At 43.7% G+C, this 264,752-nt stretch overlaps 15 protein-coding genes, 1 long non-coding RNA gene and 2 pseudogenes across 18 annotated transcripts; 14 read left to right on the top strand and 4 right to left on the bottom strand.

The window, feature by feature from the left end:
- Positions 1-9,773: 9,773 nt before the first annotated feature.
- On the bottom strand, positions 9,774-18,167 carry LOC109906130 (extracellular calcium-sensing receptor-like). The gene is made up of 11 exons (XM_020503790.2): positions 17,938-18,167; positions 17,537-17,828; positions 17,076-17,318; positions 16,882-16,977; positions 16,398-16,713; positions 16,142-16,314; positions 15,756-15,986; positions 15,490-15,613; positions 15,202-15,395; positions 14,806-15,084; positions 9,774-10,927 (listed from the first exon to the last, which is right to left on the bottom strand). Exons 1-11 carry the CDS (start codon positions 18,165-18,167, stop codon positions 10,499-10,501), a joined length of 2,607 nt encoding a protein of 868 aa, XP_020359379.2. The 3' UTR covers positions 9,774-10,498.
- Positions 18,168-32,491: 14,324 nt separating this feature from the next.
- LOC109906129 (extracellular calcium-sensing receptor-like) lies at positions 32,492-37,305 on the bottom strand. The gene is made up of 11 exons (XM_031789434.1): positions 37,041-37,305; positions 36,640-36,931; positions 36,023-36,265; positions 35,772-35,870; positions 35,288-35,603; positions 35,032-35,204; positions 34,646-34,876; positions 34,142-34,265; positions 33,854-34,047; positions 33,469-33,747; positions 32,492-33,332 (listed from the first exon to the last, which is right to left on the bottom strand). The coding sequence occupies exons 1-11, from the start codon at positions 37,268-37,270 to the stop codon at positions 32,904-32,906; spliced, it is 2,610 nt and encodes an 869-aa protein (XP_031645294.1). The 5' UTR covers positions 37,271-37,305; the 3' UTR covers positions 32,492-32,903.
- A 7,275-nt stretch (positions 37,306-44,580) lies between these two features.
- On the bottom strand, positions 44,581-52,095 carry LOC109906128 (extracellular calcium-sensing receptor-like). The gene is made up of 9 exons (XM_020503788.2): positions 51,479-52,095; positions 51,097-51,385; positions 50,832-50,918; positions 50,600-50,707; positions 49,859-50,500; positions 49,446-49,676; positions 47,151-47,274; positions 46,583-47,055; positions 44,581-46,493 (listed from the first exon to the last, which is right to left on the bottom strand). The coding sequence occupies exons 1-9, from the start codon at positions 51,712-51,714 to the stop codon at positions 46,050-46,052; spliced, it is 2,634 nt and encodes an 877-aa protein (XP_020359377.1). The 5' UTR covers positions 51,715-52,095; the 3' UTR covers positions 44,581-46,049.
- Positions 52,096-72,234: 20,139 nt separating this feature from the next.
- Positions 72,235-76,326, top strand: LOC109906127 (extracellular calcium-sensing receptor-like). Its single transcript, XM_020503787.2, has 6 exons — positions 72,235-72,471; positions 72,688-72,976; positions 73,060-73,884; positions 74,285-74,512; positions 74,736-74,859; positions 75,337-76,326. The coding sequence occupies exons 1-6, from the start codon at positions 72,260-72,262 to the stop codon at positions 76,245-76,247; spliced, it is 2,589 nt and encodes an 862-aa protein (XP_020359376.2). The 5' UTR covers positions 72,235-72,259; the 3' UTR covers positions 76,248-76,326.
- Positions 76,327-86,017: 9,691 nt separating this feature from the next.
- On the top strand, positions 86,018-90,455 carry LOC109906126 (extracellular calcium-sensing receptor-like). Its single transcript, XM_031791228.1, has 6 exons — positions 86,018-86,263; positions 86,479-86,767; positions 86,847-87,671; positions 88,120-88,347; positions 88,571-88,694; positions 89,171-90,455. The coding sequence occupies exons 1-6, from the start codon at positions 86,052-86,054 to the stop codon at positions 90,076-90,078; spliced, it is 2,586 nt and encodes an 861-aa protein (XP_031647088.1). The 5' UTR covers positions 86,018-86,051; the 3' UTR covers positions 90,079-90,455.
- A 691-nt stretch (positions 90,456-91,146) lies between these two features.
- Positions 91,147-93,533, top strand: LOC116353721 (uncharacterized; annotated as a pseudogene).
- Positions 93,534-93,654: 121 nt separating this feature from the next.
- On the top strand, positions 93,655-96,862 carry LOC116353654 (extracellular calcium-sensing receptor-like; annotated as a pseudogene).
- Positions 96,863-107,551: 10,689 nt separating this feature from the next.
- Positions 107,552-112,792, top strand: LOC109904927 (extracellular calcium-sensing receptor-like). The gene is made up of 6 exons (XM_031791227.1): positions 107,552-107,791; positions 107,986-108,286; positions 108,384-109,172; positions 109,659-109,886; positions 110,119-110,242; positions 110,382-112,792. The coding sequence occupies exons 1-6, from the start codon at positions 107,574-107,576 to the stop codon at positions 111,296-111,298; spliced, it is 2,577 nt and encodes an 858-aa protein (XP_031647087.1). The 5' UTR covers positions 107,552-107,573; the 3' UTR covers positions 111,299-112,792.
- A 25,036-nt stretch (positions 112,793-137,828) lies between these two features.
- LOC109906125 (extracellular calcium-sensing receptor-like) lies at positions 137,829-142,964 on the top strand. Its single transcript, XM_031789433.1, has 6 exons — positions 137,829-138,046; positions 138,345-138,645; positions 138,743-139,531; positions 139,860-140,087; positions 140,320-140,443; positions 140,583-142,964. The coding sequence occupies exons 1-6, from the start codon at positions 137,829-137,831 to the stop codon at positions 141,497-141,499; spliced, it is 2,577 nt and encodes an 858-aa protein (XP_031645293.1). The 3' UTR covers positions 141,500-142,964.
- A 9,270-nt stretch (positions 142,965-152,234) lies between these two features.
- Positions 152,235-157,319, top strand: LOC116353550 (extracellular calcium-sensing receptor-like). Its single transcript, XM_031789432.1, has 6 exons — positions 152,235-152,452; positions 152,748-153,048; positions 153,146-153,934; positions 154,161-154,388; positions 154,621-154,744; positions 154,884-157,319. Exons 1-6 carry the CDS (start codon positions 152,235-152,237, stop codon positions 155,798-155,800), a joined length of 2,577 nt encoding a protein of 858 aa, XP_031645292.1. The 3' UTR covers positions 155,801-157,319.
- An 11,660-nt stretch (positions 157,320-168,979) lies between these two features.
- On the top strand, positions 168,980-174,202 carry LOC109906124 (extracellular calcium-sensing receptor-like). The gene is made up of 6 exons (XM_031791226.1): positions 168,980-169,221; positions 169,517-169,817; positions 169,915-170,703; positions 170,914-171,141; positions 171,374-171,497; positions 171,637-174,202. The coding sequence occupies exons 1-6, from the start codon at positions 169,004-169,006 to the stop codon at positions 172,551-172,553; spliced, it is 2,577 nt and encodes an 858-aa protein (XP_031647086.1). The 5' UTR covers positions 168,980-169,003; the 3' UTR covers positions 172,554-174,202.
- Positions 174,203-184,411: 10,209 nt separating this feature from the next.
- Positions 184,412-190,893, top strand: LOC109904926 (vomeronasal type-2 receptor 1-like). Its single transcript, XM_031791449.1, has 7 exons — positions 184,412-184,719; positions 186,955-187,371; positions 187,685-187,973; positions 188,165-188,977; positions 189,133-189,360; positions 189,626-189,749; positions 189,980-190,893. The coding sequence occupies exons 1-7, from the start codon at positions 184,412-184,414 to the stop codon at positions 190,891-190,893; spliced, it is 3,093 nt and encodes a 1,030-aa protein (XP_031647309.1).
- Positions 190,894-195,849: 4,956 nt separating this feature from the next.
- On the top strand, positions 195,850-196,803 carry LOC116353549 (uncharacterized). The gene is made up of 2 exons (XR_004202961.1): positions 195,850-195,900; positions 196,165-196,803. It is a non-coding gene; the product is annotated as an uncharacterized LOC116353549 (long non-coding RNA).
- Positions 196,804-198,307: 1,504 nt separating this feature from the next.
- On the bottom strand, positions 198,308-202,601 carry LOC109905885 (extracellular calcium-sensing receptor-like). Its single transcript, XM_020503538.1, has 8 exons — positions 202,378-202,601; positions 201,950-202,274; positions 200,883-201,170; positions 200,257-200,805; positions 199,882-200,103; positions 199,544-199,667; positions 198,968-199,440; positions 198,308-198,733 (listed from the first exon to the last, which is right to left on the bottom strand). Exons 1-8 carry the CDS (start codon positions 202,599-202,601, stop codon positions 198,308-198,310), a joined length of 2,631 nt encoding a protein of 876 aa, XP_020359127.1.
- Positions 202,602-204,023: 1,422 nt separating this feature from the next.
- Positions 204,024-210,255, top strand: LOC109904924 (extracellular calcium-sensing receptor-like). The gene is made up of 7 exons (XM_031791225.1): positions 204,024-204,247; positions 204,913-205,201; positions 206,151-206,674; positions 206,750-206,960; positions 207,108-207,308; positions 207,639-207,762; positions 209,360-210,255. The coding sequence occupies exons 1-7, from the start codon at positions 204,024-204,026 to the stop codon at positions 210,253-210,255; spliced, it is 2,469 nt and encodes an 822-aa protein (XP_031647085.1).
- Positions 210,256-213,358: 3,103 nt separating this feature from the next.
- Positions 213,359-223,039, top strand: LOC116353653 (extracellular calcium-sensing receptor-like). 2 transcript variants are annotated; one of them, XM_031791223.1, is made up of 8 exons: positions 213,359-214,006; positions 214,240-214,528; positions 215,387-215,473; positions 215,660-215,851; positions 216,082-216,618; positions 216,804-217,028; positions 217,302-217,425; positions 220,507-221,556. In XM_031791223.1, the coding sequence occupies exons 1-8, from the start codon at positions 213,789-213,791 to the stop codon at positions 221,403-221,405; spliced, it is 2,571 nt and encodes an 856-aa protein (XP_031647083.1). In that variant the 5' UTR covers positions 213,359-213,788; the 3' UTR covers positions 221,406-221,556. The 2 variants fall into 2 exon arrangements, with proteins under 2 accessions (XP_031647083.1, XP_031647084.1); XM_031791224.1 differs by having other exon boundaries at positions 213,496-214,006; positions 216,810-217,028; positions 220,507-223,039.
- A 12,451-nt stretch (positions 223,040-235,490) lies between these two features.
- LOC109906123 (extracellular calcium-sensing receptor-like) lies at positions 235,491-240,933 on the top strand. Its single transcript, XM_020503785.2, has 9 exons — positions 235,491-235,760; positions 236,160-236,454; positions 236,637-236,723; positions 236,975-237,241; positions 237,681-237,887; positions 238,043-238,315; positions 238,520-238,747; positions 238,995-239,118; positions 239,216-240,933. Exons 1-9 carry the CDS (start codon positions 235,507-235,509, stop codon positions 240,127-240,129), a joined length of 2,649 nt encoding a protein of 882 aa, XP_020359374.2. The 5' UTR covers positions 235,491-235,506; the 3' UTR covers positions 240,130-240,933.
- Positions 240,934-259,049: 18,116 nt separating this feature from the next.
- On the top strand, positions 259,050-264,245 carry LOC109904923 (extracellular calcium-sensing receptor-like). Of its 2 annotated transcripts, none has more exons than XM_031789430.1 (9): positions 259,050-259,332; positions 259,737-260,031; positions 260,178-260,264; positions 260,515-260,781; positions 261,112-261,318; positions 261,471-261,743; positions 261,883-262,110; positions 262,356-262,479; positions 262,572-264,245. In XM_031789430.1, exons 1-9 carry the CDS (start codon positions 259,067-259,069, stop codon positions 263,483-263,485), a joined length of 2,661 nt encoding a protein of 886 aa, XP_031645290.1. In that variant the 5' UTR covers positions 259,050-259,066; the 3' UTR covers positions 263,486-264,245. The 2 variants fall into 2 exon arrangements, with proteins under 2 accessions (XP_031645290.1, XP_031645291.1); XM_031789431.1 differs by having other exon boundaries at positions 259,223-259,332; positions 259,762-260,031.
- The last annotated feature ends 507 nt before the right edge of the window (positions 264,246-264,752 follow it).

The raw sequence follows: 264,752 nt of genomic DNA, 5'->3' as shown, positions 1-264,752 counted from the left end.
TCCCAGGCCGTCATTGAAAATAAGAATGTGTTCTTAACTGACTTGCCTGGTTAAATAAAGGTAAAATAAAAATAAATAAAAAATTGAGGCCCCATTAGAGATCCCCTTTGGAGGCCATGGTATCACTATCAGTCCTTCAGGGGGAACAGTAGAGACTGAGCCCAGGTGAATGGCTTATTGTCTTTCACCATAGTGAACAGGTGAAAGACAGGATTTAAAGAGACCTGTGAAGTGATGATCAAGTGGTAGAGGAAGGAGGAACAAATCAAATCATATTAAATCAAATGTTATTGGTCACATACACATGGTTAGCAGATGTTATTGCGAGTACAGCAAAATGCTTGTGCTTCTACAGTAGTTCCAACAATTCTCCAACAACTGCCTAATACACACAAATCTAAAGGGGTGAATGAGAATATGTATATATAAATATATGGATGAGTGATGGCCAAGCGCCATAGGCAAGGTGCAATAGATGGTATAAAATACAGTATACACATATGATATGAGTAATGTAAGCATTATTAAAGCGCCACTTTTTAAAGTGGCTAGTGATACTATTATTAAAGTGGCCAGTGATTGGGTCTCAATGTAAGCAGCAGCCTCTCTGAGTTAGTGATTGCTGTTTAGCAGTCTGATGGCCTTGAGATAGAAGCTGTTTTTCAGTCTCTCCGGGTCTCAACTTTGAAGCACCTGCACTGACCTTGTCTTCTGGATGGTAGCAGTGGGAACAGGCAGTGGCTCGAGTGGTTATTGTCCTTGATGATCTTTTTGGCCTTCCTGTGACATCGGGTGCTGTAGGTGTCATGGAGGGTGGGTAGTTTGCCCCCGGTGATGTGTTGTGCAAACTGCACTACCCTCTGGAGAACCTTACGGTTGAGGCAGATGCAGTTGCCGTACCAGGCTGTGATACAGCTCGACAGGATGGTCTCGATTGTGCATCTGTAAAAGTTTGTCAGGGTTTTGGGTGACAAGCCAAATTTCTTCAGCCTCCTGAGGTTTAAGAGGCGCTGTTGAGCCTTCTTCACCACACTGTCTGTGTGGGTGGACCAATTCAGTTTGTCTGTGATGTGTATGCCAAGGAACTTAAAACGTTCCACCTTCTCCACTGCTGTCCCTTCGATGTGGATAGGGGGGAGCTCCCGCTGCTGTTTCCTGAAGTCCACGATCATCTCCTTTGTTTTGTTGACGTCAGAAAGTCCAGGACCAAGTTACACAGTTGGGTAGAGACCCAGGGCTTCCAGCTTGATGATGAGCTTGTAGGGTATTATGGTGTTTTAAGCTGAGCTGAAGTCAATGAACAGCATTCTTACATAGGTATTCCTCTTGTCCAGATGGGATAGGGCAGCATGCAGTGTGATGACGATTGCATCGTCTGTGGACCTGTTGGGGTGGTATGCAATCTGAGGTGGGTCTAGGGTGGCCGGTAAGGTGGAGGTGACATGATCCTTGACTAGTCTCTCAAAGCACTTCATGATAACAGAAGTGAGTGCCATGGGGCGGTAGTCATTTTGTTCAGATATCTTTGCCTTCTTGGGTACAAGAACAATGGTGGCCATCTTGAAGAATGTAGGGACAGCAGACTGGGATAGGGATTGATTGAATCTGTCCGTTAACACACCAGCCAGCTGGTCTGCGCATGCTCTGAGGACTAGAGATGCCATCTGAGCCAGCAGCCTTGCGAGGGTTAAAACGTTTAAATGTTTTACTCATGTCGGCCAAGGAGAAGGGGGGGGGGGCGCAGTCGTTGTTCGTGGTCCGCAACGGTGGCACTGTATTAATCTCAAAGTGGGCAAAAAAGGTGTTTAGTTTGTCTGGAAGTGTGACGTTGGTGTCCGTGACGTGGCTGGTTTTCGTTTGTAGCCTGTGATTTCTTGTAGACCTTGCCACATACATCTCGTGTCTGAGCTGTTGATTTACTGAGCCATTGAATTACACTACAGTACAGACCTCAGAATGTTTAAGGTATTATAGGCCTGGCTGGTACGCCCCTCAGAATGTTTACTGTGTTTACATGCCTCGCTGGTACGCCCCTCAGAATGTTTACTGTATTATAGGCCTGGCTGGTACGCCCCTCAGAATGTTTACTGTGTTTACATGCCTCGCTGGTACGCCCCTCAGAATGTTTACTGTGTTATAGGCCTGGATGGTACCAACTACCAACTACCAAACTAAGGGCTAACAACCAAAATAAGAGCTAACAACCAAACTACAGGCTAACAACCAAATTAAGAGCTAAGAAACAAACTAAGGGCTAACTGCCAAACTAAGGGCTAACAACCAAACTACAGGCTAACAACCAAACTACGAGCTAACTGGGTTTCTGTACAGCACTTTGAGATATCAGCTGATGTACAAAGGGCTATATAAATACATTTGATTTGATTTGAAATTGGTGTGTTATGTTCAGAAATGCATTGTCTCAAACAAACATCTGGTGAAAGTACAGAGAGCCACATCAAGTTACAGAAATACTCAAAATAAACATTGATAAATGATACAAGTGTTATGCAGGGAAATATAGATAATCTTCTCCTTAATGGAACTGCTGTGTCAGATTTCAAAAAGGCTTTACGGCGAAAGCACACCTTGAGATTATGTTAGGTCAGCAACTAGCCACAGAAAAACATACAGCCATTTTCCAAAAAAGGAGAGGTGTCACGAATGTCAGAAATAGCATTATAAATATTCACTTACCTTTGATGATCTTGATCAGAATGCACTCCCAGGAATCCCAGTTCCACAATAAATGTTTGTTTTGTTCGATAAAGTCCATAATTTATGTCCAAATACCTCCTTTTTGTTCATGCGTTTAGTTCACACTGCAGTCACAGCTGATTCGCGCTGCTCATTGCATTTATTTTATATGTCTGTGACTACAATTGCTACTGTTGGCTTTACACAATTTAATATCTTGGAACAAAGCCAAACATTGACTATGTCTTATGTGACAGTTTATAGATTAAATTATGTTTTTTTTTTTTTTTTTTTTTTTACATAATTAGATGCCAATAATGGTTGATATTTTCTCATGGTTTAGACAATTCATTTTCAATGTTTGTGTCCTATTAAGTTAGGGTGCAACACTGATCATACCTTCTAGTTCAGGTTAGGAACCTGGAAGGGTTTATAGTTCCAGTATGGTATAGTACTGTATGTGTTGATGTACTACTGTAAGGCCAGGTCACACTGGGAAATCACTACCCCCTGCAGGACAGATAGATGCTACTGTAAGGCCAGGTCACACTGAGACATCACTGCCCCCTGCTGGAGAGATAGATGTTACTGTAAGGACAGGGCACACTGGGACATCACGGCCCCCTCCTAGATAGATAGATACTTGTCTGTGATGTGTATGCCAAGGAACTTAAAACTTTCCACCTTCTCCACTGCTGTCCCTTCGATGTGGATAGGTGTGGAGCTCCCGCTGCTGTTTCCTGAAGTCCACGATCATCTCCTTTGTTTTGTTGACGTCAGAAAGTCCAGGACCAAGTTACACAGTTGGGTAGAGACCCAGGGCTTCCAGCTTGATGATGAGCTTGTAGGGTATTATGGTGTTTTAAGCTGAGCTGAAGTCAATGAACAGCATTCTTACATAGGTATTCCTCTTGTCCAGATGGGATAGGGCAGCATGCAGTGTGATGACGATTGCATCGTCTGTGGACCTGTTGGGGTGGTATGCAATCTGAGGTGGGTCTAGGGTGGCCGGTAAGGTGGAGGTGACATGATCCTTGACTAGTCTCTCAAAGCACTTCATGATAACAGAAGTGAGTGCCATGGGGCGGTAGTCATTTTGTTCAGATATCTTTGCCTTCTTGGGTACAAGAACAATGGTGGCCATCTTGAAGAATGTAGGGACAGCAGACTGGGATAGGGATTGATTGAATCTGTCCGTTAACACACCAGCCAGCTGGTCTGCGCATGCTCTGAGGACTAGAGATGCCATCTGAGCCAGCAGCCTTGCGAGGGTTAAAACGTTTAAATGTTTTACTCATGTCGGCCAAGGAGAAGGGTGGGGGGGGCGCAGTCGTTGTTCGTGGTCCGCAACGGTGGCACTGTATTAATCTCAAAGTGGGCAAAAAAGGTGTTTAGTTTGTCTGGAAGTGTGACGTTGGTGTCCGTGACGTGGCTGGTTTTCGTTTGTAGCCTGTGATTTCTTGTAGACCTTGCCACATACATCTCGTGTCTGAGCTGTTGATTTACTGAGCCATTGAATTACACTACAGTACAGACCTCAGAATGTTTAAGGTATTATAGGCCTGGCTGGTACGCCCCTCAGAATGTTTACTGTGTTTACATGCCTCGCTGGTACGCCCCTCAGAATGTTTACTGTATTATAGGCCTGGCTGGTACGCCCCTCAGAATGTTTACTGTGTTTACATGCCTCGCTGGTACGCCCCTCAGAATGTTTACTGTGTTATAGGCCTGGATGGTACCAACTACCAACTACCAAACTAAGGGCTAACAACCAAAATAAGAGCTAACAACCAAACTACAGGCTAACAACCAAATTAAGAGCTAAGAAACAAACTAAGGGCTAACTGCCAAACTAAGGGCTAACAACCAAACTACAGGCTAACAACCAAACTACGAGCTAACTGGGTTTCTGTACAACACTTTGAGATATCAGCTGATGTACAAAGGGCTATATAAATACATTTGATTTGATTTGAAATTGGTGTGTTATGTTCAGAAATGCATTGTCTCAAACAAACATCTGGTGAAAGTACAGAGAGCCACATCAAGTTACAGAAATACTCAAAATAAACATTGATAAATGATACAAGTGTTATGCAGGGAAATATAGATAATCTTCTCCTTAATGGAACTGCTGTGTCAGATTTCAAAAAGGCTTTACGGCGAAAGCACACCTTGAGATTATGTTAGGTCAGCAACTAGCCACAGAAAAACATACAGCCATTTTCCAAAAAAGGAGAGGTGTCACGAATGTCAGAAATAGCATTATAAATATTCACTTACCTTTGATGATCTTGATCAGAATGCACTCCCAGGAATCCCAGTTCCACAATAAATGTTTGTTTTGTTCGATAAAGTCCATAATTTATGTCCAAATACCTCCTTTTTGTTCATGCGTTTAGTTCACACTGCAGTCACAGCTGATTCGCGCTGCTCATTGCATTTATTTTATATGTCTGTGACTACAATTGCTACTGTTGGCTTTACACAATTTAATATCTTGGAACAAAGCCAAACATTGACTATGTCTTATGTGACAGTTTATAGATTAAATTATGGTGTTTTTTTGTGTGTTTTTTTTTTTTAAATTAGATGCCAATAATGGTTGGTATTTTCTCATGGTTTAGACAATTCATTTTCAATGTTTGTGTCCTATTAAGTTAGGGTGCAACACTGATCATACCTTCTAGTTCAGGTTAGGAACCTGGAAGGGTTTATAGTTCCAGTATGGTATAGTACTGTATGTGTTGATGTAAGGCCAGGTCACACTGGTTAATCACTACCCCCTGCAGGACAGATAGATGCTACTGTAAGGCCAGGTCACACTGAGACATCACTGCCCCCTGCTGGAGAGATAGATGTTACTGTAAGGACAGGGCACACTGGGACATCACGGCCCCCTCCTAGATAGATAGATACTACTGTTCCCTGGTGGTAGATATACATTTGAAGTCAGAAGTTTACATACACCTTAGCCAAATACATTTAAACTCAGTTTTTCATCATTCCTGACTTTTAATCCTAGTAAAAACTCCCTGTCTTAGGTCAGATAGGATCACCACTTTATTTTAAGAATGTGAAAAATCTGAATAATAGTAGAGATAATTATTTATTTCAGCTTTAATTTATTTCATCACATTCCCAGTGGGTCAGAAATGTACATACACCCAATTAGCATTTGGTAGCATTGCTTTTAAATTATTTAACTTGGGTCAAATGTTTCGGGTAGCCTTCCAGAGTTTTTGCCCATTCCTCCTGACGAAGCTGGTGTAACAGAGTCAGGTTTGTAGGCCTCCTTGCTCGCACACGCTTTTTCAGTTCTGCTCACATATTTTCTATAGGATTGAGGTCAGGGCTTTGTGATTGCCACTCCAATACCTTGATTTTGTTGTCCTTAAGCCATTTTACCACAACTTTGGAAGTATGCTTGTGGTCATTGTCCATTTGGAAGACCCATTTGCGACCAAGCTTTAACTTCCTGACTGATGTTTTGAGATGTTGCTTCAATATGTCCACCTAATTTTCTTTCCTCATGATGTCATCTATTTTGTGAAGTGCATCAGTCGCTCCTGCAGTAAAGCACCCACACAACATGATGCTGCCACCGCCGTGCTTCACGGTTGGGATGGTGTTCTTCGGCTTGCAAGCCTCCCCCTTTTTCCTCCAAACATAACGATTGTCATTATGGCTAAACAATTCTATTTTGTTTCATCAGACCAGAGGACATTTCTCCAAAAAGTACGATCTTTGTCCCCATGTGCAGTTGCAAACTGTAGTCTGGCTTTTTTATGACGGTCGTAGTCTTCCTTGCTAAGTTGCCTTTCAGGTTATGTCGATATAGGACTTGTTTTACTGTGGATATAGATACTTTTGTACCTGTTTCCTCCAGCATATTCACAACGTCCTTTGCTGTTGTTCTGGGATTGATTAGCACTTTTCGCACCAAAGTATGTTAACCTATAGGAGACAGAACACGTCTCCTTCCTGAGCAATTTGGCAGCTTTGTTGTCCCATGGTGTTTATACTTGCATACTATTGCTTGTACAGATGAACGTGGTACTTTCAGGCGTTTGGAAATTGCTCCCAAGGATGAACTAGACTTGTGGAAGTCTACAATTTTTTTCTGAGGTCTTGGCTGATTTGTTTTTATTTTTCCATGATGTCAAGCAAAGAGGCACTGAGTTAGAAGGTAGGCCTTGAAATACATCCACAGGTACACCTCCAATTGACTCAAATTATGTCAAATAGCCTATCAGAAGCTTCTAAAGCCATGACATCATTTTCTGGAATTTTCCAAGCTGTTTAAAGGCACAGTCAACTCAGTGTATCTAAACTTCTGACCCACTGGAATTGTGATACAGTGAATTATAAGTGAAATAATCTGTCTGTAAACAATTGTTGGAAAAATGACTTGTGTCATACACAAAGTAGATGTCCTAACCGACTTGCCAAAACTATAGTTTGTTAACAAGACATTTGTGGAGCGGTTGAAAAACAAGTTTTAATGACTCCAACCTCAGTGTATGTAAACTAGTTTTAATGACTCCAACCTCAGTGTATGTAAACTAGTTTTAATGACTCCAACCTCAGTGTATGTAAACTAGTTTTAATGACTCCAACCTCAGTGTATGTAAACTAGTTTTAATGACTCCAACCTCAGTGTATGTAAACTAGTTTTAATGACTCCAACCTCAGTGTATGTAAACTAGTTTTAATGACTCCAACCTCAGTGTATGTAAACTAGTTTTAATGACTCCAACCTAAGTGAATGTAAACTTCCGACTTCAACTGTATGCGTGTCATGTTGACGTATCTAACTATAAGTTAAACCTGATCAATCAAATGGATAGGTGTAAGCAATTATGGTCATTCCATATGCTCTTATCTAGGTGTCTTTGCTAGACAGACACCGAGAGAATGAGGGGGGAGAAAGTGAGAAAGATAGGATGAAAGTGAGAGTGAGAGAGGAGTGAAGAGAGTGAAAGATAGAGAGAGGTTAATGGGGAGAGAGAAACAGAGAGAGAAAGACAGAAGTGCAAATGTATTTAGACCTGAGTAGTTCAACAACTCCTCTCTTCCAACTTGTTAAGCAATCACATGTACCTACGGGTTAAGGATGGCCAGCCACACAGGAGGGTGATTTTTACTAAGGAGGAGAAGGAGGCCGTGCTGATCTAGATGCATGCTGGCCATTTCGGAGTGAAGCGCATATTTACCAAAATCAATCTACGCTTCTTCTGACAGGGAATTGTTTTCTTTATCAATCACATTCTTTTCTATCTTCGTCCAGTGCATGTATTACGGGTCTCGTCCAGTGCATGTATTACGGGTCTCGTCCAGTGCATGTAATACGGGTCTCGTCCAGTGCATGTATTACCGGTCTCGTCCAGTGCATGTATTACGGGTCTCGTCCAGTGCATGTATTACGGGTCTCGTCCAGTGCATGTATTACGGGTCTCGTCCAGTGCATGTATTACGGGTCTCGTCCAATCGTCTAATCGTCTAATCATTAGGTCATCACACCTTTGATATAGCAACGGACGTTAACAGTTTATCGAATCCTATTGGTGATGGGGAGGGGGAACACTTTTTGGCTGTGGGACATTATTTGGCATGGCAGGGACCATTTCCTTCAATAAAATAAGTCACTCCCACTCTCTGCGGGGCCACATATCCTTCCGTAACTGTAGCCACCCCCCCCCCCTCTGCGGGGCCCCATATACTTCCATAACTGGAGGCCCTCCCCCCTCTCTCTGCGAGGCCCCATATCCTTCCATAACAGGACCACCCCTCTGCGGAGCCCCATATCCTTCCACAACTGGAGACCCCCCCTCTCTCTGTGAGGCCCCATATCCTTCCACAACAGGACCACTCCTCTGCAAGGCCCCATATCCTTCCACAACTGGAGACCCCCCCTCTCTCTGCGAGGCCCCATATCCTTCCATAACAGGACCACTCCTCTGCAAGGCCCCATATCCTTCCACAACTGGAGACCCCCCCTCTCTCTGCGAGGCCCCATATCCTTCCATAACAGGACCATTCCTCTGCAAGGCCCCATATCCTTCCATAACAGGACCACTCCTCTGCGAGGCCCCATATCCTTCCATAACAGGACCACTCCTCTGCGAGGCCCCATATCCTTCCATAACAGGACCACTCCTCTGCGAGGCCCCATATCCTTCCATAACTGGAGGGAGCTCCAGAAGAGGAAAGTATAATGATCGAATGACAGCCACAGCTGAGAGCACTGTCACTCTGGCCCCTCTCATCACTCTGGCCCCTCTCATCACTCTGGTCCCTCTCATCACTCTGGTCCCTCTCATCACTCTGGTCCCTCTCATCACTCTGGCCCCTCTCATCACTCTGGCCCCTCTCATCACTCTGGCCCCTCTCATCACTTTGGTCCCTCTCATCACTCTGGTCCCTCTTATCACTCTGGTCCCTCTCATCACTCTGGCCCCTCTCATCACTCTGGCCCCTCTCATCACTCTGGCCCCTCTCATCACTCTGGTCCCTCTCATCACTCTGGTCCCTCTCATCACTCTGGTCCCTCTCATCACTCTGGCCCCTCTCATCACTCTGGCCCCTCTCATCACTCTGGCCCCTCTCATCACTCTGGCCCCTCTCATCACTCTGGCCCCTCTCATCACTTTGGTCCCTCTCATCACTCTGGTCCCTCTTATCACTCTGGTCCCTCTCATCACTCTGGCCCCTCTCATCACTCTGGCCCCTCTCATCACTCTGGCCCCTCTCATCACTCTGGTCCCTCTCATCACTCTGGTCCCTCTCATCACTCTGGTCCCTCTCATCACTCTGGTCCCTCTCATCACTCTGGCCCCTCTCATCACTCTGGCCCCTCTCATCACTCTGGCCCTCTCTCATCACTTTGGTCCCTCTCATCACTCTGGTCCCTCTTATCACTCTGGTCCCTCTCATCACTCTGGCCCCTCTCATCACTCTGGCCCCTCTCATCGCTCTGGTCCCTCTCATCACTCTGGTCCCTCTCATCACTCTGGCCCTTCTCATCACTCTGGCCCCTCTCATCACTCTGGTCCCTCTCATGACTCTGGCCCATCTCATCACTCTGGCCCCTCTCATCACTCTGGCCCCTCTCATCACTCAGGCCCCTCTCATCATTCTGGTCCCTCACATCACCCTGGCCCCTCCCATTATCCTGGAGGGCTACAGGCTGCACAGCCAGGATCTAGGAGGCAGTCATAAGTTGATTTCTGACAGAACAGTGAAAGAGGAGGAGAATGAAAGTTTGTGGACCTGCAGTGAAAGAGCACATTTAATAAGGAAAGCTGTCAAACACTACAAAGATCTGAGAGATGTGTAAGAGGACAAGCTGAGAGAGGATCAATGTAAAAATGATGGATCTTTCATTAAAATAACTGACTCTGAGGAGGGACAACAGCAGTCTCCTGTGGTAGATAACTGACTCTGAGGAGGGACAACAGCAGTCTCCTGTGGTAGATAACGGACTCTGAGGTGGGACAACAGCAGTCTCCTGTGGTAGAAAACGGACTCTGATGTGGGACAACAGCAGTCTCCTGTGGTAGATAACGAACTCTACTGAGGGAAAACATCACACTCTTGTGGTAGATAACTTACTCTGAGGAGTGACAACAGCACACTCCTGTGGTGAATAGAGATCTGTTTCTTGGTGGTTTCTAATTGGACATCATGTGTTTCTTGGTGGTTTCTAATTGGACATCATGTGTTTCTTGGTGGTTTCTAATTGGACATCATGTGTTTCTTGATGGTTTCTATTTGGACATCATGTGTTTCTTGATGGTTTCTATTTGGACATCATGTATTTCTTGGTGTTTCTCTCTGGTCTCAGAAGGATGATGTAACACTTTGGAGCAAACAGACAGAACAGCAGCCCAAAGCTGGAGGCCAAGATGGCAAAGATCTCTACAGCTACTGTGTACTTCCCAGGAGAGCTGACGTAGGCAGGGATGAAGGAGATCCACACGACACAGAAGATCAGCATGCTGAAGGTGATGAACTTGGCCTCGTTGAAGTTGTCTGGGAGTTTCCTGGCCAGGAAGGCTAAGAGGAGACAGAGGGAGGCCAGCAGGCCGATGTAGCCCAGCACCAGAGAGAAGCCTACCACAGAGCCCACCTCACACTCCAGGACGACCCTCGGCCCACGACCCTCTCTTCCTCCCCTCTCAGCCGGTTGGGGTGGAGCTAAGGCCAGCCACAGTACACAGATCAGCACCTGTGGAAGGGAATGGAGGTGGAAGGAAAACGCAAGCACAGTTATCACAACAACAAATTATATGTTCAGTAACCATGTTTCCATCCACAGTTTTTATGTGAGTAAAGTTATACCGCGTATAAAAAAATACGACAGCTGTGATGGAAACAGGAAGTTTCAGTACAATGTTATAAATCCCGACAGATGATTTGTTAATTCGACATGGTTGGATATTTTTGGGTTGAGAAATGAATGTTGGAGGAAACACCTATTAACCCTCATTATCAAAGTAAATTTGGAGTCACTCAATGAGTGTGGTCCTCCATGCAGTTTATTAAGCTACAGATTAAATAAGTTATGATGAAGTTCACAGGGTGCTGAAAGTGCACGGTATGAGCTTGATGCTCCTTTCCAATAAATGTTGAGGGTCTTATTCTGGTGACATGATGATTGATGCATTTAACAAATAAAAATATAATTTTCCATAATAATCTCGTCATGTAGACCACCCTACCCACACAGCCCACCAGCACTCTATCTGGCATGTAGACCACCCTACCCACACAGCCCACCAGCACTGTATCTGGGAGCTGTTGGCTAGGGCTCACGTACCAAGACCAGAGTGGGCACATTGCTATTTAACTCAACAGTTTGGGAAAAAACTATCAGTAGAGTTGAAAATGCACACTTTGAACATTCAACTTTTATTCGGTACATGAAATTTAAACAAAAAAAGTACATGTTCTGTGCACTACGTCATCTCCCACTAATTTTTATCCTCGACAAGTCTGTTTGGTGGAAACGCCACTGGTGGGAAAATGGGCATATTTTCTTTTTGCAGATCTTTGAATATTCGCATGAAGATCTGTCCATTGGAAGGAAACCTAGTTTATGAAGGTGATATGTGGTTGTCTCACCTAGATATCTGTAACCTCTGTATAAGAGCGTCTGCTACTGTAAATAACTAACATGAAGATCTGTCCATTGGAAGGAAACCTAGTTTATGAAGGTGATATGTGGTTGTCTCACCTAGATATCTGTAACCTCTGGATAAGAGCGTCTGCTACTGTAAATAACTAACATGAAGATCTGTCCATTGGAAGGAAACCTAGTTTATGAAGGTGATATGTGGTTGTCTCACCTAGATATCTGTAACCTAGCAACTGAAGGAAATAATTAAAGCTCCAATAAAGCCGTTTAAAAATTAAAAATATAAAATACTTTCTGGGTAACAATTAGGTGTGATTGTTTTCAATTAAAAGGTAAAAAAAATATTTAAAAAATAGCTTCTTAGCAAAGAGCAATTTATCATACAAGAATGTAGCTAGGACTGTCTGGGAGTGGTCTGAGTGGGGAGGGGAAAACTGAAAATGAGCTGTTGGCATAGAGATTTGGAACTCTCTATCTTTATGGTCTTGCAAAGTTGACGTCCTCGCCCCGAGTGGAAATCTAAAGGAATCCCCATTAAAATCCATCTGTTTAAGCTAGATGTTTTATTTCACAGGCTGCATCACAATCCACAGCATCCGCCCAATGGTGGCCGTCCACATCTGCAGTGGAAGGTGGTCGAGCTACAGTGGTGATTGCCAGATCGTAAGACACCCTGATAATGACGAAAATGTCTGTAGCATCACAGGACTCATCTGAGTGTGGGGTTCTCATTTAGTTCACAGGACTCGTTTAGTTCACATATCCAAACTCGGTAGGCGCGGTCAAGTCCAGGTGAAGGTTCAGAAGAAAAGTTCAAAAAGTTATATTACAGTTCATAGAAATATGTCAAACGACGTATAGAATCAATCTTCAGGATGTTTTTAACATAAATCTTCAATAATGTTCCAACCAGAGAATTCCTTTATCTTCAGAAATGCAATGGAATGCAGGTCGTTCTCACAGGAGCACAATCAGCTCATGGCCTTCTGCTAGACCTCTGGTTGAAATAGCTCTCATTCTCTCCCCCTTCATAGTAGAAGCCTGAAACAACGTTCTAAAGATGGTTGACATCTAGTGGAAGCCTTAGGAAGTGCAATATGCCCCCATAGACACTGTATATTCGATAGGCAATGAGTGGAAAAACTACAAACCTCAGATTTCCCTCTTCCTGGTTGGATTTTTCTCAGGTTTTCGCCTGCCATATGAGTTCTGTTGTACTCACAGATATCATTCAAAGTTTTAGAAACTTCAGAGTGTTTTCCATACAAATCTACTAATACTATGCATATTTTAACTTCTGGGCCTGAGTAGCAGGCAGTTTACTCTGGGCAAGCTTTTCATCCGAACGTGAAAATGCTGCCCCCTATCCCAAACAGGTTAAAAACAGAAGCTGGACTGCAACATTCTAGTAGCCTGGCTAGGACTGTAGAATGGGTCTGTACACTTTCCCTCCGCTGCGCACTGTAAACCTGACAAACGAAAGCAGTGCAATTGAAGTTGAGTTCGCTGATGTGAGCGAATCAAGCTATAGTTTCATAAAGTAGATGACTCGCTTGTGTGTCCTATTAGGTCCGCGGGCCTTGTGTTTGACACGTACGCTAGTCTATTAGCCACGTTATGACTGACTTGTGGTCATTGCCCTTGCTAGTTTGATTGTATTGACATTCCCAGCCTTAGTTACAGTTTTGTAAAAAATATGTTTTGTAAAAAATATTGAGCCATTGAAACTGAAACTGTGCATCCCGAATGGAGGCAGTAAACAATGTACCAGGCCAGCTGTGATTTACAGCCTGATAGCAATATTTGTGGACTACAAAGAAATGTATTGTTGAATTAAATTAATCATGCACTGAACTGCATCCATCTATTCTGTCCACAATGCCTTACATTATATAATGTAAAATAGAACCTAAGATGGTTTTGAAGCATAAACTGGAAATTTGACATTTGTGACTGATATGATTGTCTGTGAGTTTCATATCTGCGAAGTAGTTAAAACACAGTCAGTTCCTCTGGCACCGAAGACGTGGATGTCGATTAAGGCAGCCCACCGCACCTCTCTGATTCAGAGGGGGTAAATGCAGAAGACACATTTCAGCTGAAGGCATTCCGTTGTACAACTGACTAGGTATCCCCCTTTCCCGTTCCCTTTCAAGGATGAACTAATTCACCATCTGGTGATGTCACCAGGCAGGCCAACACTCCATCCTACCAAAACAGACTGGAATTTCAGACTTCTTTTCAAACACCACTTACACTCAGTGGTGTAAAGTACTTAAGTTAAGTAGTAATTTAGAGTGTACTTTACTTTACTATTTATATTTAATTCACTATATTGCAAAGGAAAATAATGTACTTTTTACATTTTCCCTGACACCCAAAATGACTCATTACATTTTGACAGGAAAATGGTCAAATTGACCCACACATCAAGAGAACATCCCTGGTGATCCCTACTGCCTCGCATCTAGTGGACTCAGTAAACACAAATGCTTTGTTTGTAAATTATGTCTGAGTGTTGGAGTGTGCCGCTGGCAAACCGTCAATAAAAAATACTTTAAAAATTGTGCCGTCTGGTTTACTTAATATAAGGAAATGTAAATGATTTATACTTTTACTTTAACTTTTGACACTTAAGTACATTTGATCAATTCCAGTTACTTTTGCTAATTAAGTATATTTAAAACCAAATACTTTTAGACTTTTACTAAAGTAGTATTTTACTGGGTGACTTTTGCTTTTACTTGAGTCGTTTTTTATTAAGGTATCTTTACTTTTACTCAAGTATGACGAGTGGGTTCTTTTACCACCATTTCCTATACTAAAAGGGCATTATCATTATTCACACAATTTCATAGTATCATTCCAAACCAATAGTGTGGATATATATATAAAACAAAGGAAAATCAAGATTTGACTGCAGTGGGCATTTCAATTCCCATAGAATATAGTAAAAACTAGATGTTCACCTGGATGAGTGTGCAGAGTGAGATACCCATCCTCTGCTGGGTGGGGCTGAAGTATCTCATCAGGTTCTCTCCAGGCAGAGTGGCCTTGAAGGCCACCAGCACCACCACAGTCCTGCTGAGCAGACAGGAGATGCAGAACACAAAGCTTATACCAAACAGGGTGTGTCTCAGCATGCAGGTCCACGGGTTCGGCTGGCCAATGAAAACCAGAGCACACAGGAAGCAGAGCTTGAGCGACAGAAGGAGCAGGAAGCTGAGCTCAGAGTTGTTGGCTTTCACCTGGAACGAGACAGAGAAAGATAATTTACACAATGACATGTCAAAAATCCCATCCTTATATGACACAATCTCATCTCTGTCCAGTACCTCTATATATGATCATATGATTCAACTCACCAGGGCCGTGTGACGGTGGTAGAGGAAGGTGGCCAGGGCACCGGCTGTGAGTGTTGCCCCGGAAACTGAGATGACAGACAGAATGACGCCCATGGTGTCGCTGTAGGAGAGGAAGTCCACCAGCTGGGGGATGCAGGCCGTACGATCAGGGTTGGACCAGAACCGCTCTGGACACCTAATACACTCAACTGACCCTGATAAAGAAGGAAGAAGAATGAGGAGTCCAAATCAGGACCAATCAGGGTTGAGGAAAAATATGAATTGGAATCAGAACCGTTGATAGATTACCTGTTGTGTTGCTGATCTCTCCCTCAGCACAGGACAGACAGTCAAAGCAGCACACAGGCCTCCCCTTCTGTACCGCATGCCTGGTACCAGGGGGACAGTCAGCACTGCATACAGACACAGGGACCTATTAGAGGGGGGAGAGGACAAATGTATCATCATCATCATCATCATCATAATCATTTTATCATTGCAATTGTCGTCATCATCATCATAATCATTGCTATTAATATCATCATTACACACACACCAGAATTAACAGTTCTCACCTCATCTCCGCTGCCCCCACCCCACACCACTTTATCCATGTCGATGTGAAACTGGTCGTCCGATCCCTCAGAGGACAGAAAATGTCCGACCTGGACAAACTCTGCCGTCCCCTCGGGGGTCACATGCCAGTTGATGATGTCATAAGAGGCAGGCGGATCACCATTCATGTCGAAGTGGAAAGATTCCCCCACAGGAGTACTGAAGTTCACTCCCCTCAGATAATGAACAATCTCAAATAGAAAAGGGCATTGTAACAGGATTAAGAGTTAGAACCAGTTGTGGCTTTTGTTCTTCAGTATTCAAACCTTACAAAGTGTTTTCACTGTATCCTGACTGGAAACATTAGTGTTCTTAACTTGAAAACAGATCCACATGTTATTCTCACCTGGCTGGGCTGAAGCTTCCTGATATCAGGGCACTGTCCACCATTAAAGACTCCATCCCCTGGTCGACAGGCCATCATATCCTGTATGGCGTAGGCGATGGCGTACACAGCCTTGTACACATTATAGCTGGCTCTCAGCTGAGACACGTCAGCATACTGGCTCTCCCCCTCACCTAGGATTGACACTTAATTTTACTGAGATAACATTGGGAATCTGGACAAAAAGAATTAGATTTAGGTGTAAACTCTCCCTCACCTATGACCTCTGACCCAGTACACTGTCGCCTGGACGAATGGGTCGTGTTGAGTTCAACCCCCAGAGAACACCCAAACATCTCTTCCCACATTGACTTCAGGAAGGGGTCAGACTTCTGGTAGTTCCCATCTGGATGGAGGCGTGTTAGGAAAGTCCCCAAGCCAGGAATATCAGCTTTCTTTAGGGCAAATCCAATGGTCCCGGCAAGAGAGGGCAGGTTTTCAGGGGAGGAGAGAGTAGAGTCAGTGACCCAGGCCTCTGAGGCAATCCACTGCTTATCTGTAATGTTCTGACGGACAACCTCTTCCATCAGGGCCTGGAGAATGAAATCATTAAAAAGATCAAGATAATCAAGCTGAAATGCAAGATTATCAATATGGAAATGATTGTGTCTGTAAAGGGCATCAAGACACGGTAAGACACAAGGACACTGCTACAGCTGTGTTACAAATCATTAATATTACTCTGACTGGAAACTGCTCACATGTGCATCCTTTGTGATAGCAAATGTCACCACCACTCTGGCAGTCGATCCTCTGATGGTGTCCACGATGTACCTGATACGTCTCTGAGATCCTACCTACGGTGATGACCATCAGTGAGATTAGATTAGAAGAGAGGGGAAGTCAGAGTAAAACAGAGAGTGTACATCGTCAGATCATCAGGTTGAGGTCGTACCTTGGGGATGACCTCAGAGTAGGCGACACACACCCCAGATCCCTGGAGCTCTTGGAGAAGCAGCTGAACCCCAAACTTGCCATAGTCATCATCCCCTGACACCAGCCCCACCCACACCCAGCCCAGCTGACGCAGAAGCCTGGCCATGCCCAGAGCCTGGAAGGCATCGCTGGGTACCGTACGGAAGAATGAGGGGTACCTCCAGTTGTCACTCAAACACGCGCAGGAGGCAAAGTAACTCACCTGGGAGAGAACAGAGTGAGAGAGAGAGAGAGAGAGAGAGAGAGAGAGAGAGACAGAGAGACAGAGAGACAGAGAGACAGAGAGAATTAGAATTTAAAAAAGAGACAGAGATGGTAAATAAGGGTTAGAGGGATTAATCTAGATTAACTTTGAAATGTATTGTGTTATACAGTCATCATCTCATCCTAACCCAGTCTGTTATCCATCCCCTGCCTCACCATGGGTAAATCAAACGGCCCGAGGGTCTGTGCCACCACAATGGAAGCTGAGGAGCGGGCATCCCCGATGATGACGGGAACCTCGGGGGTTGTGCCACATTCTGTGCCCACCACAGAGGCCTCCTGGCCAGTCACCATGGCTAGGGCCGCCCCCAGGGTGGTGCCCTCTGACAGGCATGTGTCAGAAGCCAGGAACCCCAGGGTGAGGTTAGGCAGGAGGGCTGGGTCACGGTTAATCTCCTCCACAGCAAAGATCATAGTCTGGAGCCAGCGGTAAGCACGCTGGTAGATACTGACAGACGGAAGAAAGGATGAAACATTGAGATATGAGGTAACTGAATAGACATTACCTTCAGGTGAAAACACAATGACAAAATGCTGTTATCACACAAGCTGCATACATTGTACAGGTAGAATTTTCCTTAATGCTCCTGAACTCCTGCTCTGGTAGAGGGGCTTCCACATGGATGGGGAACAGGCCCCCAATGACCACATCTCCTGCCCGATAAACACTGCCAGAGACGGGCTTAGCTATTAGCCGACAAGCCTCCTCTCCACCTTCATCCAGACCCCAGACAGACCCAGGGACATGGAGACAGTAGAGCAGCCACATCCAACCACACAGGCTCATCACCTGGAGAGAGACAAGTCTGAAATCTGGGTGAGTTCCGTCACCTGTTGGAGAGAGACCAAACCAAGACATTGCAGACAGAACACTCTGTAGTGTAGACAGAAAGAACAAATGAACAAAAGTGATATCAATGAAGATAATCACCATTCAACACAGACACCTGTTGTTTCAGAGTAACCAGACATGTTAAACAACAGTGATAGACACACAACACCCTGTTCTACCTCTGCCCTACCTGGCAACAGTAAACCTTATCCTGGTGAGACAGACAGACAGAAAGAGTGAGAGAGAGAGGATGAGTGTCTGTCAGTCTGGCATCTCCTTCAGAGTGTGAGAGTGAAAGAGGGAGAGGAAGAGGAGAGAAGGGGAGCTGCTGATATAGGGAGAAATGAGCCCGCGGCTAAAAAAACAAGCACGCAGCCACCAGGGGGTGCTTGTAGGGAGGGAGGGGCAGGAGGGGGTTAATTGGGGACTTGTTATTGGAGGATAACTTGGGGAGCAGGTAATTGGGGGTAATTGGAGAAAGCCTGTGAGGGTGATGTTATTGAAGGTAATGTGTAGTACAGGAGATACAGTATCTGTTCTTCAACAACATCTGATGGATCCATTCAGACAGATATTACATCATACTGTACTATAAATGATTTTATTAATTGTGTCTAAATTGATTGGCGAGATGGGTAGAGAGAGAGAGAGAGAGAGAGAGAGAGACAGAGAAAGAGAGAGATAGAGAGAGAGAGAGAGAGAGAGAGAGAGTAGATAGAGATTTATAGAGAGGAAGAGAGAGAGAGAGAGAGAAAGAAAGAAAGATAGAGAGAGAGACAGAGGGAGGGAGGGAGGGAGGGAGGGAGGGAGGGAGGGAGGGAGGGAGGGAGGGAGGGAGGGAGGGAGGGAGGGAGGGAGGGAGGGAGGGAGGGAGGGAGGGAGGGGGAGAGAGAGAGAGAGAGACAGAGGGAGGGAGGGAGGGAGGGAGGGAGGGAGGGAGGGAGGGAGGGAGGGAGGGAGGGAGGGAGGGAGGGAGGGAGGGAGGGAGGGAGGGAGGGAGGGAGGGAGGGATATTCTTCCTCTAAACTTTGTGTTCTCTGAGCTGTACCATTGACAGCAGGTTTTTGTGGGATATAATTGTGGGATATAATTGTGGGATATAATTGTGGGATATAATTGCATGTAATTAAAGAGTGGCTGTGACAATGAAGTTAATCACTTTAATTGTGCTGACGACGTCGGTATTAGTGTGTGTGTACCGAATGTGTATGTGTGTTTGTGTGTGTGTTTGTGTGTGTGTCATGGTGCCAAAGAGCCAGAGCCCCTCAGTCCAGGGGCGCCAGAGCCCCTCAGTCCAGAGACGCCAGGGCTGCTCTGTCCAGCGCTGCCAGAGCCTTCCTCCTCTCCAGCGCTGCCGGAGTCTCCAGTCTGCCCAGCGCCGCCTGAGCTGCCCGTCTGCCCAGCGCCATCTGAGCCGCCTGTCTGCCCAGCGCCATCTGAGCCGCCCGTCTTCCCAGCGCCATCTGAGCCGCCCGCCAGTCAGGAGCTGCCAGAGCCGCCCGCCAGCAAGGAGCTGCCAGAGCTGTCAGCCAGCCAGGATCTGCCAGAGCCGTTAGCCAGCCAGGAGCTGCCAGAGCCGTCAGCCAGCCAGGAGCTGCCAGAGCCATCAACCAGCCTGAGCTGCCTCTCAGTCCTGAGCTACCACTGAGTCCTGAGTTACCCCTCAGTCCTGAGCTACCCCTCAGTCCTGAGTTACCTCTCAGTCCTGAGCTACCCCTCAGTCCTGAACTACCCCTCAGTCCTGAGTTACCTCTCAGTCCTGAGCTACCCCTCAGTCCTGAGCTACCCCTTAAGTCCAGAGGTGTCCCTCAGTCCGGTGGGCCTGTTGTTTAAGGTTCCCAGGTCAGGGTCGGCGGCAAGGGTCGCCGTTCCTAGGAGACCACAGAGGCGGACTAAGACTATGGTGGAGTGGGGTCCACGTCCAGCACCACAGCCGCCACCGCAGACAGATGCCCACCCAGACCCTCCCCTATAGGTTCAGGTTTTGCGGCCGGAGTCCGCACCTTGGTAGGGGGGTACTGTCACGTTCTGACCCTAGTATTTGTGTTATTTGTTTGTTTGAATTGGTCAGGACGTGAGTTGGGTGGGCATTCTATGTTTTGTGTTTCTAGGTTTTTTTTCTGTTTTCGGCCTAGTATGGTTCTCAATCAGAGGCAGGTGTAGTTAGTTGTCTCTGATTGAGAATCATACTTAGGTAGCCTGGGTTTCACTGTTGTTTTGTGAGTGATTGTTTCCGTGTCTGTGTTTTACACCACACGGTACTGTTTTCGGTTTCGATTATTCACGTTACGTTTATTGTTTTTGTATTGAGTGTTCAGTTTATGTGTTTCAATAAACAACCATGGACACGCCGCATATTGGTCCTCTGATCCTTCTCGCCTCTCCTCTTCAGACGAAGAGGAGGAAAACCATTACAACTGTATTATTGACTGTATGTTTTGTTTATTCCATGTGTAACTCTGTGTTGTTGTATGTGTCGAATTGCTATGCTTTATCTTGGCCAGGTCGCAGTTGCAAATGAGAACTTGTTCTCAACTTGACAACCTGGTTAAATAAAGGTGTTCTCAACTAGCCTACCTGGTTAAATAAGGGTGTTCTCAACTAGCCTAGCTGGTTAAATAAAGGTGTTATCAACTAGCCTACCTGGTTAAATAAAGGTGTTCTCAACTAGCCTACCTGGTTACATAAAGGTGAAAAATAAAAATAATACAAATACAAAAAATATTAAGCATGTTCTAAATTCTCAGTGCTATCTATTAAGCATGTTCTAAATTCTCAGTGCTATCTATTAAGCATGTTCTAAATTCTCAGTGCTATCTATTAAGTATGTTCTAAATTCTCAGTGCTATCTATTAAGTATGTTCTAAATTCTCAGTGCTATCTATTAAGCATGTTCTAAATTCTCAGTGCTATCTATTAAGTATGTTCTAAATTCTCAGTGCTATCTATTAAGCATGTTCTAAATTCTCAGTGCTATCTATTAAGCATGTTCTAAATTCTCAGTGCTATCTATTAAGTATGTTCTAAATTCTCAGTGCTATCTATTAAGCATGTTCTAAATTCTCAGTGCTATCTATTAAGCATGTTCTAAATTCTCAGTGCTATCTATTAAGCATGTTCTAAATTCTCTGTGCTATCTATTAAGCATGTTCTAAATTCTCAGTGCTATCTATTAAGCATGTTCTAAATTCTCAGTGCTATCTATTAAGCATGTTCTAAATTCTCAGTGCTATCTATTAAGCATGTTCTAAATTCTCAGTGCTATCTATTAAGCATGTTCTAAATTCTCAGTGCTATCTATTAAGCATGTTCTAAATTCTCTGTGCTATCTATTAAGCATGTTCTAAATTCTCTGTGCTATCTATTAAGCATGTTCTAAATAATCATGCTACATGTTAAGCATGTTCTAAATTCTCTGTGCTATCTATTAAGTATGTTCTAAATAATCATGCTACATGTTAAGCATGTTCTAAATTCTCAGTGCTATCTATTAAGCATGTTCTAAATTATCATGCTACATGTTAAGCATGTTCTAAATTCTCAGTGCGATCTATTAAGTATGTTCTAAATTATCATGCTACATGTTAAGCATGTTCTAAATTCTCAGTGCTATCTATTAAGCATGTTCTAAATTCTCAGTGCTATCTATTAAGCATGTTCTAAATTATCATGCTACATGTTAAGCATGTTCTAAATTCTCAGTGCTATCTATTAAGCATGTTCTAAATTCTCAGTGCTATCTATTAAGCATGTTCTAAATTATCATGCTACATGTTAAGCATGTTCTAAAATCTCCGTGCTATCTATTAAGTACAGTGCCTTGCGAAAGTTTTGCGACCTTTTGCCACATTTCAGGCTTCAAACATAAAGATATAAAACTGTATGTTTTTGTGAAGAATCAACAACAAGTGGGACACAATCATGAAGTGGAACGACATTTATTGGATATTTCAAACTTTTTTAACAAATCAAAAACTGAAAATTTGGGCGTGCTAAATTATTCAGCCCCCTTAAGTTAATACTTTGTAGCGCCACCTTTTGCTGCGATTACAGCTGTGAGTCGCTTGGGGTATGTCTCTATCAGTTTTGCACATCGAGAGACCGACATTTTTTCCCATTCCTCCTTGCAAAACAGCTCGAGCTCAGTGAGGTTGGATGGAGAGCATTTGTGAACAGCAGTTTTCAGGACTTTCCACAGATTCTCGATTTGATTCAGGTCTGGACTTTGACTTGGCCATTCTAACACCTGGATATGTTTATTTTTGAACCATTCCATTGTAGATTTTGCTTTATGTTTTGGATCATTGTCTTGTTGGAAGACAAATCTGCGTCCCAGTCTCAGGTCTTTTGCAGACTCCATCATGTTTTCTTCCAGAATGGTCCTGTATTTGGCTCCATCCATCTTCCCATCAATTTTAACCATCTTCCCTGTCCCTGCTGAAGTAAAGCAGGCCCAAACCATGATGCTGCCACCACCATGTTTGACAGTGGGGATGGTGTGTTCAGGGTGATGAGCTGTGTTGCTTTTACGCCAAACATAACGTTTTGCATTGTTGCCAAAAAGTTCCATTTTGGTTTCATCTGACCAGAGCACCTTCTTCCACATGTTTGGTGTGTCTCCCAGGTGGCTTGTGGCAAACTTTAAACCACACTTTTTATGGATATCTTTAAGAAATGGCTTTCTTCTTGCCACTCTTCCATAAAGGCCAGATTTGTGCAATATACGACTGATTGTTGTCCTATGGACAGAGTCTCCCACCTCAGCTGTAGATCTCTGCAGTTCATCCAGAGTGATCATGGGCCTCTTGGCTGCATCTCTGATCAGTCTTCTCCTTGTATGAGCTGAAAGTTTAGAGGGACGGCCAGGTCTTGGTAGTTTGCAGTGGTCTGATACTCCTTCCATTTCAACATTATCGCTTGCACAGTGCTCCTTGGGATGTTTAAAGCTTGGGAAATCTTTTTGTATCCAAATCCGGCTTTAAACTTCTTCACAACAGTATCTCGGACCTGCCTGGTGTGTTCCTTGTTCTTCATGATGCTCTCTGCGCTTTTAACGGACCTCTGAGACTATCACAGTGCAGGTGCATTTATACGGAGACTTGATTACACACAGGTGGATTGTATTTATCATCATTTAGGATCATTCAGAGATCCTCACTGAACTTCTGGAGAGAGTTTGCTGCACTGAAAGTAAAGGGGCTGAATAATTTTGCACGCCCAATTTTTCAGTTTTTGATTTGTTAAAAAGTTTGAAATATCCAATAAATGTCGTTCCACTTCATGATTGTGTCCCACTTGTTGTTGATTCTTCACAAAAAAATAGTTTTATATCTTTATGTTTGAAGCCTGAAATGTGGCAAAAGGTCGCAAAGTTCAAGGGGCCGAATACTTTCGCAAGGCACTGTATGTTCTAAATTCTCAGTGCTATCTATTAAGCATGTTCTTAGTTATCATGCTACATGTTAAGCACGTTCTAAAATCTCAGTGCTATCTATTAAGTATGTTCTAAATTCTCATGCTATCAATTAAGAACAGATAAGAACAATTAAGCACCAGGAGCAGATATAGCCTTTGGTTCACTCCAGACCTGACTGCCCTTGACCAGCACAAAAACATCCTGTGGCTTACTGCATTAGCATTGAATAGCCCCCGTGATATGCAACTTTTCAGGGAAGTTAGGAACCAATATACACAGGCAGTTAGGAAAGCAAAGGCTAGCGTGTTCAAACAGAAATTTGCATCCTGTAGCACAAACTCCAAAAAGTTCTGGGACACTGTAAAGTGCACTCAGGCTAGGAAACACTGTCATCACCGGTGTTATATTTCTGCTTTACCAAATGAGGAGAGTTACAAACCACACACCAGTCAGAGTTATACTTAAACTACATCTTTAATAATAATAAACTTTGCAATAGCCTTTTTGACTTTCAATGATGCGCTATCTCTAATGAACCATTGAAAGTGACTACAGAAAAATACGAAGATTATTTTATAGCCAAGATACACCCCTCTCAACTTACATGATGAACCACAGATCTTAGGAACTGTTCACAAATAAATACTTTTTCTTGAGAAAGGAGTATCCCTTAGCCAGATAACATTCGCTATAAATTATCGTTCAGTTTGGTCCCTCAGACGAGGTTCTAATCTCGTTCCTGGTACTTCATAGTACAAAAACACCAACTCATCCAATGGCATATATCAATTATCAACTCTAGATACTCCCATCTCAAGTAAACCCCCTCTTGACCCCACTCCTGAACAAGCTCACTGAGGGGAGCGAGCCTCTAGGTCATACACTGTCCCAGGATAAGTGTAAGATCAGAGAGGACATACAATGTTTCCAGACACTGCCATACACCTCCCCCCAATGGTAAAAGGAGGGAGTGACTGGCGCACAGACATTGTGGAGACTTTGGTTCCCCATTAATCACGCCATCCCTTCACATGGTTTAGGAATAGGTAAAGACACATTCACATGTGAAGACAACGTTCCATTCCGTTCTCTTCCCTTTCTGATATTCTGCGTAGCACCAGGGACATGTGAAAGACAAGCCTGACCTCTCCCCTCTCTGGGCCCCAAGTGACTGAGCCCCAGCTTAGGGAAAAGTGCAACTGCCAACACTGTAGTCCAAAAGGATACATTATAGTGGCAAGTATCTCCCATAAGCATATTAAGCAAATAAAACATCTTAATTATCTATGTTACCCAACTAAATCTGATTCATCCGCCACATCTGTCAATCACCACATTCTTATTGGCAGACTCAACAGCCTTGGTTTCTCAAATGACTGCCTTGCCTGGTTCACCAACTACTTATCAGACGGAGTTCAGTGTGTAAAATTGGATTGGAGGGCATGCTGTCCGGACCTCTGGCAGTCTCTATGGGGGTGCCACAGGGTTCAATTATCGGGCCGACTCTTTTCTCTGTGTACATCAATGATATCGCTCTTGCTGCTGGTGATTCTCTGATCCACTTCCACACAGACAACACCATTCTGTAAACGTCTGGCCCATCTTTGGACACTGTGTTAACTTGTTGATTGTAGGGGGCAGTATTTTTGTTTTTGGCAAAAAAACATACCCATTTCAAACTGCCTATTTCTCAGGCCCAGAAACTAGAATATACATATCATTTACAGATTAGGATAGAAAACACTCGAAAGTTTCCAAAACTGTCAAAATATTGTCTGTGAGTATAAAATAACTCATATTGCAGGCAAAAACCGGAAGGAAAATACAACAAGGATGTGCTGTTTTACCTGAAAGCTCTCTGTTCCATAGGATGCCTTGCCTCCATTTAACTAACCTCCAAATGAGGTTCAATGACATACAACTCTCCATCCGTGGCCTCCAACTGCTCTTAAATGCAAGTAAAACTAAATGCATGCTCTTCAACCGATCGCTGCCAGCACCTGCCGCCCATCTAGCATCACCACTCTGGACGGTTCTGACTTAGAATATGTGGACAAATCAAATCAAATCAAATCAAATTTGATTTGTCACATACACATGGTTAGCAGATGTTAATGCGAGTGTAGCGAAATGCTTGTGCTTCTAGTTCCGACAATGCAGTAATAACCAACAAGTAATCTAGCTAACAATTCCAAAACTACTACCTTATAGACACAAGTGTAAGGGGATAAAGAATATGTACATAAAGATATATGAATGAGTGATGGTACAGAGCGGCATAGGCAAGATACAGTAGATGGTATGGAGTGCAGTATATACATATGAGATGAGTATGTAAACAAAGTGGCATAGTTAAAGTGGCTAGTGATACATGTATTACATAAAGATGCAGTAGATAATATAGAGTACAGTATATACGTATACATATGAGATGAATAATGTAGGGTATGTAAACATTATATTAGGTAGCATTGTTTAAAGTGGCTAGTGATATATTTTACATAATTTCCCATCAATTCCCATTATTAAAGTGGCTGGAGTAGAGTCAGTGTGTTGGCAGCAGCCACTCAATGTTAGTGGTGGCTGTTTAACAGTCTGATGGCCTTGAGATAGAAGCTGTTTTTCAGTCTCTCGGTCCCAGCTTTGATGCACCTGTACTGACCTCGCCTTCTGGATGATAGCGGGGTGAACAGGCAGTGGCTCGGGTGGTTGTTGTCCTTGATGATCTTTATGGCCTTCCTGTAACATTGGGTGGTGTAGGTGTCCTGGCGAGTAGGTAGTTTGCCCCCGGTGATGCGTTGTGCAGACCTCACTACCCTCTGGAGAGCCTTACGGTTGTGGGCAGAGCAGTTTCCGTACCAGGCGGTGATACAGCCCGACAGGATGCTCTCGATTGTGCATCTGTAGAAGTTTGTGAGTGCTTTTGGTGACAAGCCAAATTTCTTCAGCCTCCTGAGGTTGAAGAGGCGCTGCTGCGCCTTCTTCACGATGCTGTCTGTGTGGGTGGACCAATTCAGTTTGTCTGTGATGTGTACGCCGAGGAACTTAAAACTTACCCTCGCCACTACTGATCCATCGATGTGGATAGGGGGGTGTTCCCTCTGCTGTTTCCTGAAGTCCACAATCGTCTCCTTAGTTTTGTTGACGTTGAGTGTGAGGTTATTTTCCTGACACCACACTCTGAGGGCCCTCACCTCCTCCCTGTAGGCCATCTCGTCGTTGTTGGTAATCAAGTCTACCACTGTTGTGTCGTCCGCAAACTTGATGATTGAGTTGGAGACGTGCGTGGCCACGCAGTCGTGGGTGAACAGGGAGTACAGGAGAGGGCTCAGAACGCACCCTTGTGGGGCCCCAGTGTTGAGGATCAGCGGGGTGGAGATGTTGTTGCCTACACTCACCACCTGGGGGCGGCCCGTCAGGAAGTCCAATACCCAGTTGCACAGGGCGGGGTCGAGACCCAGGGTCTCGAGCTTGATGACGAGCTTGGAGGGCACTATGGTGTTAAATGCCGAGCTGTAGTCGATGAACAGCATTCTCACATAGGTATTCCTATTGTCCAGATGGGTGATATGGTCCTTGACTAGTCTCTCAAAGCACTTCATGATGACAGAAGTGAGTGCTACGGGGCGGTAGTCGTTTAGCTCAGTTACCTTAGCTACACCCAACTACAAGTAACTGGGTGTCTGGTGAGACAGTAAACTCTCCTTCCAGACTCACATTAACTTCTTGACGCTACCCATCCCTAAAGCCTCTTAAGTCGACCCCCTGCTTTTTCGAACATTCTGTTAAAAATCACGCAACATTTCGGCGTCCTGCTACTCATGCCAGGAATATAGTATATGCATATGATTAGTATGTGTGGATAGAAAACACTCTGACGTTTCTAAAACTGGTTAAATCACGGCTGTGACTATAACAGAGCGTGTGTTTCAACGAAAAGCGCAAGAAAATCTGTTCACTGAAAACTGAAAAAAGTATCAATGAGCCACTTGCATGTATTGTTGAATGGAAACTAAATTAAATGGGGCTGAAATTGCAATTCCTACAGCTTCCACACGACGTCGCAAGTCTCGTCATTTTTACCGTACCTTTGTTTCTTGGTAAAACGTAGTAGAGAGAACACTTTCCATCCGGTCTCCGACAGGAAGTTTTGGAAGAGAGATTTTTTGAGAGATGATTTGAAATCGTGGAGCTATTGAATACACATCGCCCCGTGATCAATTTGATAGATTATTAATGTTTACTGATACCTAAAGTTGGATTACAAAATTATTTCGAAGTGTTTTGTGAAAGTTTATCGTCTACTTTTTTAATTTAAAAAAATGACGTAGCGTTTTCAAACTGTGTTTTTTTCTGAATCACACAGTTTCCATAGATGGCTATTTTGGGTATATATGAACCGATTTAATCGAAAAAAAGACCCAATAGTGATGTTTATGGGACATATAGGAGTGCCAACAAAGAAGCTCGTCAAAGGTAATGAAAGTTTTATATTTTATTTCTGCTATTTGTGTAGCGCCGGCTACGCGAAATCTTTTGTTTACGTCGCATTCAGGTATTTCGGGGTGTTGCATGCTATCAGATAATAGCTTCTCATGCTTTCGCCGAAAGCATTTTAATAATCTGACTTGTTGGCTAGATTCACAACGAGTGTAGCTTTAATTCACTACCCTGCATGTGTGTTTTAATGAACGTTTGAGTTTTAACGAGTGCTATTAGCATTTGGCGTAGCGCATTTGCATTTGCTGATGGCTAGATGGGGCGATTGCGTCTCGGGTCGACGTAAGAGGTTTTAAGCGGGATAAATGTCATCAGCTTCCGCTGAATAGCATAGAGCCTCAGTCAAATAATATTACAAAAAATATTCATATTCATGAAATCACAAGTGCAATATTGCAAAACACAGCTTAGCCTTTTCTTAATCCACCTGTCGTCTCAGATTTTGAAATTATGCTTTACAGCTAAAGCAATCCAAGCGTTTGTGTAAATTTATCGATCGCATGACAAAACATTAAGTCCACTTAGCATCAGGTAGCTTGGTCACGAAAATCAGAAAAGCAATCAAATTAATAATTTACCTTTGATGATCTTCAGATGTTTTCACTCACGTGACTCCCAGTTACACAACAAATGTTCTTTTCTGTTCCATAAAGATAATTTTTGTATCCAACATACCTCAGTTTGTTTGGCGCATTATGTTAAGAAATCCACAGTTAAGAGCGGTCACGACTGTGACGAGCCCGGTGCAAGGATATGCTATTTCCTCGGGTACAAGCCCAGATCCCCGTGATTTGCGTGAGGAGGAGGCAGAGAAAAGGGTGCCAAAGTGCGGACTGCCTTCTGAGAATTCGTAGGCGATCGAATAAACCCCCACTTCCCTCCATTCTGCTCGCAAACGTGCAATCTTTGGAGAATAAAATTTACGAACTACGCGGAAGAGTAAACTACCAACAGGACATTAAAAACTGTAACATCCACACACAGAGAAGCATACCAAGCTCTCCCTCGCCCTCCATTTGGCAAATCTGACCATAATTCTATCCTCCTAATTCCTGCTTACAAGCAAAAATTAAAGCAGGAAGAACCAGTGACTAGATAATAAAAAAGTGATCAGATGAAGCAGATGCTAAGCTACAGGACTGTTTTGCTAGCACAGACTGGACTATGTTCCGGGATTCCTCTGATGGCATTGAGGAGTACACCACATAAGTCATTGGCTTCATCAATAAGTACATCGATGACGTCGTCCCTACTGTGACCGTACTTACATACCCCAACCAGACGCTATGGATCACAGGCAAGAGCTTCCCAGTGACATGAGCCTATCAGATGAGCTGAACTACTTCTATGCTCACTTCAAGGCAAATAACACTGAAACATGCATGAGAGCACCAGCTGTACCGGACGACTGTGTGATCACGCTCTCAGCAGCCGAAGAGCTTTAACCAGGTCAACATTCACAAGGCCGCAGGGCCAGACAGATTACCAGGACGTGTCACATCAACACCATTATCCTAGAAACCCTAGACCCACTTCAATTTGCATACCGCACCAACAGATCCACAGATTATGCAATCTCTATTGCACTCCACACTGCCCTTTCCTGCCTGAACAAAAGGAACACCTGTGTGAGAATGCTATTCATTGACTACAGCTCAGCGTTCAACACCATAGTGCCCTCAAAGCTCATCAATAAGCTAAAGACCCTGGGACTACAGACCTCCCTATGCAACTGGATCCTGGACTTCCTGACGGGCCGCCCCCAGGTGGTAAGGGTAGGTAACAACACATCCACCACACTGATCCTCAACACAGGGGCCCCTCAAGGTTGCTCAAGGTTGCTCAGTCCCCTCCTGTTCTACCTGTTCACTCATGACTGCACAGCAAGGCTCGACTCCAACACCATCATGAAATTTGCTGATGACACAACAGTGGTAGGACTGATCACTGACGACAACAAGACAGCCTACAGGGAGGAGGTAAGAGACCTGGCTGTGTGGTGCCAGGACACCCACCTCTCCCTCAACGTGATCAAGACAAACGAGATGATTGTGGACTACAGGAAAAAATGACCGAGCAGGCCTCGATTCTCATCGACGGGGCTGCATTGGAGCAGATTGAGAGCTTCAAGTTCCTTGGTGTCCACATCACCAACAAACTAACATGGTCCATGCACATGTAGACAGCTGTGAGGAGGGCACGACAAAAACTATACCCCCTCAGGAGACTGAAAATATTTGGCATGTTCCTCCCATCCTCAAAAGGTTCTACAGCTGCACCATCGAGAGTATGACTGGTTGCATCACTGCCTGGTATGGCAACTTGTTACGTTCTGACCTTTATTTCCTTTGTTTTGTCTTTATTTAGTATGGTCAGGGCGTGAGTTGGGGTGGGCAGTCTATGTTCGTTTTTCTATGTTTGGTTTCTGTTTCGGCCTAGTATGGTTCTCAATCAGAGGCAGGTGTCATTAGTTGTCTCTGATTGAGAATCATACTTAGGTAGCCTGGGTTTCACTGTTGGTTTGTGGGTGTTTGTGTCCGTGTGAGTGTTTGTCGCCACACGGTACTGTTTCGGTTTCGTTCATGTTCACATTTATTGTTTTGTATTTTATAGTGTTCAGTTTATTTATTAAAGTAATCATCATGAACACTTACCACGCTGCATCTTGGTCCGATCCTTACTCCTCCTCAGACGAAGAGGAGGAAAACCCTTACACAACTGCTCGGCCTCCGACCGCAAGGCACTGCAGAAAGTAGTGCGAACGGCCCAGTATATCACTGGGGCAAAGCTTCCTGCCATCCAGGAGCTCTATACCAGGCGGGGCCAGAGGAAGGCCCTAAAAATGGTCAAAGACTAAAGCCACCCTCTTCACAGACTGTTCTACCTCCAAGCCATAAGACTCCTGAACATCTAATCAAATGGCTACACAGACTATTTGCATTGCCCCCCGACCCATTCCCCATCTTTACACCGCTGCTACTTTCTGCTGTTGTCATCTGTGCATAGTCACATGACTCTACCTAAATGTACTACCTCAACAAACCGGTGCCCGCGCACATTGACTCTGTCCCGGTACCCCTTGTATATAGTCTCCACATTGACTCTGTACCGGTACCCCCTGTATTTAGTCTCCACATTGACTCTGTCCCGGTACCCCCTGTATTTAGTCTCCACATTGACTCTGTACCGGTACCCCCTGTATTTAGCCTCCACATTGACTCTGTACCGGTACCCCCTGTATTTAGTCTCCACATTGACTCTGTCCCGGTACCCCCTGTATCTAGTCTCCACATTGACTCTGTACCGGTACCCCTGTATTTAGTCTCCACATTGACTCTGTACCGGTACCCCCTGTATATAGCCTCCACATTGACTCTGTACCGGTAACCCCTGTATTTAGTCTCCACATTGACTCTGTACCGGTACCCCCTGTATTTAGTCTCCACATTGACTCTGTACCGGTAACCCCTGTATTTAGTCTCCACATTGACTCTGTACCGGTACCCCCTGTATTTAGTCTCCACATTGACTCTGTACCGGTACCCCCTGTATTTAGTCTCCACATTGACTCTGTCCCGGTACCCCCTGTATTTAGTCTCCACATTGACTCAGTACCGGTACCCCCTGTATTTAGTCTCCACATTGACTCTGTACCGGTACCCCCTGTATATAGTCTCGCTACTGCTGATTTACTGCTGCTCTTTAATTACTTGTTACTTTTATATCTTATTCTTGTCTGTATTTTTTTGGTTGTGGCCTCGTAAGTAAGCATTTACTGTAAGGTTGTATTTGACGCATGGGACAAATAACATTGTATTCGATTTTGTGATTTGATGAGGAACCAAAACAGGACATTGGGAGTCTTACTCATTGATTATTGATGAAAGTACTGATGTCACGACTAAGAATCAGCTGGGTGTTCTGGTAAAACAACACAGCAATAAACTCTTTCAAATCATAAGCACATTTGGAGGAATAATAATCATTCCAACTGCTGACTCACTGACCTTTGCCAATGCCTTGTTCTTGATGACAATAAACTGCATCGGTCTAGCCACAGATGGCTGCAACACAGCTTTATTCTAAAAATGACTAAATAGTTATTTTCCCGTCGTAAATCTACACACAATACCCCACAATGACAAAGCAAAAATTGGTTTTTAGAAATTAATGCAAATTTATATAAAAAAACTGAGCTGTCGCAGATACATAATTTTCAGACCCTTAACTCAGTACATTGTTGAAGTACTTTTGGCAGTGATTACAGCCTTGAGTCTTCTTGGGTATAAAGAGGGAGTGATCGGGAGTGGAGAGGTTCCCACAGTGGGTAAGCAGACAGTGGAATGTGCCTGTTTTCATTTTGGTATATGATGAGGGACACACACTCACACATAAACACACACACATTGACTGGGTGACGAAGGAATCTGTAAGGGGTCTGTAAGTTCTGTCAGACTGTCAGACTCAATACTAACTCTTCCAGCATGAGTAGACACTACGTAAACTTTATTGGCATTGTTCAATAAGACGTGTTTATTCCTGACACATTATAAGAACACTAATATTAACAAAGTAATATAGTGAAGGAATAGCAGGAAAATTATGTTTCCAAACAGAATGGACATTCCCCTGTTGATTATCGACGAGCCCTAAATCACGATATGAGCATGTGTAAGTTAATATTTGGACATCATGTGTTTCTTGGTGGTTTCTATTTGGACATCATGTGTTTCTTGGTGGTTTCTAATTGGACATCATGTGTTTCTTGGTGGTTTCTATTTGGACATCATGTGTTTCTTGGTGTTTCTCTCTGGTCTCAGGAGGATGATGAAACATTTTGGAGCAAACAGACAGAACAGCAGCCCAAAGCTGGAGGCCAGGATGGCAAAGATCTCTACAGCTACTGTGTACTTCCCAGGAGAGCTGACGTAGGCAGGGATGAAGGAGATCCACACGGAACAGAAGATCAGCATGCTGAAGGTGATGAACTTGGCCTCATTAAAGTTGTCTGGGAGTTTCCTGGCCAGGAAGGCTAAGAGGAGACAGAGGGAGGCCAGCAGGCCGATGTAGCCCAGCACCAGAGAGAAGCCGACCACAGAACCCACCTCACACTCCAGGACGACCCTCGGGCCCCGACCCTCTCTGCCCCTCCTCTCAGCAGGTCGGGGTGGAGCTAAGGCCAGCCACAGCACACAGATCAGCACCTGTTTAAGGGAACGGAGGTGGATGGAAAACTAGTTATCTTGAGTTATCTTAACGAGTTATCTTGAAAACAAATAATATGATCAATGAAGGAAACAACTACATTCCTAAAGAATATAGTAAAAACTAGATGTTCACCTGGATAAGTGTGCAGAGTGAGATACCCATCCTCTGCTGGGTGGGGCTGAAGTATCTCATCAGGTTCTCTCCAGGCAGAGTGGCCCTGAAGGCCACCAGCACCACCACAGTCCTGCTGAGCAGACAGGAGATGCAGAACACAAAGCTTATACCAAACAGGGTGTGTCTCAACATGCATGTCCACGGCTTCGGCCGGCCAATGAAAACCAAGGCACACAGGAAGCAGAGCTTGAGTGACAGCAGGAGCAGGAAGCTGAGCTCAGAGTTGTTGGCTTTCACCTGTAAAGAGACAGAAAATGATAATTTAGACAGAAGTCCCATCCTTATATGACACAATCTCATCTCTGTCCAGTACCTCTTTATATGATCATATGATTCAACTCACCAGGGCCGTGTGACGGTGGTAGAGGAAGGTGGCCAGGGCACCGGCTGTGAGTGTTGCCCCGGAAACTGAGATGACAGACAGGATGACCCCCATGGTGTCGCTGTAGGAGAGGAAGTCCACCAGCTGGGGGATGCAGGCCGTACGATCAGGGTTGGACCAGAACCGCTCTGGACACCTAATACACTCAACTGACCCTGATAGAGAAGGAAGAAGAATGAGGAGTCCAAATCAGGACCAATCAGGGTTGAGGAAAAATATTAATTGGAATCAGAACAGTTGATAGACTACCTGTTGTGTTGCTGATCTCTCCCTCAGCACAGGACAGACAGTCAAAGCAGCACACAGGCCTCCCCTTCTGTACCGCACGCCTGGTACCAGGGGAACAGTCAGCACTGCATACAGACACAGGGACCTACCAGAGGGGGGAGAGGAAGAAGTTATCAACATCATCATCATCATTGCTATTATCATCATTATTAAACACAGACACAGACAGGCTCGCTGGGCCCCTGTGGGGACTATGCCAGGACAATGACCACACAAATATCTCACGTTCAGAATCATGTTGATGATAGAGCTTTCTGTCTCAGATAAAGTCCAACTGTTATTTTTTTGTTTTTTTTCCAGCTTTCTCTCTTCTGTATGTCTGCCTCAGGGTGATTAACTCAATACATCTCACACTCAAACACACACACACACACACACACACACACACACACACACACACACACACACACACACACACACACACACACACACACACACACACACACCAAACTGAACAGTTCTAACCTCATCTCCGCTGCCCCCACCCCACACCACTTTATCCATGTCGATGTGAAACTGGTCGTCTGATCCCTCAGAGGACAGAAAATGTCCGACCTGGACAAACTCTGCCGTCCCCTCGGGGGTCACATGCCAGTTGATGATGTCATAAGAGGCAGGCGGATCACCATTCATGTCGAAGTGGAAAGATTCCCCCACAGGAGTACTGAAGTTCACTCCCCTCAGGTAATGAACAATCTGAAAGAGAAAAGGGCATTTGAACAGGATTAAGAGTTAGAACCAGTTGTGGCTTTTGTTCTTCAGTATTCAAACCTTACAAAGTGTTTTCACTATATCCTGACTGGAAACATTAGTGTTCTTAACTTGAAAACAGATCAACATGTTATTCTCACCTGGCTGGGCTGAAGCTTCCTGATATCAGGGCACTGTCCACCATTAAAGACTCCGTCCCCTGGTCGACAGGCCATCATATCCTGTATGGCGTAGGCGATGGCGTACACAGCCTTGTACACATTATAGCTGGCTCTCAGCTGAGACACGTCAGCATACTGGCTCTCCCCCTCACCTAGGATTGACACTTTATTTTACTGAGATAACATTGGGAATCAGGACAAAAAATGTGAGCTTTAGGTGTAAAGTCTCCCTCACGTATGACCTCTGACCCAGTACACTGTCGCCTGGACGGCAGTGTCAAGCTGGGGTAAACCCCCAGAGAACACACAAACATCTCTTCCCACAATTCCCTCAGGAAGGGGTCGGACTTCTGGTAGTCCCCGTCTGGATGGAGGCGTGTTAGGAAAGGCCCCAAGCCGGGAATTTCAGCTTTCTTCAGGGCAAAACCGATTGTCCCGGCAAGAGAGGGCAGGTTTTTTGGGGCGGCGATAGTAGAGAAAGTGACCCAGGCCTCTGAGGCAATCCACTGCTTATCTGTAATGTTCTGACGGACAACCTCTTCCATCAGGGCCTGGAGAATGAAATTGTTAAAAAGATCAAGATAGTCAAGATGAAATGCATGATTATCAATTAGGAAATGATTGTGTCTGTAAAGGGCATCAAGATACAGTAAGACACAAGGACACTGATACAGCTGTGTTACAAATCATTGACAATACTCTGACTGGTAACTGCTCACCCCTGAATGACCTGCGAATCCAACAAATGCCACCACCACTCTGGCAGTAGATCCTCTGATGGTGTCTGCAATGTGCCTGATCTTTCTCTTAGATGGTAACTTGGGGATGACCATCAGTGAGAGAAAGGGAAGAGTGTCAGAGAAAATCAGATAGAGCGTTTCTATTAGATTAGAAAAGAGGGGGAGTCAGAGTGAAAGAGCCGAGAGCAAAAGAGAGAGTATACTGTCAGATCATCAGAGTGAGGTCGTACCTTGGGGAGGACCTCAGAGTAGGCGACACACACCCCAGATCCCTGGAGCTCTTGGAGAAGCACCTGAACCCCAAACTTGCCATAGTCACCATCCTCTGACACCAGTCCCACCCACACCCAGCCCAGCTGACGCAGCAGCTTGGCCATGCCCCGAGCCTGGAAGGCATCGCTGGGTACAGTACGGAAGAATGAGGGGTACCTCCAGGTGTCACTCAAACATGCACAAGTGGCAAAGTAACTCACCTGGGAGAGAAGAGAGTGAGAGAGAGAGAGAGAGAGAGAGAGAGAGGGAGAGAGAGAGAGAGAGAGAGAGAGAGAGAGAGAGAGAGAGAGAGAGAGAGAGACAGAGAGAGAGAGAGAGAGAGAGAGAGAGAGAGAGAGGGAGAGAGAGAGAGAGAGAGAGAGAGAGGGAGAGAGGGAGAGAGAAAGAGAGAGAGAGAGAGAGATCATTGCCTGTAGAGCTCCAAAATAGACAATGAGACAGAGAATTATAATTTGTAAGAGGCAGATGGAGAAGGAAGTAAACTTTAGAGAGAGGGAAATCTAGAAAGAGATTGAAATGTAATGTGAAAAGAGTCATCATCTCATCCCAACCTGTTATCCAACCCCTGCCTCACCATGGGTAAATCAAACGGCCCGAGGGTCTGTGCCACGACCATGGAAGCTGAGGAACGGGCATCCCCTATAATGACGGGAACCTCAGGGGTAGTGCCACATTCTGTGCCCACCACGGAGGTCTCCTTGCCGGTCACCATGGCTAGGGCTGCCCCCAGGGTGGTGCCCTCTGACCGGCATGTGTCAGAAGCCAGGAACCCCAGGGTGAGGTTAGGCAGGAGGGCTGGGTCACGGTTAATCTCCTCCACAGCAAAGATCATAGTCTGGAGCCAGCGGTAAGCACGCTGGTTGAACCTGACAGACGGAAGAAAGGAAGAAACATTGAGATAGGAGGTAGCTGAATACACATTACCTTCAGGTGAAAACACAATGACAAAATGCTGTTATCACACAAGCTGCATACATTGTACAGGTAGAATTTCCCTTAATGCTCCTGAACTCCTGCTCTGGCAGAGGGGCTTCCACATGGATGGGGAACAGGCCCCCAATGACCACATCTCCTGCCCGATAAACACTGCCGGAGACGGGCTTAGCTTCCAGCCGACAAGCCCCCTCTCCACCTCCATCCAGACCCCAGACACACCCAGGGACATGGAGACAGTAGAGCAGCCACAGCCAACCACACAGGCTCATCACCTGGAGAGAGACAAGTCTGAAGACTGGGAGAGTTCTGTCACCTGTTGGAGAGAGACCAAACCAAGACCTTGTAGACAGAACACTCTGTAGACAGAACGATATTAACAAAAAGTGCTAACAATTAAAATATACACCATTCAACACAGACACCTGTAACCAGACATGTGAAACAACAATGATAGACACACAACCTTGTTCTGCTTCTGACCTACCTGGCAACAGTAAATCTTATCCTGGTGAGACAGACAGACAGACAGACAGACAGAGAGAGAGAGAGAGAGAGAGAGACAGGATGAGTGTCTGTCAGTCTGGTATCTCCTGCAGAGAGTGTGAGAGTGAAAGAGGGAGAGGAAGAGGAGAGAAGGGGAGCTGCTGATATAGGGAGAAATGAGCCCGCGGCTAAAAAACAAGCACACAGCCACCAGGGGGTGCTTGTAGGGAGGGAGGGGCAGGAGGGGGTTAATTGGGGACTTGTTATTGGAGGATAACTTGGGGAGCAGGTAATTGGGGGTAATTGGAGAAAGCCTGTGAGGGTGATGTTATTGAAGGTAATGTGTAGTACAGGAGATACAGTATCTGTTCTTCAACAACATCTGATGGATCCATTCAGACAGATATTACATTATACTGTACTATTTTCATTATACCTTTATTTAGCTTGGCAAGTCAGTTAAGAACAAATTCTTATTTTCAATGACGGCCTTGTGGGTTTAAACTGCCTTGTTCAGGGGCAGAACGACAGAGTTTTACCTTGTCAGCTCGGGGATTCAATCTTGCAACCTTTCAGTTACTAGTCCAACGCTCTAACCACTAGGCTACTTGCCACCCTTATTAAATCCCCACACCAATAGAAATTCACTTTTCAAGCTGAAAAGTGCCAAGAGTTTTCCCATGATGTTGCACAATGATGTTGGTCGATAAGTTATCGTTTTAATCAAAATATGATACATTTGTTAAAACAGAGTGTGACATACAATGATTTGAGATCCCAGCCGCACAAGCTACATCTGAGATGCGACTTCATCCACCCGGCAAAACTCATCTTGTCCTTCCAGAAGAGAAAACACACATTTCTCCACCGCCAGGGATGCTCAAACCTAAGACACAATGGTATGAGTGAACATTATGACTGGCTCAATATTCAGGAATGCTGTCCATGCACTATCACGCAGCCTTTGCCTATTGGCTATGATGCTGCCTTCAGCATAAGACAACGATGAGGACATCCCCCTTAAGTGTGTACAAGGAACATTACGAATATGCTGAGTACTGGACTTTGTTATTGTTATTTTACCAGGATATTAACACAGAGATGACATCACACCAATGAATGCACAGCGGACAATAATATTCAGGTGTCACACGGACTGAGGCTGCTTCCTTGTTAATCACCCACAATGCATTGAATCCCTACATGGGACAAAACAAATATACCTATATGCGCTGAGTAAATCAAACGTTAGGAACACATTCCTAATATTGAGTTGCCCCCCCACCCCCCTCATTTTTCAATTCGTCGGGGCATGGACTCTACAAGGTTCCGAAAGCGTTTCACAGGGATGCTGGCCCATGTTAACTCCAATGCTTCCCACAGTTGTGTCAAGTTGGCTGGATGTCCTTTGGGTGGTGGACCATTCTTGATACACACTGGAAACTGTTGGAAATTAATAACCCAGCAACTGTTGCAGTTCTTGACACAAACCATTGCACCTGGCACCTACTACCATACCCTGTTCAAAGGCACTTACATCTTTTGTCTTGCCCATTTACCCTTTGAATGGCACACATACACAATCCATGTCTCAATTGTCTCAAGGCTTGAAAATAATTATTTAACCTGTCTCCTCCCGTTGATTTACGCTGATTGAAGTGGATTCAACAAGTGACATCAATAAGGTCAATCTATGTCAGTCTATGTCATAGAAAGAGCAGGTGTTCTTAATGTTTTGTACACTCAGTGTAAGTTGGAAGCTATTCCCATACAATTTGTTTGTTTGTTGCGACTGCTAAGGAGAGATGGCCAGTCCCATACGAGCGAGTACACAATTGCTTTTGTTTATTTTTCTTCCTGTTGATTTGTGTCCTCCTTTTTGTTTCGGGTAAGCTTTCAAATTTATCTCCCAGGGAGGACTTGGCCTACAGGGCATGGGGGCTAGGGAGAAGGGGTTAGGGAAGGGGGGCTAGAGATTGTGGGGCTAGGAAGGTGGGGTTAGGGAAGGGGAGGCTAGGGATGTGGGGTCAAGGAAGGGGGGGCAAGGGAGGTTACACCAAACAGACATAAAACACTTTTCATGAAACGTCCTCCTGAATCGATTTTGCATTATTACATACACCTCTATTTTCTCAAATTAAGAAAATAGGATTGCAGAACCATTTGTACAAAGTGGCTGCTTTTTCATCATTCTTTTTCATCATCCCCAAACAAAACTTAAGGATTGGCCCCTTTCTTTAAATTTTCACCTAAAATGACATAACCAAATCTAGCAGCCTGTAGCTCAGGCCCTGAAGCAAAGATATGCATTTTTCTTGGTACAATTTGAAAGGAAACCCTGAAGTTTGTGGAAACGTGAAAGGAATGTAGGAGAATATAACATATTGGATCTGGTAAAAGATAATACATAGAAAAAAAACTGTTTTTAAATTTGTTTTTGTACCATCATCTTTGAAATGCAAGACAAAGGCCATAATGTATTATTCCAGCCCAGGTGCAATTTAGATATTGGCCACTAGATGGCAGCAGTGTATGTGCAAAGGTTTAGACTGATCCAATGAACCATTGTATTTTTGTTCAAATTGTGGTATAAAGACTGTCCAAATGTGCCTAATTTGTTTATTAATAACTTTTCATGTTCAAAACTGTGCACTCTCCTCAAACAATATCATGGTATTCTTTCACTGTAATAGCTACTGTAAATTGGACAGTTCAGTTTGATTAACCAGAATTTAAGCTTTCTGCCAATATCAGATATGTCTATGTCCTGTGAAAGTTTCTTGTTAATTACAACCTCATGCTAATCACATCAGCCTACATTAGCCCCAACCGTCCCACAGGGGACCCACCAATCCTGAAGAAGTGAATATCTATTGTCAAAATTAATATATTGCCATGGCAGAATTTCTGTAGTTCAATGCTTCCCATGTTTCCCCTTCTGTCTATTGGGATAAAATGTGCGGTTTCAAAATTCATATGGTATATGGTAAGCGAACCCGGATAAAATGATCAAACCCAACAAAGATGGAAAGACGTAGGAAACTGTAAATGGAATTTCCAGGCACTAGCATTTCACCCCATCCTAAATTCATTTAGACATAATTCTTCCTCCCTCTAGCTCAGTATATAGAGAAGTATGGTGTCTCATGTTGCCCTGGAAGAGGTGGTCTTCACTGATATATTCCTTAACCCTAGAACCGCTGGGCCTCCCTTCACGCTAATGAGCAGTCAGTCTAACCGTAACATTCTAACAGTGTAAATAGTATATTTAATATACGCAATCGCAAACATAATAATTTGGTTGTTTATGAAGGCCTTGGTTAATAACATTAGAATACAATTTTATTTATTTATTTTGTATTTCACCTTTATTTAACCAGGTAGGCTAGTTGAGAACACCTTTATTTAACCAGGTAGGCAAGTTGAGAACACCTTTATTTAACCAGGTAGGCAAGTTGAGAACACCTTTATTTAACCAGGTAGGCAAGTTGAGAACAAGTTCTCATTTACAATTGCGACCTGGCCAAGATAAAGCAAAGCAGTTCGACACATACAACGACACAGAGTTACACATGGAGTAAAACAAACATACAGTCAATAATACAGTAGAAACAAGTCTATATATGATGTGAGCAAATGAGGTGAGATAAGGGAGGTAAAGGCAAAAAAGGCCATGGTGGCAAAGTAAATACAATATAGCAAGTAAAACACTGGAATGGTAGATTTGCAATGGAAGAATGTGCAAAGTAGAAATAAAAATAATGGGGACCAATGATTGAGACCACTGTGTTCTTGGGGACCTTCAATGATGCAGAAATGTTTTGGTACCCTTCCCCAGATCTGTGCCTCGAAACAATCCTGTCTCGGAGCTCTACAGGCAATTCCTTCAACCTCATGGCTTGGTTTTTGCACTGTCAACTGTGGGACCTTATAAAGACAGGTGTGTTCCTTTCCAAATCATGTCCAATCAATTGAATTTACCACAGGTGGACTCCAATCAAGTTTAAAGAACATTTTAAGTATGATCAATGGAATCAGGATGCACCTGGGTTTCATTTTGAGTCTCATAGCAAAGGCTCTGAATGCTTATGTAAATATAGTATTTCTGGTTTTTTTGTTTTTTTAAAAATAAATTTGCAAAAATTTCTAAAAACCTGTTTTCACTTCAACATTATGCGGTATTGTGATGTCATTATGGGGTATTGTGTGTAGATTGACGAAGAAAACATGTCATTTAATCTATTTTATAATAAGTCTGTAACATATCGACATGTGGAAAAAGTTATGTACTGTATGACCATTTTATAGACGGTATAATTGCATGATGTATTATTTAGTGTTTTGCCAACCGCGCTTCCTGTCTCCCCAAGATGAACATGATGTATTATTTAATGTTTTGCCAACCGCGCTTCCTGTCTCCCCAAGATGAACATGATGTATTATTTAGTGTTTTGCCAACCGCGCTTCCTGTCTCCCCAAGATGAACATGATGTATTATTTAGTATTTTGCCAACCGCGCTTCCTGTCTCCCCAAGATGAACATGATGTATTATTTAGTGTTTTGCCAACCGCGCTTCCTGTCTCCCCAAGATGAACATGATGTATTATTTAGTGTTTTGCCAACCGCGCTTCCTGTCTCCCCAAGATATACATGATGTATTATTTAGTATTTTGCCAACCGCGCTTCCTGTCTCCCCAAGATGAACATGATGTATTATTTAGTGTTTTGCCAACCGCGCTTCCTGTCTCCCCAAGATGAACATGATGTATTATTTAGTGTTTTGCCAACCGCGCTTCCTGTCTCCCCAAGATGAACATGATGTATTATTTAGTGTTTTGCCAACCGCGCTTCCTGTCTCCCCAAGATGAACATGATGTATTATTTAGTGTTTTGCCAACCGCGCTTCCTGTCTCCCCAAGATGAACATGATGTATTATTTAGTGTTTTGCCAACCGCGCTTCCTGTCTCCCCAAGATGAACATGATGTATTATTTAGTGTTTTGCCAACCGCGCTTCCTGTCTCCCCAAGATGAACATGATGTATTATTTAGTGGTTTGCCAACCGCGCTTCCTGTCTCCCCAAGATGAAGGACTTTTAACACTGACGTTTTGCTTCACTACACACTCAACTGCTTTCATTGGTGTCACATTAGCTAGAAACCACAAGTGTCTATCCAGATAATGAAAAGGCACATGAGACATTCAATTCAAGGAACTTACAAAATAGTTACATAACATTTGCAGTGTGCATGATTATAAGCCAAGTCATTGTAGCCTTTCATTTCACTTCCCCTGTGAGAACCATGAGCAACGGACTGACTTGAAATGTAATTGAAGAATGACTGTGACACTGAAGTTAATCACTCTAATTTCTACAGGCGCTGAGAACATAAGGTCACACATGTCATCCTATTATCACTCTGGCCTCACTCATCTCTCTGGGCTCTCCCATCACTCTGGCCTCACTTATCACTCTGGCCTCTCCTATCACTCTAGTCTCTCCCATCACTCTGGCCTCACTCATCACTCTGGCTTCACTCATCACTCTGGCCTCACTCATCACTCTAGTCTCTCCCATCACTCTGGCTTCACTTATCACTCTGGCCTCTCCTATCACTCTAGTCTCTCCCATCACTCTGGCTTCACTTATCACTCTGGCCTCTCCTATCACTCTAGTCTCTCCCATCACTCTGGCTTCACTCATCACTCTGGCCTCTCCTATCACTCTAGTCTCTCCCATCACTCTGGCCTCACTCATCACTCTGGCCTCACTCATCACTCTGTCCTCAATCATCACTCTGACCTCACTCATCCCTCTAGTCTCTCCCATCACTCTGGCCTCACTCATAACTCTGGCCTCACTCATCACTCTGGCCTCACTCATCACTCTAGGCTCTCCCATCACTCTGGCCTCACTTATCACTCTGGCCTCTCCTATCACTCTAGTCTCTCCCATCACTCTGGCTTCACTTATCACTCTGGCCTCACTCATCACTCTAGTCTCTCCCATCTCTCTGGCCTCACTTATCACTCTGGTCTCTCCTATCACTCTAGTCTCTCCCATCACTCTGGCCTCACTCATCACTCTGGCCTCACTCATCACTCTGGCCTCACTCATCACTCTGGCCTCACTCATCACTCTGGCCTCTCTCATCACTCTGGCCTCACTCATCACTCTGGCCTCACTCATCACTCTGGCCTCACTCATCACTTTGGCCTGTGTTAGCCTGCATGGCTACAGCCTATACAGCCTGGCCTCCAGTGACCGAGCTTCTCAGATCCACTCTCCTACCAGAGAGCTGTGTGAAGGTACTTCTATGTTTCTTAAACCCATGAAATACTATCAAATCAGGGGCCAGGGTCTAGGAGGCAGGCAGGGGTTGCTTTAACTGACTCTGAGGAGGGACAACAGCAGTCTCCTGTGGTAGATGTCTGACTCTGAGGAGGGACAACAGCAGTCTCCTGTGGTAGATAACTGACTCTGAGAAGGGACAACAGCACACTCCTGTGGTAGATAACTGACTCTGAGGAGGGACAACAGAACACTCCTGTGGTAGATGACTGATTCTGAGGAGGGACAACAGAACACTCCTGTGGTAGATAACTGACTCTGAGGAGGGACAACAGAACACTGTACTCGAGTAAAGGCTTAACTGTATAAACCACAGAGACAGAATGCAATATGGAATTGTATTAAATAGTTTCGGGTATGGCCTCCAAGGAATGCTTCTCAGAGCTAGATGCCTTTTGTTGGGCAGCTGGGATTGAACCCTCCCCCCCCCTCAACACTGAGGAAGGGAGTTCCAATGTAGGGTCTTTATTAAGGCTATTATAGCTGCTGGTGGTGGGGAGATGGATGGATGTTGAAAACTGAAAAACAGCAAGTGATAGAGCATGGATAAACCTCCCAAGATGTCACCCATTGGTTGAGAGAAGAAGGTGATAATTGCCAGAGTGAGCCCATTGGTTGAACAGCAAGCGTGAGGATTGTGCATTGTTGTGCCTTGCTTATAGACTATAAGGTCAATGGGTGAATGACATTCAACACATGGCTAATAGGGTGGAGGAGGAGAAACAAGACGCTATGATTATATACGTTTTTTAAATGTAACCTTTATTTAACTAGGCAAGTCATTTAGGAACAAATACTTATTTACAATGATGGTCTACCCCGGACGACACTGTGCACCGCCCTACGGGACACCCAATCCCAACCAGATGTGAACCAGGGACTGTAATAACACCTCTTGCGCTGGTATTACAGTGCCTTAGACCCCTGCGCCACTCTGGAGAACATCATGATGTTGACATGTTTGTATTCATTCTCACTGTGATGATGACATGTTTCTTTTCATTCTCACTGTGATGATGACATGTTTCTTTTCATTCTCACTGTGATGATGACATGTTTGTTTTCATTCTCACTGTGATGATGACATGTTTCTTTTCATTCTCACTGTGATGATGACATGTTTCTTTTCATTCTCACTGTGATGATGACACGTTTGTGTTCATTCTCACTGTGATAATGACACGTTTGTGTTCATTCTCACTGTGATGATGACATGTTTCTTTTCATTCTCACTGTGATGATGACACGTTTGTGTTCATTCTCACTGTGATGATGACATGTTTCTTTTCATTCTCACTGTGATGATGACACGTTTGTGTTCATTCTCACTGTGATGATGACATGTTTCTTTTCATTCTCACTGTGATGATGACACGTTTGTGTTCATTCTCACTGTGATGATGACATGTTCGTTTTCATTCTCACTGTGATGATGACACGTTTGTATTCATTCCCACTATGCCCCTAGAATAGGAAACAAAAGGTATTATTACACATACTAGATATAGTTAAATGACCATTCAGACTTCCTGATTGAACTTCCTGAAACTACATTATAATTTCCACACAATCTAAATCAGGGAGGGGCCACAAAAAAATCTGAACTCATGTGGGGCAGCAGTAGCTCGCGGTCTGCCTACCCACATCCATACCCACACATGCAGTAGTCTTTTCTGAGGGCCCTACGTTACATTTTGTTGGGAGGACAATTCTTCTTCTTTTTTGACAGCAGAGAAAAAGTTGTATATATCTATACATTTTGCATTGGGCGTAGAGAAATTGGTGCAGTTTTAAAGCAAGTTTCTTGCAATTCTACACATTTTCCCATGTGGCAGAGAGAAGATTTAGCAATTTTACAGCTATTTTCCTGTAATTCCACAAATTTTGCCATAGGTTGTAGAGAAGTGTTGCAGTTTTCAATATGTTAACTGAATGAGAGTGGTAATTTGACCATGATTACTACAATTTTATGATAGCTGGCTAGAGCAATCTAGAAAAACGTTAGCTGCCATGGGCTAATTGAGAGACTGTCAGTGACTGACACAACAACAGGAAAATGCTGACGCTCAACCACATTTCTATATTTCACCTTGTGTATTCTACCATTCTTAATATTCAATATTAAGTTGATAACCTGACTGTCCTAAAAAAAAATGAATTGATCAGTTTTGCAAATTGATCCGCGGGCCTACAAAAGGGGGGGCGGGCCTTGTCAGAATGTCTTGTCAGATTCAGACTTGGCCATGAGGTGTTTCCTGTTGTTCTTCTCAGGCTTCAGCAGAATGATGTAACATTTGGGCAGGAAGAGGCAGGTCAGAAGGCCGAAACTGGAGCCCAGGATGGCGAACACCTCCGTGGCCGTGGAGTACTTCCCAGGAGAGCTGACGTAGGCAGGGACGAAGGCCACCCACACGGCACAGAAGATCAGCATGCTGAAGGTGATGAGCTTGGCCTCGTTGAAGTTGTCTGGGAGTTTTCTGCCCAGGAAGGCTAAGAGGAGACAGAGAGAGGCCAGCAGGCCGATGTAGCCCAGCACAAGGCAGAAGCCCAGGGCTGAGCCCTCATCACATAGGAGGATGACACAGGCACTCTCACGTGTCATCAGTCTGCGTGGGCTGGGAGGGGAAACAGCCAGCCACACAGCACAGATCACCACCTGGAGGAGGAAAATAATTGTTATGTTGATACGTAACAGTCCAACAAGGGTGCATGATATGAAGAGAACAGCTGGGTCAATGTTCCTACCTGGACCAAAGTACAGAGTGAGATGAAGGCTCTCTGCTGTAGAGGCCCAAACCATTTCATGACATTACTACCTGGAAGTGTAGCCCTGAAGGCCATCAACACCACTATTGTTTTCCCCAGAACACAAGAGATGCAGAGGACGAAGGTGATCCCAAACGCTGTGTGGCGCAGCATACAGGACCACTCAGAGGGCCGGCCAATGAAAGTAAGAGAACACAGAAAACACAGAGTCAAGGAGAAGAGCAGCAGGAAGCTCAGCTCAGAGTTGTTGGCCCTGACGATGGGGGTGGCGTGGTGACAGGCGAATATGAGGACGACTGTGGCAGTGCAGAAGGACCCCAGCAGGGCCACGGAGAGCAGAGCCATACCCATTGTGTCACCGTAGGACAGGAAGTCAACCTGCTTGGGGATGCAGGCTGTACACTCCTCATTGGACCAGAACTCAGGTAGGCAGCGAACACACTCTATAGCATCTGGGGAACATGGAGAAGACAAGACATATTTCTGAAGTGAGGCTGGGTTATAACAACACACTCTCGCATCCATACAGGCTGTAGACTGGCCTCACCTGTCTTATTGCTAATCTCCCCTGCTGTACAGACCACACAGTCAAAGCAGCAGACAGGGAAGTGAGGCCTGATGGCCCTCCGAGTGCCTGGAAGACAGCTGCTACTGCATACTGACAGAGGGACCTGGGAGGGAGGGAGATCACACACTGCTTCAGTCAGAATTAAACATGAATGCACAGGAAGAGCAACAGAGATAAACATGAATAAACACGAATGCACACGAGAGCAACAGAGATAAACATGAATAAACATGAATGCACACGAGAGCAACAGAGATAAACATGAATAAACATGAATGCACACGAGAGCAACAGAGATAAACATGAATAAACATGAATGCACACGAGAGCAACAGAGATAAACATGAATTAACATGAATGCACACGAGAGCAACAGAGATAAACATGAATAAACATGAATGCACACGAGAGCAACAGGGATAAACATGAATAAACATGAATGCACACGAGAGCAACAGAGATAAACATGAATAAACATGAATGCACACGAGAGCAACAGAGATAAACATGAATAAACATGGATGCACACGAGAGCAACAGAGATAAACATGAATTAACATGAATGCACACGAGAGCAACAGAGATAAACATGAATTAACATGAATGCACACGAGAGCAACAGAGATAAACATGAATAAACATGAATGCACACGAGAGCAACAGGGATAAACATGAATAAACATGAATGCACACGAGAGCAACAGAGATAAACATGAATTAACATGAATGCACACGAGAGCAACAGAGATAAACATGAATAAACATGAATGCACACGAGAGCAACAGAGATAAACATGAATAAACATGAATGCACACGAGAGCAACAGAGATAAACATGAATTAACATGAATGCACACGAGAGCAACAGAGATAAACATGAATAAACATGAATGCACACGAGAGCAACAGAGATAAACATGAATTAACATGAATGCACACGAGAGCAACATAGATAAACATGAATAAACATGAATGCACACGAGAGCAACAGAGATAAACATGAATAAACATGAATGCACACGAGAGCAACAGAGATAAACATGAATAAACATGAATGCACACGAGAGCAACAGAGATAAACATGAATAAACATGAATGCACACGAGAGCAACAGAGATAAACATGAATAAACATGAATGCACACGAGAGCAACAGAGATAAACATGAATAAACATGAATGCACACGAGAGCAACAGAGATAAACATGAATAAACATGAATGCACACGAGAGCAACAGAGATAAACATGAATAAACATGAATGCACACGAGAGCAACAGAGATAAACATGAATAAACATGAATGCACACGAGAGCAACAGAGATAAACATGAATAAACATGAATGCACACGAGAGCAACAGAGATAAACATGAATTAACATGAATGCACATGAGAGCAACAGAGATAAACATGAATTAACATGAATGCACACGAGAGCAACAGAGATAAACATGAATTAACATGAATGCACACAAGAGCAAAAGAGATAAACATGAATAAACATGAATGCACACGAGAGCAACAGGGATAAACATGAATAAACATGAATGCACACGAGAGCAACAGAGATAAACATGAATTAACATGAATGCACACGAGAGCAACAGAGATAAACATGAATAAACATGAATGCACACGAGAGCAACAGAGATAAACATGAATAAACATGAATGCACACGAGAGCAACAGAGATAAACATGAATTAACATGAATGCACACGAGAGCAACAGAGATAAACATGAATAAACATGAATGCACACGAGAGCAACAGAGATAAACATGAATTAACATGAATGCACACGAGAGCAACATAGATAAACATGAATAAACATGAATGCACACGAGAGCAACAGAGATAAACATGAATAAACATGAATGCACACGAGAGCAACAGAGATAAACATGAATAAACATGAATGCACACGAGAGCAACAGGGATACAATAATAAATACAGATACAGATTCAACTTAATTAATATAAGACCATGTTCTATGACCATAGAATTCAAAAGAATACATCTAAAAAGGAAAACTATACTACTAAATGCAATTTCTTACAACAACAACAAAAATATTTAACAGACATCATAGTTGAATGCAGGTTAATAAAATTACTGTTCTTTGTTGCATCCATCCCTTCCAGCTATTCTTTGAGTCCTCATTTTCTAAGATATTAAATCATATTTTTTTCCAAAGAAATCTAACTAGGTCAGCATTTCTTAAAGAATAATAAGAGATTAAAAGGTAAAAGTTCAGACATTTATGAGAGCCTTACTGTCGTCTGGTTTCCATTCCAGATGATGTCTGTTTTCTGGATGTATAGTTTCTTCCTGCCCAGGCTGGTAGTCTCGTCAAACCTCCCCACTGTGACAAACTTCACCTGGCCCTCTGCCCCCAACTGCCAGTTCACCAGGTCATACACAGCTACTGGGTCCCCGTTCACATCAAACTTAGTCTCATCACCAAACGAGTTAGAGAACTCCACCTTCTTCAGGTAGTGCAGGAGCTGAGGAGAGAAAGACAATCGGGCATACATTCAGAATGTTTCAAATTGAACCATTTGGCTTGTTTAAAACTATTTTTAAAAGTAACTACTTTTCTTACTTAAAACTATATATGAAAGTAAAAGTAACTATTTTTCTTGTTTAAAACATCAGTACATTTTTCTGACCAGTACCAGTCCAGTACCTGCCATGGCTGTATGCTGTCAGTATTTGGGCAGGCATGCAGAGGGAAAGGTCCTCTTCCTGTCTCACAGCTCCTCATAGCATGCAGTGCGTGGGCGATGGCGTACACAGCCTTGTACACATTATAGGATATCCTCAACTGAGACACGTCAGAGTAGATGTTCCTGACACTGCCCAGGTCCTCAGAACCAGAGCACAGAGGTTTACCCCCCTGACTATCTCCACCCCCATCACCCTGCAGGCTACACTTAAACACCTCCTCCCAGAAAGGGCGTAGGAACGGGTCCTCGGAGGCGTCTGGGCTGGAGGGGTGGAGACGCAGCAGGAACTCCTGTAGTCCAGGGATGTGCACAGCTCGGCGGATGGCAAAGCCCATGGAGCCCTGGAGGATGGGGAGGAAGCGGGGAGGGGTGGAGAGAACTGAGGCTGTACTCCAGGCTTCGCTGGCCAGCCACTGCACCCCTGTCAGACCCTGCCGCAGGGCCTCGTCAAACAAAGCGCCAGCATCCTGCTCCAGGGCAAACACAAGAACCACGCCAGCCCCAGAGGACCGAATACGGGCAACGATGGAGGCCATGGCCCCCTCCGCGTGGTTTTTGGGGATGATTTCATGGAGGGCCATGCAGGCACCGAGCCTCTGCACCTATTCAGGTATACTATGGTCATTTAGCAGATACTTTCAGCCATAACACATTCACATTGTGCATTTATCCACAAAAATGATACAGTATATCCCACAAACCTTCTCAGAAAATATTTGTGCTCCCCCACGACCATATGCATCGTCCCCGGCAACCACACCCACCCATTTCCAGCTGAAGTGCTGGACGAGCTGCACCAGAGCATCCACCTGGAATCAGACATTGATGAAGCTTTTCCCAACGCTCAATTGCTACTAGAGTAGAGATTCGATAGGAATTAGATCAGAGAGAGAAAGTGGAGAAGTTAGAGAGTTACATGGAATGAGAAGTCACCTGGAAGAAGTCACTGGGCATGGTCCTGAGGAAGGCTGGGAACTCTGCCTTGTTACTGAGACATGCACAGCTAGAGAAATAACTGACCTGAGAGAGAGAGAGAGAGAGAGAGAGAGAGAGAGAGAGAGAGAGAGAGAGAGAGAGAGAGAGAGAGAGAGAGATTAGAGGAAGAAGTAACTCTACAGCCAATGTACTTCTGTTAGTAACACCCTAAAACTGTGAAGAGTAGTGCATACTGTTAATTGTAAGTGGTTAGTCTGCCTACCTGAGGTAATCTGAAGACTCCCAGGAAGCGAGCCACCACCAGAGACAGAGTGGAACCTCCATCCCCGATGACCACTGGAACCAGGCCATGACAGGATCCCCCCTCCACCTCTCCTTCCCCTTCTCCCCCCATCAGTTCCACAGAAGCCCTCAAGGCGTGGTAAGGAGTACTGCACGAATCATATATCTTATATCCCAGAGTGAAGTTGGGGAGCAGATGATCATCTCTGTTGATCTCTTCGATGGCAAACATCATGGTCTGCATCCAGCGGAATGTCCGGAAGTTAAACCTGCGTGGGAGAGGAGAGGACAGAGGGATGAGCCTTACATTGAATCCTTTTATGGTGACGGCCCTAGTCTAGAGAACTAACTCAGACCCTCACCCGGTGCAGCGTGAGCGGGCTGGTTTGGAGGTGAAGAAGAAGTCAGGCTGCATCACCATGTCATGGAGGGAGAAGAGGCCCCCTAGCATCACATTCCCGTCCCTCTGTAGCACAGGCAGGGCAGAGGGACCCACCATCGGTCTACACTGCTGAAGCTTGGACTGAGGCTGGGAGGAGATTAGACAGAAGAACTCCAAGCACAGCACTGTCACACAAAGGAACCCTGACCTCTTCATTGTCTCCTCACTGCCACCATTTGCTCAGATAAGTCAAAAATCTATGTACCAGTTTATAACTTGTACATCCAAAAAAGTCACACCAAGACTTTGACGGTTCCTACTGTACTATAATCCATAAGGAGACATAGAATCAAGCCATGCAGTAAAGAGAGTTGTTAACTCACTACAACAGCCTGCATGTTGTTAACTCACTACAACAGCCTGCGTTCCCATGAAGAGAGATTCCTCCAGTTTTAGAAAACACACCCTAATAAACTGTAACATATTGCATATCCTCATAAAGTCCAAGAATTCACCTGTCCAACTGCCAAAGACATACATCCATGCTGAACCCTCAGACAGTACAGCACACAGACACACACACATCCTCACCCACTCATTGTGGGGTCACGGCAAGAGCCCTCTTTATATGTTGCCTACCTGACTGACCCCCCCCCCCCCCCCTCCCCTCCTCTCAGATAGCTCTTATCTCCCCAGGGATGCCGGTCAACGGAAAGACGAGAGCATCTGCCAGTTTCACAGGAAGACAGTGACAATAACAAACAACTGCCATGCACATTGGACCATAATGGAGTGAGACAGGAGACAAACAGCATTTACCATTCTGCCTGAGTGAACCAGCTGATCTTACAGCGATGTGAGGAGGCTCACCTCACCTCCCTGCAGACAGGTACCTGCTATAAGTCTCAGACCTCTAATTTACACACTCCTCAAGGAAGAATGTGTGTCTCATTGGAGTTATGACAAAATAATGATATAACACTGCTGTTGTCATGGCAGAATAGGAGCAAAACAGTAAGTGTTGTGAAAAACCTTCCATGTATAGTACAGTACGTGTATGTTAATAAACAGAACCAGTCAAATGTTTGGACACATCTACTCATTCAAGGGTTTTTCTTTATTTGTGCTATTTTCTACATTGTAGAATAATAGTGAATACATCAAAACTATGAAATAACACATATGGAATCATGTAGTAACCAAAAAAGGTGTTAAACACATTTTTCAAAGTAAAATCCCTTGATGACAACTTTGCACACTCTTGGCATTCACTCAAACAGCTTCATGAGGTTGTCACCTGGAACGCATTTCAATTAACAGGTGTGCCTTCTTAATGAGTTGTGTTGTGACAAGGTAGGGGTGGTATACAGAAGACAGCCCTGTTTGGTAAAAGACCAAGTACATATTATGGCAAGAACTGCCCAAATAGGCAAAGAGAAATGACAGTCCATCATTACTTTAAGACATGAAGGTCAATCAATCCGGAAAATTCAAGAACTGAAAGTTTCTTCAAGTGATGTCGCAAAAACCATCATGTGCTGTGATGAAACTGGCTCTCATGATCAGCGACACAGGAAAGGAAGACCCAGAGTTACCTCTGCTGCGAGCATAAGTTCATTAGAGTTACCGGCCTCAGACATCGGCAATTAAATGCACCTCAGAATGCAGCCCAAATAAATGCTTCATAGAGTTCAAGTAACAGACACATCTCAACATCAGCTGTTCAGAGGAGACTGTGTGAATCAGGCCTTCATGTTCGAATTTTTGCAAAGAAACCACTACTCATGGACACCAATAATAATAAGAGATTTACTTGGGCCAAGAAACATGAGCAAGCCTCGCAGGCTGGTGTGTACAGAATATTTGTTTTCACTTCCTACAAGGCTCCCAGGCTGGTGTTTACAGAATATTTGTTTTGACTTCTTACAAGTCTCTCAGACTGGTGTTTACAAAACATCTGTTTTCACTTCCTATCAGCCACTCGGGACGGTGTTTACAGAATATTTGTTTTCACTTCCTACAAGCCTCTCAGGCTGGTGTTCTCAGAACATTTGTTTTCACGTCCTACAAGCCTCTCGGGTTGCTGTTTACAGAACATTTGCTTTCACTTCCTACACGCCTCTCAGGCTGGTGTTTACAGAATATTTGTTTTCACTTTCTACCAGCCTCTCAATCTGGTGTTTACAGAATATTTGTTTTCACTTCCTACACGCCTTTCAGGCTGGTGTTTACAGGACTTTTGGTGCTGTCTGATAAGGATATAAAGGGCCTCTCTCCAAGAGGCCAGTTAGACATATTTTCAATGTGTTTTTTATGTGTTCTATATGCCCAGTCCATTTCAGTGTTAAATGGATGATATGACAGAAGTCATCAACAGTAAGGTCAGCAGATCAAGTCAAGTTCTGAGTTAGCTACCAAACTTTTTATTTGTGTCCTGTATTTAGACATAGCCCACAGATGCAAATATATTTGCACCCTTTTACTTTACAATGGAGTGCAATGGACCATAATGTTCTGTTTTTTCTTTTCAAAATTGGTTGATTTTTTTTACCCTGTAGTAACCTGCAATTTACCATTATGTAAGATAAATTACACAGTAAACAAGGACCATTACCTCCAACCAAATGAATTAAAATGATAATTTAGTCAAAGTAATTTTTTCTACTTTGAAGATAAACATCTCTAATTAAGTTGATTTATTATTATTTTATATATTGATTTTATTGATTTTTTTAAATTGGGAGGTGGGGGGTCCTGCGCAGTTGTAAATCAAACAAAAGAATGTGTAAGCATCAAACATTTTTTCAAATGTAAATTATTTCAGAAGAAATAGTGAATCATGCAAGAGTGCGAACATACATCTATTTGACCGCATCTGTACACTGCCTGATTAAACCTCACTGCTCTGTGCCTCCTGCCTTTTCCCTGGAGGAGCTCAGTGATACAGCAACAATCTCAGTGTTGTTCTCGCTCTCACCACGTTGTTTTCATTATCATCTGAACAGGTCCTCCTCTGAGAGAGGTGCAACCTGGGACATCTTGTTATGACCCTACTTACCAAGCAGAGGTAGTCTCAGGGAGATATTAGAGGTCAGGAGGGGAAACTGTTACCTCGAGCACAACAACACACCTCTACACCTTTCCATCACACACCTCCCTCTCGCTCCATCCTCCCCTCTCTTTCTCACAAAGGGAGGGTATTAGTTAAGAGGAGCCAAACTATAGCCTGAGGCGACATAACACTCATTCTATCTGGTTACATCTTTCTCTCTCTGGCCTCCTCTCTGTCTCACATAGCCTGCAGCACTAGTCTTAATGATCTGTTCCCAAACACCAGAGCACATTATTACACAAAGCGGGCCTTAATGAGTCATTACTCCACAGGTTTACAGCAGAGATTTGTATTTAGAGAGTTCGGACATTGAGGTTTTTCGCGTTATAATGCCGTTTACATGACACTACATCATTCTATGGCAAGACATGTTATCGCCCTATTGACATGACACAGGGAATATTTAAACACTGCAATGTAACGGAATATCTAGATTTAGAACAATATTTAAACACTGCAATGTAACGGAATATCTAGATTTAGAACAATATTTAAACACTGCAATGTAACGGAATATCTAGATTTAGAACAATATTTAAACACTGCAATGTAACGGAATATCTAGATTTAGAACAATATTTAAACACTGCAATGTAACTGAATATCTAGATTTAGAACAATATTTGCAATTCTAAAAGTTGTGCCAACTCTCTAAATACTATGTATTTACTCCACTAAGAGACTCAGAGCTGGTATGAAAGCAAAGAGCAACACTGTGTCCTGAATGGGCGGCAGCGTAGCCTAGTGGTTAGAGCGTTGGACTAGTAACCGGAAGGTTGCGTTTTCAAACCCCCGAGCTGACAAGGTACAATCTGTCGTTCTGCCCCTGAACAGGCAGTTAACCCACTGTTCCCAGGCCGTCATTGAAAATAAGAATGTGTTCTTAACTGACTTGCCTGGTTAAATAAAGGTTAAATAAAAAATTAAAAAAATGAATCACCTACACAAGTACAATGCATTAGGAAAGTACTCAGATCCCTTGACTTTTTCCACATTTTGTTAAATTACAGCCTTATTCTAAAATGGATTGAACAAAAAAATGTCTGCATCAATCTACACACAATACCCCTCGATGACAAGCGAAAACAGGGTTTTAGACATTTTTGCTAATTAAAAAATTAAATAAGGAATACCTTATTTACATAAGAATTCAGACTCTTTGCTATGAGAATCGAAACTGAGCTCAGGTGCATCCTTTTTCCATTGATCATCCTTGAGATGTTTCCACAACTTAATTCGAGTCCACCTGTAGTAAATTCAATTGAATGGACATGATTTGAAAAGGCACACACCAGTCTATATAAGGATCCACATTTGGACCAGCCAGAGCCCGATCAAGTCTGATCGGGTTCAAGTCCGGGCTCTGGCTGGTCCACTCAAGGACATTCAGAGACTTGTCCCAAAACCACTTCTGCATTGTCTTGGCTGTGTACTTAGGGTTCAAGTCCGGGCTCTGGCTGGTCCACTCAAGGACATTCAGAGACTTGTCCCAAAACCACTTCTGCATTGTCTTGGCTGTGTACTTAGGGTCGTTGTCCTGTTGGAAGGTGAACCTTCTCTCAAGTCTGAGTTCCTGAGCGCAACATCTCTGGAGAGACTAGAAAATAGCTGTGCAGCGATGCTCCCCATCCAACCTGACAGAGTTTGAGAGGATCTGCAGAGAAGAATGGGACAAACTCCCTAAATACAGGTGTGACACGCTTATAGCATTATACCCAAGAAGACACAAGGATGTAATCGTTGCCAAAGGTGCTTCAACAAAGTACTGAGTAAAGTGTCTGAATTCTTAAGTAAATGTAATATTTCCGTTTTTTTTTTAAATATACATTTACAAAATATATATATTTTGTTTGCATTGTCATTATGGGGTAATGTGTGTAGATTGATGAGGGGAAAATAATTATTGAATCCATTTTAGAATAAGGCTGTAACGTAACAACATGTGGAAAAAGTCTAAAGGTCTGAATACTTTTCAAATGCCCTGTATACAGTACCAGTCAAAAAGAACAGTGAAGACATCACAACTATGAAATAACACATATGGAATCATGTAGTAACCAAAAAAGTGTTTAAAAGTAGCCACCCTTTGCCTTGATAACAGCTCTTGGCACTAGCTTCAAGAGGTAGTCACCTGGAAATATTTCCCAACAGTCTTGAAGGAGTTCCCACATATGCTGAGCACTTGTTGGCTGCTTTTCCTTCACTCTGCAGTACAACTCATCCCGAGCTATCTCAATTGGGTTGAGGTTGGGTGATTGTGAAGGCCAGGTCATCTGATGCAGCACTCATCACTCTCCTTCTTGGTCAAATAGCCCTTACACAGCCTGGACATGTATTTTGGGTCATTGTCCTGTTGAAAAACAGGACAATGCGTTTAGTCCCACTAAGCGCAAACCAGATGGGATGGCTAATCGCTGCAGAATGCTGTGGTAGCCATGCTGGTTAAGTGTACCTTGAAATGTAAAAAAAAAAACACAGACAGTCTCGCCAGCAAAGCACACCCACACCATCACATTGAAGCAAGTGATTATAAATATTCTGTAAACACCAGCCTGAGAGGCTTGTAGGAAGTGAAAACAAATATTCTGTACACACCAGCCTGCGAGGCTTGAAGCAAGTGATTATAAATATTCTGTAAACACCAGCCTGAGAGGCTTGTAGGAAGTGAAAACAAATATTCTGTACACACCAGCCTGCGAGGCTTGAAGCAAGTGATTATAAATATTCTGTAAACACCAGCCTGGGAGCCTTGTAGGTAGTGAAAACAAATATTCTGTAAACACCTGCCTGGGAGCCTTGTAGGAAGTGAAAACAAATATTCTGTAAACACCGGCCCGAGAGGCTGGTAGGAAGTGAAAACAGATGTTCTGTAAACACGAGCCCGAGACTATTGGAGGAAGTGGAAACAAATGTTCTGTAAACACCAGCCTGGGAGCCTTGTAGGAAGTGAAAGCAAGTATTCTGTAAACACCAGCCTGGGACACTTGTAGGAAGTGAAAACAAATATTCTGTAAACACCGGCCCGAGTGGCTGATAGGAAGTGAAAACAGATGTTTTGTAAACACCAGTCTGAGAGGCTTGTGGGAAGTGAAAAACAAATATTCTGTAAACACCAGCCTGCGAGGCTTGAAGCAAGTGAAAATAAATATTCTGTAAACACCAGCCTGGTAGCCTTGTAGGAAGTGAAAACAAATATTCTGTAAACACCAGCCTGTGAGGCTTGAATGAAGTGAAAATAAATATTCTGGAAACACCAGCCTGGGAGGCTTGTAGGAAGTGAAAACAAATATTCTGTAAACACTGGCCCGAGAGGCTGGTAGGTAGTGAAAACAAATGTTTTGTAAACACCAGTCTGAGAGGCTTGTAGGAAGTCAAGGCAAATGTTGTGTAAACACCAGTCTGAGAGACTTGTATTAAGTGAAAACAAATATTCTGTAAACACCAGCCTGCGAGGCTTGAAGCAAGTTAAAAAGAATATTCTGTAAACACCAGCCTTGTAGCCTTGTAGGAAGTGAAAACGGATGTTCTGTAAACACCAGCCTGAGACTCTTGAAGGAAGTGGAAACAAATGTTCTGTAAATACCAGCCTGGGTGCCTTGTAGGATGTGAAAACAAATATTCTGTAAACACCAGCCTGGGAGGATTGTAGGAAGTGAAAACAAATATTCCGTAAACACTGGCCCGAGTGGCTGGTAGGAAGTGAATACCGATGTTTTGTAAACACCAGCCTGGGAGTCTTGTAGGAAGTGAAAACAAATATTCTGTAAACACCAGCCTGGGAGGCTTGTAGGAAGTGAAAACAAATATTCTGTAAACACCAGCCTGCGAGGCTTGAAGCAAGTGAAAATAAATATTCTGTAAACACCAGCCTGGGAGTCTTGTAGGAAGTGAAAACAAATATTCTGTAAACACCAGCCTGGGACACTTGTAGGAAGTGAAAACAAATATTCTGTAAACACCGGCCCGAGTGGCTGATAGGAAGTGAAAACAGATGTTTTGTAAACACCAGTCTGAGAGGCTTGTAAGAAGTTAAGGCAAATGTTCTGTAAAAGCCAGCTTGTGAGGCTTGTTGGAAGTGAAAACAAATATTCTGTAAACACCAGCCTGAGAGGCGTGTAGGATGTCAAAACAAATATTCTCTTAACACCAGCCTGAGAGGCTTGTGGGAAGTGAAAACAAATATTCTGTAAACACAAGCCTGGGACACTTTTAGGAAGTGAAAACAAATATTCCGTAAACACTGGCCCGAGTGGGCTGGTAGGAAGTGAAACAGATGTTCTGTAAACACCAGCCTGGGTGTCTTGTAGGAAGTGAAAACAAATATTCTGTAAACACCAGCCTGGGAGTCTTGTAGGAAGTGAAAACAAATATTCTGTAAACACCAGCCTGGGAGGCTTGTAGGAAGTGAAAACAAATATTCTGTAAACACCAGCCTGCGAGGCTTGAAGCAAGTTAAGGCAAATGTTTTGTAAACACCTGCCTGGGAGCTTTGTAGGAAGTGAAAACAAATATTCTGTAAACACCAGCCTGGGAGGCTTGTAGGAAGTGAAAACAAATATTCTGTAAACACCGGCCCGAGAGGCTGGTAGGAAGTGAAAACAGATGTTCTGTAAACACGAGCCCGAGACTATTGCAGGAAGTGGAAACAAATGTTCTGTAAACACCAGCCTGGGAGCCTTGTAGGAAGTGAAAACAAATATTCCGTAAACACTGGCCCGAGTGGGCTGGTAGGAAGTGAAACAGATGTTCTGTAAACACCAGCCTGGGAGCCTTGTAGGAAATGAAAGCAAATATTCTGTAAACACCAGCCTGGGACACCTGTAGGAAGTGAAAACAAATATTCTGTAAACACCGGCCCGAGTGGCTGATAGGAAGTGAAAACAGATGTTTTGTAAACACCAGCCTGAGAGGCGTGTAGGAAGTGAAAACAAATATTCTCTTAACACCAGCCTGGGACACTTGTAGGAAGTGAAAACAAATATTCCGTAAACACTGGCCCGAGTGGGCTGGTAGGAAGTGAAACAGATGTTCTGTAAACACCAGCCTGGGTGTCTTGTAGGAAGTGAAAACAAATATTCTGTAAACACCGGCCTGAGAGGCTGGTAGGAAGTGAAAACAGATGTTCTGTAAACACCAGCCTGCGAGGCTTGAAGCAAGTGAAAATAAATATTCTGTAAACACCAGCCTGAGAGGCTTGTAGGAAGTGAAAACAAATATTCTGTAAACACCAGCCCGAGTGGCTGATAGGAAGTGAAAACAGATGTTCTGTAAACACCAGCCTGTGAGGCTTGTAGGAAGTGGAAACAAATATTCTGTAAGCACCAGCCTGAGAGGCGTGTAGGAAGTCAAAACAAATATTCTCTAAACACCAGCCTGAGAGGCTTGTGGGAAGTGAAAACAAATATTCTGTAAACACCAGCCTGCGAGGCTTGAAGCAAGTGAAAATAAATATTTGGTAAACACCAGCCTGGTAGCCTTGTAGGAAGTGAAAACAAATATTCTGTAAACACCATCCTGCGAGGCTTGAAGGAAGTGAAAACAAATATTCTGTAAACACCAGCCTGGGAGGCTGGTAGGAAGTGAAAACAGATGTTTTGTAAACACCAGTCTGAGAGCCTTGTAGGAAGTTAAGGCAAATGTTCTGTAAACACCAGTCTGAGAGACTTGTAGGAAGTGAAAACAAATATTCTGTAAACACCAGCCTGCGAGGCTTGAAGCAAGATAAAAAGAATATTCTGTAAACACCAGCCTGGTAGCCTTGTAGGAAGTGAAAACAAATATTCTGTAAACACAAGCCTGGGACACTTGTAGGAAGTGAAAACAAATATTCCGTAAACACTGGCCCAAGTGGGCTGGTAGGAAGTGAAACAGATGTTCTGTTAACTCCAGCCTGGGTGTCTTGTAGGAAGTGAAAACAAATATTCTGTAAACACCAGCCTGCGAGGCTTGAAGCAAGTGGAAACAAATGTTCTGTAAACACCAGCCTGGGAGCCTTGTAGGATGTGAAAACAAATATTCTGTAAACACCAGCCTGGGAGGCTTGTAGGATGTGAAAACAAATATTCTGTAAAACCAGCCTGGGAGGCTTGTAGGAAGTGAAAACAAATATTTCGTAAACACTGGCCCGAGTGGGCTGATAGGAAGTGAAACAGATGTTCTGTAAACACCAGCCTGGGTGTCTTGTAGGAAGTGAAAACAAATATTCTGTATACACCAGCCTGAGGCTTGTAGGAAGTGAAAACAAATATTCTGTAAACATCGGCCCGAGAGGCTAGTAGGAGGTGAAAACAGACGTTTTGTAAACACCAGTCTGAGAGACTAGTAGGAAGTCAAAAACAAACATTCTGTAAACACCAGCCTGAGAGGCTTGTAAGAAGTCAAAACAAATGTTATGTAAACACCAGCCCGAGAGGCTTGTAGGAAGTGAAAACAAATATTCTGTAAACACCAGCCTGGTAGCCTTGTAGGAAGTGAAAAGAAATTCTGTAAACACCAGCCTGAGAGGCTTGTAGGAAGTGAAAACAAATATTCTGCAAACACTGGCCCGAGAGGCTGATAGGAAGTGAAAATAGTTGTTCTGTAAACACCAGCCCGAGAGGCTTGTAGGAAGTGAAAACAAATGTTCTGTTAACACCAGCCTGAGAGGCTTGTAGGAAGTGAAAACAAATGTCCTGTTAACACCAGCCTGAGAGGCTTGTAGGAAGTGAAAACAAATATTCTGTAAACACCACCCTGAGAGGCTTGTAGGAAGTGAAAACAAATATTCTGTAAACACCAGCCTGCGAGGCTTGAAGCAAGTAAAAAAGAATATTCTGTAAACACCAGCCTGGTAGCCTTGTGGGAAGTGAAAACAAACATTCTGTAAACACCAGCCTGGGAGGCTTGTAGTAAGTGAAAACAAACATTCTGTAAACACCAGCCCGAGAGGCTTGAGGAAGTGAAAATAGATGTTCTGTAAACACCAGCCCGAGAGGCGGGTAGGAAGTGAAAACAAATATTCTGTTAACACCAGCCTGAGAGACTTGTAGGAAGTGGAAACAAATGTTCTGTTAACACCAGCCTGAGAGACTTGTAGGAAGTGGAAACAAATGTTCTGTAAACACCAGCCTGAGAGGCTTGTAGGAAGTGAAAACAAATATTCTGTAAACACCAGCCCGAGAGGCTTGTAGGAAGTGAAAACAAATGTCCTGTTAACACCAGCCTGAGAGGCTTGTAGGAAGTGAAAACAACAGTTCTATAAACACCAGCCTGAGAGGCTTGTAGGAAGTGAAAACAACAGTTCTATAAACACCAGCCCTATAGGCTTGTAGGAATGTGAAAACTTTTAGCTGCTACAGAATCCCACATTATCTAGTGACAGTTCTTTATGGAAATATAATCAATTCTGCATATATATATATATATATTTCAATCCCACCAGATATACGTTTACAGAAAATGTACCTGTTGTGGATAAAAAGCTGTGCTTGATGATGTAGTGCACATAAAAATCACTTTTGTGGTTAAGTTCCCACGTACTGAATAAAATACATAAGGTAAATGGTTTTCCATAGATTTCCATTTAAACTCTGACAACGGTTTTGTCACAAAAACTGTTGCGATGGACAGAAAACTTGCCCAATCTGGTTTTGGCCCATGCTCTCTAGTCCGCTGATAAAGTGTGATGAGATATGGATAAGAGCAAAAGCTCCGATCATGTCATCAGCTTTCAAATAATAGCCTACCCTCAATATTTAGCCTATTGGAGATCTGCATGATCACTATGCGCTAACCACCATGTGTTGTTCATCATAACTTACTTCATCTGCCTATAAACTTTTCATGCTATTCCGAGTCGTGGTGGTAGGCCTACAAGGTAACATATCATCGGTAACTACAGGTTCTTTGATCTGATGGTTATTATATCAATACTTGCGCATCAAGTGGTTTCCATCGACACCTCTCGTGTAATTAATTTGACTGACAAAAAACGAATCCCACCATGTCGAATGAACAAATTGTCTGTCGACATTTATGAAATGTCCTGTTTCTTTCAGCCCCGTCATTACTTTTTTAAATGCGTTAGTAAAGTAATCCGCATGAAATGTTTGGGTGGAAACCTGGTTAGTGTTCACAGAATGTCATCAGTACAATATAACAGGGAATAATCATTGTGTTGATCACTCTAAACTAAATTAAACAGGGATCTTACATTTCCCTATTAAATTATTATTTATTTTTTTACATTGTTTCTACTCAGTTATTGCAATTGCACTGGGTCCACTGAGACAAAACCGCTATTTGCCCTGTGACAGAGTTGGGGTTCTGAGAGATATTCATATATTATATGAAAGGTGATGCCTGGCAGAAAAAGAGAGCAAGAGCGAGGGGAGGGGGGGATGTTCTTTCAGACTGTTGTAACACTGTACATTTACTTTGGTAAAGTATATAGTATATATACAGCTGTATGCCACACACGTTAGCTCTGGAGAACAGGTAAACAAACAGCCCCCAACTTATTTTAAGGATGAGCTGTTTTTCTTTTTGACATTCAAAATCCTCCCTACCCTTTAATGAAAAGCATGTGGGTGGAGACGCCAACCATAAGATTTTCTCTCCCTGAGCTGCCACGGTTTCAGCTGAGGGCCACTAAGTGGGGAAAAAAACACTAACTGTAGCAGACTGGCGAAGAAAAACAATTACAGAGAGACTTCCCCGGAGAGAGACATGGAGGGTTGTTGTGAACTTAGAGAACCGGAAAATCACCTGTGTGCCTCTGCAACACCCCAGCCTTGCCTGGAGTGTTGTTTTAACAATCCGCGTTAGGCCAGATGTAACGAAGCATGACAAAGACTCGCTGAAGCGGTTAAACGTGGCGCTTAGGGATGGGCACCGGTGAGGACACCTTGCCCCAGACCTGCCAATTTACGGTAAACCCAGGGGTTACAGGAGGAACGGAGAAGCCGGGCGGGCAGGCGAGGGCAGGTAGGTGTTTGATACACAGGTGATGACATCAGGGCCGGGGGCGATGAAGCGAAGGTTCACCAGGTGTGGCGAGCAACCATAATCAGTCTCCAGGTCTGGCAGAGTGATGGGGGAAGTGATTAGGAGATGCATTAGAAGATGCAACAAGCTGGCAAGAGGCATTCAGAGAGGTAACTGTTGCTCTATTCAATGATCAACACACTCATTAGCTATGGGCTGGAGCAGACCTGTTTGAATTTATACAATAAACAATGTTCTATGTGCTATAGAAATGGAGAGATGAAGTAACATTTTCTGAAGACATTGAAATATGCATATCCTTACATGTTAAACATAAATAGAACAATAGTGTGAGGATGACAGTCAGGTGTGTAATGATAGATCACAATGACTGTGCTAGGCTGATGTACAGATGGACCTGTGTAACAGATAGGGTCTTTCTAGGAACCAGGTCATCAATATGGGCTGAGGATAGCCTGCTGTATGAGCACATATCTCAAAGTTAAGAATAAATCTACCATTGACATCACTCCACGATTTACTCACTAATTTTTCTAGTTAGGAATTGACCCTCTATATCTTAAAGGGCCAATATGCAGGTGACACAATAACAAAGTGCTTACACCATCACTGTTTTGGTAAACCGCTGAGGGACAGGCCTGGAGAAATGTAACCACTCTCAGATTAATACACAGAGAGATGGAGGCAAAGACTGACCATCCATGATAATAAATTGACAGTTTTAACCATGTTGTGAGACTACACAGTGTTTCTTTACATTTACATTGTTTACAAATATTGGAGTAAAACAAGTTTATATTTTTTTCTGATGAGGTAAGACTATATTCTTCAAGAATTAATTGGAATATATCATTATTTTATGACTCCAAAAATGGATGTAGAAATTACAGATTTCCCCTAACCTTTTACTGCCGTGGGCTAAATCAGAGTCACAACAGTCTACACCTCACACACATGGCTAAATCAGAGTCACAACAGTCTACACCTCACACACATGGCTAAATCAGAGTCACAACAGTCTACACCTCACACACATGGTTAAATCAGAGTCACAACAGTCTACACCTAACACACATGGCTAAATCAGAGTCACAACAGTCTACACCTCACACACATGGTTAAATCAGAGTCACAACAGTCTACACCTCACACACATGGCTAAATCAGGGTCACAACAGTCTACACCTCACACACATGGCTAAATCAGAGTCACAACAGTCTACACCTCACACACATGGTTAAATCAGAGTCACAACAGTCTACACCTCACACACATGGCTAAATCAGGGTCACAACAGTCTACACCTCACACACATGGCTAAATCAGGGTCACAACAGTCTACACCTCACACACATGGCTAAATCAGGGTCACAACAGTCTACACCTCACACACATGGTTATGGGCTTAAAGAAAATTAGACACCTGCACCATATCAGATATAGAGTTGAAATGTATTACATTTAGAGTTTGCATCCCAATATTACACTTTATCTACATCACAGAAGACTGAAATATAACACAACTGTTTGCAATAGAAACACCACGTTTCTGCAGTTTCTTTTTAATAATAATGTTTATTAATTATGCAATGATTAAAAATAGAAATAATACTCCACCCATGAGGCCACTAGAGGGCGATTTGGTCAGTTGACTGCAGGAAAGGGTTTTAATCATTTTAAATAATGTTGAGGATGTTAATTCACCACAGACAGTCCATCCAGAGTAGACTGGGAGAACATCACATTTTGGTGTAATAATCAAGTTAATAATAGTGATTAAAAAACCTGTATTTCCCACCCGATTACGAAACTACAACCCCTGCTAAATAACATGCCAGATAGTATAACCTGCAGTCAACGTCCTGATTGATAGAGAGGATGCTTCTGCATGTTGTCATTGACTAGTAGTGATCTATAGAGGCTGCTCTCAGTCAACACAGACAGTGGAGGGAGACAGAGTCCACGATAAGGCCCTCTATGCCTCTCGGTCACATTGAGATAGTAGTCAACACCTGTGTCTAGGCAGAGAGGCTCATACTCTGAAACCAACACCTAACCCCTAGCCCATGCCAGAATGGACATATGAAAGGATTGGATGGGTTGGGTTTAAGTAATATGGTGGAAACTCCATCTGGCCTGCTGAGGTGTATTTCATATTGCTTACATTCAATCTCTTTTCCTTTCATAGAGTCTAGGGACAGTGGTAAGAAATCTGACTGTCCCATTGTCTAACAGCTATCCAATACTGTCCCATTGTCTTACAGCAGTCCAAGACTGTCCCATTGTCTTACATCTGTTCAATACTGTCCCATTATATTTAAACAGTCCAAGACTGTCCCATTGTCTTACAACAGTCCAAGACTGTGTCATTGGCATATCTGTTCACTATCCCACGTGAACCATAATGTATTCAATCACATAGCTACAGCACCCGATGACACAGGAAGGCCAAAAATATCATCAAGAACATCAACCAGCTGAGCCACAGCCTGTTCACTCCACTATCATCCAGAAGGTGAGGTCAGTACAGGTGCACCAAAGCTGGGACCGAGAGACTGAAAAACAGCTTCTATCTCAAGGCTATGAGACTGTTAAATAGCCATCACTAGCCGGCTATCACCCGATTACTCAACCCTGCACCTTAGAGGCTGCTGCCCTATATACATAGACATGGAATCACTGGCCACTGTAATAATGGAACACTGGCCACTGTAATAATGGAACACTGGCCACTTTAATAATGTTTACATACTGCTTCACTCATTTCAAATGTATATACTGTATTCTACTGTATTTTAGTCAATGCCACTCCAACATTGCTCAACCTAATGTTTATATAGTACTTAATTCCATTATTTTACTTTTAGATGTGTGTGTATTGTTGTAAATTGTTAGAAACTACTGCACTGTTGGATCTATGAACACAAGCGTTTCGCTACACTCGCCATAACATCTGCTAAATATGTGTATGTGACAAATACAAATGGATTTGATTTGATTTCGCTACATTGTTGAGGATAGCATTCTGGCAAATGTGCATTACTTGAATAGGTATTGCAACTCTATGTATTGCAACTCTATGTATCCAACTCTATGTATTCCAACTCTATGTATTGCAACTCTATGCATTGCAACTCTATGTATTGCAACTCTATGTATTCCAACTCTATGTATTGCAACTTTATGTATTGCAACTCTATGTATTCCAACTCTATGTATTGCAACTCTATGTATTGCAACTCTATGTATTCCAACTCTATGTATTCCAACTCTATGTATTGCAACTCTATGTATTGCAACTCTATGTGAGCCTTACAATGGGCTCTGTGTTATTTAGTAGGGATGCTGAAAGCTCCATGTTATTTAGTAGGGATGCTGAAAGCTCCATGTTATTTAGTAGGGATGCTGAAAGCTCCATGTTATTTAGTAGGGATGCTGAAAGCTCCATGTTATTTAGTAGGGATGCTGAAAGCTCCATGTTATTTAGTAGGGATGCTGAAAGCTCCATGTTATTTAGTAGGGATGCTGAAAGCTCCATGTTATTTAGTAGGGATGCTGAAAGCTCCATGTTATTTAGTAGGGATGCTGAAAGCTCCATGTTATTTAGTAGGGATGCTGAAAGCTCCATGTTATTTAGTAGGGATGCTGAAAGCTCCATGTTATTTAGTAGGGATGCTGAAAGCTCCATGTTATTTAGTAGGGATGCTGAAAGCTCCATGTTATTTAGTAGGGATGCTGAAAGCTCCATGTTATTTAAGGCTGAATGTTTGAACGTTACTATTGTGTTTGTGATTAGAAAGTGCTGTTTCTCTGTCCAGTCTGTATTGGCCACATAGTGTTGACCACTGACCACCATGGTCCAGGAACAGGCCATGACTTCCTCTGATGGAGCCAGGTGGGAGGCAGTGAAGGGGAACTCAGAGCCAAGGGGGAGTTCTGTCAGTAAGTCAGGGGGCTTGTCAGAAGGCGACGCCTACCTGGGGTATAAGGAGAACCAGAAGGAACCACGGGGCGGGGGGGCGGTGGTGAGGGGGCATGGGGCAGGCCTCAGGCTCTTCCACCTCAACACATGTGTTCTTCAGCTCAGATCTAACTCCCCTACGGACGGCCCTCAGAAGAGCACTCGCCTGAAAAACGATCTGACAGGCATCTGCACAAATACACAACACAAACAACCCAGGTTTTTAATTGAACCTGGCCTAAGAGCCATATCATAAGATCATTTAAACAACCACAGGGCTGGATAAAAAATAATTACAACAAATTGAACAGAGCACACTTCAATGCCTCGCTAAATCAGGCAGGCTGAATTAACTGTTAATTTAGTGTGACTGTCAAAAGTATTGTTTTAATATCCCTATCTAGATGACTATGATGGGCCTAAATTGCAAAGGAATGAGGTGATGTGAAGACTAATAATGGAAGTAAAAACATTGAATACAATTACTGCAATCGGCCAAAATTACACAAACATAAACAACTATACTGTCTGACAGATATGTGTACACACATGCAATGACTCACTGTTCGAGAGCATCAAAACGGTGATGTATCATGGGTAAATTGTGACTGCCTGACTGATCTACAAATAATATTCAATACATGTACTGTACTGTATGTAAGAATATGAAAATATACTCTACTGTATATAACAATATGACAATGTACTGCACTGTATATGTGAACAGTGTGTGAATAGTATTTCTGTTGTCTCTTGGCGTCTTTCCTTTATATAACTGTTATTTTATATTCATGTTCAATTTAATGTCATATTTTATGTTGTTCTTGTCTAGTACTATTGTGTACTTTGTCACGTATTTGTTTGTTTTTATGTGAAACCCAGGAAGAGGATCTGCCGCATGTGCAGTAGCTAATGCAGATCATACTTAACTTAACTCCTGAGCAGCACATTAGTGCAGACAGCATTCTAATCAGGAATATCACTCAGTAATCGTTAACGAGGACACCATCTCAACAGTCACAGGTACAGACAAATGTTACTGAAATACAGCCCCTGAACTTCACACCAAATTTGACAGCAAAACAAAATGTATAGCCCAAAGCTATCTAACATCACAGTTATTCAACCATCAGCTCTGACAATCAGTTTTGAGACTCTGACCTGGCCCATCCCGAGCCTCAGGGCCCAAGGTCCCATGAGCCCTGACCCCACAGACTCTAGGCCTAAGGAAGACCACCCACTCAGCTTTACAGCTGACCCCACAGAATCTAGACCTAAGGCAGACCACCCACTCAGCTCTACAGCTGCCCCCTCAGACTCTAGGCCTAAGGCAGACCACCCACTCAGCTCTACAGCTTACCCCACAGACTCTAGGCCTAAGGCCGACCACCCACTTAGCTCTACAGCTGACCACACAGACTCTAGACCTAAGGCAAACCACCCACTCAGCTCTACAGCTGACCCCACAGACTCTAGGCCTAAGGCAGACCACCCTCTCAACTCTACAGCTGACCCCACAGACTCTAGGCCTAAGGCAGACCACCCACTCAGCTCCACAACTGACCCCACAGACTCTAGACCTAAAGCAGACCACCCACTCAGCTCTACAGCTTCCACAGACTCTAGGCCTAAGGCAGACCAACCACTCAGCTCTACAGCTGACCCCACAGACTCTTGGCTTAGGACAGACCACACAATCAGCTCCACAGCTGACCCCACAGAATATAGGCTTAGGACAGACCACCCACTCAGCTCCACAGTTCCACCCATATAGCCCCACAACTGACCCTACCCTATAGTCACTAGATGCATCTCCTTGCCTTATCCGTTCCCTCTTCTGCACTGATATAAAATAACTAGAAAAAAAATTTAAGCAAATTGCCTTCTTTCATTCATCAGTGCAGTGTTTTTTAAATCAGTGCAGATGAAAGAAGAGGAGACGAGGAGACACGGTCATGTCAGAGTATTGAGATGTATTAATTCCGTCCTGAAGCCCTGGAGCTCTACAACACAGCTGAAGCCCTGGAGCTCTAGCACACAGCTGAAGTCCTGGAGCTCTACCACACAGCTGAAGTCCAGGAGCTCTACCACACAGCTGAAGTCCTGGAGCTCTACCACACAGCTGAAATCCAGGAGCTCTACCACACAGCTGAAGTCCAGGAGCTCTAGCACACAGCTGAAGTCCTGGAGCTCTACAACACACCTGAAGCCCAGGAGCTCTACAACACAGCTGAAGTCCAGGAGCTCTACAAAACAGCCAAAGTCCTGGAGCTCTACAACACAGCTGAAGCCATGGAGCTCTACCACACAGCTGGAGTCCAGGAGCTCTACAACACAGCTGAATCACTGAAGCTCTACAACACAGCTGAAGTCCTGGAGCTCTTACAACACAGCTGAAGCCCTGGAGCTCTACAGCAGAGCTATGGCCAAACTGTGAAAGAGGACATTCCCCTTCAATATGTTATTGACCTGCAGGATAGTGTAATTGAATATAATAGATAGTACCCACCTCCCCACCCTCTAGAATATTGATGATCACTGATGATGTCCCTCATGCACTAAAATGCCATTATGTTTTTAAAGCAGCACAGTGATGATACATTATTTCAATAGACGCAATAATAACCACAGTCCCATCACGCCTGTCTCTGATTGGATACCTCTAGTCCTCCAAAACCTGCTGCTGATTCATCACTCCAGAACATTTACACCACTCCAAAACGTGTTTCCACTGTTCCAGTCCAATGGTGGTGAGCTTTACACCACTCCAGAACATGTTTGCACTGCTCCAGTCGAGTGGCGGTGAGCTTTACACCACTCCAGAACATGTTTCCACTGCTCCAGTCCAATGGCGGTGAGCTTTACACCACTCCAGAACATGTTTCCACTGCTCCAGTCCAATGGTGGTGAGTTTTACACCACTCCAGAACATGTTTCCACTGCTCCAGTCCAATGGCGGTGAGCTTTACACCACTCCAGAACATGTTTCCACTGCTCCAGAACATGTTTCCACTGCTCCAGTCCAATGGCGGTGAGCTTTACACCACTCCAGAACATGTTTCCACTGCTCCAGTCGAGTGGCGGTGAGCTTTACACCACTCCAGAACGTGTTTCTCCTGATCCAGTCGAGTGGCGGTGAGCTTTACACCACTCCAGAACGTGTTTCCACTGCTCCAGTCCAATGGTGGTGAGCTTTACACCACTCCAGAACGTGTTCCACTGCTCCAGTCCAATGGTGGTGAGCTTCACACCACTCCAGAACGTGTTTCCACTGCTCCAGTCCAATGGCGGTGAGCTTTACACCACTCCAGAATGTGTTTCCACTGCTCCAGTCCAATGGTGGTGAGCTTTACACCACTCCAGAACGTGTTTCCACTGCTCCAGCCCAATGGCGGTGAGCTTTACACCACTCCAGAAAACGTGTTGACGAACTGACTTGTTGGAAAGGTGGTATCCTGTGACGGTGCCACGTTGAAAGTCACTGAGCTCTTCAGTAAGGCCATTCTACTGCCATTGTTTGTCTATGGAGATTGTATGTCTTTTAAACACCTGTCAGGAATGGGTGTGGCTGAAATAGCAGAATCCAGTCATTTGAAGGGGTGTCCATATATTTTTTTTAAATGTAGTGTACATCACAGAAGTATAACAAAACTGTTTGATGTAGAAAAACTGGTTTCTTGTCCCCACAAAAAACTAAAACATTATTAATTGTGAAATTATGAAAAAGATTGGTAACATTCCACCCATGCGGCCAAAGAGGGTGATTTGGCCATTGACTGCAGAAAAAGGCTACCCCTAATTTGCTCCATGGGTGATGTCCTACAATGGCTGGCCCTGTAAAACAACACATTTCACCACACCTATTTGGTGTATGTGACAATAAAACATCCTTTCCTTCCTTAATGTGTGGCTCAATATTGCAATTGAAAATTTTTTTGTAACAAACCCTGCTGAAGTAAAACATGTAACATTGACAGTAAACCATGTCTACTGTCTGTCTCCTAAAGATAACTGTGTCAGTGTGCAGTGAGAGAGGCTGTACACAATTTCTACTTAAAATATTAAAGGGATGCAAATCGGACTCATTTCGTGGAACGACCCTACTGCTCATCAGAGACACAACCAACACTAAACTAGTAAGTCAACATCAGACATATCTCAGTTTTAAGTTTGTTAGGAATGCACCCCCATATCCCATAAAAACTTGCGAGCAAGGTGTGTGAACATCTGTTTTCTATACGGTTTGGTGATTAGGGTGTACACTGAGAGATTACATCTGGAGGCCAAGGTTTAGGAAAACATGCAGGGTTGAGAGGGAAGCACAACTATACCCACAAAGGACTTGAATTTGACACCTTCATCCACCTGTATACTGTGTGCTGGCATTAGCAGTCCTAAAACACACACAATCTGTATTCGTTATCACTCACTAGGAAATGTGTATAACAACATTGGTCAAACTTAAATATGCAGGAGTTCGAATATATAATGCAGGGTTTTTGTTAAAAAACAGTTGTGTTGTGTATTTTGGCAGTAGCACAGCCAAAACACAGCCCTTATGACCTCATCCTTCTCTGATTTGCTTAGAAGAAAGCGTCACAGTCTCCAGCATGCATAAAAACCAGACATTTTAGGGGGTGGGGGTCAGGTCTTCCCTGATTCCTTTAGGAGGCCTCTTACAGAGTGTGTGTGAGAGAGTGTGATGCAGCTACTATGGGTGGTAGTGATGGGGGTGTTAGGAGCCTTTTGGGCAGAGGGAGAGGAGGCTCTCTGTCGGATACTGGGAAGACCAGAGTTCCCTATGCTGTCCAAGGAAGGAGACGTGACCATCGGAGGAGCCTTCTCCATCCACACCAAAATCTCAGAGCCCCCGCTCTCCTTCACAGACACACCACCTCCTCTCATCTGCTCCAGGTAAGCTCTTTCGCAGTCACCCAGTCTCTGTGAAGGATTTATGTGTCATTGACTTGACCATTTCTTTTTGACAAGTAGTAAAGAAGATTGGAATCATAAGATTCAAAGAACAACTAAACCTGACAATGAAATCGGACCATGGTCATTTCTGCAGTTTCACATCTTCTACCAGACGAACCTAATGCAATGCTTTTTGTTCCTCTTCTGTTTCCACAGCATGAACCTCATAGATTTTCATTTAGCTCAGACCATGATCTTCGCCATCGAAGAGATCAATAACAGCAGTTCTCTGCTCCCCAACATCTCTATTGGCTACAGGATATATGATAGTTGTGGCTCGACTCTGTCCTCCATGCGTGCGGTTATGGCTCTGATGAACGGTCAGGAGAGGACGGTGGGAAAGACCTGCTCTGGCCAATCAGCAGTCCACGCCATCATCGGTGCCTCTGATTCTTCCTCCACTATTGTGATGTCACGATCCACAGGAGCTTTTCAAATACCAGTGGTAATGAAGTCACACATACAGTTGAACAATTCTGGCTGATGAAAAATGATTAATTATTGTCTTATTCCTCCTGTTCTATCTAGATCAGCCACTTCGCCACCTGTGCATGTCTGAGTAACAGAAAGGAGTTCCCCTCCTTCTTCAGAACCATCCCCAGTGACTTCTACCAGAGTAGAGCCCTAGCCCAACTGGTCAAATACTTTGGCTGGACCTGGGTGGGGGCTGTTAGAAGTGACAATGCTTACGGGAACAACGGCATGGCGACCTTCATGGAGGCTGCCAGTCTGGAGGGCGTGTGTATAGAGTACTCTGAGGCTATCTTATGGAACAACCCCAGGGAGCAGATAGCCAGGGTGGTTGAGGTGATTAGCAGGGCCAGCTCCAAGGTTGTGGTGGCCTTTCTGTCCCAGTGGGAGATGGATGTTCTGCTGGAGGAGGCATTGGCCCAGAACCTGACCGGGCTGCAGTGGGTAGGCAGTGAGTCCTGGATAACTATTGATCGCCTGGCCACTAGGAGGAGCTCTGCTGTCCTCAGTGGTACTCTGGGATTCACCATCAGTAAGTCTAAGATCCCAGGCCTCAGAGAGTTCCTGCTCCGGGTCGGTCCAGCCCAGGATCCAAACAACACCCTGCTCAAAGAGTTCTGGGAGAACACGTTCAGCTGCAGGTTTTCCCCTCAGCAGGAGAAAGAGAATGGGCCTAGGCAGAGTCAGTGCTCTGGGTCTGAGAGACTGGAGGAAATCAGTAACCCCTTTACTGACACATCCTCGCTGAGGTTCTCTAATAATGTGTATAAGGCAGTGTATGCTGTGGCCCACTCCATACATGACCTGCTGACCTGCAGGCACGGTGAAGGCCAAGGTGGGAATAGGAACTGTGCACACAGAGACAACATCGAGCCAGGACAGGTGAGTGGCTGCCTCTATCGGCCACCAAAAGTTCATTTTGTTCAACAGATTTGAAAATTGACTGACAGGTTTTATGAAATTGCCAAATATTTACAATCACACAATGTTATTTCTAAAGTACTTGAATTATAGTCTTAGAAAAAAGGTGCAATCTAGAACATAAAGGGTTCTTCAGCTGTCCCCATAGGATAACCCTTTGAGGAACCCTTTTTGGTACCAGGTAGAACTCTTTGGGTTCCATATAAAACCTTTTCCATAGAGGGTTCTACCTGGAACCCAAAGGGTTCTACCTGGAACCAAAAATGATTCTACCTTGAGTCAAAAAGCGTTCTCCGATGGGGACAGTGTTGTGTACGTATTTTACACTATCAGTACATGTTGATTATTTTAACTCATACAGGTGTTGAGATACCTGCGGGACTTAAACTTCACCATGAAGTCTGGGGAGAGAGTTTATTTTGATGAGAACGGAGACCCCACAGCCATCTATGAGCTGGTGAACTGGCAGAGAGACCAGGCAGGAGAGACTGTGTTTGTCACTGTGGGGAATTACAATGCCTCTCTCCCTAAAGGAGACCAGTTTGCCATGAATGGGATACAGATTGTATGGGCTGACAATCCCTTAAAGGTACACAGTTACACAGAAAACACATGGTAGCAAGTACAGGTACTTAAACAAAATACAGATTATTACATTAAATATATTTTAATTGATGGTAGAAATCTGTTGACACATACTGTGAGAATGAATTGAATGATTGTGTAACCAATGGGTTTAATAATGTGAGTGAAGGAGTAAAGAGAGAGAGAGACAGGAAGAGGGAGTGAGCAGGTGTTGTATTGTGTTTCAGAGGCCTCGGTCTGTGTGTAGTGACAGCTGCCTCCCAGGGTACCGCCAAGCAGAGATCAAAGGAATGCCAGTCTGCTGTTTTTCCTGTATCCCCTGTGCTGCTGGAGAGATCAGCAACCTAACAGGTGAGACAACTGATACCACCGCCGGCCCCATACTCTTAGAAAAAAGGGTTCCAAAAGGGTTCTTCAGGTGTCCCCATAGGATAACCCTTTTTGGTTCCAGGTTGAACTCTTTTTGGTTCCAGGTAGAACTCTTTTGTGTTCCATGTAGAACCCTCTATGGAAAACGTTTTATATGGAACACAAAATGGTTCTACCTGGAACCAAATACTGTTCTTGAAAGGGTTCTCCTATGGGGACCGCCAAAGAATCCCTTTAGGTTCTAGATAGCATGTTTTTTCTAAGAGTGTAGCCTTCTGGGATCCCTAAGCAACATTTATTTTTGCTCTGGGGGCCACTAGCGGCCTCTGATGTCGCTCTGACTCATACTAACCAAATCCACTTACCAAAAATATACATAAAATGTAGAATGTGTTATCTTCTGGAATATAATACACAACTTGACTATAGATCAGATTCACTATAGCGTTTTCCTTGTAGATTCAACTAAATGCACACAGTGTTCCCTGGAATACTGGTCCAACGGAGACAAGAGTCGCTGTGTCCCAAAGGTGGTGGAATTTCTCTCATTTGACGAAACCATGGGAATCCTCCTGGCTGCAATCTCATTGGTTGGAGCGTGTTTAACCATAGTGGTGTCATTGATCTTCTTTTGCTTCCGAGAGACTCCGATCGTCAAGGCCAGCAACTCTGAGCTGAGCTTCCTGTTGCTCTTCTCCTTGACTCTGTGTTTTCTGTGTTCTCTTACTTTCATTGGCCGGCCCTCTGAGTGGTCCTGTATGCTGCGCCACACAGCGTTTGGCATCACCTTTGCTCTGTGTATGTCCTGCGTCCTGGCAAAGACCATAGCGGTGGTGATAGCTTTCCAGGCCACAATGCCAGGCAATACAGTTCCCCAGTGCTCTATTCCTCTCCAGAGAATCAGTGTGTTCAGCTGTACCCTCCTACAGGTGGTTATATGTGTTCTCTGGTTAGCTCTCGCTCCTTCAGTCCCAGTCAAAAACACAGCCCACGCCACTGAAAAGGTCATTCTAGAGTGTGATGTGGGTTCAGCTATTGGTTTCTGGGCTGTGTTGGGGTATATAGGACTCCTGGCTCTCTTGTGCTTTGTGCTGGCTTTTCTAGCTCGAAAGCTGCCTGATAACTTCAGTGAGGCCAAATTCATCACCTTCAGCATGCTCATATTCTGTGCAGTCTGGATCACCTTTATCCCAGCTTATGTCAGCTCTCCTGGGAAGTTCACTGTAGCTGTGGAGATATTTGCCATTTTGGCCTCCAGTTTTGGGTTGCTTTTCTGTATATTTGGTCCAAAGTGTTATATCATATTACTTAAACCAGAGAAAAATACAAAAAAACACATCATGGGGAAAAGTCATGTAAAATCACAGTAATGTAGTTTACAGAACAGGGACCTGGAGGAAAACAGTTTCAATTTAATTCAGGGGGATGTTTTAGTATTTTTTTAATCTAGTCCAGAAGAGGGTCATGAAATTTCCATATTTTTAATTGTTTTAGAATGAGTTACTTATTAGGCTACATCTCCATGTGTGCCCGATGCCGCCCTTCATCTCTGATTCTCCGCACTAAACGCAACATCAAGTGTGTCTGTAGGCTGTTTAGTATGGTCTCAATCAAATTATCCATACCGTAGGCTATAGTCCTAGGCTATATGAAGTGCATGCTTGGAGAAGCACAGTTATCTATTTTTATATAGACGCACCGTGGCTAGGAAAAACTCCCTAGTATGGCCAGAACCTAGTAAACCTATAGAGGAACCAGGCTCTGAGGGGTGGCCAGTCCTCTTCTGGCTGTGCCGGATTGAGATTATAGGATAACATGGCCATTAAGGCCAGATGGTTCTTCAAGATGTTCAAATGTTCATAGATGACCAGCAGGGTCAAATAATAATCAGTGGTTGTAGAAGGTGAAACAGGTCAGCACCTCAGGAGTAAATGTCAGATTGCTTTTCATAGCCGAGCTTTCAGCGGTTGAGACAGCAGGTGCGGTAGAGAAAGAGAGAGAGAGAGAGTCCAAAACAGCAGGCCCGGGACAAGGTGGAACGTCCGGTGAACAGGTCTGGGTTCCATAGCCACAGGCAGAACAGTTGAAACTGGAGCAGCAGCACGACCAGGTGGACTAGAGACAGCCAGGAGTCATCAGGTCAGGTGGTCCTGAGGCATGGTCCAAGGGCTCAGGTCCTCCGGGAGGGGAGGGGAGAGAGAGAGAGATGGGAGAATTAGACACCAGATAAGACAGGAGAATTTCACCAGATAGGGCAGACTTAACCTAGCCCCCCAGCACATAGACTATTGCAGCATAGATACTGGGGGCTGAGACAGGCCGGGTGAGGGGAACACTGTGGACCTGTCCTACGATACCCCCGGACAGGGCAACCAGAAAGGATTTAACCCCACCCGCTTTGCCAAAGCACAGCCCCCACACCACGAGAGGGATAATCTCCTATAGCGTCACACCCATCATTAACGGGAACATATCAAGGATTACAGATGGAGTGTTGTCAGGACCCTGACATGTGAGACACTGCAGCTGGAAGAGCTCCTGGTGATCACTCCGCTAACAGTCACAGCTAAGGCTGGGGAGCCTGTGTGCAGACGTTATGGAAAATAATAACTGCCACAGTTCTCAAAAGACATCAACTTAGGAGACATTTTCTCCTTTCACCAAAACCCAGTAGAGAGAATAAAGTAGACATCACACGTCAAACCTCTGATTTATGACCCGGATGACATGTACATGCCCAAATATGGGCATCCGGTCAGGATATCCTGGTGGGAAGGTGTCACGTGGTTATGCCAATATAAGTGCATCCTGTTCCTGTTGTCATGAGGTTGCCCTCTTTGGGTACAGCAAGCCCATCCCTCTCTCTCTGTCTCCTACACTCAGGCTGCTGCGACCTCAGTTCGTAAATTCCTGGAGGAGATTATCTCCTCATGGCCACAGTATATAGAGAGGGACGTTTTCATAGAGAAAACAAAGGAATTTCTTCCACCTCACAGAAATTGAGGTCTGAACAACGTTTATGTTCTGGAGAAGGTATAAAAGATCGGTGAAGCATCTAGCTACGAACTGGTCCGTTTGGTACAATTTTATGAAACTCATGAGAGACAATACGGCCACATTACCATAACTCTGTTTATATAATAGCCTCAGTTATGAGGCTTGCATCTAATTTCTGTACAGGATGAATGAGGAAAGATGAAACTATTTGTGAAATTATGGGATACTATGTATTGATGTAATGTGAGAGAATTGTATATCTGTGTAAAGTTTCACTAAAGTCACTGGCACGCCCCCATGAACACAGCCAGGACTTGGCGTCATGAGACAGCCTTTTTCTGCTCTTCTGAATAAAACCCCCACCTTGAGAATTCCTCAACAGACCATGTTTCTCTCAATCACGAGAGGACAAAGGTTGCAGACCAGCTTACCTCGATAAAGAGAGGGCCAAGGTTTGAGACGATTGCTGAATCTTTTAACCATCCCACGTGGTTAAACTCTTAGACTATCGATACCAACAGAAGTGTTTGATTAAATTACTAGTCTGCAGCTAGGAATTCGGTATCATTGAACGTCTAGACCGACAACCGCAGAAACATCTATTCTATAACGATGTGAATGAATGTCACTCTGAACTATCCATACAAACCACGACAGAGAGAGAGAGAGGGCGGACAGACTCTCTAACAGAAACAAACTTTTCAACAGAGATCCCGATGACACACTGAGCGTAAATATATATATATTGATTGCAATTGTTCCCGAATGAGTGAGCGTTCATGTGTAAAGGATTAGCATTACAATTGTTATACTTATCAACTGTGTGTTGTCTTATCTCAGTCGACCCCCACTTCCCTTTTGTACACCAAGCCGCGATGCCGGTTTATCCCACTAGGGAAACTCCGTTATCACTTCCTTGTAACTATCTACTGTTTGTTTATGCATTTCTGTGAATTACTTAGTAAATAAATGATTTAAGACAATTGATGTATGGATGACTCATAGTGAAGACTGGGTTCGTGCAGATAACCAAGAATTTACAACTTTCAAATGAGACTGAAATAAGGTGCCGATTAATATTGACTGCTATTGATGTAAAATATTACTAGGACTTTAAGAGTTTATTCGGAAGATAACAGCTCTATAAATATTATTTAGTGGTTCCCCGACTTTCTAGTTAATTGCATTTACATGATTAGCTCAATCAGTTAATATTAATTACGGAGAAATTATTTTATAGAATAGCATGTCATATCACTTAATCCGGCATAGCCAAAGACACGACACTGTTGTCACGTGTTAGAGTGTGTGTGTTATTTTATGGCTATATTGCATCTATTCCTTTGAAGTTGTCATGATGATTGATGTGTAGGGACCTCGTGGAACTGGGGGGTATGTGTTTGAACATTTCAAAGCGGATGGCCCAACACCCACCCTGTTTTATTGCCCTTAGGGTTGTTGTCTATGAAGCACGATTGTCCGGGGGGATTGTGTTGGCGGCAGACGCATTATAAATAAGGCCCAGAACAACACATGCGGCCCCAGAACACTTAACAAGATGTTTTAAATAAAACCCAGAACATTAAATAAAACCCAGAACATTAAATAAAACCCAGAACATAAAATGATGTCTCCTGGGCCAATTCTCGGGGTGCTATGCATCTCTTGTCACGAACCCAATGATAAAATCATCGAGGACATTTTGTATGATGCCCCTGAATGTTTTAAAGGAGTTTTGGATACGAGTGATGGACATATGGCTTACATATTCCAACCTGAGGATTCAACTGTGAAGATTTTCACAGACAGCGGTACCAAACCGATTTTAAAACTGTAAAATCATCCGGTTTCAGTGTTTTATTGTGAATGTCCGGTGCACCGAAATCCTCCACGTGCTCTCGGTGTGCATGGTCTTCTGTGCCGTTATACACAGGGGAGGAGTCTGAAAGACAATAATACATACAGGGGAGGAGTCTGAAAGACAATAATACATACAGGGGAGGAGTCTGAAAGACAATAATACAACAAAATAGGTTATTAAACATAAAATATATTAGATACATTTCAGGTATAAAAGTATATATTAACAATACATAATTAAGTTACCTCAGCTTTTTTGAAGAGGGATGTTCTGACGAATCGCGGACACCGCGACGCATTCCAGATTCTGCCGGGCATGTCTCGTTGGAGTCTGAAAAAACATGAATTGTCATTTTTGTTTAACATATTCAATCATAAAAATGTATAAATAATAATAAAATATGTATAACTAATATATATATATATATATATATATATAATGGCTTCATACTGTGTCCATGTAGCGCCGTTTTTTGAAGCAGTACGTTTCTGTCCCAGTTACACTTTTCGGGCTGGGGTGATTCTGTGCAATGCACTTGCACATAAGTTGTGCTTTGCTTGTTTGGAATATGGAGTGTGTGGGTGGAGGTTCCCGGGGGAGTTGATGTGACGGTTATAGCCTCGGTTCTCGGTTTGTCTGAAGAAACGTTCGTACAGAACGGGAGAATAGCATCTATGTCATCGTCTCCGCCGTAGTCGTTCAGAGTCCATATTGCAGCCGGGATCCTTCTTTGTGGTCTGTCAGCTGTAAACACAAAAATAGCATTTAATATAGGGTGCACACTTTTTGTTTTTAATGTATAAATATTCTTATGGATGCTATTAATGGACTTACGTGGACAATACTGTGATGGGGACTGGCTGCATGCGTTTTGCTCTGCTGAATCCTCTAATGAAGGCTGTTCCAAACCATTTATTCCCCGGAGCAACTGGGTAAAGGACGGATACCCTAGAAACTTTACATACTATTAACACATATTTATAAGATATTTACGTATATATATATATTTTTTTTTAATTATAAGAATGTGCATTTGACGTATTACCTTAAAAATCGTTGGCCCCAGTTAAAAAACAAACATATTGTAATGGTTTTCTTGAGGTGAAGGAGAGGCGGACCAAAACGCAGAGTGGTGGTTATTCATGGTTCTTTAATAAAGACACTATACATGAATAAACTAACAAAACAAGAAATGTGGAAAAACCAAAACAGCCCTATCTGGTGCAAACACAGAGACAGGAACAATCACCCACAAACACACAGTGAAACCCAGGCTACCTAAGTATGATTCTCAATCAGAGACAACTAATGACACCTGCCTCTGATTGAGAACCATACTAGGCCGAACCATAGAAATACCCAAATCATAGAAAAACAAACATAGACTGCCCACCCCAACTCACGCCCTGACCATACTAACTAATGACAAAACAAAGGAAATAAAGGTCAGAACGTGACACATATAAGTCCTGTTTAATATTACAATAATATCAAAATGTAATATCCAAACAATTCCCATAAAATACCTAACACATCCAAATCTAATATATTATTTTCACTATCTCACCTTCAGAAAGCTCCATTAGGACGGATTCACAGATGATCTTTTAGCTGTTCCGGGCTGCTAACTCTTCGGGGCTGGTGGCCTTTTCTGGAGTTTCACTTTTGCCGTACGTACAGAATGGATAGTATCTGTTGTCACTAGCCTTGCTCTGCGGTCGTGTCTCTAAGGAGAGATATTCTGTAATTAGTTTACAGAGCGGGAGTGACGTTTTTCGGGAGACAACCTGTATACAAAAATGGTCATATAATAGCACAGAATGTTTAGAGACCCAAAACAACAGGTGGTTTTCTCGTCATATTCTGTCTGCCGGTATTTAGATTTCCTACAACCTCAGGGGTAGCAGCTTGGAGGGTGACGATGTAAATGTATAGACCGGGGTGGGGGGGGGGCGTTAGTATATGCGCTGATTAGAAACAACATATGTTTTAAACCGTAGGAGGTTGTCTCGACAAGATATATTCCTTTTTAACCTGTTTAAAACATGTTATAATTACTTAAACAATTTTACTGCGCAATATTGAAACATGCACGTATGTTTTATATATAAACATTGGTTGTACAACAGTTATATATCATTACCAGACACAGTACTAATCTTTTAATAACCTTTAAATCTTTATAACATGCTGTTGTAGGAAAGACTTTATTCATATAAACATTTTTTAAAGACATTTCATTTCTCCACTACAGACCGAGGTGATAGAGAAAGCGAGAGATTCCCGTTCGTTAAGGGGTGAGATATAGCATTAAAACCCTTTAATTCTAAATCTTAGGTACAGACCTTTTAAAACATGCTATAATTATTTTAACACTTTTACTATTCCTTTATTACAGATATTCTATATGTTTCTACATCCATCTGACATCCATCTGTCTCCAATTCACCATCGTCAAGACAGACTCTCTTGCTCGCAGGATATCCCACACACGCTCCGTCAAGGCTCCGTAAGTTTTCCCTCCATGGATATATCAAACGTCTTTCCTGTAGACCCTGTGTTTGTCTTAAGGATAGAAGGGGCCAGCGACGTAATTGTTCACGATTTTGGAAAAGACTGTCCAGCTTTTTCATCAGGGTTATGAATGCAGGGTAATCAATCCATTTAAAGCTAAACACGGGCATGAAAAAGGTTACATCCTTGCAGGCTTTGGAACATACATATGAACAGACAACTCTTCGTTGCTTTTGTACTATCAAATTGTCACTTTGGATTCGGGGCTATATGCCATTGAAGAGTTCCTTATGGCTTTCAAATCACTGCGCCCGCCCCACACAAGCTCTTCCAATGCATAGCCTAAGGAGAGATATTCAGGGCCTGTTCAATTTGACAGAGCGCTAGCCTTATCTTAAGCCATTCTCTAATATGCAGCGCAGGAGAAAAACTCCCGGGTTTTGCATGATAAAGGGGTTTGGGTCCGCTGTCTGTGAAAATCTTTACAGTTAAATCCTCAGGTTGGAATATGTAAGCCATATGTCCATCACTCGTATCCAAAACTCCTTTAAAACATTCAGGGGCATCATACAAAATGACCCAGGTGAGCTCCAGTACAACCAGAACATGATCTTTGCCATAGTGGAGATCAATAACAGCTCTGAGCTGCTGCCAGGGCTGTCTCTGGGCTACAGGATCCTTTTAACTCGTTTTGATAAACGGATATGAGGAGGGTCCACAGAGCTGAACCGAGCCCGACCACTGTACACGCTGTCATAGGGGAGACCACCACCTCCACTATAGGCATGGCACGCACCATGGAGCCCTTCCACATACCAGTGGTGAGTCAGGGAGTGTCTGGCATGGCATGTACCATGGAGCCCTTCCACATACCCGTGGTGAGTCAGGGAGTGTCTGGCATGACACGTACCATGGAGCCCTTCCACATACCAGTGGTGAGTCAGGGAGTGTCTGGCATGGCACGTACCATGGAGCCCTTCCACATACCAGTGGTGAGTCAGGGAGTGTCTGGCATGGCACGTACCATGGAGCCCTTCCACATACCACTGCTGAGACAGGGAGTGTCTGGCATGGCACGTACCATGGAGCCCTTCCACATACCGGTGGTGAGTCAGGGAGTGTCTGACATGGCACGTACCATGGAGACCTTCCACATACCAGTGGTGAGTCAGGGAGTGTCTGACATGGCACGTACCATGGAGACCTTCCGCATACCAATGGTGGTGAGCTTTATGTCACTCCAGAACGTGTTTCCACTGCTCCAGTCCAATGGCGGTGAGCTTTACACCACTCCAGAACATGTTTCCACTGCTCCAGTCCAATGGCGGTGAGCTTTACACCACTCCAGAACATGTTTCCACTGCTCCAGTCCAATGGCGGTGAGCTTTACACCACTCCAGAACATGTTTCCACTGCTCCAGTCTAATGGTGGTGAGCTTTACACCACTCCAGAACGTGTTCCACTGCTCCAGTCCAATGGCGGTGAGCTTTACACCACTCCAGTCACATGGTGATCTTAGTCTTGTGTGCGGCTGCTCGGCCATGGAAACCCATTTCATGAAGCTCCCGACGAACAGTTATTGTGCTGACGTTGCTTCCAGAGGCAGTTTGGAACTCGGTAGTGAGTTTTGCAACTGAGGACAGATGATTTTTACACGCTACGCTCTTCAGCACTGGGCGGTACTGTTCTGTGAATTTGTGTGGCCTACCACATCTAGGAGCTGTTGTTGCTCCTAGATGTTTCCACTTCTAAATAATAGCATTTACAGTTGATTGGGGCAGCTCTAGCAGGGCAGAAATTTGACGAACTGATTTGTTGGAAAGGTGGTATCCTGTGACGTTGTCACGTTGAAAGTCACTGAGCTATTCAGTAATGCCATTCTCGAGCCAATGTTTGTCTATGGAGATTGTATGTCTTTTATACAGCAACAGGTGTGGCTGAAATAGCAGAATCCAGTCATTTGAAGGGGTGTCCATATATATTTTTTAAAATGTATTGTACATCACAGAAGTATAACAAAACTGTTTGATGTAGAAACACAGTTTTTTCCCCCCCCAAAAAACTAAAACATTATTAATTATGAAATTATGAAAAATATTTGTAACATTCCACCCATGCGGACAAAGAGGGTGATTTGGCCATTGACTGCAGAAAAGGGCTACCCCTAATTTGCTCCATGGGCGCTGTACTACAATGGCTGGCCCTGTAAAACAACACATTTCACCACACCTATTTGGTGTATGTGACAATAAAACATCCTTTCCTTTCCTTAATGTGTGGCTCAATATTGCAATTGAAAACCCTGCTGAAGTAAAACATGTAACATTGACAGTAAACCATGTCTACTGCCTGTCCCCTAAAGATAACTGTGTCAGTGTGCAGTGAGAGAGGCTGTACACAATGGAAAGCCTGAATGCTGTTATGACTGTGTCCCATGTGCAGAGGGAAAGGTTAGTACCACAAGCCCAACAACCAAACTACACACAACTAAAATTGCTCTCTGTGTGTCCTAATCCAGTTTTTTTCAGGATTCAATTCCTGATTAATGTCATGTCTAGATTATGACATCATGTCTTCTACTTCTGCTACAAATCATAGTAATCATGATATCCGATTGATCTGGCAAATAAAGTGTTTACCATGAATGCCGTCTCCGCGAACACAGTAATATTACCCTTAAATTTCAATTGCTTTACAATGAAGATCTTCCACGATACTTCTGCGATACAGATTGAATCCAGCCCTAAGAATTCTAGCTTTATTTGCCAAATAAAGTAACATGGTTGACCGTAACAGGAATGACGACTTCATCTTATATCTTAATATTTTCCCCATGTTAAAACGAGAGTCCAGTTCATGTAACAGTGTTGACCTTACAATGAGGAAGTTTTCTTTTTCCTTAAAAATTCACTATTCACATGAAATAAATAATAATTATTGACAAAATAACAGGGGCTTTAAAATTATGGTGAACACTTGGAGACATGTTGGGGTTAAGTTGGTTGAAATCTTCCGAGAAGCCACAGTGTGCGCAGAGGGACATGTGAAAATGCTGAATTTGTACACTTCAACTAGTCTGACACATAAAAAATATATAATGTTAATTTAATACAACAGGCTTTTGAAATGCAATATTGGAGCACAATTTCTACTTAAAATATTAAAGGGATGCAAATTGGACTCATTTCGTGGAACGACCCTACTGCTCATCAGAGACACAACCAACACTAAACTAGTAAGTCAACATCAGACATATCTCAGTTTTAAGTTTGTTAGGAATGCACCCCCATATCCCATAAAAACTTGTGAGCAAGGTGTGTGAACATCTGTTTTCTATACGGTTTGGTGATTAGGGTGTACACTGAGAGATTACATCTGGAGGCCAAGGTTTAGGAAAACATGCAGGGTTGAGAGGGAAGCACAACTATACACACAAAGGACTTGAATTTGACACCTTCATCCACCTGTATACTGTGTGCTGGCATTAGCAGTCCTAAAACACACACAATCTGTATTCGTTATCACTCACTAGGAAATGTGTATAACAACATTGGTCAAACTTAAATATGCAGGAGTTTGAATATATAATGTATGGTATTTGTTATAAAACAGTTGTGTTGTGTATTTTGGCAGTAGCACAGCCAAAACACAGCCCTTATGACCTCATCCTTCTCTGATTTGCTTAGAGGAAAACGTCACAGTCTCCAGCATGCATAAAAACCAGACATTTTAGGGGGTGGGGGTCAGGTCTTCACTGATTCCTTTAGGAGGCCTCTTACAGAGTGTGTGTGAGAGAGTGTGATGAAGCTACTATGGGTGGTAGTGATGGGGGTGTTAGGAGCCTTTTGGGCAGAGGGAGAGGAGGCTCTCTGTCGGATACTGGGAAGACCAGAGTTCCCTATGCTGTCCAAGGAAGGAGACGTAACTATCGGAGGAGCCTTTACCATCCACACCGAAATCTCAGAGCCCCCGCTCTCCTTCACAGACACACCACCTCCTCTCATCTGCTCCAGGTAAGCTCTTTCACAGTCACCCAGTCTCTGTGATGGATTTATGTGTCATTGACTTGACAATTTTTTTTGACAAATAGAAAATAAAATTGGAATCATAAGATTCAAAGAAGAACTAAACCTGACAATGAAATCGGACCATGGTCATTTCTGCAGTTTCACATCTTCTACCAGACGAACCTAATGCAATGTTTTTTGTTCCTCTTCTGTTTCCGCAGCATGAACCTCATAGATTTTCATTTAGCTCAGACCATGATCTTCGCCATTGAAGAGATCAATAACAGCAGTTCTCTGCTCCCCAACATCTCTATTGGCTACAGGATATATGATAGTTGTGGCTCGACTCTGTCCTCCATGCGTGCGGTTATGGCTCTGATGAACGGTCAGGACAGGACGGTGGGAAAGACCTGCTCTGGCCAATCAGCAGTCCACGCCATCATCGGTGCCTCTGATTCGTCCTCCACTATTGTGATGTCACGATCCACAGGAGCTTTTCAAATACCAGTGGTAATGAAGTCATACAGTTGAACAATTCTGGCTGATGAAAAATGATTACTTATTGTCGTATTCCTCCTGTTCTATCTAGATCAGCCACTTAGCCACCTGTGCATGTCTGAGTAACAGAAAGGAGTTCCCCTCCTTCTTCAGAACCATCCCCAGTGACTTCTACCAGAGTAGAGCCCTGGCCCAACTGGTCAAATACTTTGGCTGGACCTGGGTGGGGGCTGTTAGAAGTGACAACGCCTACGGCAACAACGGCATGGCGACATTCATGGAGGCTGCTGGTCTGGAGGGTGTGTGTATAGAGTACTCTGAGGCTATCTTATGGAACAACCCCAGGGAGCAGATAGCCAGGGTGGTTGAGGTGATTAGCAGGGCCAGCTCCAAGGTTGTGGTGGCCTTTCTGTCCCAGTTGGAGATGGCTGTTCTGCTGGAGGAGGCATTGGCCCAGAACCTGACCGGGCTGCAATGGGTGGGCAGTGAGTCCTGGACAGCTATTGATCGCCTGGCCACTAGGAGGAGCTCTGCTGTCCTCAGTGGTACTCTGGGATTCACCATCAGTAAGTCTAAGATCCCAGGCCTCAGAGAGTTCCTGCTCCGGGTCGGTCCAGCCCAGGATCCAAACAACACCCTGCTCAAAGAGTTCTGGGAGAACACGTTCAGCTGCAGGTTTTCCCCTCAGCAGGAGAAAGACAGTGGGCCTAGGCAGAGTCAGTGCTCTGGGTCTGAGAGACTGGAGGAAATCAGTAACCCCTTTACTGACACATCCGAGCTGAGGTTCTCTAATAATGTGTATAAGGCAGTGTATGCTGTGGCCCACTCCATACATGACCTGCTGACCTGCAGGCACGGTGAAGGCCAAGGTGGGAATAGGAACTGTGCACACAGAGACAACATCGAGCCAGGACAGGTGAGTGGCTACCTCTATGGGCCACCGATAGTTTTTTTTGTTATACTGATTTAACATTCATTTTGTTAAACCAATTTGATTATTTTACTGACAAGTTTTAGGAAATTGCTAAATATTTACAATCACACAATGGTATTTCTAAAGTACTTGAAATCTACAGTCTTAGAAAAAAGGTGCTATCTAGAACATAAAGGGTTCTTCAGCTGTCCCCATAGGAGAACACTTTAAGGAACCCTTTTTGGTTCCAAGTAGAACACTTTGGGTTCCAGGTAGAACCATTTTGGGTTCCATATAAAACCTTTTCCATAGAGGGTTCTACATGGAACCCTTCGGGTTCTAGCTGGCACCAAAAATGATTCTACCTTGAACAAAAAGCATTCTCCTATGGGGACAGTGATGTGTATGAATATTACACTATAATCCATGTTGATTATTTTAACTCTTGCAGGTGTTGAGATACCTGCGAGACGTGAACTTCATCATGAAGTCTGGGGAGAGAATGTATTTTGATGAGAACGGAGACCCCACAGCCATCTATGAGCTGGTGAACTGGCAGAGAGACCAGGCAGGAGAGACTGTGTTTGTCACTGTGGGGAATTACAATGCCTCTCTCCCTAAAGGAGACCAGTTTGCCATGAATGGGATACAGATTGTATGGGCTGGCAATCCCTTAAAGGTACACAGTTACACAGAAAACACATGGTAGCAAGTACAGGTACTTAAACAAAATACAGATTATTACATTAAATATATTTTAATTGATGGTAGAAATCTGTTGACACATACTGTGAGAATGAATTGAATGATTGTGTAACCAATGGGTTTAATAATGTGAGTGAAGGAGTAAAGAGAGAGAGAGACAGGAAGAGGGAGTGAGCAGGTGTTGTATTGTGTTTCAGAGGCCTCGGTCTGTGTGTAGTGACAGCTGCCTCCCAGGGTACCGCCAAGCAGAGATCAAAGGAATGCCAGTCTGCTGTTTTTCCTGTATCCCCTGTGCTGCTGGAGAGATCAGCAACCTAACAGGTGAGACAACTGATACCACTGCCGGCCCCATACTCGTAGAAAAAAGGGTTCCAAAAGGGTTCTTCGGGTGTCCCCATAGGATAAATATTTTTGGTTCCAGGTAGAACCCTTTTTGGTTCCAGGTAGAACTCTTTTGTGTTCCATGTAGAACCCTCTATGGAATTGTTTTATATGGAACCCAAAATGGTCCTACCTGGAACCAAAAAGGGTTCTTGAAAGGGTTCTCCTATGGGGACCGCCGAAATAATCCCTTTAGGTTCTAGATAGCATGTTTTTTCTAAGAGTGTAGCCTTCTGGGAGCCCTAAGCAACATTTATTTTTCTCTGGGGGCCACTAGCGGCCTCTGATGTTGCTCTGACTGATACTAACCAAATCCACTTACCAAAAATATACATAAAATGTAGAATGTGTTATCTTCTAGAATATAATACACAACTTGACTATAGATCAGATTCACTATAGCGTTTTCCTTGTAGATTCAGCTAAATGCACACAGTGTTCCCTGGAATACTGGTCCAACGGAGACAAGAGTCGCTGTGTCCCAAAGGTGGTGGAATTTCTCTCATTTGACGAAACCATGGGAATCCTCCTGGCTGCAATCTCATTGGTTGGAGCGTGTTTAACCATAGTGGTGTCATTGATCTTCTTTTGCTTCCGAGAGACTCCAATCGTCAAGGCCAGCAACTCTGAGCTGAGCTTCCTGTTGCTCTTCTCCTTGACTCTGTGTTTTCTGTGTTCTCTCACTTTCATTGGCCGGCCCTCTGAGTGGTCCTGTATGTTGCGCCACACAGCGTTTGGGATCACCTTTGCTCTGTGTATGTCCTGCGTCCTGGCAAAGACCATAGCGGTGGTGATAGCTTTCCAGGCCACAATGCCAGGCAATACAGTTCCCCAGTGCTCTATTCCTCTCCAGAGAATCAGTGTGTTCAGTTGTACCCTCCTACAGGTGGTTATATGTGTTCTCTGGTTAGCTCTCGCTCCTTCAGTCCCAGTCAAAAACGCCCACGCCACTGAAAAGGTCATTTTAGAGTGTGATGTGGGTTCAGCTATTGGTTTCTGGGCTGTGTTGGGGTATATAGGACTCCTGGCTCTCTTGTGCTTTGTGCTGGCTTTTCTGGCTCGAAAGCTGCCTGATAACTTCAGTGAGGCCAAATTCATCACCTTCAGCATGCTCATATTCTGTGCAGTCTGGATCACCTTTATACCAGCTTATGTCAGCTCTCCTGGGAAGTTCACAGTAGCTGTAGAGATATTTGCCATTTTGGCCTCCAGTTTTGGGTTGCTTTTCTGTATATTTGGTCCAAAGTGTTATATCATATTACTTAAACCAGAGAAAAATACAAAAAAACACATAATGGGGAAAAGTCATGCACAATCACAATAATGTAATTTACGGAACGGAGACCTGGAGGAAAAAGGTTTCAATTTAATTCAGGGGATGTTTTAGTATTTTTTTTTATCTAGTCCAGAAGAGGGTCATGTAATTTTTCATTTTTGACATTTCAATATTTTAATTGTTTTAGAATGAGTTTCTTATTACGCTATATCTCCATGTGTGCCCGATGCCGCCCTTCATCTCTGATTCTCCGCACTGTGCGCAACATCAAGTGCGTCTATATACTGTTTAGTATGGTCTCAATCAAATGATCCATACCGTAGGCTATAAGTGCATGCTTGGAGAAGCACAGTTCTTTATTTTTATATAGAAGCACCGTGGCTAAGAAAAACTCCCTTGCAAGGCCAAAACCTAGTAAACCTATAGAGGAACCAGGCTCTGAGGGGTGGCCAGTCCTCTTCTGGCTGTGCCGGATTGAGATTATAGGAGAACATGGCCATTAAGGCCAGATGGTTCTTCAAGATGTTCAAATGTTCATAGATGACCAGCAGGGTCAAATAATAATCAGTGGTTGTAGAAGGTGAAACAGGTCTGCACCTCAGAAGTAAATGTCAGATTGCTTTTCATAGCCGAGCTTTCAGCTGTTGAGACAGCAGGTGCGTTAGAGAAGGATAGAGGGAGAGAGAGTCGAAAACAGCAGGTCCGTGACAAGGTGGAACATCCGGTGAACAGGTCTGGGTTCCAAAGCCGCAGGCAGAACAGTTGAAACTGGAGCAGCAGCACGACCAGGTGGACTCGGGACAGCCAGGAGTCATCAGGCCAGGTAGTGCTGCGGCATGGTCCAAGGTCTCAGGTCTTCCGGGAGGGGAGGGGAGAGAGAGAGAGAGATGGGAGAATTAGACCCCAGCACATAGACTATTGCAGCATAGATACTGGAGGCTGAGACAGGTCGGGTGAGGGGAACACTGTGGCCCTGTCCTACGATACCCCCGGACAGGCCAACCAGAAAGGATTTAACCCCACCCGCTTTGCCAAAGCACAGCCCCCACACCACGAGAGGGATAATCTCCTATAGCATCACACCCATCATTAACGGTAACATATCAAGGATTACAGATGGAGTGTTGTCAGGACCCTGACATGTGAGACACCGCAGCTGGAAGACCTCCTGGTGATCACTCCGCTAACAGTCACAGCTAAGGCTGGGGAGCCTGTGTGCAGATGTTATGGAACAAAATAACTGTCACATTTCTCAAACGAGGGAGACATCAACTTCGGAGACATTTTCTCCTTTCACCCAAAACCCAGTCAGTGTGAACCCAACTTTGCAGGTCAACCCAGGAAGCATCCAGTGTGAACCCAACTTTGCAGGTCAACCCAGGAAGCATCCAGTGTGAAGGGTAAGAAAGTGTTGAAAATCAGTTATTGCTTTTATGTCTCTTTTTCACATATACAAACATGTCTAATCACAGAGTAAGACTAATCATATTTCAAAGAAAGTGTTGAAAACCATCTGTATCTGTAAGTGACTGTACTAGATCTCCTCTTTGCAGGCTGGACCCAGGTGAGCTCCAGTACAACCAGAACATGATCTTTGTCATAGTGGAGATCAATAACAGCTCTGAGCTGCTGCCAGGGCTGTCTCTGGGCTACAGGATCCTTTTAACTCGTCCCTCACCCTCTGTGCGGGTGTCCCTGGCTTTGATAAACGGATATGAGGAGGGGCCACAGAGCTGAACCGAGCCCGACCACCGTACACGCTGTCATAGGGGAGACCACTATGACAGTAGGCATGGCACGCACCATGGAGCCCTTCCACATACCAGTGGTGAGTCAGGGAGTGTCTGGCATGACACGTACCATGGAGCCCTTCCAGATACCAGTGGTGAGTCAGGGAGTATCTGACATGGCACGTACCATGGAGCCCTTCTACATACCAGTGGTGAGTCAGGGAGTATCTGACATGGCACGTACCATGGAGCCCTTCTACATACCTGTGGTGAGTCAGGGAGTGTCTGGCATGGCACGTACCATGGAGCCCTTCCACATACCTGTGGTGAGTCAGGGAGTGTCTGGCATGGCACGTACCATGGAGCCCTTCCACATACCTGTGGTGAGTCAGGGAGTATCTGACATGGCACGTACCATGGAGCCCTTCTACATACCTGTGGTGAGTCAGGGAGTGTCTGGCATGGCACGTACCATGGAGCCCTTCCACATACCAGTGGAGAGTGTCTGTCTGTATGTATTAATACAAAATAAAGGCAGAGATGATACTAGGTGAAAACACTGTCTTGCCTATGTGCTACTTTTAACGGAATGGCAACATCAGAGCAGTGTGTTAACGGTTTTGTGTTTTTTTGGTCTTCCAGCTCAGTCATTCAGCCAGCTGTGCTTGTCTGAGTAACAGAAGGCAATACCCTTCATACTTCAGAACCATTTCTAGTGACCTCTACATGAGCAGAGCCATGGCCCAGCTGGTCAAACACTTTGGCTGGACTTGGGTGGGGGCCATCAGAACTAACAGTGACTATGGTAACAAGGCCAAAAAAGAACACCTTTAGCCTGAAACTCTGTGGCTGTCACACCCTGATCTGTTTCACCTGTCTTTGTGATTGTCTCCACCCCCCTCCAGGTGTCGTCCATCTTTCCTATTATCCCCTGTGTATTTATACCTGTGTTCTCTGTCTGTCTTTTGCCAGTTCGTCTTGTTTATCAAGTCAACCAGTGTTTTTGTTATTAACTCCTGCTTTTCTCAGTCTCTCTTTTTCTCGCCCTCCTGGTTTTGACCATTGCCTGTCCTGACTCTGATCTCGCCTGCCTGACCACTCTGCCTACCCTGACCTTGAGCCTGCCTGCTTTCCGGTAGCGTTGCCCCACCTCTGGTTTACTGACCCCTGCCTGGCTTTACCAGCCTATTGCCTCTGTTGGATTATTAAATGGTTGTTCATTCAGTGTGTCTGCATCTGAGACTGGATTTACTAAACCAACAAATAACACCTGTAGCCTGTAACTCTGTGGCTTTACTAAACCAACAAATAACACCTGTAGCCTGTAACTCTGTGGCTTTACTAAACCAACAAATAACACCTGTAGCCTGTAACTCTGTGGCTTTACTAAACCAACAAATAACACCTGTAGCCTGTAACTCTGTGGCTTTACTAAACCAACAAATAACACCTGTAGCCTATAACTCTGTAGCTTTACTAAACCAACAAATAACACCTGTAGCCTGTAACTCTGTGGCTTTACTAAACCAACAAATAACACCTGTAGCCTGTAACTCTGTGGCTTTACTAAACCAACAAATAACACCTGTAGCCTGTAACTCTGTGGCTTTACTAAACCAACAAATAACACCTGTAGCCTGTAACTCTGTGGCTTTACTAAACCAACAAATAACACCTGTAGCCTGTGACACTGTGGCTTTACTAAACCAACAAATAACACCTGTAGCCTGTAAATCTGTGGCTTTACTAAGCCAACAAATAACGTCTGTAGCCTGTGACACTGTGGCTTTACTAAACCAACAAATAATATCTTTAGCCTGTGACACTGTGGCTTTACTAAGCCAACAAATAACACCTGTAGCCTGTAACTGTGGCTTTACTAAGCCAATAAATCACACCTGTAGCCTGTGATGCGAGGAAGGTGGAGAAAGCAAGATTGTGTTTAAAAAGACCTCCTGGTGTTGCATTACCTCACCCACGTGAATTTCACCACTAAGCATGGTGAGAGGGTGTTATTGATGGCTATTCCCTGATCAGCATGCTGAGAGGGTGTTATTGATGGCTATACCCTGGTCAGCATGCTGAGAGGGTGTTATTGATGGCTAAGGCCTGGTCAGCATGCTGGGAGGGTGTTATTGATGGCTAAGGCCTGGTCAGCATGCTGGGAGGGTGTTATTGATGGCTAAGGCCTGGTCAGCATGCAGGGATGGTGTTATTGACGGCTAAGGCCTGGTCAGCATGCTGAGAGGGTGTTATTGATGGCTATGCCCTGGTCAGCATGCTGAGAGGGTGTTATTGGTGGCTATGCCCTGGTCAGCAAACAGAGAGGGTGTTATTGATGGCTAAGGCCTGGTCAGCATGGTGAAATGGTGTTATTTGATGGCTACGTCCTGGTCAGCATGCTGAGAGGGTGTTATTGATGGCTATGCCCTGGTCAGCGTGGTGAGAGGGGGTTATTTGATGGCTAAGGCCTGGTCAGCATGCTGAGAGGGTGTTATTTGATGGGCAGGGAGACGAATCGGAGGTCTACGGCCTGGTCAACTGGCTGATGGATAACATTGATTGAGACCATTGGCTACTATGATGCCTCACAGCCAGAGAGCCAGCAGTTTGAGTGCTGTCTGGACAGGCCATTGGCCTGAGGTAAGGACCTGTTAGGGAGATGGTCTGTGTAACTGTTCTGAATGGCTTTGTGTGTGACTGTGCTCCTTTAGGCCAAGTCTATTTACAGTGAACGTTTTGTATTAAAGAATAATGTATGGTTATGTGTGATTGTGACTAAATATGAGGGGTCCCTTGATTTAAAGTGCATCTGTGTGTTCCATTTACCCAGGTCTATCTGCAGTGAGAGCTGTCTGCCAGGTACCAGCCGGGCCTTCGTTAAGAAGAAACCTGTCTGCTGCTTCAACAGCATCTCCTGTGCAGACGGGTCAGCAACACCACAAGTGAGACCTCAGGGCTCATAGCTTTTACGCTAGCCTTCATCATGTTCATGTGGGGAAGAATCTCAGCCAGCACTTTACTGGTCTATCTAAAGATGTACTCGCTGTACATAATCAAACTGTTTATGCTTTCAGATACAGCGAGATGTGCAACAAGTCAAACGAAGAGGGAGATAACTGCAATTTGAAAGGGTTGGAGTACATAACCATCAGGGAACTCAAGGTTATACTTGGTAACCTTCTCTGTGTTTGGTGGGTGTCTGACAATGACAATAGCACTGATATTCTTCCACTACAGACAGACTCACATCGTCAGAGCCAAATACCTCTGAGCTGAGCTTCCTGCTGCTCTTCTCGTTCTCTTACTTTCATTGGCCGGCACTCTGAGTGGTCCTGTATGCTGCGCCACACAGCGTTTGGGATCACCTTCGTCCTCTGCATCTCTTGTGTTCTGAGGAAAACAATAGTGATGTTGATGGCCTTCAGGGCTACAATTCCAGCCAGTAATGTCATGAAATGGTTTGGTCCTACACAGCAGAGACTCAGTGTTTTGGCTTTCACTCTCATACAGGTCCTGATTTGTGTACTTTGGTTAACAGTCTCCACCTCCTTTCCTCTACAAGAACATGAATACCTACAAGGAAAAGATCATTCTAGAGTGTGATGTGGGTTCAGCTATTGCTTTCTGTGCTGTGTTGGGCTACATAGGACTGCTGGCTCTCTTGTGCTTTGTGCTGGCTTTTCTGGCTAGAAAGCTGTCTGACAAATTCAATGAGGCCAAATTCATCACCTTCAGCATGCTCATATTCTGTGCAGTCTGGATCACCTTTCTCCCAGCTTGTCTCAGCTCTCCTGGGAAGTTCACAGTAGCTGTGGAGATCTTTGCTATTCTGGCCTCCAGTTTTGGTTTACTTTTCTGCATATCTGCTCCTAAATGTTTCATTATATTGCTTAGGCCAGAGCAAAATACCAAGAAACATGTGATGGGGAAGACATCCAATGACATACGATATTAAAGAAACAAATTATGGGGAAGACATCTAACGACGATATTATTTTGGGAGAGGCGTCAACCAAAGCCCTTTAGGATGAATACTGACCATTGGCTTATTCAACGTCTTTCTATAATAAACACAGACACATCATATCTAAGTCAGTCATGGGTTAAACTCATCCACAGGCTCAATTGATACCAAAAATAGAGTCTGGAAACACTGTGCAATGAAGTGGGACATGAAAGGGGAAGGGTTCAAATCAATGGAGGATAGAGAGAGCCTGCTAAACTGGAGAAAATCTCACAATGATCATATTGAGTTTGGGCATATAACGTTTACCTGTGAGAACTAGGTGCATGCTTTCTGATTTCCCCATCTCACTTCCTTGTTTAGCCTAATTCGTTTAAAGAGGGCAGGTTCTAAGGGTTATGTTGGATGGTGATGGACTGAGATATCAGCCAATGTAAATCCGCTCCTGCCATGGGCTCCATTCCTGTCTCTTCGTGACCATTGTTGAAAGACGGTTTGAAAGAGAAAGAGCCGGCTTGTCGACGAGATCTGTCACAGGTACATGGATGTTCAATATGTCCTGAACACACATCCAACAGCACATTATGCCAAGCAGCCATATCTACATGGGTGTGGTCGCACATTATGAAAGTCAAGACAATAATGAAGCAGAAAGAAAATTTATTATTTTGGTGAGTCAGGGAGTGTCTGGCATGGCACTCCCTGACTCTTATGTTTCTCACTGCTCTACCCCAGCGGCCACTGACAGCCTGCTGTGACCCCCTCAGTGACCCCCTCAGTGACTGCTGCTGTCCAGTCCAGATCAGGAGCCCACACACAAGCCCCTTACTGAGCCTCTGTCTCAAAGGCCTGCTCTGGACAAGCATGGTCTACTATCTCATCAAAAACAACATTGACTTCTTAAACCTCTCCTCATAGGCCTGTGGGCCACAACCCAATGTGTGTCAATACACCAATGGGAATTTGGCATTCATACCACCATCAATTTAAAGCAAGGTCTCATTGAAATGTGTTATAATGAATATATGTCTGTACTGAATGTATGGTGTAATATATTGGCTACCGTTCATGTAATATTACAGTGGTTGTCATAAACAATTCATATATCTCTGGATCTCCAGTCTTATTATCACAATGCTAGAGGAATACACAAATAAAATCAAAAAACTAGAATGGTCATTTTCTATGAATTGTGTGACTTGCTTCAGCTGGCCAAATGTATCTGTATGTAGTAGTAGTAGTAGTAGAAACAATAGTAATAGTAAATCAAATCAAATCTAATTTTATTAGTCACATGCGCTGAATTCAACTGGTCTGGACCTTACAGTGAAATGCTTACTTACGAGTTCCTAACCAACAATGCAGTTTAAAGAAATGCGGATAAGAATAAGAAAAATAAGTAAGAAGTAATAGTGGTAGTAGTAGCAGTAGTGGTAGTAGTAGTGGTGGGAGGGGTAGTAGTAGTAGTAGTAGTAGTAGTAATGGTAGTAGTGGAAGTACTGCTAGTAGTAGTAGTAGTACTAGTGATAGTAGTACGGGTAGTAGTATTCGTAGTAGTGGTAGTAGTGGTAGTAGTACTAGTGGTTGTAGTACTAGTAGTAGTAGTAGTAGTGGTAGTAGGTGTAGGCCTAGTGGTAGTAATAGTAATGGTAGTAGTAGTAGGCCTAGTGGTAGTAGTAGTAGTAATAGTGGTGGGAGTAGTAGTAGTAGTAGTAGTAGTAGTAGTAGTAGTAGTAGTAGTAGTAGTATTAATAGTAGCAATGGTAGTAGTGGAAGTACTACTAGTAGTTGTAGTAGTACTAGTGATAGTAGTACGGGTAGTAGTATTCGTAGTAGTGGTAGTAGTGACAGTAGTGGTAGTAGTACTAGTAGTAGTAGTAGTAGTAGTGGTAGTAGGTGTAGGCCTAGTGGTAGTAATAGTAGTGGTAGTAGTAGTAGTAGTAGTAGTAGTAGTGGTTGTAGTGGTAGTGTAACAGTATAGACTTTATGTCCGTCCCCTCACCCCGACCTGGGCGCGAACCAGGGACGCTCTGCACACGTCAACAGTCACCCTCGAAGCATCGTTACCCATCGCTCCACAAAAGCCACGGCCCTTGCAGAGCAAGGGGAACCACTACTTCAAGGTCTCAGAGCAAGTGACGTCACCGATTGAAATGCTATTTAGCGCACACCGCTAACTAAGCTAGCCGTTTCACATCCGTTACACTCACCCCCCTGTTGACCTCCTCCTTTTCCGCAGCAACCAGTGATCCGGGTCAACAGCATCAATGTAACAGTATAGACTTTACACCGTTCCCTCGCCCATACCCGGGCGTGAACCAGGGACCCTCTGCACACAGCAACAACAGTCACCCACGAAGCATCGTTACCCATCGCTCCACAAAAGCCGCGGCCCTTGCAGAGCAAGGGGAACCACTACTTCAAGGTCTCAGAGCAAGTGACGTCACCGATTGAAATGCTATTTAGCGCACACCGCTAACTAAGCTAGCCGTTTCACATCCGTTACAGTAGTAGTCCTAGTGGTAGTACTAGTAGTGGAAGTACAGTGCCTTGCGAAAGTATTCGGCCCCCTTGAACTTTGCGACCTTTTGCCACATTTCAGGCTTCAAACATAAAGATATAAAACTGTATTTTTTTGTGAAGAATCAACAACAAGTGGGACACAATCATGAAGTGGAACGACATTTATTGGATATTTCAAACTTTTTTAACAAATCAAAAACTGAAAAATTGGGCGTGCAAAATTATTCAGCCCCTTTACTTTCAGTGCAGCAAACTCTCTCCAGAAGTTCAGTGAGGATCTCTGAATGATCCAATGTTGACCTAAATGACTAATGATGATAAATACAATCCACCTGTGTGTAATCAAGTCTCCGTATAAATGCACCTGCACTGTGATAGTCTCAGAGGTCCGTTAAAAGCGCAGAGAGCATCATGAAGAACAAGGAACACACCAGGCAGGTCCGAGATACTGTTGTGAAGAAGTTTAAAGCCGGATTTGGATACAAAAAAAAATCCCAAGCTTTAAACATCCCAAGGAGCACTGTGCAAGCGATAATATTGAAATGGAAGGAGAGAGAGAAAGAAAGAGAGAAAGAGAGAATTAGAGAGAGCACACTTAAATTCACACAGGACACCGAATAGGACAGGAGAGGTACTCCAGATATAACAAACTGACCCTAGCCTCACGACACATAAACTAATGCTGCATAAATACTGGAGGCTGAGACAGGAGGGGTCAGGAGACACTGTGACCCCATCCGAGGACACCCCCGGACAGGGCCAAACAGGAAGGATATAACCCCACCCACTTTGCCAAAGCACAGCCCCCACACCACTAGAGGGATATCTTCAACCACCAACTTACCATCCTGAGACAAGCCCGAGTATAGCCCACAAAGATCTCCGCCATGGCACAACCCAAGGGGGGGGGGGTGCCAACCCAGACAGGAAGATCACATCAGTGACTCAACCCACTCAAGTGACGCACCCCTCCCAGGGACGGTATGAAAGAGCCCCAGTAAGCCAGTGACTCGGCCCCTGTAATAGGGTTAGAGGCAGAGAATCCCAGTGGAAAGAGGGGAACCGGCCAGGCAGAGACAGCAAGGGCGGTTCGTTGCTCCAGAGCCTTTCCGTTCACCTTCCCTTTCCTGGGCCAGACTACACTCAATCATATGACCCACTGAAGAGATGCGTCTTCAGTAAAGACTTAAAGGTTGAGACAGAGTTTGCGTCTCTTACATGGGTAGGCCGACCATTCCATAAAAATGGAGCTCTATAGGAGAAAGCCTGGTACACATCCGGTGGATAGAGAGCCGTTTATTATGTTCAACATAGGAGGGCCAAGCACAGGAAGCAGCTCTTTCAGTAGTTTAGTTGGAATAGGGTCCAGTACGCAGCTTGAAGGTTTAGAGGCCATGATTATTTTCATCATTGTGTCAAGAGATATACTACTAAAACACTTGAGCGTCTCTCTTGATCCTCGGTCCTGGCAGAGTTGTGTAGACTCAGGACAACTGAGCATTGAAGGAATACGCAGATTTAAAGAGGAGTCCATAATGTGCTTTCTAATAATCATGATCTTTTCCTCAAAGAAGTTCATGAATTTATCACTGCTGAAGTGAAAGCCATCCTCTCTTGGGGAATGCTGCTTTTTAGTTAGCTTTGCGACAGTATCAAAAAGGAATTTCGGATTATTCTTATTTTCCTCAATTAAGTTTGAAAAATTGGATGATCGAGCCGCAGTAAGGGCTCTTCGGTACTGCACGGTACTGTCTTGTACTACTAGTTATAGTAGTAATGGTAGTAGTGGTAGTACTACTACTAGTAGTAGTAGTAGTAGTGGAATAAGTAGTAGTGGTAGTATAACGAGTGGCCGTAGTGGTAGTAGTATTGGTGGTAGTAGTGGTAGTAGTAGTGGAGGTAGTAGTAGTAGTACTAGTGGTAAAAGTAGTAGTAGTGGTAGTAGTCTAGTGGGAGTAGTACTAGTAGTGGTAGTAGTGTTAGTAGTACTAGTGTTAATAGTGGTAGTAGTACTAGTGATAGTAGTAATGGTAGTAGTACTAGTAGTAGTGGTAGTAAGAGTGGTAGTAGTGGTAGTAGTACTAGTGGTAGTAGTGGTAGTATTACTAGTGGTAGTAGTACTAGTAGTAGTGGTAGTAGTGGTAGTAGTAGTACTAGTGGTAGTAGTGGTAGTAGTAGTAGTAGTAGTAGTAGTAGTAGTAGTAGTAGTAGTAGTAGTGGTGGTGGGAGTGGTAGTAGTAGTAGTGTTTAGTATCCGTAGTATCCGTAGTAGTAGTAGTAGTAGTAGTAGTGGTAGTAGTAGTAGTAGTAGTAGTAGTAGTAGTGTTAGTAGTGGTAGTAGTCCTCATGGTAGAATTATTAGTAGTAGTAGTAGTAGTATTGGTAGTAGTGGTAGTAGTAGTAGTAGTAGTAGTGGTAGTAGTGGTAGTAGTAGTAGTAGTAGTAGTAGTAGTAGTGGTTAGTATTATAAGTAGTAGTATGTGTAGTAGTAGTAGTAGTGGTAGTAGTAGTAGTAGTAGTAGTAGTAGTAGTAGTGTTAGTAGTGTTAGTAGTGGTAGTAGTCCTCATGGTAGAATTATTAGTGGTAGTAGTAGTAGTAGTAGTATTGGTAGTAGAACTAATGCTAGTAGTGGTAGTAGTAGGAGTAGTGGTAGTAGTGGTAGTAGTAGTTGTGGTAGTAGTAGTAGTAGTAGTAGTAGTGGTTAGTATTATAAGTAGTAGTATGTGTAGTAGTAGTAGTAGTGGTAGTAGTAGTAGGCCTAGTAGTAGTAGTGGTAGTAGTAGGCCTAGTGGTAGTAGTAGTAGTGGTAGTAGTAGTAGTATAAGTAGTCATTTGTAGTAAAACTAATGGTAGTAGTGGTAGTAGTAGTGGTGGTAGTAGTAGTAATACTAGTGGTAGTAGTTGTAGTAGTAGTAGTAGTAGTGGGAGTGGTGGTAGTAGTAGTAGTAGTAGTAGTAGTAGTAGTAGTAGTAGTAGTAGCAGTAATGGTAGTAGTGGTAGTACTACTAGTAAAATTAATAGTAGTACTAGTGATAGTAGTACGGGTAGTAGTAGTAGTAGTAGTAGTAGTGGTAGTAGTAATGGTAGTAGTAGTATTAGTGGTAGTAGAACTAATGCTATTAGTGGTAGTAGTAGTAGTAGTGGTAGTAGTGGTAGTAGTAGTTGTGGTAGTAGTAGTAGTAGTAGTAGTGGCTAGTATTATAAGTAGTAGTATGTGTAGTAGTAGTAGTAGTAGTGGTAGTAGTAGTAGGCCTAGTAGTAGTAGTGGTAGTAGTAGGCCTAGTGGTATTAGTCGTAGTAGTCCTAGTGGTAGTAGTAGTAGTATAAGTAGTCATTTGTAGTAAAACTAATGGTAGTAGTGGTAGTAGTAGTGGTGGTAGTAGTAGTAATACTAGTGGTAGTAGTTGTAGTAGTAGTAGTAGTAGTGGGAGTGGTGGTAGTAGTAGTAGTAGTAGTAGTAGTAGTAGTAGTAGTAGTAGTAGTAGTAGTAATGGTAGTAGTGGTAGTACTACTAGTAAAAGTAATAGTAGTACTAGTGATAGTAGTACGGGTAGTAGTAGTAGTAGTAGCGGTAGTAGTAATGGTAGTAGTAGTAGTAGTGGTAGTAGTACTAGTGATATTAGTAGTACTAGTCGTAGTGGTAGTAGTGGTAGCAGTAGTAGTAGTAGTGGTAGTAGTACTGGTGTTAATAGTGGTAGTAGTAGTAGTAGTAGTAGTAGTAGTGGGAGTGGTGGTAGTAGTAGTAGTAGTGGGAGTGGTGGTAGTAGTAGTAGTAGTAGTAGTAGTAGTAGTAGTAGTAGTAGTAGTAGTAGTAGTAGTAGTAGTACTAATGGTAGTAGTGGTAGTACTACTAGTAAAAGTAATAGTAGTACTAGTGATAGTAGTACGGGTAGTAGTAGTAGTAGTAGTGGTAGTAGTAATGGTAGTAGTAGTAGTAGTGGTAGTAGTACTAGTGATATTAGTAGTAATGGTAGTAGTAGTAGTAGTAGTGGTAGTAGTGGTGGTAGTAATAGTAGTGGTGGTAGAAGTAGTAGTAGTAGTAGTAGTAATAGTGGTAGTAGTACTAGTGGTAGTAGTGGTAGTAGTACTACTGTGTAATTTAACTCACCTGGGGTTAGTTGCATGTGCGTACAGGGTAAAAATAGTCTTCAGCAAGTTTTGAAAAGGAAAACAGAACATTCTGCTCCATCGCACTCCATTGTATAGTGCAAGGATGCAAAGTACAGTTGAAGTCAAAAATTAACATACACTTAGGTTGGAGTCATTAAAACTTGTTTTTCAACCACTCCACAAAGTTCTTGTTAACAAACTATAGTTTTGGCAAGTCAGTTAGGACATCTACTTTTGCATGACACAAGTCATTTTTCCAACAATTGTTTAAAGACAGATTATTTCACTTATAATTCACAGTATCATTATTCCAGTTGGACAGGAGTTTACATTCACTAAGTTGACTGTGCCTTTAAACAGCTTGGAAAATTCCAGAAAATGATGTCATGGCTTTAGAAGCTTCTGATAGGCTAATTGACATAATTTTAGTCAATTGGAGGTGTACCTGTGGATGTATTTCAAGGCCTACCTTCAAACTCAGTGCCTCATTGGTTGACATCATAGGAAAATCAAAAGGAATCAGCCAAGAGCTCAGAAAAAAAAACTGTAGACCTCCACAAGTCTGGTTCGTCCTTGGGAGCAATTTCCAAAGTCCTGAAGGTACGACGTTCATCTGTACGAACAATTGTACGCAAGTATAAACACCATGGGACCACGCAGCCGTCATACCGCTGAGGAAGGAGACGCCTTCTGTCTCCTAGAGATGAACGTACTTTGGTGCAAAAAGTGCAAATAAATGCCAGAACAACAGCAAAGGACCTTGTGAAGATACTGGAGGATACAAGAACAAAAGTATCGATATCCACAGTGAAACGAGTCCTATATCAACATAACCTCAAAGGCTGCTCAGCAAAGAAGAAGCCACTGCTCAAAAACCGCTGTAAAAAATCCAGACTACGGTTTGCAACTGCACATGGGGACAAAGAGAGACCTTTTTGGAGAAATGTCCTCCGATCTTCTGAAAGTAAAATATAACTGTTTGGCCATAATGACCATCGTTATGTTTGGAGGAAAAAGAGGGAGGTGTCACGACTCCGACCGAAGGTGGCTCCCCTTCCCGTTTGGGTGGCGCTCGGCGGTAGTCGTCGCCGGCCTACTAGCTGCCACTGATTCTTTCCTCCCCCTCCTTATGTGTTTATTGAGTACACCTGTTTCGAGTTGGGTATAATTAGTGAGGCTTTATTAGTCAGCCGGCCCGCCTGGTTCTTTGTGCGGGATTAATTATTGTGACCTTCTGTTTTGTAGTAGAGGAACATGTTTGTTCCTGGTCGTGCATTTTGGTTGTGAGCACCCTGTATTGCGTTTTGTGCCTTAAAGAGCACAGCATCGCACTCTATGTTTCCTGCGTCTGACTCCACACCCACGACACCCGGAGCGTTACAGGATGCTTGCAAGCCGAAGAACACCATCCCAACCGTGAAGCATGGGGGACTGGTGCACTTCACAAAATGATGGCATCATGAGGACGGAAAATGATGTGGATATATTGAAACAACATCTCAAGACATCAGTCAGGAAGTTAAAGCTTGGTGTCACGAACTTTATAATGAGTGGACCAAAGCGCAGCGTGATCTTTGTTCCACATCTTTTTGTTACTAGGTGAAACTTAGAGCAAAACGAAACGTGAAGCTACTATAGTGCTCGCAGGCAACTATACATAGTCAAGAACCCACAAAGCACAATGGGGCAATGGCTGCCTAAATATGATCACCAATCAGAGACGACGATTAACTGCTGCCTCTGATTGTGAACCATACCAGGCCAACATAGATCATTAATCACCTAGATAACCCAACCTAGTCATTGTCACTCCCCAACCACCATAGAGATTAAACAGCTCTCGATGGTCAGGGCGGAGCAATTGGTCACAAATGGGAATGTGATGAAAGAAATAAAAGCTGAATAAATCATTCTCTCTACTATTATTCTGACATTTCACATTCAGAAAAAAAGTGCTGATCCTAACTGACTTTTAAAAATGTTTTTGTGGAATGTATATGCTTCCTTATGCATTTGAGACAATCAGTTAAATTGTGACAAGGTAGGGGTGGAATACAGAAGATAGCCCTATTTGGTAAAATACCAAGTCCATACTATGACGAGAACAGCTCAAATAAGCAAAGAGAAACAACAGTCCATCATTACTTTAAGACATGAAGGTCAGTCAATATGGAACCTTTGCAAAAACCATCAAGCGCTATGATGAAACTGGCTCTCATGAGGCCTGCCACAGGAAAAGAAGACCCAGAGTTACCTCTGCTGCAGAGGATAAGTTCATTAGAGTTACCAGCCTCAGAAATTGCAGCCAAATAAATGCTTTACAGAGTTCAAGTAGCAGACACATCTCAACATCAACAGTTCAGACTAGACTGTGTGAATCAAGCCTTCATGGTTGAGTTGCTGCTAGTACTAATGGACACCAACAAGAAGAAGAGACTTGCTTAGGCCAAGAAGCATGAGCAATGGACAGTAGACCGGTGGAAATCTGTCATTTGGTCTGATGAGTCCAAATTTGCGATTTTTGGTTCCAACCGCTGAGTCTTTGGGAGATGCAGAGTAGGTGAATGAATGATTTCCCCATGTGTGGTTCCCACCGTGAAGCATGGAGGAGGAAGTGGGAAAGTGTGGGGGTGCTTTGCTGGTGACACTGTCAGTGATTTATTTAGAATTCAAGGCACACTTAACCAGAATGGCTTCCACAGCATTCTGCAGTGATATGCCATCCCATCTGGTTGGCACTTAGTGGGTCTATCATTTGTTTTTCAACAGGACAATGATCCAAAACAGGCTGTGTAAGGGCTACTTGGCCAAGGAGAGTGATGGAGTGCTGCATTAGATGACCTGACCTCCACAATCACCCCACCTCAACCCAATTGATATGGTTTGGGATGAGTTGGAATGCAGAGTGAAGGAAAAACAGCCAACACATGCTCAACGTATGTGGGAACTCTTTCAAGACTGTTGGAAAAGCATCCCTCATGAAGCTGGATGAGAGAATGCTAAGAGTGTGCAAAGCTGTCATCAAGGCAATTTAAACGCATTTGTTTTACTTTTAAAACGTCTCTGGGATAGTTTCCTGAATTTCCTCCTGACTGACGTGCCCAGGATATGCATATAATTGGTACCATTTGATAGAAAACACATTGACGTTTCTAAAACTGTTAAGATAATTCTGAGACTATAACAAAAATGATATGGCAGGCGAAAATCCGATGGAAATCGACAAGAATGTTATTTTTTCAGCGCCCAGGCTCTTATTATGGAAACCTATTGTTTCTATATATATCCTTCTCCTAGATTGCAATTCCTATGGATTACACTAGATGTCAACAGTCTTTATTCAAGGATTGAAGCTTCTTTTTTAAAAAGGAAGAAGTTATTGGAGTTTTTGTTAGTTTTTGTTAGGAGACCATCTGAAGAAAATCAGTCTTTCGGCTCGCGAGGGAGAGGACGCGCGCTTACGAATTTTCCTTTCCTATTGAACATACTACTTCCATATGAAATTTTGTAGTTTATTTACATTTTAGAGAACCTGAGGACTAAATAGAAATGTTGTTTGACTTGTTTGGACAAAGTTTAGCATTAGCTTTTTGGACTAATTTTTGGACTAATTGTTAAACGTGTGGATTACTGAAACCAATGTCGCCAACTAAACTGACTTTTTGGGATATAAAGAAGCATTTTATCGAACAAAAAGACCATTCATGCTGAAGATGGGACCCTTGGGATTGCAAACAGAGGACAATCTTCAAAGGTAAGTGATTTATTTAATTAATCGCTATTTGTGATTTTGTGAAGCCTGTGCTGGTTGAAAAATATGTTGATGTGGTGCACCTTCCTCAGACAATCGCACAGTATGGTTTTGCCATAAAGCCTTTTTGAAATCTGACAACACAGTTAGATTAACATGAAATTTAGCTTTTAAATTATGTAAGACACTAGTATGTTCGTTAATGTTTAATATTGTGAAGATGTATTTGTATTGCGCACCCCCAATTACACCGGAAGTTGTCGGTTTGTGTCCCGCAAGTGGAACAGCTAGCCCTAATTAACTCTAGGCAAGTCATTTAATAATAAAATCTTATTTACAAAGACGGCCTAACTCAGACAACACAGAGCCAATTGTGCGCTGCCAAATGGGACTCCCAATCAGAGCCAGATGTGATATTGAATGGAACCAGGGACTGTAGTGACACCTTGCACTGTAATGCAGTTCATTAGACTGCTGCGACACTCGGGAGCCAAATAAACAACTGCCAGAAGTGGAAACAACTGGCAAAGGTTGGCTACTTTGAAGGATCTCAAATAAAATATATTGTTTAACACTTTTTTGGTTACTGCATGATTCCATATGTGGTATTTCATAGTTGTGATGTTTTCAATATTTTTCTAAAATGTAGAAAAATAGTAAAAATAAACAAAAAGCCTTGAAAATGTAGTTGTGTCCAAACCTTTGACTGGTACAATCTGTTGAAGTGTGTAAGCACTGTGTGGGCTTGTCCCTAGGATTTCCAAAAGACAAAGAGCTGGATCAGTGGTTCACCAATCAGGGCCTTCTTTGCGACCATCAGGTTACGTACCCGGGACAAACCGTGAGCTAGACAAAAACCTTGTCTATGATGAGAAGGGAGTTGGGATACTGACAGAGGCTGGGCTAAGTTGTTAATATGAGCAAAGCAGTGGATAGATAAGTGCAGATTTCTGACATTATGGAAATACAAATGTATATGTGTCATGCTATTCCAGAAGTTTCATTTTTGTGTAACAATTTCAACACACACGTACAAAAACAATGATCATTTATTTCAAACTATTTCTGTTTTATGTATGTGTTTAAATGGTAATACATAGAAACATGTGAAGGCATGACAGATATCATTTGTAATTATTTTTTATTTGAAATAAAATGTAATTGTTCTATTTTTTATGTATGTTTTTAAATTGGCATACAAAAAAAACTTTGGGAAAGCAGAAACCTGCAATTATCTATCCACTGCTTGCTCATAATAGCAGCGTAACCCAGCCTCTGTCACTATCCCACCTCCCTCTCTCATCCTGTACCCCGGGGACACAATAAACACTAGAACCACATCCCACTCGTTGAGAGGGAGTGTATGGGCAGTTCCAGCGTCTTGCGAGGCACTTTCACCTCTATAAAAGAGGAACCCTTCTGTCTGCCCTCACAGACACAGCTGCCCTGCTGAAGGCTGGCATGGCACTGAGTACAGGAGTGGTTCTCCGGCTGCTGGTGGTGGTGATGAGGGGTATAGCTGCTCCAGCTCGAAACTGCTCTCTGCTGGGCCAACCCGCTCTGCCTCTCCTGTCTGCCGAGGGGGACATCAACATTGGGGCAGTGTTCGGTATACATAGGAATGCCCTCTTCAAGGTCCATTCGTTCACCTCCAGACCAGAGAAAACACCCTGTATCAGGTATGTGTTGAAAAACAACTGTCTGTGGGTACTTTTAGCATTTTGGTAATATTTATAAAAATTTTCTGTGATACTAAACACAATACTCAACTCATCTCAACTGAGTATATCAGTTTTGCTGGCATATGTGATTGTGGCAAATGCGATTCTTGGCTTCAACTAACTTATTTTTTGGGTTTGTTATCACTGTCCAGTTTCAACCCACGTGAGTTCCAGTTTGCACAGACCCTGATCTTTGCCCTGGAGGAGATCAACAACAGCAGTGATCTGCTCCCAGGGCTGTCTCTGGGTTACCAGGTCTATGACTCCTGTAGCTATGCCCCCCTGGCCATCCACTCAGCCCTGGCCCTGATGAACAGCCCTGGGCCTGAGGACAGCCTGGGAGACCCTTCCTCCTGTTCCAGATCTCCAGCCATGTTGGGTATTGTAGGGGAGTCAAGCTCCACATCCACCATCGGAATGTCATCCCTGGTCGGACCATTCAATATCCCTGTGGTGAGACACCTTCTGGTTGTGGCTCTTTAGAGGTAGTTTCATCAATGTCAGCTATGCATGAAAAATCAATTCAAATCTTCCCGTTTCTTCCACACAGATCAGCCACTTTGCCACCTGTGCTTGTCTGAGCAACAGAAAGAAGTTCCCCTCCTTCTTCAGAACAATCCCCAGTGACTTCTACCAGAGCAGAGCCCTGGCAAAGCTGGTCAAACACTTTGGATGGAACTGGGTGGGAGTGGTGAACAGCAACAATGACTATGGAAACAACGGCATGGCCACATTCATGGAGGCAGCGTGGCATGAAGGGGTCTGTGTAGAGTACCAAGAGTCCATCCACCGCACAGACCCCAGAGAGAAGCTCCTGGAAGTCGTCAAGGTCATCCGGAGGGCCACAGCCAGGGTGGTGGTACTGTTCTTAACCTTGGGGGAACTCATCCCCCTGATGAATGAGATGGCCCTGGAGGGAGACCCAGGGCTGCAGTGGGTGGGCAGCGAGTCCTGGATCACAGCCAGACTGCTGGCGGATAACAAGGCCTACGGCTTCCTGAGGGGAGCGGTTGGCTTTGCCATCAGGAATGCCAGGCTGGATGGTCTGGAGGGGTTCCTAAACAAGGTGCACCCCTCCCAGGCACCAGACAACACCCTGCTCAGGGAGTTCTGGGAGACCGTGTTCCAGTGCTCCTTCGAGGGGGGCAGCAGCACGCTGTGCACAGGAACAGAGAGCTTAGCAAAGCTGAAGAACCAATACACTGACGTGTCAGAGCTGAGAATATCCAGTAAAGTGTACACAGCTGTATATGCCATTGCACACGCTCTGCACAACCTACTGACAGACTTAAAGAATGACACAGACAGCGGCAAAAGACCAGTCTACAAACCACAGCAGGTGAGCAAGCTCCAGATACGACAAAACTTAAGTAACATATCTTATGAATCATCCCATTCTCTGTCTGTCTGTCTGTCTGTCTGTCTGTCTGTCTGTCTGTCTGTCTGTCTGTCTGTCTGTCTGTCTGTCTGTCTGTCTGTCTGTCTGTCTGTCTGTCTGTCTGTCTGTCTGTCTGTCTGTCTGTCTGTCTGTCTGTCTGTCTGTCTGTCTGTCTGTCTGTCTGTCTGTCTGTCTGTCTGTCTGTCTGTCTGTCTGTCTGTCTGTCTGTCTGTCTGTCTGTCTGTCTGTCTGTCTGTCTGTCTGTCTGTCTGTCTGTCTGTCTGTCTGTCTGTCTGTCTGTCTGTCTGTCTGTCTGTCTGTCTGTCTGTCTGTCTGTCTGTCTGTCTGTCTGTCTGTGCCTGCCTGCCTGCCTGCCTGCCTGCCTGCCTGGCTTTCTGGCTGGCTGGCTTTCTGGCTTTCTGGCTGTCTGGCTGTGTTGTTGAGCAGGTGCTACAGTACCTGAAGGAGGTGAGGTTTAGAGTAAAGACAGGAGAGGAGATCTGGTTTGATGATAACGGAGATGTGGTGGCGTGCTACGACCTAGTGAACTGGCAGCAGGAGGAGGATGGGACCCTGCAGTTCCATGTTGTGGGGCTGTATGATTCCTCGATGCCCCCTGAACAGCGCATTACCTTCAACAAGGGAAAACTGGTCTGGATAGGGGGCCAGGCAGAGGTAGGACTAAATACATGTTGAATATGTTGCAAAAGCATAACACATGCAAATCTCAAACCACTGCAAATGTAAAACATTCATTCAATAATGTATACATAATCCACATAGTCTATCTCAATTGTCTTGTTTTGCATTGGTAATATAACTTCCATAAGTAGTGACATTAAAACATTTCTGCACGTTTATTCATATAAAATACACCAATATTCAGACATGTTGTATTTCTCTACAGGCACCTGCATCAGTGTGCAGTGAGAGCTGTCCCACAGGCACTCGTAAGGCTGTACAGAAAGGAAAGCCTGTATGCTGTTATGACTGTGTACCATGTGCGGAGGGAGAGATCAGTAATATCACAGGTAATATATAATGCATTTATTGCTACCTTCAATACTTTCAAGTTCTGTCACTGCCCAACAGGACTAATAGATATCAAAAAACACATGACACAGTGACACACTGATTCATAGAATGAATGACGTTCTAATCCTTTTACAGATTCTAACGGCTGCTATCGATGTGACTTGGAGTATTGGTCCAATGAAAAAAGGGACCTCTGTGTGTTGAAACCAGTTGAATTCCTCTCCTATGAAGAAATGATGGGCATAGTTCTGGTGTTTTTCTCCTTACTGGGGTCTGGTGTTACTACTCTGGTAGCTGTTGTGTTTTCAATTCATAAGGACACCCCCATCGTCAGAGCCAACAACTCTGAGCTGAGCTTCCTGCTGCTTTTCTCCTTGACTCTTTGTTTTCTGTGTTCTCTTACTTTCATTGGCCGGCCCTCTGAGTGGTCCTGTACACTGCGCCACACAGCGTTTGGGATCACCTTCGTCCTATGCATCTCTTGTGTTCTGGGGAAAACAATAGTGGTGTTGATGGCCTTCAGGGCTACACTTCCAGCCAGTAATATCATGAAATGGTTTGGTCCTCCACAGCAGAGACTCAGTGTTCTTGCTTTCACTCTCATACAGGTCCTGATCTGTGTACTTTGGTTAACAGTCTCCCCTCCTTTCCCCTACAAGAACATGAAGACCTATAAGGAAAAGATCATTCTAGAGTGTGATGTGGGTTCAGCTATTGGTTTCTGGGCTGTGTTGGGGTATATAGGACTCCTGGCTCTCTTGTGCTTTGTGCTGGCTTTTCTGGCTCGAAAGCTGCCGGATAACTTCAATGAGGCCAAATTCATCACCTTCAGCATGCTCATATTCTGTGCAGTCTGGATCACCTTTATCCCAGCTTATGTCAGCTCTCCTGGGAAGTTCACAGTAGCTGTGGAGATATTTGCTATTCTGGCCTCCAGTTTTGGTTTACTTTTCTGCATATTTGCTCCTAAATGTTTCATTATATTGCTGAGGCCAGAGCAAAACACCAAGAAACATATGATGGGGAAGACATCCAATGATATACGATATTAAAGAAACATATTTTGGGAAAGGCGTCAACCAAAGTCCTTTAGGATGAATACTGACCATTGGCTTATTCAAAGTCTTTCTATAATAAACACAGACACATCATATCTAAGTCAGTCATGGGTTATACTCATCCCCAGACACATCATATCTAAGTCAATCATGGGTTAAACTCATCCACAGACACATCATATCTAAGTCAATCATGGGTTAACCTCATCCACAGGCTCAATTGATACCGAAAAATAGAGCCTGGAAACACTGTGCAATGAAGTGGGACTTGAAAGGGGAAGGGTTCAAATCAAGGATAGAGAGAGCCTGCTACAGTTTGACTATGAAAACTGCAGAAAACCTCACAATGATCATATGACTTTTAGGAAGCCCCAACTGATTCTGAGTTTGGGCATATTTCATATTTTATTTATTTAACCTTTATTTAACCAGGTAGGCTAGTTGAGATGAAGTGCTCATTTACAAATGCGACCTGTCCAAGACAAAGCAAAGCAGTGCGACACAAACAACAACACAGAGTTACACATGGAATAAACAAACATGGAGTCAATAATACAATACAGTGTGTGCAAATGAGGTAGGATAATGGAGGTAAGGCAATAAATAGGCCATAGTAGATACATAATTACAATATAGAATTTAAACACTGGCGTGATAAGATGTGCAGAAGATGAGTGTGCAAGTAGAGATACTGGGGTACAAAGGAGCAAAATAAGACATTTACATGTGAGAGATAGACGTGAACTCACTTCCTTGTTTAGCCTAATTAGTTTGCAGAGGGAAGGTTCTAAGGGTTTTGTTGGACGGTGATGGACTGAGATATCAGCCAATGTAAATCCGCTCCTGCCATGGGCTCCATTCCGGTCTCTTCATGAGACATTGTGAGAGATGGTTCGAAAGAGAAAGAACCGGCTGGTAAAAAAGATCTGTCACAGGTACATGGATGTTCAATAAGTCCTGAACAAACATCCAACAGTACATTATGCCTAGCAGCCATATCTACATGGGTGTGGTCGCACATTATGAAAGTCAAGACAATAATGAAGCAGAAACAAAATGTATTATTTTGACTATGTTTCTCACTGCTCTACCCCAGCGGCCACTGACAGCCTGCTGTGCTTCCACAGGCCCCCTCAGTGACCCCCTCAGTGACTGCTGCTGTCCAGTCCAGGTCCAGATCAGGAGCCCACACACAAGCCCCTTACTGAGCCTCTGTCTCACAGGCCTGCTCTGGACAAGCATGGTCTACTATCTCATCAAAAACAACATTGACTTCTTAAACCTCTCTTCATAGGCCTGTGGGCCACAACCCAATGTGTGTTAATATACACCAATAGCATTTGGCATTCATACCACCATCAACACATAGCAAGGCCTCGGTGAAATGTGTTATAAAGAATATATGTGTATTTTCCATGTATGGTGTAATGTATTGGCTACCCTTCATGTAATATTACAGTGGTTGTCATAAACAATTCAGCTGTCTAACATATCTGGATCTCCAGTGTTATTTTAAGTATCACAACGCTAGAGAAAGACACAAATAAATGAATGTTAATTTTATAAGAATTGTATGGCTCGCTTCAGCTGGCCAAATGTATCTGTATGTAGTAGTAGTAGTAGAGGTTGAAATGGTATTAGTGGTAGTATTACAAGTGGTAGTTGTAGTTTTACAAGTGGTAGTGGTAGTTGTAGTAGTGGACGCAGGCCTGGCGGGAGGAGAAGTAGTGGTAGTAGGCCTAGTGGCAGTGTTAGAAGTAGTGGAAGTAGTGGTAGTATTACAAGTGGTAGTGGTAGTGTTAGTAGGCCTGGTGGTATTAGTAGTAGTGGTAGTAGGCCTAGTGGTAGTAGGCCTAGTAGTAGTAGTAGTGGTAGTAGGCCTAGTAGTGGTAGTAGGCCTAGTGGTAGTAGTAGTGGTAGTAGGCCTAGTGGTAGTAGTAGTAGTGGTAGTAGGCCTTGTCGTGTCTTTGGCTATGCCGGATTAAGTGATATGACATGCTATTCTATAAAATAATTTCTCCGTAATTAATATCATCTGATTGAGCTAATCATGTAAATGTAATTAACTAGAGAGTCGGGCACCACAAAATAATATTTATAGAGCTGTTATCTTCCGAATAAACTCTTAAAGACCTAGTAATATTTTACATCAATAGCAGTCAATATTAATCGTCATCTTAATTCAGTCTCATCTGAAAGTTGTAAATTCTTAGTTATCTGCACGAACCCTGGCTAACAAAATTGGGTTTAATTATTTATTTACTAAATACCTAACTAATCACACAGAATTACACATACACATAATTAAATCATAACTTGATTACAAATTACGTCATAACGGAAAATGGATATGAAAGCTTGTTACACAAAGGAAAAGGGCTGGGTTAGAGTGAATGAGCGGGAAGACTGAGGGACACAGGGTAAAGCTTTGCTATCGTAAATACAGTATCTGATGCATTCTAATTTGGAAAAGGATAATGCAATAAATATTTACTCTGAGCTGCGCTTCGGTAGGTTGGTGGTAGATGGAAGGCCGTATTGCCAAACCGAGTCCTTTGAAGAATGTCTCTTGTTGTCAATTGCATACGTTGTAGTAACGTCGTTGGGTGATAGACGGGATACTCTGTCTGTTCCTTCCTAACCCTTGTTGCATCTGCTGTTGCTAACTCAACGACTAGGAGGTATCACTTCTGTAGTGAATCAGAGTTCAAAGTTCATACCATTCGCATCCAAAGCTCAAGCTGATGTTGGCTTCGTTCTGTAGTTCTGTATTATCTGAACCATTCTCACATAGGACCGTTGTCCTACATCCTCGGAACAGGAGGTTATATTGTCGTCAAGGGCTTATATAGGAAGGGAGAGGAGGGCGTGTTTGAAAAGTTTTATAGCCCATGTCCCTTCACAGGGGCAGGCCACTGATTGAGCAGCCCCGTCTTATGAAAACCCACATCTCACATTTTAGAAGCTAAAATCACATTTCATCCCATATTCAAACATTTAAATTGAACAACAATTCCATGTGAATCCGATAACTGTGATGTGTATACTTTCCACTGTAGCATTCATGTCATATGATCACTGATGAGAATGTCTCAGATGACAACCGAACTGACATCATATTCATTAAGTACCAACGCATACTGGTCGGATTACCAGAATATAGTTCATTTCCCCCCACCTTCTGATGTTCCCAGAATCTCTATGTTAATCAAGGGTTTTGCAAATGTAACATCAGTAGGGGACAGAGAGGAAAAAGGGGGAAAGAGGTATTTATGACTGTCATAAACCTACCCCCAAGGCCAACGTCATGACTGTCCCCCCATGTTGTGTTCAATCTTGCGATTAACCTGCATGTTGCAAACCAACATAAAAATGGCCGTGGGTTGTCCTGGTTGTGGAGCATCATTGTGGTCCCCAACTGGTGGTCGACCCGGATAGGGTTTCTGTAAATGAAGTCCGCTCCATGGCTGGACAGCAGATGTCCTGTTGGTGATCGCTGTTGCAGTTCCCCCTCTGGTGGTCGACCCGGGTAGGTTGTCTTCAAATGAAGAAGTCCGCTCCATGGCTGGTCAGCGGATGTCCGGATTGGGATCGCAGTTCCGGACCCCTCGTCTGGTCGTCCAGACTGGAAGATCTTGGCAGTAACTTAGGCAGATGTTAACAACGCACACACACTCATGAAATATATCATTACATTTCCTCCCAAATGAGCGGCGTTGTGGCACTAACTGATGGTTGTATGTGGAAGTTATTTACGGCTCTATCACTTCCTGAAACAAAATGAATGAAAGCATAAACAAAACAAAATATAGTTATGCCATCTTAATCATCTAATTAGACTGTATTCTATCTACGTCCATGGTCTTGGCAAAATGACCCTATCATGGCATTGTCTAATGTCATATCTAGGGATATCCTAATTTGTGGGATGTTGCTTAGGGTACTATCCTAAGTTGAGAACTATATGATAAGTCTACAGCTGTAAGGCACTAGTTTTGGGCAGTCTACAGGGATGACCTATGGCCTTATGAGAAGAAAACTGGTGAGTGCTGTAGCTGTAGAGTTAAAGGCCTCAAAATAAATGTTTAACTTTACTGAGGCTGGTATTTTGCTCGGACCCTTAAGTGATCCTAGCATAAATCTTAACTGGATGTTCCGTTGTGCATGTGAGTTTATGCTTACGCAAGCGCACATGTCAAGGGAAGGAAACCAAGTATCCTGGCAGATTACTTGTTCAGAATGAGTCTGACGTAGTCAGGTAATTTTCAAGTCGATGCCTGGAGGTCAGTCAGAATTGGTATCGAGGGAGTCTGTAATGGTTTTACTACCAGTCACTGTCTTCCACTATTGTAGTGGCGGTAGGTATGAAGAAGTATACTTCATAGCTGTTATCCACTTAGGAGCTATCCTCATGACGGAAGTACTCTTTAAGTATTAGACCAGTCGTACGTGGTGTGATCTTGGTTCATGACTCTAATAACTTTTCTCCTGAATGGAGGGTTCTATTTATTAGTGGTGTGTGTAACCATTGGAAGAGTGCATTGGAGATTCCCTTCCCCGTTCTACACTCTGAGTGACTCCTATGTCGCTGTTATCAACAGCAATTTAACTTGTGAGGTTACTAATCCTCTTACTGAGTGTTGCTGGACTGATTGTGGGATTGGTACTGGTACTCAAGGGGTCCAGTTGTCCTATCGATTTATTCTGAAATGTTATCCTACAGGAATACTTGATTAGAGCGTTTTACTTGTTGTCTTGTAGTGCCTACTACACATGGCAAGGAATGATTATTGTCGCCATTTGTTTAGAGGTGGACTTCCTTTACGACCAGTGTGGTACACCTCAGTACTATCTTAGATGTGTTCTAAGATAATCCCCGTCTAGGGGCCTGTCTGCTCCTCACTGTTCTCAAAGGGGAGTTTACAACTAGATTTGATTTATACTCTGGCGGCATCATACGGTGTTGTCCGTAGTCTTGACCCCCCCACTGGCCTCGATAAGGCTCATTATGGGTCTGGGCTACTATACCCCCCCTTTGTGTCTCGGGATCTCCCCACCAGCATGTGGTGTTGGTATCCGAGGCACAAACGAAAGGTTCGGACCCTATGTACATGTTGTCAGTGGCCGCGTTATTATGAGAATGGCTGTAACCTTTCAACCAAATCTCCTGGTGTTTGTGCTTCAACACCCTCAGTAGCTGTCGAAGTCTGTCAGTCACCACCGCATCCGCGTGTTGCACCCTCTTCAGTACCTGCAAACTGAGACAAGGATATCGGTCTGTGATATCGCAAAGTGTTTCACCAGTGGGAGTCATCGGGTCAGTTGCTGGACTGACGCCATTAGTGTCATTGTGGTGTATCATCGGAAGCAGAGTATACTCTGCGCATCAATGTTTTTCTTGCTGAGACGGCCGCAGTGCTTGTGGAAGTGTCCGAAAAGTCAAGAGAAGTTAATCTCAACTACTGTATTGCACGACTGCAAGGAGGAGGGAAGTTACTCCTTCGCGGAGACAGCTGGCCCGAAATCATAACAAGAATGGTCAATCAGATTGACTGATGGAATGTGTCGAGATATCGTAATATCTCCTTAGATCAGATTCAGCCCCAAGAGGTTTCTAAACGTCTTTTTCCCAAGGGGTGCTTTTGACAGATACCCCTCGTGAATGACAGCGTTGCAGCTAGCGTTAGGGGAAGACAGTGTGGTCGATGGAGAAGGCACTGTAGCCTGTGCTTATACCTGGTTGGTTTACCAATCCATCAATGGGAGTAACCGATCCATCAAGTCTGCTCCAAGTAGCAGGGGTACAGTTTCGATGCTTGTAATATACCCCGGGTGGACGAGCGATACATCCTTGAAGTGTAGTTTCAGCATGACTCTCAATGTGAGAGGCAAGGTAGTCTGAATGACCCCTCGAAGTGTAGTGTCACATCGTTCCACTTTTAACCAACGTTTAGTTGGCTTCAAAGCCCTTTTTAGATCATCAAACAATGTTTGAGAGATGAGTGATATTGTCACACCCGAATCAATTAGCGCATGACAAGTCCTCCAGGACTGTTTCCAGGTATGGGCGTATAGATTCGTGTTTAGTGGACATATTCCCCCACAAAGTGGAGTGGTCGTTCACAACGACGTGATGCGTCAATTCTGTTCAAGGTGGAAGCAGATCGACTTTTCAGATTTTGAGTGGGCTTGGCATTAACAAAGCGTTTGACCTTTTTCTTTGCAACTTTTGTATCAGAGTCTATAGACAAAGCCCATGGGCTTGTTTCTTGATCTTTTGTGTGGGTTGGGTGCAGGAACATAGTGAACAGGTCGTTTGTCGCGGTAGTCGTTTTGATGGCGACGTACTTTACAGTTATTTCGACCACGGAGGTTATTGGAATCATGGTTTCGTGGTAGAAACTGTTGTTGTGCATCATCTCTTAACGCTCCAATACCTGATAATGCACCCTCTAACTGGAGTGAGAGCTCCTGGTCAAACTTCAAAACCGAGTGGTCAGGGCTCTTAGCGTTGCGAGCTTTCGATGCCTCAAAAGCTGTGCTTGCAAGATCTCTGAGTTGTAAGATAGGCAAGCCAACATGGGCTGCAGGGCCCAAGTAGGTAATGAAGGTGGGATACATGTTCAACAGGAACATTTGTTTAAATGGTAACAGGTCTTCCATGCCTGTTTCAGGGAGTTGTCCAAAGTAAGCTGAACGAAGCCTATGATAGTAAGCTTGTGGGTGTTTGTTACTAGCTTGTTTGATCGTGTTAGCCAGTGAGCTTTCGTGTTTGCGAGTCGCAGAACCACTGAATTCTAATTTCAAAACTGTGGCAAGTTTAGCTTAGTCATTTAGCATGTGTTGCTGTTGTAGGTGAATGAACCATGTCACATGTTTTTCAAGACATTCGCTTCAACAGGTAAACCCTGTCAGAACCCGTAGCGTTCGGGTAGCCATCCAACACGTCCTCTACGTCAGCTAGGAACGTCTCAGTATCGTGTGGCTGACCTGGAACAGGGTCAAAGGTGGGGAAATTCTTGACGAGTTTGTCGGGCGGAGAGGGTTGGCTTCATCCTGTGGGGAAAGTGGGGCCGAAAGGCCAAGAGAAGAAGCCAAGCTTTGACTTTGTTGGCCAAGAGGCGCCATATTACTCAGTGCCGAATGGCCAAGAGGAGAAGAATGAGGGACACTTAATGGAGGCAATGTCTCCTTTGAGTGCAGGGCTCCGGTTGCCTGGATGGGTAGTCACCTTGTTGAGCGTGACCATTCTGGATTTCCTCCAGATGGTACCTAAGGGTGGTATTCTGATGCATTGCAGAGTCCACTTGAGCGCTTAGAGTACTGATTTTGGACACGTGAGTTTCTGTTAGAGGAATTCTAAATCCCTATATGTTTTATAGCCAAAATCAAATTCGCACTCTCTCTATTTCATTAATGAGTTGTAAATTCATTAATTATGCATGAAATAGATCGAGACCAGTCTTAAAAGTCAGGTAACAGCGTTTATTACGCTTACGAGAGTACTGCCACATACACATTTTTCCACAAGTTATAAACTGAAAATGACGTCAGCGTTTTCTAAATGTTCTATCTCTTCATAACACCGGTAGAGACCCTATAGTTTCTTGAGCTTTCGCTCCACGCCTGAAGTCAAGGTCAGTCAGTATAAATCAGCATTCTAGACAGTCTGGAGATAGTCCGTTCCTGCCACTTGGAGATTGTACAAATGAATGAACTAAGGAACAGACCTTCATTGTTACTAAACTCCTGACTACATTATATACAATTGGGAATGGGAGCAAGAGAGAAAATTCATATATGTACAGTACATTATAGCATTTGGACTAGTCAGTTCTGATTGGAATGTATACATAATTAGTCATTTCAACCATAATTTCCTCCAACAATCCTCCCTTTGATTAAATATTATACATTCAAATCTACATCTAATTTTATCAAACATAAAAAATATTAACATACTTATAACTAACCTTACTATAAAGGTTTATCAGATTATCATATGAATAGACACATAACCAACATTATTATAAATGTTTATCCGACTCTTCACCCATCATTAATCAAATCTAACCTTAATTTAACCTTTAACCCTACATCAGAATTATAACTCTTCTTAACAGGATTTTTGTTACAATCTTTATTAAAAAAACAGTCCAATATTGAAACAAAGTACAATCTAATTCCCCTCAACACTAGTCTCATCAAATATAAATTCCCCAATGATGAATGATCCAGATCCATCCACTTGTTCTGTAGTCAGGCATTCAGTCCTCCACGGGTCAGAATTTGGAATCTGCCCATATCTCTCCATCTGAATCGTCATTGATTTCTCCAGAGTCCTGGAAATGATAACTTTCATACATACACGCAATAAACCACGTCCGTACAAAACTAACACAGTCACACAGGTGAATATAGTCCATAACACAGCGATCATAACATTTTTCCATTTTCCAAACGTACTATCAAAACCCAATCAGTCAGAGAAGTATCCACCCCAGAGTTTCTGCCAACCCGTGAACTAGGGTGTGTAAACCAGACAAGGCCTTGGTCACTGATCCATCCTAACTGTATATCCCGGAGTCAAATTACCTATACACCCCCACCCTCTTCAGCCAGCAAACATCCAAGACTATTCTATTCTGCCTAGTCATTCATTACATCTCTAAAATAATTGGTGAAACGCTGTGGATTTTTGATAGATATAATCGATCCAATCCACATTCTCATTGAGAGTGGACCACCAAAAAATACTTGACTCTAATCCTGCCAGGATCTAATTTATAGCTTTGATCTCATCTGCCACCCTTGGATCCACAATGTTATTAATACAAACCCTATCATCAAAAGACCCAGTCGGAGTAATTATTTTCTCCCGTTTAGTCAACACAATGAGTGTAAAAGGCATTCTCAAAATGTACCAGTACACATACCTCTGTTCAATTAGCCAGTAATACTCGGCCATCATGTCATTCTCCCACACATTCAACAGATGTGAGCCCTGGGCCACCTTATCTTACTGAAATCCCCAGATCTCAACCAGTCTGCCAAATCACTCATCACCCCATCAGTAGTAATATTCTCTGTCACATTGCAGGTACTGACTTCCCATGCATATTTCCCATAAGCACTATACCGGGCCAGACAGTAATAATCTCCTCTTGTCACTGTGAAAGGAGGAAGCCTAGATTTCAGAGGAACATGTGGATATAAATAGTGCAAATCCACACAACTGTTGTTATCTGGCTTTCCTGCTTTCATGAATAGCTTTACTATACAGGCTGTTCCCTTAGGTGAATAATTCAATTTCTGAACTATCCACACCGGCTCTTGGCTCTGGACAACTCCACAGTCAGTATCTGCTTTGTCAGGGACTATGCTTGTATTCTGCTGCCTATAGAGCAACCAGCTGCTCTAACTTTTTCTACCTGGAATGCACTAGGTAATCAACTGAAACCCTTACTTTCACTAAACTCCATCTCCTTCCATGCTGGGTATGTAGATTTATGTAGCCTTCTCACATGATGTGAGCTATAACTTGTTTCCATGAACTACAGAGACTTGCATATATATCTTCCATAATAGCTACTCTTAGTCCTGAACTGCCAAGGAGTCAGACACCACTTGGTTTACATAGAACTCCACTGAGACATCGCTCCCTATCCTACTCTCACTTCCTGTTTATCCAGATCAAGTGATCTCTTATGCTTGGTTAATACTAATTTCTCCTTGTTTAACTATGTCAATATTACCCTCTAGCCTTCTCGGGTTCATGTTGTAGGAATAAGATCTCCAACCATACAGCTTAGGTTGGACAGCTCACCTATAAAGCCCCACCCTCTTCCAGAAAACACATCATTAGCAAGAGTCAGACACATTTTCACTTCTATGAAGAAGAACAGTGAGGAAAGGACAGGTAAGGTATTTTTCATTCGAGAGATGGCCCCCAGAATTCTGTTAATTCCAGTTCTCCTCTCGAACTCTTTTATTGTTCGACAGTGTCAAGGGGTCTTACCCTCCCGCAGTGTGATATGAATCCAGGTAGTTCTTTCTGCTAGCTGTCACCAGGAGTCCTTGGTATGGTCCCCCCAACAGGCCTTAGGGACTGGATTGAGTGACTTCACCTGTAATTCACCTGTAGTGCATAAAATCTTGGACATACAGGTTTGGTTAACAAACAGTTTCTTATTTGTTCTGTTTATTAGCTAAAAAAAAAAAATTGTTAATTATCCCGTAGGTCACATCCTATCCTAAAACACAATTTACCCATCCCCCCTTTGTTACCTGGCTCTGCCCAGGTAACAACCTTGCCTACTCTTGAACAATGACTTAGGTAAGATTTAGTAAATTATCATCATGTCTAACATCATCATGTAGGAGCCCCTTTTAAATGTTCCACATGTCCAATTCTCCCTTGGGCGTCCAATTCATGTCAATCCTGTAACAATACTCTGTCAAGTTTCTTATCTACTTTAAAAACTTATCTGTGCTACTTATATATTTTCTTAAATATATATATTCCGATAACCCTTTTCTCTCATATCTCTCAAATTCCACTAAGCTTCTAACTGTTTGACTTTATCTACAATCATTGATTTTAGAAAAAACATGTCTATGAGCAGCTTTTCTCTAAAGTCCTTACATTTCCTTAATCAATCTATGTTAATCCTAACAATAATCCTAAATCATCACAGATGTCCTATATTCCTGTTAAATGTAATACTATTTAAAAACGTACAATAATCAAACAAAGTCTAATAAAATAAATAAATACAATCCTTCCTACACTAACAAGCCCTCTCCTTCGGGGACCCTCAGTATTCTATCTGACAATAACATGAATTTAATATGTGTTGCAAAGTGTGGAATACCTTATCTACAGTAATTTACAGTAATTACAGTAATTTATCTACAGTAATTTATCTACAGTAATTTATCACCCCTAAAAAACTGCAACTTATCTTCCCCTATTTATTCTCAATGATAAATATGACTTTTTCTCTGTTACAATACCAAATCATTAATAGCCCATTCAAAAACTTCACAGCTAATGTTGTAAAACAGAATCCTGAACCACTTTCTCATTTGCGGTTCAAGTGGAGTGGTGACCACCTCCTTTGATAGCTTGCACATTATTAGAAGAATTTAGAGGAAAAATGTTCCTATTTATTTTTCAAAGTTTGAGTTTGGAATTCATTGGAAGCTGCAAAGACACGTTGACGAACCATCAGTACCGTACCAGTAATGTGGAAGTTGGACGTGAATGAATTTGCAAAAGCAAAGTGAATTAATTAATCAATGCCAATGATTAATCCTACCTGGGTAGGCTGTCTCGGTATTAAACTTTAATTAACCTGAGAAGTTGCTTCATCTAGGTTAATATGAGAAGTTTAAAAGTGTCTCATTTGATTGGAAGTACATAGAGTTATGTTCAACAATTTAACTTATTAAATTGAATGAGACGATAATCCATACAATCTACTTTGATTGACATTCAACACTGTGGTACTTCTTCCTAAGACCGAAGCCACATGGGATTCCCACTGGGGCGGGGCTTCTGTCAGTACTGGATTACTGAATGGTTTTGCAAAAAAACCAATTTTACTGATTGATACATTTAATGATTTATCAGACCTGTATAGGCTATTTGGGAATTAAACTTGAATTAACCTGAGAAGTTGCTTCATCTAGGTTAATTTGGAAAACATTTATAATGTATTATTTCGAAAACTCATCCATTTTGAAATTATTTAAAATATCTATTTCAGAATGTAAATTGCCAGATTTACATACCTTAAGGGAACATTTTGACATTCGCCATATGGTTAGTGAGAAAGTCCACATTGCAAATGTACGGTCCTTACTAGAAGTCCGACAACATTTCTAAAATTCGCGGACGGCGTCGGGCCGTGCAGCAGGGCCAGATCTTCCAGGAAGTCATCAAATTAAGTCTCTTGGACATTCGGTTTCCGTTTGATAAAATTTTCAAATTTTGGTCATATTTCCGCCGTCCCGGTAAATCCCACAAGAGGGCGAATGGAATCATATTTCCTGAATGGAAAAGACTTAGAAGACAAAACTTGGTGAGCATAGGTTTGGCATAATGGGCAGTTGGCCCTGAACAAGATGGCGTCCAGGCCTCAACGTTTTTTGAGTTATGGCCATTTTCCTGGGATTAAAGGTCAAAAATGAAAATAGAGCAATAATTTTTCCGCTGGACATCAAAGGAAATGAACCTACTGTGTCAATAAAAAAGAACCAGCCATTTATCTATCGTAATTTAACCTTTCTGCGCACCGTACCTGTTAGTGGGTTTAAAATTCGACAACATACGGTGATCGCTACATAAATAGTCATATTAAACATTCATGAAAATACAAGTGTCTCACATGTTTCGAAAGCCTAGAATCTTGCTAATCCAACTGGGTTGTCAGATTTTAAAAATGATTTACTGCAAAAGAATACGATGCAATTATCTGAGGACAGAGCCCCATAAAAATAAACAATTTTAACCAGCACAGGCGTAACAAAATCGCAAATTGCAATAAAATAAATGGTTTACCTTTGACGATCTTCCTCTGTTTGCAATCCCAATGCTCATTGTTACACAATGAATGATCTTTTGTTTGATAAAATCAATTTTTATAGCCTAACATGAAACATTTTGTGAACCGCTTGTGTCGTGAATTCCGTCTCATTTATTTTTTGACGACACATTTGATGTAAATACACACACTAAACGTGACTTTTTAGTCATGTTTGGTTTCATTGCAATCAACTGGTTTGTTTGTAACACAACCAAATTTGATGGGTCATTTCGCGGGACGTATTGACTGAAAGAAACCGATTTGAAGACAACAAGTAATGACATCATTGTGCACCAATGATATGACCGCTGTTTCGTTGATTGACTGTATTTTAACCCAATGACCACTGATCGTCTTGAAATCTAGCTGGGTAGATAGCCAATGAGCTGAGGTAAACGGCAATTTGTAATGGTTATGTGTTGGAAGACCAACCCATGTAGTAAACTCCAGCGTAAAGAGGGTCATTCGCCATTGAAGATTCATACTGGAAGGAGCGCATGTTACGCACAGCTCTTTTTTTGGTAAAGCGCATCTTCAGCTGTTTATATATCAATCAGTATGGTGACTAAGTCAGGGAAAGTTAAATCTAAGTCTAGATATACAGATGTACACACAATTTTAGAAGAAATTGATCGGGAAAGTGAGACAGAGATTGTTGGAGGATGATTCATTTAGCTAGCACAGCTTTGATTCCCAAATGGAGGAATATTTTTTGAACTGAGAGGACATCGTTTTGGACTGGTAAGTTCTTCTCATGCTAATGCCGTTGTTTGAAATGAATACTATAAAATATTATTTGTGATTTTTAAAAATGTTAGTAGCAATATATAAAAATGTAATGAAATGTGTAAAGTACACGTTGGCTATACATTGTGGGTGTGGGTATGTTTGTATGTATGTGTATGACCCATAGCCTATGTTTGTGTGTGTATATATACATATTGTGGATTAGAGGGAGCATGGCCGAGATGCGTGTGTCTGCCGCTCCACCCCACCCCACCCCACCCCACCCCACCCCACCCCCCACATGAAATAGCCTATTTGAGGCTGTTGAGGGGAGGGCAGGCCCACAACAATGGCCAAAGTGAAATGGAGACAGTAGATAGAGCTGGTCTATTGTAATATAATAAAGACTGTAGATCTAGCTGGTCTGTCATAATATAATAGAGACAGTAGATCTAGCTGAAATGTCATAATATAAAATAGACAGTAGATCTAGCTGGTCTGTCATAATATAAATGAGACAGTAGATCTAGCAGGTCTATAATAATATATTCAACCTTATGTTCCCTGTACTATATATACAGTGCCTTGCGAAAGTATTCGGCCCCCTTGAACTTTGCGACCTTTTGCCACATTTCAGGCTTCAAACATAAAGATATAAAACTGTATTTTTTTGTGTAGAATCAACAACAAGTGGGACACAATCATGAAGTGGAACGACATTTATTGGAAATTTCAAACTTTTTTAACAAATCAAAAACTGAAAAATTGGGCGTGCAAAATTATTCAGCCCCCTTAAGTTAATATATCCATTATCATAGCTACACTTCCACTGTGAGAGACAGAATCTAAAACAAAAATCTAGAAATTCACATTGTATGATTTCTAAGTAATTGCATGACATATGTATTTGATACATCAGCAGAACTTAATATTTAGTACCGAAATTTGGTACAGAAACCTTTGTTTGCAATTACAGAGATCATACGTTTCCTGTAGTTCTTGACCAGGTTTGCACACACTGCAGCAGGGATTTTGGCCCACTCCTCCATACAGACCTTCTCCAGATCGTTCAGGTTTCGGGGCTGTCGCTGGGCAATACAGACTTTCAGCTCCCTCCAAAGATTTTCTATTCGGTTCAGTTCTGGAGACTGGCTAGGCCACTCCAGGACCTTGAGATGCTTCTTACGGAGCCACTCCTTAGTTGCCCTGGCTGTGTGTTTCGGGTCATTGTCATGCTGGAAGACCCAGCCACGACCCATCTTCAATGCTCTTACTGAGGGAAGGAGGTTGTTGGCCAAGATCTCATGATATATGGCCCCATCCATCCTCCCCTCAATACGGTGCAGTCTTCCTGTCCCGTTTGCAGAAAAGCATCCCCAAAGAATGATGTTTCCACCTTCATGCTTCACGGTTGGGATGATGTTCTTGTGGTTGCACTCATCCTTCTTCTTCCTCCTAACACGGCGAGTGGAGTTTAGACCAAAAAGCTCTATTTTAGTCTCGTCAGACCACATGACCTTCTCCCATTCCTCCTCTGGATCATCCAGATGGTCATTGGCAAACTTCAGACGGGCCTGGACATGCGCTGGCTTGATCAGGGGGACCTTGCGTGCGATGCAGGATTTTTATCCATGACGGCATAGTGTGTTACTAATGGTTTTCTTTGAGACTGTGGTCCCAGCTCTCTTCAGGTCATTGACCAGGTCCTGCCATGTAGTTCTGGGCTGATCCCTCACCTTCCTCATGATCATTGATGCCCCACGAGGTGAGATCTTGCATGGAGCCTGTCACGTTCTGACCCTAGTTCTTGTGATATTTGTTTGTTTTAGTTGGTCAGGACGTGAGTTGGGTGGGCATTCTATGTTTTGTGTTTCTAGGTTGGTTTTCTGTGTTCGGCCTAGTATGGTTCTCAATCAGAGGTAGGTGTCGTTAGTTGTCTCTGATTGAGAATCATACTTAGGTAGCCTGGGTTTCATTGTTGTTTTGTGGGTGATTGTTTCCGTGTCTGTGTTTGTTCGCCACACGGTACTGTTTCGGTTTTGTTCACGTTTATTGTTTTGTATTCATTGAGTGTTCAGTTTATGGGTTTAAATGAACAACCATGGACACTTACCACGCCGCATCTTGGTCCGATCCTTGCTACACCTCCTCCTCAGACGAAGAGGAGGAAAACCTTTACAGAATCACCCACCAACCAAGGACCAAGCGGCGTGGTAACGGGCAGCAGCAACAGCGGCCGAAGACACAAGACTCCTGGACGTGGGAGGAAATCCTAGACGGGAGAGGTCCTTGGGCAAAGCCAGGGGAATATCGCCGACCAAAAGCGCAGCAGGAGAAGCAGCAGCAGCTGCAGCAGCAGGAGAGGCAGCAGCAGCAGGAGAGGCAGGAGCAGCAGCAATGTCAGGATTCCTGGACATGGGATGACATTTTGGATGGCAAGGTTTGCTACACATGGGAGGAGATCCTGGCTGGTAGGGATCGCCTACCATGGGAATGGGTGGAGGCAGCGAGGAGAGTAGAGGAGAGAGGATCCAACGATACGAGGGAGCGCAACTGGCAAGGAAGAGGCAGCCCCAAAAATGTATTGGGAGGAGGCACACAGGGAGTGTGGCTAAGTCAGGTAGGAGACCTGTGCCAACTTCCTGTGCTTACCGAAGAGCTAGAAGGACCGGGCAGGCACCGTATTATGCTGTGGAGCTCACGGTGTCTCCAGTGCGGGTGCATAGCCCGGTGCGGTACATTCCAGCTCCTCGTATCGGCCGGGCTAGAGTGGGCATCGAGCCAGGTAAAGTTGGGTAGGCTCGGTGCTCAAGAGCTCCAGATGGCGTAGCAGTAGGTCGTCCTGTCCTGTCGTGTCCCTGTATATATCGTTTCTTTTTTGTTTTTTACATATTTTCTCCACATATCTCTTTGAAAACATTTTGCTAAACCCTAAGCTTCCAAATACTCTCCTGCAACCCGACTCACCCAATGTAGCTATTTTTCCTAAAGTATTTATATTTACTTCGGGACCCCTCAACTGAAGCTAGCCAGCTAACCAGCGGGTATGCTAGCGGTCTTCAGCTAACCGGTCATCAGCTAACCTGTAGTTCGGAAAGCTCTCGCCTGTTCGTACAACGCGACTTTAACCAGAGCACAACGGACCTATTTATTTTTCATCCCCGGATTCATCCCCGGATTCCCACCGCAAACGGAACATCTTTCAGCTGGATTTTTCAGCAACTAGCTATCTAGCTAAACCGCAACCCCGGATTACTCCTGGCTAGCGTTTCCACCCACTTAGCTTGAAGCTAGCCCGGCCGTAGCACCTGTGCTACCACCGTAGCATACTCCTGAGCTACAATACCCGGGCCCATGACCGGTCTACCGATGTCATCGCATGAAGAGGAATAAACAGACTCACCCCATCGCGACGTCCCCCAAAGGCTAACTCTCTAGCCCTCGCTATCTCCCTGCTTGCTAATTCGGCCTGCTACCTGCTAGCTTGTCCAGCTCCGGTCCGCTAACTGCTACCTTGTCTAGCCCGGGCCTACAAACTGTTAGCTTGTTAGCACAGGCCTGCTAACCGCCTGAATCGCCGCGTCCCAAACGCTCACCGGACCCATATTTACTTTCTATCTCTTTTGACTTTTAATTTTTTTATACCTTCCGGAAACCTGCCTCACCCAATGTGATACGGAATCGCTATTATTTTTTATTTATTTTTAGAACACACTCAAGAACCTCCAGAAGCTAACCAGCTAACTAGCTACAAGCTATTTAGTCATTGTTAGTTTTTTAAAACTTGGATAACACTCGCCAGTCCAGCTTCCCTGCCCCATCCACCGCTGCCCCCTGGACACTGATCTCTTGGCTACATAGCTGATGCACGCTGGACTGTCCATTAATCACGGTACTCCATTCTGCTTGTTTGTTTTATCTGTTGGCCCCGTTGCCTAGTCTACGCCATTTTACCTGCTGTTGTTGTGCTAGCTGATTAGCTGTTGTCTCACCTACTGTTTTAGCTAGCTTTCCCAATTCAACACCTGTGATTACTGTATGCCTCGCTGTATGTCTCTCTCAAATGTCAATATGCCTTGTATACTGTTGTTCAGGTTAGTTATCATTGTTTTAGTTCGCAATGGAGCCCCTAGTTCCACTCTTCATGCCCCTGATGACTCCTTTGTCCCACCTCCCACACATGCGGTGACCTCACCCATTACTACCAGCATGTCCAGAGATACAACCTCTCTCATCATCACCCAGTGCCTGGGCTTACCTCCGCTGTACCCGCACCCCACCATACCCCTGTCTGCGCATTATGCCCTGAATATATTCTACCATGCCCAGAAACCTGCTCCTCTTATTCCCTGTCCCCAACGCTCTAGGCGACCAGTTTTGATAGCCTTTAGCCGCACCCTCATACTACTCCTTCTCTGTTCCGCGGGTGATGTGGAGGTAAACCCAGGCCCTGCATGTCCCCAGGCACCCTCATTTGTTGACTTCTGTGATCGAAAAGGCCTTGGTTTCATGCATGTCAACATCAGAAGCCTCCTCCCTAAGTTTGTTTTACTCACTGCTTTAGCACACTCTGCTAACCCTGATGTCCTTGCTGTGTCTGAATCCTGGCTCAGGAAGGCCACCAAAAATTCAGAGATTTCCATACCCAACTATAACATCTTCCGTCAAGATAGAACTGCCAAAGGGGGAGGAGTTGCAGTTTACTGCAGAGATAGCCTGCAAAGTAATGTCATACTTTCCAGGTCCATACCCAAACAGTTCGAACTACTAATTTTGAAAATTACTCTCTCCAGAAATAAGTCTCTCACGGTTGCCGCCTGCTACCGACCCCCCTCAGCTCCCAGCTGTGCCCTGGACACCATTTGTGAATTGATCACCCCCCATCTAGCTTCAGAGTTTGTTCTGTTAGGTGACCTAAACTGGGATATGCTTAACACCCCGCCAGTCCTACAATCTAAGCTAGATGCCCTCAATCTCACACAAATCATCAAGGAACCCACCATGTACAACCCTAACTCTGTAAACAAGGGCACCCTCATAGACGTCATCCTGACCAACTGGCCCTCCAAATACACCTCCGCTGTCTTCAACCAGGATCTCAGCGATCACTGCCTCATTGCCTGTATCCGCTACGGAGCCGCAGTCAAACGACCACCCCTCATCACTGTCAAACGCTCCCTAAAACACTTCTGTGAGCAGGCCTTTCTAATCGACCTGGCCCGGGTATCCTGGAAGGACATTGACCTCATCCCGTCAGTTGAGGATGCCTGGTCATTCTTTAAAAGTAACTTCCTCACCATTTTAGATTAGCATGCTCCGTTCAAAAAATGCAGAACTAAGAACAGATACAGCCCTTGGTTCACCCCAGACCTGACTGCCCTCGACCAGCACAAAAACATCCTGTGGCGGACTGCAATAGCATCGAATAGTCCCCGTGATATGCAACTGTTCAGGGAAGTCCGGAACCAATACACGCAGTCAGTCAGGAAAGCTAAGGCCAGCTTCTTCAGGCAGAAGTTTGCATCCTGTAGCTCCAACTCCAAAAAGTTCTGGGACACCGTGAAGTCCATGGAGAACAAGAGCACCTCCTCCCAGCTGCCCACTGCACTGAGGCTAGGTAACACGGTCACCACTGATAAATCCATGATTATCGAAAACTTCAATGAGCATTTCTCAACGGCTGGCCATGCCTTCCGCCTGACTACTTCAACCTCGGCCAACAGCTCCGCCCCCCCCCCGCAGCTCCTCGCCCAAGCCTCTCCAGGTTCTCCTTTAAGTAGTGGTTGTAGGCCTAGTAGTAATAGTAGTAGTTGTAGTAGGCCTAGTAGTAGTAGTGGTAGTAGTGGTAGTAGGCCTAGTAGCAGTAGTGGTGGTAGGCCCAGTGGTAGTAGTGGTAGGAGACCTTGTGAAATTAGTGGTAGTTGTGGGAGAAGGCCTAGTGGTAGTGGTAGTAGTGGTATTTGGCCTAGTGGTAGTAGGCCTAGTGGTAGTGCTAGTAGTGGTGGTTGACCTAGTGGTAGTAGAAGTAGTGGTAGTAGTATTATTGGTAGTAGGCCTACGTGGTAGTAGTGGTAGTAGGCTTAGTGGTAGTAGGACCTAGTGGTAGTAGTAGTAGTGGTAGTAGACCTAGAGGTACTAGTAGTAGCAGTGGTAGTAGTAGTAGTAGTGGTGGTAGTGGTAGTAGTAGTAATGGTAGTAGTGGTAGTAGTAATAATGGTAGTAGTATTAGTGGTAGTAGACCTAAGTGGTAGTAGGGCTAGTGATAGTAGACCTAGTGGTAGTAGGCCTAGTGGTAGTAGTAGTAGTGGTAGTAGGCCTAGTGGTAGTAGTGGTAGTAGTCCTAGTAGTAGTAGTAGTGGTAGTAGTGGCAGTATTACTAGTGGTAGTGGTAGTAGTAGTAGTAATGGTAGTGGTAGTAGATCTTATAGTAGTAGGCCTAGCGGTATTAGTAGTAGTTGTGGCAGTAGGCCGAGTGATAGTAGTGGCAGTATTACTAGTGGTAGTGGTAGTAGTAGTTGTGGTTGTGGTAGTAGTATTAGTAGGCCTTGTTGTAGTAGTAGGCCTTGTTGTAGTAGTTGTAGTGGTAGTATTAGTAGTGATAGTAGGCCTAGTGGTAGTAGTAGTAGTTGTAGACCTAATGGTAGTGGAGTTAGTTGTGGTAGTAGGCCTTGTTGTTGTGGTAGTAGGGGTAGTTTTTATTTATTATTTTTATTATAATTCACCTTTATTTAACCAGGTAGGCTAGTTGAGAACAAGTTATCATTTACAACTGCGACCTGGCCTAGATAAAGCATAGCAGTGTGAACAGACAACAACACAGAGGTACACATGAAGTAAACAATTAACAAGCCAATAACACAGTAGAAAAAAAGTCTCTATACATTGTGTGCAAAACGCATGAGGAGGTAGGCGAATAATTACAATTTTGCAGATTAACACTGGAGTGATAAATGATCAGATGGTCAGGTACAGGTAGAGATACTGGTGTGCAAAAGAGCAGAAAAGTAAATAAATATAAACAGTATGGGGATGAGGTAGGTAAATTGGGTGGGCTATTTACCGGTAGACTATGTACAGCTGCAGCGATCGGTTAGATGCTCAGATAGCAGATGTTTGAAGTTGGTGAGGGAGATAAAAGTCTCCAACTTCAGCGATTTTTGCAATTCGTTCCAGTCACAGGCAGCAGAGAACTGGAACTAAAGGCGGCCAAATGAGGTGTTGGCTTTAGAGATGATCAGTGAGATACACCTGCTGGAGCGCGTGCTACGGGTGGGTGTTGCCATCATGACCAGTGAACTGAGAGAAGGCGGAGCTTTACCTAGCATGGACTTGTAGATGACCTGGAGCCAGTGGGTCTGGCGACGAATATGTAGCGAGGGCCAGCTGACTAGAGCATACAGGTCGCAGTGGTGGGTGGTATAAGGTGCTTTAGTAACAAAATGGATGGCACTGTGTTAAACTGCATCCAGTTTTCTGAGTAGAGTATTGGAAGCTATTTTGTAGATGACATCACCGAAGTCGAGGATCGGTAGTATAGTCAGTTTTACTAGGGTAAGTTTGGCAGCGTGAGTGAAGGAGGCTTTGTTGCGGAATAGAAAGCCGACTTGATTTGATTTTAGATTAGAGATGTTTGATATGAGTCTGGAAGTAGAGTTTACAGTCTAGCCAGACACCTAGGTACCTATAGATGTCCACATATTCTAGGTCGGAACCATCCAGGGTGGTGATGCTAGTCGGACGTGCGGGTGCTGGCAGCGAACGGTTGAAAAGCATGCATTTGGTTATAATAGCGTTTAAGAGCAGTTGGAGGCCACGGAAGGAGTGTTGTATGGCATTGAAGCTCGTTTGGAGGTTAGATAGCACAGTGTCCAAGGAAGGGCCAGAAGTATACAGAATGGTGTCGTCTGCGTAGAGGTAGATCAGGGAATCGCCCGCAGCAAGAGCAACATCATTGATATATACAGAGAAAAGAGTCAGCCCGAGAATTGAACCCTGTGGCACCCCCATAGAGACTGCCAGAGGACCGGACAACATACCCTCCGATTTGACACACTGAACTCTGTCTGCAAAGTAGTTGGTGAACCAGGCAAGGCAGTCATTAGAAAAACCGAGGCTACTGAGTCTGAGCCGATAAGAATATGGTGATTGACAGAGTCGAAAACCTTGGCCAGGTCGATGAAGACGGCTGCACAGTACTGTCTTTTATCGATGGCGGTTATGATATCGTTTAGTACCTTGAGCGTGGCTGAGGTGCACCCGTGACCGGCTCGGAAACCAGATTGCACAGCGGAGAAGGTACGGTGGGATTCGAGATGGTCAGTAGTGGTGGTAGTAGGCCTTGTGGTATTAGTAGTATTAGTGGAAGTGGTAGTATTTGTAGTGTTAGTAGGCATAGTGGCAGTAGTGGTAGTAGGCCTAGTGGTATTAATCAAATCAAATCAAAGTTATTTATATAGCCCTTCGTACATCAGCTGATATCTCAAAGTGCTGTACAGAAACCCAGCCTAAAACCCCAAACAGCAAGCAATGCAGGTGTAGAAGCACCTGTTAGTAGTAGTTGTAGTTGTGGTATTTGCCTAGTTGTAGTAGTAGTTGAGGTAGTAGGCCTAGTGGTAGCAGTAGTAGTGGTAGTTTGCCTAGTTGTAGTGGTAGTAGTGGTAGTAGGCCTAGTGGTTGTAGGCCTAGTGGTAGTAGTGCTCGTAGACCTAGTGCTAGTTGACCTAGTAGGCCTAGTGGTAGTAGGCCTAGTGGTAGTAGACCAGGTGGTAGAGGGCCTAATGGTGGTAGTGGTATTAGTGGTGATAGTTGTAGTAGTGGTAGTGGTCGACCTAGTGGTAGTAGGCCTAGTGGTAGTTGGCCTAGTGGTAGTAGCCGAAGGAGTATGGTGGAGTGAGTTACTTTGGGTCTCTATGATGCCTCGTTACCTGCAGACAGGCAACATACTATCAACAACAGCTCCTTGGTGTTGACACAGAATTTTGTAAATGCATGCTAGGTGTTGTCGGCTGTCATTTATAACAGTATACAGTGTAGTTGATTGTGTCACATTGTTCCCTAATGTAAACAACCCATTCTTCATTGCAGGTGCCAGTGGATATAGGACTCCTTACTGTCTTGTGCTTTATGCTGCTTTTCTGGCTCGAAAGCTGCCTGATAACTTCAATGAGGCCAAATTCATCACATTCAGCATGCTCATATTCTGTGCATTCTGGATTACCTTTATCCCAGCTTGTCTCAGCTCTCCTGGGAAGTTCACTGCAGCTGTGGAGATCTTTGCCATTCTGGCCTCCAGTGTTGGATTCCTGTTCTACGTATTTGCTCCTAAATGTTTCATTATATTCTGAGGCCAGAGCAAAACAACAAGAAACATATAATGGGGAAGACATCCAATGTTATGTTATAACATAACATTATGACATTATATCATATCACATTATAATGTTTTTAACATATTTTAGAAAGTGCCTACTATCTGAGACAGTATTTCTCAAATGTTCTGTAATGATCTATGAGGACAACAGCTGCTGCATGTTTCCACCTTAATAAACAAATGTCACTTGTGTGTTTTTACTGTTGTGTGCAATTAAATACATCACATTCAACAAGAGAAGTGATTATTACCTTTGGTCAAATAATGTATTTTCAAACATGAACATGAGGACGTTGTCGAAGGTGGTCAGGCTATCTCAAGATGTTAAAGTGTAAACAAAATCACAGGGCAGGAAGACAAACAGACACTGACAGACAAACAGGAAGACAGACTACCTGCTGCAGACATGCAGGACCTTAAACAAACACACACACACACACACACACACACAGTAGGATGACTCTACAGGTACAGAGGAGCTGCTGCTAATACCACAGAGTTCAGCCCCAGGGGAGGAAACACCTCAAGGCCCCCATCTCATCCTCTAACACAACAATAACAGTAGCAGCTTCCCTTCCAGGGACACAGTATCATATACAGATACCGTCAAATATTGGCCAACTTTGCATGATTCACTATTTATTCTAAAGTATGTTGAAATAGAAACATTTGGTGTTTACATTTGATTTAAAAGTGCACAGGACCAATACAATGAAGGTTGGAGGTAATGATACTCGTTCTGTGTAATTTAACTCTCCTGGGGTTATTTGCACGTTCGTACAGGGTACAAATAGTCATCAACAAGTTTTTACAAGAAAAACAGAACATTCTGCTCCATCACACTCCATTGTATAGTGCAAGGATGCCAAGTACAGGTCTGTAGACCTCAACAAGTCTGGTTCATCCTTGGGAGCATTTTCCAAATGCCTGAAGGTACCATGGTCCTCTGTACAAACAATAGTTCGCAAGTATAAACACCATGGGGCCACGAAGCCGTCAAAACGCTGAGGAATATTTATGTCCGTTGCGTTATGCTAATTAGTGTCAGATGATGATAACGCTCCAGGTTATTAAGGGAGAGGGAGCGCACTTACGAATTTTCCTTTCCTGTTGAACATACTACTTTCAGTATGAAATATTTTATTTTATTTACGTTTGAAGTACCTGAGGCTTGAATAGAAATGTCGTTTGACTTGTTTGGACGAAGTTTAGCTTTAGCTTTTTGGACTCCTTTGTCTGCATGTTGAACGTGTGGATTACTGAAATCAGTGGCGCCAACTAAACTGACCTTTTGGGATATAAAGAAGCATTTTATCGAACAAAACAACCTTTCATGTTGTAGCTGGGACCCTTGGGATTGCAAACAGAGGATGATCTTCAAATGTAAGTGATTTATTTAATCGCTATTTGTGATTTTGTGAAGCCTGTGCTGGTTGAAAAATATGTTGATGTGGGGCACTGTCTTCAGACAATCGCATGGATACTTTCGCCGTAAAGCCTTATTGAAATCTGACAACGCAGTTAGATTAACAAGAAGTTACGCTTTTAAATTATGTAAGACACTTGTATGTTCGTTAATATTTAATATTACAAATATTTATTTGAATTGCGAGCCCTCCAATTTCACCGGAAGTTGTCGGCTTGTGTCCCCCTTAACTCTAAGCAAATGAGTTCATTCCTTACAGGTCATTGGGAAGCTAGCGTCCCACCTCGACAACATCCGGTGAAATTGCAGAGCGCGAAATTCCAATGACAGAAATCGGAATATTAAACATTCATGAAAACTGAAGTGTCATACATCATTTAAAAGCTTATATTCTTGTTAATCCAGCCTCATTTCATCAGATTGAGAAAAGCATTTATGGCGAAAGCACACAATGTGATTATCTGAGAACTGCGCCCCGCACACAAGAGCATTACATACATTTTCCAACCAAGCAGAGGCGTCATGAAAGTCAGAAATAGAGATAAAATAAATCACTTACCTTTGACGATTTTCATCTGGTTGCAATCACAAGGGTCCCAGCTACATAACAAATTGTCCTTTTGTTTGATAAAGTCCTTCTTTATATCCCAAAAAAGTAAGTATCATTGGTGCGCTTGACTCAATAATCCACCGGTTTCCCTCGTTCAAAAGGCATACAAATGAAACCCGTAAGTTACCAATAAACTTCTTCCAAGCATATCAAACAATGTTCCTAATCAATCATCAGGTACCCTAATATGTAAATAAACAATACATTTTAAGACAGAGAATACCGGAGACCATTGCCAGAGAAAGAAAACTAAGTGCACGCCCTCACCTGAACACGCAACAAACACTACAGCCAAAATGGGAGCCAATTACTAATAGTATAAATTGTAGCTCATTTTTCAACAAACAAGCCTGAAACTCTTTCTAAAGAATGTTGACATCTGGTGGAAGCCCTAGGAACTGCAATCTGAGAGGTCTTCCTTTTATATTCCCATTCTCAGCCATTGTAATCAGTGGTGAGCTGAAATTGAAAATTCTGGATGGATTGTCCTCAAATTTTCGCTTGCCATATTAGGTCTGTTATACTCACAGACATTATTTTATCTGTTTAGGAAACTTTAGAGTGCTTTCTATCTATCTGCATATCCAAGCTTCTGGGCTTGAGTAACAGGCAGTACTTTGGGAACCTTATTTATTAATAATAAATCTGTATTTACAAAGATGGCCTACCCCAGACGACACTGAAACAATTGTGCATTGCGCAATGGGACTCCCAATCACAGCCAGATGTGATATAGCCTGGAATCGAACCAGGGACTGTAGTGACACCTCCTGCTCTGTAATGCAGGGCCTTAGACCGCTGCGCCACTCAGGAGCCAAAGAAACAACTAGCAAATGTTGGCTACTTTGAAGAACCTCAAATATAAAATATATTGTTTAACACTTTTTTGGTTACTACATGATTCCGTATGTGTAATTTCATAGTTTTGATGTCTTCAATATTATTCAAAAACGTAGAAAATATTAAAAATAAACAAAAAGCCTTAAATATGTAGTTGTGTCCAAATGTTTGAATGGTACAGTCTGTTGAAGTGTGTCAAATATGTTTGAAAACACTATGTTAAAAACACTGTGTGGGCTTGTCCCTAGGATTACCAAAAGACAAAGAGCTGGATCAGTGGTTCACCAATCAGGGCCTTCTTTGCGACCATCAGGTTACGTACCCGGGACAAACCATGAGCGAGACAACAACCTTGTCTATGATGAGAGAGGGAGTTGGGATACTTACATACTGACAGAGGCTGGGCTACGTTGTTAATATGAGCAAAGCAGTGGACAGATAAGTGCAGACTTGTGGACATAAAAATGTACATGTGTCATGCTATTCCAGATGTTTTATTTTTGTTTAACAACTTCAACACACAAGTAAAATAATACAACAACTATTATTTATTTCAAACCCATACTATTGTTTTATGTGTTTAAAATGTCATACAAAAAAAACATGCGAAGGAATGACAGATATTATTATTATATATTTTTTTTAATTGAAATTAAATTAAATTGTTCTATGAGTTTAAATTGTCATACAAAAAAAAAACGATGGAAAATCCACAATGTCAGAAGCCTGCAATTATCTATCCTCTGCTTGTTCATATCAGCAGCATAGCCCAGCCTCTGTCACTATCCCACCTCCCTCTCTCATCCTGTACCCCGGGGACACAATAAACACTAGAACCACATCCCACTCGTTGAGAGGGAGTGTATGGGCAGTTCCAGCGTCTTACGAGGCACTTTCACCTCCATAAAAGAGGAACCCTTCTGTCTGCCCTCACAGACACAGCTGCCCTGCTGAAGGCTGGCATGGCACTGAGTACAGGAGTGGTTCTACGGCTGCTGGTGGTGGTGATGAGGGGTATAGCTGCTCCAGCCCCAATCTGCTCTCTGCTGGGCCAACCCGCTCTGCCTCTCCTGTCTGCCGAGGGGGACATCAACATTGGGGCAGTGTTCCCTCTACATAGGAATGCCCTCTTCAAGGTCCATTCATTCACCTCCAGACCAGAGAAAACACCCTGTATCAGGTATGTGTTGAAAAACAACTATCTGTGGGAACTTTTAGCTGTTAGGGAATATTACTCAACAGGATAGATTTTTTTGTGTCTCTCACTGAAATTAGGCACAGTGCTTAATAACACTATTGTAAATGATCTGTGCATTTATTTTTTGGACAAAACAGGTATACAAATTGTTTCTGTGATACTAAACACAATACTCAACTCATCTCGAATGAATATATCAGTTTTGCTGGTATATGTGATTGTGGCATATGAGATTCCTGGCTTCAATTAACTTATTTTTTGGTTTGTTTCCGCTGTCCAGTTTCGACCCACGTGAGTTCCAGTTTGCACAGACCCTGATCTTTGCCCTGGAGGAGATCAACAACAGCAGTGATCTGCTCCCAGGGCTGTCTCTGGGTTACCAGGTCTATGACTCCTGTAGCTATGCCCCCCTGGCCATCCACTCAGCCCTGGCCCTGATGAACAGCCCTGGGCCTGAGGACAGCCTGGGAGAACCTTCCTCCTGTTCCAGATCTCCAGCCGTGTTGGGTATTGTTGGGGAGTCAAGCTCCACATCCACCATCGGAATGTCATCCCTGGTCGGACCATTCAATATCCCTGTGGTGAGACACCTTCTGGTTGTGGCTCTTTAGAGGTAGTTTCATCAATGTCAGCTATGTATGAAAGATCAATTCAAATCTTCCCGTTTCTTCCACACAGATCAGCCACTTTGCCACCTGTGCTTGTCTGAGTAATAAAAAGAAGTTCCCTTCCTTCTTCAGAACCATCCCCAGTGACTTCTACCAGAGCAGAGCCCTGGCAAAGCTGGTCAAACACTTTGGATGGAACTGGGTGGGAGTGGTGAACAGCAACAATGACTATGGAAACAACGGCATGGCCACATTCTTGGAGGCATCGTGGCATGAAGGGGTCTGTGTAGAGTACCAAGAGTCCATCCACCGCACAGACCCCAGAGAGAAGCTCCTGGAAGTCGTCAAGGTCATCCGGAGGGCCACAGCAAGGGTGGTGGTACTGTTCTTGACCTTGGGGGAACTCATCCCCCTGATGAATGAGATGGCCCTGGAGGGAGACCCAGGGCTGCAGTGGGTGGGCAGCGAGGCCTGGATTACAGCCAGACTGCTGACGGAGAACAAGGCCTACGGCTTCCTGAGGGGGGCGGTGGGCTTTGCCATCAGGAATGCCAGGCTGGATGGTCTGGAGGGGTTCCTACAAAAGGTGCACCCCTTCCAGGCGCCAGACAACACCCTGCTCAGGGAGTTCTGGGAGACTGTATTCAAGTGCTCCTTCGAGGGGGGCAGCAGCACACTGTGCACAGGAACAGAGAGCTTAGCAAAGCTGAAGAACCAATACACTGACATGTCAGAGCTGAGAATATCCAACAAAGTGTACACAGCTGTATATGCGATTGCACACGCTCTACACAATCTACTGACAGACTTAAAGAATGACACAGACAGCGGCAAAAGACCAGTCTACACACCACAGCAGGTGAGCAAGCCTCAGATAAGACAAAACATAAATAACATATCATATGAATCATCCCACTTTCTGTGTCTCTCTCTGTGTCTCTCTCTGTGTCGCTCTGTCTGTCTGTCTCTGTCTAATTCTCTCTCTCACTGTCTCATTGTCTTTGTCTGTCTCTCTCTGTGTCTCTCTCTCTGTGTCTCTCTCTCTCTGTCTCCCTCTGCCTCTCTATCTCTCTGTCTCTTTGTCTCTGTCTCTCTGTCTCTCTGTGTCTCTGTCTCTGTGTCTCTGTCTGTGTCTCTCTCGTTCCCTCTCCCTCTCTCTCTCTCCCTCTCCCCATGTTGTTGAGCAGGTGCTACAGTACCTGAAGGAGGTGAGGTTTAGAGTAAAGACAGGAGAGGAGATCTGGTTTGATGATAACGGAGATGTGGTGGCGTTCTACGACCTAGTGAACTGGCAGCAGGAGGAGGATGGGACCCTGCAGTTCCATGTTGTGGGGCTGTATGATTCCTCGATGCCCCCTGAACAGCGCATTACCTTCAACAAGGGAAAACTGGTCTGGGTAGGGGGCCAGGCAGAGGTAGGACTAAATACATGTTGAATATGTTGCAAAAGCATAACACATGCAAATCTCAAACCACTGCAAATGTAAAACATGCATTCTATAATGTATACATAATCCACATAGTCTATCTCAATTGTCTTGTTTTGCATTGGTAATATAACTTCCATAAGTAGTGACATTAAAACATTTCTGCACGTTTATTTATATAAAATACACCAATATTCAGACATCTTGTATTTCTCTACAGGCACCTGCATCAGTGTGCAGTGAGAGCTGTCCCACAGGCACTCGTAAGGCTGTACAGAAAGGAAAGCCTGTATGCTGTTATGACTGTGTACCATGTGCGGAGGGAGAGATCAGTAATATCACAGGTAATATATAATGCATTTATTGCTACCTTCAATACTTTCAAGTTCTGTCACTACCCAACAGGACTAATAGATATCAAAAAACACATGACACAGTGACACACTGATTCATAGAATGAATGACGTTCTAATCCTTTTACAGATTCTAACGGCTGCTATCGATGTGACTTGGAGTATTGGTCCAATGAAAAAAGGGACCTCTGTGTGTTGAAACCAGTTGAATTCCTCTCCTATGAAGAAATGATGGGCATAGTTCTGGTGTTTTTCTCCTTACTGGGGTCCGGTGTTACTACTCTGGTAGCTGTTGTGTTTTCAATTCACAAGGACACTCCCATTGTCAGAGCCAACAACTCTGAGCTGAGCTTCCTGCTGCTCTTCTTTTTGACTCTGTGTTTTCTGTGTTCTCTTACTTTCATTGGCCGGCCCTCTGAGTGGTCCTGTATGCTGCGTCACACAGCGTTTGGGATCACCTTCGTCCTCTGCATCTCTTGTGTTCTGGGGAAAACAATAGTGGTGTTGATGGCCTTCAGGGCTACACTTCCAGCCAGTAATATCATGAAATGGTTTGGTCCTCCACAGCAGAGACTCAGTGTTCTGGCTTTCACTATTATACAGGTCATGATCTGTGTTCTTTGGTTAACAGTCTCCCCTCCTTTCCCCTACAAGAACATGAAGACCTATAAGGAAAAGGTCATTCTAGAGTGTGATGTGGGTTCAGCTATTGGTTTCTGGGCTGTGTTGGGGTATATAGGACTCCTGGCTCTCTTGTGCTTTGTGCTGGCTTTTCTTGCTCGAAAGCTTCCTGATAATTTCAATGAGGCCAAATTCATCACCTTCAGCATGCTCATATTCTGTGCTGTCTGGATCACCTTTATCCCAGCTTATGTCAGCTCTCCTGGGAAGTTCACTGTAGCTGTGGAGATATTTGCTATTCTTGCCTCCAGTTTTGGTTTACTTTTCTGCATTTTTGCTCCTAAATGTTTCATTTTATTGCTGAGGCCAGAGCAAAACACCAAGAAACATATGATGGGGAAGACATCCAATGATATACGATATTAAAGAAACATATTTTGGGAAAGGCGTCAACCAAAGCCCTTTAGGATGAATACTGACCATTGGCTTATTCAACGTCTTTCTATAATAAACACAGACACATCATATCGAAGTCAATCATGGGTTATACTCATCCCCAGACACATCATATCTAAGTCAATCATGGGTTATACTCATCCCCAGACACATCATATCTAAGTCAATCATGGGTTATACTCATCCCCAGACACATCATATCTAAGTCAATCATGGGTTATACTCATCCCCAGACACATCATATCTAAGTCAGTCATGGGTTAAACTCATCCCCAGACACATCATATCTAAGTCAATCATGGGTTAAACTCATCTACAGACACATCATATCTAAGTCAGTCATGGGTTAAACTCATCCACAGACACATCATATCTAAGTCAGTCATGGGTTAACCTCATCCACAGGCTCAATTGATACCAAAAAATAGAGCCTGGAAACTCTGTGCAATGAAGTGTTACTTGAAAGGGGAAAGGTTCAAATCAAGGATAGAGAGAGCCTGCTACAGTTTGACTATGAACACTGCAGAAAACCTCACAATGATCATTGGACTTTTAGGACTGATTCTGAGTTTGGGCATATTTCTTATTTGATTTATTTCACCTTCATTTAACCAGGTAGACTAGTTGAGATGAAGTGCTCATTTACAAATGCGACCTGGCCAAGATAAAGCAAAGCAGTGCGACACAAACAACAACACAGAGTTACACATGGAATAAACAAACATGGAGTCAATAATACAATACAGTGTGTGCAAATGTGGTAGGATAAGGGAGGTAAGGCAATAAATATGCCATAGTAGATACATAATTTCAATATGGAATTTAAACACTGGCGTGATAAGATGTGCAGAAGATGAGTGTGCAGGTAGAGATACTGGGGTACAAAGGAGCAAAATAAGACATTTGCATGTAAGAGATAGACGTGAACTCACTTCCTTGTTTAGCCTAATTCGTTTGCAGAGGGCAGGTTCTAAGGATTTTGTTGGACGGTGATGGACTGAGATATCAGCCAATGTAAATCCGCTCCTGCCATGGGCTCCATTCCGGTCTCTTCATGAGACATTGTGAGAGATGGTTCGAAAGAGAAAGAGCCGGCTGGTAGACGAGATCTGTCACATGTACATGGATGTTAAATAAGTTCCGAACACACATCCAACAGCACATTATGTCTAGCAGCCATATCTACATGGGTGTGGTCGCACATTATGAAAGTCAAGACAATAATTTTGACATAGCCTATGTTTCTCACTGCTCTACCCCAGCAGCCACTGACAGCCTGCTGTGCTTCCACAGGCCATACCACCATCAACACATAGCAAGGCCTCAGTGAAATGTGTTATAAAGAATATATGTGTATTTTCCATGTATGGTGTCATGTATTGGCTACCCTTCATGTAATATTACAGTGGTTGTAATAAACAATTCAGCTGTCTAATATCTCTAGATCTCCAGTCTTACTTGAATTATCACAGCGCTAGAGAAAGACACAAATAAATGAAAACGCTAGAATGGTAATTTTCTATGAATTGTGTGACTCGCTTCAGCTGGCCAAATGTATCTGTATGTAGTAGTAGTAGTAGTAGAAACAATGGTAATAGTAAATCAAATCAAATCAAATTGTTTTAGTCACATGCGCTGATTTCAACTGGTCTGGACTTTACGGTGAAATCCTTACCTTCAAGCCCCAAACCAACAATGCAGTTCTAAGAAATATGGATAAGAATAAGAAATAAAATTAACAAGTAATTAAAGAGCAGCAGTAAAATAACAATAGTGAGACTATATACAGGGGGGTACCAGTATAGAGTCAACGTGCGGGGGCACCGTTACTTGAGGGAATATGTACATGTAGGTAGAGTTATTAAAGTAACTATGCATAGATGATAACAGACAGTAGCAGCGGTGTAAAATATGGTTCTCTTATGGAGACAGTCAAAGAACAATTTTGGAACACCTGGGAACGGGAGTAGGAGAAGGAGGAGAAGTAGATGTAGTAGCTGTAGGCCTAGTGGTAGTCGTAGTGGTAGTAGTAGTGGTAGCAGTACTAGCAGTAGTAGGCCTAGTAGTAGTGGTAGTAGTAGTAGTGGTAGTAGTAGTGTTAGTAGACCTAGTGGTAGTAGTAGTAGTGGTAGTAGCCATAGTGGTAGTAGTGGTAATAGTAGTGGTAGTGGGCCTAGTAGTAGTGGTAGTAGTAGCCCTAGTGGTAGTAGTGGTCATAGGCCTAGTAGTAGTAGTAGTGGTAGTGGGCCTAGTAGTAGTAGTAGTATTGGTAGTGGTAGTAGTAGTGGTAGTGGGCCTAGTAGAAGTAGTAGTAGTGGTAGTATAGTAGTGGTAGTAGCCCTAGTGGTAGTAGCCCTAGTGGTAGTAGTGGTAGTAGTAGTGGTAGTATTGGAGTGGTAGCAGCCCTAGTGGTAGTAGTAGTAGTAGGCCTAGTAGTAGTAGTAGGCCTAGTAGTAGTAGTAGTAGTAGTAGTAGTGATAGTAGGCCTAGTAGTAGTAGTTGTGGTAGTAGGCCTAGTGGTAGTAATAGTAGTAGTAGTAGTGGTAGTAGGCCTAGTGGTAGTAGTAGTAATTGTGGTAGTATTAGTAGTAGTAGTAGCGGTAGTGGTAGTAGTAGTAGTAGTAGTAGTAGTAGTAGTAGTAGTAGTAGTAGTAGTAGTAGTAGTAGTAGTAGTAGTGGTAGTAGTCATAGTGGGAGTACAGGTAGTAGGCCTAGTGGTAGTGGTAGTAGTAGTGGTAGTAGGCCTAGTGGTAGTAGTAGTAGTGGTAGTAGCCCTAGTGGTAGTAGCCCTAGTGGTAGTAGTGGTAGTAGTAGTGGTAGTATTGGAGTGATAGCAGCCCTAGTGGTAGTAGTAGTAGTAGGCCTAGTAGTAGTAGTAGTAGTAGTAGTGATAGTAGGCCTAGTAGTAGTAGTTGTGGTAGTAGGCCTAGTGGTAGTAATAGTAGTAGTAGTAGTGGTATTAGGCCTAGTGGTAGTAGTAGTAATTGTGGTAGTATTAGTAGTAGTAGTAGCGGTAGTGGTAGTGGTAGTGGTAGTAGTAGTAGTAGTAGTAGTAGTAGTAGTAGTAGTAATAGTGGGAGTACAGGTAGTAGGCCTAGTGGTAGTGGTAGTAGTAGTGGTAGTAGGCCTAGTGGTAGTAGTAGTAGTGGTAGTAGCACTAGTGGTAGTAGCCCTAGTGGTAGTAACCCTAGTTGTAGTAGGACTAGTGGTAGTAGTAGTAGTAGTGGTAGTATCCATAGTGGTATTGTTTGTTGAAGTAGTATTTGAAGTAGTAGTGGTAGTGCTGGTAGTAGTTGTAGTATTAGGCCTAGTGGTATTAGTAGTAGTTGTGATAGTCGTTGTGGTAGTAGACCTAGTGGTAGTAATAGTTGTGGTAGTAGCCCTAGTGGTAGTAGCCCTAGTTGTATTAGTAGTTGTGGTGGTAGTAGTAGTTGTGGTAGTAGCCCTAGTGGAAGTAGCCCTAGTGGTAGTTGCCCTAGTGATAGTAGCCCTAGTGGTAGTTTTTGGTAGTAGGCCTAGTAGTAGTTGTGGTAGTAGCCGTAGTGGTAGTAGCCCTAGTGGTAGTTGTGGTAGTAGGCCTAGTGGTGGTAGTAGAAGTTGTGGTAGTAGGCCTAGTGGTGATAGTTGTAGTAAGCCTAGTGGTAGTTTACCTAGTGGTAGTAGTAGTTGTAGTAGTAGTGTAAGTTGTAGTTTTGGTAGTAGGCCATGTGGTATTAGTAGTTGTGGTAGTAGACCTTGTGGTGGTAGTGGTAGTAGGCTTTGTGGTAGTATACCTAGTGGTAGTAGTAGTTGTGGTAGTAGTAGTTGTGGTAGTAGGGCAAGTGGAATTAGTAGTTGTGGTAGTATACCTAGTTGAAGTAGTAGAGGTAGTAGTAGTTGTGGTAGTAGACCTAGTAGTAGTAGGGTTAGTAAAGGTAGTTGGCCTAGTGGTAGTAGTGGTAGTAGGCTTTGTGGTAGTAGACCTAGTGGTAGTAGACCTAGTGGTAGTAGTGGTCGTAGGCTTTGTGGTAGTAGACCTAGTGGTAGTAGACCTAGTGGTAGTAGTGGTAGTAGGCTTTGTGGTAGTAGACCTAGTGGTAGTAGTAATAGTAGAGGTAGTTGGCCTAGTGGTTGTAGACCTAGTGGTAGTAGTAATAGTAGTGGTAGTAGTGGTGGTAGTAGGCCTATAGTGGTATTCGTAGTATTAGTGGTAGTGGTAGTATTTGTAGTTGTAGTAGGCCTAGTGGTAGTAGTAGCAGTTGTAGTAGTGGACACAGGTCTGGTGGTAGCAGTAATAGTGGTAGTAGGCCTAGTAGTAGTAGTGGTAGTAGTTCTAGTAGTAGTAGTAGTGGTAGTAGTTGTAGTAGTACTGGTAATAGACATGGTGGTAGTGGAGTTAGTTGTGGTAGTAGGCCTAGTAGTAGTAGTAGTGGAAGTAGGCCTAGTGGTGGTAGTAGTAGTGGTTGTAGCAGTAGTGGTAGTAGTAGATGTTGTTGTAGGCCTAGTGGTATTAGTTGTAGTAGAACTAGTTGTAGTGTTAGTAGTTGTGGTAATAGGCCTAGTGGTATTAGTAGAATTAGTGAAAATTTTAGTATTTGTTGTGGTAGTAGGCATAGTGGTAGTAGTGGTAGTAGATCTAGTGGTAGTAGTGGTAGTAGACCTAGTGGTAGTAGGCCTAGTGGTAGTAGTGGTAGTAGCCGAAGGAGGATGGCGGTGTGGCGTGAGTTACTGTGGGTCTCTATGATGCCTCGTTACCTGCAGACAGGCAACATACTACTATCAACAACAGCTCCTTGGTATTGACACAGAATTTTGTAAATGCATGCTAGGTGTTGTCGGCTGTCATTTATAACAGTATACAGTGTAGTTGATTGTGTCACATTGTTCCCTAATGTAAACAACCCATTCTTCATTGCAGGTGCCAGTGGATATAGGACTCCTGGCTGTCTTGTGCTTTATGCTGCTTTTCTGGCTCGAAAGCTGCCTGATAACTTCAATGAGGCCAAATTCATCACCTTCAGCATGCTCATATTCTGTGCATTCTGGATTACCTTTATCCCAGCTTGTCTCAGCTCTCCTGGGAAGTTCACTGTAGCTGTGGAGATCTTTGCTATTCTGGCCTCCAGTTTTGGTTTACTGTTCTGCGTATTTGCTCCTAAATGTTTCATTATATTCTGAGGCCGGAGCAAAACACCAAGAAACATATAATGGGGAAGACATCCAATGTTATGTTATAACATAACATTATGACATTATATCATATCACATTATAATGTTTTTAACATATTTTAGAAAGTGCCTACTATCTGAGACAGTATTTCTCAAATGTTCTGTAATTATCTGTGTTTTTAGTGTTGTGTGTTTTTAGTGTTGTGTGTTTTTAGTGTTGTGTGTTTTTAGTGTTGTGTGCATTTAAATGCATCACATTCAACACGAGCATTGATTATTACCTTTGGTCAAATAATGTATTTTCAAACATGAACATGAGGACGTTGTCGAAGGTGGTCAGGCTATCTCAAGGTGTTAGGGTGTAAACAAAATCACAGGGCAGGACGACAAACAGACAGACAGACAAACAGGAAGACAGACTACCTGCTGCAGACATGCAGGACCTTAAACAAACACACACACACACCAACAAACACACACACACACAAACACACACACACACACACACACACAGTAAGATGACTCTCTACAGGTACAGAGGAGCTGATGCTAATACCACAGTGTTCAGCCCCAGGGGAGGAAACACCTCAAGGCCCCCATCTCATCCTCTAACACAACAATAACAGTAGCAGCTTCCCTTCCAGGAACACAGTATCATTTACAGATACCGTCAAATATTGGCCATCTTTGCATGATTCACTATTTATTCTAAAGTAAATTGCAGTTGAAATGGAAAGATTTGGTGTTTACATTTGATTTAAAAGTGCACAGGACCAACAGCAAAGGACCTTCTGAAGAGGCTGGAGGAAACAGGTACAAAAGTATCTATACTCACAGTAAAACGAGTCCTCTATCGACATAACCTGAAAGGCCACTCAGCCACTGTTCCATAACCGCATGGGGACAAAGATTGTACTTTTTGGAGAAATGTCCTATGGTCTGATGAAACAGAAATAGAACTGTTTGGCCATAATGACCATCGTTATGTTTGGAGGAAAAAAGGGGAGGCTTGCAAGCCGAAGAACACCATCCCAACCGTGAAGCACGGGGGTGGCAGCATCATGTTGTGGGGGTGCTTTGCTGCGGTAGTGACCGGTGCACTTCAAAAAATAGATGGCATCATGAGGTGGGAAAATGATGTGGATATATTGAAGCAACATCGCAAGACATCAGTCAGGAAGTTAAAGCTGGGTTGTAAATGAGAATGTATTGTATGTAGCTGAATAAATCATTCTCTCTACTATTATTCTGACATTTCACTTTCAGAAAAAAGTGGTGATCCTAACTGATCTAAGACAGGGAATAGTGAAAAAAATTAGTATATGGCTAGGTGTATGTAAACTTCAGACTTCACCTGTACCTTAGCAGTCAAAGGTTTGGACACACCTACTCATTTAAGGGTTTTTATTTATTTTTACTCTTTTCTACATTGTAGAATTATAGTGAAGGCATCAAAACTATGAAGTAACACATTTAGAATCATGTAGTAACCAAAAAAAGTGTTAAACAAATCAAAATATATTTTATATTTGCGATTCTTCAAAATAGCCACCCTTTGTCTTGATGACAGCTTTGAACACTGTTGGTATTCTCTCCACCAGCTTCATGAAGTGGTCACCTGGAGTCCATTTGAATTAACATGTTTTCCTTGTATTTGTGGAATTGATTTCCTTCTTTATGCATTTGAGACAATCAGTTAAATTGTGACAAGGTAGGGGTGGAATACAGAATATAGCCCTATTTGGGTAAAGACCAAGTCCATATCATGACAATAACAGCTCAAATAAGCAAAGAGAAGCAACAGTCCATAATTACTTTAAGACATGAATTTTAGTCAATACGGATCATTTGCAACAACCATCAAGCGCTATGATGAAACTGGCTCTCATGAGGCCCACCACAGGAGAGGAAGACCCAGAGTTACCTCTGCTGCAGAGGATAAGTTCATTAGAATTACCAGCCTCGGAAATTGCAGCCAAATAAATGCTTCATGGAGTTCACTCACGTAACAGACACATCTCAACATCAACTGTTCAGAGTAGACCGTGTGAATCAGGCCTTCATGGTCGAATTGCTGCTAGAACTAAAGGACACAAACCAGATGAATAGACTTGCTTAGGCCAAGAAGCACGAGCAATGGACAGTAGACCGGTGGAAATCTGTCATTTGGTCTGATGAGTCCAAATTTGAGATGTTTGGTTCCAACCACTGTCTTTGTGAGATGCAGAGTAGGTGAATGAATGATCTCTACATGTGTGGTTCCCTCCGTGAAGCATTGATGCCCCATCCCAGTGATACTCCATCCAATCTGGTTGGCACTTAGTGGGTCTATCATTTGTTTTTCAACAGGACAATAACCCAAAACAGTCTGTGTAAAGGCTATTTGACCAAGGAGAGTGATGGAGTGCTGCATTAGATGACCTGACCTCCACAATCACCCCACAACCCAATTGAGATGGTTTGGGATGAGTTCGAATGCAGAGTGAAGGATAAGCAGCCAACACGTGCTCAACGTATGTGGGAACTCCTTCAAGACTGTTGGAAAAGCTCATGAAGATGGATGAGAGAATGACAAGAGTGGGAAAAAGCTGTCAAGGCCATTTAAAACACAATTGTTTTATTTTTAAAACCTCTCTGAGATAGGGTCTAGTTTCCTGAATTTCCGACTGATTGACGTGCCCAAAGTAAACTGCCTGTTACTCAGGCCCAGAAGCCAGGATATGCATATAATTGGTAGCATTGGATAGAAAACACTTTGAAGTTTCCGAAAATATTGAAAAATGTCTGAGACTTTAACAAAATTGATATGTCAGGCAAAAATCTGAAGAAAATCAGAACAGAATTTTTTTTTTTTGAGCTCCCAGGCTCTTATTATGTAAACCTATTGTTTCTATGTGTATCCGTCTCCCAGACTGCAATTGATATGGCTTCCACTAGATGTCAACAGTCTTTATTCGAGGTTTCAGGATCTTTTTCTGAAAAATAAACAAGTATTTTGAGTTTTTCTTAGGATACCACCTCATGTAAATTCGGCTAGCGAGGGAGAGGGAGCACGCTTACGAATTTCCCTTTCCTGTTGAACATACTACTTTCCTTTTGAAATATTTTATTTACGTTTTAAGTACCTGAGGATGAATAGAAATGTCTTTTGACTTGTTTGGACGAAGTTTAGCTTTAGCTTTTTGGACTCCTTTGTCTGCATGTGGAACATGTGGATTACTGAAATCAGTGGCGCCAACTAAACTGACCTTTTGGGATATAAAGAAGCATTTTATCGAACAAACCAACCTTTCATGTTGTAACTGGGACCCTTGGGATTGCAAACAGAGGACGATCTTCAAATGTACGTGATTTATTTAATCGCTATTTGTGATTTTGTGAAGCCTGTGCTGGTTGAAAAATATGTTGATGTGGGGCACTGTCTTCAGACAATCGCATGGATACTTTCGCCGTAAAGCCTCATTGAAATCTGACAACGCAGTTAGATTAACAAGAAGTTACGCTTTTAAATGATGTAAGACACTTGTATGTTCGTTAATATTTAATATTACGAATATTTATTTGAATTGCGAGCCCTCCAATTTCACCGGAAGTTGTCGGCTTGTATTCATCTAGCGGGAAAGCTATCCCTAATTAACTCTAAGCAAGTCAGTTAATTCCTTAGGGATCATTGGGAAGCTAGCGTTCCACCTCGGTGAAATTGCAGAGCGCGAAATTCAAATGACAGAAATCGGAATATTAAACATTCATGAAAACTGAAGTGTCATACATCATTTAAAAGCTTATATTCTAAGCAGAGGCGTCATGAAAGTCAGAAATAGAGATAAAATAAATCACTTATCTTTGACGATCTTCATCTGGTTGCAATCACAAGGGTCCCAGTGTCACAGCTGGCTGAAGGTCTGGACCAAGGTGCAGCATGGTAAGCGTACATTTGCTTTTTATTAAAAATGACGCCGACACAACAAAGAACAAAACCAAACCGTGAAGCTTTGGGCTTTGTGCCCACAAAACAGGTGGGGGAAAAGGGTACCTAAGTATTGTTCTCAATTAGAGACAACGATAGACAGCTGTCCCAGATTGAGAACCATACCAGGCCAAGACATAGAAATACAAAACATAGAAAAAAGGACATAGAATGCCCACCCTAGTCACACCCTGGCCTAACCAAAATAGAGAATAAAAAGCCTCTCTATGGCCAGCGCGTGACACCCAGGTACATAACAAATGGTCCTTTTGTTCGATAAAGTCCTTCTTTATATCTCGAAAAAATAAGTTTCGTTGGTGCGCTTGACTCAGTAATCCACCGGTATCATACAAATTAATCCCGTAAATTACCAATAAACTTCTTCCAAACATATCAAATAACGTTCCTAATCAATCATCAGGTATCCTAATATGTAAATAAACAATACAATTTAATACAGAGAATTGCCAGAGATAAAAAACTAAGTGCACGCCCTCACCGGAACACGCAAAAACACTACAGCCAAAATGGGAGCCAATTACTAATACTACAAATTCTAACTCATTTTTCAACAAACAAGCCTGAAACTCTTTCTAAAGACTGTTGACATCTAAGCCCTAGGAACTGCAATCCGAGAGGTCTTCCTTTTATATTCCCATTCCCAGCCATTGTATTCAGTGGAGAGCTCAAAAAATAAAATTCTGGATGGATTGTCCTCAGGTTTTCACTTGCCATATTAGGTCTGTCATACTCACAGACATTATTTTATCTGTTTTGGAAACTTTAGAGTGCTTTCTATCTATATGCTTATCCAAGCTTCTGGGCCTGAGTAACAGGCAGAACCTTGGGCCAATTGTGCATTGCCCAATGGGACTCATTGCCCAATGGGACTCCCAATCATAGCCAGATGTGATATAGCCTGGAATCGAACCAGGGACTGTAGTTACACCTCTTGCTCTGTAACGCAGGGCCTTAGACCACTGCGCCACTCAGGAGCCAAATAAACAACTGGCAAAGGTTGGCTACTTTGAAGAACCTCAAATATAAAATATATTGTTTAACACTTTTTTGGTTACTACATGATTCCGTATGTGTAATTTCATAGTTTTGATGTCTTCAATATTATTCAAAAATGTAGAAAATATAAAAAATAAACAAAAAGCCTTGAATATGTAGTTGTGTCCAAACGTTTGAATGGTACAGTCTGTTGAAGTGTGTCAAATATGTTTGAAAACACTATGTTAAAAGCACTGTGTGGGCTTGTCCCTAGGATTACCAAAAGACAAAGAGCTGGACATGAGCTAGACAAAAACCTTGTCTATGATGAGAGAGGGAGTTGGGATACTGACAGAGGCTGCACTTATCTATCCACTGCTTGCTCAAATTAGCAGCGTAACCCAGCCTCTGTCACTATCCCACCTCCCTCTCTCATCCTGTACCCCGGAGACACAATAAACACTAGAACCACATCCCACTCGTTGAGAGGGAGTGTATGGGCAGTTCCAGCATCTTACGGGGCACTTTCACCTCTATAAAAGAGGAACCCTTCTGTCTGCCCTCACAGACACAGCTGCCCTGCTGAAGGCTGGCATGGCACTGAGTACAGGAGTGGTTCTACGGCTGCTGGTGGTGGTGATGAGGGGTATAGCTGCTCCAGCCCCAATCTGCTCTCTGCTGGGCCAACCCGCTCTGCCTCTCCTATCTGCCGAGGGGGACATCAACATTGGGGCAGTGTTCCCTCTACATAGGAATGCCCTCTTCAAGGTCCATTCATTCACCTCCAGACCAGAGAAAACACCCTGTATCAGGTATGTGTTGAAAAACAACTATCTGTGGGAAATTTTAGCTGTTAGGGAATATTTCTCATCAAGAAATATTTTTTTTGTATCTCACTGAAATTAGGCACAGTGCTTAATAACACTATTGTAAATGATCTGTGCATTTTTTGGGGGACAAAACAAGTATACACATTTTTTCTGTGATACTAAACACAATACTCAACTCAACTCGAACGAGTATATCAGTTTTGCTGGCATATGTGATTGTGGCATATGCGATTCCTGGCTTCAACTAACTTATTTTTGGTTTGTTACCGCTGTCTAGTTTCAACCAACGTGAGTTCCAGTTTGCACAAACCCTGATCTTTGCCCTGGAGGAGATCAACAACAGCAGTGATCTGCTCCCAGGGCTGTCTCTGGGTTACCAGGTCTATGACTCCTGTAGCCATGCCCCCCTGGCCATCCACTCAGCCCTGGCCCTGATGAACATTCCTGGGCCTGAGGACAGCCTGGGAGACCCTTCCTCCTGTTCCAGATCTCCAGCCGTGTTGGGTATTATAGGGGAGTCAATCTCCACATCCACCATCGGAATATCATCCCTGGTCGGACCATTCAGCATCCCTGTGGTGAGACACCTTCTGGTTGTGGCTCTTTAGAGGTAGTTTCATCAATGTCAGCTATGTTTGAAAGATCAATTCAAATCTTCCCATTTCTTCCACACAGATCAGCCACTTTGCCACCTGTGCTTGTCTGAGTAACAAAAAAAAGTTCCCCTCCTTCTTCAGAACCATCCCCAGCGACTTCTACCAGAGCAGAGCCCTGGCAAAGCTGGTCAAACACTTTGGATGGAACTGGGTGGGAGTGGTGAACAGCAACAATGACTATGGAAACAACGGCATGGCCACATTCATGGAGGCAGCGTGGCATGAAGGGGTCTGTGTAGAGTACCAAGAGTCCATCCACCGCACAGACCCCAGAGAGAAGCTCCTGGAAGTCGTCAAGGTCATCCGGAGGGCCACAGCCAGGGTGGTGGTACTGTTCGTGGGCTTGGGGGACATTGTCCCCCTGATGAATGAGATGGCCCTGGAGGGAGACCCAGGGCTGCAGTGGGTGGGCAGTGAGGCCTGGATCACAGCAAGACTGCTGACGGAGAACAAGGCCTACGGCTTCCTGAGGGGAGCGGTTGGCTTTGCCGTCAGGAATGCCAGGCTGGATGGTCTGGAGCAGTTCCTAGACAAGGTGCACCCCTCCCAGGCGCCAGACAACACCCTGCTCAGGGAGTTCTGGGAGACTGTGTTCCAGTGCTCCTTCGAGGGGGGCAGCAGCACGCTGTGCACAGGAACAGAGAGCTTAGCAAAGCTGAAGAACCAATACACTGACATGTCAGAGCTGAGAATACCCAATAAAGTATACACAGCTGTATATGCGATTGCACACGCTCTACACAACCTACTGACAGACTTAAAGAATGACACAGACAGCGGCAAAATACCAGTCTACACACCACAGCAGGTGAGCAAGCTCCAGATTCAACGAAAGATAAATAACACATCTTATGAATCATTCCACTCTCTGTGTCTCTCCCTGCGTGTTTCCCTCTCTGTGTCTCTCTGTGTCTCTCTGTGTCTCTCTGTGTCTCTCTCTGTGTCTCTCTCTGTGTCTCTCTCTGTGTCTCTCTCTCTCTCTGTGTCTCTCTCCCTCTCCCTCTCTCTCTCCCTCTCCCCATGTTGTTGAGCAGGTGCTACAGTACCTGAAGGAGGTGAGGTTTAGAGTAAAGACAGGAGAGGAGATCTGGTTTGATGATAACGGAGATGTGGTGGCGTGCTACGACCTAGTGAACTGGCAGCAGGAGGAGGATGGGACCCTGCAGTTCCATGTTGTTGGGCTGTATGATTCCTCGATGCCCCCTGAACAGCGCATTACCTTCAACAAGGGAAAACTGGTCTGGGCAGGGGGCCAGGCAGAGGTAGGACTAAATACATGTTGAATATGTTGCAAAAGGATAACACATGCAAACCTCAAACCACTGCAAATGTAAAACATGCATTCTATAATATTTAGATAATCCACATAGTCTATCTCAAATATTTTATTTTGGATTGGTAATATAACTTCCACAAGTAGTGACATTAAAACATTTCTGCACGTTTATTTACATAAAATACACCAATATTCAGGCATGTTGTATTTCTCTACAGGCACCTGCATCAGTGTGCAGTGAGAGCTGTCCCACAGGCACTCGTAAGGCTGTACAGAAAGGAAAGCCTGTATGCTGTTATGACTGTGTACCATGTGCGGAGGGAGAGATCAGTAATATCACAGGTAATATATAATGCATTTATTGCTACCTTCAATACTTTCAAGTTCTGTCACTACCCAACAGGACTAATAGATATCAAAAAACACATGACACAGTGACACACTGATTCATAGAATGAATGACGTTCTAATCCTTTTACAGATTCTAACGGCTGCTATCGATGTGACTTGGAGTATTGGTCCAATGAAAAAAGGGACCGCTGTGTGTTGAAACCAGTTGAATTCCTCTCCTATGAAGAAATGATGGGCATAGTTCTGGTGTTTTTCTCCTTACTGGGGTCTGGTGTTACTACTCTGGTAGCTGTTGTGTTTTCAATTCATAAGGACACCCCCATCGTCAGGGCCAACAACTCTGAGCTGAGCTTCCTGCTGCTCTTCTTCTTGACTCTGTGTTTTCTGTGTTCTCTTACTTTCATTGGCCGGCCCTCTGAGTGGTCCTGTATGCTGCGTCACACAGCGTTTGGGATCACCTTCGTCCTCTGCATCTCTTGTGTTCTGGGGAAAACAATAGTGGTGTTGATGGCCTTCAGGGCTACACTTCCAGCCAGTAATATCATGAAATGGTTTGGTCCTCCACAGCAGAGACTCAGTGTTCTGGCTTTCACTCTCATACAGGTCCTGATCTGTGTACTTTGGTTAACAGTCTCCCCTCCTTTCCCCTACAAGAACATGAAGACCTATAAGGAAAAGATCATTCTAGAGTGTGATGTGGGTTCAGCTATTGGTTTCTGGGCTGTGTTGGGGTATATAGGACTCCTGGCTCTCTTGTGCTTTGTGCTGGCTTTTCTTGCTCGAAAGCTGCCTGATAATTTCAATGAGGCCAAATTCATCACCTTCAGCATGCTCATATTCTGTGCAGTCTGGATCACCTTTCTCCCAGCTTATGTCAGCTCTCCTGGGAAGTTCACTGTAGCTGTGGAGATATTTGCTATTCTGGCCTCCAGTTTTGGTTTACTTTTCTGCATTTTTGCTCCTAAATGTTTCATTATATTGCTGAGGCCAGAGCAAAACACCAAGAAACATATGATGGGGAAGACATCCAATGATATACGATATTAAAGAAACATATTTTGGGAAAGGCGTCAACCAAAGCCCTTTAGGATGAATACTGACCATTGGCTTATTCAACGTCTTTCTATAATAAACACAGACACATCATATCTAAGTCAGTCATGGGTTATACTCATCCCCAGACACATCATATCTAAGTCAATCATGGGTTAAACTCATCCACAGACACATCATATCTAAGTCAATCATGGGTTAACCTCATCCACAGGCTCAATTGATACCAAAAAATGGAGCCTGGAAACACTGTGCAATGAAGTGGGACTTGAAAGGGGAAGGGTTCAAATCAAGGATAGAGAGAGACTGCTACAGTTTGACTATGAACACTGCAGAAAACCTCACAATGATCATATGACTTTTAGGAAGCCCCAACTGATTCTGAGTTTGGGCATATTTCTTATTTGATTTATTTCACCTTCATTTAACCAGGTAGACTAGTTGAGATGAAGTGCTCATTTACAAATGCGACCTGGCCAAGATAAAGCAAAGCAGTGCGACACAAACAACAACACAGAGTTACACATGGAATAAACAAACATGGAGTCAATAATACAATACAGTGTGTGCAAATGAGGTAGGATAAGGGAGGTAAGGCAATAAATAGGCCATAGTGGAGAAATAATGACAATATAGCAATTAAACACTGGAGTGATAAGATGTGCAGATGATGAATGTGCAAAGGAGCAAAATATGAAGTTTACCTGTGAGAACTACGTGCATTCTTCCTGATTTCCCGAACTCACTTCCTTGTTTAGCCTAATTCGTTTGTAGAGGGAAGGTTCTAAGGGTTATGTTGGATGGTGATGGACTGAGATATCAGCCAATGTAAATCCGCTCCTGCCATAGGCTCCATTCCTGTCTCTTCATGAGACATTGTGAGAGATGGTTCGAAAGAGAAAGAGCCGGCTGGTTGACAAGATCTTTCATGGGTACATAGATGTTCAATAAGTACAAAAAGTCCTGAACAAACATCCAACAGCACATTATGCCTAGCAGCCATATCTACATGGGTGTGGTCGCACATTATGAAAGTCAAGACAATAATGAAGCAGAAAGAAAATGTATTATTTTGACTATGTTTCTCACTGCTCTACCCCAGCGGCCACTGACAGCCTGCTGTGCTTCCACAGGCCCCCTCAGTGACCCCCTCAGTGACCCCCTCAGTGACCCCCTCAGTGACTGCTGCTGTCCAGTCCAGGTCCAGATCAGGAGCCCACACACAAGCCCCTTACTGAGCCTCTGTCTCACAGGCCTGCTCTGGACAAGCATGGTCTACTATCTCATCAAAAACAACATTGACTTCTTAAACGTCTCCTCATAGGCCTGTGGGCCACAACCCAATGTGTGTCAATACACCAATGGGCATGTGGCATTCATACCACCATCAACACATAGCAAGGCCTCAGTGAAATGTGTTATAAAGAATATATGTGTATTTTCCATGTATGGTGTCATGTATTGGCTACCCTTCATGTAATATTACAGTGGTTGTAATAAACAATTCAGCTGTCTAATATCTCTAGATCTCCAGTCTTACTTGAATTATCACAGCGCTAGAGAAAGACACAAATAAATGAAAACACTAGAGTGGTAATTTTCTATGAATTGTGTGACTCGCTTCAGCTGGCCAAATGTATCTGTATGTAGTAGTAGTAGTAGTAGAAACAATGGTAATAGTAAATCAAATCAAATCAAATTGTTTTAGTCACATTCAACTGGTCTGAATTCAACTGGTCTGGACTTTACGGTGAAATCCTTACCTTCAAGCCCCAAACCAACAATGCAGTTCTAAGAAATATGGATAAGAATAAGAAATAAAATTAACAAGTAATTAAAGAGCAGCAGTAAAATAACAATAGTGAGACTATATACAGGGGGGTACCAGTATAGAGTCAACGTGCGGGGGCACCGTTAGTTGAGCTAATATGCACATGTAGGTAGAGTTATTAAAGTAACTATGCATAGATAACAGACAGTAGCAGCGGTGTAAAATATGGTTCTCTTATGGAGACAGTCAAAGAACAATTTTGGAACACCTGGGAACGGGAGGAGGAGAAGGAGGAGAAGTAGATGTAGTAGCTGTAGGCCTAGTGGTAGTAGTAGTGGTAGCATTACTAGCAGTAGTAGGCCTAGTAGTAGTGGTAGTAGCCTTAGTGGTATTAGTTGTAGTAGTGTTAGTAGCCCTAGTGGTAGTGTAATTAGTAGTGGTAGTAGGCCTAGTGGTAGTAGTAGTAGTAGTAGTAGTGGTGGTGGTAGCCCTAATGGTAGTAGTGGTAGTAGGCCTAGTGGTAGTAGTAGTAGTGGTAGTAGTAGTGTTAGTAGGCCTAGTGGTAGTAGTAGTAGTGGTAGTAGCCATAGTGGCAGTAGTGGTAATAGTAGTGGTAGTGGGTCTAGTAGTAGTGGTAGTAGTAGCCCTAGTGGTAGTAGTGGTCATAGGCCTAGTAGTAGTAGTAGTGGTAGTGGGCCTAGTAGTAGTAGTAGTAGTATTGGTAGTGGTAGTAGTAGTGGTAGTGGGCCTAGTAGAAGTAGTAGTAGTGGTAGTAGAGTAGTGGTAGTAGCCCTAGTGGTAGTAGTGGTAGTAGGCCTAGTGGTAGTAGCCCTAGTGGTAGTAGCCCTAGTGGTAGTAGTGGTAGTAGTAGTGGTAGTATTGGAGTGGTAGTAGCCCTAGTGGTAGTAGTAGTAGTAGGCCTAGTAGTAGTAGTAGGCCTAGTAGTAGTAGTAGGAGTAGTAGTGATAGTAGGCCTAGTAGTAGTAGTTGTGGTAGTAGGCCTAGTGGTAGTAATAGTAGTAGTGGTAGTAGGCCTAGTGGTAGTAGTAGTAATTGTGGTAGTATTAGTAGTAGTAGTAGTAGCGGTAGTGGTGGTAGTAGTAGTAGTAGTAGTAGTAGTAGTAGTAGTGGTAGTAGTCATAGTGGGAGTACAGGTAGTAGGCCTAGTGGTAGTGGTAGTAGTAGTGGTAGTAGGCCTAGTGGTAGTAGTAGTAGTGGTAGTAGCCCTAGTGGTAGTAGCCCTAGTGGTAGTAACCCTAGTAGGACTAGTGGTAGTAGTAGTAGTAGTAGTGGTAGTATCCATAGTGGTATTGTTTGTAGTAGTAGTATTTGAAGTAGTAGTGGTAGTGCTGGTAGTAGTTGTAGTATTAGGCCTAGTGGTATTAGTAGTAGTTGTGATTGTCGTTGTGGTACTAGACCTAGTGGTAGTAGTAGTTGTGGTAGTAGCCCTAGTGGTAGTAGCCCTAGTTGTATTAGTAGTTGTGGTGGTAGTAGTAGTTGTGGTAGTAGCCCTAGTGGAAGTAGCCCTAGTGGTAGTTGCCCTAGTGATAGTAGCCCTAGTGGTAGTTGTGGTAGTAGGCCTGGTAGTAGTTGTGGTAGTAGCCGTAGTGGTAGTAGCCCTAGTGGTAGTTGTGGTAGTAGACCTAGTGGTGATAGTTGTAGTAAGCCTAGTGGTAGTTTACCTAGTGGTAGTAGTAGTTGTAGTAGTAGTGTAAGTTGTAGTTTTGGTAGTAGGCCATGTGGTATTAGTAGTTGTGGTAGTAGACCTTGTGGTGGTAGTGGTAGTAGGCTTTCTGGTAGTATACCTAGTGGTAGTAGCAGTTGTGGTAGTAGTAGTTGTGGTAGTAGGGCAAGTGGAATTAGTAGTTGTGGTAGTATACCTAGTTGAAGTAGTAGAGGTAATAGTAGTTGTGGTAGTAGACCTAGTAGTAGTAGGGTTAGTAAAGGTAGTTGGCCTGGTGGTAGTAGTGGTAGTAGGCTTTGTGGTAGTAGACCTAGTGGTAGTAGTAATAGTAGAGGTAGTTGGCCTAGTGGTTGTAGACCTAGTGGTAGTAGTAATAGTAGTGGTAGTAATGGTGGTAGTAGGCCTATAGTGGTATTAGTAGTATTAGTGGTAGTGGTAGTATTTGTAGTTGTAGTAGGCCTAGTGGTAGTAGTAGCAGTTGTAGTAGTGGACACAGGTCTGGTGGTAGCAGTAATAGTGGTAGTAGGCCTAGTAGTAGTAGTGGTAGTAGTTCTAGTAGTAGTAGTGGTAGTAGTTGTAGTAGTACTGGTAATAGACATGGTGGTAGTGGAGTTAGTTGTGGTAGTAGGCCTAGTAGTAGTAGTAGTGGAAGTAGAACCTAGTGGTGGTAGTAGTAGTGGTTGTAGCAGTAGTGGTAGTAGTAGATGTTGTTGTAGGCCTAGTGGTATTAGTTGTAGTAGAACTAGTTGTAGTGTTAGTAGTTGTGGTAATAGGCCTAGTGGTATTAGTAGAATTAGTGGAAGTTTTAGTATTTGTTGTGGTAGTAGGCATAGTGGTAGTAGTGGTAGTAGACCTAGTGGTAGTAGTGGTAGTAGACCTAGTGGTAGTAGGCCTAGTGGTAGTAGTGGTAGTAGCCGAAGGAGGATGGCGGTGTGGCGTGAGTTACTGTGGGTCTCTATGATGCCTCGTTACCTGCAGACAGGCAACATACTACTATCAACAACAGCTCCTTGGTATTGACACAGAATTTTGTAAATGCATGCTAGGTGCTGTCGGCTGTCATTTATAACAGTATACAGTGTAGTTGATTGTGTCACATTGTTCCCTAATGTAAACAACCCATTCTTCATTGCAGGTGCCAGTGGATATAGGACTCCTGGCTGTCTTGTGCTTTATGCTGCTTTTCTGGCTCGAAAGCTGCCTGATAACTTCAATGAGGCCAAATTCATCACCTTCAGCATGCTCATATTCTGTGCATTCTGGATCACCTTTATCCCAGCTTGTCTCAGCTCTCCTGTTCACTGTAGCTGTGGAGATCTTTGCTATTCTGGCCTCCAGTTTTGGTTTACTGTTCTGCGTATTTGCTCCTAAATGTTTCATTATATTCTGAGGCCGGAGCAAAACAACAAGAAACATATAATGGGGAAGACATCCAATGATGTATGTTATAACATAACATTATGACATTATATCATATCACATTATAATGTTTTTAACATATTTTAGAAAGTGCCTACTATCTGAGACAGTATTTCTCAAATGTTCTGTAATGATCTATGAGGACAACAGCTGCTGCATGTTTCCACCTTAATAAACAAATGTCACTTGTGTGTTTTTACTGTTGTGTGCAATTAAATACATCACATTCAACAAGAGAATTGATTATTACCTTTGGTCAAATAATGGATTTTCAAACATGAACATGAGGACGTTGTCGAAGATGGTCAGGCTATCTCAAGGTGTTAGGGTGTAAACAAAATCACAGGGCAGGACGACAAACAGACAGACAGACAAACAGGAAGACAGACTACCTGCTGCAGACATGCAGGACCTTAAACAAACACACACACACACCAACAAACACACACAAACAAACACACACACACACACACACACACACACACACACACACACACACACACACACACACACACAGTAAGATGACTCTCTACAGGTACAGAGGAGCTGCTGCTAATACCACAGTGTTCAGCCCCAGGGGAGGAAACACCTCAAGGCCCCCATCTCATCCTCTAACACAACAATAACAGTAGCAGCTTCCCTTCCAGGGACACAGTATAATTTACAGATACCGTCAAATATTGGCCATCTTTGCATGATTCACTATTTAAAAGTGCACAGGACCAACAGCAAAGGACCTTGTGAAGAGGCTGGAGGAAACAGGTACAAAAGTATCTATACTCACAGTAAAACGAGTCCTCTATCGACATCACCTGAAAGGCCACTCAGCCACTGTTCCACAACCGCATGGGGACAAAGATTGTACTTTTTGGAGAAATGTCCTATGGTCTGATGAAACAGAAATAGAACTGTTTGGCCATAATGACCATCGTTATGTTTGGAGGAAAAAAGGGGAGGCTTGCAAGCCGAAGAACACCATCCCAACCGTGAAGCACGGGGGTGGCAACATCATGTTGTGGGGGTGCTTTGCTGCGGGAGTGACCGGTGCACTTCAAAAAATAGATGGCATCATGAGGTGGGAAAATGATGTGGATATATTGAAGCAACATCGCAAGACATCAGTCAGGAAGTTAAAGCTGGGTTGTAAATGAGAATGTATTGTATGTAGCTCAATAAATCATTCTCTCTACTATTATTCTGACATTTCACTTTCAGAAAAAAGTGGTGATCCTAACTGATCTAAGACAGGGAATAGTGAAAAAAATTAGTATTTGGCTAGGTGTATGTAAACTTCAGACTTCACCTGTACCTTAGCAGTCAAAGGTTTGGACACACCTACTCATTTAAGGGTTTTTATTTATTTTTACTCTTTTCTACATTGTAGAATTATAGTGAAGGCATCAAAACTATGAAGTAACACATTTAGAATCATGTAGTAACCAAAAAAAGTGTTAAACAAATCAAAATATATTTTATATTTGCGATTCTTCAAAATAGCCACCCTTTGTCTTGATGACAGCTTTGAACACTGTTGGTATTCTCTTCACCAGCTTCATGAAGTGGTCACCTGGAGTCCATTTGAATTAACATGTTTTCCTTGTATTTGTGGAATTGATTTCCTTCTTTATGCATTTGAGACAATCAGTTAAATTGTGACATGGTAGGGGTGGAATACAGAATATAGCCCTATTTGGGTAAAGACCAAGTCCATATCATGACAATAACAGCTCAAATAAGCAAAGAGAAGCAACAGTCCATAATTACTTTAAGACATGAATTTTAGTCAATACGGATCATTTGCAACAACCATCAAGCGCTATGATGAAACTGGCTCTCATGAGGCCCACCACAGGAGAGGAAGACCCAGAGTTACCTCTGCTGCAGAGGATAAGTTCATTAGAATTACCAGCCTCGGAAATTGCAGCCAAATAAATGCTTCATGGAGTTCACTCACGTAACAGACACATCTCAACATCAACTGTTCAGAGTAGACCGTGTGAATCAGGCCTTCATGGTCGAATTGCTGCTAGAACTAAAGGACACAAACCAGATGAATAGACTTGCTTAGGCCAAGAAGCACGAGCAATGGACAGTAGACCGGTGGAAATCTGTCATTTGGTCTGATGAGTCCAAATTTGAGATGTTTGGTTCCAACCACTGTCTTTGTGAGATGCAGAGTAGGTGAATGAATGATCTCTATATGTGTGGTTCCCTCCGTGAAGCATTGATGCCCCATCCCAGTGATACTCCATCCCATCTGGTTGGCACTTAGTGGGTCTATCATTTGTTTTTCAACAGGACAATAACCCAAAACAGTCTGTGTAAAGGCTATTTGACCAAGGAGAGTGATGGAGTGCTGCATTAGATGACCTGACCTCCACAATCACCCCACAACCCAATTGAGATGGTTTGGGATGAGTTCGAATGCAGAGCGAAGGAGAAGCAGCCAACACGTGCTCAACGTATGTGGGAACTCCTTCAAGACTGTTGGAAAAGCTCATGAAGATGGATGAGAGAATGACAAGAGTGGGAAAAAGCTGTCAAGGCCATTTAAAACACAATTGTTTTATTTTTAAAACCTCTCTGAGATAGGGTCTAGTTTCCTGAATTTCCGACTGATTGACGTGCCCAAAGTAAACTGCCTGTTACTCAGGCCCAGAAGCCAGGATATGCATATAATTGGTAGCATTGGATAGAAAACACTTTGAAGTTTCCGAAAATATTGAAAAATGTCTGAGACTTTAACAAAATTGATATGTCAGGCAAAAATCTGAAGAAAATCAGAACAGAATTTTTTTTTTTTGAGCTCCCAGGCTCTTATTATGTAAACCTATTGTTTCTATGTGTATCCGTCTCCCAGATTGCAATTGATATGGCTTCCACTAGATGTCAACAGTCTTTATTCGAGGTTTCAGGATCTTTTTCAGAAAAACAAACAAGTATTTTGAGTTTTTCTTAGGATACCACCTCATGTAAATTCGGCTAGCGAGGGAGAGGGAGCACGCTTACGAATTTTCCTTTCCTGTTGAACATACTACTTTCCTTTTGAAATATTTTATTTACGTTTTAAGTACCTGAGGATGAATAGAAATGTCTTTTGACTTGTTTGGACGAAGTTTAGCTTTAGCTTTTTGGACTCCTTTGTCTGCATGTGGAACATGTGGATTACTGAAATCAGTGGCGCCAACTAAACTGACTTTTTGGGATATAAAGAAGCATTTTATCTATGGGATTGCAAACAGAGGATGATCTTCAAATGTAAGTGATTTATTTAATCGCTATTTGTGATTTTGTGAAACCTGTGCTGGTTGAAAAATATGTTGATGTGGGGCACTGTCTTCAGACAATCGCATGGATACTTTCGCCGTAAAGCCTTATTGAAATCTGACAACGCAGTTAGATTAACAAGAAGTTACGCTTTTAAATTATGTAAGACACTTGTATGTTCGTTAATATATTATATTACGAATATTTATTTGAATTGCGAGCCCTCCAATTTCACCGGAAGTTGTCGGCTTGTGTTCCTCTAGCGGGACAGCTAGCCCTAATTAACTCTAAGCAAGTCATTTAATTCCTTAGGGATCATTGGGAAGTTAGCATTCCACCTCGGTGAAATTGCAGAGCGCGAAATTCAAATGACAGAAATCTGAATATTAAACATTCATGAAAACTGAAGTGTCATACATCATTTAAAAGCGTATCTTCTTGTTAATCCAGCCTCATTTCATCAGATTTCAAAAAGCATTTATGGCGAATGCACACCATGCGATTTTCTGAGAACTGCGCCCCGCACACAAGAGCATTACATACATTTTCCAACCAAGCAGAGGCGTCGTGAAAGTCAGAAATAGAGATAAAATAAATCACTTCCCTTTGACGATCTTCATCTGGTTGCAATCAGAAGGGACCCAGTGTCACAGCTGGCTGAAGGTCTGGACCAAGGTGCAGCATGGTAAGCGTACATTTGCTTTTTATTAAAAATGACGCCGACAAAACAAAGAACAAAACCAAACCGTGAAGCTTTGGGCTTTGTGCCCACAAAACAGGTGGGGGAAAAGGGTACCTAAGTATTGTTCTCAATTAGAGACAACGATAGACAGCTGTCCCAGATTGAGAACCATACCAGGCCAAGACATAGAAATACAAAACATAGAAAAAAGGACATAGAATGCCCACCCTAGTCACACCCTGGCCTAACCAAAATAGAGAATAAAAAGCCTCTCTATGGCCAGCACGTGACACCCAGGTACATAACAAATGGTCCTTTTGTTCGATAAAGTCCTTCTTTATATCTCAAAAAAGTATGTCCCATTGGTGCGCTTGACTCAGTAATCCACCGGTTTCCATCATTCAAAATGCATACAAATGAATCCCGTAAGTTACCAATAAACTTCTTCCAAACATATCAAACAACGTTCCTAATCAATCATCAGGTACCCTAATATGTAAATAAACAATACAATTTAAGACAGAGAATTGCCGGAGATAAAAAACGAAGTGCACGCCCTCACCGGAACACGCAACTGTAACGGCTTTCTTCCTGGGAAGGAGAGGCAGACCAAAACGCAGCGTGGTTAGAGTTCATGTTAATTTAATAAGGTAACTCAAACATGAACAGGATACAAAACAATAAACGTGAAAACCGAAACAGTCCCAACTGGTGCATAAAACACAAAGACAGGAAACAACCACCCACAAATCCCAACACAAAACAGGCTACCTAAATATGGTTCCCAATCAGAGACAATGACTAACACCTGCCTCTGATTGAGAACCATATCAGGCCAAACATAGAAATAGACAAACCAGACACACAACATAGAATGCCCACCCAGCTCACGTCCTGACCAACACTAAAACAAGGAAAACACACAAGAACTATGGTCAGAACGTGACAGTACCCCCTCCCCAAGGTGCGAACTCCGACCGCACAACCTAAACCTATAGGGGAGGGTCTGGGTGGGCATCTGTCCGCGGTGGCGGCTCTGGCGCTGGACGTGGACCCCACTCCATAATTGTCTTAGTCCACCTCCGTAGCGTCCTTTGAGTGGCGACCCTCGCCGCTGACCTTGGCCTAGGAACCCTAACAAAGGGCTCCACTGGATAGCTCGAAGGGTAGCTCAGGACCGAGGGGTAGCTCAGGACCGAGGGGTAGCTCAGGACCAAGGGGTAGCTCAGAACCGAGGGGTAGCTCAGGCGGACTGGCGGCTCTGGCAGATCCTGGCTGACTGGCGGCTCTGGCAGATCCTGGCTGACTGGCGGCTCTGGCAGATACTGGCTGACTGGCGGCTCTGGCAGATCCTGGCTGACTGGCGGCTCTGGCAGATCCTGGCTGACTGGCGGCTCTGGCGGCTCCATGCTGACTGGTGGCTCTGGCGGCTCCATGCTGACTGGCGGCTCTAGCGGCTCTGGACAGATGGGAGACTCTAGCGGCTCTGGACAGACGGGAGACTCTAGCGGTTCTGGACAGACGGGAGACTCTAGCGGCTCTGGACAGACGGGAGACTCTAGCGGCTCTGGACAGACGGGAGACTCTAGCGGCTCTGGACAGACGGGTGACTCTAGCGGCTCTGGACAGATGGGAGACTCTAGCGGCTCTGGACAGATGGGAGACTCTAGCTGCTCTGGACAGACGGGAGACTCTAGCAGCTCTGGACAGACGGGAGACTCTAGCAGCTCTGGACAGACGGGCAGCCCAGGCAGCGCTGGGCAGACGGGCAGCTCCGGCAACACTGGAGAGGAGGAAGGCTCTGGCAGCACTGGGCAGAGGAGCTCTGGCGCCTCTGGACTGAGTGGCTCTGGCACCTCTGGATTGAGGGGCTCTGGCGCCTCTGGACTGAGGGGCGGAAGCTCTGGCAGCGCCAGACAGGCGGGAGACTCCGGCTGTGCTGGAGAGGAGGAAGGCTCTGGCAGTGCTGGACAGAGGGGCTCTGGCGCCTCTGGACTGAGGGGCGGAAACTCTGGCAGCGCCGGACAGGCGGGACGCACTATAGGCCTGATGCGTGGTGCCGGCACTGGTGGTACTGGGCCGAGGACACGCACCTCAGGGCGAGTGCGGGGAGGAGAAACAGGGAGTACTGGGCTCTGGACACGCACAGGAAGCCTGGTGCGGGGGGCTGTCACCGGAGGGCTGGTGCGTGTAGGTGGCACTGGAGAGACCGGACCGTGCAGGTGGACTGGAGCTCTTGAGCACCGAGCCTGCCCAACCTTACCTGGCTCGATGCCCACTCTAGCCCGGCCGATAAGAGGAGCTGGTATGTACCGCACCGGGCTATGCACCCGCACTGGAGACACCGTGCGCTCCACAGCCTAACACGGTGCCTGCCCGGTCTCTCTCGCTCTCCGGTAAGCACAGGAAGTTGGCGCAGGTCTCCTACCTGGCTTCGCCATACTCCCTGTGTGCCTCCCCCAATAAATATTTGGGGCTGACTCTCTGGCTTCCTACCGCGCCGCCGTGCTCGCTTCGCCAACCTCATTCTCCTGTAACCTTCCTCGCACTGCTCCATCGAATCGCAGGCGGGCTCCGGCACTCTCCCAGGGTAGACCGCCCACCTGTTTATCTCTTCCCAAGTTGTACAGTCCAGATTCTGCTCCCATGTCCCGAAATCCTGACATCGCTGCCTCTCCTGCTCCTCGTAATGCCGCCACTCTGCTTTCGCTGCCTCCAGCTCTGCTTTGGGGCGGCGATATTCACCTGGCTCTGCCCAGGGTCCTTTTCTGTCCAACTCGTCCTCCCATGTCCATGAGTCTTCTGATGCTGGCTGCTTCTCCTGCTGCCGCTGCCTGTTACCACGCTTCTTGGTCCTGTTGTGGCGGGTGGTTCTGTAACGGCTTTCTTCCTGGGAAGGAGAGGCGGACCAAAATGCAGCGTGGTTAGAGTTCATGTTAATTTAATAAGGTAACTCAAACATGAACAGGATACAAAACAATAAACGTGAAAACCGAAACAGTCCTAACTGGTGCATAAAACACAAAGACAGGAAACAACCACCCACAAATCCCAACACAAAACAGGCTACCTAAATATGGTTCCCAATCAGAGACAATGACTAACACCTGCCTCTGATTGAGAACCATATCAGGCCAGACATAGAAAAAGACAAACCAGACACACAACATAGAATGCCCACGCAGCTCACATCCTGACCAACACTAAAACAAGGAAAACACACAAGAACAATGGTCAGAACGTGACAGCAACAAACACTACAGCCAAAATGGGAGCCAATTACTAATACTTCAAATTTTAGCTAATTTTTCAACTGAAACTCTTTCTTAAGACTGTTAACATCTATTGGAAGCCCTAGGAACTGCAATCTGAGAGGTCTTCCTTTTATATTCCCATTCCCAGCCATTGTATTCAGTGGTGAGCTCAAAAAAGTTATTTCTGGATTGATTGTCCTCAGGTTTTCGCTTGCCATATTAGGTCTGTTATACTCACAGACATTATTTTATCAGTTTTGGAAACTTTAGTGTGCTTTCTATCTATATGCATATCTAAGCTTCTTGCATTGCCCAATGGGACTCCCAATGGGACTCATTGCCCAATGGGACTCCCAATGGGACTCATTGCCAAATGGGACTCCCAATCACAGCCAGATGTGATATAGCCTGGAATCAAACCAGGGACTGTAGTGACACCTCCTGCTCTGTAACGCAGGGCCTTAGACCGCTGCGCCACTCAGGAGCCAAATAAACAACTGGCAAAGGTTGGCTACTTTGAAGAACCTCAAATATAAAATATATTGTTTAACACTTTTTTTGGTTACTACATGATTCCGTGTAATTTCATAGTTTTGATGTCTTCAATATTATAAAAAAATGTAGAAAATATTAAAAAATAAACAAAAGGCCTTGAATATGTAGTTGTGTCCAAACGTTTGAATGGTACAGTCTGTTGAAGTGTGTCAAATATGTTTGAAAACACTATGTTAAAAACACTGTGTGGGCTTGTCCCTAGGATTACCAAAAGACAAAGAGCTGAATCAGTGGTTCACCAATCAGGGCCTTCTTTGCGACCATCAGGTTACGTACAAACCATGAGCTAGACAAAAACCTTGTGAGAGGGAGTTGGGATACTGACAGAGGCTGCACTATCTATCCACTGCTTGCTCAAATTAGCAGCGTAACCCAGCCTCTATCTCTATCCCACCTCCCTCTCTCATCCTGTACCCCGGGGACACAATAAACACTAGAACCACATCCCACTCGTTGAGAGGGAGTGTATGGGCAGTTCCAGCTTCTTACGAGGCACTTTCACCTCTATAAAAGAGGAACCCTTCTGTCTGCCCTCACAGACACAGCTGCCCTGCTGAAGGCTGGCATGGCACTGAGTACAGGAGTGGTTCTCCGGCTGCTGGTGGTGGTGATCAGAGGTATGGCTGCTCCTGCACCAATCTGCTCTCTGCTGGGCCAACCCGCTCTGCCTCTCCTGTCTGCCGAGGGGGACATCAACATTGGGGCAGTGTTCCCTCTACATAGGAATGCCCTCTTCAAGGTCCATTCATTCACCTCCAGACCAGAGAAAACACCCTGTATCAGGTATGTGTTGAAAAAAACTGTTTGTGGGAACTTTTAGCTGTTAGGGAATATTTCTCATCAAGATATATTTTTTTTGTATCTCACTGAAATTAGGCACAGTGCTTAATAACACTTTTGTAAATGATTTATGCATTTTTGGGGGGACAAAACAAGTATACAAATTTTTTCTGTTATACTAAACACAATACTCAACTCAACTCGAACGAGTATATCAGTTTTGCTGGCGTATGTGATTTATGGCATTTGCGATTCCTGGCTTCAACTAACTTATTTTTGGTTTGTTACCGCTGTCTAGTATCAACCAACGTGAGTTCCAGTTTGCACAGACCCTGATCTTTGCCCTGGAGGAGATCAACAACAGCAGTGATCTGCTCCCAGGGCTGTCTCTGGGTTACCAGGTCTATGACTCCTGTAGCTATGCCCCCCTGGCCATCCACTCAGCCCTGGCCCTGATGAACAGCCCTGGGCCTGAGGACAGCCTGGGAGACCCATCCTCCTGTTCCAGATCTCCAGCCGTGTTGGGTATTGTTGGGGAGTCAAGCTCCACATCCACCATCGGAATATCATCCCTGGTCGGACCATTCAGCATCCCTGTGGTGAGACACCTTCTGGTTGTGGCTCTTTAGAGGTAGTTTCATCAATGTCAGCTATGTTTGAAAGATCAATTCAAATCTTCCCGTTTCTTCCACACAGATCAGCCACTTTGCCACCTGTGCTTGTCTGAGTAACAAAAAAAAGTTCCCCTCCTTCTTCAGAACCATCCCCAGTGACTTCTACCAGAGCAGAGCCCTGGCAAAGCTGGTCAAACACTTTGGATGGAACTGGGTGGGAGTGGTGAACAGCAACAATGACTATGGAAACAACGGCATGGCCACATTCATGGAGGCAGCGTGGCATGAAGGGGTCTGTGTAGAGTACCAAGAGTCCATCCATCGCACAGATCCCAGAGAGAAGCTCCTGGAAGTCGTCAAGGTCATCCGGAGGGCCACAGCCAGGGTGGTGGTACTGTTCATGGGCTTGGGGGACATCGTTCCCCTGATGAATGAGATGGCCCTGGAGGGAGATCCAGGGCTGCAGTGGGTGGGCAGCGAGGCCTGGATCACAGCCAGAATGCTGACGGAGAACAAGGCCTACGGCTTCCTGAGGGGAGCGGTTGGCTTTGCCATCAGGAATGCCAGGCTGGATGGTCTGGAGGGGTTCCTAGACAAGGTGCACCCCTCCCAGGCGCCAGACAACACCCTGCTCAGGGAGTTCTGGGAGACTGTGTTCCAGTGCTCGTTCGAGGGGGGCAGCAGCACGCTGTGCACAGGAACAGAGAGCTTAGCAAAGCTGAATAACCAATACACTGACATGTCAGAGCTGAGAATACCCAATAAAGTATACACAGCTGTATATGCGATTGCACATGCTCTGCACAACCTAATGACAGACATAAAGAATAACACAGACAGCGGCAAAAGACCAGTCTACAAACCACAGCAGGTGAGCAAGCTCCAGATACGACAAAACATAAATAACATATCTTATGAATCATTCCACTATCTGTGTCTCTCCCTGCATGTTTCCCTCTCTGTGTCTCTCTCCCTGTGTGTTTCCCTCTCTGTGTCTCTCTCTCTCTCTCTCTGTGTCTCTCTCTCTCTCCCCCCCCCTCTCTCTCTCCCCCCCCCTCTCTCTCCCCATGTTGTTGAGCAGGTGCTACAGTACCTGAAGGAGGTGAGGTTTAGAGTAAAGACAGGAGAGGAGATCTGGTTTGATGATAACGGAGATGTGGTGGCGTGCTACGACCTAGTGAACTGGCAGCAGGAGGAGGATGGGACCCTGCAGTTCCATGTTGTTGGGCTGTATGATTCCTCGATGCCCCCTGAACAGCGCATTAACTTCAACAAGGGAAAACTGGTCTGGGCAGGGGGCCAGGCAGAGGTAGGACTAAATACATGTTGACTATGTTGCAAAAGCATAGCACATGCATACCTCAAACCACTGCAAATGTAAAACATTCATTCTATAATATTTACATAATCCACATAGTCTATCTCAATTATTTTCTTTTGCATTGGTAATATATCTTCCACAAGTAGTGACATTAAAACATTTCTGCACGTTTATTCATATAAAATACACCAATATTCAGACATGTTGTATTTCTCTACAGGCACCTGCATCAGTGTGCAGTGAGAGCTGTCCCACAGGCACTCGTAAGGCTGTACAGAAAGGAAAGCCTGTATGCTGTTATGACTGTGTACCATGTGCGGAGGGAGAGATCAGTAATATCACAGGTAATATATAATGCATTTATTGCTACCTTCAATACTTTCAAGTTCTGTCACTACCCAACAGGACTAATAGATATCAAAAAACACATGACACAGTGACACACTGATTCATAGAATGAATGACGTTCTAATCCTTTTACAGATTCTAACGGCTGCTATCGATGTGACTTGGAGTATTGGTCCAATGAAAAAAGGGACCGCTGTGTGTTGAAACCAGTTGAATTTCTCTCCTATGAAGAAATGATGGGCATAGTTCTGGTGTTTTTCTCCTTACTGGGATCCGGTGTTACTACTCTGGTAGCTGTTGTGTTTTCAATTCACAAGGACACTCCCATTGTCAGAGCCAACAACTCTGAGCTGAGCTTCCTGCTGCTCTTCTTCTTGACTCTGTGTTTTCTGTGTTCTCTTACTTTCATCGGCCGGCCCTCTGAGTGGTCCTGTTCACTGCGCCACACAGCATTTGGGATCACCTTCGTCCTCTGCATGTCTTGTGTTCTGGGGAAAACAATAGTGGTTTTGATGGCCTTCAGGGCTACACTTCCAGCCAGTAATATCATGAAATGGTTTGGTCCTCCACAGCAGAGACTCAGTGTTCTTGCTTTCACTCTCATACAGGTCCTGATCTGTGTACTTTGGCTAACAGTCTCCCCTCCTTTCCCCTACAAGAACATGAAGACCTATAAGGAAAAGGTCATTCTAGAGTGTGATGTGGGTTCAGCTATTGGTTTCTGGGCTGTGTTGGGGTATATAGGACTCCTGGCTCTCTTGTGCTTTGTGCTGGCTTTTCTGGCTCGAAAGCTGCCTGATAACTTCAATGAGGCCAAATTCATCACCTTCAGCATGCTCATATTCTGTGCTGTCTGGATCACCTTTATCCCAGCTTATGTCAGCTCTCCTGGGAAGTTCACTGTAGCTGTGGAGATCTTTGCTATTCTTGCCTCCAGTTTTGGTTTACTTTTCTGCATTTTTGCTCCTAAATGTTTCATTATATTGCTGAGGCCAGAGCAAAACACCAAGAAACATATGATGGGGAAGACATCCAATGATATACGATATTAAAGAAACATATTTTGGGAAAGGCGTCAACCAAAGCCCTTTAGGATGAATACTGACCATTGGCTTATTCAAAGTCTTTCTATAATAAACACAGACACATCATATCTAAGTCAATCATGGGTTATACTCATCCCCAGACACATCATATCTAAGTCAATCATGGGTTATACTCATCCCCAGACACATCATATCTAAGTCAGTCATGGGTTAAACTCATCCCCAGACACATCATATCTAAGTCAATCATGGGTTAAACTCATCCACAGGCTCAATTGATACCAAAAAATAGAGCCTGGAAACACTGTGCAATGAAGTGGGACTTGAAAGGGGAAGGGTTCAAATCAAGGATAGAGAGAGCCTGCTACAGTTTGACTATGAAAACTGCAGAAAACCTCACAATGATCATTGGACTTTTAGGAAGCCCCAACTGATTCTGAGTTTGGGCTTATTTCTTATTTTATTTATTTCACCTTCATTTAACCAGGTAGACTAGTTGAGATGAGGTGCTCATTTACAAATGCGACCTGGCCAAGATAAAGCAAAGCAGTGCGACACAAACAACAACACAGAGAGTTACACATGGAATAAACAAACATGGAGTCAATAATACAATACAGTGTGTGCAAATGATGTAGGATAAGGGAGGTAAGGCAATAAATATGCCACAGTAGATACATAATGACAATATAGCAATTAAACACTAGAGTGATAGATGTGCAGATGATGAATGTGCAAAGGAGCAAAATATGAAGTTTACATGTGAGAACTACGTGCATTCTTCCTGATTTCCCGAACTCACTTCCTTGTTTAGCCTAATTTGTTTGTAGAGGGAAGGTTCTAAGGGTTACGTTGGATGGTGATGGACTGAGATATCAGCCAATGTAAATCCGCTCCTGCCATAGGCTCCATTACTGTCTCTTCATGAGACATTGTGAGAGATGGTTTGAAAGAGAAAGAGCCGGCTGGTGGACAAGATCTTTCATGGGTACATAGATGTTCAATAAGTACAAAAAGTCCTGAACAAACATCCAACAGCACATTATGCCAAGCAGCCATATCTACATGGGTGTGGTCGCACATTATGCCAAGCACCCATATCTACATGGGTGTGGTCGCACATTATGCCAAGCAGCCATATCTACATGGGTGTGGTCGCACATTATGAAAGTCAAGACAATAATGAAGCAGAAAGAAAATGTATTATTTTGACTATGTTTCTCACTGCTCTACCCCAGCGGCCACTGACAGCCTGCTGTGCTTCCACAGGCCCCCTCAGTGACCCCCTCAGTGACCCCCTCAGTGACCCCCTCAGTGACTGCTGCTGTCCAGTCCAGGTCCAGATCAGGAGCCCACACACAAGCCCCTTACTGAGCCTCTGTTTCACAGGCCTGCTCTGGACAAGCATGGTCTACTATCTCATCAAAAACAACATTGACCTCTTAAACCTCTCCTCATAGGCCTGTGGGCCACAACCCAATGTGTGTCAATACACCAATGGGCATGTGGCATTCATACCACCATCAACACATAGCAAGGCCTCAGTGAAATGTGTTATAAAGAATATATGTGTATTTTCCATGTATCGTGTAATGTATTGGCTACCCTTCATGTAATATTACAGTGGTTGTAATAAACAATTCAGCTGTCTAATATCTCTAGATCTCCAGTCTTGCTTGAATTATCACAGCGCTAGAGAAATACACAAATAAATGAAAACGCTAGAATGATAATCTTCTATGAATTGTGTGACTTGCTTCAGCTGGCCAAATGTATCTGTATGTAGTAGTAGTAGTAGTAGAAACAATAGTAATAGTAAATCAAATCAAATCAAATTGTATTAGTCACATGCGCTGAATTCAACTGGTCTGGACCTTACAGTGAAATGCTTACTTACGAGTTCCTAACCAACAATACAGTTTAAAGAAATACAGATAAGAATAAGAAATAAAATGAACAAGTATTTAAAGAGCAGCAGTACAATAACAATAGTGAGACTATATAGTGAGACTATATACAGGGGGGTACAGGTACAGGTACAGGTACAGAGTCAATGTCAATGTGTATTATATTGCCTCAATGTGTGAGCTAATATGTACATTTAGGTAGAGTTATTAAAGTGACTATGCATACATGATGACAACAGAGAGTAGCAGCGGCGTAAAATAGGGTTCTCTTATGGAGACAGTCAAAGAATATTTTTTCACGAGAGGGGGAGGAGGAAGAGGAGGAGGAGTAGCAGTGGAAGTAGTAGTAGTGGTAGTAGGCCTAGTGGTAGTAGGCCTAGTGGTAGTAGTGGTAGAATAAGTAGTAGTAGTAGGCCTAGTGATAGTAGTAGTGGTAGTAGGCCTAGTGATAGTAGTAGTGGTAGTAGGCCTAGTGGTAGTAGTAGTGGTAGTAGGCCTAGTGGTCGTAGTGGTCGTAGTGGTAGTAGTAGTGGTAGTAGGCCTAGTGGTAGTAGTAGTAGTAGTAGTAGTAGTAGTAGTGGTAGTAGGCCTAGTGGTAGTAGTGGTAGTAGAAGTGGTAGTAGTAGGCCTAGTGGTAGTAGTAGTGGTAGTAGGCTTAGTGGTAGTAGTAGTGGTAGTAGGCCTAGTGGTCGTAGTGGTAGTAGTGGTAGTAGTAGTGGTAGTAGGCCTAGTGGTAGTAGTAGTAGTAGTAGTAGTAGTAGTGGTAGTAGGCCTATTGGTAGTAGTGGTAGTAGTGGTAGTAGAAGTGGTAGTAGGCCTAGTGGTAGTAGTAGTAGTAGGAGGAGTAGTAGTAGTAGGCCTAGTGGTAGTAGTGGTAGTAGTGGTAGTAGAAGTGGTAGTAGGCCTAGTGGTAGTAGTAGTAGTAGTAGTAGTAGTAGTAGTAGTAGTAGTAGTAGTAGTAGTAGTGGTAGTAGGCCTAGTGGTAGTAGTAGTAGTAGTAGAAGTGGTAGTAGGCCTAGGGGTAGTAGTAGTAGTAGTAGTAGTAGTAGTAGTAGTAGTAGTAGTAGTAGTGGTAGTAGGCCTAGTGGTCGTAGTGGTAGTAGTAGTAGTGGTAGTAGGCCTAGTGGTAGTAGTATACGTTGTTGGCCTTGTGGTAGTGGTATTAGTGGTGATAATATTCTCAAGCTTATGAAAAAAGTGTTTCAAGACAAAGGAGGGTGAGGAAGTGTATTTCAAGGAGAATTTGGACGTGACTGCCAAGTGTAACATTGTCAACTGGCAGCCGAAGGAGGATGGAAGTGTGGAGTGAGTTACTGTTGGTCTCTTTGATGCCTCGCTACCTGCAGACAGGCAACATACTATCAACAACAGCTCCTTGGTATTGACACAGAATTCTGTAAATGCATAACAGTATACAGTGTAGTTGATTGTGTCACATTGGTCCCTAATGTAAACAACCCATTCTTCATTGCAGGTGCCAGTGGATATAGGACTCCTGGCTGTCTTGTGCTTCATGCTGCTTTTCTGGCTCGAAAGCTGCCTGATAACTTCAATGAGGCCAAATTCATCACATTCAGCATGCTCATATTCTTTGCATTCTGGATCACCTTTATCCCAGCTTGTCTCAGCTCTGCCATTCTGGCCTCCAGTGTTGGATTCCTGTTCTACGTATTTGCTCCTAAATGTTTCATAATATTTTGGCCGGAGCAAAACACCAAGAAACATATAATGGGGAAGACATCCAATGATATGTTATAACATAACATTATGACATTATATCATATCACATTATAATGTTTTTAACATATTTTAGAAAGTGCCTACTATCTGAGACAGTATTTCTCAAATGTTCTGTAATTATCTGTTTTTAGTGTTGTGTGTTTTTAGTGTTGTGTGTTTTTACTGTTGTGTGTTTTTAGTGTTGTGTGTTTTTAGTGTTGTGTGTTTTTACTGTTGTGTGTTTTTACTGTTGTGTGTTTTTACTGTTGTGTGCATTTAAATGCATCACATTCGACACGAGCATTGATTATTACCTTTGGTCAAATAATAGATTTTCAAAACATGAACATGAGGACATTGTGGAAGATGGACAGGCTTTCTCAGATGTTAATATCTAAACAAAATCACAGGGCAGGAAGACAAACAGACAGACATGCAGGATTTTTGACAAACAAACACAGGCAGACAGACAGACAGACAGACAGACAGACAGACAGACAGACAGACAGACAGACAGACAGACAGACAGACAGACAGACAGACAGACAGACAGTAGGATGACTCTCTACAGGTACAGAGGAGCTGCTGCTAATACCACAGAGTTCAGCCCCAGGGGAGGAAACACCTCAAGGCCCCCATCTCATCCTCTAACACAACAATAACAGTAGCAGCTTCCCTTCCAGGGACACAGTATCATTTACAGATACCGTCAAATATTGGCCATCTTTGCATGATTCACTATTTATTCCAAAGTAAGTTGAAGTTGAAATGGAAACATTTGGTGTTTACATTTGATTTAAAAGTACACAGGGCAAATACAAATGAAAAAGTCCAAAATCATTTGGTTGAAGCAATGATTCTCGTTTACTGTGTAATTTAACTCATCTGGGGTTAGTTGCACGTGCGTACAGGGTAAAAATAGTCTTCAACAAGTTTTGAAAAGAAAAACAGAACATTCTGCTCCATCGCACTCCATTGTATAGTGCGGGGATACCAAGTACAGTTGAAGTCGGAAGTTTACATACCTTAATGGAACATTTTGAAATTTGCCATTTGGTTAGTGAGAAAGTCCACATTGCAAATGTACCGTCCCTTACTAGACGTAAAATTTGCGGACGGCGTCGGGCCGTGCAGTCTTCCAGGAAGTCATCAAACGACCTCTCTCGGACATTCGGTTCCCGTTTTATAACATTTTCAAATTTTGGTCATTTTTCCGCTCTCCCGGTAAATCCCACAAGAGGGCGAATGGAATCATATTGCATACGTCACCCAGCATACGTCACCAATCATGACGTGACCTTATCTCCTAAACATAAAAGATTTTGAAGACGAAACTTGGTGAGCTAGGTTTGGCATAATGGGCAGTTGGCCCCGAACAAGATGGCGTCTAGGCCTCAACGGTTTTGAGTTTTTTTAAAGGTCAAAAATGAAAACAGAGCAGTAATTTTTCCGCTTCACATCAAAGTAAATGAACCTACGGTGTCAATAAAAAAAGAACCAGCCATTTATCTATTGTCATTTAAGAGAAATCGTACAATGTCAAATTGGTGATTTTCAAAAATAGTTTTTTTTTTTTTTTTAAGTTACAGATCCAGTTGCAGCGTGTTCATACGAATCTTTTTAAAGTGTTCTTCGGAGCTCTGCGAGATTTCTGTGACTTTCTGTGATTTTCTGAAATAACACACACTCACTAAACCCTCCGTAAATAAGTCAGTTCATAACGTAAAGACTTAAAACTCAATATTCTATAAGTGCAGACCCCAAGTAGGATCTGTGTTCACTTTCAGCTTCCTGTGTCAACCGGAAGTGCCTTTAAATGGTGTCATAGGTGCTGTTTCGAAGGGTTAAAAAGGTCAGATCTTTTCAAACTTCATATGTGTGATTAGGCAACCCCCATGAACTGTAAGTCAGTCATTTGGGGCGGCATGGTAGCCTAGTGGTTACAGCGTTGGACTAGTAACCGGAAGGTTGCAAGTTCAAATCCCCGAACTGACAAGGTACAAATCTGTCGTTCTGCCCCTGAACAGGCAGTTAACCCACTGTTCCTAGGCCGTCATTGAAAATAAGATTTTGTTCTTAACTGACTTGCCTAGTTAAATAAAGGTAAAATAAAAAATACAAATAATTCTCCCAACAGATGTCAAAGAAAAGCTCTCTCACACACACACAGCAAGGATAGAGTGACAAAGTGCGGTGCTTGTGAGTGCAGCGACTGTGAAAAAAGTAGGCCCAAAATGAAGCCTGGCCCTAAATTTCATTTGCTTTTGGGTGACAGTGGGAGAATGTTAAGGGAATTTTTATCAATGATGACTAATTATGTATACATTTCAATCAGGACTGACTAGTCCAAATGCTATTATAATGAATTTTCTCTCTTGCTCCCATTCCCAATTGTATATAATATAGTCAGGAGTTTAGTAACAATGACGGTCTGTTCCTTTGTACAAATGAATGAACTATCTCCAGATGGCAGGGACGGACTATCTCCAGACTGTCTAGAAGGTTGATTTATACTGACTGACCTTGGCTTCAGAACTATAGGGCCTCTCTACCGGTGTCATGAAGAGATAGAACATTTAGAAAACGCTGACATCATTTTCAGTTTATAACCTGTGGAAAAATGTGTATGTACCAGTACTCTCTTGAATTAAATGCTGTTACCTGACTTTTAAGACCGGGGCTCCGTCAATTCTTCAAAAAATATGGGGTCTTACAAACCCTTCGAATGCATTGACAGAGTATTTAATTCTGATTGGGAAACAATACAGAGGAATTTAGAATTCCTTCAAACAGAGAACCTTTAGGGTGAGAAGCACAATTTGACCTCAGGAACATTCCTGAGGTCCTCCCGATCTGTACAAGCATAACCTTGACCGTGTGGCATTAACCCATAACAGTTAAAAGAAGGTGTTTACATCAAACCGTTTTCAATGACTTCTCTCCCCATAGGAATACATTGCCTGCACCCCTAAATTCAAACTGAAGCCTATGTGGGTTATGAACCTGTCTTCGATGACAATCCCTCAGGCCACTATGACGTCTACCTGTGTCGATTCTAAGCTTACTGGAGCAACCGGAAGTGGTTAAAATCACCCTAAAAGTGTTTTCCATACCCAACCAGCAGTTTGTGATAAATAGTGCATTCAACCCTGTGTAAATCGGTCAGTTCTTAACGTAAACACTTAAAACTCAGGATTCTGTAAAGGCATACCCCAATCAGGATATGTGTTTACCTATAGCTTTAAATGGTGTCATAGGGGCTGTTTCGAAGGGTTAAAAAGGTCAGATATTTTCAAAACTTCATATGTGTGATTAGGCAACCCCCATGAACTGTAAATCAGTCATGTCTCCCATAAAATTTCCAAGAAAAAAATCACACACACACAGCTAGGACAGAGGGACAGTGTGTGTGGTGCGTAGACGTAGGCAGTGCCTGTAATAGTTACCTTTGTTCGAACTAAAAAAGAACCGTCAGACCTACAGAAACTTTAGAAACCTGTTCTAGACCTCAGGTCGATAGTACGTGGTGAGTTATGTGGGTCTAGAAGGTTCTCGGACCGAGAAACAGCCTCGTACATGTGCAATGACTTCAATTCATTTTGACCATTACGTAAATGGCGACATTTAGAAAAGTCCCAGAGTCGCAAGACTAGGTGCATTGAAACCAGCTCGGCCCATAGAGCCCAACGTTTCTGTCCGATAGCTCATTCAAGGTCCCCGTAGCAAGGCATGGAAAAAAGTGGATTTTCAGCACCAGTTAAGGTCTTGCTCGGGTACCGTAGCACTAGAGCCCGTAGCACTCACTTCCGTCATCATGAAGTGCTTTGAGAGACTAGTCAAGGACCATATCACCTCCACCCTACCAGACACCCTAGACCCACTCCAATTTGCTTACCGCCCAAATAGGTCCACCGATGATGCAATCTCAACCACACTGCACACTGCCCTAACCCACCTGGACAAGAGGAATACCTATGAGAGAATGCTGTTCATCGACTACAGCTCGGGATTTAACACCATAGTACCCTCCAAGCTCGTCATCAAGCTCGAGACCCTGGGTCTCGACCCCGCCCTGTGCAACTGGGTACTGGACTTCCTGACGGGCCGCCCCCAGGTGGTGAGGGTAGGCAACAACATCTCCACCCCGCTGATCCTCAACACTGGGGCCCCACAAGGGTGCGTTCTGAGCCCTCTCCTGTACTCCCTGTTCACCCACGACTGCGTGGCCACGCACGCCTCCAACTCAATCATCAAGTTTGCGGACGACACAACAGTGGTAGGCTTGATTACCAACAACAACGAGACGGCCTACAGGAGGAGGTGAGGGCCCTCGGAGTGTGGTGTCAGGAAAATAACCTCACACTCAACGTCAACAAAACTAAGGAGATGATTGTGGACTTCAGGCAACAGCAGAGGGAACACCCCCCTATCCACATCGATGGAACAGTAGTGGAGAGGGTAGCAAGTTTTAAGTTCCTCGGCATACACATCACAGACAAACTGAATTGGTCCACCCACACGGACAGCATCGTGAAGAAGGCGCAGCAGCGCCTCTTCAAACTCAGGAGGCTGAAGAAATTTGGCTTGTCACCAAAAGCACTCACAAACTTCTACAGATGCACAATCGAGAGCATCCTGGCAGGCTGTATCACCGCCTGGTACGGCAACTGCTCCGCCCACAACCGTAAGGCTCTCCAGAGGGTAGTGAGGTCTGCACAACGCATCACCGGGGGCAAACTACCTGCCCTCCAGGACACCTACACTACTCGATGTTACAGAAAGGCCATAAAGATCATCAAGGACAACAACCACCCGAGCCACTGCCTGTTCACCCCGCTATCATCCAGAAGGCGAGGTCAGTACAGGTGCATCAAAGCTGGGACCGAGAGACTTGAAAAACAGCTTCTATCTCAAGGCCATCAGACTGTTAAACAGCCACCACTAACATTGAGTGGCTGCTGCCAACACACTGACTCAACTCCAGCCACTTTAATGATGGGAATTGATGGGAAATCATGTAAAATATATCACTAGCCATTTAAACAATGCTACCTAATATAATGTTTACATACCCTACATTATTCATCTCATATGTATACGTATATACTGTACTCTATATCATCTACTGCATCTTTATGTAATACATGTATCACTAGCCACTTTAACTATGCCACTTTGTTTACATACTCATCTCATATGTATATACTGTACTCGATACCATCTACTGTATCTTGCCTATGCCGCTCTGTACCATCACTCATTCATATATCTTTATGTACATATTCTTTATCCCCTGACACTTGTGTGTATAAGACAGTAGTTTTGGAATTGTTAGTTAGATTACTTGTTGGTTATTACTGCATTGTCGGAACTAGAAGCACAAGCATTTCGCTACACTCGCATTAACATCTGCTAACCATGTGTATGTGACAAATACAATTTGATTTCATTTGATTTGAATGACCTATCGAGCCGAAACTCGGGATTCGGGGTCGCCTCACATAGGCCTTCACATAATGTCAGAACTGGACCCACAGCTAGAACGTAACTATGTGTTTTACGTTTTTATTATGTTTTAAACTGAAGGCGCTGTGAATTATGGGCCTGCTCTGAACTTGTCTGTCCGGCTGGATAACCTGTTGGCCTCCCGCAGACCTCCGGAACGGGGTCCGTCCGTTCCATTTCCCAGCACCTTGGATCCAACACCGATGGAGTTGGGAGGGGCTGCTATGAGGATGGCCAGAGGGGGGACCATTCCCTGCACCAGCTGTGGCTGCAGAGAGCACACTGCTGGTCGGTGCTGGGGTGGTTCTCCAGGAAGTTGAGGTAGCAGGCGGAGCACTGGTGGGTCATCCCAGGTGAGTAGGCACACAACTCACCCAGAGCCCCCTGTTGCACACATGTGGTTACCTATAGAATTTCCTGAGTTCTCCCCACATTCCCAGCATAAGGCGCCAGTAGATTCAGGCGCAGCTGGGAACTTTATTGACCGCTCCTTGGCACTTAGATTAGGGATCCCTATTATTCCTGTTGATGTTCCCTTCCCTGTACATGTCTTAGATAGTCGTCCTTTGGGGTGCTATGACAACGCAGGGGGGTAACAAGGAGAAAATGAGTCTCTTCCTGATCGACTCTCCTGCGTATCCTGTTGTGTTGGGCCTTCCCTGGTTGGCCTCTCATGATCCTATTACTTCGTGGCAACAGAGTGCTCTCAAGGGATGGTCCTGTCAGTGTTCAGGGAGGTGTGTAGGTGTTTCCTTAGGTGCCACTATGGTGGAAAGTCCAAACCAGGTTTCCACCAAGCACATTCGGCTATGGAAACATATGTTACCGAAACTCTGGGACAGGGATACATTCGGCCTTCCACTTCACCTGTCTCCTCGAGTTTCTTTTTTGTGAAGAAGAAGGATGGAGGTTTACGCCCGTGTATTGACTATCGAGGTTTAAATCAGATTACGGTAAAATACAGTTACCCGCTACCTCTCATCGCCAGTATGACGGAGTAATTGCACGGGGCGCGCTTCTTCACAAAATTGGATCTCAGGAGAGCTTACAACCGGGTGCATATCCGGGGGGTGATGAGTGGAAGACGGCATTTCGTACCACTTCTTGGCACTATGAGTACCTCGTCATGCCGTATGGGTTAATGAATGCTCCATCAGTCCAATCCTTTGTGGATGAGATTTTCAGGGACCTGCACGGACAGGGTGTAGGGGTGTATATAGATGACATTCTAATATACTCCACTACTCACGCCGAGCATGTGTCCCTTGTGCACAGGGTGCTTGGTCGACTGTTGGAACATGACCTATACGTCAAGGTGGAAAAATATCTGTTCTTCCAACAGTCTGTCTCCTTCCTAGGGTACCGCTTTTCTGCATCAGGTGTGGAGATGGAAAATGACGGTATTTCAGCCGTCCGTAATTGGCCGACTCCAACCACGGTAAAGGAGGTGCAGCGGTTCTTAGGGTTTGCAAACTGCTACCAGAGGTTTTTCTGGGGTTTTGGTCAGGTAGCGGCTTCCATTACCTCCTTGCTGAAGGGGGGACCGGTGCGACTGCGGTGGTCAGCTGGGGCGGACAGGGCTTTTGGTCACCTGAAGGCTCTGTTTACCTCGTCCGAGGCTGGGATAGAAGCTGTGCTGTCTCAGCGCTCGGGTATGCCACCGAAGCTCCGCCCCTGTGCTTTCTTTTCGAAATTGCTCAGTCCGGCGGAGCAAAACTATGATGTGGGGGACCGGGAACTGTTGGCTGTGGTCAAGGCTCTGAAGGCGTGGATGCATTGGCTTGAGGGGGCTAAGCACCCTTTCCTCATTTGGACTGACCACCGCAATCTGGAGTACATCCGGGCAGCGAGGAGAATGAACCCTCGCCAGGCAAGGTGGGCCATGTTTTTCACCCGTTTTGTTTTCACCCTTTCCTACAAACCAGGTTCCCAGAACGTTAAGACAGATGCACTGTCCCGGCTGTATGATACAGAGGAGCGGTCCACGGATCCCACTCCCATAATTCCAGCTTCTCGCCTGGTGGCACCGGTGGTATGGGAGGTGGACGTGGACATCGAGCGGGCGTCACGTGCAGAGCCCAATCCCCCTGAGTGTCCAGCTGGGCGTCTGTATGTTCTGTTTGATGTTCGCGATCGTTTGATCTGTTGGGCTCACACGTCACCCTCCTCTGGTCATCCTGGCATCGGTCGGACGGTGCGCTTCCTCGCTGGGAAGTACTGGTTGGCCCACTTTAGCTAAGGACGTGAGGGTTTATGTTTCCTCCTGTTCGGTATGCGCACTGTGCCAGGCACCTGCCCAGAGGGAAATTACAACCCCTTCCCGTTCCACAACGACCGGGGTCACACCTATCGGTGGATTTCGTGATGGACCTTCCCCTGTCGCGGGGTAACACCACAATCCTGGTCGTTGTGGATTGGTTTTCTATGTCCTGCCGTCTCCTTCCTTTGCCCGGTCTCCCTACGGCTCTACAAACTGCGGAGGCCCTGTTCACCCACGAATTCTGGCACTACGGGGTGCCTGAGGATATAGTTTCTGATCGGGGTCCCCAATTCACGTCTAGAGTCTGGAGGGCGTTTATGGAACGCCTGGGGGTCTCGGTCAACCTTACCTCAGGTTTCCACCCCGAGAGTAATGGGCAGGTGGAAAGAGTCAACCAGGATGTGGGTTGGTTTCTGCGGTCCTATTGCCAGGACCGCCCGGGGGAGTGGACGGTTTACATCCCCTGGGCGGAGATGACTCAAAACTCCCTCCGCCACTCCTCTACCAACCTATCACCGTTTCAGTGTGTGCTAGGTTATCAGCCGGTCCTGGCACCATGGCATCAGAGCCAGATCAAGGCTCCTGTGTTGGATGAATGGTTTCGGCACTCGGAGGAGACATGGAACGCTGCCCATGTGCGGCTACAATGGGCCGTCAGGAGGCAAAAGGCGAGTGCCAACCGCCACCGCAGTGAGGCCCCGGTGTATGCACCGGGGGATTGGGTCTGGCTCTCGATCCGAAACCTGCCCCTTCTCCTGCCCTGCCAGAAGCTGGGTCCGCGGTTTGTGGGGCCATTTAAAGTTCTGAACAAGGTTTTTTTATAGGTTACGACTCCCCCCTGATTATCGTATGAACCCCTCGTTCCATGTGTCTCTCCTCAGGCCGGTGGTGGCTGGCCCGCTCCAGCAGTCTGAGGTGTGGGAGGTTCCTCCGGAGAGGGGTACGGCCCGGAGGAGAGATTCTGGGTACCGGTGGAGGACATCCTAGATCCTTCATTGCTACAGGTGTTTCACAGTTTCCACCCGGATCACCCTGCTTCCCGTCCTCTGGGTCGTCCCCGATGCCGGTGTCGGGGGGGGGGGGGGTACTGTCACAACTTCTGCAGGATGTCGGCCCCTCTGCTTGTTCGGGTGGTGTTCGTCGGTCAACGTCACCAGCTTTCTAGTCACCACCGATCCGTTTCAGTTTCGTTTTGTTTTGTCTGTATTAATCACACCTGGTTTCAATTCCCATATCATGTTCCTTATTTAACCCTCTGGCATACATTTCTGTTCTGTCCTTTATTGTTGGTGTCTTAGTGGTTGTTGTAGATGTTAGTGTGTATGTATTTTCCTATGTGGTATCTTGCTTGACTTTTGTGAGTAAACTCCTTTGTGTTTCTCAAACCTGTGCCCTGCGTCTGACTCCACTACATCTCTGCACCCAATCGCTGACATATACTATCAAATAAACCATGAGCCCAGATGTCAGCCTTTATCCCACCCATTGTAATACAAAGGTACCTACTGGATAACAATAGTTCCGTAGTAAGTTCAATAGTTCGGTACCAAGGTCAATAGTTTGGTAGGCAAGGTCCATAGTTCGGTAGCAAGGTCAATAGTTTGGTAGGTACGGTCAATAGTTCTGAGTAAGGTCAATAGTTCGGTACCAAGGTCAATAGTTCGGTACCAAGGTCAATAGTTTGGTAATGAGGTCAATAGTTCTGTAGTAAGGTCAATAGTTTGGTAATAAGGTCAATAGTTCAGTTGTAAGGTCAATAGTTTGGTTGTTTTTTTATTTTATTTTTTTATTTCACCTTTATTTAACCAGGTAGGCCAGTTGAGAACAAGTTCTCATTTGCAACTGCGACCTGGCCAAGATAAAGCATAGCAGTGTGAGCAGACAACAAAGAGTTACACATGGAGTAAACAATTAACAAGTCAATAACACAGTAGAAACCAAAGGGGGAGTCTATATACAATGTGTGCAAAAGGCATGAGGAGGTAGGCAAATAATTACAATTTTGCAGATTAACACTGGAGTGATGAATGATCAGATGGTCATGTACAGGTAGAGATATTGGTGTGCAAAAGAGCAGAAAAGTAAATAAATAAAAACAGTATGGGGATGAGGTAGGTGAGAAAGGGTGGGCTATTTACCAATAGACTATGTACAGCTGCAGCGATCGGTTAGCCGCTCAGATAGCTGATGTTTGAAGTTGGTGAGGGAGATAAAAGTCTCCAACTTCAGCGATTTTTGCAATTCGTTCCAGTCACAGGCAGCAGAGTACTGGAACGAAAGGCGGCCAAATGAGGTGTTGGCTTTAGGGATGATCAGTGAGATACACCTGCTGGAGCGCGTGCTACGGATGGGTAAGGTCAATAGTTCTGTAGTAAGGTCAATAGGTCTGTAGTAAAGTCAATAGTTCTGTATTAAGGTCAATAGTTTGGTAGTAAGATCAATAGTTTGGTAATAAGGTCAATAGTTCTGTAGTAAGATCAATAGTTTGTTAATAAGGTCAATAGTTCTGTAATATGGTCAATAGTTTGGTAGCAAGGTCAATTGTTTGGTTGTAAGGTCACTCGTTCTGTAGTAAGGTCAATAGTTCTGTAGTAAGTTCAATAGTTCTGTAATAAGGTCAATAGTTCTGTAATAAGGTCAATAGTTCTGTAGTAAGATCAATAGTTCTGTAGTAAGATCAATAGTTATGTTGTAAGGTCAATAGTTAAACCACTGATATATTTCTGTACACGTAGCCGCCACAGAGTTTAAGCAGTCAAAGAGCAGCCACGTGCCCTGATACAGTACATAATGTGCCACATGTTGAAAGTGTTACGTTACACTCTGAACAGCAGGGCACTACCTACAGTACTGTAGTTATAGACCTACAGGCTAAATCATGCTGGGCGCATGCGTCCTCACTGTGAGGACTTGGGTTGCCTGCACCAGGCGTGCTCTCCTATGCTCTCTTAAGACCCCTACGTCATCCTCTCGATACCTCAGAGACCTGTCACACCTCCTACATGCCAGGTTGAAGGGGGTGTGGGAAGGATGTGGACGGGGACAGGAGCAGGGACTGGAGCACCGACAGACAGGTCCTCTGTGGTAAGGCTCTGAGACAGACACAGGGTTCTGAGAGTATAAAGAGAGGAGCTGTGAGGGGCCACAGAGCCACAGAGCCAGCCCTAGCTCTAGACTGCAGTACAGAGCCAGACCTAGCTCTAGACTGCACTATGGAGCCAGGAGCCATGCCACTGCTGGAGCTTGTCCTGTTGGTGCTGCTGTTGGTGATAGGGGAGGGAGAACCTGTGTGCAGGCTGCAGGGCAGGGCAGACCTGCCAGAGCTGGCCAAGGACGGGGACCTTGTCATCGGAGGCATCTTCACCTTCCAGACTGAGTACGACGGCAGGGTACCCAACTTCCAGAGTTTACCAGACCCACCAAGGTGTAAGAAGTGAGTATCCTCTCTCAGTTTTTTCAAATATGAGACTTTCACTGTTTTCAATGTTAAGAGTTATTTTTTAATCTACTGAACATCTGAGGTTAATCTCTTAGGGTTTTACTTTACTGTCCATCTGATGTTTATCTCTTAGGGTTTTAATCTACTGTCCATCTACGGTTCATATCCTAGGCTTTTAACCTAATGTCCATCTGAGGTTCACCTCGTAGGGTTTTGGGTTGTGTGTTGGTGACTGGTGAGATATATTTTTTGCCTTCTTTAATGGCAGGTCTTTTACATATATATATATATATTTATCTCTCTTCAGTATGAATTTCAGAGAATTCCAATTTGCACAAACACTTATATTTGCAATTGAAGAAATCAATCGAAATCCGGCAATTCTCCCAAACCATACTCTGGGCTACAATATCTACAATGCGTGTGGATACGACAACATCCTGAAGTCTGGTTTGGCTTTAGCCAGTGGCCAGGAGAAATTTATCGATGAAGGGAACTGCACCAAGACAGACATGGCTCAGGCTGTCATAGGCCACTCTGCCTCGACACCAACAATTGGATTGGCCCGAATCATCGGAAGGTTTCGTATACCAGTAGTAAGATGTTCTATTCACTTTTCTATGCACTCATACAGTATAATATATTATTTTATACTGCCACTATACAAAAGGTCTTATTTTTGTGGATCAATGTCTTTTAAGATAACAAAACTTAGCTCATGGTGTCAAAACTACTGTACAGTATGTCATGTCAAGTTTCCAATAAAATGCTGTTATTTCACACACAGATCAGCCACTTTGCCACCTGTGCTTGTCTGAGTAACAGAAAGGAGTTCCCCTCCTTCTTCAGAACCATCCCCAGTGACTTCTACCAGAGCAGAGCCCTGGCAAAGCTGGTCAAACACTTTGGCTGGAGCTGGGTGGGGGCTATAAGCAGTGATAATGACTATGGGAATAGAGGCATAGCCACCTTTATGATATCTGCACAGGAGGAGGGAGTGTGTATAGAATACTCTGAGACATTTGAGCAGACAGGTCCACGCCATGAGCTTCTCAGGATAGTGGAGATTATTAAACAGTCCAGTTCAAAGGTCATCATGGCCTTCATGACCCACAGGGAGATCAAGGTTCTGGCGAGTGAGCTCTACAGGCACAATATCACAGGACTACAGTGGCTTGGCAGTGATGCCTGGATCACAGACCCTTCTCTCACTGCCATCGAGGGTCACAGCGCCCTTGTGGGCGCCATAGGCTTCACGATGACCGGGGCTCACATCCCTGGGCTTGGAAAGCATCTGAGGGATGTCCACCCCTCTCACTTCCCCAACAGCATGTTTCTCAGGGATTTCTGGGAGATTGTGTTTGACTGCTCTCTCAATGTGACTACAGCACCTAAGAGGAAGCCATGCAACGGCTCGGAGAGTTTAAGAGGTGTGCAGAACACGTTCACAGATGTGTCCAAGCTGACATTCACTAATAACGTGTATAAGTCTGTTTATGCTGTAGCTCACGCCCTCCACAACCTGTTGACATGTGAGGAGAGCCAGGGCCCCTTCTCTAATGGGAGCTGTGCTCAACCTACACGCATCCAGCCATGGCAGGTGAGCAAGAATATACCTCTAAAAAAGTGACCTTTGTCTATTTCAAATCAGTTCAAGTAAAATAAATTATTTCACTGTAGACTGATAATAACAGAATGATGATGCAAAGCTACATAGAAAACACATTTTCTTTCTTGACCATTTCTCCTCTCTAGCTGTTGCACTATCTACAGTCTGTCAATTTCACAACGGGAGACGACGAGAGAGTCTTTTTTGACAGCAATGGAGATTCCCCAGCCAGATATGAACTTGTTAATTTACAAAGTGCCACATCGGGAACCATGGAAGTGGCCACAGTCGGTTTCTATGGCTCGTCTTTGACTGGAGACCACCAGTTCACTATGAACAACGTTAGCATTGTATGGGGAGGAAATAGTGAGACGGTACATTTACATATTGTCTTGTTCTCATATCTCTGGCTGGGAAGTCAGTATGTTATCCTGCATGGTATTCTTTAACACAACAATTACACTGAACCTCAGCCACTCAGCCCCTGTTGGTAGGTACAGTATTGAGACAAGTCAAATCACACACTCTACAGTGCACAAACATTGGTGTTTTATAATTAACAGCATAGATATGTTGAGTGAACATGAATACTCAAACTCTCCTTGGTCCCCTATATGAGTCTGTTTGTGTGTGTTCCAGGTACCTGTGTCAGTGTGCAGTGAGAGCTGTCCCCCAGGCACTCGTAAGGCTGTACAGAAAGGAAAACCTGTATGCTGTTATGACTGTGTCCCATGTTCAGGCGGCGAGATCAGCAACACTACAGGTAAATTACACTCGGCCATCAAAAAAAACAGTTGGTGAGGTGAATACATATTAAATACTGGACATCACGTTCTATTCTAACGTGTGCTGGCCTTCACAAATCCTTTAAACCTCTTAACTGAAAATGCGTAGAACCAACACAGTATATACTTTGTCAAATGTTCTGCATGCTTTCCTGAATCATTAACACTGTGTTTTTTTTCTGGGGGGGGGTTTTCTTTCTCTAAACAGATTCAGCCAAGTGCATGAAGTGCCCAGTCCAATACTGGTCCAATGGGAGAGGGGATAGATGTGTCATAAAAGAGATTGAATTCCTGTCCTACACTGAGCTCATGGGGGTCATTTTACTTCTGTTTTGTTTGATTGGTGTTTGTTTAACTATTATTATAGCAACAATTTTCTTCCAATTCCGAGACACCCCCATTGTCAGGGCCAACAACTCCGAGCTGAGCTTCCTGCTGCTTTTCTCCTTGACTCTGTGTTTTCTGTGTTCTCTTACTTTCATTGGCCGGCCCTCTGAGTGGTCCTGTATGCTGCGCCACACAGCGTTTGGGATCACCTTCGTCCTCTGCATCTCTTGTGTTCTGGGGAAAACAATAGTGGTGTTGATGGCCTTCAGGGCTACACTTCCAGCCAGTAATATCATGAAATGGTTTGGTCCTCAACAGCAGAGACTCAGTGTTCTGGCTTTCACTCTCATACAGGTCATGATCTGTGTTCTTTGGTTAACAGTCTCCCCTCCTTTCCCCTACAAGAACATGAATACCTACAAGGAAAAGATCATTCTAGAGTGTGATGTGGGTTCAGCTATTGGTTTCTGGGCTGTGTTGGGGTATATAGGACTCCTGGCTCTCTTGTGCTTTGTTCTGGCTTTTCTGGCTAGAAAGCTGCCTGATAACTTCAATGAGGCCAAATTCATCACCTTCAGCATGCTCATATTCTGTGCAGTCTGGATCACCTTTATCCCAGCTTATGTCAGCTCTCCTGGGAAGTTCACTGTAGCTGTGGAGATCTTTGCTATTCTGGCCTCTAGTTATGGAATGCTATTTTGTATCTTTCTTCCTAAATGTTTCATTATATTGCTGAGACCAAAGGAAAACACCAAAAAACATATGATGGGGAAGACCAATGATATACGTTACTAACTTAAATACAAAAACAAAATGTCAATGTGTTATTTATTGACATGTTGATTTAAAACTGGAAATTGTCACTCAATCTTATTAAATAAAGTTAGTTAAAAACTATTCTGTGTGTTCTCTACATTTGAAGTTTTATTAGGATTCATTCAACTGTACCCATCTGGCCCATATACTGTTAAGTAAATCTCCAACTGTGTAATCGCATCTTTGCATATCTAATAGTGTATTTTTTTTCTTCAGAAAACAAAAATAGCAACAGCTCAGCTCACCGAAGACAATGTACTATACACTGACAATCATGAAGAGTTGACAAAGAAAATAATCCACCCTCTAGTGGATATAAAGTAAAGTACAACCTCATCTCATGTATTGACATCTACACAGTCTACAGACAAGCCTTGGCTGAATTAGATGTTTCTCTCTGTGTCCAGATCTGATGCATCCGTCTGATACAGATCTCATACAGATCTCACACAGATCTCACACAGATCTCACACAGATCTCACACAGATCTCACACAGATCTCACACAGATCTCACACAGATCTCACACAGATCTCACACAGATCTCATACAGATCTCAAACAGATCTCACACAGATCTCAAACAGATCTCATACAGATCTCACACAGATCTCACACAGATCTCACACAGATCTCACACAGATCTCACACAGATCTCTTCATCAAATGTGAAAGAGACGTATCCAAAGACATTCATTCAAAAATACAGATTTTGAAACGCATATATAAACAATATTCTAATTCACAATAAAACATATTACATATATATATATATATTCCTTGAAATAGAATAAAACTAGAATCGTTAGTTGCTACATCCTATAAAATCATATACAGTACCCATTGATTCTTGGGAAATATTACTTCTAAATTAATGATATATACCCATTGATTCTTGGGAAATATTACTTCTAAATTAATGATATATACCCATTGATTATTACTTCTAAATTAATGATATATACCCATTGATTCTTGGGAAATATTACTTCTAAATTAATGATATATACCCATTGATTATTACTTCTAAATTAATGATATATACCCATTGATTCTTGGGAAATATTACTTCTAAATTAATGATATATACCCATTGATTATTACTTCTAAATTAATTATATATACCCATTGATTCTTGGAAAATATAGCTTATAAATTAAGGATATATTAAACCCATTGATTCTAGAATATTATAGCTTATGAATGCCTCATGAGCATAGTTCAACTGGCGTACCCCATCAGAACCACACATATAAGCTTGTTTTACTTCAATGTTTGTAAACAACGCTAACTAACACTGTATAGCATCAAAACATGGTTATAACTATACTTTTCATATCATGGACGGTCAGTACTTGCATCCATAGCTCTGTCCATGAATTTGAGAGTGGTTATATTTCTCAAGGCCCCTCCCTCAGCTTTTTTGTTTTTGACCAAAACAGAGCTGGGGATTCTGCTTTGTCATTGTTTAAATTAAGGATTCTAGCTTTAAGTATTCAGACTTCTGTATAGGGACCATTGGTGTCAAGAGCATGTTAATGTCCAGCCTCTCACTGGCACAGCTGTGAGCTTTCTGTAACAAACAACTGATGTATCATCCTCATTATGATGAGTTGCCTCCACATTGCAGCAACAGCCTCTACAGTATACTGATTCCCAGCAGTATCCCCTCGGCTCATGGAAGGTGCCAGGATGATGTCACACTCTGGAGGATGTGTCACTGAGCCAGGCAGTAGGCCTTGCTATCTCCCACCACAGGCCTAAAGTGTTATTTAAGTTTAGGCCCCAAGGCCTGGCGCCTAGGCCAGGACCACAGAGGACAACCAAACTGGACCTGAGACCTCCAACATCAGATACCTCCAGACAGAACACTGATAACAAAGAGGAAGCAAGCTAGGCCAGTTAAACGATGTCATATACTCTAGATGTAATGCACATGTCATAACATGGTAGATAGAATCAAGGTCTATTTTTGCAGCTGATGCGCTCGGCTTTGTGAATGATATCTATCTGTAATTGTAAACCAGTGTAACCCATTTCAAATAGATGTTGCAATAAATGAAAGGTCAGGTAATACCAAATGACTTGTAAAGAGATACACAGTAATTGTAAACCAGTGTAACCCATTTCAAATAGATGTTGCAATAAATGAAAGGTCAGGTAATACCAAATGACTTGTAAAGAGATACACAGTAATTGTAAACCAGTGTAACCCATTTCAAATAGATGTTGCAATAAATGAAAGGTCAGGTAATACCAAATGACTTGTAAAGAGATACACAGTAATTGTAAACCAGTGTAACCCATTTCAAATAGATGTTGCAATAAATGAAAGGTCAGGTAATACCAAATGACTTGTAAAGAGATACACAGTAATTGTAACTGTGTGACCTAATATAACAGCCTTTTCCATTCCAGTGTACAGGAAGTGTTATTATACACTACCATTCAAAGGTTTGGGGTCACTTAGAAATGTCCTTGTTTTTGAAAGAAAAGCATATTTTTTTTGTCCATTAAAATAACATCAAATTGATCAGAAATACAGTGTAAACTTTGTTAGTGTTGTAAATGACTATTGTAGCTGGAAACAGCTGATTTTTAAAGGAATATCTGCATAGGCGTAAAGAGACACATTATCAGCAACCATCACTCCTGTGTTCCAATGGCATGTTGTGTTAGCTAATCCAAGTTTATCATTTTCAAAGGCTAACTAATCATTAGAAAACCCTTCTGCAGTTATGTTAGCACAGCTGAAAACTGTTGTGCTGAAGAAAGAGTCAATAAAACTGGCCTTATTTAGACTAGTTGAGTATCTGGAGCATCAGCATTTGTGGGTACGATTACAGGCTCAAAATAGCAGGAAATAAATAGCTTTCTTCTGAAACTCGTCAGTCTATTCTTGTTCTGAGAAATGAAAGCTATTCCATAAGAGAAACTGCCAAGAAACTGAAAGTCACGTACAACACTAGGTACTACTCCCTTCACTAAACAGCTCAAACTGTCCCTAACCAGAATATAAAGAGGAGTGGGAGGCGCCGGTGCACAACTGAGCAAAATGACAAGTACATTAGAGTGTCTAGTTTGAGAAACAGATGCCTCACAAGTCCTCGACTGGCAGCTTCATTAAATAGTACCCACAAAACACCAGTCTCAACATCAACTGTGAAGAGGCGACACCGGGATGCTGGCCCCAGCCTGGAGGTGTGTTTTGGGTCATAGTCCGGTTGGAAAAGAAGTTGTCCCAAAAGCCGCAAACCAGATGGGATGGTGCATTGCTGCAGAATGTTAAAGTGAAGCGTGCTTTGAATTCTAAATGTATCACAGACAGTGTCACTAGCAAAGCACCCCACACCATCACACCTCCTCCTCCATGCTTCACGGTGGGAACCGTTCACCTACTCTGCGTTTCACAAAGGTATGAGTCCAAATCTCACATTTGGACTCATCAGACCAAAGGACAGATTTCCACAGGTCTCATGCCATTGCTCATGTTTCTTGGCCCAAACAAGTATATTTTTCTTGTTGGTGTCCTTTAGTAGTGGTTTCTTTCCAGCAATTCGACCACGAAGGCCTGATTCACATAGTCTCGTCTGAACAGTTGATGTTGAGATGTGTCTGTTACTTGAAATCTGTGAAGCATTTATATGGCCTGCAATCTGAGGTGCAATTAAATCTAATGAACTTATCCTCTGCAGCAGAGGTAATTCTAGGTCTTCCTTTCATGTGGTGGTACTCATGAGAGCCAGTTTCAACATAGCTCGTGATGGTTTTTGCGACTGCATTTGACATTTTATGGATTGACTGACCTTCATGTCTTAAAGTAATGATGGACTGTCGTTTCGCTTTGTTTATTTGAGCTGTTCTTGACATAATATGGACTTGGTCTTTTACCAAACAGGACTATCTTCTGTATACCACCCTTACCTTGTCACAACATAACTGATTGGCTCAAACGCATTAATTACACAAATTAACTTTTAACAAGGCACACCTGTTAATTGAAATGCATTCCAGGTGACTACCTCATGAAGCTGGTTGAGAGAATGCCGACAGTGTGCAAAGCTGTCATTAGGGCAAAGGGTGGTTACTTTGAGGAATATCAAATATCAAATTTACAAATGTACTTACTTTACTTTAATGGTTTTCATGTTTTCACTATTATTCTACAATGTAGAAAATAGTAAAAATAAAGACAAATCCTGGAATGTGTCACGACTTCCGCCAAAGTTGGTCCCTCACCTTGTTCGGGTGGCGTTCGGTGGTCGAAGTCACCGACCTTCTAGCCATCACTGATCCTCTTTTCATTTTCCTTTGGTTTTGTCTTGTCTTGTATCACACCTGGTTCCAATCCCATTCATTACATGTTGTGTATTTAACCCTCTGTTCCCCCTCATTGTCCTTGTCGGTGTCACGCCCTGGCCATAGAGAGGCTTTTTATTCTCTATTTTGGTTAGGCCAGGGTGTGACTAGGGTGGGCATTCTATGTTCTTTTTTCTATGTTTTTGTATTTCATTGTTGTTGGCTGGGTATGGTTCTCAATCAGGGACAGCTGTCTGTCGTTGTCTCTGATTGAGAACCATACTTAGGTAGCCTTTTCCCACCTGTGTTTTGTGGGTAATTATTTTTTCCGTGTGTGTTTGTGTGCACCTCGGTTGCATCACGGTCTTTGCTGTTTACCTGTTTTTTTTGTTTTTTTGTTTCGGTTTCACTTTCATTAAAAGATGTGGAACTACATGCATGCTGCACCTTGGTCGACTTGTTACAGGGAGTTTGAGGATAGCGAGCGTGACAGTCGGTGATTGTTTGTTTGTAAACTTTGTGCTAGATATGTTCTGGTGCGCGACGGGTTTTGTACCCACTTGTATTATTTTGTATATTTTGGTTTTCTGAGTTTTTGAGCACTTATTAAACTGCTCCGTTTTATACCAGTTTCAATCTCCTGCGCCTGACTTCTCTGCCACCTGCACGCACCCTTACAGAATGAGTAGGTGTGTCCAATCTTTTAATTAGTACTGTAATGAGTAGGTGTGTTCAATTCCATTTCTTTTTGGTCCTGTACATTTTTACAGATCCGATCATCTACTTTCAGCACTAACAATTTCTCTCTTTAGGAACATTATATTTAGGAATCATTGATGCAATTCTTTAGTTAATTTTTTGTCTGTACAACACAACTTATTATATTATAAACTGGGTGGTTTGAGCAGCTTCCTGCTGGTCTTCTCCTTGACTCTGTGTTTTCAATTCATAAGGACACCCCCATCGTCAGAGCCAACAGCAAGCTGAGCTTCCTTGCTGGTCTTCTCCTTGACTCTGTGACTTCAATTCATAAGGACACCCCCATCGTCAGAGCCAACAGCAAGCTGAGCTTCCTGCTGGTCTTCTCCTTGACTCTTCTACTTGACTCTGTGTTTTCTACTAGAAGGCTAGTTCTGTTGTGATAATAACGTTAGTTGTGTTGTGGTAGAGTACATTCCGTCATGGCCATCTACCAAGCCAATAACTATAATGATAAACTATAGGCTACACTGGAACTATAAAACATTGGTGAGCAAAAAATTGATCGTTCCACAGTCCTACACCTGTCAAGCAACTGATCAACGCATCCTACTGAACCCTGCCTATTTAATAAGGTGCCAACACAAGACTGACCTTTCATAAGGTCTCTAACGCACTGCTTCCGTGTGACCATTCATTGCTTTCAGGGTGTGCTCATTGTCATAGTGACAACTGCAAATGATACTTCAATGTACATGTGGCCCAATGAAAAATAATCTAGTGAATCGTATTTAAACGCAGCAATCGAACGCCATTTCGCCTGAACATATTTTACAGCACGTATTTCACTGCCTTGTTGCTCAAGTGGTTTGCAATTGATTTCCATTTTTCTAATGGTTGTCAATTCCTTTCGGTCTTTTTTTTCACTGTGCTCTCTCTGTATGTCCTGTGGAACTATTTGCAACAGTGCAACAATGTCATAACCTGCCAAAAGTGATCACACCAATGCACTTTCTCTCCTCAACATTCCCCGACATGCATTCTCTATGCTACTTTAGGCCTGTTTAACATTCAGCAATTATCAAGAACAAGCCTGCTTCTTTCCTCCCAAAAGCCGATTAAGCCTAATATTTAAAAAAAAACACACATAAATGTCAGATGGAAACATTTGAACAAATGCCAGTGATGCACTCAGCTATGGTTATTAAAATACCAAGTATGTATGCCTTGATTATCTTTGTTTTTTATTATTAGCATTGCTTTTATGAAGTTAGCAGTGTAAAGAAATGTCTTCTCAGATCACTGAGTGCTAAGTAATCACATTTCTGTAATATGCTACTTCCTCCTGCTACTGCTAAGCAAATCTATGGAAGGTATTTTATCACATTTCTATGGAAGGTGTTTTATCATATTTCTATGGAAGGTGTTTTATCATATTTCTATGGAAGGTGTTTTATCATATTTCTATGGAAGGTGTTTTATCATATTTCTATGGAAGGTGTTTTATCACAAACCTATGGAAGGTGTTTTATCATATTTCTATGGAAGGTGTTTTATCACAAATCTATGGAAGGTGTTTTATCATATTTCTATGGAAGGTGTTTTATCACAAATCTGTGGAAGGTGTTTTATCACAAATCTATGGAAGGTGTTTTATCACAAATCTATGGAAGGTGTTTTATCACAAATCTATGGAAGGTGTTTTATCACAAACCTATGGAAGGTGTTTTATCACAAACCTATGGAAGGTGTTTTATCACAAACCTATGGAAGGTGTTTTATCACAAATCTGTGGAAGGCGTTTTATCACAAATCTATAGAAGGTGTTTTATCACAAATCTATGGAAGGTGTTTTATCACAAACCTATGGAAGGTGTTTTATCACAAATCTATGGAAGGTGTTTTATCACAAACCTATGGAAGGCGTTTTATCACAAACCTATGGAAGGCGTTTTATCACAAATCTATAGAAGGTGTTTTATCACAAATCTATGGAAGGCGTTTTATCACAAATCTATGGAATGCGTTTTATCACAAATCTATGGAAGTGGTTTTATCACATGACCATTAATGACTAATAATCAGCCTTCTATGTACTACTTGTTTTATTCCAGTATATACTTGTTTTACCAAGATGTGTGCAGATAAGTTAAATGCTAATTAATAATCCAACATAAAATATTTTATTTCAGAATAAAGAGCACATTTCTACATTTTATTCAATATCATATAACGTTATGCAACTTCTTCCTAACCTATGAAAAATATTTAACATATTAAACATGGTCAATATTGCACATTAACTCAGTGGTGAATGTATTATAAACTGGTACGATTTTTTATTAATAAAATATATTGATTCCACATACTGATCAGGAATCATCACATGGAAATCTATTATCCTTTGAGCATCATGTGTTTCCTGCTGTTTTTCTCTGGTCTGAGCACTACAATGTAGCACTTAGGGGCAAATATGCAGACCAGGAGGCCAAAGGCTGAGGCTAGAATGGCAAAGACATGGACGGCCACTGTGTACTTTCCTGCTGTGCTCACATACACAGGGATAAAGGTTATCCATACAGCAAAGAAGATCAGCATGCTGAAGGTGATGAACTTGGCCTCGTTGAAGTTGTCCGGCAGTTTCCGGGCCAAAAAGGCCAGGATGAAGCACATGCAGGCCAAGAGGCCGATGTATCCCAGAACGCACCAGAAGGCAACTTCTGACCCCATGGCACAGTCGATGATGATGACAGAGCTGATGTGGCCGGTGTTGAGGTTGGTGTAGGGAGGTCTGGTCAGCAGCCAGATGAGACAGATCAGTCCCTGTCGGCCAGAGGGAACCATATTGGTGTTAATATTGATCAAGTGATTCAATTGTCTGATTCATTTTAATGTCTTTCACTTAGGCTGCATTTAGTCAGGCAGCCCAAATCTAGGCTTTTGCCCAGTTATTGGCAAAAGATCATATCTAATTGGTCACAAGGCTGGCTGACTGTGTTAACGCAGCCTTAGAGGTAGAGGTCAATGAAAAGAAAAGCAACAAGATCAGAATAGTACCTGGATGGCAGTGCACAACACAACACTGGCTCTCTGCTGGGCAGGGCCAAACCACCTCATGACATCACGTCCTGGCAGGGTGGCCCTGAAGGCCATGAGGACCACCATGGTCTTGGCAAGGAGGCAGGAGATGCAGAGGGCAAAGCTCACCCCGAACGCTGGGTACCGGATCCGGCACAGCCAATCTGAGGGCTCCCCGATGAACAACAGTCCAATCAGGAAACAGATGGAAAGGAAGAGGAGGAGAAGGAAGCTCAGCTCCATGTTGTTGCCGCGGACGATGGGAGTGTGTCGGTTGGCAACAAACACCGCCAAGACAGAGAGTGAGGCACAGGCCCCAAGAATGGATACCACACACAGGATGACACCCATGGACTCCTGATAGGACAGGAACTCTATGGTCTTTGGAACACAGTGGTCTCTGGCCTCGTTTGGCCACGTGACATCAGAGCAGCGTATGCAGTTTAAAGAATCTGACAGAGAGGAAAAAGAAAACAGAGATTGCAATAGCAACACTGTTTTTTTAGTTCTGACCAATGACTGGTGAGAAAGGCTTGGAAATAAGGGACAACACACCAGTTTGATTGCTGACCTCCCCCTCAGCACAGGGGATGCAGTCGAAGCAGCAGACAGGCTCCCCCTTCTTCCTGGCTACACGGGTGCCTGGGGGACAGCTCTCACTGCACACTGATCGAGCTGCCTGGGGGGCAGAGGGGCACCACTCAGATATACTGATACACCTCGCGTGAATTAAGCGGTGTACAGGGAAAGTGTCTCAGAACGCTTTTCAAACTAGCCAAATGTAGTTTATAAAATGCCAACTTGATATTCTTCAAAGACGTTAAGAAGACAACAAAGAACAGACTGAGAAGAAAACGTAGAACCAAGCACCTAGACTGTGATATAGGGCGCACCTGCTTTCCCACAGGCCACTGAATCACTGACTCATTTATGACCAGGTCTCGGCCATCAGCCAATGAGGCGTCATAGAACCCCACTTTAACTAATCGCAGGGAGCCATCCTGCCCCCTCTGCCAGTTCATGAGGTCATAGGAAGCGATGGGGTCACCGTTGTGGTCAAAGCTGACCTCCTCCCCGAGTGTGGAAAACTTCACCTGCTTCATGTAATGTAGTAGCTGGGGAAAGAGGAGTGGAGAGGGTGACATGAGAAACTATACACTCTACTCCCCCTACTGGTGTGTGTGTGTGTCTGCATGCGTGCAAATGAGAAACAGGCAATGATATCTATTCAGCAATAATGAGCAGAGTATCTTCAGCCATAGACTCACCTGCCATGGTTTAACATGCTTTGGGTCCCCACAGGTGCCATTGATAAAAGGCCCCTGCCCAGCCACACAGTTGGTCATATCCTGCAGGGCATGGGCGATGAGATACACAGCCTTATACACATTATAGGATACTCTGAGCTGGCTCACATCGGCAAAGGGTGTGTACACATCCCCCAGAACCTCTCTTCCACTACAGGGCTCTCTGTCCAGGTAACTGACAGAGTGAGTGTGTGTGTTTAAGGAATCGTTCACTCTACAGTTGAATGTCTCTTCCCAGAACTCTGCCAGGAAAGCCGACTGACGTCCGTGGGATGGTCCTAGTCTGGTCAGGAAGTCTTTGAGCCCGGGAATAACATCAGCCTTCCGTATTCCAAATCCCAGCGTTCCTGTCAGGAGATCTCCAAACTCTCTCCACAGGGACTTGGAGGTGGCCCAGGCCTCGCTGGCGATCAGTTGCAGCCCTGTGACATTCCGATGGAGACACTCCCTGAGGATACTCCGAAGCTCCGACTCGCCGGAGAAATTCAGGAGGACTCGGGAGGATGACCCCTGGGTAACAATTACAAGAATAACAACATGTATAATCATGTGCTTTGAAGACATTGTACCTTTATTTCTTTGCTAACCTGGATAATGTCCACTAGCTGTCCCACAGCATGCTGGGTAAGGACCACTGGGTAGAAGTGGACGTAGGCAGCACACATCCCAAAGTGAACGGACTCCTGTAGAAACAACTGGATGGCAAAACGTGCATAGTCAGACTCCACCCCGATGACGCCCACCCAGGTCCAGTGGAAGTAGCGTACCAGGCGAACCAGGGCTCTTATCTGAAAGGCATCACTGGGCATGGTGCGCATGAACGTAGGGAACTGCTTCTGGTCACTCAGGCAGCTGCAGGACGCAAAGTAGCTCACCTGAAAGAAGAGGGAGGTTAAAAGTGCACTCTGTAAAATGTACTAAAGCATTACACATATGAAGATATGAATTGACATGTCTCCTGCCAAAGTAAAAAATACATTACAGATGAAGGATCTTAATTTGTCCAGTATTGTCACAGCAAAATTATCCTGTAGCAACAGAATATGACAACATTATGATAACATTTAGTCCATTGTGCAGCTTGATTTGTGGTCAGGCTATTAGTTGGCCCAAATTAGCCTACATGAAAGTGCCACACTGTTAATATAACGTATCTTAGCGTGGTTTTCCAGTGCATTTATGTAAATCACCAAACTCATCTGCATTTCTTGCAGTGCAGGAAAATTCTCAGCAACAAAAGAGTGATCAAATTAAGATCCCTTACCTGTATATTATAATCTACAAGCCAGTTCAAAGCAGAGAGAACAACAGGGTAAATGTGCACTCTGTAAGTTGTACTCAAGCATTGCATATAGCCCTTAATTTTCATTTAGCAGTCAAGGAATGCAATTGCATAATAATATGTATAGAATTTTGAAAGTAGCTTTTAAGTCATGAAATAGTATGGCTCCTGCCAAAGTAACAGTATTTACATAACAATCAGACATGTAATTGTAATAGCTTCAAGACATCTATATTTTAGGGTAATTCCATTTTGGCTATTGTTATGAGCCATACTTTTACCAAGGATCTATCTCCATCAAAAGCAATTTATCAACTATAAGAAGATTGTTATACAATGATAAAAGTGCAATATACGTAACACTATTCTCACCAGGGGTATTTGAAAGGAGCCCAGAGTTCTGAGCACAGCCATAGACACCCCAGAGGCGGCATCTCCTATGATAACAGGGGATACAGCCCTGCGTACAGCGGTGCAGTCCGAACCTGGACCCTGACCTGCTCCCCTGTAGTCTGCCACCCATTCTGGCTGCCCGTTGACCAGCAGCAGGGAGCCTCTCAGGGACACAGGCACATGGTCACAGCTGTCGCGGATATGGAACCCCAGTGTCAGGTGTGGGAGCAGGTCCCTTCGTTGGTTGATCTCTTTCACTGCGAACATCATGGTCTCCATCCAACGCAGGGCCCTGGCACTGAAACTACAGGGAAGAGGATAGCAAGTGGCTTAGAAGCAATTCACGTAAGAGAGAAAGAGACAAACAGACAGACAGAAGACATTCTTCATTTCAGATCACTTACTACTCATATGTAGTCTGTTGCGGTTCCCTTTGAAATGATGTCACAGAGGACACAGGACTATAGTGGAGCGGGAACAAGCCCCCAAGAACCACGTCTCCCTCTTGATAGAAGCTGCTCGTCTCTTCTTCCCCCAGGAAAGTGCACCCGTCCTGGGGTGCGGCAGAGCAAACCCAGCTGGCCCACAGGAGAAGCCCCAGTAGCAGGAGTCTGGCAGAGAGGTGCGCCATGGCAGGCAGAGAGTGGATGTACGATGTGAGAACAGTTAGGGCTTCCAGTCCTTGTCTAACCCCCAATTCTCACTTGTGTGGCTGTGGGTACGAGGTTTGGTCCCTATATAGGCCCAGGTTGTCATGACATCACTGCAGACAAGGCCCTACTTTTCCCTTTTTTTATTGCTGTGCTCTAATGAGTAGATCTTAGTTGGAACAATAGAAAAGCACTTTACCCCGCCTCTGTTTTGGTATAAAAAAAAGGATGTGTCTTGAAAAATGTAACCACTCTCAAATGAATAGACAGAGAGATGAACGCAAGGACTGACCATCCATGACGTTACAATTAAATTAAGATTATAGTTTTAACCATGTTGTGTAACCATACAGTGTTTGTTTACATTTACACTGTTTACAAACATTGGACTAGAATGAGTTTACATTTTGGGTTCTGATCTGGTATGACAGTTAAAATAAGCTTTTATAAATTATATTCTTATCGAATCAATGGGTAAATATCATTTATTTAAGTCCAAAAATGGATGTAGCAACAAATGAGTCTAGCTTTAATGGGATCATTCACCCAATAATCAAAGTGGATGTCAGATATTTTCGTACCAGATTTCTCACTCAACAGTAGGTGGCAGTGTATGCATTGCATTAGAACATAGCTGCGTCGTATTGTCTGTGTGTGACGTCACCACAATTTATACCGGGGGAGGGTAGTAATATATTGATATTTTACTGTAGTGGGCTAAATCAGGGTCACATATGTTTATTGGTAGTGTTAAACAAACCTACTTTGAAACAAAAGTCTACACCTCACACACATGGTTCTGGCCTTACAGAAAAGAAGACACCTGTACCATGTCAGATATAGAGTTGAAATGTATCACATTTTGAGTTTACGTCCCAATGTTACACTTTATTTATACACATCACAGAAGACTGCAGTATAACAAGATCAATTGACATAGAAACACCACATGATAATTTCAAAATGTATAATGTTGTTTAATTATGAAATGATGAGAAATATTAGTAACATTCCACCCATGAGGCCACTAGAGGGAGATTTTGTCATTTGACTGCAGGAAAGTGCTTCAACACCTTTGTATAGGCCTCCTAATAAAATATCATGAAACAAATTACAATCACTTAAAACACAGTGTGAAGTGTATTATATTGCGTGGGTTTCTTATTACCTATCATACATATTGTCTGCCATAAAGGCCCAGTCTGTCTCTCCAAGCCACTGTGAGTGTTTGGGAGGGAGGGGTGAGGATCACGTGAAATCCACGGAGATACCAAATTAAATCAGATGAAATGATGACGATACCAAGGAGTATAAAACAGAACAACATGAACAGTCTCTGTGGGAGGATATCAGCTTGTCTATGAGCAGGAGGATCTCTCTGCATCTATCGGACCAGTCTGACAATGTCTCTTCTTCTGTGGTGGTCTCTATACTACCCTGTCTCTATTTCCCCTCTGACAGAAGCCACCTCTACCCAGCCAGCCTGCTCCCCACAGGGGGCCTTTGAGCTACCTGGGTTCTCAGCCCAGGGTGACTTCCTGATGGGGGGGATCTTTCCCCTTCACTACCGGGTGGAGCTGCCTGGCACGGACTACACCCACCAGCCCCTGGCAGCACTGTGTCAAGGGTGAGCTGAGTCACAGGGTCCTGGATGTGTGGCTCAAGTCCTACAGTTCTCTCTCTCTCTCTCTCTCTCTCTCTCTTTCTATCTCTCTCTCTCTCTCTCTCTCTCTCTCAATCTCTCTCTCTCTCTCTCTCTCTCTCTATGTGAGCTGAGTTACTGGGGGCCTGGATGTGTGGCTCAAGTCCTACAGTTTTCTCTCTTTCTCTCTCTCTCTTTCTCTGTCTCTCTCTTTCTCTCACACACTCTTTCTCTTAGCTCACATAGAGAGAGAGAGAGAGAGAGAGAGAGAGAGAGAGAGAGAGACTGGGGGCCCGGATGTGTGGCTCAAGGACTACTGTAAACAAGAGTTTGAGGAGAATAGGTTCTGATTGCCAGGTCCCATTGAGGACCTTTGACCTCTACTGTGAACTCTTGTCTACTATAATTCCATCTTCTCTCCTTTTCTGTGTATTCCTCCTTAACACCGTGTCCTGTGGTGGGATTGTTGCCACGTTCATTGAGATCAAATTTCTCGGTCTAGTTGTGTTGTTCAGACCAGACTGACCATCAGTGGAAGTGGAACACATTCTCATTTTCTCTCTCTCTCTCTCTCTCTCTCTCTCTCTCTCTCTCTCTCTCTCGCTCTCTCGCTCTCTCTCTCTCTCTCTCTCTCCCTCTCTCTCTCTCAGGTTTGACCCGAGGGCTTTCCGCTGGGCTCAGACCATGAGGCTGGCAGTGGAGGAAATCAACCAGAGTGAGCAGCTGCTGCCCAACCACACGCTGGGCTACAAGATCTTTGACTCGTGTGCCACACCAGTCACAGCTCTGAGAGCAGTCTTGGCGGTGCTGAACGGACATAGTGAAGAACAGAGCCCTATGTGTTCTGGTGCCAGCCCGTTAATAGCCATGGTAGGGGAGTCTGGCTCCTCACAGTCCATTGTTTTGTCCAGAACTCTGCAGCCCTTCAGAATCCCCATGGTGAGTGATGATGTGTTTATTTTGCAGGGTTCAGATCAGGGTTGTAGTGCTGCCAGAGCTCACCGGAACCTTGCTCCGCCACTTCTCACAGTGGGGCCTGTTTACTACAGTTAAATCCAAGCTGAATCAATTTCTGCAAATTCACATAATTTTCTATTAGTACTCTACAGAACTGAATAGAGTAAAGTGACTGTTTGATCAAAAACACCACTTCATTTCTTATGAGATTTTAGGATGATAAGTGGTCACATTTCCTTTCTCATCCGGCCTAAACTCAACATTGTGCCACAGCGTTTGAAATATAGTGCAGGTACAGTGAGCCTATGCTGTCTGTCACCACCATTCGCTCACAAAACCATAGTTAGGCCCTACATCACTCAATAAGATCTGAATGCATATTCCCACGACACTGGTTAAGATCAAATGATTGGATGGTTCACCAGTAAAACGAGAATAATTATCATTCACGATTGACAGATGGCCTATTTTAAAAGTAGGTAAGTCTAATTTGGTGTTTGACGGAATTAAAAACAGAACTATTTATTGAGACAATATGTGTGGGTGTGGCCAGACATTGCATTTGGAGGATGCCTTTTATGCGAATTCTAAACAGCTGTGTCAGTCAGTACAGACTTTGATTGAGAAATTATGACATTATTGTTTTAGAGTGTAAATAGCTAATCTACTATTCAAAGGGGAGGTTTGTCTGTGACTCTGAAAACACATTTAAAAGCGCTTATCAACAACTTGTGGCTAGAATTACATAGTTTGTTAACAAATAAATTAAGTATGGTGTCTTTTGTTTATGACTATTGTAAATACGATTAGCGCTCTCATAAATAACACATGATTTGTATATATGAATGTGTTTTATGTTTTGTAATAATGGTATTACATGCACACCTTGAAATTAACGTTTGCTTAAAATAGGTGTTCTATGTTCTTTCAGATCAGCTATTTCTCCACCTGCTCGTGCCTGAGTGACAGGCAAGAATACCCAACGTTCTTCAGAGTGGTTCCAAATGACGACTACCAGGTGAAGGCCATCGCCAGTCTGCTTCAGCGTTTCGGCTGGAAGTGGATCGGTGTGATCCGCGAGGACCACGACTACGGCCACTTCGCCCTGCAGGGCCTGAAGAGGGAGATCCAGAACACAGATGTCTGTCTGGCCTATGATGAGATGATCCCTAAAGACTACAGCAGAGAGAGGGTCCTGCAGATCCTGGAGGTGATGAGGCACTCCACAGCACGGGTGGTGATAGTCTTCTCTGGGGAGGGAGAGTTATACCCTTTCCTCAAGGAGTTTGTCAAGCAGAACATCACTGGTACCCAGTGGGTGGCCAGTGAGGCCTGGGTCACTGCCAATGTGCTGGCAGAGACTTATCCATTCCTGGATGGGACTATTGGCTTCGCCATCCGCTCAGGGAAAGTCCCAGGGCTCAGGGACTACCTGCAGACGGTGAACCCCCGCAGGTACCCCTCTAACCCCCTGGTGCAGCAGTTGTGGGAGGCTCTGTATGGCTGCTCTCCCTCTCTGTCCCCCTCCAGCACCCTGATGCCCCCCTGTTCAGGGCAGGAGACTCTTCTGGAGCAGCACTCAGCCTACATGAACACCTCCAGCCCCAGAGTGGCCTATAATGTGTACAAGGCTGTGTACGCCATCGCTCACTCACTGCACAACCTCCTCCACTGCCAGGCTGGGGCAGGACCCTTCCACAACCGCTCCTGTGCTCACAGCACCAACGTTCACCCCTGGCAGGTATGTGTCAATGACTTACTAAAGTGCGGGGCAAGCATATCATTATGTAAATAACTAAACAGATCAATGTTGAAAGGATTTTAGTGCATCAGCAAATGTAATTAGATGTAATTAAAGAATTAGACAATTATTTTCCTCTTATCATAGCTCCAGCAATATCTCCAGGACGTGTCCTTCAACGTATCTGGAGAAAATATGAACTTTGACCAGAAAGGGGACGCCATCCCGTCCTATGACCTCATCAACTGGCAGAGGGGGCCAAACGGAGGTCCCCGCTTTGTCACAGTAGGGCTGTATGATGGCTCAAAGGACGCTGGGAAGGAGCTGGCAATCCAGGAAGAGAAGATAGTGTGGGCGAGGCATCAGAGCAAGGCAAGCTGCTCACACTGTGTATTTAACCACATCAGATGCCAACTGTTGACGTTGTGTAGAGAGTCCTGGATGTAAGTTCCTCTGCATGGTGAATGTAGACATATTATTATAGTTATTTTTAAACAGGTTTGCAGGTTGATGAGTTCCAATGCTTGATGTCCCATTCTTATTCTCTAACCATCCTACTAGAACTGTCAGTGAGATTTCTCCAATTATCTCATATTGAGTGACCTCTAGTGGCTGGAATAATATGAGTATTCAGGTAGCATTAAATAGTCTGAAGGTATTGATCTTTGATTTGTTCAGCTGGTGGTCTCCGTGTGCAGTGCCAGCTGTGCTCCAGGATCCAGGAAGGCTGTCCGTCGTGGGGAACCTCTGTGCTGCTTTGACTGTGTACCATGTGACAGCGGCAAGATTAGTAATCAGACAGGTGAGGACTCTGATTTACCCTAATCAATATAGTGATTTACCTGTAGATTAGTAATCAGACAGGTGAGGACTCTGATTTATGTTAATCAATATAGTGACTTACCTGTAGATTAGTAATCAGACAGGTGAGGACTCTGCTTTATGTTAATCAATATAGTGACTTATTTGTAGATAATTAATCAGACAGGTGAGGATTTATATACGATAATCAATATAATGACTTACCTGCAGATTATTAATCAGACAGGTGAGGATTTATACACCCTAATCAATTTAATAACCTACCTGTAGATTAGTAATCAGACAGGTGAGGACTTATATACCCTAATCAATATAATAATTTACCTGTAGATTAGTAATCAGACATGCGAGGACTCTGATTTATGTTAATCAATAGAACAACTTCCTTTTGGTAGATTTGATATAGTCTCTCTAGGTGCAGTTGAGTGCACTATGTACATCCTGTCCGTGTGTTGTGTTAAAAAGGGCCAGCAGCACGTCCTCCTCCAGTCGTCTTATTCCTGTAGCCTCCTTTAACCCTAAAAGGTATTTTTTGTTTAATAGTACCAACGGGTAATGGCCCAATTTACCTCAAATTGGTAATGATTGCAAAGAGACACTGTTTGTCAAGCAGAAACACTTTTTATTTTATTAACCATTTAGTAACACAAGAAAATTGTTTAAATTCCCCAAAATAAGCATATATTTTTTACATGAATTATTTTTGTTGTTGTATTTTTACTGTTTTTTTATTTGTTTTGATTTATTATGATCCCCATTAGCCGACGCCATTGGCGACAATTAGCCTTACTCGGGGTTCGACATATTAACAACAAATACATTACAGACAAAAGACGTTACAATTTACAAACATTTACATACATGCAGTGTATGTGTTGATAAATGTGATACATTTCATCCACTTGTTATGAAGATTTGTTTGTTATTCATTCAAAGTGTTCTGTAATATTCAGAGGCTGAGAAATTGGCAATTGAGCTAATCTGTCATAATGGTGTGACTTAAGATGGCCACCGATATGGGCGATATAGGCGATAAAGATGGACACCGATATGGGCGATATAGGCGATAAAGATGGACACCGATATGGGCAATATAGGCGATAAAGCACCGGTGGCATCAGACTTTTAGCTCGAACTTTGGAACGCTATGGGCTATCAACTCAGATCCAATTGCATCTGAAAAATGGGACTCTGGACTTGGTATAGATACACTGACTGGAAACTAAACATGTATTTATAGTGCCTCCCTAGGGGCCAAATCTGGGGTGGCTCCATATCTATATATTTAAGGATACATTCATCTACCTCTCTGTGCCAAATTTGGTCACAAAGTTTAACTTTTGAGTTCACATTTTCATTTGAACCATTATGCACATCTAGTATACAAAGAAATTTCAGAAGGATAAAAAATAAAAGAGTTTGATATTATGACAATTTACCCTTGTTGTTACTTTAAGGGTTAACCTATGTACACCAGTCCCATTTTTGCCACCAAATGTCACTTACCTGTAGAATATCGCATGACTGCCTCACACACACAAAATTCCTAAGCTCTTTATCTCTGTTTTTCTGTGTAGATTCTATAGACTGCCATGAATGTCCCGAGGACTACTGGTCAAACGCTGATGGAACAATGTGCATCCCCAAAGTGGTGGAGTTCCTTTCCCATGATGCAATGGGGATAGCCCTGACGGTGATCGCTGTAGTGGGCGCCTGTCTGACCGTATCCATCCTGGCAGTCTTCCTCCATCACAGGACCACTCCCATCGTCCGCGTCAACAACTCTGAGCTGAGTTTCTTTATCCTTCTCTCCCTGACTCTGTGCTTCCTGTGTGCGCTGATGTTCATTGGGGAGCCCACCTCCTGGTCCTGCATGCTGCGCCACACCGCCTTCAGCATCACCTTCTCCCTCTGCATCTCCTGCATCCTGGGCAAGACTCTGGTGGTCTTGGCAGCCTTCACTGCCGCCAGGCCTGGGAACAACATTATGAAGTGGCTGGGGCCCAAACAGCAGAGGGTCATCATATTCTCCTGCACCCTGGTGCAGGTGCTGATCTGTGCTGCCTGGCTCATGGCTTCCCCTCCCTACCCCTCCAAAAATATCCAGGACCAACGCTCTAAGATCATTCTGGAGTGCAGTGTGGGCTCCCAACTGGCCTTCTGGTGCGTTCTGGGATACATCGGCCTCTTGGCCTGTCTGTGCTTCATCCTGGCTTTTCTGGCCCGGAAACTGCCAGGCAACTTTAATGAGGCCAAATTCATCACCTTCAGCATGCTGATCTTCTGTGCCGTGTGGATCTCCTTCATCCCTGCCTACGTCAGCTCTCCTGGGAAGTACACAGTAGCTGTAGAGATCTTTGCCATCCTGGCCTCCAGCTTTGGGCTGCTGTTCTGTCTGTTTGCTCCAAAATGTTACATCATCCTCCTGAAGCCAGAGAAGAACACTAAACAACATATCATGGGGAAGAAATAAAATGCATCGATTAATGAAGACACATTTATTTGTCAAAGTTCTCAGTTTACTTTTGACCTACTCTAAACCCAGAAATGAAATAGATGTTTATAGTGTCTTTGGGACATGTGGCAAGCTACAAATTGTACTTTTTTAGTTTAATTACTGTACCATTTTCCTGATCAAAGATATAGCTCCTTCAATCCGGCCTGTGAAACATAAAAAACTTTTTTTAACACTTTTTTCTCCCCAATTTCATGGAATCCAATTGTTAGTTATATTCTTGTCCCATCTCTGCAACTCCCGTACGGACTCAGGAGAGGCGAAGGTCTTAAGCCGTGCGTCCTCAGAAACACAACCCAGCCAAGCCGCACTGCTTCTTGACACATTGCCCACTTAACCCGGAAGCCAGCCATACCAATGTGTCAGAGGAAACACTGTACACTTGGCAACCATGTATGCGCACGCCCTGCCACAGGAGTTGCTAGAGCGCGATTGGCCAAGGAAATATTGGCCTGCCAAACCCTCTCCTAACCCGGGCGACGCTGGGCCAGCTGTGCACCACCTCATAGGTCTCCCAGTCATGGCCAGCTGTGACACAGTCTAGGATCGAACCCGGGTCTGTAGTGATGCCTCAAGCACTGCGAAGTAGTGCCTTTGACTGCAGCACCACTCTGCAAATAGATTTAAACAAACAATTGGTCCCCAAAGACACACGTCACTCCGTTGAATTTCAAAATCCCGATGTGACCCTCTTGCCAAAAAGTTTGCCTACCCCTGATCTAGAGAGAGGTTTAGTTATGCTACGTTTTTGTTTGAACAATTATTGTTTCATTATTATTTGACAGTAGTTTTAAAGATATATTCTTTTTTTATTGTTTTAACTTAGCAATTTTACTGTGTTATCTTCCTTTTTCATATTATTCTGGTTACTAAGCATTGCTTTTTGTCCTTTGAAAACAAAATGGTGCATCTCAAGAGATTTCATCCTGAAAACTGTCCAAAAAATAAAGAATTAAACGCTACAGCATTTGAATTGTGCTACCAGAGGTTTTACACACTATAATGCTAATGCTATGTGGTACAGTGGCTTGTGTAAGCATTCATCCCCCTTGGCATTTTTCCTGTTTTGTTGCCTCACAACCTGACATTAAAATGGATTGTGGCGGGGTTTGTTTAATTTGATTTACTCAACATGCCTACCCCTTTGAAGATGCAAAATATGTTTTTTATTGTGAAACAAACAAGAAATATTACAAAAAAACACAACACTTGAGCATGCATAACTATTCCCCCCCCCCCCACAAAGTCAATACTTTGTAGAGCCACTGCAAGTCTCTTGGGGTATGTCTCTATAAAAACGTGGCACATCTAGGCACTGGGATTTTTGCCCATTCTTCAAGGCAAACTGATCCAGCCCCTTCAAGTTGGATGGGTTCCACTGGTGTCCAGCAATCTTTAAGTCATACCACAGATTCTCAATTGGATTGAGGTCTGGGCTTTGACTAGGCCATTTCAAGACATTTAAATGTTTCCCCTTAAACCACACAAGTGTTGCTTTAGCAGTATTCTTAGGGTTATTGTCCTGCTGGAAGGTGAACCTCCGTCCCAGTCTCAAATCTCTGGAAGACTGAAACAGGAATTTTGCTGTATTTAGCACCATCCACCATTCCTTCAATTCTGACCAGTTTCCCAGTCCCTACCGATGACAAACATCCCCACAGCATGATGATGCCACCATGCTTCACTGTGGGGATGGTGTTGTCGCGGTGATGGGAGGGGCTGGGTTTGCACAAGACATAGCGACTTCCTTGATGGCCAAAAAGCTCAATTTTAGTCTCATCTGACCAGAGTACCTTCTTCCATATGTTTGCGGAGTCTCCCACATGCCTTTTGGCGGACACCAAAGGAGTTTCCTTATTTTTCTCTTTAATTAATGATCGGACCCTTTTTTTCAATTTTCGCCTAAAATGACACCCCCAAATCTAATTGCCTGTAGTTCAGGCCCTGAAGCAAGGATATGCATATTCTTGGTACCATTTGAAAGGAAACACTTTGGAGTTCTTGGAAATGTGAAAGAAATGTGGGAGAATATAACACAATATATCTGGTAAAAGATAATACAAAGAAAAATAACAATAGTTCGTTTGTATATATTTGGTTCAATCATCTTTGAAATGCAAGAGAAAGGCCATAATGTTTTATTCCAGCCCAGGTGCAATTCATACAGGGTATGTGCAAAGTTTTAGAATGATCCAATGAACCGTTCAAAATGTTGTATTAAGACTGCCCAAATGTGCCTAATTTGTTTATTAATTACTTTTCATGTTCAAAATTGTGCACTCTCCTCAAACAATAGCATGGTAGTATTTCACTGTAATAGCTACAGTAAATTGGACAGTGCAGTTAGATTAACAAGAATTTAAGCTTTCTGCCAATATCAGATATGTCTATGTACTGGAAAATGTTCTTGTTACTTACAACCTCATGCTAATCGTATAAGCCTACGTTAGCTCAACCGTCCCACAGGAGACCCACCAATCCTGAAGAAGTTTTAAGAAATGGCTTTTTCCTGGCCATTCTTCCGTAAAGCCCCGCCTGTCTTCCGTAAAGCCCAGCTCTGTGGAGTGTACGGCTTAAAGTGGTCCTATGGACAGATACTCCAATCTCCGCTGAAGAGCATTGCAGCTCCTTCAGGGTTATCTTCGGTCTCTTTGTTGTCTCTGATTAATGCCCTCCTTGCCTGGTCCGTAGGTTTTGGTGGGCGTCCCTCTGTTGGCAGGTTTGTTGTGGTGCCATATTCTTTCCATTTTTTATAATGGATTTAATGGTGCTCCGTGGGATGTTCAAAGTATCTGATATTTTTTTATAACCCAACCCTGATCTGTACTTCTCCACAACTTTGTCCCTGACCTGTTTGGAGAGCTCTTTGGTCTTCATAGTGTCACTTGCTTGGTGGTGCCCCTTGCTTAGCGGTGTTGCAGACTCTGGGGCCTTTCAGAACAGGTGTATATATACTGAGATCATGTGACAGATCATGTGACACTTAGATTGCACACAGGTGGACTTTTATTGAACTAATTATGTGACTTATAAAGATAATTGATTGCACCAGATCTTATTTAGGGGCTTCAAAGCAAAGGGGGTGAAAACATATGCACCCACTTTTCAGTTTTCAATTTAATTTAAATTAATATCACTTCACCAATTTGGACTATTTTGTGTATGTCCATTACATGAAATCTAAATAAAAATCAATTTAAATTACAGGTTGTAATGCCACAAAATAGGATAAATGCCAAGGGGATGAATACTTTTGCAAGGCACTGTTGCTTGATAAACAAACTGTAATCATACCCTCATCCCCAGCCTAGACACCCTTTTATAGTACAGTATAAATTTGTAATGATGTGATGATGTCATATGCCTTCTAAACAGATGTCCAATCCAGGGCTTGTCTTGTCAGTGATGAGATGCAGAGAGACGACAGGTCATATATATAACTGCTCTCCTGTCCTCTCTCTGACTGTTAGAGGGGATAGGTGTGAGTGAAGATGTCTCTGCTGTTCTTGTGGTCTCTATCTTCCTCCCTCACACTCAGCCCATCCTCCACCCTAGCCACAGACTCAGAGTGTGTTCTGCTGAGTGGCTTTGATCCTGGGTTTGTGGCTGATGGTGACTTTGTCATTGGGGGTATTTTCCCCCTGCACTACAACCAGGAGATGCCAGACGTCAACTACACCTACCAACCAACAGCCGTCAGGTGCAATGGGTGAGTTTTCAGTGTTAACCAGTAATACTCTATTTGATCTGTAACCTCTTTCCTTCATGTAGTTTCCAGTTCTATTTGACTCCTTTTATCGTCACTTTCTCCTCTGTTTTTTTCCTCCCCTCCTCTCCTCCTCCTCCTCATCCTTCCTTCCTCCTCTCTCGCTCTCTCTCCTTATCCTTCCTCTACTCCTCATCTTTCTCTCTCTCTCTCTCTCTCTTTCTCTGTGTATTCAGGTTTGATCCGAGGGCTTTCCGCTGGGCTCAGACCATGAGGCTGGCGGTGGAGGAGATCAACCAGAGTGAGCAGCTGCTGCCTAACCACATGCTTGGCTACAAGATCTTTGACTCGTGTGCCTATCCTCTGACAGGGCAGAGGGCTGCTCTGGCAATGTTGAATGGACTGGGCCAGGCTCACACTCACGTGTGTTCTGGTGCCTCTCCTCTCCTGGCTGTTATCGGAGAATCCGGTTCTGCTCAGTCTATTGTCGTATCCAGAATCCTGCAGCCCTTTAAAATACCCATGGTAGGGCTCCACTAAGAGTATTTAGCTTTGAATTATTTCACTTATTGATCAACTGCACTCATGATACTTTCTGGACAACCTTTCTGGTTCTCTGTGTTTAAATATGTATATGAAGAGGTCATTTCCAAAAACGCTATATACACTGATTTGTGTTTTTGTTCATCAGAAGTGATTGCTTGTGGGTACATTCATGTGTGTGTAACATATTACTGTTCTCAGATTTTTTAATTGAAAGATTTTAGAAAATGTGTTTATTTGAAAAACACTATATAGCCATTGTTTAGCTGCAATGGAATGTACATATCCTGTCTATTTGACTGTGACATGTGATTGTCTCACTGAGCTATAGATAAATCCACTTACTGTAAGTCACTCTGGATAAGAGCATCTGCTATATGACTCAATTGTAAAATGTAAATGTTTTACTTACAGATCTCATATTACTGTATTTAATTATTATGATTATGATTATATATATTACTTGTGTAAAACCTAGCAGTCCTACTTATTTCTCTGAAAATGAGGCAGATGTATATCATTTAGCAAAAAAACATGATTATTTGTCTCTCTGAAATGAAACCATCAAGTGATAGATTTAAACAAATACATGTATCATTAAACAACCCCATGCCATGATTAGATAGTGAAATAACACAGCAATCTCTTTAACCATTTCAGCAATAAAAGCTCATTAGCAATAAAAGCTAATTTACCAACATTTCTGAAAATGTATACACAGCGTTTTGGAAAGAAACTCTTCAAATGAGTGTTCTTGTGTCTGTGTTGTAGAAAGAATGAGTGTTCTTGTGTCTGTGTTGTAGAAAGAATGAGTGATTTACGAACAACGTCTTTCCTCAGATCAGCTACTTCTCTTCGTGCGCGTGCCTCGGTGACAGGAGGAAGTACCCCACCTTCTTCAGAGTAATCCCCAACGATGACTACCAGGTGAAGGCCTGCAATTAAATTTAAAAAAGGATTAGGCAATGATCTCATGAATCTCAGGATTCTTCAGGAAGTATTTCTGAAGTGGATCTCCTTGCAGTCAACTTAAATGGAGTGAAGCAGAGTATGTTCACTTCCTGGTCTGTTACAACATAGTTTCTGTCTAATCTTCCCTTTCTTCTATCCCAGGTGAAGGCTATGGCTCAGCTGCTGGTACGGTATGACTGGCGCTGGGTGGGGGTGGTGCGTGGGGACCATGAATATGGGCACTTTGCCCTACAAGGGCTGCTGAGGGAGCTAAAGGGGACGGGGGTGTGTGTGGCCTACCAGGAGATGATCCCTCTGCTCTACAATCAGCAAAGGGCCCTGGAGATCATAGAGGTATGAAGAGAGGGAGAGAGACTGTTTTGTCCCTGACGCAAATGTGTCTTGCATATTTAAAAAAGAATAAACAAGTACTATACAAAATTAAAAGTTATATCTCTCCCTGTCTTCTCTCTCCCCACCCTGTCTCCTTCTCTCTCCTTCCTCTCTCCTCTTCTGCCTCCATCTCTCCCACCTTTACCCTCCATTATTTTCTCATCTCTCCCCTCTCGCTCTCTTCTCTCTAGGTCATGCGTAGCTCCACAGCGCGGGTAGTGGTGGTGTTCTCTGCCGAGGGGGAAATGACCCCTTTCCTGAAGGACTACATGGCACAGAACATCACAGGGATCCAGTGGGTGGCCAGCGAGGCCTGGGTCACTGCCTCTCTCTTCACCACCAGCGAGTACTTCCCCTACCTGGGGGGCACCATCGGCTTTGGTATCAGGCAGGGACAAATCCCAGGGCTCCGGGACTACCTGCAGACGGTGAACCCCCGCAGGTACCCCTCTAACCCCCTGGTGCAGCAGCTGTGGGAGGCTCTGTACGGCTGCTCTCCCTCTCTGTCCCCCTCCAGCACCCTGATGCCCCCCTGTTCAGGGCAGGAGACTCTTCTGGAGCAGCACTCAGCCTACATGAACACCTCCAGCCCCAGAGTGGCCTATAATGTGTACAAGGCTGTGTACGCCATCGCTCACTCACTGCACAACCTCCTCCACTGCCAGGCTGGGGCAGGACCCTTCCACAACCGCTCCTGCGCTCACAGCACCAACGTTCACCCCTGGCAGGTATAGGTATTGTAACTATCTGGACCGTTTGAAAAAATTATTCAACAGATCATCTGCTGTACCTGTTCAATATCTGTCTTCTCTAGCACATCCATATGCTAATTGACAGCTATAGGGCTTCATACCACTCTGCAAAAAATATCACATAATATATTTTTTCCTGATTTTGCAATGTTTCTTCGAAGCTGCAGCACTATCTACAAGAACTTGCCTTTTACATTTCTGGGGAGGAGGTGAACTTTGACCTGAAAGGGGATTCCATCCCGTACTATGACATCATCAACTGGCAGAGGGGCTCGGGTGGGAACATGGAGTTCATCAACGTCGGTCTGTTCGACGGAGCAAAGGCCTCTGGGAAGGAGTTGGTGATCCAGGAGGAGAAGATCGTGTGGGCGGGGCATCAGAGCAAGGCAAGCTGCTCACACTGTGTATTTAACCACATCAGATGCCAACTATTGACGTTCTGTAGGGTGAGGTGGAGGTAAGTAGGTGGAATGGGATAGGTTGGGATTTGATGAAATACTGTGATTCCAATGTAAGATGCATGTTGGTCTTGCAATGTCTCCCTGTCACATAGTGTCAAGTTAAAAATAATAGTAATGAAGACAATACATTTTATGCTAAATGTATACAACTGGTTCACAGTGAACCAGCTTAATCAGTGTTCTCTCTGTGGTGTTCAGCTGGTGGTCTCCGTGTGCAGTGCCAGTTGTGCTCCAGGATCCAGGAAGGCTGTCCGTCGTGGGGAACCTCTGTGCTGCTTTGACTGTGTACCATGTGACAGCGGCAAGATTAGTAATCAGACAGGTTAGGACTCTGATTTATCCTAATCAATATAATGACTTACCTGTAGATTAGTAATCAGACAGGTTAGGACTCTGATTTACCCTAATCAATATAATGACTTACCTGTAGATTATTAATCAGACAGGTTAGGACTCTGATTTACCCTAATCAATATAATGACTTACCTGTAGATTAGTAATCAGACAGGTTAGGACTCTGATTTACCCTAATCAATATAATGACTTACCTGTAGATTATTAATCAGACAGGTTAGGACTCTGATTTACCCTAATCAATATAATGACTTACCTGTAGATTATTAATCAGACAGGTTAGGACTCTGATTTACCCTAATCAATATAATGACTTACCTGTAGATTAGTAATCAGACAGGTGAGGACTCTGATTTATGTTAATCAATAGAACAACTTCATTTTGGTAGATTTTATATGGTCTCTCTAGATCCAGTTGAGTGCATTATTTTTGTAATTTTTTTTATTTAACCTTTTTTTAACTAGGCAAGTAAATAAATTCTTATTTACAATTACAGATTTTTACCTTGTCAGCTTGAGGATTCGATCTAGCAACTATGCACATCCTGTCTGTGTGTTGTGTTGATGCTGGCAGAAAGGGCCTGAGGTTGTCCAGCAGCACGTCCTCCTCCAATCGTCTTATTCCTGTAGCCTAAAAGTTATTTTTTGTTTAATAGTACCAACGGGTAATGGCCCATTTTACCTCAAATTGGTAATGATTTCAAAGAGACACTGTCTGTCAATCAATAACACTTTTTATTTTAATAACCATTTAGTAACACAAGAAAATTGTTTAAATTCCCCAAAATAAGCATATATTTTTGACATTAAATATTTTTGACATTAAATATTTTTTACATTAAATATTTTTGACATTAAATATTTTTGACATTAAAAAATATATATATGTTTTTTGATTTGATTTGATTTATTATGATCCCCATTAGCCGACGCCACTTTTTTATTTTATTTTCCCTTAGTAACACAAGAACATTGTTTAAATTCTCCAAAATAAGAATATATGTAAAACATTCCACACGTTAATCGTCAACAAAAAAAAACAGATCTTTGTTTTTATCAGATTTTTGGATCAATTTCATCCATAGGCACTAGTGTGTATTGATAAATGTCATACATTTCATCCACTTGTTATGAACTTGATTTGTTATTCAATCAAACTGTTCTGTAATACTCAGAGGCTGAGAAAATGGTGGTTGAGCTAACCTGATACCGGTACGACCTAAAATGGCCGATAATGGCTCTAACATTTGACTTTTCGCTCGAACATTTTAAATGCTATGGGCCTATCAACTCAGTTCCAATTGCATATGAAATATCGACTCTGGACTTTGTATAGAGATATTGACTGGAAGCTAAATAAGAATTTACATTTGAGTTATTCTTTAGTTCTAGTGGCTGCCACACCCCCCTCGCCCAAGGGCCAAATCTAGAGTGGCTCCATATCTGCAATGCATTTGGAAAGTATTCAGGTCCCTTCCCTTGTTTCACATTTTGTTATGTTACAGCCTTATACTAAAATGGATTAAATATAAAATGTTTCCACATCAATGTACACACAATACCGCATAATGACAAATTAAAACAGAAATACCTCATTTAAATAAGTATTCAGACCCTGTGCTATGAGACTCGAAATTTAGCTCAGGTGCATCATGTTTCCATTCATCATCCTTGAGATGTTTATACAACTTGACTGGAGTCCCCTTGTGGTAAATTCAATTGATTGGACATGATTTTGAAAGGCACACACCTGTCTATATAAGGTCACACAGTTGACAGTGCACTTCAGAGCAAAATACTAGCCATGAGTTCGAAGGAATTGCCCGTAGAGCTCCGAGATAGGATCGTGTCGAGGAACAGATCTGTCGAAGGGTACCAAAATATTTCTGGTCCGCAAGAACACAGTGGTCTCCATCATTCTTAAATGGAAGAAGTTCGAAACCAGCAACAATCTTCCTAGAGCTGGCTGCCCGGCCAAACTGAGCAATTGGGGAAGAAGGGCCTTGGTCAGGGTGGTGAACAAGAACCCGATGGTCTCTCTGACAGAGCTCCAGAGTTCCTCTGTGGAGATTGGAGAACCTTCCAGAAGGACAACCATCTCTCCAGCAATCCACCAATCAGACCTTTATGTGGCCAGACTGAAGCCACTCCTCATTAAAAGGATCTTCTCAGGACCTCAGACTGGGATGAAGGTTCACCTTCCAACAGGACAACGACCCTAAGCACACAGCCAAGTCAGGTAGTGGCTTCGGCGCAAGTCTCTGAATGTCCTTGAGTGGCCCAGCCAGAGCCCGGACTTGAACGCCATCGAACATCTCGAGAGACCTGAAAATAGCTGTGCAGCTACGCTCCCCATCCAACCTGACAGAGCTTGTGATGATCTGCAGAGAAGAATTGGAGAAACTCCCCCAAAACAGGTGTGCCAAGGTTGTAGCGCCATACCCCAAAAAACTTGAAGCTGTAATCCCTGCCAAAGGTGCTTCAACAAAGTACTGAGTAAAGGGAATAGTGAATACTTATGTAAATGTGATTCTTGCATTTTTTTTTATTAATACACTTGCAAAACTGTCAAATCTGTTTTTGCTTTCTCATTGTAGGGTATTGTCTATAGATTAATGAGTGGAAAAAAAACAATTTAATACATTTTAGAATAAGGCTGTAATGTAACAAAATGTGAAAAAAGTCAAGGGATCTGAATACATTCCGAATACACTGTATATCTTTTCAGGGTACAGACATCTACTTCTCTGTGCCAAATGCTCTGTCACAAAGTTGAAAATTGAGTCAACATTTTCAGCTTAGCCACTGTGTACCAATAGTGTACAAAATATAACATTTTTCATTTCCCTGTATTAACGTTTCTCTGTCAAAAAAAAAAAGAGTTTTGAAATTATGACAATTTACTCTTGTTGGTGTTTAAGACTTATGATCTGTACACCAGTTCCACATCTGCTACCAAATGTCACTTACCTGTAGGATATCGCCTGACTGCATCACATACCCATCAATGATAAATTAATATTCTCTTTCTCTCTGTTTTTCTGTATAGATTCTATAGACTGCACAGAATGTCCCGAGGACTACTGGTCAAACGCTGATGGAACAATGTGCATCCCCAAAGTGGTGGAGTTCCTTTCCCATGATGCAATGGGGATAGCCCTGACAGTGATCGCTGTAGTGGGCGCCTGTCTGACCGTGTCCATCCTGGCAGTCTTCCTCCATCACAGGACCACTCCCATCGTCCGCGTCAACAACTCTGAGCTGAGTTTCTTTATCCTTCTCTCCCTGACTCTGTGCTTCCTGTGTGCGCTGATGTTCATCGGGAAGCCCACCTCCTGGTCCTGCATGCTGCGCCACACCGCCTTCAGCATCACCTTCTCCCTCTGCATCTCCTGCATCCTGAGCAAGACTCTGGTGGTCTTGGCAGCCTTCACTGCCGCCAGGCCTGGGAACAACATTATGAAGTGGCTGGGGCCCAAACAGCAGAGGGTCATCATATTCTCCTGCACCCTGGTTCAGGTGCTGATCTGTGCTGCCTGGCTCATGGCTGCCCCTCCCTACCCCTCCAAAAATATCCAGGACCAACGCTCTAAGATCATTCTGGAGTGCAGTGTGGGCTCCCAACTGGCCTTCTGGTGCGTTCTGGGATACATCGGCCTCTTGGCCTGTCTGTGCTTCATCCTAGCTTTTCTGGCCCGGAAACTGCCAGGCAACTTTAATGAGGCCAAGTTCATCACCTTCAGCATGCTGATCTTCTGTGCCGTGTGGATCTCCTTCATCCCTGCCTACGTCAGCTCTCCTGGGAAGTACACAGTAGCTGTAGAGATCTTTGCCATCCTGGCCTCCAGCTTTGGGCTGCTGTTCTGTCTGTTTGCTCCAAAATGTTACATCATCCTCCTGAAGCCAGAGAAGAACACTAAACAACATCTCATGGGGAATAAAAAGTAATTAATGAGTAATACAAAATGTATTTTTCCTTATGTGCTTTTGTTACTTAAAATGTACAGTTTATCATATATGGGCTACAATCTGCACTGAGTATACAAAACATTAACAACACCTGATCTTTCCATGACATAGACAAACCATCTGAATCCAGGTAAAAGCTAAGATCCCGTATTGATGTCACTTGATACATCTACTTCAATCATTGTAGATGAAGGAGAGGAGATGGGTTAAAGAATGATTTTTAAGCCTTGAGACATGGATTGTGTATGAAAGATTAGTGGATTCTGTGTGGGTTGCAGGACAGGTAGGATGACTGACAGTGAAGGTGAACAGGTGGTCACGTGTCAGGTGACAGAGGAATGGATGAGACTGAGGCAGGAATTCCTTTAACCATAAAGTGGTATATTTACTAGTCTGTGCTTCATAACAAAGGAAACAGAATAACATCCAATCAAATTCATATATCACAAAGATCCAATTATAACAATCATTCATTCTTAACATACTTAGGTAATTTATTTCAATAAGAAATCAACAGAAATCATCCTTGAGTCATTTAAGCTCATAACTATTCATCATAATCATGAGAAGACTAATACAAATAATTCAATCAGTGATCGGTTATTCAATCTATAATCCCCATCAGTTTGATATCAGAATTGATCAGTTCAGCAAACAATGACGTTTCATATTTCACCCTTTCAAGTCTTCATATGTACATGTAATTTCATGACATATTAACCAGATATCGATGGCATAATTGGCCTGTGATGATCTGCAGGGCCCTAATCATTGACCATTTACATTACACAATAGGCTTGAAGCGTGCGCTCCAAGCCGCGCTCTCCGCGGTATTAACTATAATCAATAATTGATTATTTTTTGCCCGCTCTTCCAATGGCAACAGATAGTTCAGATGAAAAGGTAACAGATTCGGTGGTAAAAGATTCTGTGGATTTACGTGGATTCATGGACGCACATAAGTTCTGGATTAGAAAGCAGAAGAGAAAGCAGCGAGATAGGGCAATGGCGATTTCCTACTTTCAATAATTTTTATGACCTGTCTGACATTTCCACCTGACATAATTAAAGCACCCCTGGCCCAGCTGAGTAAGTGGCCGTGAATTAAAGGATTCTTCCACCAACTCCATGGGCCTTTTCTACAGCGTGTGTGTGTGTCATTCAGAGGGTGAATGGGCAAGACAAAATATTTAAGTGCCTTTGAAAGGGGTATGGTAGTAGGTGCTAGGTTTGTGTCAAGAACTGCAAAGGTGCTGTTTTTTTCACACTCAACTGTTTCCCTTGTGTATCAAGAATGGTCACCACCCAAAGGGCATCCAACCAACTTGACACATCTGTGACAAGCATTGGAGTCAACATGGGCCAGCATCCCTGTGGAACTCTTTTGATACCTTGTAGAGTCCATGCCACGACAAATTGAGGCTGTTCTGAAGGGAAGATGAGGGGGGCAACTCAATATCAGGAATTTGTTCCTAGTGTTTAGTAAACTCCATGCACTATATTGAAAATGTTGTTTAACAATGTGTATCTTCCACCTCTGCAACCTTTGAGTAGAAACTTGATGCTTGCAAATAAGGAGTTACAAAAAAAATTAAATGTATATTTATTCATCTGGATTTATTGTTGTTACTCTAATTCATTGATTCACTTGGGATACAAAAATATCAAAACCCTAACAAAAATTAGGGCACAGAGTTTTCACATTCTATTAATGGATTTTATTTATTTTTTACTTTGGGGGAAATACTGTATAGAGCCAGCAGGCCAAGAGTACTAGATTGTAAGATACATACTGTTTAGAGCCACCAGGCCAAGAGTACTAGATTGTAAGAGAAGTACTGTTTAGAGCCAGCAGGCCAAGAGGACTAGACTGCAAGTGCCAAGAGGACTATTAGGCCTGGTGTTACCACATCAACCCTTTCTTAGTGTTCCTCTCTGGTCTCAGCCTGGTGTTACTACGTCATCCCTTTCTAGTGTTTCTCTCTGGACTTACTAAGATGATGTAACATTTAGGGGCAAAGATGCACAGCAGCAGACTAGAGGACTAAAGGATAAAACTAGAGGATAAGATGGTGAATATCTCCACAGCTACAGTGTACTTCCCAGGAGAGCTGACGTAGGCAGGGAGGTGTTTGTGTCCCAGGAAGGCTAGGAGGAGACAGAGCGAGACCAGCAGGCTGACGTAGCCCAGTGCCAGTTAGAACCCATCTACACATGTCCTCAGGGCAGTACTAGGTTTGTCATTTCCGGTCCCAACTTGCAGACTTGTTTACATGCTGCTGTGCGTTTTGTTGCCAACCTTACTTTGCTACCTGACAACTTCATGTTTTTTTTGTTTTTTTACCATTTATATTTTTAGTTTTTCCCTCACTCAACTTTTTTAAATTAAACTTTTTCACTCCGGACGTTTTATCTGGACATGGTTTGTCAGGACTTCCAACAGCCGAGTATTAACATTAACAAGATGCATTCTAATTGCAGTCGCTGTACTCAGTATATGCAGGAGAACGATCGCCTTACGGTGAGGATAGCTGTGCTGCAAGCCCAGCTTCAGACGCAATCGTTAGGCAAGGGTAGTTTCAGTGTAGGAAAGGATGAAACAGCGTCTGTGCCACCAGTAAGTACAGAGAGTAACGTTAGTATAAATCCCCTCGCACGGTCCCCGCAGCCAGACAACTTTCTCATGGCTTCTGGAGGGAAATGTGGTTGTCCCCATGAAGCAGCGAGTCGGAGTCAGAGCCCGAACATTCTCTGGTCTCTACCTCCCGTTACGGGGTCTGAGACGCCAAAGGCTCCCACCATTAGCTCTGACAAATTGAAAACCCTAGTCATTGGTGACTCCATTACCGCAATATTAGACTTAAAACGAATCATCCAGCGATCATACACTGTTTACCAGGGGGCAGGGCTACCGACGTTAAGGCTAATCTGAAGATGGTGCTGGCTAAGGCTAAAACTGGCGAGTGTAGAGAGTATAGAGATATTATTATCCACGTCGGCACCAACGATGTTAGGATGAAACAGTCAGAGGTCACCAAGCGCAACATAGCTTCCGCATGTAAATCAGCTAGAAAGATGTGTCGCATCAAGTAATTGTCTCTGGCCCTCTCCCAGTCAGGTGAAGTGATGAACTCTACAGCAGAGTCTAACAACTCAATCGCTGGTTGAAAACTGTTTTCTGCCCCTCCCAAAAGATAGCATTTGTAGATAATTGGGAATTTGTAGATTCTGGGACGCACCCACAAACAGGACCAGGCCTGGCCTGTTGAGGAGTGACAGACTCCATCCTAGCTGGAGGGGTGCTCTCATCTTATCTACGAACATAGACAGCGCTCTAACTCCCCTAGCTCCACAATGAAATAGGGTGCAGGCCAGGCAGCAGGCTGTTAGCCAGCATGCCAGCTTAGTGGAGTCTGCCACTAGCACAGTCAGTGTAGTCAGCTCAGCTATCCCCATTGAGACCGTGTCTGTGCCTCGACCTAGGTTGGGCAAAACTAAACATGGCTGTGTTCACCTTAGCAATCTCACTGGAATAAAGACCTCCTCCATTCCTGCCATTATTGAAAGAGATCGTGATACCTCACATCTCAAAATAGGGCTACTTAAGTCTTATTTGCGGAAAGTTTAATTCAGATAAGGAAAACAAAATAATAAATGTTGCTTAAATGGAAGCATCACCCACCACCACTTCTTCTACTACAACCCACCTGTGATGGCCCTCCTGTCCACACGATAGCGCTGTCTTCTATCTGCAGCTGTTGGCTGAGGGAGGGCAGAGCCATCATAGCTTCCTACCTTCTGGAACTTTATATATCCACTGCTGACCTTCTGCCAGTTAATAACATCATAGAAAGGAAGGGGCTTCCCGTTGTAATCAAACTGATTGGTGATATTTAGCCTCTTCAGGTGGTGTAAGAGCTGATGGAAAACTGATTGCTGAGATTCAGCCACCTCCGTTGGTGTTACATCTGATGGGAAAAGAGAGGGAGGTATGCAGTACCAACACTTAACATAGAGGGACGACTAAATATGACTAGAAATAGATTAATAATCGTGTTTACACCCGCACGCACACAGCCCCAAACACACATCGTTCCTATCAGTGTAAAACAGGTGCTGGTGTTACACTTCTCCTGAGCAATGGTATACTGCAGGTAGCCTAGTGGTTAGAGTGTTGGGCCAGTAACCGAAAGGTTGCTGGAATGAATCCCCGAGCTGACAAGGTAGAAATCTGTCGTTCTGCCCCTGAACAAGGCAATTAAATGCACTGTTCCCCGGTATGTCGTAGCCGGAGACTCCGGACCGTGGATCGTCACCGGAGGCTCCAGACCATGGATCGTTGCTGGAGGAACCAGACCGTGGATTGTCGCCGGGGACTCCGGACTGGGAACCCTCGCAGGAGTCTCCGGACTGGGAACCCTCACAGGAGTCTCCGGACTGCCGACCGTCGCTGGAGGCTCTGGACTGCCTACCGTCGCTGGAGGCTCTGGACTACTGACCGTCACTGGAGACCTGGTTCGTGAAGCTGGCACAGGGTGTACCGGACTGGGGAAACGCACAGGAGGACTGGTGCTTGGAGCTGGCACAGGACGTACCGGACTGGGGAGATGCACAGGAGGCCTGGAGTGTGGAGCCGGCACAGGACGTACCGGAGGCCGCACTGGAGGTCTGGAGCGTAGAGCTGTCACAACGTGTCCTGGACAGATGACAACCTTCGCACAGCAAGTGCAGGGAGCTGGCACTGGACGTACCGGGCTGTGGAGGCGCACTGGAGACACGGTGCGTAGAACCAGCACACATTGTACCGGAATGATAACACGCTCCTCAAAGCGAGTGCAGAGAGCTGGCACAGGACGTGCAGGGCTGGGGATGCGTACTGGAGACCTGGCGCGTGGGGCCAGGAACAGTCTACACCAAATAGCACGCTCCTCAGGACCAGAACGGAGAGCTGTCTCAGGTGGCATTAAACTGAGGACACGCTCCTTAGGTCGAATGTCGTGCCTCATGCACCAACACAACAGCTCTCTCATAACTCTCTCCTCCAATTTCCCCATCAACTCCGTAACTGTCTCTGACTCACTCCCTTCACTCCCCTCCAAGTTCACCTTCCTCTCGCAGAATGGCTCTGGATCACCCCTCGGCTCCGCCGACCACCCCGTGTGAACTGGCTATGGTTCCAAAACATTTTTTTGAGGCTGCTTCTCGGGCTTCCGTCGTGGCCGCGAACCCCGGTGTCGTTGTTGTTGCTCCTTCGCTGCCTCCGCCTGCTTCCATGGCAGGCTTCTGTCTCCTGCCATGATTTCGTCCCACGTCCAGGATGTCCTCCACTCCTGGATTTCCTCCCAGGCCCAGGATCCCTGCTCCTCCTGGGCACGCTGCTTGGTCCGTGGGTGGTGGAATCTTCTGTCACGCTCGTCTGAATGAATAAATATGCAACTCACCAAAAACAATACAGGAGAAAATGAAATGTGACGTTATGGGCTACTCACAGGCAGCTACACAAAAACAAGATCCCACAAATAGCAGGTGGGAAAAGGCTGCCTAAATATGATCCCCAATCAGAGACAACAAGAGACAGCTGCCTCTGATTGGGAAGCATACCAGGCCAACAAAGAAATAGAAAACATAGATTGCCCACCCTAGACAATTTGTCTTACAATGGACTGATGAACATCAAGGCTTTTAGAGATACTTTTGTAACCCTTTCCAGCAATAATGTGTGTGTTATTAGTGGAAGCACACTGTGTTTGTCTATTGTTGTGACATTTTTTGACCAATTTATGCAGAAATCCAGACAATTCCAATGTGTTCACATACTTTTTCTTGCCACAGTAACAGCAATAAGCAATGTGTTGATGTGTTGAAAAATTTAACACAAACATTATTGTAATCTCGCACCATTAAATTAGAAAATGTTCCTCAACAATTTGCATTGTAAGGAGGCGATTATTTAACTACGGTTTAGTAAACTGAAAAATACATGAACACATAAATGTGCACTTAACTCATTGCTTTTGCAATATGAAAATGTCGCCCATAGTCTCTGTTGTGTTGTCTAAAACTTTCTCGTCTTTCTTGACACCTGGAACATGTCGCTGGGCACAGTCTGCAGGAACGAGGGGTAGGAGAGTTTGTCCGTCAGACAGGCACAGGTGGCAAAGTAACTCACCTGGAGGAACTCACCTGGAGAAACTCACCTGGAGAAACTCACCTGGAGGAATGCACCTGGAGAAACTCACCTGGAGAAACTCACCTGGAGAAACTCACCTGGAGAAACTCACCTGGAGGAACTCACCTGGAGGAACTCACCTGGAGGAACTCACCTGGAGAAACTCACCTGGAGAAACTCACCTGGAGGAACTCACCTGGAGGAATGCACCTGGAGGAACTCAACTGGAGAAACTCACCTGGAGAAACTCACCTGGAGGAACTCACCTGGAGAAACTCACCTGGAGAAACTCACCTGGAGGAACTCACCTGGAGGAACTCACCTGGAGGAACGCACCTGGAAGAACTCACCTGGAGTAGTCTCACCTGGAGAAACTCACCTGGAGGAACTCACCTGGAGGAACTCACCTGGAGGAATGCACCTGGAGGAACTCACCTGGAGTAGTCTCACCTGGAGAAACTCACCTGGAGGAACTCACCTGGAGGAACGCACCTGGTGGAACTCACCTGAAGGAACTCACCTGGAGGAACGCACCTGGAGGATCTCACCTGGAGGAACGCACCTGGAGGAATCTCACCTGGAGGAACTCACCTGGAGGAACTCACCTGGAGGAACGCACCTGGAGGAACTCACCTGGAGGAACTCACCTGGAGGAACGCACCTGGAGGATCTCACCTGGAGGAATGCACCTGGAGGAACGCACAGGAGGACTGGTGCTTGGAGCTGGCACAGGACGTACCGGACTGGGGAGATGCACAGGAGGCCTGGAGTGTGGAGCCGGCACAGGACGTACCGGAGGCCGCACTGGAGGTCTGGAGCGTAGAGCTGTCACAACGTGTCCTGGACAGATGACAACCTTCGCACAGCAAGTGCAGGGAGCTGGCACTGGACGTACCGGGCTGTGGAGGCGCACTGGAGACACGGTGCGTAGAACCAGCACACATTGTACCGGAATGATAACACGCTCCTCAAAGCGAGTGCAGAGAGCTGGCACAGGACGTGCAGGGCTGGGGATGCGTACTGGAGACCTGGCGCGTGGGGCCAGGAACAGTCTACACCAAATAGCACGCTCCTCAGGACCAGAACGGAGAGCTGTCTCAGGTGGCATTAAACTGAGGACACGCTCCTTAGGTCGAATGTCGTGCCTCATGCACCAACACAACAGCTCTCTCATAACTCTCTCCTCCAATTTCCCCATCAACTCCGTAACTGTCTCTGACTCACTCCCTTCACTCCCCTCCAAGTTCACCTTCCTCTCGCAGAATGGCTCTGGATCACCCCTCGGCTCCGCCGACCACCCCGTGTGAACTGGCTATGGTTCCAAAACATTTTTTTGAGGCTGCTTCTCGGGCTTCCGTCGTGGCCGCGAACCCCGGTGTCGTTGTTGTTGCTCCTTCGCTGCCTCCGCCTGCTTCCATGGCAGGCTTCTGTCTCCTGCCATGATTTCGTCCCACGTCCAGGATGTCCTCCACTCCTGGATTTCCTCCCAGGCCCAGGATCCCTGCTCCTCCTGGGCACGCTGCTTGGTCCGTGGGTGGTGGAATCTTCTGTCACGCTCGTCTGAATGAATAAATATGCAACTCACCAAAAACAATACAGGAGAAAATGAAATGTGACGTTATGGGCTACTCACAGGCAGCTACACAAAAACAAGATCCCACAAATAGCAGGTGGGAAAAGGCTGCCTAAATATGATCCCCAATCAGAGACAACAAGAGACAGCTGCCTCTGATTGGGAAGCATACCAGGCCAACAAAGAAATAGAAAACATAGATTGCCCACCCTAGACAATTTGTCTTACAATGGACTGATGAACATCAAGGCTTTTAGAGATACTTTTGTAACCCTTTCCAGCAATAATGTGTGTGTTATTAGTGGAAGCACACTGTGTTTGTCTATTGTTGTGACATTTTTTGACCAATTTATGCAGAAATCCAGACAATTCCAATGTGTTCACATACTTTTTCTTGCCACAGTAACAGCAATAAGCAATGTGTTGATGTGTTGAAAAATTTAACACAAACATTATTGTAATCTCGCACCATTAAATTAGAAAATGTTCCTCAACAATTTGCATTGTAAGGAGGCGATTATTTAACTACGGTTTAGTAAACTGAAAAATACATGAACACATAAATGTGCACTTAACTCATTGCTTTTGCAATATGAAAATGTCGCCCATAGTCTCTGTTGTGTTGTCTAAAACTTTCTCGTCTTTCTTGACACCTGGAACATGTCGCTGGGCACAGTCTGCAGGAACGAGGGGTAGGAGAGTTTGTCCGTCAGACAGGCACAGGTGGCAAAGTAACTCACCTGGAGGAACTCACCTGGAGAAACTCACCTGGAGAAACTCACCTGGAGGAATGCACCTGGAGGAACTCACCTGGAGAAACTCACCTGGAGAAACTCACCTGGAGAAACTCACCTGGAGAAACTCACCTGGAGGAACTCACCTGGAGAAACTCACCTGGAGAAACTCACCTGGAGGAACTCACCTGGAGGAATGCACCTGGAGGAACTCAACTGGAGAAACTCACCTGGAGAAACTCACCTGGAGGAACTCACCTGGAGAAACTCACCTGGAGAAACTCACCTGGAGGAACTCACCTGGAGGAACTCACCTGGAGGAACGCACCTGGAAGAACTCACCTGGAGTAGTCTCACCTGGAGAAACTCACCTGGAGGAACTCACCTGGAGGAACTCACCTGGAGGAATGCACCTGGAGGAACTCACCTGGAGTAGTCTCACCTGGAGAAACTCACCTGGAGGAACTCACCTGGAGGAACGCACCTGGTGGAACTCACCTGAAGGAACTCACCTGGAGGAACGCACCTGGAGGATCTCACCTGGAGGAACGCACCTGGAGGAATCTCACCTGGAGGAACTCACCTGGAGGAACTCACCTGGAGGAACGCACCTGGAGGAACTCACCTGGAGGAACTCACCTGGAGGAACGCACCTGGAGGATCTCACCTGGAGGAATGCACCTGGAGGAACGCACCTGGAGGAACGCACCTGGAGGAAAACAGACAATAAGTTACAGGAAAAAGTGGCAGGCATGTCTGACTGAGAGGTACAGGTGGCAATGTAAAAACCACTCTTTCTCTTTCTTTCTTTCTTTCTATCTCTCTCTCTTTCTTTTTTTCTCTCTCTCAAACTCAATTCAATTTCAATTCAAAACAATTCAATTTTAGGTCTTTATTGGCATGGGAAACATATGTTTACATTGCCAAAGCAAGTGAACTAGATAATAAACAATAAAGCAATGTACAGTAAACATTACTCTCACAAAAGTTCCAAAATAATAAAGACATTTCAGATGTCATGTTATGTGTAAGTAGTTAAAGTACAAAAGGGAAAACAAAGAAACAAAAATATAGGTTGATGATGTTTGTTCTTCACAGGTTGCCCTTTTTTCTGGCAACAAGTCACAAATATTGCTGATGACACTATGGTATTTCACCCAATAGATATGGGAGTTTGTCAAAATTGGATTTGTTTTTGAATTCTTTGTGGTTCTGTGTAATCTGAGGGAAATATGTGTCTCTAATATAGTCATACTGTGACAATATTGCTCCGTCGGGTGGAGGTGTAGGGAGGCCACCTCTCAAATCTTTCCTTCGTCTTATCACCTGATCCATGGCGGTCTCCAGCCGGTGTAACACTGCCGTGTGGTGTTGAACGCGCTCCTCCATAGATGTTGGGAGTTTGCCAGCTCCTGCTGGCTCCATCGAAGCTGGTGCCGGATTCTGTGACAATATTGAGTTTGGAGGTAGGTGAAGGAGTAGGGGTTAGGCCAAGGTGTGTGTAATTTTTTGTGGGAAGAAATGTGCGTGTGTTTTGCCTATTTTTTGCCTATTTTAACCATACACTTGTTGTCTGTGTGCATGGTTTACATTAATGTCATGTGTTTTTCCCCCAAAAGCACTTTCAATCAATTTGTATAGCGGACCCTCATGCCGAACTTAGTCAAAGGCTTTTTTAAAGTCAGCAAAAGCATGAAAAGACTTTGCCTTTGTTTTGGAATGTTTGTTTGTTAATTAGGGTTTGCAGGGTGAATACGTGTTCTGTCGTATGACAATTTGGTAAAAAGCCAATTTGGAATTTTCTCAGTACAATGTTTTCACTGAAGAAATGTACAAGTGGAGGAGGCCAGGCACCCACACATGCTCTTCTCCACCCCCTCCTCTATGTTCTCCTCAGTCCTCCTCCCAGTGACCATGGATAGCACCCCTCTCAGGCTGGTATGGATGTGGTCACAGCTGTCCAGGATTCTGTAGCCCAGCCTCACACCTGGCAGTAAAGTTGAGTTACGGTTAATCTCATCCACCGCAAACTTCCGTTGGATGATGACCATGGTGGTCATCATCCAACGGAAGATTCTGTGGTCAAAACTACAGAGGGAGGTGGAGAGATAGGTAAAGAACAGCAGGAAAACTGAAAGGAAATATATTCATTCCGTGCTCTAGGAGAGAAAATAACATTCAGTCGCAATAATTGTTGCTAAATCATAATTTCAAACATTACCATACACTCACTCACCCATTGCACTGTGTGTGCTGAGGCTTTGTCTTGTAGCTGTGCTCTGGCTCCAGGGCCAGGTAGTGGACAGAACAGACCACCTATAACTACCTCCCCCTCAGACTGAAACACAGGCAGCTCACCATCACCCAGACTCCCACACCCTAGCCCCAACCCTAGCCCAAGCCCCAACCCTAGTCCCAGCCCCAACCCTCAGCCCCAACCCAGCCCCACACCCCAAACCCCACCCAGCCCCAGCCCCAGCCCCATTCCTAGCCCCAACCCCCAACCCAGCCCCAACCCAGACCCAGCCCCAACCCTAGCCCCAGCTTCAACCCAAACCCTAGCCCCAGCATCAACCCTTGCCCCAGACCTAGCTGCAGCCCCAATCCGCTGTTGCTCCATGCAAATAGGAGATGGAACTGAGAATTTTATTTATTTATTTTTATTTCACCATTATTTAACCTGGTAGGCCAGTTGAGAACAAGTTCTCATTTACAACCGCGATCTGAACAAGATAAAGCAAACCAGTGCGACAAAAACAACAACACAGAGTTACAAATGGGATAGACAAACTTACAGTCAATAACACAATAGAAAAATCAATGCACCGTGTGTGCAAATATAGTAAGGTTTGGGAGGTAAGGCAAAAAATAGGCCAGAGTGGTGAAATAATTTAAATGTAGCATTAACACTGAAGTGATGGATGTGCAGATGATGATGTGCCAGTGGGGATACTGGGGTGCAAAATAGCAACAAAAAAATAACAATATGGGGATGAGTTGAGTGTGCTATTTACAGATGGGCTGTGTACACGTACAGTGATCGGTAAGCTGCTCTGACAGCTGATACTTAAAGTTAGTGTGGGATATATAAGTATCCAGCTTCAGTGATTTTTGCAATTCGATCCAGTCATTGGCAGCAGAGAACTGGAAGGAAAGGTGGCCAAAGGAGGTGTTGGCTTCGGGGATGACCAGTGAAATATACCTGCTGGAGCGCGTGCTACGGGTGGGTGCTGCTATAGAGACCAGTGAGCTGAGGTAAGGCGAGGCTTTACCTAGCAAAGACTTATAGATGGCCTGGAGCCAGTGGGTTTGGCGATGAATATGTAACAAGGGCCAGCCAACGAGTGCATACAGGTCGCAGTGGTGGGTAGTATATGGGGCTTTGGTGATGAAACGGATGGCACTGTGATAGACTACAACCAATTTGCTGAGTAGAGTGTTGGAGGCTATTTTGTAAATGAAATCGCCGAAGTCAAGGATCGGTAGGATAGTCAGTTTTATGAGGGTACTGTATGTTTGGCAACATGAGTGAAGGATGCTTTGTTGCGAAATAGGAAGCCGATTCTAGATTTGATTTTGGATTGGAGATGCTTAATGTGAGTCTGGAAGAAGAGTTTACACTCTAACCAGACACCTAGGTATTTGTAGTTGTCCATATATTCTAAGTCAGAACCTTCCAGAGTAGTGATGCTTGGAGGGCGGGCAGGTGCGGACAGCAAACGGTAGCAGAGGGGGGAATCCCAATGACTGTTTCCGCATTGTGAACAAAGCCAAGGACTAGTGTGTGTGACCTGCCAGGTGTGTGACCTGCAAGTGGCCAAAGGGGGTATAGACTTAGAGTGGGTGAGAAGGTGAGAATATTTGTGGTTTATGCTAGAGAGGAGGCTTGTGTGATGTATCTCAGACAGTTAGTTGAGCTGCCTTATTGAGGTCATCACACCGGCTTTACTGTATAAATCTGTCACGTTCGTCATAAGGAGGAGACCAAGGCGCAGCGTGATAAGCGTACATTCTATTTTCTTAAACGAATGCAACAAAACTATACAAAATAACAAAACGAACTTTGACGCAATATGCTAAACATAGAATAATAACCCACAAAACCAACATGGAAAATGGCAACCTAAATAGGATCCCCAATCAGAGACAACGATAAACAGCTGCCTCTGATTGGGAACCAATTCCAGCCACCATAGACCTACATATACGTAGACATACTAAAACCTAATAGATATCCAAAAACCCTAGACAGGATAAAAACACCTAGACAATACAAAAACTAAACCAACCACCCTTGTCACACCCTGACCTAACCAAAATAATAAAGAAAACAAAGATAACTAAGGTCAAGGCGTGACAAAATCAGATGATTGACAGCAGGACAGGCCAATCACTAGGACCCACACAGAAGTAGAGCAGTGCCTGATGATTTTCATGACACTAAATACTGAACTGTAGGAAATTACCGAGTTAAATAATATCAAATTGTATGAATATGAAGACCACTAACAATGTAAGGGGTGAGAAGATAATCCATTAATAGAATGTTACTCTCTGTTGCTCTTCCTACGTTCTGTACATCTGCATTGTGCAATGATATGACAGTAAACTCTTTGTAGTGAGAGAGAGTTACAGAGAGTTTGTGACATGATGACGGTGCAGACAGACTGTGTTGCCAACGGATAGGGTGTTCAGCAGCACTGCTTCCAGTACAGATCAGAGAAAAGGAAATTGAACACATGGAGGTGTGTGTGTGTGTGTGTGTGTGTGTGTGTGTGTGTGTGTGTGTGTGTGTGTGTGTGTGTGTGTGTGTGTGTGTGTGTGTGTGTGTGTGTGTGTGTGTGTGTGTGTGTGTGTGTGTGTGTGTGTGTGTGTGTGTCCACAGAGGAGCTCAATAAAAATGTGTGGGGCTCAGTGGCCAGGTGTGTGACCTGCAAGTGACATGTAGGATGAAGAGGGAGAGGGAGAGGGAGAGGGAGAGGGAGAGGGAGAGGGAGAGGGAGAGGGAGAGGGAGAGGGAGAGGGAGAGGGAGAGGGAGAGGGAGAGGGAGAGGGAGAGGGAGAGGGAGAGGGAGAGGGAGAGGGAAAAACAGTTCACCTACAGGACACATGGTGGAATAACTTGGAGGTGTGTAATAGTTTTTTCAATTAAATTCAATGGGTTTTAATGGCATTGGGATCATATGACCACATTGCCAAAGCAAGTGAAATAGATAATAAACAAAAGTGAAATAAAACATCTGACATTAAAATGTCATATTATGTCTCTATACAGTGTTGTAAACATGTGCTAATAGTTAAAGTACAAAAGGGAAAATAAATAAACACGAATATGTATTTAGAATGGTATTTGTTCTTCACTGGTTTCCCTTTTTGGGTGGCAACAGTTCACATATCGTCTTTCTCTGACACTCCCACGTCTCATCTCCTACCTGCGACTTTGCCCCCCTCCCCCCTAACTCCCCTCCCTTACCAGCCAACCCCTGCCTCCTCTGTCCCTGCAATCTCTCCACCCTGCCTCCCTTCCCAACGCCACCCCCTCCAACTCTACACTATAAAAGAGAGAGTAAGCAAGAGAGAGAAGGGGAGAAACAGAGTACAGCTATGAGGGTCAGGCAGTATATTAACCTTTACCTATCTATAGTCATGATACTGAACTCCTCATCTCTGAGCCTTCAATTGAACTACTCCTCTGCCTCGTCCACTTCCTCATCCTGTCGTCTGCGGGAGCATTTCAGTCTGAATGGGATGTACCAGAAGGGTGATGTGATTCTGGGAGGTCTGTTTGAGGTCCACTACTTCACTGTGTTCCCTGAGCTGTCTTTCACATCAGAACCCCAGCAGCTCTACTGTGAGGGGTGAGTATTCATCTACTGGACTGGACTGGATGTGTGTCTGCACCTCTCCTAAAAAGGACAGATAGACATCCCTACTATAAGAAGCCTCACTATGATCAGTGTTAACCAACCCTGGTGCCGGAGACCTACTGGGTTCTTGTTACATTGGTGAATAGTACATTGCGGTTAAAAAATATCTGTGAATAAATTGTGTGTATTCCATTGTTTTCTAAGCAAATTTCCCTTTATAAAGACTAACCTATTTTATTATCTATCCTTGACAAAAGTAACTTGTTTTTTCCTCTCAACCCCTTAAGACAGCACTCTCTCACACACTCCTTAAGAGGTGCACAGATTTCAACACCTCTAGAGCGATTTAAAACATTTACAAATTGATTGAATGTTCCTTTTCTCTGTCAGTTTTGACAGTTTTGGTTTCCAGCAGGCCCAGACTATGGCGTTTGCTGTAGATGAGATCAACAGAAACCCTGACCTTCTGCCAAACATCACGCTCGGATACCAACTCTACGACAACTGCCTGAAGCTGGGAGTATCATTCCGTGCTGCCATGTCATTGGCCAGTGGGACAGAGGAAGAGTTCCTATTGGATGACACTTGTTCTGGGACACCCCCGGTGCTAGGGATTGTGGGAGACCCAGGGTCCACACACTCCATCGCCATCTCCAGTGTCCTAGGGCTGTTCCGGGTTCCCATGGTAAATCAGAAAGAATAGAAAGATGACATCATTATTGAAATGCCCTTCTTGTATTCCAAAACCCCACTTTGAGTGAGAAACAGCATGTTTAGGTCTTAAATGTGTCGTAGGCGTGAAACCTTTCGATTATATTAATTCATTGAAGAATAACAAAATAATCATTGTATATTTCTCTCCCTCAGGTGAGTCATTACGCCACGTGTTCCTGTCTGAGCGACCGGGGAAAATACCCGTCCTTCTTCAGAACCATCCCCAGTGATTCCTTCCAGGTCTGTCTCTAGAAGGCTACAATGACAAGATTACACAGTGAACCGTCAGCTCCCATGTATACTCACTATACACTTCATACTGTGTAATGGCATTACAATTTAAAAAAAATGTTAAATATTTATTTTTTAAAGATTAGATTAGGTTAAATAAAAGGTGACAAAAATAATGTATGTAGTTTGTTGATCTCTCTATACTCTCCAGTCTCTGTAATAACATCAGTAATGTCTAATCTCTGTTGATGTGATCTCAGGTGCGAGCCATGATCCAGATCCTACGTCGGTTGGGTTGGACCTGGGTGGGACTGCTGTTCAGTGATGATGACTACGGATTTCACGCTGCCCGGTCCTTCCACTCAAGCCTGGCCGAGTCAGGGGGCTGTGTGGCCTATTCCCAGGTCCTGCCCAAAGACAACCGCCCCACTGAGCTGCAGAGGATCGTGGGAGAGATCAAGAGCTCCTCTGCTCGTGTGGTGGTGGTGTTCTCCAATGAGGCCTACCTGCTCCCTCTGGTGGATGAGGTTCAGAGATTATTTGATCTTGACAGTTGATCTAAAATAACTCTTACAATACATTCACATTTTAGTATCAGAGACTCTAATCCAGAGAGAGTTACACTTCATAATAATAATATTAGTAATACCATTTAGCAGATGCTATTATCCAAAGCCACTTACAGTCAGTGATGTGTGCATATATTTTACGTATCGGTGTCCCTGGACAGTTAGTGCGTCCATCTTATTAAGATATCTAGCGGGCCAACCACATATCGCAATCATAGTAAGTATGTTTTTTCCTCAAGAAAGTATCAGCAAATTCATTCTAAAGCCCTAATTACAGCCATAACAGCTGTAGGATGTTACTCCTCTCACAAACAACAGTGTATAAAAGTGTTACAGCATCTTAACATTGTGGAGTTTTTGATGCCAAGATTATAAAGTATAAAACCCGTTTTACAAGGTGGTGGTGCAGAATGTGAAGGGTCTCCAGTGGATCGCCAGTGAAGCCTGGACCTCCTCCTCTGTGTTTCACACCCCCCGTCTCATGCCCTACCTGGGGGGTACCCTGGGTATCGCCATCCGTCGTGGTGAGATTCCCGGCCTCAGGGACTTCCTGCTTAGAATCCGCCCCGACGACCAACCTGACAATAATCCTGGAAACAGCATGGTGTAGTAGTCTTTTAACTCCAACCATTTATTTAATTACTTTATATATTATATTTAAAACATTTAAAGTTAAGTTAAACTTTACCTATAAATTCTACAATATAGAAGAAAAAAACTATTGTTCCTCTATAACATTTCCTTCTCTGTTCTGATAAGGTGAGACAGTTCTGGGAGGCTGTGTTTGGGTGTAGGATGGAGCCCCCAGCAGGTTGGGTGGAGAATGGGGGTGATGTATGTACAGGTCAGGAGGACCTGAGGGATGTGGAGACCAACTATGGGGACGTGTCTGAGCTCAGGCCGGAGTATAACGTGTATAAGGCAGTGTACGCCCTGGCCCATGCCCTGCATGACCTACTGCAATGTGTGCCAGGGAGAGGACCTTTCAGTGGGAACCGCTGTGCCAGCCTACAGAGACTGGAGCACTGGCAGGTGAGATACATTCACACACACGCACACGCACACACACACACACACACACACACACACAAAGATGCAGATGTACTGTTTACTTCTATTTCCTGTTTTCTTAGTCAAGGTACCTTGACTTCATACTGTCTTTTGTCTACATAATCTCCTCCTCTTTCCTCTCTTCCCTCTGTTCCCTCCATCCCTCCATCCCCCTCCTCTGACCAGCTGGTCTATTACCTGGAGAGGGTTAACTTCACCACAGGGTTTGGCGATCGCGTTTCTTTCGATGACAACGGGGACGCCTTGGCCATCTATGACATCATGAACTGGGCGTGGCTCCAGGACGGGAGCGTGCAGGTGGAGAATGTGGGTGTGATCGACGAATCAGCCCCCGCAGGACAAGAGCTCACACTGGACGAGGACAGAATTTTCTGGAACTTTGAGTCAAAAAAGGTTATATATAAATTATACAGTTACAGTATATAGCATATTTCACTCCTGCCACAGAAACAGTGTAAAGATTTACCAGTGGAGGGCAAAGAATCATTAAATATTGGTGTGTAAATATGGATGTGTTAATATGGGCGTATAAAAGTCTGATATTCTCCCTCCTAGGACGTCATTGTAAATAAGAATTTGTTCTTTAACTGACTTGCCTATTTAAATAAGCTTGAGTTCCCCCTCACCTTCATCCTCAAAGCCTCCACGATCAGTGTGCAGTGAGAGCTGTCCCCCAGGCACCCGTGTAGCCAGGAAGAAAGGGGAGCCTGTCTGCTGCTTCGACTGCATCTCCTGTGCTGAGGGAGAGGTCAGCAACACCACAGGTCAGTGAAATTAATATACCGTAATTTAAAGAATTTGAGTGTGGTTTCGGGCTGTAGAAAAGGTTTTCCACATATTCTTTGTCTGTCTTTCTGTCAGACTCGGCCGAGTGCTCGAGATGTCCAGAGGACTTCTGGTCCAGCCCGGAGCGTGACCTCTGCATCCCTAAGGGGGTTGAGTTCCTCTCCTACCAGGAATCCTTGGGCATCTCCTTGATGACCGCCTCGTTGCTAGGAGCCCTCATCTGTGCAGTGGTCCTCGGAATCTTCACCCGCTATCGGAACACACCTGTTGTCAAGGCCAACAACTCTGAGCTGAGCTTCCTGCTTCTGCTTTCACTCAAACTCTGCTTCCTGTGCTCGCTGCTGTTCATTGGCCGGCCCCGGCTGTGGACGTGTCAGCTGAGGCATGCAGCATTTGGTATCAGCTTTGTTCTCTGTGTCTCCTGTATACTGGTGAAGACAATGGTGGTGCTGGCTGTGTTTAGGACCTCTAAGCCCGGGGGCAATGCCAGCCTGAAGTGGTTTGGTGCTGGGCAGCAGAGAGGAACAGTCCTGGTTCTCACCTCATTCCAGGCTGCTATCTGCACAGCCTGGCTGGTTTCAGCCTCTCCAACTCCACACAAAAACACGCGCTACCATATTGATAAGATTGTATATGAGTGTGTGGTGGGGTCGGTAGCAGGGTTCGGAGCGTTGTTAGGCTACATCGGCCTCCTGGCGTTCCTTAGCTTCCTCTTGGCTTTCCTGGCCAGGAATCTTCCAGACAACTTCAACGAGGCCAAGTTCATCACCTTCAGCATGCTGATCTTCTGTGCTGTGTGGATCTCTTTCGTCCCTGCCTACATCAGCTCTCCTGGGAAGTATGCAGACGCTGTGGAGATATTCGCCATCTTAGCTTCCAGCTTTGGCCTTCTGGTGGCTCTGTTCGGCCCAAAGTGTTACATCATCCTGCTGAGGCCAGAGAGGAACACCAAGAAGGCTCTGATGGGCCGGGCCACAACCAAGACATAGGGAGAGTCTTCATTCAATTTCTTTGATTCTTCATGTCCTCTCTCCTCACCTTCTTCTCAAAACCCATTAGATGAGAAGGTGTGGAGGGGTGGTATATCTAACCTTCTCATTCATTGGGTTTTGAAAAGGAGACAGAGGAGAGAGGACACGAGGAATTACAGAAATTACATTGAGATTCTCCCATAGGCTCAATAACATAACAACAGTTTACAGTGGATTCCTCTCCTTGTCTTCTTCACGTCCTCTGAGCTGATCTGAAATATGAACACTAGGTGGGGGTACTATGCCTGCTAGGGATTTGCTTCACACTCTTTCATGCAAAGAAAGGAAAGGAGACATGTATAGTAACAGAGTATGATGGTCTCAAATAGTTTGAAGTAGCTCCTTTTAGTTTCCACTTCTGTTTGAACTTTGGTGGCAATAAATCAAATCAAATCAAATAGATTTGATTGTTTTGTTAGCACTCTAGTGATGTGTAGTAGCATGTTATTGATTATAATTTAACGTTCTGTAAGATGTTGTGTAAATATTAATCACATAATAAATTATTTATTTCCTTGGGCTGTTTAGTAGGCTTTTGATTTATTTAATTTGTCTATGTGTGTGGCTTTAAACTTCTAGGGGATAGGTAATCCCCGATGAGTGGGTTTCTGCATCGAAAGGCTTTCAATTGAATCATCACATCGTGTGGAACAGCATAACATACCTGTTCCTTCTAAAGGATTCTGCTGCCACACTCATTCACCCAATAATTAAATATTAATTTATGCAAATGTTCATTTAATAAAACATTCAGACTTGAAAGGAGTTGCAGAATGTGTTTTTATTGAACTGTTGAAATTTACAAAGATATTTTTATTAAAATGTCAGGAAACTGTCATTTGGAAAAAGAGAATTACCTCATAAAATGTGAAAGGAATGAACAACATGTTTCATTAACGGTATCTAATTTAATTGATTTGTTTTCAGAACTGAATTTCAGGGAAGCTTTTGACTCAAACTTTTGACTCAAATTCAAATCTTAGATTCAGCTATTAAGGACTACCAGAACCCACTGGATTCTCCAATTACATGTACTGAACTACAGGACAAAATACAATCCCTAACACCCCAAAAAAGCCTTTGGGGTTGGTGTTTTCCTAAATGAAATGATAAAATATACAAACCACAAATTTCAATTGGCTATACTTAAACTCTTTAACATCGTCCTCTGCTCTAGCTTATTCCCCAATATTTGGAACCAAGGACTGATCACCCCAATCCAAGAAAGTGGAAACAAATTTGACCCCAATAACTACCTTGGGATATGCGTCAACAGCAACCTTTGTAAAATCCTCTGCATTATCATAAACAGCAGACTCGTACATATCCTACATAAGGGAAGCCGATGGCATTACCCGTATGGTTAATAATGAAGATCTACATTTTGCAAATGTAAGGTCGATTAGTAGACATCCGCGAGTGTTATTAAAATAGGCCAATGGACTCAGGTCGTGCCCCAGGGCTGGGTCTTCTGGGAAGGCAAAACCCCCCTGAAATGGATAAAAATGAATGGGAACATTTTGGCAGTGTACGAAACATATACACATTGGCAAATACCACTCAATTCGACGCCAATTCATTCAAACCATATTGAAAATGGCATATGGCAAATGACAAGTGTCATACAGCAAAAATCTAAAGGAGGGTGAGCTCCACTGTTACTACTGCCCCCTGTTAATACTGTCCCCTGCTGAGTGTAGGGGGCAGTATTTCGATGTTTGGATGAAAAACGTACCCAAATGAAACTACCTATTTCTCAGGCGAAGAATCTAGAATATGCATATAATTGTCAGATTAGGATAGAAAACACTCTAAACTTTCCAAAACTGTCAAAATATTGTCTGTGAGTATAACAGTACTGATATTGCAGGCGTAAACCTGAGGAAAATCCAACCCGGAAGTGCTGTTTTACCTGAAAGCTCTCTGTTCCATTGCCTGCCTTCGCTCTATTTAAAGGGATATCAACCAGATTCCTTTCCTATGGTTTCCCCATGGTGTGAACAGTCTTTAGACATAGTTTCAGGCTTTTATTTAGAAAAATGAGCAAGAAAGATCACACCGCGTCATTGTATGGCAGGTTGCCAGCAGCATTTTGCATGCGCAACAGCTTGGAGCAGACATTTTCTCTCTCTCTCCTGTTGAAGAAGCTACAGTCCCGGTTGAAATATTATTGATTATATATTGTAAAAACAACCTGAGGATTGATTATAAAAAACGTTTGACATGTTTCTACGTACTTTACAAATACTATTTGGAATTTTCGTCTGTCTGGTCGTGATCGCTCGAGGCTGTTGATTTCTGAACATAAAGCGCCAACCAAATGGAGGTATTTTGGATATAAAAAGAATCTTTATGGGACAAAAGGAACATGTATTGTGTAACTGGGAGTCTCATGAGTGCAAAAATGAGAAGATCATCAAAGGTAAGCGATTCATTTTATTGCTTTTCTGACTTTTGTGACCAATTTACTTGGCTGCTAGCTGTTTGTAATGTTTGTCTGCTGAGAGAGATGTCCTTACATAAACGCTTGGTATGCTTTCGCAGAAAAGCTTTTTTTAAATCTGACACGCCAGGTGGATTAACAACAAGCTAAACTGTATTTTGCTTTATTGCACTTGTGCTTTCATGAAAATAAATGTTTTTAGTAATTTAATTTGAATTTGGCCCTCTGCAATTCAGCGTATGTTGACGAAAATGTTCCCGGTAATGGGATGGGTGCATCAAGAAGTTAATTTTCATATTGCAAATGGACATCAAGTCCCAAAAAAATTCCAAATTGTATCACCCTCTAAAAAAGTGCTTTCTGGACCGTTTTTCGAGATGCATTTGATTTTTTTTTGTCAATTATACATATATAAGAACAGTATGAACATATCTATTTTGTTTACATTTCCATAAGGCATATGTTTTGACCATTTGCAATATGATATCATAGGAAGTCAAAAGTCAGTGAACCATGGCCAAATGCCATAAGAAATGTCCAAATGCAATATGAAAGTTTTGAAAGTGCCAAATCGGGATGTTATGTCTGTTTGCCATGTATGTTCATAGGATGTCGATTTCCAAACCCAAAAGGTTGTGAACCATGTCCAAAAGGCAATTATACTTCCCAAATGATATATAGCACTATGTTAAACAGTGAAAACTATCACCAAGTGGACAAAATGAAATCAACACAATGAGTGATGGAGAGGAACCACAATCACTGCCCGGCCATCCCGAGTTCATTGGGCTAGTCAATTACGCATTTCTGCAGTATTTTTGAGCATGTCAAATTCATGATGGTAAATGCCCATTGAAACATATTGCAAATGGACAGTATATTTGTAATAAGATTCAACAGTGAAAAACCTTCACCAAATGGACATGATGAAATCAAAACAACGAGCGATGGAGAGGAACCACTATCACTGCCCGGCCATCCCGAGTTCAGTCGCCTAGACAATTTCACATTTCTGCAGTATTTTTGAGCATGTCAAATTCATGATTGTAAATGCCCATTGAAACGTATTGCAAATGGACAGCCGTGCTCCTGGTGAATGCAACGGGTTACCAGGAGCAAATCTTTTAAACGGTTTTGAATGCCTTTAGGAGGGTAAAAGGGGTCCACGGCTGGGAGCACCCCCCACCCGTGCCTATCCTATAGGGTCATTTTGGATCTTTTTCAAAAAATCGAGTCCCACTTCTCCCTCATCATACATGACAAATAGACCTTCTAGGTTTATTCATGGCTTAACAAAAGGCTATGCTGTGTCTCAATATATTTCACTTGTGATTTTCATGAATATGACTATTTTCTAGTCATATTTATGTCTGTTGCGTTATGCTAATTCGTGTCAGTCGATGATTACGCTCCCGCACCGGGGATGGGGAGTCACTAGAGGTTACATATTGCAAAAGTACAAAAGTCAGCCAGCAAGTCAACATCCATCAGTCAATAAGATATCATTCTGACACCAATCCCACTTTGTCCAACTTGTTTAGAAGCCAACATATTTCAGAGCAGGCCCAAAATTCACAGCATCTTCTGTTTAAACCATAATAAAAGCATAAACCATGTAGTTGTGTTCTAGATGTGGGTCCAGTTCTTACATTATGTGTAGGCTTTTGTGAGGCGGCCCCGAGTTTTGACTCGATAGGTCATTTGGAGCCTGAGCAGCAACCTTAATTGGTGCTGAAAACTTTACTTTACTTTTTTTTACTCTACTTTTTCCAACGTGTTGCTACGGTGTCCTTGAATGAGCTATCGGAAAGAAACATTAGGGTCCGTCTCTATGGGCTGAGGCAGTTTCAATACACCTAGTCTTGTGACTCTGGGACTTTTCTAAATGTCGTCATTTTCGCGATGGTCAAAATTAATTGAAGTTATTGCAAATGTATGAGGCTGTTTCTCTTTCTGAGAGCCTTCTAGAGCCACATAACTCACCGTGCACTATCACCGTGCACTATCAAACAGGTTTCTAAAGTTTCAGATCTCTAGGTCTGACGGTTCTTTGATAGTTTGAACGAATGTAACTATTGCAGGCTCTGTGTGTCTCTAAGCCCCACACTGTCACTCCATCTTTGCTGTGTGTGCGTGTGAGTTTTTATTGCAAATCTGATTGGAGAAATGACTGATTTACAGTTCATGAGGGTTGCCTAATCACACATATGAGGTTTTGGAAAGATGTGACTTATTTAACCCTTCGAAACTACCCCTATGACCCCAATTTAAGGCACTTCCGGTTGGCACAGGAAGTAAAAAGTAAACACATATCCTCATTGGGGTAGGCTTTTACCGAATCCTGAGTTTGAAGTCTTTACGTTAAGAATTGACAGATTTACACAGGGTTGAATGCAGGGTTTTTCACAAACTGCAGGTTGGGTATATCAAATCACCTTTAGGGTGAATTGAACCACTTCCGGGTTGCTCCAGGAAGCTTAGAATCAACACAGGTAGACATCATAGTGGCCTGATGAATTGTCGTCGAAGACAGGTTAATTAGGCATTCATAACCCACATAGGCTTCAGGTTGAATTTAGAGGAGCAGGCAATGTATTCCTATCGGGAGTGAAGTCATTGCAAACTTGTTGATGTAAACACCTTCTTTTCACTGTTAAGGGTTATCTCCACACAGACAAGGTTAGGCTTGCACAGATCGGGAGGACCTTAAGAACGTTCCTGAGGTTGAATTGTGCTTCTAACCCTAACGGTTCTGCCACTGTCACCCAAAAGCACCTGAAATTTAGGGCCAGGCTTCATTTTGGGCCTACTTTTTTTCACGGTCGTTGCACTCAGAGCAAGCTACGGTCAAGCGGGGCATCTCGTTGAACTCGGCACGGCCTAGAGACTATGGTGATGCCATTTATAGTGTTGATTTCAGTCTGTCATTTTGGTTATGGTTCATCACTATTTAAACATATTGCAAATGTACAAAAGTCACACATCAAGTCAGCGTTCATCAGTCAATAAGAGATCATTCTGACACCAAACTGATACAAACTGACACCAAACCCACTTTGTCCAACTCGTTTAGAAGCCAACTATCAAATATTTCAGAGCAGACCCAAAATTCATAGTTTCTGTTTAAACCTTAATAAAAAATTAAAACACATAGTTACATTCTAGCTACGGGTCCAGTTCCGACATTATGTTTAGGCCTAGCTGAGGTGACCCCGAATCCCGAGTTTCGGATAGGTCATTCGGAGCCCGATCAGCGACCTTAATTAGTGCTAAAGTTTCTGTCCCTTTTTTGGGGATTTGCTATGGGGTCCCTGAATGAGCTATCGGACAGAAACTTTAGGGTCCGTCTCTATGGGCCAAGGCAGTTTCAATGCACCTAGACTTGTGACTCTGTGATTTTTCTAAATATTGTAATTTTCACGATGGTCAAAATTAATTGAAATCATTGCAAATGTACGAGACTGTTTCTCGGCCTGAGAACCTTCTAGAGCCACATGACTCACTGTTGACGATCGACGTAAGCTCTAGAACAAGTATATAAAGTTTCAGATCTCTATGTCTGATGGTTCTTTGATAGTTCGAACGCATGTAACAATTACAGGCTCTGTGTGTCTTTAAGCCTCACACAGTGTTACTCCCCATTAACTGTGTGTGTGTCACGCCCTGGTCTAAGTATTTTGTGTTTATCTTCATGTATATCACCATATTCTTATCGGCAGACTCAGTAGCCTCGGTTTTTCGGATGACTGCCTTGCCTGGTTCACCAATTACTTTGCAGACAGAGTTCAGTGTGTCAAATCGGAGGGCATGCTGTCCGGTCCTCTGGCAGTCTCTATGGGGGTGCCACAGGGTTCAATTCTCGGGCCGACTCTTTTCTCTGTGTATATCAATGATGTTGCTCTTGCTGCGGGCGATTCCCTGATCCACCTCTACGCAGACGACACCATTCTATATACTTTCGGCCCGTCTTTGGACACTGTGCTATCTAACCTCCAAACAAGCTTCAATGCCATACAACACTCCTTCCGTGGCCTCCAACTGCTCTTAAACGCTAGTAAAACCAAATGCATGCTTTTCAACCGGTCGCTGCCTGCACCTGCATGCCCGACTAGCATCACCACCCTGGATGGTTCCGACCTAGAATATGTGGACGTCTATAAGTACCTAGGTGTCTGGCTAGACTGCAAACTCTCCTTCCAGACTCATATCAAACATCTCCAATCGAAAATCAAATCAATAGTCGGCTTTCTATTCCGCAACAAAGCCTCCTTCACTCAAGCCGCCAAGCTTACCCTAGTAAAACTGACTATCCTACCGATCCTCGACTTCGGCGATGTCATCTACAAAATGGCTTCCAACACTCTACTCAGCAAACTGGATGCAGTCTATCACAGTGCCATCCGTTTTGTCACTAAAGCACCTTATACCACCCACCACTGCGACTTGTATGCTCTAGTCGGCTGGCCCTCGCTACATATTCGTCGCCAGACCCACTGGCTCCAGGTCATCTACAAGTCTATGCTAGGTAAAGCTCCGCCTTATCTCAGCTCACTGGTCACGATGGCAACACCCATCCGTAGCACGCGCTCCAGCAGGTGTATCTCACTGATCATCCCTAAAGCCAACACCTCATTTGGCCGCCTTTCGTTCCAGTACTCTGCTGCCTGTGACTGGAACGAATTGCAAAAATCGCTGAAGTTGGAGACTTTTATCTCCCTCACCAACTTCAAACATCAGCTATCTGAGCAGCTAACCGATCGCTGCAGCTGTACATAGTCTATTGGTAAATAGCCCACCCTTTTCACCTACCTCATCCCCATACTGTTTTTATTTATTTACTTTTCTGCTCTTCTGCACACCAATATCTCTACCTGTACATGACCATCTGATCTTTTATCACTCCAGTGTTAATCTGCAAAATTGTAATTATTTGCCTACCTCCTCATGCCTTTTGCACACATTGTATATAGACCCCCCCTTTGTTTTCTACTGTGTTATTGACTTGTTAATTGTTTACTCCATGTGTAACTCTTTGTTGTATGCTCACACTGCTATGCTTTATCTTGGCCAGGTCGCAGTTGCAAATGAGAACTTGTTCTCAACTAGCCTACCTGGTTAAATAAAGGTGAAATAAAAAATAAAAAAATTGGGTCAGGCCAGGGTGTGGCATGGGGTTTTTGTATTGTGGTGTGTTTTGTCTTGGGGTTTTGGTGTGTATGTATTGGGATTGTAGCTAGTGGGGTTATCTAGCAAAGTCTATGGCTATCTGGAGTGGTTCTCAATCAGAGGCAGGTGTTTATCGTTGTCTCTGATTGGGAACCATATTTAGGCAGCCATATTCTTTGAGTTTGTCGTGGGTGATTGTCCTTAGTGTCCTTGTTCCTATCTTTGTTAGTTTTCACAAGTATAGGCTGTTTCGGTTTTCGTTTAGTTATTTACGTTCTTTGTTTTGTAGTGTTTGTGTTAATTCGTGTTTACGTTGTTCATTAAACATGGATCGCAATCTACACGCTGCATTTTGGTCCGACTCTCCTTCACACTTAGAAAACCGTAACAGTGTGTGTAATTTCAGAAAATCACAGAAAATCACAGAAAATCACAGAAAATCACAGAGATCTTGTTAAGCTCTGAAACCGGCCTTAACGGATTCATCTGAACACGCCGCAACTGGATCTGTAACTTAAAAATAAAAATAAAAATGTCTTTGACCATCACCAATTGTACATTATACGATTTTTCGTAAATTACGATAGATAAATGGCTGGTTCTTTTTTCCTGACACCGTAGGGTCATGTACTTTGACGTGAAAGGGTCAAATTAGCACTCTATTTTCGTTTTTGAGCTTTAATCCCAGAAAAATTGCCTTCAATCAAAAAGCGTTGAGGCCTCGACGCCACCTTGTTTCTGGGCTAACAGCCCATTAGGTAAAACTTATGCCCACCAAGTTTCGTCTTTGAAGTCTTTTCCATTTAGGAGAAATGGCGATGTCATGATTTGTGATGTTTTGTGCATTTGCAATAAGAAGCCATTCGCCATCTGGTGGAATTTACCTGGACAGTGGAAACATTTCCACAATCTGAAAATTGTATAAAACGGAAACCAAATGTCCGAGAGACTTTATTTATTTTATGACTTCCCGGAAGATGTGGCCCAGGGGTATGGCCCGAGACCGTCGGCGTATTTTAAAAACATTTGCGGACTTCTAGTAAGGGGCCGCACATTTGCAATATGGAGATCCTCATCAATCATACAGCAAATGCCATTTGCATCCCTTATGTAGGGAAGTCTTTACATAAAATCTCTCGGATATTTGCTTTCCGTTTTATACTTAAACATTTTCATTTAATTTTCCGCTGAAAATTCCACCGGATGGTGACTGGCTGCTTATTGCAAATCGACAAAACATCACCAAACGGACATGGCCAATTCTCCTAAACGGTAAAGACTTCGAAGACGAAACTCGGTGAGCACAGGTTTGGCCAAATGGGTTTTTGCCCAGAAACAAATGGCATCGAGGCCTCAACGATTTTTGAGTTAAGGTCCATTTTCTGGGATTAAAGGTAAAAAACTGTAATAGAGCGCTAATTTCACCGTTTCACATTAACCTTACAGCGGAAATTCCGTTACCAAATCCGACAACATCCGGTGAAATCGGAGCTAGCCAAAATCAAGATACAAAATCGTAATATTAAACATTTATGATAATACAAGTCTCTTACATCGTTTAAAAGCTTAACGTCTCGTTAATCCAGCCGCTTTGTCAGATTTCAAAAAGCATACCTTAAAAAGTTTCGTATGAACTTTTTGGGGATCTGTAACTGTTTAAAAAAAATATAAAAATATTTTTGAACATCACCAATTTGACATCGGCCACGTCGTGATACGTGATGTTTTGTACATTTGCAATATGATTCCATTCGCCCTCTTGTGGGATTTTCAGGGACAGCGGAAAAATGACCAAAATTTGATTATTTCATAAAACGGAAACCGAATGTACGAGAGAGTGCGTTTGATGACTTCTTGGAAGATCCGGCCCTGCCGCATGGCCCAACTCCGTCCGCAAATTTTACAAACGTTTTCAGACGTCTAGTAAGGGACCGTACATTTGCAATGTGGTCTTTCTCACTAACCATATGGCAAATGTCAAAATGTTCCCTTAAAGTATGCTTCGGAGCTCTGCGAGATTTCTGTGATTTTCTGTGATTTTCTGAAATAACACACACTCACTAAACCCTCCGTAAATGAGTCAGTAACATAAAGACTTAAAACTCAAAATTCTATAATTGCCGACCCCAAGGAGGATATGTGTTCACGTTCAGCTTCCTGTGTAAACTGAAAGTGCCTTAAAATGGTGTCATAGGTGCTGTTTCGAAGGGTTAAAAAGGTCAGATATTTTCAAAACTTCATATGTGTGATTAGGCAACCCCCATGAACTGTAAGTCAGTCATTTCTCCCAACAGATGTCAAAGAAAAGCTCTCTCTCTCACACACACACACACACACACACACACACACACACACACACACACACACACACACACACACACACACACACACACACACACACACACACACACACACACAGCAATGATGGAGTGACAAAGTGCGGTGCTTAGACACACAGAGCCTGCAATGGCATTTCCATATCCTCTAGGCCGTGCCAGGTTCAACGAGATGCCCCGCTTGACTGTAGCTCGCTCGGTCTAAGCACAGCGACCATGAGAAAAAGTAGGCCCAAAATGAAGCCTGCCCCTCAACGTCATTTGCTTTTGGGTGACAGTGAGGGAACCGTGAGGGTGAGAAGCACAATACAACCTCAGGTACGTTCCTGAGGTCCTCCCGATCTGTGCAAGCCTAACCTTGACCGTGTGGCATTAACCCTTAACAGTTAAAATAAGGTGTTTACATCAAACAGGAATACATTGCCTGCACCCCTAAATGCACGTGCATTTGCAATATGATTCAACAGTGAGGAAAATATCACCAAATGGACATGATGAAATCAACACAAAGAGCAATGGAAAGGAACAACTATCACTGCCCGGCCATCCTGTGTTTATCCGGCCAGTCAATTTTGCATTTCTGCAGGATTTTTGATAATGACAAATTCGTGATGGTAAATGCCCATTGAAACATATTGCAAATGCACGTGCATTTGCAATATGATTCAACAGTGAAAAAACATCACCAAATGGACATGAGGAAATCAACACAACAAGCGATGGAGAGGGACCACTATCACTGCCCGGCCATCCCGAGTTCATCAGGCCAGTCAATTTAGCATTTCTGCAGTATTTTTGAGCATGTCAAATTCGTGATGGTACATGGCAAATGGACATAACATCCTGATTTGGCATTTTCAAATCTTTCATATTGCATTTGGACATTTCTTATGGCATTTGGCCCAAAAAAAGTGTATTTTGACTTCCTATGAAATCATATTGCAAATGGACAAAACATATGCCTTTTGCACAAGTAAAAATTGGACAAAAGTATATTTTTAAAGTTCTTACACATGTGTAATTGACAAAAAAATGTAAAGAATTTCGAAAAACGGTCCAGAAAGCACTTTTTTAAGAGGGTGATACGTTTTTGAAAAAATGTTACGTTTTTTCAAAATGTTACTTTGTATGTTGACTTGTGTTACATTTGCAATATGACAAACCACAGTGGAGCGCACTCGCCACCAGTTGGATTTTTAAGTGTTACACTTGGCATTTGCCATATGGCATTTGCAATCAACTTTGAATGAAACAACGCCGAACTTCGCGCCCTCACCATCGAGCGCCACAACACTACAGCCAAAATGGGAGCCACTTAGAAAAACTACAAATTCTAGCTCATTTTTCAAAAAACAAGCATTAAACTTTTTCTAAAGACTTTTGACATCTACTGGAAGCCCCAGGAACTGCAATCTGGGAGGTATTCGTTTGATATTACCATAGACAGCCAATTTAATTATTGGTGAGCTCAACAACAACAAAAATTCCCGGATAGATTCTCGTTGGGTTTTCACTTGCTATATCAGTTATGTTATACTCACAGACATTATTTTAACAGTTTTGGAAACTGTTTCTATCCAATTATATGCATATCCTAGCTTCTGGGCTGAGTAACAGGCAGTTTACTTTGGGCACGTCAGTCATCCGAAATACCGAATACTGCCACCGGCCCACAAGAAGTTAATGGTCATGAACCTATGGTGTAAGGAAAAAAAGAACCAACCATTTATCTAATGTAATTTACGAGAAATAATTCAATGTCCGTTGATTGATGGTTAAAGAAATTTGTTTGTTTTTTTCAAAAAAGTTATAGACACAACTGCAGCGTGTTCAGACGAATCCATTAAGGCTCAACATGATTTCTGTGATTATATGTGATTTTACTAACTCACACACACACACACACAGTCAATAGGGCCGAACTTCGCGCCCTCACCATCGAGCGCCACAACACTACAGCCAAAATGGGAGCCACTTAGAAAAACTACAAATTCTAGCTCATTTTTCAAAAAACAAGCATTAAACTTTTTCTAAAGACTTTTGACATCTACTGGAAGCCCCAGGAACTGCAATCTGGGAGGTATTCGTTTGATATTACCATAGACAGCCAATTTAATTATTGGTGAGCTCAACAACAACAAAAATTCCCGGATAGATTCTCGTTGGGTTTTCACTTGCTATATCAGTTATGTTATACTCACAGACATTATTTTAACAGTTTTGGAAACTGTTTCTATCCAATTATATGCATATCCTAGCTTCTGGGCTGAGTAACAGGCAGTTTACTTTGGGCACGTCAGTCATCCGAAATACCGAATACTGCCACCGGCCCACAAGAAGTTAATGGTCATGAACCTATGGTGTAAGGAAAAAAAGAACCAACCATTTATCTAATGTAATTTACGAGAAATAATTCAATGTCCGTTGATTGATGGTTAAAGAAATTTGTTTGTTTTTTTCAAAAAAGTTATAGACACAACTGCAGCGTGTTCAGACGAATCCATTAAGGCTCAACATGATTTCTGTGATTATATGTGATTTTACTAACTCACACACACACACACACAGTCAATAGGGAGTGACACAGTATGAGGCTTACACAGAGCCTGCAATCAAATCAAATCCAAGTTTATTTGTCACGTGCGCCGAATACAACAGGTGCAGATCTTACTGTGAAATGCTTACTTCCAGGCTCTAACCAACAGTACAAAAAAGGTATTAGGTGAGCAATAGGTAAGTAAAGAAATAAAGCAACAGTAAAAAGGCAATGAAAAATAAAAGTAGCGAGGCTATATACAGTAGAGAGGCTATATACAGTAGCGAGGCTATATACAGTAGCGAGGTTATAAAAGTAGCGAGGCTACATACAGACACCGGTTAGTCAGGCTAATTGAGGTAGTATGTACATGTAGATATGGTTAAAGTGACTATGCATATATGATGAACAGAGAGTAGCAGTAGCATAAAAGAGGGGTTGGTGGGTGGTAGGTGGCGGGGCACAATGCAGATAGCCCGGTTAGCCAATGTGCGGGAGCACTGGTTGGTCAGGCCAACTGAGGTAGTATGCACATGAATGTATAGTTAATGTGACTATGCATACATGATAACAGCAGCGTAAAAGAGGGGTTGAGGGGGGGGGGTTACACAATGCAAATAGCCATTTGATTACCTGTTAAAGGAGTGGCTTTGGGGTAAAACTGTTGAGAAGCCTTTTTGTCCTAGACTCGGCACTCCGGTCGACTTGCCATACGTTAGTAGAGAGAACAGTCAATGACTGGGGTGGCTGGGGTCTTTGACCATTTTTATGGCCTTCCTCTGTTACCGCCTGGTGTAGTGGTCCTGGATGGCAGGCAGCTTAGCCTCAGTGATGTTCTGGGCCGTACACACTTCCTTCTGTAGTGCCTTGCGGTTGGAGGCCGAGGAATTGCCATACCAGTCAGGATGCTCTCGATGTTGCAGCTGTAGAACCTTTTGAGAAACTCAGGACCCATGCCAAATATTTTTAGTTTCCTGAGGGGGAACAGGCCTTGTCGTGCCCTCTTCCCGACTGTGTGTTTGGACCATTCTAGGTTGTTGTTGATGTGGACACCAAGGAACTTGAATCTCTCAACCTGCTCCACTACAGCCCTATCGATGAGAATGGGGGCGTGCTCAGTTCTCCTTTTCCTTTAGTCCACAATCATCTCCTTTGTCTTGGTTACGTTGAGGGATAAGTTGTTGTTATGGCACCACCCGGCCAGGTCGCTGACCACCTCCCTATAGACTGTCTCGTCGTTGTCGGTAATCAGGCCTACCACTGTTGTGTCATCTGCAAACTTAACGATGGTGTTGGAGTCATGCCTGTCCATGCAGTCTTGGGTGAACAGGGAGTACAGGAGGGGACTGAGCACGCACCCATGGGGAGCTCCAGTGTTGAGGATCAGCGTGGCAGAAGTGTTGCTACCTACCCTCACCACATGGGGGCGGCCCATCAGGAAGTCCAGGATCCAGTTGCAGAGCGAGGTGTTTAGTCCCAGGATCCTTAGCTTAGTGATGAGCTTTGAGGGTACAATGGTGTTGAACGCTGAGCTGTAGTCAACGAATAAAATTCTCACATAAGTGTTCCTTTTGTCCAGGTGGGAAAGGGCAGTGTGGAGTGCAATAGAGATTGCATCATCTGTGGATCTGTTTGGGCGGTATGCAAATTGGAGTGGGTCTAGGGTTTCTGGGATAATGGTGTTGATGTGAGCCATTACCAGCCTTTCAAACAACTTCATGGCTACAGACGTGAGTGCAACAGGTCTGTAGTAATTTAGGCAGGTTGCCTTTGTGTTCTTGGGCACAGGGACTATAGTGGTCTGCTTGTGAAACATGTTGGTATTACAGACTCAATCAGGGACATGCTGAAAATGTCAGTGAAGACACCTGCCGGTTGGTCAGCAGATGCCCGGAGCACACGTCCTGGTAATCCATCTGGCCCCACAGCCTTGTGTATGTTGACCTGTTTAAAGTTTTTACTCATGTCAGCTACGGAGAGCGTGATCACACAGCTATCCGGAAAAGCTGATGCTCTAATGCATGCCTCAGTGTTGCTTGCCTCGACGCGAACATAGAAGTGATTTAGCTCGTCTGGTAGGCTCGTGTCACTGGGTAGCTCGCAGTTGTGCTTCCCTTTGTAGTCTGTTAGAGTTTGCAAGCCCTGCCGCATAAGACGAGCGTTAGAGCCGGTGTAGTGTGATTCAATCTTAGCCCTGTATTGACACTGCCTGTTTGATGGTTCGTTGGAGGGTATAGCAGGAATTTTTGTAAGCTTCCGATTTAGAGTCCTGCACCTTGAAAGCGGCAGCCCTACCCTTTAGCTCAGTGCGAATGTTGCCTGTAATCCATGGCTTCTGGTTGGGGTATGTACATACAGTCACTGTGGGCACGATGTCCTGGATGCACTTATTGATAAAGCCAGTGACTGATGTGATGTATTGCTCAATGCCATCGGAAGAATCCCGGAACATATTCCAGTCTGTGATAGCAAAACAGTCCTGTAGTTTAGCATCTGTTTCATCTGACCACTTTTTTATAGACCGGGTCACTGGTGCTTTCTGCTTTAACCTGTTGAGTGTAGGGGGCAGTATTTTGATGTTTGGATGAAAAATGTACCCAAATGAAACTGCCTATTTCTCAGGCACAGAATCTAGAATATGCATATAATTATCAGATTAGGATAGAAAACACTCTAGAGTTTCCAAAACTGTCAAAATATTGTCTGTGAGTATAAGAGAACTGATATTGCAGGCGAAAACCTGAAGAAAATCCAACCCGGAAGTGCTGTTATTCCTGAAAGCTCTCTGTTCCATTGCCTGCCTTCGCTCCATTTAACGGGATATCAACCAAATTCCTTTTCCCATGGCTTCCACATGGTGTGAACAGTCTTTAGACATAGTTTCAGGCTTTTATTTTGAACAATGAGCGAGAAAGATCACATCGCGTCATTGTATGGCTGGGTACCAGCAGCATTTTGCATGCGCAACAGCTTGGAGCAAACATTTTCTCTCTCTCCTATTGAAGAAGGTACAGTGCGGTTGAAATATTATCGAATATATATTGTAAAAACAACCTGATGATTGATTATAAAAAACGTTTGACATGTTTCTACAAACTTTACGTATACTATTTGGAATTTTTATCTGACCAGTCGTGACCGCTCGAGCCTGTGGATTTCTGAACATAACGGGCCAACAAAATGGGGGTATTTTGGATATAAAAATAATATTTATGGAACAAAAGCAACATTTATTGTGTAACTGGGAGTCCCATGAGTGCAAACATCCGAAGATCATGAAAGGTAAGCAATTCATCCGTGACCAATCTACTTGGCTGCTAGCTGTTTGTAATGTTTTATCTGCGGAGAGAGATGTCCTTAAATAAATACTTGTTATGCTTTCGCCGAAAAATACAGACTGTCTGAGCAAAATTCGGCGCTGACCTGCCTAGAGATTTGAGAGAGAACGGGGAGTACGTCTCAAGGTCTAATCTCTGTCGGCTGGGTAGTGAGACACTATGGGCGTAGGATACCTTCCGTTAGTGTGAATGTGCGTAGGATACCTTCTGTTAGTGTGAATGTGTGTGCGTAGCAGGACATTGTGTGCTAATGTTAGTGTGAATATGTGTGCGTATGGTTGTATAAAATGAATTGTTTTGTATTCTTGACTTTACAACATTCCCGTGAATAAACCTTATTGACTATTTTAGCCTCTAGTTTGATTGAATTGGTTTATGAACATTGAGAACATAATTCTCTTAACAGAAGGGTATCACCGTTTACACCCCACAGCATCACAGTTTGCACCCAGAGGGGAGAACATCACAGTTTACACCCCTCAGGGGAGAACATCACAGTTTACACCCACAGGGAAGAACATCACAGTTTACACCCCTCAGGGGAGAACATCACAGTTTACACCCATAGGGAAGAACATCACAGTTTACACCCCACACAGAAGAACATCACAGGGAAATACCTAATACAAACCAGATCTAACAGCTTTCATTGACACACTAAAGGGTTATGGAGGCAGGCCAACAGCAAACAAACACACACACACCTCCAAAAAATGACAAGCCAAACCAAAAATCTCTACAGGATGGGTGCCCCTAATCCTGGACTGTTGTTGCTAATGTGCGCTAATGTAACTAGAATTACATTGTATATAACAGACAACTTTCCAGGACAAAGACATATCTGACATGGGCAGAAAGCTTAAATTCTTGTTAATCTAACAGTAGTGTACAATTTACAGTAGCTATTACAGTGAGAAAATACCATGCTATTGTTTGAGGAGAGTGCACAACAACAAAACACTTTTATCATAGAAACTGGTTTGATACATTCACCTCTGAAGGTAAATAATGTCCTTACATTCAGTAATCTTGCTCTGACTTGTCATCCTGAGGGTCCCAGAGATACAATGTAGCATCATTTTATTTATTAAAATCCATTTTTATGTTCAAAAGAAGGATCTGGGTTCTACAGTTTGACCCCACTGCTGTCTCTGGCTCCACACCCACCCCGCCCGGCCATCTAGATGTGTGAAAGTTAGTGTATAAACTAATGATCCGTCATGTATGACATTTCTGGGAGTGTGTAAACAAAAAAATATATATTACCATAGCAATTTGTATGTTCTCTATAGTTAAGTACTTGAACAAGTATAAATTGACCAATTCGGCAGATTTTGGCAAACACCTGGCAGAGTTACTACAACATATTGTGCAGTAATGTAATTCTTCACTGGATTAGTCTGAAACTTTGTACACACACTGGTGCCATGTATGTTTTTCTTTGTAATATATTTGACCAGATCTAATGTGTTATATTGTCATAAATTCATTTCATTTTTCCACAAACTTAAAAGTGTTTCCTTTCAAATGGTAACAAGAATATGAATATTTAAACCCTTATGAAGGATCGTATGCTTTTTTCAATTTTCTCCTATAATGGCATACCCAAATCTATCTGCCTGTAGTTCAGGACCTGATGCAGGATATGTAAATTATTGATCTGCATATTCACTCGCCTGCTTAAGCCGGTAGCACCAATGTGCAGGAAGAAACACCATTCACCTGATGTCGTTGCCAGCCTGCAGTACCCGGGAAACCACAACGAGTCGCTCCAGCACGATGAGCCAAGTAAAGACTCCCCCGGGCCAAACAGTCCCCTAACACGGGCGATGCAGGGCCAATTTTCCTTGCCCTATGGGATTCCCAGTCACGGCCCGTCGTGACACAGCCTGGGATCAAATCCGGGACTGTAGTAATGCCACAAGCACTGCAATCCAGTGCCTTAGACCACTGCACCACTCATGAGGCCTGTACACACCTTTTTTATTCATATATTGTACGTAACATCCAAACACACATTTCATGTACAATATTTTTGACATTGCATGTTCTAATATTTGTATATGTCTTATTTCCATGTTGTTGATGTTGCGTGTATTGTTATCTATTACTGCACTGTTACTGCACTGTTGGAACAGTAACATTTTAACATCAATAACATTTTGCAAAATATGTGTACGCAACCAATCAAATTAGATTTTATTTGGATTTGTGTGTGTGTGTGTGTCTTGATTCATCACAACCTCATTATTAACCTGGAGCTAATGAACCCTTAACAGACACCAAGCAATAAACTGGAACTTCTGTGAAGGAAGGAAGGAAGGGAGGGAGGGAGGGAGGGAGGGAGGGAGGGAGGGAGGGAGGGAGGGAGGGAGGGAGGGAGGGAGGGAGGTCGGGAGGGAGGGAGGGAGGGAGGGAGGGAGGGAGGGAGCGGGAGAGAGGGAGAGGGAGAGGGAGAGAGAGAGGCAGAGAGAGAGGGAGAGAGGGGGAGATTGAGAGGGGGGGAGGGAGAAAAACAGTTCACCTACAGGACACATGGTGGAATAATTTGGAGGTGTGTAATAGTTATTTCAATTAAATTCAAAAGATTTTATTGGCATTGGGATCATATGACCACATTGCCAAAGCAAGTGAAATAGATAATAAACAAAAGTGAAATAACAAATCTGACATAAACTCACAAAAGTTTCAAAGGAACAGAGACATTTCAAATGTCATATTATGTCTCTATACAGTGTTGTAACGATGTGCCAATACTTAAAGCACAAAAGGGAAAATAAATAAACATGAATATGTGTTGTATTTAGAATGGTGTTTGTTCTTCCCTGGTTGCACTTTTCGTGTGGCAACAGTTCACATATCGTCTTTCTCTGACACTCCCACGTCTCAACTCCTACCTGCAACTCTGACCCCCCACCCCCCCCCCCCCCCCCCCGACTCCCCTCCCCCTAACAACCCTCCCCTTGCCTCCCCTACCCCTGCAACCCCACTAAACGCCATATAGTATCAACCTCCAATGACACTATAAAAGAGAGGGAAAGAGAGTAAGCAAGAGAGAGAGGGGGAGAGTACAGCTATGAGTACAGCTATGAGGGTCAGGCAATATATTAACCTTTACTTATCTATAGTCATGATACTGAACTCCTCGTCTCTGAGCCTTCAATTGAACTACTCCTCTGCCTTGTCCACTTCCTCGTCCTGTCGTCTGCGGGAGCATTTCAGTCTGAATGGGATGTACCAGAAGGGTGATGTGATTCTGGGAGGTCTGTTTGAGGTCCACTACTTCACTGTGTTCCCTGAGCTATCTTTCACATCAGAACCCAAGCAGCTCTACTGTGAGGGGTGAGTATTCATCTACTGGACTGGACTGGATGTGTGTCTGCACCTCTCCTAAAAAGGACAGATAGACATCCCTTCTATAAGAAGCCTCACTATGATCAGTTTTAACCAACCCTGACCTACTGGGTTCTTGTTACATTGGTGAATAGTACATTGCGGTTTCAAAATATATGTGAATAAATTGTGTGTATTCCATTGTTTTCTATCATTATTCCTGTTTTCTAAGCAAATTTACCTTTAATTAAGATAAAGCTATTTTATTATCTATCCTTGACAAAAGTAACTTGTTTTCTCCTCTCAACCCCTTATGACAACACTCTCTCACACACCACTTAAGAGGTGCACAGGGTTCAACACATCTAGAGCGATTTAAAACATTTACAAATTGATTGAATGTTCCTTTTCAGTTTTACCAGTTGTGGTTTCCAGCAGGCCCAGACTATGGCGTTTGCAGTAGATGAAATCAACAGAAACCCTGACCTTCTGCCAAACATCAAGCTCGGATACCAGCTCTACGACAACTGCCTGAAGCTGGGAGTAGCGCTCCGTGCTGCCATGTCATTGGCCAGTGGGACAGAGGAAGAGTTCCTATTGTATGAGACTTGTTCTGGGTCACCCCCGGTGCTAGGGATTGTGGGAGACCCAGGGTCCACACACTCCATAGCCATCTCCAGTGTCCTAGGGCTGTTCCGGGTTCCCATGGTAAATCAGAAAGAATAGAAAGATGACATCATTATTGGAAATGTCCTTCTTGTATTGGTCTTAAATGTGTCTAGGCATGAAACCTTTCTATTTCATTAATTATTTGAAGAAAATAGAATTAATCATTTTATATTTCTCTCCATCAGGTGAGTCACTACTCCACATGTTCCTGTCTGAGCAACCGGGGAAAATACCCATCCTTCTTCAGAACCATCCCCAGTGACGCCTTCCAGGTCTGTCTCTAGAAGGCTACAATGACATAATTACACAGTGAACCGTCAGCTCCCATGTATACTCACTATACCCTTTATACTGTGTAATGGCATCACAGGTAAATAAAAGGTTCAATAAATGAAAAAAAGCTTAGATAAGGCTAAATAAAAGGTGACAAAAATAATGTATGTAATTTATGTTGATCTCTCTATACTCTTCAGTCTCTGTAATAACATCAGTAATGTCTAATCTCTGTTGATGTGATCTCAGGTGCGAGCCATGATCCAGATCCTACGTCGGTTGGGTTGGACCTGGGTGGGACTGGTGTTCAGTGATGATGACTATGGAGTTCATGCTGCCCGGTCCTTCCACTCAAGCCTGGCCGAGTCAGGGGGCTGTGTGGCCTATTCCCAGGTCCTGCCCAAAGACAACCGCCCCACTGAGCTGCAGAGGATCGTGGGAGAGATCAAGAGCTCCTCTGCTCGTGTGGTGGTGGTGTTCTCCAACGAGGCCTACCTGCTCCCTCTGGTGGATGAGGTTCAGAGAAAAAAAATATTTGTAATACCATTTAGCAGATGCTTTTATCCAAAGACACTTACAGTCAGTGATGTGTGCATATATTTTACATATCGGTGTCCCTGGACAGTTAGTGCATCCATCCTCAGATATCTAGGGGGGGACAACCACACATCACTGAATTAGTAAGTATGTTTTATCATCAAATGCATTCTACAGACATTATTACAGCCATAACAGCCATAACAGCTGTAGGATGTTACCCCTCTCACAAACAACAGTGTATAAAAGTGTTACAGCGTATTACCATTGGGGTGGTCTGATTATAAAATATAAATCCCGTTTTTCAAGGTGGTGGTGCAGAATGTGAAGGGTCTCCAGTGGATCGCCAGTGAAGCCTGGAGCACTTCCTCTGTGTTTCACACCCCCCGTCTCATGCCCTACCTGGGGGGTACCCTGGGTATCGCCATCCGTCGTGGAGAGATTCCCGGCCTCAGGGACTTCCTGCTTAGCATCCGCCCCGACGACCAACCTGACAATAACCTTGGAAACAACATGGTGAAGATTTTGTTGTCTTTTAACTCCAACAATTTAATTACTACATACATTATATTTAAAACATTTCTAAGGCTACTTTGCCTACAAATACTACATTACAGAAGATAAAAACTAGTGTTCCTCTTTAACATTTCCTTCTCTGTTCTGGTAAGGTGAGACAGTTCTGGGAGGCTGTGTTTGGGTGCAGGTTGGAGCCCCCAGCAGGTTGGGTGGAGGCTGGGGGTGATGTATGTACAGGTCAGGAGGACCTGAGGGATGTGGAGACCAACTGTGGGGATTTATCTGAGCTCAGGCCGGAGTATAACGTGTATAAGGCAGTATACGCCCTGGCCCATGCCCTGCATGACCTACTGCAGTGTGTGCCAGGGAGAGGACCTTTCAGTGGGAACCGATGTGCCAGCCTACAGAGACTGGAGCACTGGCAGGTGGGATATATTCCTACTCAAGCACACAAACACTGTTTTCTAAGTCAAGGACCCCTGACCTCATACTGTCTTTTGTCTACATAATCTCCTCCTCATTCCTCTCTTCCCTCTGTTCCCTCCATCCCCCTCCTCTGACCAGTTGGTCCATTACCTGCAGAGGGTGAACTTCACCACAGGGTTTGGCGATCACGTTTCTTTCGATGATAACGGGGACGCCTTGGCCATCTATGACATCCTGAACTGGGTGTGGCTCCAGGACGGGAGCATAGAGGTGAAGACTGTGGGTGTGATTGACGAATCAGCCCCCACAGGACAAGAGCTCACACTGGACGAGGACAGAATTTTCTGGAATTTTGAGTCAAAAAAGGTAATTTGTAAAGTTATATAGCTACAGAGCATATTTCACTACTGCAACAGAAACAGTGTAAACTCATTATCAGTGGAGGGCAAAGAAGCATTAAATATGGGTGTGTAAATATGGGAGAATAAATATGGGCATATAAAAGTCTGATGTTCTCCCTCCTAGGACGTCATTGTAAACAAGAATTTGTACTTTAACTGACTTGCCTATTTAAATAAAGGTTAAATTCCCCCTCACCTTCGTCCTTATAGCCCCCACGATCAGTGTGCAGTGAGAGCTGTCCCCCAGGCACCCGTGTAGCCAGGAAGAAGGGGGAGCCTGTCTGCTGCTTCAACTGCATCTCCTGTGCTGAGGGAGAGGTCAGCAACACCACAGGTCAGTGAAATTAATATCATTTAAAGAATTTGAGGGTGGTTTGGGGCTGTAGAAAAGGTTTTCCACATTTGCTTTGTCTGTCTTTCTGTCAGACTCTGCCGAGTGCTCGAGATGTCCAGAGGACTTCTGGTCCAGCCCGGAGCGTGACCTCTGCATCCCTAAGGGGGTTGAGTTCCTCTCCTACCAGGAATCCCTGGGACTCTCCTTGATGACAGCCTCGTTGCTAGGAGCCCTCATCTGTGCAGTGGTCCTCGGAATCTTCACCCGCTACCGGAACACGCCTGTTGTCAAGGCCAACAACTCTGAGCTGAGCTTCCTGCTTCTGCTTTCACTCAAACTCTGCTTCCTGTGCTCGCTGCTGTTCATTGGCCGGCCCCGGCTGTGGACGTGTCAGCTGAGGCATGCAGCATTTGGTATCAGCTTTGTTCTCTGTGTCTCTTGTATACTGGTGAAGACAATGGTGGTGCTGGCTGTGTTCAGGACCTCTAAGCCCGGGGGCAATGCCAGCCTGAAGTGGTTTGGTGCTGGGCAGCAGAGAGGAACAGTCCTGGTTCTCACCTCATTCCAGGCTGCTATCTGCACAGCCTGGCTGGTTTCAGCCTCTCCAACTCCACACAAAAACACGCGCTACCATAATGATAAGATTGTATATGAGTGTGTGGTGGGGTCGGTAGCAGGGTTCGGAGCGTTGTTAGGCTACATCGGCCTCCTGGCATTCCTTAGCTTCCTCTTGGCTTTCCTGGCCAGGAATCTTCCAGACAACTTCAACGAGGCCAAGTTCATCACCTTCAGCATGCTGATCTTCTGTGCTGTGTGGATCTCCTTCGTCCCTGCCTACATCAGCTCTCCTGGGATGTACGCAGACGCTGTGGAGATATTCGCCATCTTAGCTTCCAGCTTTGGCCTTCTGGTGGCGCTGTTCGGCCCAAAGTGTTACATCATCCTGCTGAGGCCAGAGAGGAACACCAAGAAGGCTCTGATGGGCCGGGCCACAACCAAGACATAGGGAGAATCTCAATTTAATTTCCTTGATTCCTCATGTCCTCTCTCCTCACCTTCTTCTCAAAACCCATTGGATGTGAAGGTTAGGTGGAGCGGGACATCTAACCTTCTCATTCATTGGGTTTTGAATTGGAGACCGAGGAGAGAGGACACGAGGAATCACAGAAATTAAATTGAGATTATCCCAATAGCTCAATAGCATAACAAGACGTCCTCTGCGCTGATCTGAAATATGAACACTAGGTGGGGGTACTATGCCTGCTAGGGATTTACTTCACACTCTTTCATGCAAAGAAAGGAAAGGAGACATGTATAGTAACAGAGTATGATGGTCTCAAATAGTTTGAAGTAGCTCCTTTTAGTTTCCACTTCTGTTTGTAGTTTGATGGCAATAAATCAAATCAAATCAAAGAGTTTTTATCATTCTGTTAGTACCCTAGTTATGTGTAGTAGCATGTTATTAATTATAATTTAACCTTCTGTGAGTAAATATTAATCACGTAATAAATTATTTCTTTCCCTGGGCAGTTAAGAAGGATTTTGATTTATTTAATTTGTCTATGTGTGTCGCTTTAAACTTCTAGGGGATAGGTATTCCCCGATGAGTGGGTTTCTGCATCGAATGGCTTTCGATTGAATCATCACATCGTGTGGAACAGCATAACATACCTGTTCCTTCTAAAGGATTATGCTGCCACACTTATTCATCAATGAATGAATTATTAATTAATGCAAATGTTCATTTAATAAAACAGTTTGACTTGAAAGGAGTTGCTTGTATGTGTTTTTATTGAACCGTTGAAATTTACAAAGATATTTTTATTAAAATGTCAGGAAACTGTGTCATATGGGAAAAGAGAATTACACACCTTATAAAATGTGAAAACAAATGAACAACATTTTTAATTAACCATATCTAATTTAATTTATTGGTTTTCAGAATTGACTTTCAGGGGGAAATGGATGTCATTAAAGTCTATTGATGATGGTAAAGAAAAGTCATGTTGTGATTCAGAGGAAGACGTTCTGTTCTGTTGACTCACTGTTGATTCACTGTAGACTCACTGTTGACTCACTATTGAATCACTGTTGACTCATCCGTGAGTCACTGCTGACTCACTATTGAATCATTAGAAACATACGCAACCAGCAGGGTAGGAAAGTCCTGTTCATTTGTGTCCATCAACGTTAGGTATTGTCTGTTAAATATGTAACTTGCTGGTAAGTATTATACAATGTATCATGTCATTCTTTGTTAAGTTTATCCATAC

Source organism: Oncorhynchus kisutch, linkage group LG15, assembly GCF_002021735.2.
Source record: "Oncorhynchus kisutch isolate 150728-3 linkage group LG15, Okis_V2, whole genome shotgun sequence".
Classification (NCBI taxonomy): Eukaryota; Metazoa; Chordata; class Actinopteri; order Salmoniformes; family Salmonidae; genus Oncorhynchus; species Oncorhynchus kisutch.
This window is presented reverse-complemented; position numbering and strand designations above follow the sequence as displayed.

Excerpts from the sequence above, each read along its gene's own strand:
- LOC109904927 (XM_031791227.1), top strand. The coding sequence starts at position 107,574 with ATGGCACTGAGTACAGGAGTGGTTCTCCGGCTGCTGGTGGTGGTGATG. Across the intron at positions 109,173-109,658 it reads CAGTCTACAAACCACAGCAG|GTGCTACAGTACCTGAAGGA; the intron begins GTGAGCAAGCTC and ends GTTGTTGAGCAG. Across the intron at positions 109,887-110,118 it reads GGATAGGGGGCCAGGCAGAG|GCACCTGCATCAGTGTGCAG; the intron begins GTAGGACTAAAT and ends ATTTCTCTACAG.
- LOC109905885 (XM_020503538.1), bottom strand. The coding sequence starts at position 202,601 with ATGGCGCACCTCTCTGCCAGACTCCTGCTACTGGGGCTTCTCCTGTGG. Across the intron at positions 201,171-201,949 it reads GCTCCTTTCAAATACCCCTG|GTGAGCTACTTTGCGTCCTG; the intron begins GTGAGAATAGTG and ends CTCTTCTTTCAG. Across the intron at positions 200,806-200,882 it reads AGCTAGTGGACATTATCCAG|GGGTCATCCTCCCGAGTCCT; the intron begins GTTAGCAAAGAA and ends ATTGTTACCCAG.
- LOC109906123 (XM_020503785.2), top strand. The coding sequence starts at position 235,507 with ATGAGGGTCAGGCAGTATATTAACCTTTACCTATCTATAGTCATGATA. Across the intron at positions 238,316-238,519 it reads AGAGACTGGAGCACTGGCAG|CTGGTCTATTACCTGGAGAG; the intron begins GTGAGATACATT and ends TCCTCTGACCAG. Across the intron at positions 238,748-238,994 it reads GGAACTTTGAGTCAAAAAAG|CCTCCACGATCAGTGTGCAG; the intron begins GTTATATATAAA and ends TCATCCTCAAAG.
- LOC109904924 (XM_031791225.1), top strand. The coding sequence starts at position 204,024 with ATGTCTCTTCTTCTGTGGTGGTCTCTATACTACCCTGTCTCTATTTCC. Across the intron at positions 204,248-204,912 it reads CTGGCAGCACTGTGTCAAGG|GTTTGACCCGAGGGCTTTCC; the intron begins GTGAGCTGAGTC and ends TCTCTCTCTCAG. Across the intron at positions 207,763-209,359 it reads CAAGATTAGTAATCAGACAG|ATTCTATAGACTGCCATGAA; the intron begins GTGAGGACTCTG and ends TTTTCTGTGTAG.
- LOC109906126 (XM_031791228.1), top strand. The coding sequence starts at position 86,052 with ATGAAGCTACTATGGGTGGTAGTGATGGGGGTGTTAGGAGCCTTTTGG. Across the intron at positions 86,264-86,478 it reads CCTCCTCTCATCTGCTCCAG|CATGAACCTCATAGATTTTC; the intron begins GTAAGCTCTTTC and ends CTGTTTCCGCAG. Across the intron at positions 88,348-88,570 it reads GGGCTGGCAATCCCTTAAAG|AGGCCTCGGTCTGTGTGTAG; the intron begins GTACACAGTTAC and ends ATTGTGTTTCAG.
- LOC109906127 (XM_020503787.2), top strand. The coding sequence starts at position 72,260 with ATGCAGCTACTATGGGTGGTAGTGATGGGGGTGTTAGGAGCCTTTTGG. Across the intron at positions 73,885-74,284 it reads ACAACATCGAGCCAGGACAG|GTGTTGAGATACCTGCGGGA; the intron begins GTGAGTGGCTGC and ends TAACTCATACAG. Across the intron at positions 74,860-75,336 it reads AGAGATCAGCAACCTAACAG|ATTCAACTAAATGCACACAG; the intron begins GTGAGACAACTG and ends TTTTCCTTGTAG.
- LOC109906124 (XM_031791226.1), top strand. The coding sequence starts at position 169,004 with ATGGCACTGAGTACAGGAGTGGTTCTCCGGCTGCTGGTGGTGGTGATC. Across the intron at positions 169,818-169,914 it reads GACCATTCAGCATCCCTGTG|ATCAGCCACTTTGCCACCTG; the intron begins GTGAGACACCTT and ends TCTTCCACACAG. Across the intron at positions 171,498-171,636 it reads AGAGATCAGTAATATCACAG|ATTCTAACGGCTGCTATCGA; the intron begins GTAATATATAAT and ends ATCCTTTTACAG.
- LOC109906125 (XM_031789433.1), top strand. The coding sequence starts at position 137,829 with ATGGCACTGAGTACAGGAGTGGTTCTACGGCTGCTGGTGGTGGTGATG. Across the intron at positions 138,047-138,344 it reads GAGAAAACACCCTGTATCAG|TTTCGACCCACGTGAGTTCC; the intron begins GTATGTGTTGAA and ends TCCGCTGTCCAG. Across the intron at positions 140,088-140,319 it reads GGGTAGGGGGCCAGGCAGAG|GCACCTGCATCAGTGTGCAG; the intron begins GTAGGACTAAAT and ends ATTTCTCTACAG.
- LOC109906129 (XM_031789434.1), bottom strand. The coding sequence starts at position 37,270 with ATGAGCCTGTGTGGTTGGCTGTGGCTGCTCTACTGTCTCCATGTCCCT. Across the intron at positions 34,048-34,141 it reads AGAGATCAGCAACACAACAG|GGTCAGTTGAGTGTATTAGG; the intron begins GTAGTCTATCAA and ends CTTCTCTATCAG. Across the intron at positions 33,748-33,853 it reads ACCACCGTCACACGGCCCTG|GTGAAAGCCAACAACTCTGA; the intron begins GTGAGTTGAATC and ends GTCTCTTTACAG.
- LOC109906130 (XM_020503790.2), bottom strand. The coding sequence starts at position 18,167 with ATGAGCCTGTGTGGTTGGATGTGGCTGCTCTACTGTCTCCATGTCCCT. Across the intron at positions 17,319-17,536 it reads GGCCGTTTGATTTACCCATG|GTGAGTTACTTTGCCTCCTG; the intron begins GTGAGGCAGGGG and ends GTTCTCTCCCAG. Across the intron at positions 16,978-17,075 it reads ACTCTGAGGTCATCCCCAAG|GTAGGATCTCAGAGACGTAT; the intron begins GTACGACCTCAA and ends TCATCACCGTAG.
- LOC116353653 (XM_031791223.1), top strand. The coding sequence starts at position 213,789 with ATGTCTCTGCTGTTCTTGTGGTCTCTATCTTCCTCCCTCACACTCAGC. Across the intron at positions 216,619-216,803 it reads CCAACGTTCACCCCTGGCAG|CTGCAGCACTATCTACAAGA; the intron begins GTATAGGTATTG and ends GTTTCTTCGAAG. Across the intron at positions 217,426-220,506 it reads CAAGATTAGTAATCAGACAG|ATTCTATAGACTGCACAGAA; the intron begins GTTAGGACTCTG and ends TTTTCTGTATAG.
- LOC116353550 (XM_031789432.1), top strand. The coding sequence starts at position 152,235 with ATGGCACTGAGTACAGGAGTGGTTCTACGGCTGCTGGTGGTGGTGATG. Across the intron at positions 153,049-153,145 it reads GACCATTCAGCATCCCTGTG|ATCAGCCACTTTGCCACCTG; the intron begins GTGAGACACCTT and ends TCTTCCACACAG. Across the intron at positions 153,935-154,160 it reads CAGTCTACACACCACAGCAG|GTGCTACAGTACCTGAAGGA; the intron begins GTGAGCAAGCTC and ends GTTGTTGAGCAG.
- LOC109904923 (XM_031789430.1), top strand. The coding sequence starts at position 259,067 with ATGAGTACAGCTATGAGGGTCAGGCAATATATTAACCTTTACTTATCT. Across the intron at positions 260,265-260,514 it reads TCCCCAGTGACGCCTTCCAG|GTGCGAGCCATGATCCAGAT; the intron begins GTCTGTCTCTAG and ends ATGTGATCTCAG. Across the intron at positions 262,111-262,355 it reads GGAATTTTGAGTCAAAAAAG|CCCCCACGATCAGTGTGCAG; the intron begins GTAATTTGTAAA and ends TCGTCCTTATAG.
- LOC109904926 (XM_031791449.1), top strand. The coding sequence starts at position 184,412 with ATGACTCAAAACTCCCTCCGCCACTCCTCTACCAACCTATCACCGTTT. Across the intron at positions 184,720-186,954 it reads TGCCAGAAGCTGGGTCCGCG|GGGGTGTGGGAAGGATGTGG; the intron begins GTTTGTGGGGCC and ends GCCAGGTTGAAG. Across the intron at positions 187,974-188,164 it reads GAAGGTTTCGTATACCAGTA|ATCAGCCACTTTGCCACCTG; the intron begins GTAAGATGTTCT and ends TTTCACACACAG.
- LOC109906128 (XM_020503788.2), bottom strand. The coding sequence starts at position 51,714 with ATGAAGAGGTCAGGGTTCCTTTGTGTGACAGTGCTGTGCTTGGAGTTC. Across the intron at positions 47,275-49,445 it reads GGAATGGAAACCAGACGACA|GTCCCTCTGTCAGTATGCAG; the intron begins GTAAGGCTCTCA and ends CCTCCCTCCCAG. Across the intron at positions 46,494-46,582 it reads CACTCTGTACTTTGGTCCAG|GTGGTGATCTGTGCTGTGTG; the intron begins GTAGGAACATTG and ends TTCCTCCTCCAG.